A 288,358-nucleotide genomic window follows, 5' to 3' on the forward strand; every position below is an offset into this window, starting at 1 on the left:
TTCTATACCATAAAGGTTGGGAATCACTGAGACACAGAATGTATTGATTTACCTCCTTGAGAGAGAACATGTCAGCACACATTTAGAAATTGTTGCAATTTAAGTGACATACAGTAATTCCCTATAGTTTGATGGCTACACATTGCCTTGAAGAAATATTTAGCACCCAACATATTTTTTCAAAGTATTCATACCACCTGTGATTGAAAGCTCAATGTGTTAATTGACTCTATCTGCATAAGCAATTAGTAGATAGTCTCTTGTCAAGTATTTTGAAAATAAAAATATAAATACCACTCTCCATATGAGGTCCTACTTTACCAAAAAAAAGAAAAAAGAAATAAAAATAAAGATGCACAAGCCTTAAAAATAAGCAAAAAATATGATTATAAATAGAGCAACACATTTTGAAAAGAGTACAAAGCCATTGAAAATTCATTAAATATCCCTTGGAGCTCAGTGCAGTCCACTGTACAGAAGTAGAAGTATGAAGCTACAGCCACACTGTCTAGATCAGGACCCTCTACACCAGTGTTTCCCAAACTCAGTCCTCAAGTACCCCTAACAGTGCAGGTTTTCCATATCTCCTTGCTGGAGCACAGGTGTATTCACTACTGACTGACAAATTGTAACAGATCCACAGGTGGTATAATTATAATGTGTTAGTCAGTAATGAATACACCTGTGCTCCAGCAAGGAGATATAGAAAAGATGCACTGTTAGGGGTAGTTGAGAACTGAATTTGTGAAACATTGCTCTACAGTTATAAGGAACTTTTCAAAGAAGCAACTGCAAGGCCAACAGTGATAACAAAAGAGTTACAGAAGTCACTGGCTGAAATGGAAGAATAATGTATAGTATTAGTCTTCAAAGCATTCTACAAAAGGACCTTTATGGAAACTATGACTGAAGAAAAAAATAACCTTGCCTGAAAAAAATTATAAACACCATCTAGAAGATACTGTACAAATGTGGCAGAAAGTCTTGCAGTCTGACAGACTAAAGTGAAATTATTTAGCCTGAATGCTAAAGTTATTGCAACTCCCCTCTCGATCCAACTGTGGGGAAACGAGGTATTAATATCCACTCAACCTGTCTGCACCTCGTTTCTTACAAACTGCGGACTATAAAAACATATAATTTTGCTAGCCCTCTGGTTCCCCATATTTGTCAGTCATATTTAAGCTTGTGTATATTATATTTTTAAAAGTAGCTAAAATGGCTGCCAGCATGTAATGTTATCTTGCAGACTAGTCCATTGTCTCAGCTTAGGCAAAAGGATTATTGTCCACCAGTCCTGTATGAGTACGTCACACCAGGAGGTCTCATGTATTAAGATGGGTAAAAGGTCCACAGACAGAGCTCTATGTTTAATTACAGCGGACTGCATTGTGTATTTAAATGTAAATGTGTCTGGATTGGGATCTCTCCTGTTTAAACAAACTTGGCTGTATAGCCACAGAACAATACCTGTCCCTAAATAAATCAGGAAAGACTCATCTGCTATCCCTTTGTCTGTATGTTTACCTGTGAAAAGGTAAACACAGAAAAGGACCAATCAGGAAGGTCCTGAAATTGCTGATGAGGTCATAGTTGGGCTTAAAAGAGAGCTACAGAAGACAGCAAATTGCCATTCACTACCAAGTGATAGCTGAAGTCAGGCTGGCGCTGTGATATAGATTTCTGCCCCTGACAGAAAAGGGACAATCGGTCCCTGGAGTACTGCCATTGCCCTGAAATACCTCTCAAGGTCTTGGGGAGCTGTGTGTCCGCTGAAATTGGAGTGACAGTGACTCAAAGCAGCTATCTTTGCTGGTAGCCATAAAGGAGAGAGGGGGATAAGCTTGGATTGATAGACAGCAGTCCCTGAGAGTAACAAGGATACTGGTGAGGTGTTTTCATTATACTCTGTATGTTGTCTGTGCCAGACTGTAGTGTTATTTGTTGCAAGTTATTATTTAAATATGTTTATTGCTGTTTTGTGCTACCATTTTGTTAAATAAACTTATTTGTTTTATTTCGGATATTTGCCTGGGTGATTTTGAACCTTGGGTAGGTACCGCTTAGGCCAGCTGTGCGGCGCAGAAGGTAACGTTAAACCCGGTATGCTCACACCAACTTGTATCAGTTGATTCACTAAAGGTAGGGTACGCAATTCCAATTAAGGTAATGCCGGCACTTAACTTGACGACATGAAAATGTTGGCAGGCTAAATGCCGACACTTACATTACAAATGTCGACACTTACATTTTGCAGACAGGGTTACAATGTCATCCGTGTGAATGCCAACATTAAAAGAACAATTCTTCTGGGCCTCGGGTATAGCTCTCTTAATGTCATCATTGCTCTTTTAATGTTGGCATTGTGATTGGCGACATTGTCAATGTTGACAGTCACACTGACTACATTGTAACCCTGTCTGCATAATGTAAGTGTCGGCATTACCTCAATCAGAATTTTGACTGCCACTGTTTCCTAGATGTCTAATACAGTTTCTATTGCTTAGTGTACTTGCTTTTAAAAGATGTGGGCAAGTTCGACTCAACACAGTTAAAAAGAACATCATCAATCATCATCATGTTGATATTCAAATTGAATTAATGTTTATATTTACTACTAGGCTACCCAGTAGGAGGAGACTTTGGAGTGAATAGGTCAGCTTAATATACACTTCAATATGTGAAAGGAACATTCCCTGTTTTATTACAGTGCAGCGAGAAGTGTCTTTAATAAAAACTAAAGCTTGAAGTAGCTATAATAACTTTAATAGTGCTCTGGTGAGTGCACAAGATTAAAGTCTTTTCATTCACGTGTATAAATTCCCATTCTAAAAAGAAAAAATTTAAATCTGAGATTTTGAAATGTGAATAAAAGGTTAGGGGCTGAATACTTTTTCAAATTATAGTATATGTATGAACAGACTCTTTGTTTAATGTTCTGATTTATTCCTCCTTATTCAGTATTAATTTCAATTAACAGATACATTTCCGAAAAATATTCTACAACATTCCTGGCTCACTCAGGTCCTATCAGAAAGCTTAATACAAATCTAATATTGAATTTGTAAAATCTGAATCTGGAAAGGTATACTAAGAAAAGTTTCAGTTCCATGCAATATGATAAACCCATGATACAATAAGAATGTACCTGCCCGAATTTTTTACCTGCTGTTCATTTGACTCACAAGATCTACTGCAAATGCCTTAATATTTTGAACTAGGGATCCATAGGGTGGGCCTCTGAGGGCAACACTTTCTGATGTGTCTAGGACAATGAACACATCAACTGGGCAGTCTGCAAGGAAAATAAGTGCAGTTGTCAGCTGACTTGGAAAGTTCCAAAGCAAGGCAATTATGATAATGTATATTTCAGAAAATCTGATGGCAAAAGTATAATTTATATCTCAGACACATTTTTAAGAGGTTGTGGCTGGTTAGACCATAAAACATTGTGGCATATTCACATTTGTCTTTAAAGCAAACATAACTATCTGCTATAAATTAAGTGACTCTCTTTTTATATACTGGCCACAATGTAGGTATATTTTAATTAGTAATATTTGCAGATAATATTGCAGTGAGTGACATTTACTTGGCGATCCCAAGCTATTTACAGATAAACTGATCAGATATTTGTCACGCAATCGCATGCTGTCCATACACTTATAATATCATGGCTGAGCAGAAGGGGCGTAGGTTGTGTGACCAACACTGAACCTTAGCCTTGATGTCCCAATCATAATTTATTACCATTTATATCCTGAAAGGAACAGTAAACATGAAACTCATTGACACAATATTGTAAAATATATATTTGTGGCTGTAACTACATGAAAATATACCGGCAATAACATTATAGTATTTTATGACACAGTAAACAGATTTAGATAAAATTTGGGAGCCAGAGCGAAAAGTAAGAGTGCTGTTGTGTAGCATACATTGATTGCAATGCTTATTAACACTGCAGATCATGCTTCAGGGGGTTGTCTATTTTTGAACAACATTTCAATAGAACATTCCCTCTCTCTACAGAAAATAGGGTACTCCTCTGCTATCTGAAGCCGAGAGTCTCCTATAGCTCGCAGACTAAGTCTGTCTACGTAATATTGCTGGATGACCTACAGTACACTTATTTTCCCTGTAGCATTGTGGTCTGGCTTCAGGTAAGGGGGCATAGATGGGGAGTTTCTTCCGAGCAGGGTATTTGCAGCAGAATGGCGACATATGTTATTGAGAAGGGACTAATATATTATATCAGCCTGTGACCCATTCTCACACTACACCACTCTTTGTCTTATTCACACATAGTACGCCGCCATTTCTCTCTTTAGATATATTATATACCAGCCTATGTTCCTTTCATAAAATGTATACAGGTCTGTGCCTACCCAACCTTCTTGAGCTACCATACACCAAGAGCCAGAGGTCACTGGGGTTTACATTGAATGTCTAAATACTGCTTTGGGCTTAGTAAAAGCCTATTGCTATGAAACGCCCACTGTACATACTGGGAAACAGTTCTCATGGTTTCTTGTTGATACCATGTTCTGGGCTTCAGAATGTATATTTAAGTAGTCATAACAATCCTGTGAGTGGGATTTATCCAGCACTGAAATAATGCAAGTATGATGATATATTGATTGACTACTATAATGAAACAATGTGAACTTCAGAGACAATGCTGACTCTCCAGCATGACCCAGTCCACTAAGTTCAAAATGCTGTACTCTAGAACTTCCACTTTAATTCAGTAACTTGGGCTGAAATAATTAATTGATGTTACAAACTTGGCACACCCTAACTGTACATTGACTACAGGCATACACCCCTTCCCCAACCCACCCCCTCCCTGAAATCGTAAGCTGTAGTAAGTGTCCTTTACGCTCGATGATTAATTGGAAGTTATCACCAGTTACGCTCCTTAAGGAATCAGACCCAGAGAAAGTGAGGTGGAGGTGCATGGAGATTGGACTGGAAAGTTGCTGGGGCAAGAGGGTCTCTGCAACAAGGTAGCTGGCAGTTGGGGGTAATTGAGGTAATATGTGGTTTGCAATGAAGAGGTATTGCTCTGCAATATGGTGTTGCAGTGTGTAGTATGTAGTTTTCATCTGAGAAAGGTATATATATCTCTGCAATATGTGGTTTGCAATGAGAGGAATTTCTCTGCAATATGTGTCTGGCAATAACACCCCTGTGCAATAAATGTCTGGTGATAATTATTTACAAGATAAGATAATGGGGATCATTTGCTGTGTAGGAGAGTGGCAGTCATTAGCTATGTAAGAGAATGGCACTGATTTGCTGTGTATGAGAATGCAGAACATTTAACTGTGAAGAGAATGGCGGTCATTTGATGTGTAGGACAATGGCAGCTTTATGCTGTGTAGGAGAATGGCAGCTCTATTGTGTAGGAGAATGGCAGCTCTTTTGTGTAGGAGAATGGCAGCTCTATCATGTAGGAGAATGGCAGCTCTATCGTGTAGGAGAATGGCAGCTCTATCATGTAGGAGAATGGCAGCTCTATCGTGTAGGAGAATGGCAGCTCTATCATGTAGGAGAATGGCAGCTCTATCGTGTAGGAGAATGGCAGCTCTATCATGTAGGAGAATGGCAGCTCTATCGTGTAGGAGAATGGCAGCTCTATCATGTAGGAGAATGGCAGCTCTATCGTGTAGGAGAATGGCAGCTCTATTGTGTAGGAGAATGGCAGCTCTATCATGTAGGAGAATGGCAGCTCTATTGTGTAGGAGAATGGCAGCTCTATCGTGTAGGAGAATGGCAGCTCTATTGTGTAGGAGAATGGCAGGCATTTGGTCTGTAGGTGAATGGTGGCTCTATGCTATGTAGGAAATTGGTGGTCACTTGCTGTGTAGAAGAATGCCGTTGTTAGGTATGATGTTCTGTTTTATGTTGTCCTGTATACATTATGTATGTATGTAAAAAACAAAACAGGAACGTTCATTTCTACTGAACTCTTCAATCTAGGATTCAGTATGTCCATAATTAATTCAGCCCCTATAACTGCATTTAAAAAATAAGAAGTTCTACAGCCAAGCATTTTGTAATAGATGGATGATACATTTTAAATGTATCTTAAAAATATATAGTCCTACTGTTTTTGTTCCACTGTTGCTGCTCTGCATTGATAAACATATATGTTATGGTGCATAACAATCCCCAGATCTCTGACACTTACAGAAAATGGGGTAATTCTTGGCATGGGGAATCAGATGGAGCTGACTAACCAGCATTGTTTTGCAAAAATGTCTAAAAATTAAGATTAATACATAATTATTTGTAAAATGACCCACTACCCTTATATCAGGAACTCAACCCTGTTATACAGTACAACATTATGTGGTCCCAAACAAACGTTTTCCAGCCCCTTACCAAGATGCCGATTTGTTGATTGTGAATATGTTTGACTCCAGATCATAACAGACAGGAAGAGCAGATTGATATATGGAGTCATTGTTGTCACCTGATTTGCATGTTAAGCTTAAAACCTGTTGAAAGTAGATAACAAATATGGTTTGTACACAAGAACTGAGTTCACAAAAATAATAATACTTATTAATATCAATAATGATAATAATTTACCTTTTCAATCTCAGAATTGTCAAATTTTCCCTATCCATGCTTGTTTTTTCAAAACAGCGTACAAAATTAGCTCATTGGTGCCACATATATTTAATTAAAGCTAAACACAAACTGAATTAAAAGCCAGTGTCATACTGTGAATTGGTCTAGGTCACTATGTCAATGTCTGTCTCACTGTTTATAAAGCATTTGGGGTTTGTCATGCAATTTCAAACTGTTCTGCTCAAAATGTGATTGTAAACACAAGTATAATAAAACTTTAAAATAGTTCTATTACATAGGTATAACATATTGGGTCATGATCTTATGCAACACAGAGTAGTATTAAAGATTTTCTGTGGCCATATTTTATCTATGTATGATCTAGCTAGAAAGCTTTCTAGCCCAGTGAACTGAGACAAAGTAATTTGAAATCTTCATCTGGGGTTTGATTCCTGTATTAGATCTATGATATTTTTATATTTATTTAATTCATTCCGTTTTATATTATTTTTAGTTATTTTAGTTAGGTAATACTTTACATGTGTAGTTATTCATCAGATAGGGGGTTATGAGACATGCATTATCAATGTTTTGTTCACTTAGAAGAAATATTTTTGGTTGTTATTTTCTTTTTTATATTTTTATGTTTGTGCTACATCACTTAACATGTATAGTTATGAGTAAAATGCTTTTTAGCTTATAATAGTAATTCTCTCTGTACTATTATAAGATCTCTGAATAAGTACCATTGATTGTTTATTTTTCTCATGGTGATTAATTATATACACAACTGCCTCCCTTAACAGACTGACAGGGGATAGATAGGTAGACTGTGTTTGTTAGTACTATATAAGACCGGACTGTACATCACTTAAAACCTTTTTGATAAAGTCACTGAAAGTTTTTACAGCATTGATTTACCTCTGAGATCACTAAACCTGTCACTGCTTGGATAGAAGGAGCCACAGATCATTCATTATAACAGTTGGCTGCTAAATCATTAATCTGGGGACACCCTGTTTTTTTCCCCTCTACCCCTCCTGAAGAGTATATATCAGCACTGGAGAAGTGATTTCAAGTAATATTGGGCTGCTTCTTTCTAAATGAGGGGATAAGGATTCCCCAAACAGCAGCTTGATTTGCTGCTGGGTAAGCTACCTGTTAAAAAAAATAACAGACGCTATACCTATACATTGGAAACTAGCTGCGGTATAAGCACAGTATATTTGCAGTTTCATTTTTACAGGGTATTAAGGAGGGTTTAGAGTGTCTCCCTACATTCCATGTTTTTTCAGAATCTATGGGTTCATTTAACTATTCATAGCTCCTTATCTGGACATAAGACAAGGTGACCTGGTCACTGGCTGAAATGTTCTCAATATCAAGAGGTATATTATATTGCCATCTCATATGAACTGAGACTCTGAAATTGATTATTATCATGATTGGATAGTCAACTTGTATGCTTTAGTGTATGCTAAGTTTTCCAGAGCAATATTAAGATTTATTCAGAATGACTGAATTTTTATCATTATGTAGCTATGTTTTTATATATCATAACAATTTTCATGTTTATCATTCCTATTTAGTGATTGAAATATTTTTAAATAAATTTGTGGTTGCCTTCTGCAAATGTGATGAATGTTATTTCTGCCATATTCAATATAAGTTATATCTATGTAATAGAACTATTTTATAGTTTTATATTATATTAATATGGAGAAAACAAAATCACTTAGGTGCAAAAATTGGACAGATTCTAACAGATTAATAAATTACTATATACAAAATAAATATAAGAAATAATTATAAAATAAACCATATACAAATATACAGATAAAAAAAAATTAACAAGCCAAGGCTGATATAAAATAGGAGACTGTCCATAAAAAGAATACAACACTATACTAATAAATTACAGCACTCTTGAAAGCTCATCTGAATAAATAAATAGTATGAATATCATGAAAATAAACTAAATCCACAAAAAATATATCATATTTAACCTGTTCAGTTTACAAAAACACAAAATATCATAAAATTTAGACCTTAGGAATACCATTAGATTCAGCCCTCATTATCTAAAAAAAAGGGAGCATAAACCTTTTGTAATAAATATCATGCACAGTCACTTTCATAAAGATTGGAATTGCAACATATTTAAATATGAAGGGACATACCGCTATATAAAATAGGTCTCTCCAATCCACAGGTAAAAATATCAATTGAATAATTGTTTTCTTCACGCTTTTGCAACCTTTTATATAGACAGTGGAAGAATTTATGATGATAAACCTATATTAGAAGCAATAAAATCACAAATAAAATATCACATGTAATGTTCCTCCTAATTGTGGCAAGTATAAAGTTAATTTCACATTCCAAATATATCACCTCAAATTTCCTCCAGCTCAATCATGCTCATATTGTAATTGTCCAGAAACTTGCAAATATCAATCCTCATAGACTCATACCCTTTAACATGTAACGTCAAGTCATTGTATTCTATCTTTCCACATGGACCATTGTCTGTGGGTAATTGATCATTTTATTCGGAATGGAAGTAAATTAGATGAAAAATGATTGGATTTTTTAATCAAATCTATCAAATTTATTTTGGAGCATAATTATTTTATTTTTGATTCACAATTATATTAACAAACACTGGGTACTACCATGGGAACCAGGTTCACCCCAAGTTATGCAAATCTTTATATGGGTCAGTTTGATGACAGGTACATATGGAATTCTGAGTCTGGGGCAGGCTTGGTTCTCTATGGAAGATATATAGATGATTTTTTTTTTTTATTTGGGATGGTGATTCAATTTCACAATGTAAGTCTCACCTAAATAGGAATAATTTCTGTATCAAGTTCACAGCACAGCTCATCATGATTCCATTAAAATCACTTATTTGGATATTGCACTGTCAGCAAGTGATGATAAAATATGTACATAAATCTACACAATTGAGGTTGATACCTTTAATTATTTATATTATTAGAGCAATCATGCTAGAAAATGTAAAAACAACATCCCTATGGGACAATTTCTGCTAAATCAGAGAAATTGTACGCGATTCAGTGACTTTAATAGACAGCTAAAGAATAGGCCCTTATGGGAATAAGGGCAAGAATATTATATTCAGGTGAGCAAAAAAAAACTAAAAAAAACATTGGCCCAAAGTTTCTTTAGAGACAAAAAGGCTTTGTTTATTTACAATTCCTGGAGCACCGCAGGAACATTCTCAAACAAGTACAAACATGTAGTTTATCTTTTCATATCAATAACTGTAAAGACAGGATCTTTGAAGAATTTGAAAAATAGAGCTATAGAACAAATTCATGTGATCAACAGTAGAGGGGATTGTTTCAATCTCCTGTGTAAATGGGAAGCATATTGGATTTTTAGATTACAAGCCCTTATACCACATGGTCTTAGCAAAACTATAGAGTTGACTAACATTTAATTTACTAAATATGTAGATTTATAAGATTAATATAATAAACATATATGTGTCTGGTTTATAGGATTTGTAGGGATTTGTACTCATCCTAGTGTCACATTATTTATAAATAGATATGAGGGTTATATAACCATATGAAAGAATATATTATTATTTTTCATTCAATTATTTTTCATTTGATAGTTTTGTTATTTCAATATAATTTTCATTAGGATTACTAATGGATTATTATTCAGAGGTAATTTAGGAACAAGCCCCTCTTTAGTATATTTTACTCTCCAATCAATTAATGTCTGCTACACACCTTTGGTTTGTTGGTTTTATGGTTTATAAATTATGTTAATTCTATTTAATTACATTTATGATTGTTAATCTATTATATTATTGACTAATACGAAATAATGATGTGTTCACAAGTATTTTTTATTACAAAGTATTATACTGATACAATATAAAATATTGTTTGTTTTTTCCCATGTATTTCATTATATTATTGTTCAGACAATCAGACTCTAGTTGTGTAACATTGTACTGATGGAGTGTAATAAAAGGAAAGAAATGTATTTTTTCTGTGATTTAAACACCTGTCATCTTCAGATTGTTTCTTTGATAAAGTTTTCAACACATAAAGTTAATATCTCAGAGAAATTTTAGTTTAGTTCTGAGATTCCTGTAAGAGGATTGGCTCCTGGTTTCATGTGATATGAACATCAAGTCTATTAGGGATTGGTAACTAGCTTTGCTGCTATTATGCACTAGAGACAGTGATAATTGGTTAGTTTTAACCATGTGACTCTGACCTTGAAGGATAGGCCAGTTCTAATCACATGGTTGTGTTTACAAATAGACGGAACATCACAGTACATTATCAGAGTTTGTGAGAATTACATGAGAATTGTATGGCAATGGTTGTTTATTTTTTAAAATAAATAATACATATCATAGTATACGAGATTAAATACAACTGTATATGTGTCCCCATATAATTAGGATATAAAATTAATACAATGATAACCTGATATGTGGATCGTCTGAAGTTAAGAAAATAAGAGTTGCAATACAGATTATAAGATAACAGGGGGACTTTCTATAGAAAGTGAAATAGTTGCTGAAAGCGGAACAGAGGAATGTTCGCCATGTGCTGCTGAAGGGAGAAGAAGTCAGACTTTAATCCTACATGACAAGATGTGTGTTTGGTTTTCTCTATGAAGTAAAAAGGGCAGAATCTGTCCAGAATGAGGAACCACTTTGCCTATCATCTACACCATTAAGGTACCGGTACCGGTACTGTTATTGTAAGGAATCAATTGGATGTTATAAATTTTGTTCCCTTATTCTGGGTGGGTATGAATAAGAAATAAATGAGACTTTTGTGGAGAGCTCATCTGTTATGGCGACTGATTAAGAGCGGCATTCTGTGTGGCAAGCTTGAAGGAGCATAAGATACACGATTTAACACAGAGATATTACTTTGGTTCCGACCGTAAAGTATGTTTATAACACTGTTCTAATATACTTTAATGGTCATAAATTGATCCACTATCTATATAAAAGGTTTATGCTCCCTTTCATTAGGATTTTGTTGGGTTTTACAAGTATAATAAAAGTAAGTGTAAGTAACACATTATGACAATTATGAGTTTGGCATCAAAATTGCTATTGAAAATAAATGTTTTTGCTTTACATGTTGTAAAAATGAAATAAACAAAAAGCATTTTATGTTTTTGGACATTTAAAAAGGTTAAAATAATTTGTCTATTTTAAAAATCTAACAGCTGTAGGACTGCAGCCTTGCCTGTACAAAATCTTGCAAAAGAACCCACTGAGAAAGCCATATATTGACAGTGAACAGAATTTTGGACACACATGTGGATTTTCAGTTTATTTATATATATATTTATACACAAGTTAACCCGTGCATGATACTCATGCATTCTAGTCAAATCAATCTACTTAAGGTGTTAAAAAGGTTCTTGTCATGCATTTGGGCCTAGCCCAGGCCTCCACAGGGGAAGAGCGTTACTTCCCGATGCAAGCGCCCTTTTTTAACGTGGTTTTGTCCACATGTCACCACCTCATCATTTTTCTCCATCACCTCATCCTTCATCTTCATCGCCACATCCTTTATCAAGCTACTTAAGGTGTTAAAAACTCCCCACTGTCACCCCTGGCAACCACCAACCACTCCCAACTGTCACTTCTCCTTCAAGAAATATATAGGTCAGTGTATAACTCTGCCCAGCAGGTGGCGCTGCAGCTTGGCTTTTTTTTTCCATACACGCCACTAGGCATTTATATAGTAGATATTAATTTATAAATTATTTAATCTGATTTTTCTACAATCATGTATTTTTTTTTCTTCTATCCCATTATTATTCATTGGTATCATTACACAGTTTGGTAATATATTTACATTGATTTCAAATGATACATCTATTCACTATTCTGCTTATTAACAGCTTTGAACACCGATTTTCAATCCATTTATATTTATCCCCATTCATTATCACCTATATCTTCAACCTCACTTCACATTTTTTTCCTTTCACAGCTTTATCTTATTTCCCACCTCTTCTTGCCATGCAAACCTTACTTCCATATATAATGTGATATTCCTTAATTTATTCTAAGATCAGTATTATATTTCATATATATCGCAACGCCTTGTCATTGTCCTTAGGGCTGTGCAAGAGAGGCAAACGCCTAAGGTGCAACACTAAGGAGGGCGCAAATTATCAATACTTTAGGTTCATTTGGTTAAAATTGAGGGCTAGGGGGCAGCAGAAGGCACTAAAATTTTAAGTTACGGCTCTGATAGTCGCTATCACTTATGTTCACTTATGCTCTGATAGCCGCTATCACTTATGTTCTTCCTCTCTGCCATATCCACAATTCTACAATCCATCATGTTTTACATCTTTACCATGCACTCGATTTCTCCATCGCTCTTTTATCTTCCCCAGCACCTATAATTGCATATACCTTTCTTCCATTACTCACACATATTTCTTTACATACTAGCTTTTAGATTCTTGTCTCCAGTGCAACACCACCCCATAAATGGATCTACTTGACAAAAATGGACCACCTACAGCACTCCATGGCTATGAATTGATACGTATAACTTTTTCATTTCTTACTTCGAGGAGGCCATAGTATCTCAATACATATCAGAGCATATTAGTATACCTACGTTTGCATGTACACAAGGGAACATCTCTTGCAAAAGACAAATCAATATATTTATTTTTATCCACATAGTATAAATTGCCTTTTGCTCACAAAGGGCCTGAGTCATTAAGGGACGCATGTCTATTTTTTGTGTGTATCGTACGCAATTCCCTTCTGCGCATGCCCAGACCGAGGACACTCGGCCGTCAACGAAAGCAAGTCCGCTGCATATGCCAACGCAAATGACAGCTATGAAGGCCTACGATTTTGGGGCATGAATAGGGTGGGGAATGGGTGTGTGCCCGTACTTGATGCACAATGTGGGCGTGCCAAACTGAAGCGAATGCAGCCACATCAAAATGAAGCTCTGCATTTGGGAAAGTTTCTTGTTTTTCTGTCGTATCTCTTGCACCAGCTAAGGGTCTAGTCTAAATCCTGGGTCAGTAGAGTAAAAAAAAACATACTGTTAGGTTAATTGGCTGCTATCAAAATTGACCCTAGTCTCTCCCTCTCTGTCTGTGTGTGAGTGTGTACCTATATTAGGGAATTTAGACTGTAAGCTCCAATGGGGCAGGGACTGATGTGAATGAGTTCTCTGTACAGCGCTGCGGAAATAGTGGCGCTATATAAATAAATGATGATGATATGTAGGCTATAACATGTGTCCGCAGTCAGAAGCAACTGTAAAAATGTATTTTATGTACAGTAGACATTAAGGACAGCCTTATAAATGTTGTTTTTTATACAGTTTCCATTTCTAATCATAAATGACTATATTATTGGCAGGTAACATTAATTGATTAATATTTTTTTTTTCTTTGCTTTCTTTTGCATCCTTCTTTTATTTTGCATCCTTCAACCTCCCTGCAACAGAACCCTTTGTCCAGATTGCCCCATTGCTACTCAACTCTCTTCTAATTAGCATTAACATTTTCATTAACAGTATTCATTAACTGTAACATCCTCAAGCTATTGTCAGAGAAGAAAGGTCACACATCTCAGTCATCTATTTCTATTTCTATTTCTCTATCCTTCTGCTTCTTTTAGTTGGTGAAATATCCAAATCCAGGTCCCCTCCAACATCCCCTTATTCAGAACACTACAGAAATCCAACAGACCTCAAACACATCACCTGTCTCCCTTCTCTTTCAAATACCTTTAAATGAACCCTACAGAATGCATACTCTGAATAAATGATTGCCTAACTCTCGGAGAGGATTGAAGAGGATTTTATTTATACATACGCTTGATGTTTATGTTTTTATGTGAGTACATTTTTATATTAAATATTGGATTTTGTAAAGATAATGCACCAATAGTTGTTTTTTCTCTTCCATTTGCATGAAGCATTCACCAATTGGGACAAAAGAAGCCATGATATATATTTCTTGAGGTTTTATTGATAAGCAGTGTGAAAGATTGAGATCTAGTAAGGGTAATCATCATTCATGTCACGTGTTAAAGCTGTATTTATTTTATTTAAAAAGTTACTGCACTATTTTTATTTTTTAATTTTCTCTGGCACACACCGATTGAGTGGATTTGTTGGAAGCCCAGACTGAGGACACTTGGCCGTCAACGAAAGCAAGTCCACTGCATATGTCAACGCAAATGATAGCTACAACGGCCTACGATTTTGGGGCATGAATGGGGCGAGGAATGGGTGTATCTGATCCTTATACTGGGGAATACCATTATTTAACGCCGCAAACACATTTAAGAGCTCCACACCAAGAGACATTGGGACTACACAAAGTATTGAGATTTACACTTCATTCTATCCTGGAACTATAGGATTTCGTATAAGGAAAGTGAGATCTTTTGAAGAAATGCTTTTATATTGTGCTTTCGCCATCACATACTTTATATTTTTTGTTATTGTTTGTATATTGCTTTGTGGTGTGGTGACACTGTTTGTACATGTGAAACAGCATTCATTAGTGCGCTTTGGAATGTTTTTCTAATTTATTTCACTCTGTTCATTAATGACCTCTACCTCTCAAACAACGTCAAACTTCTGGCAACAACAGAAACATTACCCACCGAATCAGACACTGCCTCACCTGCAGCCCTTTCACATGGTGACCTCCATTTCACCCACCTCTCCAGGCTTAGAAGGAGACAAGGAGGTTAGGTTTGACTATACCTTTCCCCACATCGCACATTTACAGTTTTACCAAATGTCATATCACTCATGTCAACGTCTTTTGAAGTACATGCTTTTTTTGAGTTTTTCAACTCATTCTCAATGCGTGTTGCTGTGATCTATCATCCCCCTGGACCACACCATCTATTTCTCTGCCTGGCTCCCTCATTTCTTATTCAATGACCACCCCACCATCATCATGGGTGATGTTAATATCTGCATTGATAATCTAAATTCTGCTTGTGCCTCCAAACTACTCTCTCCAACTTCTTCCCTCAGCCTCACCTAGTGAACTGACTCCTCTGCTCATCGGGTGGGCCAATGCCATAATCATGTACTCTCTAGACTATACTCAGTTTATGAGATTCTTAACACTTCTTTCCCCCTTTTGGATCATCGCCTTATCACCTACAAGCTCTCCCCCATTACTTTAATCTCACTGCTGTCAAGTCTACCAAGCCTCCTCATACCCACGAAAATCTTAAATCTATTTTCATCTGCTTTCCAGCTCTCTGCAACACCTTCTCTCCCCAATTTCTACATTCTCATCTCCTGATATGGAAGTACCACATCTTCACCAAACCCTAACAACCCTTGATCAAGTGGCTCCAGCTACTGTTCACACTCTGCATCAACTTTGATGTCAGATGTGGCACACTATAGTAACATAATATCTTCAAAAACTCTCCCAAAATAGAATATCATTACCACAAATCTTGTTCTTCTAGTTATCTCCTCACATCTACTGTTATCTACCAATCATATCGAAGTTCTGTGGACACTGCCAAACAAACTTACTTCCAATATCATATCTCAGTCAGGCTTCTATCCCCAAACATCCCCAAAAATCTTTTTAATAAATATCTTCTCAACCCACCCACCCACCCACCCCAAACCATAAACTGCTATCAGTGCCCTAGTTCTTGCTTCCTACTTTAAGGACAACTTTGATAAGATCCGACCTGGTATTCTCTAGCTCAAAAAAACAACCTGCTTAGTTCCCTCCCATCACCTTTTCTTCATTTGATTACACAAATGAAGATGAAGTATCTACGTTCTTCTAATATTCCTACTCTACTACCTGTTATATTGATCCTCTCCCCTAACGAATCAGTCGATCCCTGTCTCCTTTGCTTATCCCAACCTTAACTAAAATCTGTAATCCCTCAACACCACCATCCTTTCACACATCTAAAATCTCATATCAAACTACTCTCCTTCCCTCTGACCCTGCGTCTGGTCTCTGGTAACCACCTCTCACTCCCATCTACAAGACTTCCCCCATGCTGCTTCCTACTTATAGAATTCCCTACTATGCCCAATCAGACTTTCACACAACCTTAAAATCTTTAGATGGTATCTGAAAACCCATCTCATTTTTAGAGCTTACCTTAACCCCAATACTAAACACTAATGCAACCCCACAGCTGTCCCAATCTCCACTTTCAGCCACACTTGGTCCTCTTGTTTCAACTGTGCCCTCTTCCATTTAGCATGTAGGCTCTGAAAATGAGCAGGGTCCTCCACACACTTTGTTTGCATTTTGCATTTATTTTTTCTGCCTTGTATGTCCCTGCTTTATGTATGTCCTGCTTTCCTTACTTTATGGCATTGCGGATCACTGTGGTACCTTACAAATCTATGATCATAATAATTAAAATAATCTGTAAATTCTCTTTACTGGCATATTTTCATTATTATCCAAGCATGCAGTGATTATGACTATTCTGTGTTAGGAACAGCAGGTAACTGCTGTTCTCTTTTTGACTGCTGCAGTGTTGTTTTCAGCCTGAGTGTGATCACCTGAACTTCTGTCACCTGCAGTTCTATCTGACACCTGCCCTTATTGGCTACTACTGGTTTAAATACCAGTCAGCTTCACTCTGCCTTTGCCGGTTATAGCATTCACATGCCTGCTTCTCCGTGCTCCTGGTTCTGTGATTAGTCTGCCAGTTTCCTGATTGATTCCCGTTCTGACCTCTGCCTGTATACCGACCTTGCTTGTTTGCTCATGACACTGATCTCTATCTGAATACTGACCTTGCTTGTTTGCTCGTGGCCCTGACTTCTACTTAGATCCGGACTCTGCCTTTTCATCTGAGAGTCCTTCCTCATCCGCAGGATTGTGGTGCCAGCTATCTGCTCCATGAGACTCACCTGTGTCTGCAGTGTTTCACAGGACAGATTTACTGCTCCGTCTTGCTCTGGCATGTTCCCTGACACTGTGCTGCTCTCTAGCTCTATCTCACACAGGCCACAGCTGGTACTACCCCATCCTCTACTCCACACTTCCAATCTGTAATACTGGTGGAGGTTGGTACTGCATCCTGTTACTACTCCGTGTTCCTGCTTTATCTGGTCCAGAAGTATCTCTGCTCAGCATCCCACTGTCAAGTCCTCTGTGGTGCCTACCTACCGAAGTTGAGTTATCACTACGAGAATATGTCCTGGGGAAAACTGAGTACCGGCAAACATATCTGGTTCTATGGGAAAGGAGGTTGCTATAGGTGAAGCTCTCGTCAACAACAGGTTCTGATAACTCAACTCGTAGGGTGATTCGTGACATTTTAAAAATACAAGATCACTAATTTGAGAGAATTTATCTCAGTTTCTTGATATTATTGGCTACAATCGCCTCACAAGCTTAATTTCCTCACACAAATTATTGGACCCCTATCAGTCAGGTTTTCATTTCCAATACTCCACAGAGATGGTATGGTCTAAAGTGGTCAATGATTCAATTACTGCTAAATTTAAAATCTTTTCATTCTCCCGGACCTCTCTCTTCTCAAACCCGACATTCCCTAGAACTCCGGAACATTGTACTGTAATGGTTCTCATCCCATGTATATAATTGCCTCCTCTGTGCTTCTCTATCAGTTGGAGTACCACAAAGCTCAGTCCTGGGTCCACTGTTCTTCTCTAGCTATACCACTTCTCTTGAGAAAACAATAAACTCCTTTGGGTTTTAGTATAAAATCTATGCGGATGATAACCACATTCATCTATCCTCTCCGGATCTCTCACCTTCTGTGTTGTCCTGCATTACTGAATGTCTTTCTGCCATTTCATCTTGGATGTCCTCTCGCCACATCAAACTCAATGTTTCAAAAGCAGAGCCAATTATATTCCCAGCAGCCAACAGAAGAAACCTACCTGACAGCTCTATTTCTTTAGATATAGAGTGGGGGGTAATCTGCACTCAGAACTGTCTAACCTAGAGGGAGGACTAAGGGGAGAGTGGCTTGCATGTAGAGATATCCAAACTTTGAGATTTAAAGTGTACAAAAGATTTTGTTCAAGAGCAACAATCACAGAAATGATTGAAAAACGTGAATGTAAGTAATAATAAATAATAGTTTTTAGGGGACTAATGTATACAGAGTAATACAAACTTATACAGGGTTATACAAATAGAGTTGAAACAAATGTTGCAAAGTATGCAATATAATACTTTGACACACTTGGATATTACATACTTTGTAACATTTATTTCAACTCAATATATTTGTATAACCCTGTATAACTGTATTATTCTGTATATATTAGTCCCCCTAACCACTATTGTTTATTATTGCCTATACTAAAACATACATCATTCATCAATAAATGCTGTGCTTGAGCAATATCGTTTGTACATCTCTATTTCATTAACAACATGACAATATCCCTTCCCTCCAATCTCACTGCCTACGTATTATCCTTGACTCAGAACTATCCTTTGTTCCCCACATCCAATCTATATCTAAGTCATGCTGCATATATTTAAGAAACATTTTAAGAATACACACACTACAAAAACTTTAATTTGTCCTCTTATTATCTCCTGCATTTATTATTGCAATGCCCTCCTTACTAGTCTTCCGTAAAAAAGACTCTCACCCCTACAATATATTCAGCAGCTAGACTAATTTTATTCCACATTCTTTCACTGATGCTTCACTTTATCAGTCCCTACATTGGTTGCTTGTTTTTTTTTATCAAATCTAATACAAGGCCATCAACAAAACTGCACCAACATACATCTCTTTAGTTTTCTCAAAATATTGCCCAACTCAACCCCTCGAGATGCATGATATGTGTCTCTTATTCATACTCATTACCTGCTCCCATTCTGAGCTACTGGACTTATTTTGGGCTGCACATACTGCAGAATGCTCTCGCTCGCACAAGATTTTCTTTTAGCTTCTAAACATTCAAGCATTCTCTGCAAATCCACCTCTTCAGGGTAGCATATCGAATTCCTCAATAACCTTGTTAACCTGCCTACACAGTTCACACAAGACTTACATATACTCTTTCTATACTCAAACAACCATCTGACCCCCTGGACAACATTATTGTGTGATTGGATCATAAAGCCCACTAAGCACTTTTTACCCCTGCAATCTGGCTAGACCAATATGCAACATTTAACCTCTATTGTCCTATAGATTATAAGATCACGAGCAGAGCCCTCTCACCTTTGTCTGTAATTCCCAGTCTTGTTTTATTACTGTGTTTATCCCCAATTGTAATGCACTACAGAATATGCTGGTGCTATATAAATATTATTATTATTATTATTATTATTAATAAAAATAATAATAATAATAATAATAATAATAATAAATGGTCAATGAGAAAGTGTTAAGCTTGCTGTAACTCACCTAGATTTTTTTTTGGCTACCGCAATATTTCACCTATTCTTTGAGACTCTGGAAAGTGCCATCAATAATTTGACAACTCCCTGCTGCATTGTTTACTTCTATTAACTGGGAGAAATACATGAAAGTAAAGTAAAGAAAAATGGGACTTCAGCACGGTCATAATTGATAATTCTACATTCACAGTTATGCATTTTTCCCATAGCTTTATACTGCAATTTTCTGTATTTCACTTTCATATATGGGAACTGCAGATTCGGTTTAGTCATTTACAACATGACATGTAAAACACACATAATGCTTAGCTACATTTCAGTGTGCTCACATGTATGCTGCATACCTGCATTAAATATTTCACTTATATTGGTTTTGTAGATGTACTGAACTTTTAGCTTCTCAACAATATAATATACATACAATGCATGGCTACATGAATTCTGTTTGGTTTTAAGTCTACACAGTCAAAGCAACAGCCAAACAGTGATCATTTTGTCTGGCACAAAATTACTTTAATTTAAATAAAAACACTCCCCCACGAACCCTCATTTACCCTCTTTATTACTCACCTACATCCAGGGTTCTTCATCTTTTATTAATCCATACGTTCCTTGCTTGACAAAATAAAAAAACAAAATACATCCAGGGGACTTCATTTGTCATATATGCAAATGATCCTTGCTTGGCATAACAAAAAAAAACAATTACACAACACTAAACTAGTTCCCAGCACAAAATCAGTTCTTAGCCACGCTGTTTATATTTATGAGTTGGGTAAGATCTGTCAACGCTAAACCTGTGAACAGTCAGACTGTCAACACCAAATTGACGACAGCCAACAAGTTCAGTGTGTCTACTTGGTTAAATTGGCAACTGTCATAATGTCGACATCCAAGCGGCAATGTCACCACCAGACAGCGGACCCCCTGCAATGCATCTGCTGGCACAATACGGTAAATAATACAGTAAAAAAATGGAAAAGTAACATATCAATACATAAAAAGTGTCCCCCCCAAACAGCTTAACACTAGAGCTGTCAGCTTATGCTGTTACTAGCAAAATCAGTGTTTGAGGAGGGCAAAAAGTGTGAGATCCCTGTGATTTTACTAGTACCGGCACTAGACTTTACCAGCCTGGGTTGGTAGCACTATAGCAGTGCAACCCTCAGTGTGGGGTTCCCCTGTCATAATGACAACCAACCCCTGGCTAGTCGATCAGGGCTGGACTCCCTAGGAAGATGGTATCCGCAAAAATAAAAAAAAGTGCCCCTAGGGTTACCCTGCCCTTTTCTGACACCTCCTGCTTAAAACCCAAAAAGTCAGAAGGATCGTGAGGCCCCGCTTTCATGGTCTGTTTTCATACTGAAAATCAAGATCAAGTGAGCTTTTGCCCTTCTGCTCAATGGGAGGTTTCTGTCCTCCCTGAGCTCGCCTTAGGACACCTGCGTTACGGTTTGACAGGTGTGCCGTCCCAGTCAAACTCCCCACCTGACACTGCCTGTGCTGAGAGCACAGGGCAGGGTATCCCTAGGGGTACGGCTCTTCCCAAAACCCTGGGTGGTGGGTGTGAGGTAAGAGTAATTTAATGGATTTCCCATGTCCTTTAATTTTGTGTACCCGATCTGGTTTGTCATTATGGCAGGGGGTCGCCACGCTGTGGGTTTCCCTGCTAAAGTGCCACCAGCTTCAGCTGGCATAGCCTAGTGAAGGTAATAGTAAAATCAGGATGAGCTCACAGTTTTTGTCCATACGATTTTTCTAGTGCTGCCCAGGCTGGCAGCATTAGTGAAGGGTAAGCTGTTTGGGTGGGAGGGGGAGGGTGCATGCATTTTTTTAAAAAATATTTTGTTCCATTTTCTGCCAGTTTAAATTTATTGCCTTATGTTGACATTTTGACTAACGACTTTACAACCTGTCAACATTCACATAGAAACTATGCATTGAAACTTAGCTGATGCCAAGATCAGAGATCTTCTTTTCTAGTGGTAAATGGTTTATGGGTTGACTTTTCACCTGTTTATCATCAGTGGATGTGTAAGATTCTTTTGAGGATCCTGTAAACATTAGATCAGGAATACATTCACTCCCAATATGCTCAGATCTCTGAGAAGACAATAAAACAAATGATGTAGCTGGGAATGAAGGACTGGGTCTTTGGGGTCTTTCCACATGAGCTTGCTTGCACAAAACAACATTTAAACTGGTTTGTGCCTTTTATGTGTTAAACTTAGATTTGGTATAATATAGTACAGTATAAGATAATAATATAAAACATCTCATGATAATGGACAGCTGTGAATAGTGCAGTTGCCTGTTTTGTACAAATACAGCATTATTTTGTAATACAAATTTAATTCAGTGGCAGAACATTGTTACAGCAATGCCAGATCAACATTTATTTTCTTGTTCAAAAATGTTTTGTAACAAAAAGCTATTATTTTCTAATGAACAAAATTGATTTTAATGCACACAAACCTCAGATACGCATCACACGAATTGAATATTTAATAATTTTGTTTGGCAACAATCAATTACACATCGTTTATGCTAATTGTGTAGACAAACTGGCTGATTGACAAATGGGCATCCCATAAAATATAAGCTCTTTGCCATGTATTTGTTGCTGATGTTATGATTTCTAATTCAAGTAAATGTAATTTTTCAAATCAAACCATCAGTCACCCCTCTAAAAGTCATGCTTCATTTTAGATCATATACAGAGTCTTGGATCCTCTTGGTTTTAATTTGGCTATTTCCTTAACTATAAAGGAGACAGTAAATCTCTTATTTCCTTTACTGGATCCTTCCTAAATCTGGTTTAGATTGAAAGTTGCTGCTGATCAAATGAATTTGCATCTTGGCAATAGTGTCAGCTAAGTACATAACATTTGTTACACAGTCAAATGACTCTGTTTCTTGCAAACTATTGTTCTACTCTTGTATCCAGTTTTATCTAATTAATTAGTGGTGTCACATAGAAGCATTACTCCAACTATTCTCCAGAACTACCTGGTTTTCATTGTGTTTCAAATTTAGTATTAGAAATCACACTTTCCCACTTATCAAATCATCCTATATCCACCCTCAATAGCTCTCCTAGAATTTACACATATACCAGATTAAACAGCATGACCTGCGAACTCAGAGGCTTGGTGTATACTCAACTCATCTTGTTTATCTGACTATTCATCACTTTAGAATTATATGAATTAGATGAATAGCACAGAAATATGTCTTCTTATACCAATATGTGTATCTGCATGTCTACATACGTTTTTACTTTATGCATACTTACTCCTATACATATACATTTGCTGACTTGTGCTGCTGCTGATATAATAATGTAAATATTAAGAATAATGCTGATCCAGAACTTTTAATGTCTATGATTTTTTTTGCTTCTATCACTTGTCCTGTAACTTATTTATTCTTATTTGACTTACCATCCCTTCTCCTCCCAAGTTCTCATATTTTTCCCACAAGGTATTGTAGACAAAACTTTTGAGAAATCAATTAAGATTTTGTTCAGAATCCACTCTACTACATTCCTTCCTTGTCTCTGCATGGCCTCACTGTGGCAGCGTGGAGAGACCTGAAGACTAATGAGTGGTGGAGATGCACAGTGGTGGAGCAGTCTGTTAAGGTAATAGATGAAAGGACCAAGAAGGTGTGGTAACAGGCAGCAATACTCATTTCAGTGAGTAACAGTAAAAGCACTGAGAGACACTAACACATACACACACATCTGTCTAATCGCTATTTAATAGCGTACCCTAGACTACAAAGCCATTTCTGAGGGATAAAACAAGTATTTTAGTATTACTATCACATTACTCATATAACACTGGAGTGTTGACTAAATAAAACCAATTGGTGGTATAAACTGTGTAACCGACTAGTTTGTATATGATATATGCACAGACAGGGCCTCATTTAGAGTCAGACACCAAAAAAACCCACTATTACATATGTGCGGCATGCACCATATCCGCCTGCATCTTGGACGCAATTAACACTTGCGACAGCTTGTGACTCACTACGAGAGAATGGCCGGAACGCGGAATTGTGAAGGCGTGACCATGTAAATAAATCCTAGTCGCAGTGAGGCGCAGACGCAACACATGTTAAAAAAGGGCTAAACTGTGTGGCAGGAATTAGGTGGTGCAAGTAGTTAGCTAGCTGCATGAAATGTTCGCAGCTTGGTAGGGTATTATGAGAAGGATGCAACTGAGGTTGCTTGCTACTCGTAATACCCTACCAAGCTGCAGCACACTCCCACTCCTACACTTCTTAGACGGACTTTGCGTCCGACTCTAAATGAGGCCCACAGTCTGTAAGTTAGATGTTAAAATCGGTATTTTATTTTATAAGAACATATGGAATTTTATTATCCTTTGGGAAATCCTACTATATTGGTTACCACAATTGGTCAATCCAGGTGGTTGAAATAAACAAGTCTTAATTAAACTTCCAAATAATTGTGGAACTACAAATCCCAGGCAAGAGATCAAGATCTGCAAAGTAAATCAGTTAGGACTCAGGTTTTTAGCAAAAAAAAATAGTACTTTCAGTTTTTACATTGCCTTTGATCCAGTCTGTAGCGTATAATGTCCTGGAAGATGGTAGAAATTTCAAGTGGGTAAAGATGTCCAATCCTGAGTATGTATAACCAGCACTGGTAACACTCAAAATAGTGATTCCATTAAGATTAATACTGCAGTGTTGGCATCCTAACCTCCGTGGTGCATAGGCAACTTCTTCAGAGGGCAAGATATCAGTATAAAACTCCAACCAATATCACAGAGTTTAAATAATCAAATATTAATCAAAATAACACCCTTCCCTGGGAGTGGGTGTTAACAAAAGTGGGATTGATCCCATACCTCTTCTTTTCCCTCTCGTTTACAGTATATTAATTTGACCAAAGGTTTGTATCTATATTTAGAAGGCCACTTCTATCTACCTCTTCCAATGTCTTCTGGAGTAATTTGTGCGGATAGTCCCATTCTAAAAGGTTTTTAACCATTAAAACAAATGACTTGCTTTTCATTTAATTTCGTACATTACTTTATTTCCCATATCAGATAAGATTAATTTTAAATGCTTGTTAGACTTAACCAGGGTTTCCCAAACCCAGTCCTCAGGGCTCCTGAACAGTGCAGGTTTTCCGGATCACATGTGACATAATTAGGACCACCTGTGGATCTGTTACAATGTGTCAGTCAGTAATGAATACACCTGTGCTCCAGCAAGGAGATATGGAAAACCTGCACTGTTAGGGAGCCCTGAGGACTGGGTTTGGGAAACCCTGGACTAAACCCACAAAAATCCTGGAAAGCTTTTCAACTAAGGCATGATAGGAGAAATTAATGCACAAAATAGACAAACTTAGTTTCAGCAGATCAGTCTATACATCACTGGGCATCTGTGTCTGTGTTGCACATGAATAGCCAAATTTCATTTTGCAGTTTCACTACTATGTAAAAAATGGCTCTTTTATTTCTTTAGATTTCTTTCTCATGGCTTTTTAAAGTAGTTATTGGCAATACAAAATCACCAAATGACTATTTAAATAATAATGTAACCAGAGTAGTACAATAAAAATTATTCAACTACTAAATTGGCAAATGCCTTAGATGATATAATTCAGAAATGAGAACTCAATCATAGCATAAAATATATAAGTGTTCACTGTGGTCCAAGTCTTTCACCTTTTTATTGCAATAATTGTCAATTGGCACATTTGTTTCAAAAATATTCTGCACAATTAGCTTAGGAAACATATGTTCTTTGTTCCCTTGTATGACTACAATCTTATGAAACACACGTGATCAATAATTGATTTGGGAAAAAGTAAGAATGATTGATTTTTTGAAATATTAGCTGAATATTAAATAAAAATTCCACCTAAAATGTGACATTTAGTATTGGGTGAAATTCACTAAGTTAAGGTGAAAAAGAGTTTTACTTACTTAGGATAATGTGTTCATCCAATCTCTTGAGTTCCTGTAAAGTATTCAATGGTCTAGCATTGCTATGTTATAGACAAGTCCATCTTGCCTGATTTGAACAGGCAGCATTGTTGTCAATGTTCCTCACCTGTGTACTTTCCATTTGGATACTGAGAAGTGCATTTGGGAGAGGCACTGACACCTGCTGCTTGTTTCAGTCAGGCAAAACAAAGTAGTATACAGCAGAGTAACTCTGGAACCTTTAATGGACTCTAAGAATTGAATGAAAGACACATCAGAGGTAACTAGAACAAAAGATTTAGGGGCCTATTTATTAAGCCTTAAACCATGAAGAAAGCTTTGCATTATGGAGTTTGACTCTGATAACTGACTGATGGTATTGCATGATGGATAAGGCAGGTACTTATCAGTCATGCAATAACATCAGGCAGGCGTCTGATTGGCTCCAACTTTATTCTGCAGCAGGACAAGGATCCCAAACATACAGCCAATGTCATTAAGAACTATTTTCAACATAAAGAAGAATAAGGAGTCCTGGAAATGATGATATGGTCCCCACAGAGCCCTGATCTCAACATCATTGAGTCTTTCTGGGATTACATGAAGAGAAAGAAGGATTTGAGTAAGCCTACATCCACAGAAGATTTGTGGTTAGTTCTCCAAGATGTTTGGAACAACCTCCCTGCCGAGTTCCTTCAAAAACGGTGTGCAAATGTACCTAGGAGAATTTATGCTGTTTTGAAGGTAAAGGGTGTTCACACCAAATATTGATTTGATTTAGATTTCTCTTCTCTTTATTCCCTTTGCATTTTATTAATTGACAAAAATAAACTATTAACACTTCTATTTTTGAAAGCATTCTTACTTTGCAGAATTTTTCCACACCTGCCTAAAACTTTTGCACAGTATTGCATGTAAAAGTTTTAGGATCTTTTTAGAAGAAAAGATATTTAAGACAATGTTGCGTTCATGTGGGGAGACATTTTCTTACACTTTGCGTGAGTATTCCAATTGGACACAATCAACCACATTTTGCCACCATTTTCAGAAAATGGCTAGTAGCATGCAACAATAGAATTTCCCCCAATAGAATACCTCCAAATCGGGGAACCTGAAAAGACAGGTATTAGTGAAAAGTGGGTGTGGCCTTGAAAATTGTTGGCATGTTTGGGCAGCCCGAGGAGGGGAGATTTATTTTGCCCGAATATTTTAACTGTTAAAAAGTTATGCAATAGCTTGTACTACAACAGCAAATGTAAAAATGTTACGTTTCTTGAGAACTGGAAAGGTATGGAAACATTATGTGTGTGTGTTTGTGTATATATATATATATATATATATATATATATATATATATATGTATATATATACACGTGTGTGTGTTTATTACAATGGCATATCTCACCTGTAAATGTGCTTACCTATATAAGGTGTTATTGTTCTGCAAATTACATGCCATTGAAAGTGTTGTCGACAGCTGCATCTGATGTACAAGTTGTTTTGTATATGTATCTGGGTGGTAATTGTGCAGCTACTTGCTACATCAAGAACAACCCCTATTCCTAAATTATGACTCCTATAATTTTTAAATATAAAATTGGGACACTGAAGTCATTAAAGCCACCCCATATTTCCCTTCTGGGCCCCAAGTAAACGTAAACAGTTATAGGAACCTGTCCCCATTTATCATGTTAATTTGGTGCATCAGGATTCTGATTTATTGGAAAATAAGTTCTGTGAGTTGATTTTGAATAGAGAATAAAAGGAGGATGTCCTCCTAAAGCCAGGACACGTGGGAGCCTTCCCATAAATGCACAATATTTTGTCTCAAACTTGCAATCTCTTTTTTGAATTTGAGCAAAATATGAGGCACATGACTGCACTTAGTTTACTTTTACCAAGGGAAGCCCTGATCTATCTAGCTCCTACCATTAAAAGGAACAAACAATTACCCCTTGTATTTGCTGCAATGTTGTTTCGCTACTCAGTGTGCATTACTGTTAAAGAGTTGCACAAATAAGTAAATAATGTGACAAGTCACGTAAAATCAAATTTTCTGTATCTATTTAGAATAATGCATCACATTCATATAGCTCAATTGCTCTTAGTTCAGCTCATCCAACATAACCTTTTCCACCTGGTGCATAATTCTCGCTTCTGTTCCACGTGCTGAATTTATTAATTGATGTGGAAAGACATATGTGGCTTCACTTAACTAATTCAGCACAATTATTACAAAAGAATAGCAAGAACCGGGACAGAGCCTTATATTACGAGGGAAATAGCTAAAGCTCGTGATATGAAAAAGGGAATATAGATTGAATGACTGCGTAGTAGTACTCTCAAAACATGTGATCCTTCCCATCCACACTTTTCTATTTCCAGTAAATAAATGTAATCACTCCCTGCAGTGTACATTTTTCCACAGCTACATAGAAAGAATGTTTATGATGAGAGAAAAACCAAAACATTCTATGGCTGATTTCAGAGAAACTAAATTAATAAAATGACACACATGTGCTGCAAAGGCTTTATCAATGACAATGAAATTGATACAAAATAAAAATAAATAGTATATCTAAACCTAAATCCTAAACCAATCTAATCTTAATGTCATATATCAAGTAACCAACAAAGTAGTGTTTAGCTAGTGGTTAGCACGTCTGCCTCACAGCACTGGGGTCATGAGTTTGATTCCCGACCATGGCCTTATCTGTGTGGAGTTTGTATGTTCTCCCTGTGTTTGCGTGGGTTTCCTCCGGGTGCTCTGGTTTCCTCCCACACTCCAAAAACATACTGGTAGGTTAATTGGCTGCAATCAAAAAAATTTACCCTAATCTCTCCCTCTCAGTCTGTCTGTCTGTGTGTGAGTGTCTATAGTAGGGAATTTAGACTGTAAGCTCCAATGGGGCAGAGACTGATGTGAATGAGTTCTCTGTACAGCGCTGCGGAATTAGTGGCGCTATATAAATAAATGATGATGATGATGATGATGATATGATGGGTCAGTATTTTCAATGGCTGAAATGCATATATGTCTTAACTAAGGAATCTGTTGTGATAAGATACAAAAAGATTATATAATTGCCAAGCCTCTTAGCAAATTTATTATCCAAAGACTCTAAAATTCGGCAAAATTATTACATGGAAATATTAAATTCTTAGAAAAAAGCCCACAAAATAAATGTGTACAAGCTTACGTGTGATAATAATACTGTACTGTAAGGTTCAAACTAGCATAGCTTATTCACTCTTGAGGGAGAAACTAGCATAGCTTATTCACTCTTGAGGGAGAAACTAGCATAGCTTATTCACTCTTGAGGGAGAGTGGTATGAGGATCAGTACTAATATTTTTAAATAGAATACCATATGATCTCCCCTTACCATTCCATGTTTCCAATTAGCATGAAATGTATTACAAATCTGAATTTTAGAATTATAATTATTCTACCAAATTTTTCTGTTGCTAAAACAGAGACGTCTTGGGAAATATGAGAAACAGAGATTCCATATTGCATTTGTTAATTTTAAAATAGCAAAAACAATTAATAATTTGTTACAACTTTTTAGTCATAGTTATACAATGTGTCTAAAATCATCTGACACTTTCATCTCAAAGTGCCATTCTTTCCTTTTTAAAAACAAACTAATTTGCACTATGACAAAAATAAAATAGCTGCAGTCATATTGATTCTGATATTCAGAATTGCATCTACCAAACAGAACAAGTTCCCATCATACTGTGCAGCTTTAAATCAATGGACACTGTTGGAAATGAGAACTCTAAATCTAGGAATGTCAAGTAAAGAGGGCATCGATGGAAATGGTACAGTTTATACTGCTTACCTTCTGTGTCTGTGCCTAGGTGATCCGTACACAAGCTGCAGTAACACGCTGTAACACACAAAGGTAGAGTGAAAGGTATTTTTCACCTTAGGGTATAGAAAATATTAGTAACTCCTCCCCTTAAGCTACATATGTAGTGCAACAGTGTAGATTTAGAATGGAATTCAGTAGGAACTGGTAATTGGTGCAATTATTTATAAAGTTGTAGCTGATTATTGCAATGGTGCTTGAAAACTAATATATATAAATATCAGAGTAAATATTTAAAACCTCTGATTTTTAGGTATTAATATTTAAAGATATGTGGGATTGCACTATTTGATTAAGAATCACCAATTGCCTGTTTAACTTATACTGTTGGACTTGAAGCCCACTTAAGGTCACAACCACATATGCAATTATCGTGCAGATCAGGACCTATATTGAAAAAAAATCACTTGTTTGCCGAAACGCGTTGGAGGGTGATAGCTTAGTGTGACAGACAACCAAGTTTAACAACCTGATGGAAAACGCTGTCCAGGAATTTCCTGCGATACTGTAAAGGTCTGCATTCTAAGGGGGGTATTCAATTGAAGGTGGGATCGCTGAAAATCCCGCGTTCAAAAAATATTACCGTTAATATGGTAATCCTGCGCGTAAATACCATTAATACGGTAATTTACTCGCCGGATTTCAGCTCGCAGTTTAGAGATCCGCGAGCAGAAATCCAGCGAGATATTACCGTATTAACGGTAATATCTTTTGAGCGTGGGATTTTCGGCGATCCCGCCGTCAATTGAATACCCCCCTAAGTGACCATTTTCTTTATCGGTTCGGTAGGAGTACCTGTACCCCTTATTTTGCTATCTATGTATAATTATTTTTTTTATTGTGTAAGTTATAGTTTTTTTGTGTGGTGTAATAAAATTCTGTTTATTAATTTGAAACATATTGCACTAGACTTTTTGTTCTATTTCTTTTTAAATTTTATACATCAATACTATGACGATTTAATAAGGGGCTCTTAACTAGCAATAAAGATTCCACCTCTAAGTGATATATTTGGAGTTTCCTAAAGCATAATATTTCAAAAGATGAATTTGAAGAATTTATCTAGTAAGTGTAATATCCACAGGGGATTCTCGTTTAGAAGTTGATCCATAGGAATTACTGATGTTATGCAAGTGCTCAAGTAAGTTTCTTGTAAATTTACTCACAAGAAGATGTGTGTAGCTACAATAAATATAAATATATCAACCACAAGATATCTTATGAATTTTGGATTGCATACTATATATATATATTTACTAAACTGCAAGTTTTAAAAAGTGCATATGTTTCCTGTGGCAACCAATCAGATTCTAGCTTTCATATATTTAGTACATTCTACAAAATGACAGCTAGAATCTGATTAGTTGCTGTATGTAATATCTCCACTTTTTCAAACCTGCAGTTTAGTAACTGTACCTTTATGTGTTTTGATTTATATAACGTAAAGTTTATTTATACAATATTACACTATGTTTTCTTTTTATTATGATCATACACATTGCTGAGAACATCTAAGGATTATTGTGAACATTTATGACCAGGAAAAAGACTAAGAAAGATGCACTTTCACTCTCAGTTAGTATGTAGAAGATTGGAACTAATAAAACTTAACTTTTATTATCTGATGGTATCAGCGAAATATAAAATGAAATCGAAGGAATGTGTGTCTAAAATCAAGGTGTAATTAAAATTCACTGGGTGCGTCTACAATGCCCTATAATAAATAGGATGAGACTATAGACTATATTGTATGCTTAGTTTCTCAGGCATGTTCCATTTATGCTTGTAAAAGCTTCAATAACCGCGTCCGGCAAATAATTGGCTATTCAAGGATGTAGGAGTATTGCTAGCCTTGGATGAAAGTTATTATAATCCTTCTATCATAATGATTAAAATAAATAAATGTCTTGCTAGCTGCCTGTCTAATGCTCCAACTAACTTGGGGTCTATTAGGAGCAATATAGCATAGTCTTGGTTCCTAATTCGATTTCTATAAGATGCACCCAGCGAAACGCCGACGAGCGTTTCGCTGTGTTTGCTTAGTCGTGGATTATTGTAAGCAACAAATTGTGTATAAGTATGGTATGGGAATTTAGACTGAAGCTCCAATTGGACAGGGACCGCTGTGAATGAGTACTCTATACAGCACTGCGGAATTAGTAATCCATTTACACCCCTTGCCTTGTAACAAGCTTTGTCCGGAAGAAAATTTCCTCCACTTTTTGCTTTGCGCCTATCTCTAAATGGGGCCCACAGTATATTGTCATAATAGAGCAGTATAAATTCCATGAAACAAACCTATTTAAAGTATATTTTCACAGTCAGCATTAGATGTAGAATTAGATGTAGATGACATTTAGGGCCTAATGCAGAGTTCATCATCAGCATTTATTTATATAGCGCCACTGATTCCGCAGCGCTGTACAGAGAACTCACATCAATCCCTGTCACATTAGAGCTTACAGTCTAAATTACCTAACATACACACATACACAGATAGAGAATAAGGTCAATTTGACAGCAGCCAATTAACCTACTAGTATGCTTTTTTTGGAGTGTGGGAGGAAACCGGAGCACCCAGAGGCAAAAACGGGGAGAACATATTATTGACCAATATACTATTCAAAACGTTCAGAAATGCTGCTCCTCAGTTTCCTTTACTTGTTGCATTAATACCTGTTACTTACTCTGTAGAGATCTGCAGAACTTAAGACAGTGCCAGATATAGTGCCTCAAGACAAGTGCACACTTACAGATTTTACTGAGCATCTCTTAATAAACAGGAAAAGACCCACACTTCATTGTGACTCTTTTGAGTTCTGTAAAAATGGGGGAGGGGTAAATTAAAAAGCAAACGAAAAAACGCTCAGCAGAAATTATAAAGACATACTTCTCCAAAATCTTGAAAAAAATGATTTCCCCTACTTTGGTGATTGGTGATTACTTGCTGCCTGAATATTCTGCCACTATTACTCATGCCCATTATCTGTTACTATAGAAACTTTGCATAAACTAGTATATCATCTCATTCCTATATGACATCGTATTTGTAAAAAAAATTGTTAAGTTGCAGAAGATATTGAAAAATGTAAAAATGTGTCTATCATTAGAAGGAGTGATGTAAGATTTTCCATCATTATTAAAAATGTTATGGAGGGGCTTATTTCCATGTGAATAATGTTCCCTGTATGCTCTATACATTGAAAAGTTAAAATCTTAATCTATGAGGAACTTAAAGGGTGCATTGAAACGCTGTGGTCCAGGACACATTGCTTTGTACAGTTGTACAGCTTTGTACAACTGGTGACTCCACACCCTGTGGACAGCACAGCGGATTAGTGGTTAGCCCTTCTACCTCTCAGCACTGGGGTCATGAGTTCAATTCCCGACCATGGCCTTCTCTGTGTGGAGTTTGTATGTACTCCACATGTTTGCGTGGGTTTCCTCTGGTTACTCCAGTTTCCTCCCACACTCCAAAGTAAATTGGCTGCTATCAAATTGACCGTAGCCTTTTTGTAGGTGTGTATGTTAGGGAATTTAGACTGTAAGCTCCAATGGGGCAGGGACTGATGTGAGTGAGTTCGCTGTACAATGTTGCGGAAAAAGTTATGATGATGATGATAATACATCACCTAGGCCCCTGCCTGTGGTCTACAGCAGGCCTGGCCAACCTGTGGCTCTCCAGGTGTTGTGAAACTGCAGATCCCAGATCCCAGCATACCGTGCCAGCTATCAGCAGCCTATCTGCTGACAAAGCATGCTGGGACTTGTAGTTTCACAACACCTGGAGAGCCACAGGTTGGCCAGGCCTGCTCTACAGCACAATGTACAAAGCAACTAGCGAGTTTAATATTTAAACTGCTAATTCTATGAAGAAGCTGATGAGTTTATATTTTCTTGGCTTACTAATAGACACAGTAGTAGTACATGAGTAGGTCTGCGCATCTCTGTGTTAAAATATAATTTCTTTTGTAATAGGGGTTTCTATCTCACTACGGAAATGCAAACCAACAAAAATAGGTGCACTTATAGGATATAAAAGGTTGCAAAGTGCAATATAGTGGATATTCTTTAAATGGATAAAGGTAAGACTTGGTTATGGGTAATGTACATAAAGAATATAAACATTTAAGGTAAAACAATAAATACCAATAACAATAAAAACAAATTGAATAACAGATGCCATAAACACACTGTATGTAAATTCCCTAACATACACACACACACACACAGACAGACACAGAGAGAGAGAAACACACACACACACAGGCTAGGGTCAAATTTGATAGCAGCCAATTAACCTACTAGTATGTTTTTGGAGTGTGGGAGGAAACCGGAGCACCCGGAGGAAACCCACGCAAACACGGGGAGAACATACAAACTCCACACAGATAAGGCCATGGTCGGGAATTGAACTCATAACACCAGCACTGTGAGGCAGAAGTGCTGCCCAGAGTTGGGTGCAATTTATGCCGAAATGTAATCATAAAATGATGGCCATTGAAATGATGCAATTTAAATAGTGTGCAGGGTCTTTGATTAGTTAATACAGGCATGTGTATTGTTACAGGGCTTAGCCCTGATTGGTTGCTCTGTGTATTTAAGGCAGTGAGGACTGAGCCTCACTGCCGGTTATAGTGTTTCTGACCCAGTCTTGCTAACCTGCTCCTGTTTGCCATACCCTGTCCTGTGGATACTCTGTTGGATTTCATGTGAATGACCCCTGCCTGGAATTTGGACTCTGCCTGTTTGCTTGTGACCCTGACCCTTTTGGCCTGTACCTTGGACTCCGCTACCTTGCCTGTGATCCCGACATTTGGCGTATTTATTTACTACCCTGCTTGCCTGTGACCCTTGACCTTGGCTATCGTTTGACTATCTGCTGCTTTCTACCCAGTCACTGGGCCTTCCGCTATTGTCTATTTTACCAACCCACACTACATCTGGAGCTAAATCCTGGGGGCATCTGAGTACCAGTGAGCGCAACTAGCTCTAAGGGAAAGGCGGCTGCTATAGGTGAAAACCTCCGTCATCTAGTTCTGTAGGTTGGTAATCAGACCAGCAGCCTAACACTATTATTACCATTTTTCTTACTTTTTGCTTTACGTTCTGCTAAAAGCTATTTTTACTAATTAAATGTATTATACTACAGAGAAACCAAAATGTGTCATCCTCAAAGAATTAATAAGAAAGTTGCTCAAAGAGCTCTAATTGTTTAACTGATCACTTATTAATTGGTCCTTGGGATGTGCCAGTCTATATAGTCCTTATAATACTATGTGACACACACACACAGGGATCAGGGGATTCAGCTCTACACAGTAACGACAACAGGGAACATGCTATACCAAAATGAGTACAAGATAGCATTCCAAACTAAATAACTAGGTCACTGATTTAAAGAATAAATCACTCAGACCTTATGTAGTGAGGAGAACCTGGCAATAATGTCCTTACATCACAAGAGGCCCAGATCGAACCCTGACAAACAGATGTGGGCAAGGTAGCAGTTATCCTTCCATTGGTAACAAGCCCAGATAATAGCCCTTACTCAGGGTGGCATGGCTGCAATTACCCCACACTGTAAGAAAGCAATGTAAACTAGAATCTTTAGCACAATCTCAGAGGTAATAAGTTTGATACCATAGAGGAAACTCCAAACGTAAAATAAATGTTTTCAATGTGTAACATGCTGTACAAAAGTCCTGTTGTCTTATTCACAAACTTAAATTCTTATCTTACAGTTACTGCTTTTGTAATATTGGTTCACAACTTTTCGAAAATTAAAGCTTAACTATAAAGTGAAATTAAGATTAGGACTTATATTTTGCCTCTTGAATTTTTTTTAATTTACTTATCTATTGCAAGTGGTGAGATTGTACTTTAAAAATCACATTACTATTACCCGTTATTCATATAGCACTGATATTATACATAGCACTGTATAGAGGTTTTCTTAATTCACATTATCACAGGCACACAAACATTTCCTCACTAGTACCAAATTATTAGGAAATCAGTTCCTCTGCTAAACTGTTTCTGGATTGTGAGAGCAACACCAGGAAAAGTGACAGAAACACGTGAAGAAATGCTAACCACTGTGAATCCATGATGCCCTGCACTGTGTAAAAAGATAGAAATAAACCCACTGGTCAACAGTCATTTTATTGACAATCATAGTAGAGTGATTTTGGGCTAACTTTGCAGTGCTGATTCTGAATATGACATCAGTATTGCTAGATTGACTCTAATTTTTGAGATAATTGGTACCCCATTGAAAAACACAAACATGCAAAAAATGTAATGATCAAGCAGAATTTACTTACAGATAACATTGAGATAGCTTGAAATCATTCGGAAGTAAGCACATAAAATACATAATGACATTTTATTCAGGTATAATAACTGATAAACATAGTAAGCTGATTGGGATAATTACAATTCATAGCTAGTAAAACGCTGTTTGTGTGATTTTCTTTCATGTGAGTTATCAGGACAATCACGTTGGAGGCTCCAGCAATAGTCTGCCATCATGTGTCTGTCCCATGTGCCTTGATACCTTTCTTTCATCACTTTTCTATCTTGATGAAACCTCACCCCCTATTCCCCATATAAAATCACCAAGATTATCTTGAAATCTGTGTAACTGGCTATAGAGAATGTGTACATTTGTTTTCATATTACAACCCAAATTTTTTTGTGAGCAGGTTTTGCACTAGTTCTTCAAAATTGTCTGCTTTGTGGTTACTCAAGAAGTTCTTGACAACTGAGACATAACTGCCACAAGGAAGGAGCTTCAACACCATTCAAACATTTTGTGAAATTAGAATCCTTGATAAGTTTATGAATTTGAGAGCCATCAAAGATTCCAGGTTTTAGTTTTTCCATACTTACCCCAGGAAATAATCTACAAATGTATTTGAAGCAATCAACATCTTTGTCCAAGTTCTTAACAAATCGTCTCATTAGTCCCAACTTGATATGGAGTGGTGGGAGAATGATTTTTTTCTCTTTTAATCCATGGCACGTTAATAATGTTGGCTGCACCTACAGTCATGTTTTCACTTGAAGGCCATGTCACTCAGTGGCGGATCCAGGGGGGGGGGGGGCGATCGCCCCCCCTAGCAGGGGCTTGCTGCCGGCGGCTGCACACTGTGCAGGTCCGTTCAGCAGTGACAGTGTGCTGCCCGGCTGCTCTGATTGTGTTTAAAACACAATCAGAGCAGCGGGGCAGCACACTGTCACTGCCGAGCGGACCTGCACATACTGTGCAGCCCCCGGCAGCCATAGAAATTAGAAAGGGGGCGGGGCCTAAATCCCCCCCCCCCCCTAAAATCGCCCGGGGTATATCAAGAGTCTGGATCCGTCCCTGATGTCACTTCTTTCCAATGATCTTGCTTCTCCCTACTATCCTACAAGCAGATGAAACAAGGATACTTCGTATATCCACTTTGCTGTCCAAGCAAAAAGTTGGGTTGGGTGATCAATCACTTATATATGTAGGATGAATATTCTAGAATGATAGCGGAGTGAACAGCTAGTATATTAGCATGTCTCAACTTCTAGAATGTTCTGGTAGATTGCCATATGCACGCGTTATGGCTAAGTTCCTTATTAATTGATGGTATTCATTATCTCAACCAATAAAAAAAAATACTTTTATTTTTGAATTCGGCAACCACAAAATACCCTAAATGCATTTAAATATCCTTATAAACTTTTGTTAGGCTGTACAATAGGTGTGGTCAGTAGAATAGATACACCATAATATCAGCATAGAGGATCAATATGGTCCTAGTTAACCAAGTGGCTCAGAGTACACAAATCAAAAGTACTGCTCAGGGTGCAATGAGAACAAAAAAATTAGAATTAAAGTGAAGCGTTCCTTAATTAATTAAAATTCTGAGCTTAGTTATTGGTTTGAGCTTCTTCAGCATCATCAAGATTCATAGATTGTCACATCAATATTGCATGAGCCACTCTTTCTGTTAGGGGCACGAGTTTTATGACAACCTTTATAGTTTGTTTAATGTTTACAAAATGCAAACTTTGAACTATGAATGCCACAGCCTTCAAACCAAGAATCGAACTGGCTCGAAATCACAATTGTACTGCTAGCATTTTCAACACACTTGAACCAACCAAACTCAAATGAATTTCAAACTGGTTGGAAATCAGCAATCAGCTGGCTATCTACTAACAAAGCATGCCAGGGCACATAGTTTCACAATAATTGGAGAGCCACAGGTTAGCCAAACCTCTCGTGGGAATACATTAATAATGAAGGCCTTCCCATGCAGTACAGTGTTTCACTCCGCCCTCTTGTCATTTCTTGGGCTCCCAACTTGCTCAAGAGAACCGCATCCCCCAACCCACATCTAAACAATGAGGAGGTTATTTCATTCATTCTCCACTAAGGAATGACACGGTTATTCCTATGTACCTGACACAATACAAAACCGTTCAAGTTTTAAAAAAGGTATTTAAGTAAAAGCCGGAACTGCTGTAATGCCGGAACACCCACAATTTATATTGCTTATGTTAATCTATATATATATATATATATATATATATATATGTACATCATAGTTTTATAACTTAGCCATCCATTCTGGCTACCAGAATCTAAGTATCATGGACAGTTATTCCAAGTGCTGGAATGAGGTTCTGAGTACATTACTCATCCATTCCAGCAGCCAGAATGGGGTTCAGAGTAACCTGACCATCCAATCTGGCTGCCAGAATGGGGCTCTGAGGACCTAAACCAGCCATTCCGGCTGCCAAAATTGATGTTTGAGTACCTTAGCCATCCATTCCGTGTTTCAGAACGGATGTCTGAGTACCATAGCCATCCACTCCGTGTGCCGAAACAGATGTCTGAATACCTTAGCCATCCATTCTGGCTGGCGGAATGAATGTCTGAATACTTTAGCCATCCATTCCGGCTGCTGGTATGGATGTCTGAATACTTTAGCCATCCATTCCGGCTGCCGGAATGACTGCCTGAGTACCTTGGTCACACACACCTGAGCACTTTAGCTTTCCATTCCGGGTGCTGGAATGGATGGCTAAGGTACTCAAACATCCATTCCAGCACCCAGAATGAATGATTAATTTACTCAGACATCCGTTATGGCAGCTGGAGTGGATGCTTACTGTAGTCAGCCATCCATTCCGGCACCCAGAATGGATGGCTAAGGTCCTGAGACATCCGTTCCGACACATGGAATGGATGGCTAAGGTACTCAGACATTCATTCCGGCAGATAGAATGGATGCTTAATGTACTCAGACATCCATTCTGATACCCGGAATGGATGGCTAAGGTACTCAGACATCTGTTCCGGCACACGGAATGGATAGCTAAGGTGCTCAGACATGGATGGCTAACATACTCAGACATCTGTTCCAGCACCCGGAATGGATGGCTAAGGTACTCAGACATCCATTCCGGCAGCTGTAATATATGGCTAAGGTACTCTGAGCCCCATTCCAGCGGCTGGAATGGATGCTTAAAGTACTCAGACCTCCATTCTAAAAGCCAGAATGGATAGTTAAGGTACTGGCAGACACATTCCACAACACAAAATATATGGTTCAGTAACTCAGGCCCCCATTCCGGCAATGAGAATGAATGGCTAATGTACTCAGAGCACAATTCCGGCACCCAGAATAGATGACTAAGATGATGTTCCTGCATTAGAGATATAATCCTGACTTTTAATCCTTATTTACTTTCCCTACTGTAAAAATGTTTATATCATGTGAACTGTTCTGCCTTGATGTGAACATATTTAATAACTTAACTTTAGTTTTAAATGTGCATTATTTCTTAAGTTTACTTTGGATTACCAGTTATCACTGTGTGGGTCTAAATTTCCACCTAAATACAAATGTATACGTTTATCTCTTCCCAGTAAGCCCCCTTCAGCTGGGACACGCCTACCATTTACTTTCCTCTTCCATTCTCTCCTGACACTGTGGTGCAGCATTTCCCAGAGCGGGAGCTCATTAAAGTACAGTATTACCTCCAGCCCCGGTCACCGGATCATCATAATCACATCTCCATATCACACAAGGTCAGTCATTTCAATCGATTACTGCAGTAATTCATCGTTGTTCCCCTTTACCATTGTCCACTAGCAGAGAAATTAGTACACTTTATAATTGTTTTGTTCTATAGTTATGTCTGCAAGCAACAAAAGAGTTAATGCTTCACACTTCTAACTTACTGCAATTTCTTTTGGCACACTGCCTGCGTCGTAAATAGTTTATACATTTCACTGACTTACTTGATCACATCCATCACATAGGGTTAAGTGTAACAGCTGCACAGTGCTGATGTGATGTCCCCAGGCACTGATTCTTCTTCAGGTGTTCTTGTGTTTTTTTTCCTCTGAACTAGTTTTGTGTGTATACATGTGCAAATCTCTGTTCATTTTGACAGGTCCACAATCCATGACCCAACGAGTATTTCCTTGAGGATATTCTATCTTTTATGATGGGAAGGATAAGGTAAGGAGGTTAGGCAATTGTTTGGGATAACTGACAATAAATATTATGGCACATGTCAACAATGATGGAACATTGCAGCACTGTAAATATGATACACATTTATTAAGTGTTCTAAAGTATGATACATTTTTGTGTCTGAAGAGCATTGCTCAAATGTTTTGAAGAGAGGAATAAACTAGACTGAAGGATGCTGAGCTATTTATAGGGATGTGGTGACAGTCTGATTTGCTTAAATTATGTTTATTAGTTGTTTTGTCTGACAAATGTTCATCATTTTTTGCCTGACTATAAAGGAAAGCCAAGAATTTTGGCACCAATTGTTTTCGCAAGTGATGATTTCATTGATTCTTCCTTTTTATGAATGTTTTTCAATTGTTAAAAATGTTGGCTGGTCAGTGTTAATAGATTTTTTGGGGTAACTAAAAATGGAGAATGTGCATCTATCACCTGCTAACTGTAGGGCCATCCATTCTGTGAGTTCACCTAATATTAATGAGACTATGGGGTATATTTACTAAACTGTGAGTTTGAAAAACTGGAGATGTTGCCTATAGCAACCAATCAGATTTTAGCTGTCATTTTGTAGAATGCACTAAATAAATCAAAGCTAGAATCTGATTGGTTGCTATAGGCAACATCTCCACTTTTTCAAACCCGCAGTTTAGTAAATATACCCCTATGTCTTATCAAATCAATATAAGGCATTTTGGGCATCATACCTCATTGATGTCACTAGTCCCTAGTAGACTTATAGACTGAATATTGATTTAACCCTCAAAATGGCTACCTATATATAATGCTCCATGTTAAAGCACAGTGGATAGATTAAGCTGTAGGTTCTGGTAAGAGGAGATTTCAGGGGATGGTGGTGAACTTGAATTTACTTAGCAGTGGTTGAACTGATACATTGGTATATTGTATTGATCTGACATAGGAGTTCTACAACACAGTCTGGTGACTGGATGCCACCATTACTGACTATTAAAGTGGGTAGTATTTTGCAGTATTTACTCAATAGATGGAAAATTGATTGACAGTGCATTACATCAGTTGTCTTTTTTTATTAACTAAATGTGTAAATGTTCAAAGGAGGCGAAAAGAAATTATGCTACAACAGAAATCAGTAGTGAATAGGCAGTTTATCTTCTAAACTTGCAGATTTGAATGTGGGGCAGAGTTTGTCAGACATATGGCATCATCCAGTGAGAAACTTCTGAATTTAATTTTTTTCTGAATAACTGAGCTTTGATACTCAAAGAAAAATGATTTTACCCTTTTCTACAAGATCTCAATTATTTTTTTCAGGTGTCCTTTCACTATAAAGGTATTGTAGTAGTACTTTATCAAAAAAAGTTATTTGAGCAAAACATATGAAAAATGTAAAATAGTGTTTGTTAAATGTCCTTTGGTGAAGGCTAGAAACTCTTGTTACACAGCAAGGGCTATATTTACTAATCTGCAGTTTTGAAAAAGTGGAGATGTTGCCTATAGCAACCAATCCAATTCTAGTTATCATTTATTTAGTACATTCTTCAAAATGACAGCTAGAATCTGATTGGTTGCTATAGGCAACATCTCCACTTTTTCAATCCCGCAGTTTAGTAAATATACCCCCATAATATTGCTCGATCTTAAAGCAATCCACAGTACAATATAATACATTGAGGTAATTTGCACTATTATACAACTGTCATTTAATATAACCAACAAATGAATCCATTCTATTTTTATTTCATTATGTGTGATAAAAGTCTATTGTGAGCAAGCAGTGCTCAAGTCGCACATGAAATGACCCCTGCTTCAGCTTCACCTAAAAATGCTATTGCCATTAATAGTGTACCTTTTCTAAAAATCACAATGATGGTGAGTCAACTCAATGCACAAAAGTGAAAGATAATTATGACACCTGGACAGGGTTAAAATAAATTCCCAAATATATTGACACCTCTACCATGTTTCAATCTGATTCACCTTGTATTAGTAAAATGGCGGAGGATTGCTTTAATGCTAATTTACAAATTTGCTTTTGAATTCAGGAAAAAAATGCAATTTGGATCCCCTTGTACAAACTAGATATAGTGTACTTAAGGTGCCCACCCTTCAGTGTGTACTCGGAAAGAGTGTTTAGCACAGCCAGAAAAATTGTGAGCCTACTTCCCAACAATGTTGAAAAATTGGTTTTCAGCAAAATGAACTATAAATTTTATGAGGAATACCATTGCTGACAATTACAAACAGAATTTCTAAAGCTGAATTTCAGCTGAATTACTGCCGCTGCTATCCTTCTCCATTGTGTAACACATTCTGTCTAACATTGAGAATAATAAATACGTCCACTGTCTTTCTCCCACCATTTCACTTATTGGTGAGGCCCACCTTAAATTACCTTTTATTGTTGCCGCTGCTAATAAATACATTTTCTCAAACCATTTCAGTTGTGGGGTGAGCCTATCTTGGGGTATTTTCTGTTCAAAAACAACCATCCTATCAGGCAGTGCTGTGCTTGCATGTTTAAAAGGTGTCCTTTACTTTATTAAACTGCCATCCTTTCTGTCACTGCTGTACTATGTTTCATAGAGGTTGCGTAGATTGTCTGCTTGCGAGCTGGGTCTACTTACTTCTCTGTCTGTATTTATTACCCAGTATCATTTTATTACTGTTTTTGTTCCCAGTAGTGAACGCTACGGAATTTGCTGGTGCAATATAAAAAATGTTGAGGATGATGATAATTGTATTTTTTAATAAACTGCCAAGTATTTGTGCTGCTGCTCTGTCACTATTTTTAATCAGTCAGCTCGTTGCAGCCTTTGGCCAATAATGGTGAAAATATTGACGGTTGTGAGGTGGTCATTAGAAAATAGATTGTATATGACTGTAAATGAATGTTAATGATATAACTACTAATGTAGGAATACAAAGCTAAACATTACATGATTTTATCTGATTTTGATAACTTTTAATTAAATCCAGATCCAAAACACATATGAGGGTTTTTTTGGTCAGAACCAAAATGCTAAGATGGTTTAAAATCCAAAACCAAAACACTGGTTTCTGCATTCATCTTTACTCTTTAGCCCAGTAAAGATTATTTTTAGCCAAGTGGAGATTTTTGAAATTCACAAATATTTGCAACCACATAATTTCCTGTTTACACATTTTTTTTGTGAACCATCACTCTCTCCAAATGACAATCTTTGCTCCATCTGTGCACTCCTGAAATGTCCTTATTGAAACTTTACCCACCTAAGTCTACTGGCCTCATTTAGAAAAGATGCACGTTGAAAAAAGAAACATATTTATGTGCATATGTTCAGTTTGACACATCTCAAAGTGTGAGCAGCTGGAAAAGAGTAGCATGTGCGTTACCTTGTTTGCACACAATTTAATAATATAATGAAGTGCCATCAGGGGCGGGCTGGGCCGGGGGGCAGGGTGGCATCGCCCCCCTGGGCCGCTCAGTATAATCGCTGTTTGGGCCGCCCCCCTTCCCCCGTGGACACAAGCGGTGCCGCCCGCATAAACAGAATGCACAGGCGGCTGCATCACATGACACGCGGTGCGGCCGCGTCAGCGCACACAGGCGGCCGCATCACATGACACGCGATGCGGCCGCGTCATCAATGAATCATCACATCGCGTGTCATATGATGCGGCCGCCTGTGCGCCCCCCTGGGCTGAAACTTGCCAGCCCGCCCCTGAGTGCCATATATACAAGAGAGAATATTATCTGAACAGTTTTATTAATAAATGCAAATGTCACATTTTCCAAGTAAAATATAATTAAAAACAAACACAAATATAAAATTTTAATGAAATGAAATAAAGTAAAATTTACTTAAATCTTGCTTTTCCCTTTAAAAATGAAATAACTGTCTTCTATCCTAGTACAAATAGAATGGTCAATTAAGTAACGGAAATAGATGGCCACTACTTAATATAATATTGATGTGATGCTAATTAAATAAGTACTATCAGCTGGAAGGGTCGATATGCAATCAGCCAATCAGAAATGGGTAGTTAGTGCTGCTGATTGTCAGCATCATGGCGTGTCATTGCACTAGTCCATCGGCTCCCGCCGGTGGACTGGAGATTCAAGTGACCAATAAGCAAAACACATCTCTTCCACATAGTTTCCTAGAGAAAAATAAAGATTTATTAATATGATAAACATTAGATAAACAATTCCTCTAAAGCTTCAACATATACAATTGAAAGTGCTTTTCTGTGTAGCTCAGAATAAACACAGCTGCTTTCCTTATACTACAGGGATGAGCTATAAAGAATTGATGATTACCATTCCTTATTTTGTAAAAAAACATTGTGCAAATGGAAATAAAAACATGGGTGGATTTTGATTAAGACATGTATATTTAGTATATATAGATCATCGTAATGTAATGTGTGAAAATATTGCGGGATGTTGAAAAGTATAATTGGATACAGAGTTTGAAAACAAAATGATAGGGGCAAACAGTAGTGCCTTGGCACTGGCTGCCTTTCACTAGGTACATTGATATTCACTAAAATTGATGCCAATTTGCTACATGACAGAACATTAAAGGGGAAGGATGTCTAAAGACAACCCCTTCATAGTAAGAAGGTGTTTAGCTGTTTGCCACTTTAAGAACTCTTCCATGATGATATTGGAACAACTATGTGAATGTAAAACACTTATACTTACTCAACTAGCGACAGATAAGATTTTCTCTGCAATTATATTAAATTTAATCTTCTGTGTAGTAGAGGTGCGACTAGTGTATGTGCTTAGGGCACCAAAGATTGTGTGCATACAGGCCTTAATGATGGAAACCCAGCTCTGCATAGAATAACTTAAATGTTATCTATACATAGCTCAGTTCTTCAGATTTTGATTTTCATTCAAAAGTATGTGAAAATCTTTAGCCTGAACACATCAGCGAAGTGCATTTAAGACATATTCCTACATGACAGCCTGACAGTTGTTTACTGCAGACTTTACATTGTATTGCCATTCATTCATGCCACAAAAAGGAGATTGGATATACAGAGCTATTTTAGAATTGGGTAAACATGGATTGAATATTGGGGTTAAGAAAAGGTACTAATATACATCACGTTTGTAGGTTGTTAAAAATGTACCTGACACACTATTACATAATTCAAAATTTTCTATTATCCCTTTGTTTGTCCCTCTGTATTATAGGGGCAGCACAGTGGCTAAGTGGTTAGCACTTCTGCCTCACAGCACTGGGGTCATGAGTTCAATTCCAACCATGGCCTTATCTGTGAGGCGTTTGTACGTTCTCCCTGTGTTTGCGTGGGTTTCCTCCAGGTGCTCCGGTTTCCTCCCATACTCCAACAACATACTGGTAGGGTAATTGGCTGCTAACAATAAAAAAAAAGTGACCCTAGGCTCTCTCTGTGTCACTCTGTCTGTGTGTGTGTGTGTGTTAGGGAATTTAGACTATAAGCTCCAATGGGGCAGGGACTGATGTGAGTGAATTCTCTGTACAGCGCTGCGGAATTAGTGGCGCTATATAAATAAATGGTGATGATGGATTTTTAGCAAGAGGAAGGCAGCATGTGGTTAAATGGCCTTAACCATGTCTACTCATTTGCCACCATATTTGGCCTGAAACTGCTTCCCTTTATATACTGGACCAATAGCTGTCCGGTACACTGATTGGCTGTTACGAACTAGCAAACCTGACCCATATTGCACAGTATAAATTTTAATTGGAAGACTACTGGCACTCAGATAAATTGGATGGATGTAAAACTTGCCACACATTGATTGATGCAGCTGTTCCTTGCTCACACGCATGTGGAAACTTTAGCAAGAGTCTGTCATTTAGGGTTGGGGTCGGTAGACAGATCACTTCTGGACAGTATTAATGTTGAAGGAAAATGAGTACATCCACAGGATGAAAGTTTTCACCTTCTGACCACATCTAGTAAGGATTAGAGATGGGCGGGTCCGGTTCTCCGAGAACCAAACCCACCCGAACTTTGGGTATCCGAGTACCGAGCTGAGCAGCTCGGTACTCTCCCGCCCGTTCCGAATCCAAATCGAGGCCGAACGTCATCGTGACGTCGTCGGATCTCGGGGCTCGGTTCTCGCGATACTTCAACTTTATAAATACACGCCTTCACAGCAATCCATCGCCATTTGACAGAGGGAGAGAGCAGGGTGTAGTCATAGGCTGATTAAAGCAGGGACAGAGAATACAATATTGTTCTTGCAATTGCTCTAACCAAAATCGCTAGTGCAGAGAGGAGGATAGAGGTTTATTATTTTTTCTTAATATTTGGCACTCCCCAGCTCTTGGGGTGTCCCCCATAATTGTGCATAAATATTTCTGGCTGTCAAAAGTCATATCTGTCAGCAGTATCTACCAACTAATTTTTAGCACTCCTCAGTGCTTTTGGGGTGTCCTCCCTAATTGTGCATTAATATTTCTGGCTGTCAAAAGTCATATCTGTCAGCAGTATCTACTAAATAATTTTTAGCACTCCTCAGTGCTTTTAGGGTGTCCTCCCTAATTGTGCATTAATATTTCTGGCTGTCAAAAGTCATATCTGTCAGCAGTAACTACTAAATAATTTTTAGCACTCCTCAGTGCTTTTGGGGTGTCCTCCCTAATTGTGCATTAATATTTCTGGCTGTCAAAAGTCATATCTGTCAGCAGTATCTACCAAATAATTTTTAGCACTCCTCAGTGCTTTTGGGGTGTCCTCCCTAATTGTGCATTAATATTTCTGGCTGTCAAAAGTCATATCTGTCAGCAGTATCTACTAAATAATTTTTAGCACTCCTCAGTGCTTTTGGGGTGTCCTCCCTAATTGTGCATTAATATTTCTGGCTGTCAAAAGTCATATCTGTCAGCAGTATCTACTAAATAATTTTTAGCACTCCTCAGTGCTTTTGGGGAGTCCTCCCTAATTGTGCATTAATATTTCTGGCTGTCAAAAGTCATATCTGTCAGCAGTATCTACTAAATAAATTTTAGCACTCCTCAGTGCTTTTGGGGTGTCCTCCCTAATTGTGCATTAATATTTCTGGCTGTCAAAAGTCATATCTGTCAGCAGTATCTACTAAATAATTTTTAGCACTCCCCAGTGGTTTGCGCTCAGAATGGATTCAAAGCAGTCCACATATGATCTGAATGAGCAACCAGGTTCTGTCACCAGTCCTGATGTTAGTGTTCCCAGTACGTCATCTGGCCAAGGCGATGTCAAACAACAGAGTGTTTTCAAATTAGTGCAAAAAACAAAAAACAAAAAAAATTTACTGTATTGAAGCGAAAAAGAAGTGTAACTGAGCAAAAGTTAAGTGACGATAAAAAAAAAATTGCAAGCATGCCATTCTACACACGCAGTGGCAAAGAGAGAATGAGGCCTTCACCTTTGGCTATTAGTGGCAGATCCCAAAAATTTACCCAGCCTACAATTGGTGCACAACTACTGTTACGCGTCAAAGCCGAGCTGCAAGATAACAGTGAGGCATTACAGGAGAATATTTGCTCTGATTCACAAATGACTACAATCCCTGTGGAGAGTCCATCCAACAGTGGGATGTCTAATCGTGAGCATTCTGCTGATGTGTGCCTTAATAGCCCGAGTGTAGCCGGTGATACCCAAAATGAGGATGCCACTTTGGAATTAGAAGAGGATGAGGGGGAGATTTGTGTAGGCGACGAGGGCGCTAATGAGGATGTTGATGAGGATGAGGTTGTTTGTGTAAGTCCTGCACCAGTGGCAGCAGTTCTGGCACGTGACAAGAAAAAGGCCATTGTCATGCCTGGGCATAAAACAAAAAAATCCACTTCTTATGTGTGGAATTATTTCTACCCAAATCCAGACAACAATTGTATAGCCATTTGTAGTGTATGTCAAGCCACAGTCAGACGAGGGAGGGACCTTAACCATCTTGGAACCTCGTCTATGTTGCGCCATTTAACGAGAGTTCATGGCAAAGTGTTGGGAAAAGCTGAAAGTTCTTCCCAAAAGAATACAAGCACTCCCTCATCAGCTAAGACCCTCCGCTCACCGACATACCGACGGCTACAAAATACACCCACCACACCATCCTCATCAATATCCTCAGTAGCGCTCAGAGTTAGCCCGGCATCCCACTTAAGGCTGGATGACTCCAGCACTATTATTGATTCCTCTGAAGAAAGCGTTAGTCCTGCTGCTGCTGTTGCTGCTGCTGGGGTGAATCGTCATCCCAGAGGCAGGTTAATAAAATGAGCAGTCCTACATTTCAGCAATTAACTGTGAAACAATCATTTGCGAGGGGAAGCAAATATGACAGCAGTCACCCAGTCGCCAAGCGAATCACAGACGCCATGGCTGCAATGTTAGTGTTAGATCTGCGTCCAATCTCCACAATAAACGCAGCTGGTTTTTCACAGTTAATTGAGGATTTGTGTCCGCGTTACAGAATTCCATCGCGACACCATTTCTCCCGTAAAGCTATTCCACAACTATACCAAAAAGTGTGTAAAAATGTAGAGATTGCGCTGAAAAATGCCATTCTGCCCACTGTTCACTTAACCACAGATATGTGGACAAGTGGAAGTGGCCAAACCAAAGACTATATGACTGTGACAGCCCACTGGGTTGGTCATTCACCTTCACCAGCAGGAACAGCAGCAGCATGTACACCACTACGTAACATTTGTCACAGGCAGGCCACTCTTTGTATCACCGGCTTCACTAACAGGCATACGGCTGACAATTTGTTACGCAAACTGAGAGATGTGATTGATGCATGGCTTATACCACTCGGACTCTCCCCAGGGTATGTCATTTCAGATAACGCCAACAATATAGTGCGAGCATTATAGCTGGGTGATTTCCAACATATTCTCTGTTTTGCTCACACCATCAACTTGGTGGTGCAGAGCTTCCTACGAAATAACCGTGAGGTGTAGGAGATGCTTTCGGTGGCCCATAAATTTTCAGGCCATTTCAGGCATTCAGCCACAGCATGTAGGAGATTACAGCAGCTCCAAGAGCAGTTTAACTTCCCCTGCCACCAACTTAAGCAAGAGGTGGTAACTCGGTGGAATTCCACCCTGTACATGCTTCAGAGGATGGAGGAACAGCGCAAAGCCATCCAAGCATATTGCACAAGCCATGACATTGGGAAAGGAGGGGGGATGTATTTCACTCTTGCACAGTGGGGAATCCTTTCAGTGCTGTGCAAGGTGCTGAAACCATTTGAATTTGTGACGTGTGAGGTGAGTGCAGACTCTGCTAGTTTGAGCCAAGTCATTCCTTTAATTAGACTATTGGAAAAGCAGCTTGAGAAAATGAAGGAGGAGCTGAAAGCAAGCAATTCAGCAAAGTATGTTGGCCTTGTCGATCAAGTACTTAATTCGCTTCACAATGATCCTCAAGTTATTAAGATCTTGAACTCGGATCAGTACGTTTTGGCCACTGTGCTTGATCCAAGGTTTAAAACCTACATTGAGTTTTTACTTGTAAATGAGCGAGATGTGAACTTTTGCAAGGAGCTATTGCTCAGCAAGTTGGCCGCTGAACTGGGCCTCGGCTTGACGACGTGTCCTCCTTCACTTTCTCAAGCTGCTGCTCGTAAAAAATTAAATTTCCAAAAAAGAAGCAGGGAAGACGCAGGGGGCAGACCAGAGCAATTTAACATCTGGGCTGGTTTGAAGGATTTTTCAAAAAAATGTGTCACTTTGCCCATAACTCCATCCAATACGAGTATAAACATGCAAAGGATGGTGGAGGATTACTTTCAAGAGGTAGTTGATATGGAAATGTCAGACAGTCCCTTTCCTTACTGGGAAGAAAAGCAGGCCATTTGGAAACCCATGTACAAACTTGCTTTGCAATACCTAAGCTGCCCACCCTCCAGTGTGTACTCTGAACGAGTGTTCAGCACAGCAGGGAACTTAGTCAGTGATCGCCGTAGAAGGTTACTTCCCAAAAATGTGGAGAAAATGATGTTCATAAAAATGAACTACATCTTCCACGAGGAAGGCCTTCACCATCCAAGACATCCAAGCACTGACTGTTCTCTAATGGCGGATTCAAGCGGCGATGAATTGATAGTCTGTGATGATGACGTACACACTAATGAGGGTGAGGATTAAGCTGAAGATGATGCAGATAACATCTTTTTAAAACTTTCTATGTAAGTGTAGGGTGCAATCTACCCCCAAAGAGGAAAGGGACTTGTGGCATTTCCATATCACATACCATCTTGAAAGGCTGCTGTTAGGGCAATTTATCCTTAAGGGTAGGGTGTCATAGACAGAGTGACCCTAAACTGGCTTTGTCCATTTTTCATAATATTGCACAGTCTATAATGGCTGAATTTTTGGGTATTTTATACAAGTGGAGGGGGGCCTAGAGAGACAGAAACCAAACTGGCTTTCTCCATGTCAATTAATATTGTACAGTCTATAATGGCTGAATTTTTTGGTATTTTATACAAGTGGGGCCTTGAGAGACAGAAACCAAACTGGCTTTTTCCATTTCTTTACATATTTAACTATAAGTGTAGGGTGTAATATACATTCAAAGACGATGGCTGCATTGCCAATATGCATAGATGGAGAGGAAGACAATCTGTTTTGTGTGTAGAATAAATGAAGGCCTACCAACGAAGAATTAAACTGTTTTTTTGGATGATTTATTACCTCAACAATTAGATTACTTGTCTCTAAAACAGTTGGAGCACTAAATTGGGTTAATTTAGGCCCAAAAACATGGATTTTCCAAAAAAAAAGCAAAACAAAACCAAACAAAACCCAAACCAAAACCAAAACACGCAATGGCGGCTTTGCAAAACCAAAACCAAAACCAAAACACGACGGTAATCCAGATCCAAAACCGAATCCAAAACCAAAACACGGGGGTCAGTGACCATCTCTAGTAAGGATACTCTCTATCCTAATCTAAATGTTATTAGGTATTGTGTTTGTTTGCTACACATGTGTCAAAAGCGGGCTATTTGGATGATGTTGTCTACATATAACAACATGTTTATCGAGACAAATCACTGTTTATATGTGTTGATGTGTGTGGCAATGTTTTATAAATCTCTAGGTTGGTCATCAAATTATGTAAGTAAAAATTGAGAGTGGATGCAAAAGAGATACTGTGGGTTTCTGTGTAGTAAAAGTTCATAGCTCAAATCGATACCTTAAGTTGATGTAAGAAAAAAATCAACACTATTAAGACAGAAAAAACATGAGCTTTGAGAACCTACAACTGTGCTCCTAGTTCCTCACACATTGCATATTACTTAGTTTGAGGTCATGGCAGTCTAATTTGGTTGATTCTTTGCCAGCAAATAAATAAAAATGCATATTGTAATATGCAGTTCATTCATACTTACAGAGCTGTGGAACCCATTTGCTTACAGCTGTGTGCTGTTTATAATAGTTAATAGTCTGTTATTATTCAAGATATGCAAAACTGACAGTGATGATTTGTTGAAGTTTACATTTACTCTCACAAGATTTATTTGTACCTGAAAGCAGTTTAGCAGTAATATCCACACAAGCTGGAAATACATTTAAATTATGTGTACTCATTTGTGTACTATGATGTTTTTTTAGGTTTGCAAAGGATAAAGACTTTAGACATTAAACAATAAAAACTTCAGCAACAACTGCACAAGTTGCCCATACAAGAATAATTTTTGCACTAAGTGGCACTGATACCAGTAGGTTAAAGGGCCCAAAAATAACCAGCCAATTGAGAGCAACCAATTAGAAAATGCAGTCAGCTAAAGGCTGCAACATCTATGTGCCTGCCAATGATATTAGTTGAGCCGCATGTGATCATGACCAGTTTAGCTGCCTGCCCATTCAGTTGAGGCTGAACAGTCCAAACAACTGGATTTGCCAATGTTCAGTAGCTTTACAGACACTTATGGCACAAATATCTGCTGATGGTTATGCTATGTTCATTTTGCATTATGAGAGTAGAAGATATATTTTACCACTCTATTTTTTTTTTTTACTTCAATAGTATTTTTTTTTTTTTCCAGATAACAGGGATACAGAAAAAAAAATGTAAGGGAAAGGGAAGGCCAGAAAAAAGAAAGGGGAAGGGGGGTACATAGTAGGGTAAACACATTACACCGTATTAAAATTTACAGTACTTAGTACAATAGAGGCTATCGGGTCTGTAGGTCAGCTATTTAGCAAGAAAGCAAACAGAAGCACAAGTAGGGAGGTCAAACTTCCAATAGATTATCCCATTCTGACAACTACGTGGATTCTGACAAGGGTTCGTTTAAGGTGAACTGTGAAAGGGGAAGCAATGAATCAGTACGAACTCTGGTTGCCCCCTCACCATCTGTAGTATATACATGCCAGGAAAACCACTTTATTAAAGGTGTTGCAGGGGTTGAAGAATATGGCATCCCCCACGTCTCCATCTCGAAGCTAAACTGTACTTTAGCAATCACTTTATTTAGCAGAGGCAGGTTCGAGGATTTCCAGTTCTGAGCCAACGCTGCTCTAGCAGCTATCAGAATATGACAGAACACATATTTAGCGTGAAGAGGGAATTGTGATGGAAAGTGCTGTAGTAAAGCCACCACTCTATTTTTTAAAGGCATTACTTGGATAAGATCTTGGAGAATTATTGTAGATTAAATTGTCTTCTTTGGGACAATATACATGTTTGTAGTCAGTTAATCATCTAGTTTGTCTTGAAGTTAATAGTAATCACTACATACTTTTACTAACGAGCTTGTCCAGCATTTTCACAGTAAGCATTTTGTGTTCATGTAGCACCTTACAGTCAGTGAGCTACTTTTAAGTATGTCTTCACTAGTGCCTGGGGGTACTCTAAACAGGCACCATGGGGTAAATGTATCAAGCTGAGAGTTTTCCAGCGAGTTTGAAAAAACAATCATATTCTAGCTATCATTTATTTAGTACATTCTGCAAAATGACAGCTAGAATCTGATTGATTGCTATAGACAACATCTCCACTTTTCAAACCTGCCAGAAAACTCTCAGCTTGATACATTTACCCCCATGTCACCCCTGGAAGTGGTGCCACCCGTCAGGTAAAGCTCCCCCAGCCACATTTCTTTTTACCTTATCAGGCAGGTGGTTACTGCAATCTCTGCTCTGCATTATATCACTTTCGGTGTTTGAGGCACCCCTAACCATTTTTTGCCATAGGTAGTAGCCTAGGATTGCCTAATGGTAGATCAGGTCCTGGTTATCACAGAGACCAAGTAGCTACTCATAATAGCTATTACAGAAAAAAGGATTGATGGCAGGACAATCAGCATATTATTTAAACATCATTTTACTCAATTGTTTTAATTTCCATGTTATTTATGTATTTTTCATTGTAGGTGTGTTTTGCCAAAGTGCTTATGTGCTCCACCCACTTTACTCATTTTTAATGTATTTAAACATAGATTAAACTATTTATTGATTAAGATAACCACACACAAGCTCATCCATATTTGTTGAAATCAGTCCAGGCATGAATTAGGTCCATTACTCTGACCTGAAGTTGACCTTACACAGAAGTCTATAGTTTTCACCTTCGTTCTAACTGCATTTACTATCATGCCAGGTAAAAATATGATTAATTTAGATTGTTTTTGTTATCGTGGCATATTGGATCAGTTGTGTGCAGACAGCAGTACTGACATGGAAGGGAAAATACATCTAGATAGGCAGAGGACCTCATACAGTAACTTAATGTGTTCTAAATTGGTGTTTGGAGCTTGTAAACAAACCTTGGTTAGGTATCCATTCTGTCTTGAATCTTCTGTAAATGTGTGTAAAGGGATGACCTCACAAGGCTTCTCAGAGGGTATGTACAGCGAAAACACATTTCAACTTGCATATCTGGTCAGTTGGTTTCTCAAGAATGCAGTGATCTGTAGAGGTCAGTGAAGCATATAAGCAAATTTCAAGTTTGTACACATCATTATGGTAATCAAATCAATTTGAGAAGGTCACAATGAAATAAGTTTGTGAAAATGCACCAAAATTGTCTTTTTAAGTTGGCGAAAATTGTTTTGCACCCCTGTTTTTCTGCTGGGTGGTGTACTTGTTTATTCTACCAATGACCTCTGCTTCTGGAATACTCTAAGGTTAGCCACTCGCCTCAGGGATATTTGAGTGAATCAGCAAACCATTAATAGTAGGTTAATTAATGGATTTGAATATTGAACTATTGACAGAATATTGCAAATAGTGCTGGAGGGTCCTGAACACTATGTTTCGTGTTGTTTGGGGAATGTCTGAGGGTATGTACTGCATATATTACTTGTCTCAATAGCACTTTGCATTTAAATGCTTACTTAGAACAACAAAGTCACTTTGACTTCATGAGGTTCACCATTGCTCTCAAGTACCCTTTAAGAGCTATATCTCAATAGCAAACATAGTTAGTAACATCATAAATTTCTTCCATTATTGTAAATCTTCTAGTAATTGAATACATTAATTGACAATGTACTAAACGGCTTTCTCCAATTAATGAATAGGATATTTTGTATTGTTTTCTATACACACAGCCTTTATACGTGCACTATGAGGTCTCTAGCAAATACTGATGTGTGGTCCAAATCTCTGCCCAGATACAAACAAGCAAAGTGCTTTAATGACTGCAGATTTACAGTTGATACAGTGAGTTGTTTCAGTATTTATAAGGCTCCTTACAGAGGGGAAATGATGTGTCCAGCCAGGAAACTTATGAGAAACAGCTGCTGTGCAGCTGCTAAGATATAGTGTGAGTGATTTTACTTGATTGCATGACCGTATAGCCATAAGAGGTCTTAACGGTAAGCAAACGAGATTCTCCACACCTATGGATACATTAATAAATGGTTATGTTGAGTTTAGTTTAGTAAACCAGTGTGCTCTCCTTATAATGATAAACACTTAAGGCCTGATTCATTAAGGATCTTAACTTAAGAAACTTCTTATTTAAGTCTCCTGGACAAAACCATGTTACAATACAAGGGGTGCAAATTAGTATTCTGTTTTGCACATAAGTTAAATACTGACTGTTTTTTCATGTAGCACACAAATATCAACTTTAAATTTCAGTGTACAAATAAGCTATCAAGTATTTGTGTGCTACATGAAAAAACAGTCAGTATTTAAATTATGTGCAAAACAGAATACTAATTTGCACCCCTTGCATTGTAACATGGTTTAAATAAGAAGTTTCTTAAGTTAAGATCCTTAATGAATCAGGCCCTTAACTCTCAATCCAGGTACCCATAGACTTTAAGGAAATGCCAGTGACACCATGTCAGACTCCATTGACATGCAGTGTGTAACCAGCAAGTAAAGGCACAGTCCTGTAGATGCAGTCGTAGTGCCAGGTGTAAATGGAAGTGGTTATCAGTACTTTACAATCCTATACCCATTTGCATGCTTTCACTGGCATTAAGAAAAGGCTATAAAAAGCATGCTTATAACTGCCGGTGGGTAACTGGTAAAGGTAAGTACGCACTTGGACTTAGCCTTGCCTGCAAACATCACAGAAATTCTCAGTTATGCCACAAAGCCAGTGACAAAAAGATTCCAATGCAATAAAAGTAAAATATTACTTATGTTTGGTTTCATGCACTTGGCTAACTTGTTCATTTTGATTTTAGAGATACCGTTTTATTGTAAATTAAATATTATTTTCAAATAAATACAATATGTACACTTTCTTGATGATCCAAAAAGCTTTTTTTTTTTCATCACTTCATTAATATCATCTGACTGTTCTTTTAAGCCATTGTTTTCCCACATCTTATGTATATGGCTCAAGATTTGTACAGAGCAATACAGTGGAGGGCAGGCACATGATGTAAACCATTACTTCATAATACTTCATAATAATGAGAACCATATCATCTTTAAACGCATAAAATAAATAAATATACAGTAAATGACACAATCATTGCAAATACACACTGACTACCTGCTTGTGATTGGATGTTTGCAAATCGATTTAATGATTTTATGGGTGTATTTAAGAAGCTTATACCTGCTGTATTGTTAAAGTATTTTTCTTTATTTTTATTTAAATCAAACCTAATAACGAATGTGTTTTTTGCCAATCAATACAATTTTTCATTTTTTTTTTAAAAAACTAATTAATTAAGTACATCATGTAAACCAGCTATAGGGTTCAATACGCAATCAGCCATTCAGCATTGGCTAGATAGTGCTGCTGATAGTCATCATCATTGCTTATTATGTTGAAATTTCCTCTATATTTCCTTAATGTACACCTCCTGCCTAGGTGAACTGATCAGTTCCTTCGGCTTCCAATACCATCTCAGTACAGACAGCACTCAACTCTACCTCTCGTCTCCTGATCTCTCCCCTTTCCTCCTCTCTCGGTTGTCCAGTTGCCACTCCCCATATCCTCCTGGATGTCACGGCTCTGAACAATTTTAGTTGATCCCTTGCCTCTACTATAGATTAGTATTAGTAGAGTATGGTGGAGATAGAACACGATGATATGCAGAGTGATGGTATTCACAGGTTTAAAAGTTCATGGCTCATAAGCATCACTGATAATAATAACACAGGAGATAATAGTAGTGCTGTAAAGTAGTATATTGACTGATGGTACAACAGGAATAAAGATATAAATATATATCGGCAGAGCTGAACACACGGCAGTTGGTCAGATTTCAGAAACAAATCACAGATGCTACTTCATAGTTGGTAACCCCTGGCAACAGCATGAGATGAGCAATACAACAGTTCAACGCAGAGGTGATGAATAAGAACACTTGGATCCAATAAGAAAACACACAGCAGATGAATGTGAATCACTGGTACAGATAAAGTCCAAGCAGAGTAGTATATAGAACTTGGCTGATCCGAGAATAAAGATGATTCAACTTAGCAGGTGGTTACTGGTATCACAGTGATTCTTATCTAGCAGAGCAGTAAGCGTTAAAAAACATCCAAGGACTTGGATGTACACAGACACATGCAGCAAGATGTTGCCTAGAAGTAGCAGCGAGGTGAGGAGTATCTGAACCGTGCGTGGAACTACAGGTAACAGGTGTTCCAGTCTCAGGTGCAAGGTGAGTTCACTGTAGTATGAGGCAGCTGAAAAGAAGCACGCAACTTGAGCTGAAGAAATAGCCACCGGCACAACAAGCAGTTCACAATAACAGTCCAGCAAACAGGTAAACAGCAGAGTGATGATAAGCCATGCCAGACGTGGAACTACGGGTGACAGGTAACTTGATAGTAGCTCTATCAGCGAGGTGTAGCAATATAGCCAGCCAGATAGAGATGAACTTGAGCCAATAGATTAGGCACAGATGTAGCAAACAACTCACGAAGTAGTTCAGCGTGCAGATGAACGGCAGAGAGGAACTTCAGCTTGCAGATGAACAGCAGAGAGGAACTTGAGCTTGCAGACCAGGAATCAAAGATGACAGGTAACTTCGGCAGCAAGTATAGTCCAGCGAGCAGGTAACGGACAAACGGAAGGTCACGGTATACAGCCAGATCCCACTGCAGCGTGAGTAGCACAAAGAACAGGCAATGAGTCGATAATCATGGGAGGTTAAAATAGTGCTCTAGAACCAATAAGATTCGGGAGGAGGTCCAAATCAAGGTAGCAAGGAACACCTGTATGAAAGTAATGTCTCTGAAGCAGAAGCAAGCACAATCATGGTTCTTAAAGGGAAAGTCACGGCACCTAGCTATGGGACCGGCGTGTGACACTGGATGACCTGATGCTTACTCAAACTTAACATGGCTAAAACTGAACTCATTGTCTTCCCTCCATCAAGAGTCTCCTCCCCTTCCAACCTCTCTATCACTGTTGACAAAACCACTATCTCCTCTGTTCCCCAACTCTGCTGCCTGGGTGCCATTCTTGACTCCTCCCTCTCCTTCGTCCCTCACATTCAATCTCTTGCCCAATCCTGTCACTTCCAGCTCCACAACATAGCCCACAAAAGACCCTTCATCTCCCAGGATGCCACCAAATCTCTTATCCACTCACTGATCATTTATCGTCTTGACTACTCCAACCTTCTCCTTACCAGTCTCCCCCACTCCCATCTCGGTCCTCTTTGAGCTATACTTAATGCTGCAGCTAGATTTATTTTCCTCTCTTTCCGTTCCACATCTGCCAGCCCTCTGTGCCAAACCTTACACTGGCTACCCTTCTCTTACAGAATTCTCTCATACTCCTCACCCACACGTACAAGGCCCACTCCAACTCCACTAATCCCTACATCTCTAACTTCATCTCCATTCATACCCCCTTCCGCCGGTCAGTCAATGACCGTTACCTTTCCTCCCCTCTGGTTACCACATCTCACTCAAAAATTTCTCCCATGCTGCCCCCCAACTCTGTAATGATCTCCCTGCTCTATCAGAATATAGCCTAGCCTGTATAGCTTCTTACGGTCTTTGAAAACACACCTCTTTAGAAAAGCCTACCAGTCCACTTAACCATTTTACCATGTAATATTCTCACCCTCTTTCATCTTCTTGTTCTCATTACCTATAACTCTTGATCAGCAGCGCACTGCACCACTCCTCCTTGGGCTCATTGACTCCACTCCTCCATTGTCAATGCATTTCTTTTGGTGGCTCTAAACCTGTTTGTTACGCCCATGCTAATGGGCACAGGTTTCAGTCTGTGCTGATTATACCCCCTTGCACCCCAGTAGCTTTGTTGAGAGTTGTAGTGTTATTTGTTTACTGTATTGTACTATTATTCCATATACTGTCTTGTTGTTTCCCTCTGTACGGCGCTGTGGACCTCATGTGGCTCCCTATAGATAAATGTTAATAATAATAATCAGTGCTTTTTTTTCTGCCCCCCTCGTTTTTCTGTAGCCCTGTCTTTCTGCCCCCCTCATTTTTCTGTAGCCCTCTCTTTCTGCTCCCTCGTTTTTCTGTAGCCCTCTCTTCTGCCCCCCTCGTTTTTCTGTATCCCTCTCTTTCTGCGCCCCCTCCCCCGCTTTCTGTAGTCTGTACTTGCCTTCTATGATTCTTTTCTCGCTTCTCTGCTTGATCGCGGCTCCTCTCACTGGAGGCGCTGTGACGTCACGACGTTGCCGGAGCTGGAAGCAGGACACACACTAAGATGCGGTGCTGCACTGTAGCAGCACCGCAGAGAAAGAAAAAATAACATTTTAAAAAGTAAATTAAACTTTGAAAACCCATGGAAAAAAGGTGCCGGAACGTCGTTCTGAGCGCTGTATGACAAAAAAAATCCCTGATAATAATAATAATAATAATAATAATAATAATAATAATAATACTGTATTTCTTCTGTGCTTACCCACCCATGTTCTTCCTCTCCAGGTGTAATGTGAAGCAAGCCACACAAACGTCTACATAAGGACATGTGCATAAGCATTTTTGTTGCGCATACGCAGCCTCTTATGCAAAAAACAGATGTGCATCTAAATCTAAATGAGTCCCCTTATACAGATGCAGGAAAAGCTAAGAGTAAATCAGGAATTTCTTATAGCTACTAATTTAATTTCTGACACTCAAATCCGTTACCTTTTCTTACATGTTTGCAGTGGTACTGCTCCCTGGAGAAAAAAAGGCTGACATTGTAACCTTTTGTGTGCCTCACACAGATAACACAAACTGTAAATGGTAGGAACATCTCCATTAGCAAGGAGTTTTCTTTACTGACCGAAGCTGTTTCAAACACAGCAAAAGAATCTTAGTGTAACAGATACAGCAGAAGCCAGAGCAGAAATTCATTGTAATCATATGCAAAATGATTGTTCCTACCGACAACATTCTCGTGGCTCCATATATGATTTTTTTCCCCCCCTTACATACACAGTGTATTTATGGCATCTGTTATTCTATTTGTTTTTATTGTGGTTTTATTATTTTACCTTAAATGTTTATATTCTTTATGCACATTACCCATAACCAAGTCTATATTTAGTCTTACATTTATCCTTTTAAAGAATATCCACTATATTACACTCTGCAAACTTTTATATCCTGTAAGCGCACCTATTTGTGTTGGTTTGCATTTCTGTAGTTAGACAGAAACCCAAATTACATATGCAACGTATGTAGAAATTATATATTATCACGGAGATGCGCAGACCTCCTCATCCATATTGTAAATCAAAATCTTGGGTAATATCTTCCTCCATGTTTGTGTTCTTCATATTCCATGTTCACATATTGAAACACTGACTACTGTGTGTATTAGTAAGCCAAGAACATATAAACTCTTCAGCTTCTTCATAGAATTAGCAGTTTAAATATTAAAATCGCTAGTTACTTTGTACATTGTGCTATAGACCAGGCCTGGCCAACCTGTGGCTCTTCAGGAGTTGTGAAACTACAAGTCCCAGCATGCTTTGCCAGCAGATAGGCTGCCGAAAGCTGGCAAGGTATGCTGGGATCTGTAGTTTCACAATACCTGGAGAGGCACAGGTTGGCCAGTCCTGCTGTAGACCACTGGCAGGGGCCTGGGTGAGGTATTATTATTATCATCATCATTGTCACTAATTCCGCAGCGTTGTACAGTGAACTCACTCACATCAGTACCTGCCCCATTGGAGCTTACAGTCTAAATTCCCTAACATACACACCTACAAAAAGGCTACGGTCAATTTGATAGCAGCCAATTTACTGTACTAGTAAGTTTTTAGAGTGTGGGAGGAAACTGGAGTAACCAGAGGAAACCCATGCAAACACGGGGAGAACATACAAACTCCACACAGAGAAGGCCATGGTTGGGAATTGAACTCATGACCCCAGTGCTGAGAGGTAGAAGTGCTAACCACTAAGCCACCGTGCTGCCCAAAGAGTGTGGTGTCACCAGTTGTACAAAGCTGTACAAATGTACAAAGCAATGTGTCCTGGAAATAGATGTTAAATACTAAACTTGTTGAGAAAACTCCACTGTGTGGGATTCACTGGACCACAGCGTTTCAATGCACCCTTTAAGTTCCTCTTAGATTAAGATTTTCACTTTTCAATGTATAGAGCATACAGGTAACATTATTCACATGGAAATGAGCACCTCCATAACATTTTTAATAGTGATAGAAAATCTTACATCACTCCTTCTAATGATAAATAGAAACATTTTTACATTTTTCAATATCTTCTGCAACTTAACAATTTTATTTACAAATACCATGTCATATAGGAATGAGATGATATACTAGTTTATGTGGAGTTTCTATAGTAACAGATAATGGGCATGAGTAATAGTGACAGAATATTCTGGCAGTAAGTAATCACCAATCACCAAAGTAGGGGGAATCAGTTTTCTGGAGATTTTGGAGAAGTATGTCTTTATAATTTCTGTTGAGCGTTTTTTCATTTGCTTTTTAATTTACTCCTCCCCCATTTTTACAGAACTCAAAAGAGTCACAATAAAGTGTGGGTCTTTTCCTGTTTATTATGAGATGCTCAGTAAAATCTGTAAGTGTGCACTTGTCTTGAGGCACTGTATCTGGCACTGTCTTAAGTTCTGCATATCTCTACAGAGTTAAGTAAGCAACATGTATTAGTACAACGAGTTAAGGAAACTGAAGAGGATCATTTATGAATGCTTTGAATAGTATATTGGTCAATAATATGTTCTCCCCGCTTTTGCCTCCAGGTGCTCCGGTTTCCACCCACACTCCAAAAAAAGCATACTAGTAGGTTAATTGGCTGCTGTCAAATTGACCTTATTCTCTATCTGTGTATGTGGGTAATTTAGACTGTAAGCTCTAATGTGACAGGGATTGATGTGCATTCTCTGTACAGCGCTGCGGAATCAGTGGCGCTATATAAATAAATGCTGCTGATGATGATGATATAAGGAGGAAAAATTTTGTGATTTGTAGCTAATCCTAGTTGTTGGTATCCTCTTTGTTTCTGAATGTTTCACAGATTTCAGTACATTTACTTTATTCTACATTGTCCCCAACATTTGTTTTTTCTCAGAAAATAATGAGTAATAAGCTTGCTTTAAATGTGTTTTCTCAACATCTACACACTCCATGATGCAGGGAAGGCTGTAAAATGTATGGGGCCTTGAAGTTCTGTACAGGGCCAACGCTGGTATCCCCGGTGCCCTCCTTCTGGAGTTTGCACATGTGCAGTGAAGCTGTTTTGGGGCTTTACTGTGCATGCACTGCTTCCCCATACCCCTGCACTTATTCCAATATCTGTTCCAGAGGGCTTGGAATATAAAGGAACACATCATCCCTGCTAAAAAATTCAGCACAGGCAGGTTGGCAGGCCACCCATGTAATCGTGGTGCCCTCCTGGCACACTTATCAGGCTTACCTTCTTTTTGTGTACTGCAATGTCAGCAACACACAAATTATGATGCCAGATCCATAATCAGTATGAAATTCTCACTGGTGAGAAAGGAGATTATGCACTCTGGGGAAGGTACATATCATTTAGACACCATTATTTAATTGCACTGTTTGGCTTCCATTTTATTTTGGCATTGTTTATTAGGACATTGGAGAATTGGACTCCCTACCCCCAATCCCTTATACCCTTTAGATTGTAAGCTCCCTTGAGCAGGGCCCTCTTTCCTCGTGCCCTCCTCCTCTTATTTTCCTTTGCCCTTAGCCCTCTGCCTCTGCTCTCCATTTCATCGCTTGACTCCTTCCCCATCTTTCCTCCTCTCCCGTGACTCCTCTTCTCATTCTCTGCCCCGATCCTGTAAGTGTTGCCCACTCTACTGGGCACAGGCGCATGCTTTTATTAACTCACCTTCCTCTCTCCTTCCCTTCCTATCTGTACATTGGAATTCACTTTTACCTCTTTGCCCTATGTACTTCTCTCTGCTAAATTGGTACTTGTTTATACATATTGCACTTTGTCTATATTTATTACACTTTTGCTTACTGGACTTTGTTTTGTACTAACTTGTATGCCATGTATTATATGCCATGTATTGTGACCCTGTACTGTTAAGCCAAGCTCTATGTACGGCACTGCGGACCCTTTGTGGTGCCTTACAAATAAAAGATAATAATAATAATACCGAATCCCACACCCCTAGACCCTAACCCCATTGCCTTCACTTCAATCTACAGACCAATTTTTTTTGCCCATTCCAGTGTCTTTGACACCAAATGATCTATTGCTTAAAATGCCGTGCCCCAAATGTGAGAATACAAATATGATAGTCCTAAAGAAATGTTCCCCTTTAGGGATTTGTATATGAACTGCACTGTAAAGTTTCACGTCCTCTATTTCACAAATAAAATAGAAAGCGCTGAGCACGCTTTACAGAGAAAAATAGGATGCAAGTTATAAATCATTAGTGTACAACATGTCAGTGGTTCAACACACAGTAGGTTAGATTGGTAACTATGGTACCAGATGTTGTATGTAACAATGATATGTGATTGGGAAACATAAGCTGAGAATACTTTCACATACTGAATTCCGTGTGGTTTAAGGAATCACAGAAAATATTTAGATCTAGAAAGCTGATTAAAACCTAAAAATCCTCCAACAATCTGAACAATTAACCTCTTCTGTCATCGGTATTTTCCATGATTCTGTTTTTTTCTATTTTTTTCTTTGCTCTATCTATGTTTAGCCCTAATTTTAGGAATGTATAGACCTCTGTATTCTTTATTCTAAAAGTATACTTATAACATGTTATATTCGAATATATTATGCTTTATTAGTGAAATAAAATTCAATTTAGTATTATATCCGATATTATTGAAAACTAAAATTCAATGTAAGAAATAATTTAATTAGTCTCTATGGATTTCCCCTTAACAGATGTTGAAAACATTAGATGGGCTATTGTATAGCAAGCATCTAACTTTTTAACTTTTCAGTTTGTGTGAAGTTAGTCTGTTGCACGCTATTTTGCATATCCCAGCTGTAGCATAATTTGTTTCAGTTTAAAAATATTTGCTATGTTTTCTTATGTTAATCATTTCTGTGATGGAATGTCCTACCTCTGTTTCCATTACCAGCTCATTGATAACAATTGGTAATGTCATCCTATGGGGCAGATTCGGTTAGCCGCAATGTTCCTCAGAACATCGTGGCTGCACACTTTCTCTGATACTACGGTAGAAATTTCTGTCTCCGCCGCAAAGTGTCTCTGGAATGTTCGCAAGACACTTCCCGGCTTTTTAAATCCCCCCCATATATGTTTGCTTTATGAACACCGGTTTTGGCACGTATGCAGGTATTTTACACTATACTTGCTTGGTACAGTTGTTTGCAGATTTGTTTTGGATGCATGGCTTGAACAAGGATTTGCGTATCCAAAAAGATCTGTTGTCACTCCATATGATTTGTGAGATTTGATTTTGATTTCCTGAGATTAATTTACTGTTTTTATGAATTAAACTAACTGCATTTTTAGTTTATATAAAGTTGTGATTGCCAAAATACTGCAGTTATTTGCACAGCCTGATTTGTAGAGGTTCCTTCTCTGCTTGTTTGCTTTATTTTGCATATACAAATACTGTTATTTTTCATGTTAATCCTGTTACAACTTTGTCACAAACACGCTTCTAGTATTCGAGATTTGTGTGTTTACTGTAAGAGGCTACACCGGATTTCAGCACTGAATCTTGCATTCACTCAGTGGCGGACTGGTGTCAGCGCAAGTGGGTCCTGTGGGCCCATGATGAATTGGGCCCCCTTAAACATTAGACAATACATTAAAAATGTTAATGACCTTATAGTAGCTTGAAAATATGATAGAAGTTCCAATATTATTACTGTATGCAACTAAAATTTATGTTGTATTACTATTTTAATAAAATAATTTTTTTAAAGATACTTTATATTTAAGAATATAATAAATAACTGTGAGCAAATAATTCTGATTCAGGTTATGTGAGGCGGACGTAAATGTTGTATAGTCTCGGATCTTCACTATTGTGACTGCGCAATGAGGCATAGCTGGGAATCCCAGCCTGGGATAGTGACGCGCAGCCGGAGTCAACTTTGTACCGCGCTATTGCATACATTGCAAAGACAGCAAATATTTTTCATTGCGTGGGCCATAGTTTGAATGTGCTTCATCAGTTATTCACCTCGCCCTTGCTGTGTTTTATAAAAGGTATGTATTTAATAATTATTTTTTATATACTGTGGTTCTATGTCCTTTAATTTAAATATAATGTATTTTCTCTCATTGTATAAAATTAGTACAAAAATACTAGGTTGCAAGTATATTTAAATAGCAGGGTTAAATTATAATATATATGCATCATCATCATCATTTATATAGCACCACTGATTCCGCAGTGCTGTACAGAGAACTCACTCACATCAGTCCCTGCCCCATTGGAGCTTACTGTCTAAATTCGCTAACATACACACACAAACAGAGAGAGAGAGAGACTAGGGTCAATTCTGATAGCAGCCCATTAACCTACCAGTATGATTTTGGAGTGTGGGAGGAAACTGGAGTACCTGGAGGAAACCCACGCAAACATGAGGAGAACATACAAACTCCACACAGATAAGGGCATGGTTGGGAAGTGAACTCATGACCCCAGTGCTGTGAGGCAGAAGTGCTAACCACTTAGCCACCGTGCTGTCCCTGTAATGCAATTCCAATAAATAATGATACCTTTTATTTACTCTACAGTTAAAATTACTGTGTCAAAATTGTTGTTAATAATAGATGCATCTATAAAACATATTCCCATTGATGTGAGGTCCATTATGTATTTCTCGCTACTGTAGAAATTTGCTACCATATGCTACAATAGTTTACAAACACAATGCAGAATACAGAAACACAATAATAACAACGTATTATCAAATGCAAACGTACAAATAGCCAACTTATGGCAAATGCTGGATTCAACATTTAATTGTAGCTATTAATTTTTCACCCAACGAGAAGAATTTTTAATTAAGCTTTATTTTCATGAATATTACCCCATTCAGCATGGAAAAGAAAAAACATAAATCTGTTTAGCATTATTATTCGGTATGTCCTTAAAGGTGTTATCTATGAGCGACTACTTTCAGTTGTGCCAAGTAATGATGGTACAGGACAGGGACTTTTTGATCTATTGACTGAAACATTACAGGATCTTAAAATTGATCCCAAAAATGTTTATCTGATAATTCAGATGGAGCTGCAAGCTACCATGGCCAGTATAACTGTTTCTAAGTAAAATTAATGATGTGGCTGATCAACATGTTGTATATGGTGCTATGCCCATGTCTTCAATTTGGTGATAACTGAACCAACAAAATGTTGCCTGCCTGCCGCTTTACTCTCGAGAGTAACGCGGTCAATTGAATCTGCCTGGAAGTCTTCTAAAGTTTGAAACAATATTGACAGCATTTAGTTACTTGTATATATTTGAAACTACAGCCCCATTATCAAGTTATTCACAGACAAGTGGTTTAGATATCTTTACTGCATGGAGTTTAGTAGATTCAGCTACAACAAAGTTGAAGGAACAGTCAAGAACCTTTTGATAACATTCACAGAAAGCGATTGGAGATAAATGTAATGAAAACATTTCACAGTTGACTATAGATGAAAATAAAACTAATGGAAATTGACTCTTTGGAAATATCATTGCCAGTTAAGAGGCAGAGAAAGAAGAAAAGAACGACAGATGAGCGTATAGATGATGAAGAAAATTCCTTAGATTCTCTAGCTGATTTTCGAGTAATTGTGTTTAACCTAATAATGGACCACATAGTCCAGACACTAGATTCACGCTTTGTACAACATAAAAAGTTGTGTAAATTTATTCTACTTGGACCCAGCAAAGTTTAAAACTATTGCAGAGAAGGGCCTTGAAGATGAAGCATTGAAAGGTATTATTAAGCTGTCTCCACAATTCAGCAAAGATCAAGTAATATTGGAATTGCTTTGTTTGCTTCGAACTTTGATGTTTTAAAGCTATTGCTTAATGATCGATTCTAGTTGCAACAAGTGTAAAATTTGTAGCAGTTGCCCATCATGTGTACTAAAATTTCTGGCATCCAACAGACTTCTTGAAAAGGCATATGATAACCTTTATGAACTTTATAAAGTCATCTGCACACTATCAGTTACTTCAAAGCTAAAGATCAGAAAGACAAGTCTAAGAAATTCACTGTCTGCAGATAACTTACATACATGTTGCTATCCATTGAAAAGGAATTGTAAGATGGATTGGATGCAGAAGTAATTATTGAGATTCACACAATCATCTAGTGAATTCAAACGATCGCTCTTAATATAGTGGATTACATGAAATATGCTTTTGAACTACCTGTTAATGTGTAAAATATTCAGTACAAGCAAAATATTTAAAAATATCCACCATTTATTTTAAAAAAAAATTAAAATTAAATTATAACAATCTGTATTTACATTTAGTATCTATTGTATACTGCCAGTAATATGTACAATTTATGTAATTTTTAATTACTTAAAAAAAACATACATTTATTTCGCAAAAAATTAAATTGTTCCTTTTTTCCACTTACATATTTTGTTTTGAACCTTTTATTTATTTCTTATAAAAATTAAATGACAGCCTTATAGTTGTGGGTGTCTCCTAGCAACCAATATTTTTAGAGCTTGTCTGCCACTGCATTCACCTATCATTTCTCTGAATCACCCCCAGTACAGTTCTCTTACATCCATACATGCCTTTAATCTGCTACCACCTATTGAATCAGGACAAGAATCCTCTTTATTAGTTAAAAGGGTTAGTAATTCACACACCATCAATCAAAGGGTTAACACATCAAAACTCTACTACACAAATGTACACACTGGCACAATCTAGGCTCCTTGTTAGTCAGAACGGTTCACAATTTAATATAACAGGTAAAGGGCACCTAGATATAATTAAAAATATAATTTGCTTGCTGGGGGCTTGCAGAATTAAGACAGATTGATCCCCTCAAAAACTTATTAATTGCAATGATGGTGGGTTTTTAAGGTCACACTCCTTCCCCTTCTGTGATATCAGCGTGGAAACTAACTTCTTGCACTTCTGTGCTAATTGACAGGACAAATACCAAAAAACTTTAATTAATGTAGTTATACTAAATAAAGCACAAGAGGAATATTGAGTAAGCACAGACTTATCTCATAAGATCCTCTGGACAGCCTTTTACTTAGGTGTGAAAATGTTTAGTTTCGACAGGACAGGATATGTGCATAACAAGGGGCCTGTTATAGCATGTGGACAACGGAAGATGTCATTTACGTTAGATGATCTCCTTTTGTACTGGCCATAGTGTGTTTCAGAAGTTACACACAGTAACTGCTTCAAATATTTTGATCTCTTTTTATTATAAAACTATGACAAATCATACTTTATTTCAACTCCATAACCCCAGTGGGGTTGGGTAGGATCTGTCGATGCTGAACCTGTTGACAGCCAGACTGTTGACACCAATATGTTGACAGTCAGAAATGTTAACAGGTTCAATGTGTCTATGTGGTTAAAATGGCGACATTGTGACTGGTCAACAGATAGTAAAGTTGACAGTCAAAATATCAACATTCAAACGTAATGTCAGCACCGGACCCACTGGCAAAATACTATAAATACACCAGCTGCAATTTTCCCATTATGTGGCGGGAGCTCTTCCTGTTAAGAGTGAGTTTGCAACGTGTTCTAAAAGGTTTTTTGTTTTGCCAACAAGAAGCAAGGATCCTCTGGATTATTTGTGGGGGTTTTATCAAAGCTGCAGGACCGCTTTTTGTTTTTATCGACATGGATTTTTTTTAGGTATAAAGCTGCCAGTTCCTAGGATATAATTTTATTTTATAGACATGGATTTTATTTGTAGGTAAAAAGCTGTCAGATCCTTGGATATAATTGTATGGACAAGCATGGATTACAGCTGTAGAACCTCAATGTTGGTAAGTAATACAGGGGTGGGTGTTTTTTGTTTATTTCAAATAAAGTTATTTTTCAAGCGAGGTGTGTTTTTTATTTGTCTTTTGTCTACAGATCCCAGCATATAAATTTTAGTTTGTGTTACTAAATGGCTCAATAGGCCCTGGGTGTCAGGGCATGCTGGCACTTGTGGCTCTCCATGTGCCAGCATGCACTGGCAGCCATGGGTATGCTGGTGTTTGTAGTAGTACAAGCACCAGCATGCCCAAACTGTTAATGGCAGATTGGGCATGCTGAGATCTGTAGTGCACCAGGGACAAAATGGTGTTTTTAACATTAACCATATTTTAATTTGTTTTTGCATGTATTGATGTTTTATTTATTGATGTTCTGGCGGGTGTGGCGGCTGTATTAATGTGCTTGCAGCGCTAGGGTTAATGTTTGAAGGTTTTTGTGGGAGGGGGGGCATGTTGTTATTTTTTCTTTTTTATTGAATTTACTGTATTGTGATGAGGGAACTGGCGCTGACATTTACATTTCAATGTCAACATTGTGACTCTCGACTTCACTACTTGTCGACAGTCACATTGTCGCCATTTTAAACACATAAACACACTGAACCTGCTGACTTTTCTGACTGTCGACATTTTGGTGTCGACAGTTAGGCTGTCGAGATGTTCATCGTGGACAGATTGACTAGATCCTACCACAGTTATGTCCTGGATTAGACATCTTAACTATAATTGTTAATAATTTGTTACTACAAAATTGTTAAAAATTGTTAGTCCATTTTATCTAGGCTATTATCTTTGGATATGATGCATTTGATTGAGCTTGTGTTGTAAGTTTTTATCATAGCTGCATGCCAACTTTATGCTAAATAACTCTGAGGTGGTGGCAGAATCACGGTCTCTTTTGCGTTTTCAAGACATCTGTCAAGCCCTTCAAATCAAGGATCTCTTTCCAGTTTAATCTGTCTCAACCACTTGCAGCTCACTTACATTTCTTGCATTCATAAGGAAATCCTGTTTTAGGAAATTAGGCATGTAAATAGTTACATAATTAATACTAGGGGGTAAATGTATCAATATGCGGATTCTTCAACACCCGCATGTTCAGCCTCTTCCGCGATTAAATTTCAAGCGGCGCTGCATTGTAAAGGGAAGTTAACCCTTTACAATGCAGCGCCGCTTGAAATTTAATCGCGGAAGAGGCTGAACACGCGGGTGTTGAAGAACCTGCATATTGATACATTTACCCCTAGATTGTAGACTGTACGAATACAAGTAAAGGGTATTGCATAGGTTGAAAATATTGGCGTCTCAACTACCATTGCAGATATGACCACTTCACATAATTTCATGTAGTAAAAAAGCTAATTAAGAATACACACATTGGAATAATCTGTTTTGTGTATGCGTTAGATACATGGCCCAACAACAATCTTTGATCCAAATAGCAATCCCACACTCGGAGTAAAACATGCAAATGTATTTAAAAATAACCCATTTAAAAGAAGCCTCATCTATAAGCCATACACATACATGTATTTATATAATTACAGCACTTGTAATACATTGAAACACACTGGATACTGTTTCAACCAACCTATCTGGTAATTATAATCTAACAATATCTAGTAACAAATCACAAGAATATGTACCCAAGATGGACAATAGATAGTGATCATGAGCGTTATGGCCAAATCTGACAGCAATACAGCAACCCTGTCACCCAAAAGTCATTCTGGATGGTCAGACTGGCCAGTAAAACGCCAGCTTAAGGGATATGAAAGTTGTAACTTGGAAAATTCATATCCAGGTTTGGCAATTTCATTAAGAATTTAAAACGGGATTGGATACCTTCCTAAGGTGAGTTCAGTAGCTCATGCAATATTAGAATTGGCCGTGCAGTAGCTTATCTGATAACTGCCATTCTTTTCCGGCAACTAAATTTAGGTAGGCAGTATCACTGGTGTTTCATACAACTTACAGTAATGTACAATGGTGTGCACTGGGCTGTAAGGGAGGTTTGATGTCATTGCAAAGGCCATAAACCTTTTTGATTTGTGCCTTGGAATTTATTTTCAATGCTGTAGAACCTCACAACGAAAGGGGTACTTATATTTACAAACTGTTTGACAACAGATGATCTATTAATATCAATGAACAAATTGTGGACTTTGGTAATATATTGGAGTTTGCAATTACAAGGGATATCAATAGTTTGTGGCAAGTATATGAATCATTTGTGGAAATGTTTTGAAATATTTATTTTAATTTGACTAAATACTATGGATCAGCGCCAAAAACTCCAACTTTAATCTATTTCAAATTCAGAATCTGCTTCAACAAAAAGTGAAAAATGTGTTGAGGGCTGAATACTTATTCAGGGTATTAGATATGACACATGACCTATGCTTCACTTATAATCTGACAGAACGCATGGCCTAACCTATATAGTTTGCATATTCTTGAAAGTATTCTATCTTATTATCTATTGTATGGCTGACACTGTATGTCCTCTATCTAAGTCCAATAAATAACACAGCCCAACAACAACAAAAAAATGTTTTAGTTGCTAAGGATATTTGAACAAATTTAGGGTATTTTGTAGTTGCTGAATTCAAAAATGAAAGGATTTTTTTCGAATTGTCTATATTTCTTGAGATCATGAATACCTTCAATTAACAGGGAACTTAGCCATTACGCGTGCATTTGGGAATCTAACAGAACGTTCTTGAAGGTGGGACACGTGAATATTCTAGGTGTTCACTCAGCGATTATTCTAGCATATTCCTCCTCTGTATATAAGTGATCGGTCAACCAACAAGGAGTCAGTTGACAGTTGGCAGTTGAGTGGATCATGTTGTCTATTGTCATCTGCTTGTTTCTCGTCTGTTTAATATATTTGTATACATGCAATTAGTGTAAATAAGTCAACTGTATATGGAGTGGTTGTAGTGACAATTTGTATATATATGTTTATACATCATTAACGAGCCATTGGTTGACAAAGAAAAAATCTCCTACCTCTTCATATCAACCTGGGAATAATTAAACAATTTGTTAAGGCCTTGACGATTACTTCATATACATTTGTAGATTGTTCCCTGGATAAAGTATGGAAAAATTAAAAGCTGTAATCTTTGATGGCCCTCAAATTCGTAAATTTAAAAAGGATTCTAATTGCACAAAATGTATGAATAGTGTTAAAGCTTCTGCCTGGTGCAGTTATGTCTCAGTAGTCAAGAACTTCTTGGGTAACTGTAAAGCAGCCTATTATGACGAACTGTTGCAAAACATGGTCACAAACTTTAAAAATGTGGGTGCAAATATGAGCATTAAGGTATATTTTTTCCGTAGCTACTTACACAGTTTTCTAGATAATCTTGATGATTTTAGTGAGGAACAAGGGGAGAGGTTTAATCAAGATATAAAAGTTATGGAGGAAAGTTATCAAGGCAGATGGGACAGACACATGTTGGCAGACTATTGCTGGAGTCTCCAATGTGGTTGTTCTGATAACCCTTAAAAAAGAAAATCTTACAAACACAATTTTACTATGCATGAATTGTAATTTTTTGAATCAGCTTACTATGTTTATTTGTCGTTATACAGAATAAAATTATGTTATGTACTTCATGTGCTTTGTATGATTTGAAACAATTTCAATGTGATTTGCAAGTAGACTCTGTCTGACCATTACATTTTTTGCATTTATATGTTTTTCAATGGGGTACCAATTATCTCAAAAATTAGAGCCAATCTAGCAAAACCGATGGCATATTCGGAATCGGCATCCCAATATTAGCCCAAAATCACTCTATTATGATTGGCAATAAAATGAGTGTTGTCCATTGTAATCATTCTTACAGAGAAAATGATGGGACTTGGTTACGGAGAGATAAGGGGATAAACAGAACTGCTTTCAAAAAAAACATGGACATAATGGTTTTCACAGGCAGTATAGTTATTTTAGAGAAGAGCTGCTGGAATATGAATAAATGCTCTAAAATAGGGATGATTTCTTTATTCATATCCAGAAAAGTAATATTGGTGAAATTATGTAATTTGCCCATATTCTCTCATCACCATTTAAAAAGTGATATGAGATGGCTTATCTTTGTAAATACAAATTAGTAATGTGACCAATTAATTTTCCTACACTGTATACGTTCAATCTCTAAGTTGTGCATAAAAAGATTTACTGCCCTTGACATTTACTCCTTTTTCTATAGATAGAAATTGTACACTCCTCCGAAATAATTGGTGATTATTGGAAAAGGCAATATCTAGAGTGATCAGTTTATCAGTTTCATGGATATGGCAGGATGCCTAGACTGATTGATAAGTTGGAAAAAAGATCTAGTCAAATTTGCTTTCATATAACAGCATCCTATTATTTAGATCAAAACCCAATGGTCACCCAAAGGCGACCCATGACCTAGAAAGAGGTTGGACAAGGGGGCACAGCTCTGTGAGAGGTTACCGATTCCGTCTGTATGATTGATCTCTGGTTTAGGGAGCAGATATCTGTAGGAGGACAAAGGCAGGTTGCTGATGTTATGGAATCAATCCTATCCTGATATTTGATGAGAATCCAGGGTGCAGCTTTGTAATGCTTTCAGACAGGGTCTGTGTTAGGGATGAGCGCGCTCGGATTTCTGAAATCCGAGCCCACCCGAACGTTGCGGATCCGAGTCGGATCCGAGACAGATCCGGGTATTGGCGCCAAATTCAAAAGTGAAACTGAGGCTCTGACTCATAATCCCGTTGTCGGATCTCGCGATACTCGGATCCTATAAATTCCCCGCTAGTCGCCGCCATCTTCACTCGGGCATTGATCAGGGTAGAGGGAGGGTGTGTTAGGTGGTCCTCTGTGCTGTTTAGTTCTGTGCTGTTTAGTTCTGTGCTGTTTAGTTCTGTGCTGTTTAGTTCTGTGCTGTTTAGTGCTGTGCTGTGCTGTGCTGTGCTGTGCTGTGCTGTGCTGTGTTCTGCAGTATCAGTCCAGTGGTGCTGTGTGCTGTGCTCTGTCCTTCTGAGGTCAGTGGTGCTGCTGGGTCCTGTGCTGTGTCCTGTTCAGTCCAGTGGTGCTGTGTCCTGTGCTCTGTGCTTCTAAGGGCATAGTTATTTCCCCAATATTCCCCTGTGTTTAAAAAAATAAAAAAAAGTTTTTTTTATAAAATACCAAAAACTACTTTAATATTTTTTAATTACCACAAAATTTTCACAACCAATCCTGCAGTATAAGCCCATTGGTACTGCAATATTACCAAGTTCACACATTCAGCAGTAAAAGTCCAGTGGTACTGCAATATTACAAAGTTTACACATTCTGCAGTATCAGTCCAGTGGTGCTGTGTCCTGTGCTCTGTCCTGCTGAGTTCCGTAGTGCTGCTGGGTCCTGTGCCGTGTCCTGTTCAGTCCAGTGGTGCTGTGTCCTGTGCTCTGTGCTTCTAAGGGCATAGTTATTTCCCCATTATTCCCAAGTTTGTAAAAAATAAAAAAAAAGTAAAAAAAAATAAAAAATTTAAAAAAAAATAAAATATATAATAATTATAACCAAATTTGCAAAACCAATCCAGCATTATAAGTCCATTGGTACTGCAATATTACCAAGTTCACACATTCAGCAGTAAAAGTCCAGTGGTACTGCAATATTACAAAGTTTACACATTCTGCAGTATCAGTCCAGTGGTGCTGTGTCCTGTGCTCTGTCCTGCTGAGTTCCGTAGTGCTGCTGGGTCCTGTGCCGTGTCCTGTTCAGTCCAGTGGTGCTGTGTCCTGTGCTCTGTGCTTCTAAGGGCATAGTTATTTCCCCATTATTCCCAAGTTTGTAAAAAATAAAAAAAAAGTAAAAAAAAATAAAAAATTAAAAAAAAAAAAAAATATATAATAATTATAACCAAATTTGCAAAACCAATCCAGCATTATAAGTCCATTGGTACTGCAATATTACCAAGTTCACACATTCTGCAGTATCTTGTGCTACATATAATGGAGACCAAAAATTTGGAGGATAAAGTAGGGAAAGATCAAGACCCACTTCCTCCTAATGCTGAAGCTGCTGCCACTAGTCATGACATAGACGATGAAATGCCATCAACGTCGTCTTCCAAGCCCGATGCCCAATCTCGTAGTACCGGGCATGTAAAATCCAAAAAGCCCAAGTTAAGAAAAAGTAGCAAAAAGAGAAACTTAAAATCATCTGAGGAGAAACGTAAAGTTGCCAATATGCCATTTACGACACGGAGTGGCAAGGAACGGCTTAGGCCCTGGCCCGTGTTCATGACTAGTGGTTCAGCTTCACCCACGGATCTTAGCCCTCCTCCTCCTCCCCCCCCCTACAAAAAATTGAAGAGAGTTATGCTGTCAGCAACAAAACAGCAAACAACTCTGCCTTCTAAAGAGAAATTATCACAAATCCCCAAGGCGAGTCCAAGGGTGTTGGTGGTTGTCAAGCCTGACCTTCCCATCACTGTACGGGAAGAGGTGGCTCGGGAGGAGGCTATTGATGATGTAGCTGGCGCTGTGGAGGAACTTGATGATGAGGATGGTGATGTGGTTATTGTAAATGAGGCACCAGGGGGGGAAACAGCTGATGTCCATGGGATGAAAAAGCCCATCGTCATGCCTGGTCAGAAGACCAAAAAATGCACCTCTTCGGTCTGGAGTTATTTTTATCCAAATCCAGACAACCAATGTATGGCAATATGTAGCTTATGTAAAGCTCAAATAAGCAGGGGTAAGGATCTTGCCCACCTAGGAACATCCTCCCTTATACGTCACCTGAATAACCTTCATAGTTCAGTGGTTAGTTCAGGAACTGGGGCTAGGACCCTCATTGGTACAGGGACACCTAAATCCCGTGGTCCAGTTGGATACACACCAGCAACACCCTCCTCGTCAACTTCCTCCACAATCTCCATCAGATTCAGTCCTGCAGCCCAAGTCACCAGCCAGACTGAGTCCTCCTCAATACGGGATTCATCCGAGGAATCCTGCAGCGGTACGCCTACTACTGCCACTGCTGCTGTTGCTGCTGTTAGTCGGTCATCTTCCCAGAGGGGAAGTCGTAAGACCGCTAAGTCTTTCACCAAACAATTGACCGTCCAACAGTCGTTTGCCATGACCACCAAATACGATAGTAGTCACCCTATTGCAAAGCGTATAACTGCGGCTGTAACTGCAATGTTGGTGTTAGACGTGCGCCCGGTGTCCGCCATCAGTGGAGTGGGATTTAGAGGGTTGATGGAGGTATTGTGTCCCCGGTACCAAATCCCCTCGAGATTCCACTTCACTAGGCAGGCGATACCAAAAATGTACAGAGAAGTACGATCAAGTGTCCTCAGTGCTCTTAAAAATGCGGTTGTACCCACTGTCCACTTAACCACGGACATGTGGACAAGTGGTTCTGGGCAAACGAAGGACTATATGACTGTGACAGCCCACTGGGTAGATGCATCCCCTTCCGCAGCAACAGCAACAGCTGCATCAGTAGCAGCATCTACAAAATGGCTGCTCATGCAAAGGCAGGCAACATTGTGCATTACAGGCTTTAATAAGAGGCACAACGCTGCCAACATATTAGAGAAAATGAGGGAAATTATCTCCCAGTGGCTTACCCCACTTAGACTCTCATGGGGATTTGTGGTGTCAGACAATGCCAGTAACATTGTGCGGGCATTAAATATGGGCAATTTCCAGCACGTCCCATGTTTTGCCCACACCATTAATTTGGTGGTGCAGCATTACCTCAAGAGTGACAGGGGTGTGCAGGAGATGCTTGCGGTGGCCCGCAAAATTGCTGGACACTTTCGGCATTCAGCCAGTGCCTACCGCAGACTAGAGGCACATCAAAAAAGCTTGAACCTGCCCTGCCATCACCTCAAACAAGAGGTTGTGACGCGCTGGAACTCCACCCTCTATATGCTGCAGAGGATGGAGGAGCAGCAAAAGGCCATTCAGGCCTACACAGCCACCTACGACATAGGCAAAGGAGTGGGGATGCGCCTGAGTCAAGCGCAGTGGAGACTGATTTCCGTGTTGTGCAAGGTTCTGCAGCCATTTGAACTTGCCACACGAGAAGTCAGTTCCGACACTGCCAGCTTGAGTCAGGTCATTCCCCTGATCAGGCTGTTGCAGAAGCAGCTGGAGAAAGTGAGGGAGGAGCTGGTAAGCCATTGCGATTACAGCAAGCATGTAGCTCTTGTGGATGTAGCCCTTCGTACGCTTTGCCAGGATCCGAGGGTGGTCACTCTTTTAAAGTCAGAGGAATACATTCTGGCCACCGTGCTCGATCCTCGGTTTAAAGCGTATGTTGTGTCTCTGTTTCCGGCGGACACAAATCTACAGCGGTGCAAAGACCTGCTGGTCAGGAGATTGTCCTCTGAAGAGGACCGTGACATGCCAACAGCTCCACCCTCATTTTCTTCCACATCTATGGCTGCGAGGAAAAAGCTCAGTTTTCCCAAAAGAGGCACTGGCGGGGATGCTGATAACATCTGGTCCGGACTGAAGGACCTGCCAACCATTGCAGACATGTCTACTCTCGCTGCATTGGATGCTGTCACAATAGAAAAAATTGTGGATGATTACTTTGCTGACACCATCCAAGTAGACATGTCAGACAGTCCATATTGTTACTGGCAGGAAAAAAAGGCAGTTTGGAAGCCCCTGTACAAACTGGCTCTATTTTACCTGAGTTGTCCCCCCTCCAGTGTGTACTCGGAAAGAGTTTTTAGTGCAGCGGGGAACCTGGTCAGTGAGCGGCGAAGGAGGTTGCTTCCTCACAACGTTGAAAAAATGATGTTTATAAAAATAAATAATCAATTCCTCAATGAAGTACAGCACTGCCCTCCAGATACTACAGAGGGACCTGTGGTTGTGGAGTCCAGCGGGGACGAATTGATAATGTGTGATGAGGAGGAAGTACACACTGTAGGGGGAGAGGAATCAGAGGTTGAGGATGAGGACGACATCTTGCCTCAGTAGAGCCTGTTTAGTCTGTACAGGGAGAGATGAATAGCTTTTTTGGTGTGGGGGCCCAAACAAACCAATCATTTCAGTCAAAGTTGTTTGGTAGGCCCTGTCGCTGAAATGATTGGTTTGTTAAAGTGTGCATGTCCTATTTCAACAGCAGACCTCTCAACTGCAGCTCATCCCTCCTCTGCGGGGATAATGTCTCCTGTGCTCTGACACGTCACTCTGTGTACTCTCAGCCTCAGGATCTGACACTACAGCTACCATGCCTCTTGTAGCAGCCCTCACTCCAGGGCCTCTTCCATGTGCAGTGTCCCCCTCTCTCTTGGGTTCACTATAGTGGCATGGAGTTCTCCCCCTCATCCAGGGCACACATTCCTTGCCCTGGCTCAGTCACCACGCTCAGACTTCCAGGCAATGCTGGGGGAGCCTGGGAGCTTCCACCCCAGGTCCCCAGCTACAACTCTCCTCTCCTGTGTCTTCTCTCTCTTTCTGACACTTTAAAGATCGTGCCTTTAAATGAAAAAGTCAGTCTTCATTGCACGACTATGTGCAAGTGCAACAGGGACATTTTTTTGGGTTTACAAAGTCAAACAATAACACTACGACCCTGTCTGTCTGGGGTCTGTCAATGACGAATTGTCTGGAGCATGTTTTGAGGAGGTATTGTGGCCCCGGTATCAAATTGGGTACCGGGGCCACCCCACTATGCAGTCCAGATACTTGTTTGGTGGAATTCCGACACGTGGAGGGTTTTTTAATTATATTGTGGCCTCGGTACCAAATTGTGTACCGGGGCCACCACACTACGCAGTCAAGATACTTGTTTGGTGGAATTCAGACCAGTTGAGGGTTTTATTATTATATTGTGTGGACCACTCTATCTATACCACACTACAACTCTATACCACTCTATTTCCTACTTTAATTCTATTTAATTCTATTTCCTACTTTAATTCTATTACTAATTAATTAACATAAAGAGGAACAAAAATAACCAATTTTACCAAAAGTATAATATGACTTAGACTTACAAACACTACACTTGAAAGATCGTGCCTTTAAATGAAAAAGTAAGTCTTCATTGCATGACTATGTGCAACAGGGACAGTTTTTTTACAAAGTCAACTAATAACACTTGGACCCTGTCTGTCTTTAACATACTTAATGGGATCTCAATGACGAATTGTCTGTAGCATGTTTGGAGGAGGTATTGTGGCCCCGGTATCAAGTTGGGTACCGGGGCCACCCCACTACGCAGTCCAGATACTTGTTTGGTGGAATTCTGACACGTGGAGGGTTTTTTAATTATATTGTGGCCTCGGTACCAAATTGTGTACCGGGGCCACCACACTACGCAGTCAAGATAGATAGATGCGTATCATAGATAAAGTACATTCAGTGGTGTGGGGCAAATTGAAAAATATTCAAAATGCACTGACATTATCAAAAACAAGAGGTTGTCACACGCTAAAACTCCAACATGTATATGATGGAGAGGATGGAGGAGCAGCCGTATGTGTAGTGTAATGCAGACCTGTTGAAGGTTTTTTATATATTTTATTGTGGTGCCCAGTGCCCACTCCTCTACGCAGTCCAGGTACATTTATTGGTGCGATTCATAAAAGTTCAGGGTTTTTAAGATATTGTGGTGACCCACTCCTCTACGCAGTCCAGGTACATTTATTGGTGCGATTCATAAAAGTTCAGGGTTTTTAATATATTGTGGTGACCCACTCCTCTACGCAGTCCAGGTACATTTATTGGTGCGATTCTTAAAAGTTCAGGGTTTTTAAGATATTGTGGTGACCCACTCCTCTACGCAGTCCAGGTACATTTATTGGTGCGATTCATAAAAGTTCAGGGTTTTTAATATATTGTGGTGACCCACTCCTCTACGCAGTCCAGGTACATTTATTGGTGCGAATCAAACAAGTTGATGGTTTTCTTATTATATATATTGTGGTGACCCACTCCTCTACGCAGTCCAGGTACATTTATTGGTGCGATTCATAAAAGTTCAGGGTTTTTAAGATATTGTGGTGACCCACTCCTCTACGCAGTCCAGGTACATTTATTGGTGCGAATCAAACAAGTTGATGGTTTTCTTATTATATATATTGTGGTGACCCACTCCTCTACGCAGTCCAGGTACATTTATTGGTGCGATTCATAAAAGTTCAGGGTTTTTAATATATTGTGGTGACCCACTCCTCTACGCAGTCCAGGTACATTTATTGGTGCGAATCAAACAAGTTGATGGTTTTCTTATTATATATATTGTGGTGACCCACTCCTCTACGCAGTCCAGGTACATTTATTGGTGCGAATCATAAAAGTTCAGGGTTTTTAAGATATTGTGGTGACCCACTCCTCTACGCAGTCCAGAAAGATACCTTTTTGCAACGTTTTGGACTAATAACTATATTGTGAGGTGTTCAGAATACACTGTAAATTAGTGGAAATGCTTGTTATTGAATGTTATTGAGGTTAATAATAGCCTAGGAGTGAAAATAAGCCCAAAAACTTGATTTTTAAACTTTTTATGTTTTTTTCAAAAAAAATCCGAATCCAATACCTTAAATCCGAACCGAGACCTTTCGTCAAGTGTTTTGCGAGACAAATCCGAACCTCAAAAATAACGAAAATCCGGATCCAAAACACAAAACACGAGACCTCAAAAGTCGCCGGTGCACATCCCTAGTCTGTGTAAGATTGGCAGCCAGGAGCAGACTGCTGGCTTTAGTAATAAACATGCTGAGTACTGATCTTTATCATCTTTATTAGCTCCTCAGATTGTCAAGACACTGTCATGTATCACTGTAAATGTTCAATCACCGTAATTACTATTTAATGTCTTTCTATGTAATTAATAAATATTATCTTTCTTTAAAGAATGTAGCTATTAGTTAAAAAAAAATGTTTGTATTCTGTTAAAACGAGTTCTAAGATTTAAAAAATATGTAGTATTTTTAAATTAGAGGATACATGCATGACAGTTAAAGGAAAATGTATTTTTATGTGGCACAAATATGCCATATTTATTTATATTTTACTTGCTTTCCTTTTTACTTTCTAGATATTTTAAGAAAATGGGAGTCTGGAGAACATTTATATTCTTCCTTATTTTAGGTTATACAATCCATGACGCACACTCACAGAAAACCGGTAAGTATATTATATTAGGAAGGGTAAATGTTAGTGTTAGTGCTGAGTGACATGAACCACCAGGACAGAGAGTGTTTAGAATTTATCCTGAGGCTCATTGAGGCCCACATTAGAGCTTGTTTACATGTATCTGCTGTTATGCACGTTTCCCACTTAAATAAATGCATGAAATGTGCAATAAAAAGTATAACAAATAAAAGCTAATAGTGCTGTTCCCAACATTACATTGTAACATTTTAATGCTTTATTTCTCATGCTGCCAGTTCATTGGATTGCTTTGATAAAAGGGCAACTCATGAAAAGTGCATGGAAAATGTTTTTGAAATCCATCACTAGATCATGTATTTTTCAGGTGTTTTTATTCTTTTTCCTCGTGCTGACAAGTGTATATATTTATTTCTTACTTTTTATATTTTATATTTTGTCTTTAAGTACAGACTTGGGCAATCTATAGGTCTCTAGTTGTTGTGGAACCACAAGTCTCAAGTGTCAGACTTTGTGACTCTTTAGCTTTTGCGGAACTAGAAATCCAAACATGTCCTACCAGACTGGCAGGGAAGGCTATGCTATGGCTTATAGTCCCACAGGCTACCTGTCCTTCCAGCTCATTGCTGTTGTCTGAATCTGACAAATAGAACTTGGTGGTAGATTTATTAAAGCTTCTTAAAAGGAAAAGTGGACATGTTGCCCATAGCAATCAATCAGATTCTAGCTATGATTTTTCTAGTACATTCTAGAAAATGATAGCTAAAATTTGATTGGTTGCTATGGGCAACACAGTTAGAAGCTTTCATAAATCTACTTTATTACCTGAGGGGTCAATTATATGCCACAGCAGGGGCATTACTGGAACTTTTTCGATCCCAAACTAGGGATGTGCCCTGCCACTTTTGGTGTCTCGTGTTTTGTGTTTTGGATTCGGATTTGCTTGAGGTTTTGGGTTCGGATTTGTTTCGCAAAACAACTGACGATAGGTTTTGGTTCGGATTTAAGGTTTTGGATTCGGATTTATTTTGAAAAAAAACATAAAAAGTGTTAAAATCAAGTTTTTGGGTTTATTTTCACTCCTACGCTATTATTAACCTCAATAACATTCAATAACAATCATTTCCACTAATTCCCAGTTTATTCTGAACACCTCACAATATTGTTTTTAGTCCAACTGGACTTATACTGCTGAATCAGTGAACTTTGCAATATAGCAGTACCAATGGACTTATACTGCAGAATCAGTGAACTTTGTAATATTGCAGTACCAATGGACTTATACTGCAGGATTGTTTTTGGATATTTTTTTTTAATTTCTTTTTTTTATAATTTTTTTGTTTTTATTTTTTTTATAACTTTTTTTTAAATTTTTTATAACTTGGGAATAATGGGGAAATAACAATGCCCTTAGAAGGACAGAGCACAGGACACAGCACCACTGGACTGAGCAGAACACAGCACAGCACAGCACAGCACAAGATATAGCAGGACAGAGAACCACCTAACACAACCTCCCTCTACCCTGATCAATGCCCGAGTGAAGATGGCGACGGCTAGCGGGGAATTTATAGAATACGAGTATCGCGAGATCCGACAGCGGGATTATGACTCAGAGCCTCGGTTTCAGTTTTGCAATTGGCGGGAATACCCAGATCTGTCTCGGATCCGGCTCGGATCGGCAACGTTCGGGTGGGCTCGGATTTCAGATATCCGAGCCCGCTCATCTCTAAAATGAACACATATATGGTCATTGGCCACGAAAACTGAGGCCTGAAACACAACTGCTCAATTTTGTGATTTCGCAGGTTTATCCATGAGTGAGGGCACCTGCATTTATGAGGAATAGTATTGACTTGTGGGCAAATATGCAAAATGCTGCACTTCTGATTTTCTAATAGGGGAATTTGTGAAGATTGTGTTGTACCTTGCTGAGAGTGGGCTAAGCACATGAAGAAAGGGAAAAGTGACATCTGCAGGTTCCGACAATAAAATGATAGCTTTGATATTGATGTTGAATAACGACCTTCCCATCATCTGAACCTGTGTATGCCATTGTTTTCCTTTACATTTACTTTTAAGGGCTGCGACATATTGTCCTGGGTGGTTGTGAGCAATTGGGCACTGTTTGTTTATTCTGATGATTGTGCGTATATATGCACTCTCATTACCTCATTATCCCTTTACCAGATAATTAGATGAGATTCAAGGGTTGAATAAGGCAGATTTAGTGGAACATTCCCTGTTTAGCAAGGAGCTGCAGAGCTTTTGTCTCTTAGAAACGATTCAGAGGTAGTGGAAACCTATTGCTTTCCATGGGATGTCTTTCCAGACAAACGCTATAGGAGTGCCTATTTCTAGGCATATTTTGAACAATGTAATAAAACATTTAAACACAAACCTGATATCCCCTTACTCTCATGGTTTATTTATTTTATAAATTCCGCTAAGTCAAGCAGTATTTTAGTAAAAACATGTCAAAGTTGAAATTAATTAAAGTGGTGGTTTTAAAGAGGTGGTAGGCATAACGAGGCACATCTGTGCGCCTCCTCTATACTAGTCTTTACACTGCCAACTCTCCCTCTCGCACCACAAATGTGGTCACCTTGTTTTGTTAATTCAAACCTGCTTTTGTACTACTGAGCAGTTGTTTTGTGCAATTGTAGTTGTTAGGTTGGAATATGTTTTGCATGATAAGAAATCTCACAGTCAGATCTAGAATATACTGCGAATGGGATGAAACTTCAGACAGATTATCTCTGTTAATGATAGTATTAGAGCTGCTCTTTCTCTATTTTGTGTCTTGTGTTCAGTTTCCCTAGTCATCAGATTTCAGTCCCTTAGGTACTTTCCAAAACATCTAATCTAAATTATTATCATTTACATTCCTCACTGTCACTCGTGTAAGAGAAGGATACTGTTAAATCATTAACTGGACATGGCTTCACAAAAGCAATTCCTCATGAAATCTAATCTAACCGACAAGTAACTAATCCAAAATAGGACTTTGATTTTTGGGAAACCTGTTTTGTCAGCTATAAAAATTATGATCTACATCCTACCCTGGAGTGGACCCCTCCCAAAAGCTACGTGCGCATCTTTCGGAAAGTCATTGCTGTACATCCAGCATATGAGGAACGTAACCGCAAGGACCATTAGGAAACTTTTGATCTGTGCCATCTTTCCCTGCACATAATCTGGCTCAGCTGGAGCCGTGGATGGGGGGACCACCACCCCATGCACCTAGGTGCCATCTCTTGGCCCCAAGGGAGGACCAAGCTAGGATACATTGCAGCCCCCATTTCAGCACCCATCATCAGACCCCAGTAAATCTGACATTTGTTCTTGTTTTGTCAAGTAAGGGTTTAGAGCAGTATAAGCAATCCACAACCTAAAAGTTGATAATCAAAATGTGTCATTGGACTTGCAAATTGTTCATAAGCATTGATTTTGTTTTCAGCTTGTATTTTTGTAAACCAATCAAAAACATATGTTGCACTGCAAAATATATAGCAATGACTGTGCATAGTATGTACTAACCTAAGCATGCCCCACAACGCCATCCACAGTTCTAAGAGTAGAGCAGGACAAGGGGGAGATACATCTCAGTATGAGAGCAGACTAAGGGCTAGATTTACTAAGCTGCGGGTTTGAAAAAGTGGGGATGTTGCCTATAGCAACCAATCAAATTCTAGCTTTCATTTATTTAGTACCTTCTACAAAATGACAGCTAGAATCTGATTGGTTGCTATAGGCAACATCCCCACTTTTTCCAAACCCGCTGCTTAGTAAATCTAGCCCTAAGACAGAAATGTTTCTACTTATGTACAGTAAGCAAAAATAGTGTTTGCACTTAAGAGTTCTTACGTATTTAGGAAGAAAATTGCAATTTATTTTTTTCACTTTAAAAGGGGTAGTACTAAAAGGGTAGAAGACATTTACCCTTTTCTAAAGAGTTTTCTGACTTGCCCAATATCAAGGTAATTTCCTTCTATATGTGGTCTTTATTGTCATCCTTTAAATAGCTGCAGATTTATGAGGAATTTTAAAGCTTATCTAGCCAAAAAAAAAGAAAACACACACGTATTGTATACAACAAATAGATTTATTGCCATTTATAATAAGCCTCTCTTGTATATATTAAATCTATTAAACATATATTGCATTTTTAGCAAACATCTGACTGTAACAATTCATTTAAGCAGTTGCTATTTTTCAGGATTTTAAAATCATATTTTTGGAAGGATTTTAACTTAAAATAAGGATATCTAAGTTTACTTGCCAAATTGTGTTTTAAGCATAAGATTGTTACTTTAAAATAATTTACAGAATGCAAACTTCATTGCTACTCATGTAACTTCAAGGAATGTACTTTGCCTATTTACGTATTTTGTAGACTTTTATATTTGCATTTGAAAAAGTTCAAAAACAAAATCTCAATCTAAAAAATCTCTTATTTTAACACTTGTGTGTTATATTTTAGTGTGCACGGAGGCAAGTATTGCAGATATTGTGTTCATGGTGGATGGATCCTGGAGCATTGGAACAGAGAATTTTGAAGTCATGCGAAATTTCCTGTACACCTTGATAAATGGCTTTGATGTTAGTCAAGATAACATTCGCATAGGCCTAATCCAGTACAGTGATGACCCACGGACAGAATTTTATCTAAATACTTATAGCAGGAAGGAGGATGTATTACGGTATATAGAGACCTTAAAGTACAAAGGTGGGAGTACAAAAACTGGGCAAAGTCTTCAGTTCATGCTGGAAAATCACTTTACAGAAAGAGCAGGAGGCAGAGCACAAGATGGAGTCCCTCAAATAGCTGTTGTTATAACTGATGGTCAATCTCAAGACAACATCGGGGAACCAGCCAAAAAAGTGAAAAATGCAGGAATCACATTATATGCCATTGGCATCAAGGATGCCCTTTTGACTGAGCTCAATGAGATAGCCAGCGATCCAGATGAGAAACATGTTTACAATGTGGCTGACTTTGCTGCTTTACAGGATATTTCCCAAAATATGCTTCAGGTTCTCTGTACCACAGTGGAAGAAGCCATCAGACAGATCGGTCAGAGTGTTTCAGGTACATTGCTATACAATCTTTTCTTCTTCACTCATCCTAATCTATAGCCTGAAGGTTGAAATTCCAGACTCAGCTTGCATCATGCTTTCATTTCTCTCCTTTATGCTGCTTGATTATAAACATCTGGAAGGAAATTACAGAAAATTGCAACATCTGGCTAAAGTCTACCATTGGTTCTATTTATGGTAGATTCATTGAATGTGACAGAGTTAATAGGAACTCAGAACAACAGAATTCATTAAAATAAAATTTAAGAATAATATTAGGTTTCCCAAGATTAGCATACATCCTAGCATTGATATGAGTTTTCAGATTTCAGAAAAAGATTATGTTACAATTTTTACATGCTTCCTTATACCAATTATCTCTAGATGCAGAGCCATCTTAACAACATCATGGGCCCCCGGGCAAAGCAGTGCACCGGGGCCCATATATATATATATATATATATATAGAGAGAGAGAGAGAGAGAGAGAGAGAGAGAGAGAGAGAGAGAGAGAGAAAGAGAGAGATATAGAGATAGATAGATGTACTTGCTCAGTGACCCTTGAAGGTTTTTTTTGCAGGTATTTTCTTTTTTTCTTTTGCAGGATTATTTATTCTAATTAAGAGCCCTGCCTATGGGGCCCCCTTGCTCATGGGGCCCACAAGCACCTGCCCATCGTGCCCAATGGAAAAGATGGCCCTGTCTAGATGTATTGAGGGCCTCATGTAGAGTTGATAATGATGGCTAGTGTTTTAATGTTGAATTAAGAAAGTAATTAAATAAATAATCATTTAAAAAAAAAAGACCTGACCAGCGCCTATAGCATGGGCTGGTAGCAGGAGAACGAACAGTGTGATGTCCACCCTGTAAAAGCCACTATCAGCACTAGGCTATGACAGGCTGGGCTGATCATACTATTAAAGGTAACCCCGCAATGTGGGATTTCCATGACACAATGCCACACAACAGTAGGCAGTTCAGCACAGAGCACTTCTTGATAACACGGCTGTGCACTGAGTGTTGGGGTAATAAATAGTTATACACGGTGTATATGACAGGGTATGCTGATACTTATAGCACTAAGATGTGTCTGCTTCTGCAAACAGATTCAAGCAGATGTATTTTTTGCACACATACTCTGTACAGAAATGCAAATTTTATGGAAAAAGAAAATATCAGGCCCTAAATCTGTCATGCCCTTATAAATGCAATGAAATCCAAAAATATCTAATAGAGAATGTATTACCTCTTTATTGGAACGATAATCTCCAACTTTTGGATTATTAAATTTACCAATGGACATGCTAAAGTGTTGTATAGATAGGTATGAAGCAACAAAATATTACTATAGAGAAAGGTACAAATACAACTTTATTTCAATCAATTAGCATAAAACACTAGGCACAAAACAAATATATTAGGACTCCTAATATAATACCAAGGTGGACTGCTCATATCTCATACAAATGCAGACTTGGCACAATAATTCAGCCTCATCAAAAGTACCCCATTAAGATCATTAACCTCCCTTACCCTCATAATCGACTCCCAATCATCATGCCTAAAGTACTTAACATTAACTTCCCACCAATTATATTAATTCCATCCATCATTCCCACTTACATATTGGTGATCTGTCGTTCCTGTAGCAGTCAGAGGGGAATTGATCACATGTCCACAGAGCGCGCTCTGTAGTCCAGACTGGGAGGAGGCTTCCCAGCTGCCTGTAAGTGTGAGTGGCCAGGTGGGAAGAGGTAGAGATGTGCGCTCCGTGCTCCCCTTCTATTTTCACCCCATATTTTCTGTGCACTGTGTCCCTGGTGCAGAGCAATTAACTCTGAATTTGCAACTAATGCAGCCCACGCAAATGTCTAGCACCAGTTCTCATTGGTGCCCCCAAAAGCCCAGCGCATCGGGCCTGAATGGGTGTCAGTGTTATCTCTAGCAGCTGCTTTCACCGCCACCTGATACAGATGATTAGAGTAAATAGCAGTAAATCTGGAAAACATCTTTAAGAAAATAGGCTACAAAGAGAAGAATGTTTGGGAGAAATAAAGGAAACAAAATGCATTGATTATTTGGGTTTTCATGTTTTTTGTGTTTGGCTTAATCCTGCTATGTGTTACATTGTGGAATTCTTTAGTTGATGACATGAGCAAAGTTAAAATAATAGGTTTCACTTGTCCCTGACGAAGAATGGGTAAATTATAACAGAATGTTTACAGAGCATGAGCAGAAATAAAATTACCCATGCTGAAGAAAGCGAATAGGCTTCTGTTCTTAAGATTATTTTCACAAAAGAAGCTTTTATTCTAAATAATGTTATCTAACTAGCATATGATAATCTGTTATCACTGCAATAATTAATATATGCTTCCTCTCTTCTTTTAGTTTGCAGAAATGCCAATCAGGCAGACATTGTGTTTCTTGTAGAGAGTTCCACCCGGATTGGTGAAGTGGCTTTTCAAAAAGTTAAAGATTTTGTCTATGGCTTAGTGTCCAGCCTTGATGTAGACATCAACAGAGTCCGCATTGGCCTTGCTCAGTACAGTGATGAGACAAATACAATCTTTTTGCTGAATGACTATTCTCTGAAGAGCGAAATTCTGGAGAAGATACAAAGCTTATTGTATACACGCGGTAATGCCTACACAGGGAGGGCTCTAAAAGTGATTGACAGCAACTTCTTTACTGAGTCAGCTGGCAGCAGAGCTGCAGAGAGCATTGCTCAGATACTTGTTGTGGTTACTAATGGCAGGTCTGCTGATGAAGTAACAAAGCCAGCTAGAGGCCTGAAATCCAGAGGCATCTCAATTTATGTCACTGGGCCTAATATTAAAGACATTGCTGAGTTGCAAGAGATGGCAAACAAGCCAAGTAAAAAGTTCATTCACCATCTAGATACTTTGGATGCCCCGAATGATGTGACCAAAAGTCTCCTGAATAATATCTGCTCCAGCATTGTCACGAACATTCAAGGTATGCAATTTCTTTATCTATGATGGCAGTTTGCAGCGTAAATATGTAGTCCCATATTCATTCACACAAGGGGCCTGATTCATTAAGGATCTTAAATTAAGAAGTTTCTTATATAAGTCTCCTGAACAAAACCATGTTACAATGCAAGGGGTGCAAATTAGTTTTCTGTTTTGCACATAAGTTAAATACTGACTGTTTTTTCATGTAGTACACAAATATCATCTTTACATTTCAGTGTACAAATAAGCTATCAAGTAAATGTGTGCTACATGAAAAAACAGTCAGTATTTAACTTATGTGCAAAACAGAAAACTATCTTGCACCCCTTGCATTGTAACATGGTTTTGTCCAGGAGACTTAAATAAGAAACTTCTTAAGTTAAGATCCTTAATGAATCAGGCCCAAGATATATATAACAATGTATTATTATTGCGAAAAAAGATACTCTTACACTATTAATTTAAAAAGTTACCTTCAACAAAGTTTGTGAATGATAGGTATTCAATTTAGTTCTAAATATTTAGACAGAATTTTTATAAATAAATACTAAAATAAATTTGGTAGATGTACATTACATGAAATTAAGATTGATGTGTATTTAAAAATGCAGCAATCATCAATATGTCCTATTATGGAAGCTGTGATTACAGTTCTAAATGTGAACCAGCAGTGTCTTCATTTTCACTGCGGTGCCCCCACACGGAGTGCTATCCGCTTACATGAAGATAAGAAGCTGCTAGTTGATACTCCTCCGAGTTGGTAATATGCTGGGAGTGCAGTGCTGGAATCTGATGTCACAGGCCAGTGCTGCACTCTCAAGAGCAAAAGATGCCCCACAAGGTAAGAAGCAGGTACAGGGGATGGGGCTGCACCTATGGGGGGTGCCTAATCGAGGCGAGGTTCGTGGGCACCCAGGGTTCACATACCACCCTACACTTAAGGTAGCTCTAATATTCCTTAATGTGATGAGTTATGAAAGACTTAAATTAGCACCACATGAGCAGTAGTTTAGCTGAAAAAAGGAAACGTTCAACATTGCGCCTGAAGTACAAATATGTGCATTTGGATGCTGTTTGTAAATGACCCAATTGTATGGAAATATTTACTTCCACGAGAAACTATGAACAAATATGAAATAGATGTTTTTTGATTTTGTTGTGAATGTTAAGTAAGGCTTTAGAGTTAAATAATAACAATATTCTTCTGAATGTGGTATTTTCTGCTGCTTAGATTATCTATTACCTGAAAAAAAGCATTTTGTGATGACAGTTGATTTCCTGAGGTAGCCTATAAAATATTAGCTTACTGGTAAGGAGAACTGCAATACAAAATTGTGATAATTATTTGGGCAACATGTCCAGAAAGAGTGGTCAATGTAGAAAATGGGCTGGAATCATTAAGGAACGTAAATGCCGATGTGTGCCATATTTTGCGTAAAATCGTTCTGTCCATGCCCAGAAATGAACCATATGCCAGAGAACGCAGCAATGTCCAATTCATCTTCAAGCAGAATTACCCTTAGTGCAGCCTACGATTTCAGGGTGGCGGAACAGGGAGGGGACTTGGCTTATGCAAGTAGTAAATGTACAGTAAGGGCGTCCTAAGCTCAAAGACAGGCAGCAGTGTCCGATTCAAGCTTTGGGTATCACTAAGGTACGTGATTGTCTGTCTTTTATGGCGGGAAAAATAAATTTAAAAAAGCAAAACCCTTTATTTTTTATTTTTTTTAGTGTTTTATCATTAATGAATATGGGCCTGATTCATTAAGGAACTTAAATTAAGAAGTTTCTTATTTAAGTCTCCTGGACAAAACCATATTACAATGCAAGGGGTGAAAATTAGTTTTCTGTTTTGCACATAAGTTAAATACTGACTGTTTTTTCATGTAGCACACAAATATCAACTTTAAATTTCAGTGTACAAACAAGCTATCAAGTATTTGTGTGCTACATGAAAAACCAGTCAGTATTTAACTTATGTGCAAAACAGAAAACTAATTTTCACTCCTTGCATTGTAACATGGTTTTGTTCAGGATACTTAAATAAGAAACTTCTTAATTTAAGTTCCTTAATGAATCAGGCCCTATATTATTAACAAGTGATATTAATTGAATAGTCTTTTTTTTATGTGCATTCTTTTGTGACTTTATATTATACATTTGTATTGGACGTACCCTGCAGTGTCTTGTCTGTTAGAGCAGAGCGGAATAAGACCCGTATTCATCATCAGAGGTATCTTTACATCCGCTCTTTGTTATGGATGTGCATATAACCAATATACGTGCATTTTTAAAGAAACGTACATTACATTTACTTTGCGTTTTTTGATGAATTAGACCCAATATGTGTGATTTTACCAGGTACTCCAATCTACAATGAAACAGATCTAAGATGGGAAATCATTATTATTTCTGTGGTAGTATTTAAAATGCTACTGGACATAATAAAATATTGGGCAGTTTAGCTTTAGAAGGTTACTTACAATAGTTTTCTACATTGATGTGGCAGTAATGTTTTTTATTTTCTAAATCAAGTAATTATATTTTTTTCAAAAATTACAAACATAGCAAAATACAAAAGCAGAGTAGTCTCCTTACAAATACAAACTGCAAACATTTGTTTTATTATTGTTTCTTTCTGTGTTTTTACCATGATATTACCCAGGCAGAGTTGTATATTTATGTTCCCCTTGAGTTCTGCATTGGACTGTCCACTGGAGACAGTCACAGCCAATGTAGGATGTATTTATTCTCAACGTAATACTCAATGGCAACAAAATAAACACTGTCTGGATGATTTAAAGCCCTTGATGAAATGTTTGGGAAAAAGTCATAATGATAAAGCATCATAATTAGTAAACGTAGGAAGCCAATAAAAAATTTTAATATGAGTAAATCCTTTTAAAAAAGTAAAGTTGCATGTACTGTAAAAACATTAGATTCATGTTTTGTGAATGTAACAGCAATATTTTGGTACATTAAAACCTAGAGTATTTATTCCTAATTGTTCTTTCTTCCAGCTTTTTCAAGGCGCTATGCAGATGTTGTATTCCTCGTCGATTCTTCTTCCAGCATTGGAAGTTTAGATTTCCAACAAATTAAGCTCTTTATTTCAAGCATTATCGGGCAACTTGACATAGGTATTAACAAATATCAAGTTGGACTTGCACTGTACAGTGAGTCACCACACACAGAGTTTTTACTGAATAGATATGAGACCAAACAGCAAGCACTGGACCATGTGGAAAAGATCGCTTTTAGAGGTGGTCGTCTGAATACAGGAAGTGCGCTGGATTACTTGCGCAGAACCTTCTTTGTGGAAGAGGCTGGGAGCCGGATCAACCAGGGAATACCCCAATTTGCAGTGGTCATAACGTCAGCAAAGTCTGAAGATGTTGTCATTTCCTATGCCGAGGAGCTGAGAAGTGTTGGCGTCACAACCATTTCAGTCGGGATAAGAAATTCAGTGAGGGAGGAATTAGTAAAGATCGCAACAGATCCCTTTGTATTCCAGCTAAACGATTTGAAGGACAGAAGGAATGTACAAGAGGATGTCGTCAATGTTATTGTCACAGAGGAAATGCTACAGTTTGCTGAAGAGACAATTGTTCCAGCAGGTAATTTATAGCAAAATATCTTTTAAATAAAAGCTATTGACACACATTAGTTTTATAAACAACACTGTTAGTATAATTTGTAACCAAAAGCTAGTTTAGTTCATATTTAGTTCATATTTGCCAACTCTCCCGGAATGTCCGGGAGACTCCTGAAATTCGGGTCAGTCTCACGGACTCCCGGTAGAGGTGGCAAATCTCCTGCATCCCGCAACTGGCACTCCAAAATGATGCGATTCGCGGGGAATCTCGCCATTTGGCACTTTAAAATCTTCAAGCACTGTTTATGCAAGTAGGCAAAATTAGACTACACGTGTTATTTATGTGTGAAAGTGATCCCTAATACTACCATTTTCTGGGTTTGGATACTTCTGGTTACACAGGTTTGGACACCCTTCTTCAGTGGAAGTGGATATTACCAACTAATTTATTTTATATTTTAAAAGTATCAATGGTACACTAATATTATAAAAACTTTATATGCCTTTTCCATTGTTGATATCTATTTAAGTGTGCAGTAAAACTTGACTGGGGCTGAAAGTGATAATACTCTTTCAGTTAATTCGTAATGTATATTTTATGTAGTAGTAGCAGTATCGAATATTTAAAGCATTATAGCATCCTGATAGTATTTATTAAAGGGACGCATTCCAATGAGCTGCCCTAGGGCCCCAAAGTGTTTCTCAGAAATGTAGATCATTCACCCAATTAAAATTACAGCTGAAAGTTTGCTATGACTTCAGAATGTTTTTTTCCTGTATCACTCAGAAAACTTTGCAGAATTGCAAAAAAAATACTGTTTTTAATCATGAGAAATGGTACGTTTTATTGTATTAAAGTCATCAAAAACTGAAATTACGTATTTACATTGCATGACAGCAGTACAGAAAGGTGACTAGGTTATTATGGTACATAAAATAACAACTTCTATGCATATTTTGTACAGAAATGAGGGTTGCAACAATGTTCATTTGTTTTACTTTAAAAAAACCAGATATGTTATTACAGCAGTTTCATCACAGTGTTTATATATCTCTAATCATGCACAAGTGATCTGATCTAGTTGGTTTGTCCAATATTTTTTCACATAGAGAAATACTCAAAATATATTTAACCCAATGAAGGACTGAGGGGACTGAGAAATCTCACAATATCTTTCTGCTTTTGCTTGTAGTTTGCTCCAGTGCTTCAGTTGCTGATATTGTTTTTCTGGTCGATGAGTCCAGCAGCATTGGTAATACCAACTTTCAGCTGACGAGAGTGTTTCTGCACAAGGTCATCAATGCTTTGGAAATTGGTTTAAATAATGTACGGGTGGGCTTAGTTCTGTACAGTGATATGCCCAGGTTGGAATTTAAACTGAACACCTTTAAAGAAAAGTATGAAATTTTGGACTATATAACTAAGCTTCCATACAGAGGAGGAAAGCCAAACACCGGAGCAGCCATTGACTTTTTGCAAAAAGAACTTTTCTCAAAACAAAATGGTGGCAGGGGGGACTTAGGAGTAAAGCAGATTGCAATGGTAATGACTAACGGACAATCAGTGGATGATTTCGCCAAGCCTGCTGCAAAACTCCGACGATCAGGGGTAGAGGTTTTTGCAGTTGGCTTTCAAAATGCCAACATCCCAGAGCTGGAAACCATAGCATCACATCCGCGACGCAAACATGTAACCAATGTGGAGTCTTTTCTACAACTTCCAAATATTGAGCTTAGGTTAAAGAAGCATCTTTGCAATGAAATTGTTGCAACTTCATTTGCAGCTCCATCAATTGTACAGACAGTGAGGCAAGGTAAGTGATTTGTTGTGATAATGGGGATGCAAAGCAATTAAACAGTTAGTATTAAAATAATCAATAAAGATATATTATATACTGTTTACTGTAGCTATGGGAGGGTGTAACCCTTCCTGTGTACAAACAAATAGGCAACCCCCTCATTTTTTACACATTCTAACATACACACTTGTATTAGTGATATGTACAGTGTATTGTGATATACACTGTATACATGCATAGATGATGTAACTTGTCTGATTAAGGCTTCAAATATTCTCTTAATATAACTCCAAAAAGCCTTCATGTACACATTCCTTGCACAATACAGACATGTCTGCTAGCACATACTATGATTAAGTGCAGATATGAAATGACTATTTAAATTTTAGGTCAATTAGCTTATGTTTGTGTATATAACATTGCATATAGGAAAACCAAAACAAATCTTCTTTTAATCCAAAGGTAAATACCCTTAAGTAAAACCAAGCTCTTTCTTGTTTACTAATCAGGGGGAAATCCAGACCAGGGGGTAAATGTATCATACCCCGGTTTCTTCAACTCGTGGGAGTTTGGCGTCTGCGCAGCTTAAATTTAAAGCGGCGCTGCCTTGTAAAGGGAAGTTTCCCTTTATCTTCCTGTCGATGCATCTACAACAATGCATAAGGCTCAGCTTTAATAAAATGCCAATTGTAGATAACTATGGTCATCTCAGATCATCTTAATGTTTAATAATTCTCATGATATCAAAGTGCATAAAATAAAAAAGAGAGCACACATCTAATACCTTCTTAACAAAATCCAGTATTTACCAAAATTCGCTTAGAAACTAATGGAATAAAATAGCATCTAGATATGCCTGGTGGAAGACATACAGCTTATGCAGTTATTCCTATCAGATGATGCAGGTAAGGCAACATAACAACATGTGAAGAAGGAGTCTCTCCATGTGGCCCTTTCACAGCCTGGTTGATATTCTCTGCTGAAATTGATGCAATCCCTGATCCTTCAAAGAATTTTGACTTCCTTAGTCTTTTTCAAGTTGGATAGGGAAGTCTCTCTAGTGCTGGTTTTCCTGGTAAAGTTAACCAGTCTCCAGTTACCTGCTGCTACTTTTCAGAATATTGCAATACAGATTTCACAATAAAATTAAATGTCCACACAAACATTCCTTAAAGAAACAGACTCAAAATCCCTTCCAGAAATTCCACCTTAGAAGCAGAACTCATTCACTCGTTTGTACTCCATTCAGTGGTTGAAGTGGGGGTGTACGGTGGTATACCATACCGCCATATCTCCCACTTTCTTCATTGTAAAACTATAAAATTACATTCACTTACATTCCCATTACATTTTTCACACTTCTAAATGTCCACATCGACACTTCTGTTTTTTATTTTGTTTAAACTTTCTTTATTGGTTTTCCCAGCAAAACAGAGCATACAGTCATAACAATCAGAAGTATAGGGTGCTCATTATTCAGAGTGCAAAATACAATTGCTGTTAAGGCATCAAAAGTGCAAAATGTTATCAACCTTATCTTGTAAACCTCTTAGATCAACTGAGTTGAAAAGGAAAGGAGGGGGCTGGTAGTTGGTTTTAGAGAAGGAGGGCAAAATGAGAGGTAATAAAAATATTAAGCATAATATATCTGCAGTAGAAGGGCACAGAAAGAAAATGTAAAATAATAGCCAGTTCACCTAGATGAGTATTCTATATAACATATGAGTCGATCAAGTAATATTCCATTGGGCCATATCGCCACTTGTAAATTTCCAGTTCGACCCCTGATTCCATCCACTGGAAGTCTAGTGGGAGCTTGTGTTCCAAATGCCAGAAGTTGTGTTTCAGCATGTTGTCATGACAACACACCGTGCATAACTGAGTTGATGATATATTTAGCTGGTGCAGAAACTGTTTAAATTATCTACAATACATAAAAACATATTATAAACATAAAGTGTCATATCATTATTATGAATAGCAACATCGGTGCATAAATCATATGTGGATCTGATATAATTGCATTAAAAAATTATTCACAATTATTTATAATAATACTGTTATAGACCTAAAATCCACTAATGATATCATCCATGGTAAATGGTGTTCCAGTTTACTGTCCTAATTAAAAAGAAAGAAAACCCCTATATTAAAAGGAGAGAAAAAGGGACCTCTGATGCTTTAAACTATAAAAGCATAGATAATGGCTGATTATATGGTCACTGTCTGTGGGTCCAGAGATGAGCAATAATGCCATAATTTGCTGTAGGTAAATCTATAAATATGTTTCCATTTGCACATTAATGTTTGTTTGTTTTTTAGGTTGTGTTGATACTGGAGAAGCTGATATTTTCTTTCTGGTTGATGGCTCTGGCAGTATTTCTCCAGAAAACTTTGGTGACATGAAAAACTTCATGTCTGAATTTGTAAGCATGTTCCAGCTTGGTGTAAACAAAGTACGGTTTGGTGTAGTGCAATATTCTGATAGTCCAAGGGTTGAATTCACTATCAGTAGATACACCAATCAAAACAGTTTAAAGGGGGCGATACAACAAATTTATCAGTTGGGAGGAGGCACCCTAACAGGGGAAGCTTTGATGTCAATGAAAAGTCTTTTTGCTGATGCAAAAGGTGAACGATCCCCTAACGTTCCTCAGTTCTTGATTGTCATTACTGATGGAGAGTCTCAAGATCGGGTTACTGAAGCAGCTGCAGACATTAGAGGGGATGGCATCACCATATATGCCATTGGAATCAAGAATGCTGTAGAGGAACAGCTGGAGGACATTGCTGGAAGCAAAGACAAGATGTTTTTCGTAAATAATTTTGATTCTCTTAATTTGATCAAGTTAGACTTGGCCCGTGATTTGTGTACACCAGCAGGTAAGTTTTCACATATATGTGGGGAAGAGTTTATTTATTTTCTAAATGTATTTATGCATTTATCTATTCTTGTGCATTCTTTACATTTTCTTAAAGGATTTTAACTTCCCCTGACCAGTTGCATTATTTAAGGCCAGCAGCCTGGAGAGACTGAACCAGTGTTCCTGGCTGAAGAGGACATCCTGTTATTGGATGTGAGATGACCACATGATGCTTACGTCAATAACATTACTCCATCTTCAGCATCAAATGTCGACTGCTTCAGTCTATCCATGGTGTTAATGAATGCAATCGGCTAGGGGGAGTCCAACCCCTTTACGTTATTGGCTATTAGATACTGCTTACAGTATCACGGAAGGGAAAGGAACAAAAAGTGAACAATAAAAACATATTTAATAAAATGTAAGAGATGTCTTTTAAATATTTGTATATATACATAGACAAGCATAGCAGGGGACACAGAACCACTTATCTAGACCAGGAACACTGTTTAAAATATGATTAACTGTTGCTAGACAATTTCTAGCACAATACTACTTGCACTGAAGTCATTTGTCACGTACTGCAATTTGTACATGTTTCCTAAACAGGAGATATATATATAACGCGTCTTCTAAATACCATATCCAGCATTTGTAGATTAAAATGGGACACAACATTTTTTTTTTTTACACATATCCCCTAGTTGGTAATAAGATGATGTGCAATGTTTCAGCTGCCTTCTGGTGGGAAAGTAGGTTTATATTGTTTTTCCCCTAATCTATTTGCTCGAAAGACGCAAACAAAATTATATGAGACCCAGCACTAACCAAACAATAAAGTCCAAAAGAGTAAAAGAGTGTTAATCTTAGGAAGAATTCTTAAACTAGTATTACAGTAAAAAGTGTATGTTCAAAGTATTAAAATGTATCTGTCAACTAGGTGTTGTTAGAACATTATAGCAAAGTATCACCACTATTCTGTAGCTGCTCACCGGAATAATAAATCTAAGTGCATTAGTGTATGAACACCAAACAATTACCAGAGCATCATTTGGTACACAGGTAAAATGTATTAATTCACCAGATATCTACTTACATAATAATGCATAATAAAATGCTTAGTAGTCCTCCCAGTGCTGAAACAAATAAAATGCCTCATGTAGAGAAAGGAGGAAATCTGATTCATAAGTGCGCAGTAGTCAAAGTATGTTTTAGTCTCCTCCCTTTGGCTTCTCTACGCCTAGAGAGGAGGAATGAGGGCGGTAGTGGGCGAGCACAGTAACATAAGAGTGTGTTAATGTTATTACGTACTATTACTACGAGGTGTATCTGTTGCAGCTGCTTTCTCCCTGGTGCAAGATCTGTGCTGATGATGATGATGACCATCCGCACAGACTTGGGTGTTGTTAAAAAAAGAGCAAGTTAATGAATAAAAAAAACAGTGTTTACCCCCCACTAAACAGCTTAATCAGCCCTAGTGCTGCCATCCTAGGCTGTTACAAGCAAAATCAGGAGGAGGGGCAAAAATCATGGGGTACCTCGAATTTACTAGTGCCAGCATTAGTCTTTGCCAGCCATGGCTGTTGGCACTATAGCAGGGAAATGGGTGGGGGTCCCTATGCCATAATGCTAAACCAACCCTAGGCTGGTCAGCGCAGGGCTGGAAAACCTAAGGAGATTATTCTGCGAATGAGCAGGCTGGGATTTCAGTACTGGGATGTCACTGTGCAACATAGTTGAAAACCCAAATGGGGCACTAACAGATGTGGCCCGAAGCAAATCAACCAACACATGGGCTGCTTCAGTGCTAGTTCCACCACTACATAACCCTCTGTTATACATATAGACCAGGTTGCTGTCAGACTGGCAACTAATACTACTGCATTATTTTGCTTATTACATATACTAGTGAGCTCTAGATTTCTGTGCAGGCGTATTAAGTTTGTTTGAAAGACTGTTCAGATCCCTTCCTTATTTTCTCTATTAAAGCTGGCCTCCAGCATTTTTAGTTTTTACTTTGTACAAACACACTGTTTTACACTATTAATTATTAGGCCTCCTACACACGCAGGCATGCACTTAAGGGGGCTTTTACATTTCCCTGAACCCCCCCATCGCAATCAAATCATGTGGTATGCTGATACATAGTAACACTCAGAATGGTTTATAGTCACGTACCTAATAATTATATAAAGGTAATCTTTAGAAGCATAGCCATTGTACTGATATAATATACATTGTTACATAAGATTTTACGATCATCTCTTCCTCTTGTCACAAGAACAATAAGGCTGTCACATTACAAAGTCAAAATACAAGTCAATTATGTTACTCATTTTCAGCTAAGAGCCTCATTGCTATTGGTGAGTTTCTTGTCACAGAGGTAAGATTATTTCAGAAAAGGTGAAATAGTTTTCATTTTGCATTATCAATATTTTTGTTTTAATTTAACATTAACAACAATGCATGTTATGCACAATTATCACTTTTAATAGTTTTCACTTTTAATATGTATTTCTCCACATATAATTAGGATTATTTTTCTGCCATGATACAAGTATGCCACATGTGTATGTTTATCTTTGAATATGTGCCCTATTTTCTCTTGCTTCTAGCCTGCAAAAACATAAGCGCGGATATCATATTTCTGATTGACAGTTCTGAAACTATCAAAAGTGGCGAATATGAAAAGATGAAGACATTTATGAACTCGATTGTGAAGCTGACTGAAACGGGTCCCGAGAGAGTCCAATTTGGTTTGATCCAGTTCAGTACTAGAACAAAAGAAGAATTTCCCCTTAATAGATTTGCAAAGAAAGATGAAATACAAACCGCCATTTTGGGCATCAATCAAATGAATGAGGGGACCCTTACCGGGGCCGCTTTAAAATATACATTGCCGTATTTCAGCGCTTCAAAAGGAGGTAGACCGAACACAAAGCAATATCTTATTATAATCACAGATGGAGAGTCTAAGGATGCAGTAGCACAACCAGCTGCTGCGATTAGGAACATGGGTGTTATTATTTATGCTATAGGAGTACTCGAGGCCAACAATACACAGCTTGTGGAGATCACCGGACAGCAAGACCGAGTGTTCTTTGAAGACAATTTTGAGGCCCTGTCTTTCTTGGACAATCAAATTATATTTGAGATCTGTAATCCTGGAAAATGTGAGTTTTATTTGTTTGTATTTGTTTTTTGTTACAAAAAAAGTCAACTTCAAAAGAATGTTCCTGTGTGTCCCCTATATGTACTCTATACTTAGTTAGTCCTGTTTTTGGAAGTGAAGTTACCATTAGATTATATCATGTCATCAGTAATTTCACTGCATAGCTCTTATTGTGTCAGAAAATTGTCTTATTTCCTAAATAACCAATTATTTTATTTCTGATCATTAATAGCACAGGAACTTGGCAATGGTGTGGCATTGGTTTTGCAAACAAAGGTGAAAATGATGAACAGTTTAGAAGGAAAAATGTTAATCCTTTCATATGATTTTATGTTAGACTTGAATATTTGTTTAAGTCTCAGTGAGTTAGATCTGTGAGTAAAAGATTATGTTATGACCTAAAGAATTTTAGGTAGCATTGATCTTGTCCAATGAAATATCTGGGAATAACCATTACCCACCAATAGGAGGATTATATTAAACAGGGCTGGATTATGGTCACCTCGGGGGCCACCCAATTTTTTTTCCCTCTGTTGACTGCCTTTTTCAACTGGTGAAGCAGTATGACATGCAGTGATACATCAAGGGAAACCACAGACCTTTAAGTTCCTGCAGTGACATTGTTTTCTTGAAAGAAAGAGACTCACTTTGAACAAAAGCAGGATAAAAACATCACCACAATATCATTTTTAAAATTTTATTGGCATTGCTCTGGGGTCCCCATAAACCTTTATTGGGCCCTGATATTAAGCAAAATATTAAACCAAACATTGACAAATGGCAAACTCCATTGACAACCCTGGGAAAATAATTGCAATACAATTTAGTGCTATATGTGTTACAACAGTTTCCTAGTAATATCTATTTAATTATATATTTTCTTTGGTCTGGCAGAATAACTTGGTTAGCTCTTTAAGTGTCCCAGAAGTGCAGAAAAGAGTGCTGGCTTGTGCATATAAATTCCTGGTTTAGTCGAGATACCTCCAATGCAGCATATATTCTAGATCGTGCCTTTTACGTGGATCCTGAAAAATGAGATATGCAATTCTAGGATCACAGAATATGTTTGAACTTTATTCCACATTTATTATCCAATCATTTAAAACATGGAATGTTTGCATTCCCTCCTTACCCCACTTAGTGGTAGCATCCATTTATTCGAATGTAATAAAATTGAACGGGGAAGTTGGCTATGAAGCTTGTGGGATGTGGAGTTTATATAAGATTTGTGGATAAGACGCTCATATCATTCCAGCAATTGCAAATAATATATAACAATCCTAGTTACTGGTTTTATAAGGACCAATAGTTTTGCCTTGTGACATGCATGCAATGTGGCCCTGAATGTCCTACTAGCTATCCTTTGACAGTAGAGATTATGCTTTCCAGAAACCCAGGCATTAAATATATCTCTTAATCGTGTAGCACTCCTCATACCTCAATAAACCACCCCTACTGATAAAACATTTTTACAATGTGTGGACTAAATATTTCGGAGGAAGCATAGGAAGCAGTATGGAATGTCCTTACAAGCAGGGCCAGATGAACAATGGATTTGTTTGAACTACAGCTTCAGGCTGCCTCTCACAAATAGGCCCATCCATGAACATTGCACTTTTTTTTAACTTGGTCCCAGCTGGCCCTGGGAGAACTCTTCCATCCTGGATATCTCCTGGTACCAATGATTATGTCGGTGCCAAACAGTGTACTGTGTCTTCACTATGAATCATTACTGCTGGTGGACTGCTGCACTAGTGTTCACTAGTTTCAGGTATGTACCCAGGGCCGGATTAAGGGAATGGACGCCCCTGGGCTAAGGGGGCCTCCATTCCCCAGTGAGGACCCCACCCCCTGAATCGAGCCACCCCCCGGTGAGCTGAGCCATCGCCAAGGCACTTACCTCCTTCTCCTGGCATTGCAGTACTTCCCCGGCACGCTGTACGCTCCTTACTGAGGAGATCTCGTGAGAGTGAGACTCACGAGATCTCCTCAGTAAGGAGACTACAGCGCGCCGGTGAAGGACCACAGTGAAAGTGCTCAGCAGCATTGATCGCGCCGGGGGCGCCCCCATCCCCGACCGATCAATACTGCTGCTGAGCACTTTCAAGGGCCCCCTGGATGCCCGAGGCCCCTGGGCTGTAGCCCAGTTAGCCCTAGGGTTAATCCGGCCCTGTATGTACCTGATCCTTAGATTATTTCCCTTTTTTAAACTCTTAGTTTTTTAGCTTTTAGAGTTCTCTGTTCAAATAATCTAGGTCCCTATCTGTGTCTCGTTGGAACTGCTGTAAGTCTTAATGGAGTTTCTTCTATGTTGTCCTATGAAATGCATGTCTCATTTGATTGATGTGACAACCTATTGTATTTCAGCTTCAAAAACAATTGCTTAAGGTGTGCAATTATGTAAAACCTTGTATGGTTAATATATCCCCTTTTGTAATGGATTCAAGAAATTCACTCTGTTCTGCTGGAACATACGGAAACTGCGGCGTCTCTGGCTGTAGGTGTGTTTTGTCCTGCTTTGTGAAGTGTTGGGTAACTTCTGAGAAGTCACCTCTTCTTGATTGGTAGCTTCCCAATGAACGTTACATGAGATACTAGAAGGTGACAAGCCGTCCCATAAAATGCTAAAAATAAGCTTAACAACTGTCAGGAGCAACTCTCCTATGCAGCCATTTACTAGGAGCACTCCATATGACCGCCCCTCAGTTGCCCTCAGTTTATATTAGCTTAATATTCATTGCATGGAGTATATGACCAGTATTATTAAAAATTCTGCTAGATCCTTTGATAAAATATGGGGTCCATGGTCATTATTCTTTAACAGCCGGGACCACAGTATGATGCAGGGGCCACAGTGTGATGCAGTGCAATGATAAAGGAGGGCACAGTGTGATGAGAGGGACAGTAATGAGGGGCTGCAGTGTGATGCAGGGGCCCCAGTGATGAAGGGGGAGCAGTGTGATGTACATGTTATTTGAAACCTTTGTTCTAGGTAGGAACTTCTTTAGGGGGGAGTGGGGCTCTCTGTATGCAAGGTTCAAGACAGTAGTATTGTAATTTCATTTGGAAGTATGATTTACTTACAAATACAGATAATAGTAATAAAAAAGCAGGCTCTTCTACAAGATTCAGTTACAACACAAAACAAATATTTGCAAAAACATAAAATAGTTGAAATTACATATCTTCCACTAAAATGCTGCTTTTAGGTCACTGTCCCGCTGTGCTGAAAGTCAGGACTGTTGGGACATATGTCACGGTCTGGCAAGCGGGCGCTGCACACTTCTGCCAATGGTGTATGCAGCAACACAGGCTTTTTTCTGTAGGAAGGTGGCTTAGCTCTTTTCATCTGCTAGGCACACCCCCAACGATGCAAGCCATGCCCCCAATGGTATGGTCACACCTCCTTTGACGGGGTGCCGTCACTTTGCGGTGGCACATAGCTTGCCCTTCTACACAACTATAGGAGTATATGCTATGGCAATAAAATATAGTGTTATGGAGTGTTTCAGGGACAGGGCCCCAAACCAGTATCTTGCATAGGGTCCCATGAGGTCTAAATCCGGCTCTGCCTGTACTGATCCATGCACATTTTCTCCAAGCTTTTTTTTACGTTGATGCCTCTGGTATAGCCGTAGTAGCAATATTATATCAAAGGCATTGTGACAAACACTGATTTCTTCTTGGCCATGCTCAACTTGAAAATTTGTACACTCTTGCACAGCGACTATTATCTAGGTGTACTTAGACTGTCATTCCCACCACAAAACAACAGTTACAACTAAGAGTACAGTCATGGCCAAAAGTTTTGAGAATGACACATATATTATTTTTCACAAAGTCTGCTGCCTCAGTTTTCATTATGGCAATTTGCATATACTCCAGAATGTCATGAAGAGTGATCAGATGAATTTAGAGATGTTTACTGACCCCCTTGTTTTGGTTTTGGATTTTAATTAAGTTAGTGTTTTGTGTTTGGTTTTGGCAAAACCGCCCTTGCGTGTTTTGGATTTTGGTTTTGGATCTGTATTTTTTAGAAAAATAGCTAAAATATGCTAAAATCTCATAATTTTGCATTTGTTTTGTTCCTACATCATTAACCTCAGTAACACTAATTTCAAAACATTTCTAGTCAATTTTGACCACCTCACAGGTCACAATATTATTTTCATCCAAAGACTGCAGCGAGCTGGCTGGATGCTCATGTTGTGTCATGGGTCACTGTTTTCTGTATATGTCACGTAAGGCGCTGTGGACCCTTTGTTGAGCCTTATAAATTAAAGATAATAATAATAATAATAATGCTAAGCGACAGAGCAATGACACAAACACATGGCAGTCCATACCACATCTAGGACAGCAGTGGCAGAAAAGAAAAGTGGTGCAAGATGGAATTGTCCTTGGGCCCTCCCACGCAGCCTTATGTAAGATATTGAAAAGAACATGTATAGTTTAACAAAGCAAGCACTCCAGAGACAAGGAGTGCCACTTTTGTGGCTGAAGTGCTTAGTTTGTTTGGGCCCCCTCAAAACAAGCTGCCAATAGCTTAGCTGCCTTAAGCCCAACAGTGCTGTCAATGAACTCTACATTATTAAACCATGTCTGCTTGTGATGCATTTTTAATCTCCTTCTACTCTCTGGATACCTCCTTCTCATCCCTGAAGACCTGCTAAACTTATGTAGACACAGGAATGGATATTACAACTGGAGTGGCATTACATCTGCTTCAGACAGACTGTGACATGAAACATGTAGACAGCATGGAATACGTCATCTTGGAATACGCCGCATTGAACAGAGATTAAAACCAATATATAGATACAGTTGAGGAGACCGTACTTAAATTAAAATGGATTTAAAAGAGCTTGTACATGAGAGATACACTGAGCTTCAGAAGAATAATACAGAGGATGCCCTGAGGCAGGATGATAAACATGTCCAGTTTAAAGAACAGCTAAGAGACCTGAGAAAACACATGGGTGTGTCGCTGGCCACTGCATACGAAGATTTGGAAGATGAAGATGTGGAGATTGCCGTCACCCAGAGCACTCCTATAACACAGTTGGAGAAGGTGAACCCAGTGAAAAACAAAATATGTAGTCACACGTACGAGAGAGAAGCAATTGAAAGGATGATTGAAAACAAATTTCAGCACTTATAGCACATGTAGGCAACATTGGTGCAAGATGGAATTGTCCTTGGGACCCTCCCACAGACCCTTATAATGGATCTTAAAAATGACGTGCAACTTCATCAAACCAAGCTCTTCAGCGAGAAGGAGTGCCACTTTTGTGGCTGAAGTGCTTGGTTTGTTTGGGCCCCCCACAAAACAAGCTAACAATGGGCTTAAGGCAGCTAAGGTAACAGTGTTGTCAATGAACTCTACAGTGGCAAGATGTTGTTGTCATCATCTTCAGCCTCATCCTCACCCTCATTAGTGTGTACATCATCCTAACACAATATCAATTCATCCCTGCAGGAAACCACCATTACATAAGTCTCTGTAACATAAATGTCAAAAACAAATATGTGAAAAAAAAAGCTTTTAGCTTTTTAAGAAAAAAACACATCTTTAATAAAGGTGAAACTTTACTGTAGAAAAACATAAAATTGTCAACATGCCATTTTACTCAAATATTAATAAGCATTCCAGAATCAGCTAGCTTCCTTCTCTCAGTGGGATTCCAGCAACACTGTCATCATCCTCACCCTCATCAGTGTGTTCATCATCTTCACACAATACTAATTAATCCCGCTGGAATCCACCATTACAGAAGTTTCTGTACTTTGATCTAAATACCAGTAAAGGCCTTTCTCCTGGAATATGTATTTCATTTTGATGAACATAATCTTTTCCACATTTTTAGGAAGCAGCCTCCTACGTCAATCGCCGACAAGGTTCTCAGCTGTGCTGAAAACTCTTTCCGAGTACACACTGAAGGGTGGACAGCTTAGGTATTGAAAAGTGAGTTTGCACATGGGTCTCTAAATTGCCTTTTTTTCCCTCCCAGTATGTAAAAGGACTGTCTGATGTGTCTATTTCTATGCTATCATTAAAATAATCCTCCACTAATCTTTAGATGTTGACAGTAGGATTAGTTGGCATTACGGCAGAGGTGCCACGATTTTTGGGCAATTCTTTTAAACCAGACCAGATCTCAAAATGTTCTGCTGAATCATCTGCATCATCCTTGGGTCTCTTAGAAAAGCTTAGCTTTTCCTAGCAGCAGTAACCCTAGAAACTGAAGGTGGGGGAGCCGTCATGTCAGGTACCAACTTGCTCACCAAGAGCTCATTACATCTCTTGTGATCTGGGACAGCTGGAAATAAAGACAAGACATAGCCCTTAAACCTAGGATCAAGCATAGTTGCCAAAATATACTGATCCGATTTCTAGAAGTTGATAACTCTTTGAACCTGGAGAAGCGATTAAAGTACTTCATCTACAAGTCCGACATACTTCGCGTAATTTCTTTGTTTCATCTGCTCCTTCAATTTTTCAAGGTGCTTTCCAAAGTCTAATTAAGGGAATCACTTTGCTCAAACTAGCAGTGTCTGAACTCACTTCACAGGTTACTACTTCGAATTGTTTTAGCAACTTGCACAACACGGAAAGTATTCTCCACTGCGCTGGACTAAAATACACCCCCCCTCCTTTCCCAATTTCATGGCTTGTGGCTTAAGCGTGGATGGCTTTTTGCTGTTCCTCCATCCTCACAAGCTTATAAAGTGTGGAATTCTACCTTTTTTCCACCTCTTGCTTCATTTGGTGGCAGGGCAAAATAAACTGTTCTTGGAGCTGCTGCAATTTGCTACATGCTGTTGCAGAATGCAGAAAATGTCCCGAATTCTTTCGGGCCACAGTCAGCATCCCTGTCATTTTTCCAAAAAAAAGCTCCAAAGCTCTGCACCACCAAGTAGATTGTGTGAACAAAACAGGGAATGTGAAGGATTTCACCCAGCTTAATGCTCCTGGTCAGCAAGCTGGAGACTGCCAAGAACGCTACTACCCCTTCTGTGTCTGTCTGTGAAATGTCTCCGGTTCTCAGTGGAGGGCGGTACTTCTAGAATCCAAAACACGCAAGATCCGATGACGCAACAATGACGTTTTGCTCATTTTCAGTTCGAGGGCGTGCAAAAGTATTGAGCCGGCTCCGCTCGGTACTCAGATCTGCGAACATATGTATATATATATATGTATATATATATATATATATATATATATATATATATATATATATATAAATGTGTATATATATATACATACATATATATATATATATATATATATATATATATATATATATATACACATTTGTTCTGCTTAAATGGCATATTATTAATGCATAGCATATATTTTTACCTTGTCATTATGAAGTCATAGAGAGCAGTGTTATACAATGCAATAGGACGTTTCTGACATTATTGCTCAGCTCTAAAGATCCTGTAAAACTATCCAGGTAACCAATGATTCTCCAGCTGTTGTGGAACTACAAATTCCAAATGCCCCGCCAACCAAAGGTGGTCAGGGTATGTTGAGATTTGTAGCTCCAAAAAAACTGGAAAGGTATTTGTTGGGCAAGTAGGATACAAAGAACATGGTAGAAACCACAGCATGATTCATAATCTTGTCTGGATGATCTGTATTCAACCACTATGAAATGGTCTTTTTTGTGTTTATTAATTTATTGTTCTTTAGTTTTAAGTATTATATGCTTCTTAAGTTGAATAGTGGTCCATCAAATATATGGGATTGGGCACACCCTATGGTAAGCAATAAGGATATTAGAAGTCACCATGGAGTTACATGACATATGGCACAAAGCTGCAGATTTAGTGATTTTGTTCATAGAAATTTCCGGTAACATCTAATATCTTTAATAGGTTACAGAAGGGCTACATTATTATTATACATGAGTTTTCACCGTAGGGCAGTGAGGTTTGCATGTATGAAGTTTGCATGTTCTCTCCTACCACTGTCTTAAAACATGGTAGGTTCAGTGACTTCTAATGAAATGTTTCACTGTGAGGCTGTGCAGTTTCTATGTAAGAAGTGTGTGTGTATACAAGTGCTTTTATACAGATACAGAAATGTAAGGTGGGATAATATTTGTAATAGTATACAGCAAAGAGTCTATTATGCTTTATAAAACAAAACGTTACCTAAAGAACACTAAGGTAGTGACATCAACACTCACCTATTAGAAACAATGACAACTCAGCATTTAAACTCATTATTCATAGGTGTTACACATATTTTACAATCACTTCTGTATTATATACTTGTTACAGAACCACTTAACATGGCAATGTTTCTAAGTGCTATTGAATGGAGTAGATTAAATACAGTATCACAAGACTGACATCTACAGTTTGATTGTAGGAAATACATGTTTAGATGTGTCATAATTTACATTTTTTGTATTTAATCTGGTAGGCATAACACATAATGACATACCAATTGTGGTTTGATTGGTTTGCTTATTCATTTAGAAACAGTTACATTAGATACATAAAAACAATTATAACACATCACAGTATTTCACTTATAATAGTGTATTAATCATAAATATTTAGACTTGCAATATTTAGATATACAGTAGATGGCGTCAGAGTACCAGAGATCAGTCGTTTATGTTGTATAATGCGTTGTATTCCATTTAAAAATACAAGTACTTAGGCATTCACTTGACTCCCAGGGCCTGTCTGTGTATAGTTATGAAAAAGTAAATTTAGTTTTAAATCAGCATAACTTTAAATTTATCTCATAACAAGTAAATTATGAACAAGACCCAAATTCAATAAATAGTAGATTCAGTGAGCGATGTCAGTACCAAATAGAAACAGGAAATAACTATCATCTTGAAAGAAGATGAGTTAATTTAATCAGGCTTTATTTACCAGAAATGACTTGTTATCTGAATATATATTAAAGAATCATACTTTATAAATAACTTTGTCAAATCATAATATTATGATGGTACATTCCAGCTTAGAGCATACCATCCTTTTAATTATTATCACATATTGTTTATTCCTATTCAAATCTCTTCAAAAACAGGATTACTCTCTTTGATGATGTTAAATGATGATGTTGAAAAACAAAAATAAAATTGAATTTCTTTGTTTTTACTTTTTTTCTACCCCATTTTTCTTTCCTTGATTTTGTTTTATATTGCTGGAGTTTGGTTCCTGACAACCTTAAGCAAACTAAAAATGATAGAGAAAGAGGTTCTGGTGGTGGTTCAGTAGCTTATATTGTACATGATTACTACTTTAAGTCCTATTTATTTAAAACTTATGTAGGCTAAGGCAACACTGATACTCAATAGATCTCTATTTTCCCACTGTTTCCCATCACTCCATTTTCCTTCCTTTCCCTTCTCACTCATGCTCTCCCATAAGTTATTATCATATTCTAACTGCTAGATAACTTTCTAGAATGCATACATGGGGGCTGATTCATAAAGTACTTAAATTAAGAAGTTTCTTATTTAAGTCTCCTGGACAAAACCATGTTACAATGCAAGGGGTGAAAATGAGTTTTCTGTTTTGCACATAAGTTAAATACTGACTGTTTTTTCATGTAGCACACAAAAACTTGATAGTTTATTTGTACACTGAAATTTAAAGTTGATATTTGTGTGCTACATGAAAAAACAGTCAGTATTTAACTTATGTGCAAAACAGAATACTAATTTGCACCCCTTGCATTGTAACATGGTTTTGTCCAGGAGCCTTAAATAAGAAACTTCTTAATTTAAGTACCTTAATGAATCAGGCCCATGGAGTTTATAGAATAAATATATGTTATTTTTAAAATGATCATAAGGGATATATAATAAGGGAACACATTTATGTTATAAAAATATGCCCTAAGTTTTTTCTTTTATTCTTATAATAGTTACCTATAAAACTACTGAAATTAACCCCATTCTTTTCATGTTACAGATTGCAACTTAGATATTACAGTATCTGTTGACTATTCAAGAAGAATTAGACCATCCACTACATCTATTCTACAGCAAAAACTGAATCTTTTCCTCCCTCAAGTGTTACAACATATGTCCACACTGAGCAACATTAGCTGTGCCTCTGGATCTCAAATAAACATTCAGTTCAGATACGCCGCTCCGCGACCAGATGGCTCATTTTATTTTGATTCTGAGTTTGAAAAATATAATGAAGAAGTCCTCAAGAAGTATATAAAAGTACAATCAACTGTGGACACATACTTAAATCCTAAATTCCTTGAATCACTTTGGACAAAATTTACAAATTTGCCTGCACAGAGAGCAAAAGTGAGTACAGTGTTAAGTGTTATGCAGCCGACTCAATGCTGTTTTAACTTTTGGGCCTGACTCATTAAGGAGAACAAGACAAAAAAATGGAGTAAATTTGATCCAGGAAAAACCATGTTACAATGCAAGGGGTTAAAAAATTAGTATTACTATTATTTTGTATGTAAGAAGAATGCTGGCTGCTCTTTCATGTAGCACACAAATATTTGATAGCTTTATTTTTACACTGAAATTTGAAGTTGACCTCGGACACATACCCTACCTCAATTATAAATATGTCCCCACATATTAAATTTACCTCCCCTCCAATGCAACACGGTTTTGCCAAGGTGCTCTCCTTAATGACTCAAGCCCTTCATATCTAATCAAATTAACATATGCATACAGAATTCCCTTGCAGTCATTTAGTGGTGTCAGGACCTTGTTTTATAAATGAAAGAAGAGTGTCACCCAGAACTTTTGTTCTATAAATTTCTCCTCTCCAATAAGCAAAACTACATGGATCTGCTAACTCCTGGAGACACTCAGGGCCTCAAGTAGAGTGAGACTTAAGCCTGCTGGTACGAGGAACAAGCGTTTTTTCAAACTGTACATGCGCAGTAGCAAAGACTGAGATGTATCTCTCCCTTGCCCCTCTCCACACTTAGAGAGGAGGAATGAGGTAGGTAGTGGGAGAGCATAGTAAAGTACGGCAATGTAAATGGTCTTACATACTCTGTTGAGGGGGAAGTAGCTGCATATACGCGTCTAAGAGGCATATCTATTGCAGCTGATTTTCACATGGTGCAAGATACTTGATGATAATGATGACCACCGGATAGAACTTATTGTAGTAAAATAATAAAAATATATATAATAATAACAAAAAAAGAGTGTAACAAACAGCTTAAGCAGCCCAAGTGCTGCCAGCCTTGGGTGGTGCTAGCAAAATTTGAGTACAAAATTGTGGGGTGCCCTCGAATTTACTAGTCCGAGCAGTAGGCTTTGCCAACCTGGGCCGGTGGCACTACAGTAGGGAAAACTGCAGTGAGGAGTCTCCCTGGCTTAATGCCAAACCAACCCTCAGCTGGTCAGCATAGGGCTGGGATCCCTAGGGAGATCAGGCCTGCAAAAACAATGGAGGCCCTCATCCTCTAGGTAAGTACTGAAAGCACTAGGGCTCCTCCCACACCTCTGTGCGATGCGTGTGGAGTAATTGTTGAACTCAGCAGACAGGAATATATTCAGAACAGTTTCCTGTCAAAACCTAAGCTGCTTAACGATGTTCGGAAAATGAGCAATGCCGAAGAGGAATGGACACATAAAGATAGCTGACCTAGAGCTAGGACATGTATATTTGTATGACTTTCCAGGTTCAGCAAGACTCCACAAAACTTTCTGCTATTGCAACCTGGAAATATGTTTACAGCATACTGAATGTTGTGCTAATTAGTAATTGCCACTACTATGCCACTACTTTAATGGGATGTCTTTTGCTCAGTCTATTTCCCTATTATAAAGGATGCACATTTATATGCTCCAATAGACATATATTTTTAAAAACAAAAAACGTTAAATAACAATGGTTGAAATTTTATGAGTAAATGAGGTAGTATAAGTAGCACATTGGAAGAATACATGAAAGTTAAAATAAAACAGGAGGAGGGTCAATGTAATATTAAAACAGGGATACTATGCACTCTCCAAACACATAATTAATGCTGCACCAAGTACTGTTTTATATTAAAAACAGTGAATGTTAGTTCCACATATTGCAATATATATTAAGCTGACCAACTCACGCCAAAATCTTCCCATTCTGGTCAGTCCTAACATGATCAAGTGCTATGCTATTTTATCTGGGCTTAAGGCTTACCTGTGCACAGCTTTTAAAGGCAAGTCTTTCCCAAGCACTGGCAGCCATGGGAGACCTGGGTCTCACCTGACACAAGTTGGAATTAATTAATGTAAAGAATGGGATGCAAGAGTCATGGGACTTACATTGTATAAACAAAAGCAGACATAGATCCTCTGCACTCACCATGTACAGACTGGGGTGCAAGAGGGGGTTGTCCACATTGTATAGACAAGAAAACAGGGATACTCTGCACTCTCCAAACACATAATTAATGCTGTACCAAGTACTGTTCTATATTAAAAACAGGGAATGTTAGTTCCACATATTGCAATATATGTTAAGCTGACCAACTCACGCCAAAGTCTTCCCATTCTGGTCAGTCCTAACATATAACAATATAATATTAGCAGTGCTTTGAGTTGCTGCAAACAATGTCTAGAATTCACAGAAATACAGAGGTACAATGAAGTTACTCTTTGAAGCATGAATCTATTTATGTACAGTCCATTGAAATAGGTGCAACAAACAATGTGCTGTGCTATTGCATTTTTTAGAACTAATTTTTGTTCATTTGGCGTATATAAAAGGTAGTTTTCTATGCTGATAAATATTGTATATTATTGAACCAAGATGTAAATCGAGGTCTTCAGTTTAGCCATTGCTCTGTTAATGGAATACAACTGAGTGTTTTACTCTTTCTAATGAATATTAATGTGTTTCTCTAGGTCATTATCGTTTTTACTGATGGAATGGATGATACCCTACAGGCACTCAAGATGACGTCTGAATCCCTTCGTTTACAAGGTATCTTAAAGTATAATTTGCATTATAAACTTCTGTTTAGTGCTATCTAGATCAGGGTTTAACTATTTTACAATCTTGACACAAGATTTTTGAATGCTGATGGCGAATAGTTACAGGTGTATGTACAAAGAGTTGTTGTGCCATAGCAACATTTTTGCGGTTAACATTTCTTCTTAAAAGCATGACCAGATTCTAGTATTATCACACAGAATGGCTTCACAAATCACAATACATAGTGTAGGAATGTGGACAGTTTTCTAAAACTTTCACTATGAAATTGTGAACCACTTCGGTACTACTCAGTTATGTGTCTAATGACTCAATATACATTTTATATTACATTTTATGTGGAGTTTAAATATTAGGTAAGCTACATTGTTTTGTAAAAGTCTCTTTCCTTTATCTATGTTGTTTGTTTCATCCATGAGAGACACTGATCTAGAGTGCGGTGGTAGGAGCTTGGGCATTTTAAATTTTACTCCAAAAACTCAAGATGCTCGCCCTCTATACCCCAGAAGTCTGGTGGGAACTTAGGCCCACCAGAGTTAGGCTTTTCTTTCTGTGGCTGTCATAGGTGTTGCCATGGTATCATTGCATCGCAGTTATAAGGAACCCCTGGATATATTCTACCAAGAAAGCTAGGGCAACAATACCATCTGGTATGCACTTTATATTGCCTCTCCAAAACCGTTATTCTAACCAAACACGCCTGAGTTGCCTGAAAAATATTTGGCCAGTTATTTTCTACAACCACACCACCTAGATCTCTTTCCCAATACCTTGTAAATTTTGGAAGTAAGCTAAAAAGGTTCTCTATGAGCAGTCTATAAATTATGGACAGTAGGTGAGATGGACAGATATAGATGAAAACATTATGAATTCCCTACATATTTCCTTGAGTATATCTAATGAATTCAGAAAATGTTTTATCTGGAGGTAGTGCCAAATTTCTGAGCTGGGCAGCTTCCATTTAACTTGAATGTCACCAAAAGAAGACACACCCGAAGGGCTCCCCAGCTGGCCGGCATGTAAGATGTCTGCCCGAGTCCACTGTCTAAAGTCATTGTCAGGTAAAACTGTAGGGAAATCGAGGTTCACGGCACTAGGATTAGAGAACCCTTTAGACCTGCCTAGCTTAGCACTGCCTGTTAGAGAGGTGCGAAGTCTAACGACTCGGAAGGTATTCACCATTGACCCACACAAGGAGATATGGGCTTGGCTGCTTTCGAGTTGCAGGTCACGGTCCTCCTAACAGGTATTAGGTGTGATCTAGTGGGGAACTACTACTGAGATGAAAGCCAGATGTACAGGTTAGAATACTGGAGGACTAATGGCATAAGAGGAACTGTGGCAGGCTGTATACTTAGGTCCATGTATCCGGATGAACACCGGTACTGGATCATAAATAGCATGACGGCATGCGGCGGTGGTTCAGTTATTTGTTAAAAGCACTTTAACAAGAACTAAAGAGTACAAGGAACTACGTCAGACTGTATACTTAGGTCTAGGGATGCTGGTACTGGATCAAGGATAGTACAGCGGTATGCGGCAGAAATTCAGGAATTGTTAGGAGTAATCGAGCCAGGAGAAATACATCCACAGGAGAGGGAAGACTCAAAGAACTGACAGTGAATGAATGAAACAGGTATCCTTAATTAATGCTACCAATAGAGGGTGCCAACCAATATAAGAAATATAGGAGCTGTAAAAAGGACCGATCTGTGTATGTGCAGAACGGAAGCAAGATGGTGCTGGACAGAGGAGCCCGCATCATTCTCCCAACAGGTCCCGACCGAGCGATCGGCGAGCCCGCTATGTGATAGCACCCCCTCTTTGAAAGGTGGACACCGGATACCTAGGGCTGGGTTTGTCAGGAAATTTTTAATGAAATTGTTTAAAGAGAAGAGGAGCATTGACATCAGTCGCCTTTACCCAGGAACATTCCTCTGGGTCAAACCTTTCCTTAAGATCCATGGGGATGTTCAATTGTCAGAGAGCAAATATTAAATTTTTAATGCCCAGTCACAGGCTAATGAATCAGGGCCAGTATGTCTAACAGCCAAATACTTTAACTGTTCCCTGATAGACCTCTGCTGAAAGGGGGAGGTTTGGGATATCCTGACCCTACCCCCTGTGTAGACAGCCAGGAATATAAGGAAAGCAGAATGTCAATAGATTCATTTTATCTTGGAGGATCCTGGAATATGTAACACCAGCGTAAAGGGCTCTGGGCCAGGCACCATGGTGCCGCCAGAGGAAACCCTCCCAGGATAGGGTTTGTGTGAGCCAGTATCCCAGGCTGGGCGAAATAGATATTGTAGCTAAACAGTAGCGGTTATATTGCAGGAGGGTAAGACTCTGAAGGATACTGAGATTGCTACCTTGGAGTACTGACAGCAAAAGTCTGCTGGAGGGTACACACTGCAATTTACCCTGTACCTTGTGAATTTCTTATGGTGTTGTCCTTTCGTTATGAAAGCTTTATTTTGGATATTTTCAGGTCTGCCCAAGTGGGCAGCACGGTGGCTAAGGGGTTAGCACTTCTGCCTCACAGCACTGGGGTCATGAGTTCAATTCCCGACCATGACCTTATCTGTGTGGAGTTTGTATGTTCTCCCCGTGTTTGCGTGGGTTTCCTCTGGGTGCTCTGGTTTCCTCCCACACTCCAAAAACATACTAGTAGGTTAATTGGCTGCTATCAAAAATTGACCCTAGTCTATCTCTCTCTGTCTGTGTGTGTATGTGTGTGTATGTTAGGGAATTTAGACTGTAAGCTCCAATGGGGCAGGGACTAATGTGAATGAGTTCTCTGTACAGCACTGCGGAATCAGTGGCGCTATATAAATAAATGGTGATGATGATGATGAGTTGAATCCTACGGAGAGTAACCACTGTCACAGCTTAGGGTGGTTTCCTCACATATTTTTTAATACTATTTTATATTACATTAAAATGTCTGCTTATATGTTATATCTGTTGAGCGTCTTTTTCTTTAATTATTATTTAACTAGTAAAATTAAAGATTTAAAGTGTAGCTCATTTGAAAGTCAGAGGGCTGTCCATGTGGCCCTGAAGTTAATTAAGTTGCCTATCACTGGTTTAATTTGTCTGCTATAACATTTATCATAAGATAAAGATAATTGGTGCAACCGACAACAACTGCTTACAATTTACAAAAAACCAATATCAGGGTGTGTTTCACTAAGACCTGAACAATATTTATTATAGTTCTTCATCTCCCTCTTGCCAGTGTTACAAAATTTTGAAGTGGGTGATAATCTGGAGAAGGCTGGCAACTTTTAGCCTTTGAGGCAAAGCCCAACATTTTAAAGGAAAAAATGCAGGTGGCCCAGTGACCCAGCCCAAGGTAGCCCTCTACGGGAGGTGCCCCCCCTGCCCCTCAGCTCAGCCTGCCCCTGGTGATACTAGTTCAGCCTGTAGCCAGATCATTAGAATATTCCCACATTGCACAAAGAATTGCAGGAGAGTAGTGTGTTAATCATATGGGAGACAATCGCCATATTCCCCTGCAGCAAAGAGTAATGACAAAACTGATGCAGGAATATTGTGGTATCAGTTATACCTCTATAACAAGGGTCAGGGAACTTTTTTACCTTTTACCCCAAAATATATTTAGATACGCCCCGACGTTACCCCCTTGATTTGAAATGAAGGAAATCATATATTATTAATTATTGGAATTCAAAATTTTATTTTATTGAATCTATTCAAAATTTCTTTGAAAACTTCAACTTCAAAGGTTTTGGAGAAATGATGTTGCTTCATTTTTGATACGAGAGCATCAATACTGGGGGCATTTTGATGTCACAGCAATTTGGATACAGTCTTCAGCGACCAATCGATTTCTCTGCTTTGTTTTTATGTTCGTTAGAGTGGAAAATCCTTGTTCGCAAAGGTAGGTTGTTGCAAAAGGCAGGAACCTTTTAGACTGCCTCCTCATGTGCAATTTTGAATGCCTTTGCAGCTGTTGACATCACAAAAAAATGACAGATCTGCTTTGTTTTGAAGTGCAATACGTGCTTCATTATTGCATTGGAGCTCAAGAAGTGCCTCTGCCAACCCTTGAGGCTCTTCTGGTACAACAGCAATTTCACATTTAAAGGGATCTACAATCCAACTGACAGCATGTGAATCGGCAACATTACCCCCAGGAATTTCATATTTACCTCAATTGGGGTAAATTACCTCTGTTCCCTGACCACTGCTCTATACGAAACATTGTTCATATATTCAACTTGTTTTGTTACAGGAAGTAGAAACGGCTGCAGTTGCTTGCTTGTAACTGTCTTAAAGCGTGCAAAATTTGGGTAAGATGGAATAGGCGTGTGCCAATCATCAATTGACAAAATGAAATCAGTCCCAACCATCTTCAGCACAGAGCAAAATATTTCTGCATTTTTAGCAATTTCTCTCTCTCTCTTTCTCTCTCTCTCTTTCTCTCTCTCTAACACACACACACGTACACACACACATTTTCTCTGTCTCAGATATCACCATGTGAACCTTGTCTTTGCTTTTATTATGATTTAAAAAGTATTATTAACCCTTCTGCTGTCTTGTCTGGTTGAAAAATAAGCATATATTAGTTATTATAAGTTGTTTGTAACCTATCTACTTGGGAGCTGGGGATTTCAGCTGGCATATATCAATTTACTTTGAAGACTTAGTAGTTTGAGCTCCTACATCCATCTTCCTTCCCTCTTCACTGCCGTATAATTGGAGAAGGCAGTCAAGCAGTGAAGGTTTTTGTTTTACTTTAAGAGAGCTGCAACACAGCTAACACCTCTACTCTTTTAAAATCTTGGTTTCAACCATAACAGAACACTAGAAATCATAGCAAACTTTGAACATCATCTTATTAAATAGAGGATGTCTTTTTAAAAAAAAATGTAATTTGCATTAATAAGAAATTCTACATATGAGCCCAAGATTTCTTCAGTTAAAATTACGTGAACTATAATCGATACTGGCAAAAAACTGCATTACAGTGGATTTCTCCTTCCATGGAATTTCCAGAGAAAACCTGTTTAACAGTAAAGTCTTGATTGAAAGGTTGCCAGAGCATCTGTTATGAAATAAGTGCAACTTGTGCTTGTCTTTTAAATGATAATTTCACTTTCAAACAAGTGGTTTCTATTAAATATAGTAGACCAAAACATGCACATCAGCCAAGCCAACATGATACCTGTAAGTGTAAGTTATCATCATTATCAGCTATTTATATAGTGCCATTAATTCGGCAGTGCTGCACAGAGAACTCACTCACATCTGTGAACTCACTCACATAAGTTTGAAAGATCCATGCTTGGCCTCTTGGGATTCAGAGAAGTGTCTGCAAATGTCTAAGGGGTAACAATAATGTCACGAATCACATACACACATATTAACTTTATTACACATTTATTAACCACTGAACCACTGTCACCGGGCATCATATTGGCACAGTGGTTACCCCATTAGCCTCACTTGTATGTTCTTCAGATGTTTGCGTAGGTTTCCTCTGGGTAATCCAGTTTCCTCCCACACTCCAAAAACATACAAGTAGGTTAATTGGATGCTGACAAAATTAACACTAGTCTTTGTCTGTCTGTGTTAGGGGATATAGACTTTGGGTTCCAATGGGGCAGGGAGTGATGTGAATGAGAAATATTCTTTGTACAGCGCTGCAGAATTGGTGGCGCTATATGAATAAATGACGATGATTACAGATATTATTAACAAATGTAATTATGCTTTAATGTTTTATTGGCTACCCAGCATGTTAAGTCAGAAGCAGGTCATCTAGAAATATTTTAGTTCCAAATGTCCCTGATTATATTTGTTATTTAGTATTGTGTTTGCAAAATATGACATGAAGAGGAGAATAGTAGTTACTTGATTACAATTAAAAAAAAAAAAAATATTTTGTGATCCAGGCTTGGATGGCTTGCTACTCATTGGCCTGGAAGGTGTGCAGAATTTAAAAGAATTACAAGAAATTGAATTTGGCAGAGGATTCTCTTTCCAACAACCATTGAGCATTAGCATTTATGACTTACCAAGTGTAATGCTAAGAGAAATCGTGAGTTGGATATTTAAAGAATTTATTATTTATTTTCATTGTTTTCATGTTATTTATACATATATATATGTATACAAACATATGCTTTTCCTTTTCAACAGGACACAGTTGTTGAAAGAAAATGTTGTAATGTGATTTGCAAATGTATTGGGCCAGATGGTTCCCGTGGTGCTCAGGGTTTTCCAGGAGTTAAGGTAAAAAATATATTGATGGGATCTATCCTGCTGAATATCCCCTTTAGAAATGTTACAATTTTCTGTCCATGTTTTCAGCTTTCTTTTTATAAAACAAACTTTTTACAAGCATTAATCAGAAAGTTAGTGCTACGCAAGTGAACAGACAAATATCTTCTGGCTGATACTGGTAGTTCTCTGTACAGCGCTGCGGAATCAGTGGCGCTATATAAGTAAATGGTGATGATGATGATGAAGTGTGGTGACTATGACATGCCACATACAGCTACAGTTTTACATTTTACAGTGTACAAGGAATGTAGCAAAATATGTAAAAACTAAACCAGGTTAGCAAAGACTAAAGCTGGAAAAGGGATGTCTACATAAACTACATGGCCACCCGAAAATCAAATCCTTATGTGCTTGATGAACATCTCATTCCAAAACCATGAACATTAAAATGTAATTAGCCTGCCTTTGCTATTTTAACGGCTTCCACTTTTCTGGGAAGACTTTCCACTAGATTTTGGAACATGGCTGTCAGGATCTGCCCTGATGTTTGGCAATAAGGGCTGGCTCGCAGTCGGCGGTCCAATTCACCCCAAAGATGCTTGATGGTATTGATGTCAGGGCTCTATGTAGGTCAGTTAAGTTTTTCCACGCCAGACTTTGCAAACCATTTTTTGATGGACCTTGCTTTGTGCAAAAGAAAGGCCATTGTCAACCTGAAACAGGTAAGGGCTATCCCCAAACAAAGTTAGAAGCACGCAATTCTCTAGAATGTCTTTGTATCACATAGAAACCCAATACATGAAGCTCTTGATGAACAGTTGCTGGGCTTCAAGAGTCGGTTTGGAACTCAGTAGTGAATGTTGTAATGGAGGACAGACAAAATAGTAGATGTGGTTCCAAACTTTAAAAAGTATAAAAATCACAACCAGGAATTTATAGGTTTATGGACCTGATTTCAATTGGGGAAAACTATTTAAAGGGATTCTATTGTGAAAGATATTGTGGAAAAGTATTTGGTAACAAGGTCTAATGTAGAGTTCAGTGTACATTTGTTTTATTTGCACAAAATATGCATTTTCCTACTGTGCAACCGCACTAAAATATACATATGCATACGTCCGCATGCAGATAGATTTTGTTACAACTTACACTTATGATTCCTTGTGATTGGAGAGGCCGAGTAGGATAGGAAAGGGGTGGGCGAGTCCATGCTTCTATGCTTATTGCAGTAAAAGCGTGTTCACGTAATTTTAACTGAAGTATTCTTAGGCACATATGTATATACACCTTTCTGGTGGCGTGTCTGTTGTGGATGCTGGAGAGTTGGTGCAACAAGACGCCGTGATGATGATGATCTACAGCATTAGGTAGCCTCTTCTGATTGGATGATTGTTTCTTGAACCCAATGAGTAATTCAATACTTCATGCAACCTTTGCCCTTATTAATAACACTGTCCCGACACTGTTGTTTCTCAAATATATGACTCAGTAGTATATTGTGCACAAATAAGACAATATGAATTATGCATTTACTACTAAGACTGTCAAGTCACATCTCTACGTTATATCTATGTTATCCCTACGCTATCATGGTGTGTAAGTATAGACACTTGTTACTCCTAATGTAAATTGGGCGTATATGCTAGTGTTGTTAAGCTAGACGCATCTTGAGGTGTATCCGACTGAGCATATGCCTGTAATTGTGTGCCTCTTTTCAGACACAAATGCATCCAACTTTTATGAATGACTGCTCACACCCACAAATATATATATATAATTCTTATAAATATATAAAGTTTCAACAGAATCTTGGCAGTGCAATTTTTTGTGATTTTGCAAAAGCGCTCAATACTGTTCCACATAATAGTCTGGCACATAAAATGGATGTACTATGTCTATGGTAAAAAGTTTGTTCATGGGTAGATAATTAAAGTATAGGAGGCAAATGGTAGGTATAAACACAATATATTCAGACTGGAGTTATTAGTGGTTTAGCATATGGGTCAGTTTTATTTTTATTATTTTTTTTTTTTATAAATGACCTTGTAGATGACTTTGCAGTGTTGTTATCACAGAACAGGAAGGACACTTGCTACAGCAAGGTTTAGACATAATGGAAGCAGGGTCATGAAATGGCATATGGAATGAATGTAAAGTAATGACCCTGGGCTGTAGTAATACTTATGATTCTTACACATTAAATGGATGCAAATATAGCACTGTCATCATCCTAAACATATATTTTTAAGGAGCTGCAAAACTCTGTATTAAAATCTTACATGAAAGCAAATCATGCATAAAAACATTACAACTACATATGGGGAGTAAATAATGAAGATGTGAGGAATATGTTAGAGAGGGCTTATGAGAGCTTACAATCTAGAGGGAAAAGACAATGTTAAGATATTAGGAGGTAGTGAGACTTGGAGTGGAGATTGGCAGCCTAGCTGGTTGTACTAAGAAGTGGTAGTGCCAGGTGGGAGTAAGATGACACTTTAAAAATTGAGGGAGAGTCTGGTTAGGTGGGGTAGGGTGTTCCATGAGTGCTAAGTAGCACAAGAGAAGTTTTGGAGGTGGAGTGACAGATGGTAATCAGAGAGAGTGTTAGAGTGTTGAGACAGGAATATCAGTCTTGTAGCTGAATTTACGATGGGGTAAAATGGGAATTGATGAGTGAAGAGATAGCAAGACAAGAGGAGGTTGCAGCACTGTCTACATAGGAGTGGTAGTAAATGCCTAAAGGAGCATATTAGTTCACCCAGATAAGCTGTAAAAGGAGAGAAAAGCAGAAGACAGATAAAGGGTGTGGAGGATATGCCAAAAGTAGACATACTGAAGGTGCAGCTAGAAAGGTAGGAGGTGAACCAGGAATAGTATTACTAATTTATATGTCGTAAATTAGAAGGCATCTTAAATACAGGGTACAGTTGTGGACTACCTATTGTAAGAAGGACATAGGAGAATTTAAGAGGATTCAGAGATGGGCAACTTCATTAATAAAGGAAATAGTAGGGTTAAATTATAAAAAGAGATTAGAAACAGGTTGATTGCTTCCTCTAGATCAACCCATTAAAATGTTATTAAATGCTATACTTGATGGACTTGTGACATTTATCAAAACGTTTTTTTAAATGTATCACTTAGTTGTATATTATATTTTTACATTACCATTTAATTTTATTTGTATGGATATTTAATAGAAAGTGATGCAATAACTTGCACATAAAAGACAAAAGTCACTTGTGATCGGGTTGTTTTGCAGGAGTTTATCACATTGCTGAGTCATGACAAAGTGAATACAGTACAATCTCATCTCAGGCAGGAAAATAGAAGAGATAGTGAAAGAAGCTGAAGTAGTTGGGAGATTTATGCTAAAACATAATAGAAGCCAGCTGTTGTTATATATGTAAAAAATGGGTTGTGTGCTATGTTTTATCAGTTTGCTGGTTCCCCTTCCTCCTCAATGCCCTCTCTAGTCTATGTGATGTAATTCACTGACTGTCGTAGACTTGTCCTTATAAAGCAATCACCAACCGCCTCTTTCTGCATTCAGCAAATGGCAGTGCGCTGGCAGGAGATACTATAGAGGAGGATGTTGAATCTGCAAAAAAGTAGATATAGTACAGACACATACACATGTCCAATTTACATTCTTGCATAGTTATCTTCTATTACAATTTAATATCATTCCTCTAGCTATTTTTTAACTTCCCAGTTACACCACTACCTCTATTCTGCAACCTTGTCTCATGGCAGAAATATTCCTGCCTGCAATTGCAAACAAAGTAATGTTTTTTTTTTTAATACAAACAATAGTTGCTATGGAATACTTTTTATCAATAAATTTAATTTCCCTTAAATTTATTTTCCTCTAGACATGCAAGTTGTCTTTTTGAGCTTTAGATTTTCTGGCTGAAAATTACTGTTAGGATTTACTCGATTTGGAGAGTTTTATTCCCAAATCCAACATTTGGTTTAATAGTATATTTTTCATTTTTTATTACATATCCGAAATCTGATCTGACTTTCTAACACATTGCAGCTGAGATTTGGGATCCAACCTGTATAGAAAAGGGTTGATTAATGAAACTATACTAAATGTATCTTGTAACATTTTACTTGCCTTATAATTATGCTATTATTTTTTTATGTCAAGTAAATTCTTTAACTTTGCAAACATTGGATAGGAGTGCTCCACCAGTCCATAGCTTTCCTTTCTTTCTTTTCTCATATTGTTAAAAGGTTGTAGACCGCACTGGGAGAACCCTTACAGAGATATTGTGAATTAAAGATAGGTATAACCCATTAAATACACCTCTGAATTTTGGTGCACCCTCACATATTGTAACATTTCAAACTAGAACAAGAAGCAGAAGAGAGTATGTATAGAGGGGCACTCTAGGGGTTATATTGGTAATATGAGCAATCAAAACGAAAAAAAATTTCTTTATTTATTAAAAGGAGCATAACTTTTATTGATATACATTAAAAATACTAAGTATCCCATTTAATATCCGGGATTCATGATAATACACAAAATTAGCGAAAATATTAAAAGATGTAAGTGACTGATAGTAACCAAAAATGAAAATACTGTTAAGAAGCAGTATTAACTGCTAAACTGTGTGGCTGTCTAACATATCTAGTATGGGTAAAATACCCTTAATATTTTAGTCAACATAACTGTTATCTAGACCTATCAGTGGCATAATAGAAAATGCCTAGGGGGAAAATTGAGTGTTAATACAATTATAACCTTATTAAGAATATGTGTCAATATTAGCACACTGTAATGTAAATGTATACTCTAAATGGAGTTGAATAAGCTATTCATATAGCACAAATGAGTATAGTGTGATGTGTTACATGGAGGCTATATTAGAGGGATTATAAAATCTTAAATAACACCTTTATAATAGTGGGTGATTAATATACCATGAACGTGGTTTGAAGAGTCAGCGAAACCCACTATAGAATGCTATACTTTGTAGAATTGAAACTAATTGTTATATTGGCAACTGGATTCCCTGTAGAGGACCCTATTATACAGCCTCTGTGGATAGTAATGCTATATGTATGGAGAGATTGCCTGTCTAGCACGGGATTCCCTATAAAAGCCCTATAATATAGCCTCTATAGGTGGTTCTGCTTGATGTAATAAGAACTGATAGGTCTAGATAACAGTTATGTTGACTAAAATATTAAGGGTATTTTACCCATACTAGATATGTTAGACAGCCACACAGTTTAGCAGTTAATACTGCTTCTTAACAGTATTTTCATTTTTGGTTACTATCAGTCACTTACATCTTTTAATATTTTCGCTAATTTTGTGTATTATCATGAATCCCGGATATTAAATGGGATACTTAGTATTTTTAATGTATATCAATAAAAGTTATGCTCCTTTTAATAAATAAAGAAATTTTTTTTCGTTTTGATTGCTCATATTACCAATATAACCCCTAGAGTGCCCCTCTATACATACTCTCTTCTGCTTCTTGTTCTAGTTTTCTCATATTGTGAATGGAAAGAGCACCTCCTCACCGACATATCGATTTGGATATTGGAATGAGCTATATCCCAACCCTGTGCGGATAATTTCTCTTTCCTTTCAAAACTTTGGAACTTATTTCTGTTTGTTGGCAGTTAATGGTTTGACTGTTTGTTTGTTTTTTTCTTTGCTTTTTCTTCTGAAGTAAAACAATAAAAAACAGTTGATTAACAAACAAAAAAACAAAAAGAAGGTGACAGTACCCTTTGGAAGTACTTCCAGTACTCCCCTCCAAAAAAGATGAAGTAACCTTCTTGTTATTTCTCAATTATTACTCAAACATGTTATCTTGACTAGAAAGACAGTAGTATGATTTATAATGCTTTATGTCATACACTGTATGGTGCCATAAAAAAAAACAAGTCATAATTAAATTGCTATATTTGTAATACACCTCCCTACCCCCTTTATTTCTCTCTGCTGTTTCCCATTTTGAGTTCAATAAAAATAAAATAAAATGTGTATACATAATACACAATGTGCTACAGATATGAGATATAGAAAACATTCTTTGTTATGAGAAACATTGTATTACATCACAAACCTACAGCTAGTTGTGACAGAACTTGGCAAAATAGATGTGCCCACTAGCTTCCATCATATGAAGAAAAGCAATCAAAACATATGAGAGCCTGGCATACCTAGATGTACCCAAGATCAAACTCTGTTAATTAATTTGTGAATGCTCTTCTGATGACTTTTGGGTATTCTTCTGTAGTCTGCACAGCTTATGGGGCTTTTAATTTACCTGGTATGTTTTGAATTTGTTAATAGCTATGCATTCTGTATCTATGCATAGCTTATCTGTTGGAGCTACAGGTCCACATTTCTCAAATCCATCAAAATCTAAATCCACTGCTTTAAGACTTTCTCTACCCATCTCTCATCTGCTCTGCTGTCCAACTCTTGGGCACCCTCTAAGTCCTCCAAGCATCCTTTTCGCAACAGCTGGCCAACTCCACCGATGTTAGGGCCTACTACTACCAGGTCTACTTCTACCTCAGCGCCCAACCTGCTCCTAAGTATCAGGCACTGTGAATAGGCATGGTCAGGCTGTCACCCCACCACCAATAATTATGTTGCTCAAGCTTGACCCCCCAGCAACTCTTGCGCAGCTTTGGCAGTGCCCCTCCTCCCCGGACCTCAGCATGACTGTTTTTATGTGGTACCAGCCCAGCTTTGCGATGAACTCCCATGACCTGATGGCTCTGCTTTCCACAGCTCACCCCAACCGATATCCTGCCCCATTGTCCTGGTTGATCTGCATACATTGAGACTCCCCTGTGCCCATGACGGCCCAAAATTACTACCCACTGTCTACCTTCTCCTGAAACTGGGGATGCTCAATTTGACCATCTGTTCCCAACAGTTTACCTCCACCCAGCGCCTTTGGCCCAGCAGTAAGACTCCCACCTAAGACCTAAATGCCTCCTGACTCGTCACAACTGCTTGTGCAGCAGTCCTGCAACTAAAAGGGGACATTAATATTTACTAGAAGTCTCTGGTGAACAAGCCCTCCACCTGTGAATCAGGAAAACTCTAGCACCCCATCTGTGGCCCACCACTTGCGATACTATACACAAGTTCAGATTAGTGTCCCCTACTTCAACTCCAGTGTCATGGACACCAGGATCTGCCGGCTCCCTGTTCTGATAACTTATCAAATAATCAAACAGTCAAACAATATATTACCTCTATTTTGTTAGGATATCACTTCTGGCTACCTTTACCTGTCACAAACCACACTCTTCACACTCGTGACTTGGAAGTTTACTGTGAAGGGATGCACAGGATTCCAGGACTTAATCTTGAACTCACCTCTCCCTAAGGTTACATATCTAACTGGTCCCTTCCCCAACACAGGCACCTATTACCACATCTCTCAACTGCCATCATTTACGTATATGACCCATAGAAAGCCTATGACTTAATCACACAATTGCACTCTGGGCTTTGATAGCTAAAACAGTTAACACTTCCTACACTGGTATTTAAAAGGTTAATACAGCTAAGCAATCGACTGCGTCTAAACAAGTAGTGAATTCATTTAGAGCAATAAGGATAGCACTTATTATATTGGATTTTAATAAATGAAAAAAGGTACAACTCTTTCAGATTATAAGAACAATTAATGAACAATGACATAACATACAGCAAAACATATTAAATAAAATGGAGAAATCTTCAGAGTATAAACTTGCACACGAGTTGTATAATCTGCGCCACAGGAAATTGACTTGGAAGATGGACAGCTTATCAATGTTGATTGATTTCCCAAAAGTCTGACAAAATCTTGTAAGTTTTTTTCACCCCTCCCCCCCCCCCTCCTACAGGGTGATTTCCAGTAGAGGCCTGTGACACAGAACTAATTTTACCATTATTAAATCCAATACAAATTTACCTATCTACAGGTACCAAACAGAGATAGGTCAAGTGGATTAGTTGAGCTGATATTCATTTCCTCCCATTCTCTGTGCCAAACAGCTTTATTCAACATAATGGTTGCCCTTGATCATCCTATTTATGAATATGTGGTTGATCACTAATTGTAGTGATTGTAAGTGGTATTTTGGAAATACAATTATATTTGTCTATACAGAATATAGTCATCATGTGGTCACAGAGCCCATGTCTTGTTGTGTAAGACCCCTTTCTAGGACAGTTCCCTGATGTCTCTTTAGGTACCAAAAACCATGGAAATACCAGGACATAGCTTACCCCATGAGGTATTTGAAGCTGTTCAGTTCCCTCTAAATGTGACAATGTTATATTGTAGCTCTTGAGTTGCTAGTACACTGCGGGGCCACAGAATAAACACAGGCCATTATTCTTGGAATCACATTTTACACAGTGAGTTGGATTGTTAAATCTGTGAGAGCAAGGCTTTACTTTGAAGTCATTTTCATACCATCCTAGGTTACAGGGTAACACAAATTATTCATCGATTAATTTGATATGCAGTAGTTACCATGCACTCCCTGCTTTATTCACCAGAGTTATGTTATACCTTGACACAAATGAGGATGACCTTAGGACTGTAACTAACATTGTGGCACCCCATGTTGCTGCCATGGGGCCCGATGATGTAGGGGGCCAGGCAGTGTATGTGTTCTTTTGAAATGGAGTCCCCGACCCTTTTCACTCTGGTGGAACTGAAAGCCCAAACTAGGCTCCTCTGTGCATTTGCTGGCCCCATAAGAGAGTGCGGGGGCCTCCAAAGAGTTGGGTGGGATATGCATTGTTGGACCCCCCCCCCATTCCTCCCAGAACAGCATTTCTGTCTGGTCTAACAAGAGCTAGTTATGCCACTGGGTGACTTTTTTCTTTAGTCAAATGGCAGCACATGCAGCCCTGATCTAGCATACAAGATATTATTTACCTTTGGCAAAATACATATTAAAATGTTTGAATGCTGTTAGCAAGAAGAGTAAATATATTCTTGACTTAAAGAACTGAGTTAATAATATCTGAGGAAAATAGTATTTTTAGTTAATCAAATACTGTACTGAGATTCCTATGTGGCTAACTGACTAATTGTTACACTGGAATACAATCAAAATTGACCACATTTAAATTATGTTCTTTGTCTTTAGGGAAGGATTGGTGCAAAAGGAGCTCAAGGACATCCTGGTGAAGAAGGTGGTATTGTAAGTAGACCATGCACCATTTTTTTATTGTTCAAAGTCGTTTAGTAAAAGAACGCATGGTCCTAGACAATGAAAACTAAATTAAAGTAATTTGATTTTGCTCTGTTTTGGAATGTTATGAAATGTGAAACTGGTGTGTATTTATATTCCTTCTGCAAAATCTCTATGTAAGTTTAAGGAACAGAGAGCAAAGCAAGCTATGTTAGCTTTGACATTTCAATGTGAAATCATATTTTGCATTCGGACATATTGCCAATATTGCAGAGCTAGGAAAGACAGTTGAACAGTACCAAGAACAACAAATAAAATATGTAAACCTGTTATAATTGATCATAACACTGAAACTCAAAGTAGACCAGTCAACCCCACATAAAACAACACTTCACACAAGAACCCATTCATTAAAAATGGAAAGGAACCATTGCAAATACCTACATTTTCTCCCACACGGTATTATAGATTACTTCATAGGTAAGAGCAGAAAGGTATTAAAGTGCCTGGTAAGCCTCTTTACTCTATTGGCACTGTGTAAAATATGAATATTTTGGTGCAGACAAAGTGGGATTTTCTCCCTGCCAAATGCAGTTGAATTTGCACGCATCACCCACACACAGTGTCAGTGAGGAAGTGCCTTAGTGATGTCACTGGTACCTAGTGAACTGATAGGCTGCATACTCATGGATATTTGTTCAGGCTGCAAAATCGCTGCCTCCAGCGTATGTAGGTGACAGGTTTCTGTCATTGGCACAGTGAAACCACGGACAATAGGCTTTGAAGAATATGAAAATAACAATGTAAAGCAACAATACAACAATGCAGATAATTCAGTAAAATTAGCAATTCAGGAACAAATGACAGCAGAAGAAAATTACACAGTTTGTAGCTTTTACAACGTTGCTGAAAGTCCTCTTGGTAATAGGCTCATTGAATTAAAATGCATATATTGATGATTGTAAGAGTCCATTTTCCTCTTTCCAATTGAGTCAATGGAGAATTTTACTGTTGTGCTGAGTATGAGTTATGCAGACATTTAGCAATATCTGACAAGTGTCTGGATAGACATAATATTCTATAGGGCAATTACATATTTGTGTGTAAAGATTAAATTACTAAATGTACTGAAGAAATCCTAATGTGAGCCCCAAAAGCCAAAACAGCTTGTATGTAAATGCCTGGTAAGCCTTGTATGTAAATGCCTGGCTTGGCTCCGCAAGTCACCTTAGAATCACCCTTTCCCTGAAAGAAAAATGGGAATTAAAAAACATGTCAGTTCATTTATGTAGTCATTTTTATTCTGATATATTAACAATATTATTTGTGTGTAACTATCTAAATCCAGAACATGTATTAATAATTTCCTAGTACAGAGATTACAGTTTGGACCATATTCTTTTAGATAGCAATGATCCATTAGTCCATGTAGTATTATTTTATACAGTACTAAAGTTCAGTTTGTTTTTACATTTCTGTGGAGAACAGTAAAGTAAGCAATAATAAATCAACATATAACATACAGTTTAAATAATAGTAATAAATAATATTAAACAGTAAAAATGTGAACTTTCTAACTTGCTAATTTTTTAAGGGCGAGAGAGGGCCACATGGACTGAATGGGACACAGGGAGAAGATGGATGCCCAGGGCCTAGAGGACTAAAGGCAAGTGATATATTATATTTGCTGCTGCTGGATGATCATGCTTGTAGCACCATCATTAAATATTTGCAATAGTTGGATAGAAAATATTACAATGAAATATTAACACAGAATGCATTACACTTATTTGGTATGCAGGGACATCCAAATTGGCAACATTAAGTACCTGGCAAATCCCTGAGTAGGTGTGATCAGCTATATCTATTGTGTGTTGCTGAACATTGTATTGTTATTCCTATAGGGCATCTCTACTCAAAGTCATTTTCTTTACCTATATAGTCATCAAATACTGGCTTAATATTCATTAATCTATGTGATAATTCTTTTTTATAAACTGTAGCCTTTGATAGCAATAAAAAGGATGACTCAATGACCGAATGTATAAGTGACATCTTAAAGTGAACAGTCAATTAAAGGTGTAGTCTATACTGATATTGAAGGTATAGTTGTCATCATACATTGCTGCAATGGGAGAGGAAGAAATAAAATTGGCTAATACTAGTATTAATTAATCTGTCATGTTTGCTGGATTTCATTGAAAATATAATAACATATATTGCCAGTTCACATAAAGACATCTATAGTATTCTTAATACACTGTTGCTTTCTTTCATTTCAGGGTGGAAGAGGCTTTCGAGGCGATAGGGTAAGTTTTAAATAGATTTGTTATAATTTGGTGTTGAGTTATATTAATATATATATATATATATATATATATATATATATATATATATATATTAGCTGGTACATTTTTACCTACAGAGTTCAAAAGTCACACGTTAATACAATAATTGCTTAATTCTTACCTACTGCAAACTGTTACCTACTGTGCTGCTGAATAAGGAGAGGTAGTACAATTTGCATGGTGCTTTGCTGAGAATGTAGATGTGGTTTTGTGTCTCTGAGTATTGGGCATATTGATGGTGGGGATAATTTTGTTGCAATTTTGTTTGTAAAATGTTGGGAGATATGAAGTCTGTCCCGTTTGTTAGAATCTAGTTTCTCTAAGGAATTGTAGCTTGAATTGGCCTTGCGCCATTATATTATAGGCATGCATCTTTAGGAGCCAATCTCCTGGGATACAACAGTAATATGGGATGTCCACCATTTAAAAAATTCCATGTAAGTGAAAAATACAGGTTTCACATTGTAAAGCTTCTCACAGTCAGTGTGTTAGAGGAAAAATATCCCTGCAATGGACATCCATAACTGTTCAAAGGATAACTAGATCCAAAAATGAACTTCAGTCTTGCATAGTTGCCGAATATTATTCTATGCAGCTGATTGGAACTTAATATGAGAAAGGCATCCTCCATCTAACAACCATTAAGGTTGCTGTTCACATGGAATCCTTCTCCACTTCGGCCTTCAAAGTTCTCGTTTGAATATTTGCTACTACCACCAAGATCTTGAACACAGGGATTTTTATACTTTTTAATGGAGTTATCCTTTAATTGCTCCTACCACCTAAGAGAAATGAGAGAGGCAATTAAACACTGAAGGGGTGATTAACAAAAGCAGAATTCATACAACAGCACTTGAGTCTTTTGTGCTGTGCCACCATCTCACAAATGATCCTAAGAAAAAACTGAATTAACCTTAACAAATGATATTTTTTTAACTGCTGCTGTTTTTTTTTTTTATTTATACAGAGAATATTATACAGTGTTTCAGGCTAAAATAAAGTAATATTAGAAAAATTTTAGCACACAAACTAAGAGATGTGAAATGACCATTGTAAGTTATTTTTTGCTGAAACATTGGAATTAGGGATTATGGATGTTTGTGTCAGTGGCTTAGCAGTATGTGTTGGAGTGATCTTGACTACAAGTGGACGCAAGAGGAACAAGTAGCCCTAACTGCAACCCCATATATGTACATTCAGTTTCTTCCAAGTATACATGCTGGTATCCCAGCTGTTACACCCTGCACACCTGTGATGAGGTCCACTTACCTCTATTCTGACCTTTGGCAGGGAGATGGCAGATCCCAGTGAATAGGTGACCTTGAATTCTTCCCAGAGCCTTCAAGTGACTGTATGGAGATCCCAGGAAACATGTCTCTGTAACTTTGAATCATACATTCACATGACGATTTTGAGTACAAGTGGAGGCTCTCTCTACCCAGGAAAAGATAACTGGGGAATCAGGGGTTTTCTGTCCATAGAGTAAATGGAACCATTGGTTTCCATACACATTTACAGGCTTTTACTAGGGTTAAAATGATAATAAATGCATGTCTTTTAACACATTTGCTATTTTCTCTCTGTTATTATTATACATTGTAATAGTTATGTAAATGATTTGAGGGCAGTCATCTTGATGCTGGTTTATATTTTTGTAGGGAGAAGATGGTGACAATGGAATCGATGGTGTACCAGGCGAGCAGGTAAATGTAACTGTTTAACTAACTTTTATAAAATGTATAACAAAATACTTTCATTTTTAATATTTTTAACTTCAGATCATCTGTTAAATTCAGCTAAAATAAAATGCCATTTAAAAATGCAATTAAGTAATTGAGTAAATATTTGAAATGGAATTCTAACATTAAGAAGCATATAATGAAGTCAGTGAAAATTCTGTGTTAAAGGTCCACTTAAGCTGTGACTAAGTGATGCTTTGTCTATCCTGTTTTAAAACCATCCTATAAGTGTTGGAGAAGAGTTTACTCATCACTTACTGATCAGTACTTTGGCCCCAGTTCTACCTGTTATTTATACACACAAGAACTTTGACGATTTAAATTGCCCATTGAAAAATATCAGATTATGTATTTTTTAACAGAGGTAGTCATGTGAAAATTGGTTACTGAAGAGTGGATTAAATTTGTTTTGCTTTTTATTTTGTTCAGGGAGAACGTGGAGCACCTGGAGCAACAGGGGAAACTGGGAGCATTGGCCCACAGGTAAAACAATTAAATAACTTGTATCTACAAAGGAATTCTCTTCCGGACCAGTTTTCATTGCAACTCTTTTTCCGGGGCAACTGGTTGGTACCTGTACATTGACACATGCAAATGATTTTCAGTAAAAGAGAGTAGGATTAAATCTTTTTAATACTAGAAAAGAACAGTGGGTGGTGGTGTGTTTTAGACTGGGGATAGTGAAGCTGGCCAGTGCCCTAGGTGTTAATAAGGTCTTGTTGCAGCCCAAGTCTGGAGAAGCTGCTTCTCTCCAGCACAGGTGAGTTTTACCTTTCTGCTTTTCCTTTACAGAGACTACCATAAATGTATGTATATGAGTGGTAATCTCTAAGCGATATTAGACATACCCACAATTTAAATAGCACTAATAAAGACTTTTGAGAAAACTGCACCATGGTGTTGGATGAATGGGGTGTGAAAATGGGCACATATATAAAAACTGATTGAAGATGTGTTTTATTGGATGCTAACCATATGGGGCCTCATTTAGAGCTAGGAGCTAAGCAATAAAGGAGCAAATGTACACCTTGTCAAAACTGTGTTGCACTGCAGGGGGCCACATTTAAAATGTGCGGATGGATTTTGGGAGGAGAAATGTCCTAGCTGAGCTCTAAATTGCAGTTTAAAATGACAGATGTCCAGTATTAGTGTTCTACATGCAGAGCCACCAGTATTTCCCCTGCCGGCAAAACATATATAATAAATACATTTGCATCCATGTATTGCAACATGGTTTATCCAGAAGCAAATATGCACCGTTTTTTTTACTTTACTTATATCTCTAAATGAGGCTTATAAATTAGAATTGTTTTCCAATTGCAATTTATTTAATCTGTGTAGTGCAATAAGTTATGGATATGTCTTACCGTTGTCTAAATAATACACACATTTTTATGGCTCTTATATGGCCTCGTAACATCATAGATAAGCAGGTTGTCCGAGTTGTTGTAAGAGGAGAAAATGTTGCACAACATTTTCATAACATGTTATAAATTAGATAAACCATCTCCTTAGATGTGTCTAACTGTGTATTAATTGTGAACATACTGATCTGCACGATCGGGTTCATTATAATTGAAAACATATGGACAAACTCAGGGGACAAGAACTCCAGTGCACACAGGTTAAACATTGCAGCACGATTTGTCTGTAACACGTCCAAACAAAGGGATAGCAAGGAAGCATAACACAGGAACAGGAAGGACAAAACACAAGGCCACACACAGGGCATATTTTAATCATATGGAATGAAGCTAAAAATGTGCCTCTATCACTGACAAAATGTATGATGTTCACATACTTTTGTGTTAAAGGGATGTGTCAATACAACTTATCAGGTATAGTTATACAAGAAGTGAAACAATCTGAGCGATTGCAGGTGTACTTTGCTTATGCTCCTCCCTAAAAATAAAACTCTACTCATAATAAAATAATAGGCTAAAATTTGACATTAAGTTTTATAGCCGCCTTACTGTTGCGCATAAAATGCAACTCATAGACCATTGTTTGCTATAGGATCCCCCATTGAGACATGCCCTGGAATTTGTTAAATGATGTTGCTATTTTCTCCATGAGTTTTTTTTTTAGCATCTCACTTCTGTGCTTCAGTAGATATATTTTCTATATCCAGAGTAGTCAACTATGAAAATGATACCCTACTTGTTTCTAGCTAGGGTTTCTGTTCTCATTGACCCACAGACATCACTATGGATGATCTCTAAGAGAAGACTTGGGGGTAAATGTATCAAGGTCCGATTTTTTCAGTGTGTAAAAATCGCAGCAAATCGTGGGTGATAACTCGCAATTTTAGTCAAAATTTTCTCAAATGTATCAAGGTGCGATTTTTACCCTGATCTTCAAAATCGCTGGTCATCTCTGGCGCTTTGCTGCGATGTAAAACACTCCCGTGTAACTCTCCTGTGTTGTAGCAGTGTGTTAGGTAAACACATCACTGTTACACTGTTCTGTAATGCTGCCGGAGGTCCGGCAGCTGTAAAAAGTGTTAAAAATAGATCAAAGTGTAAAAAAAAAAACCTGGCCCCCCTCCTCTATTTAGTCTTAACCCTAGTGCTGCCAGCCTACTGCTGGTTCTGTGAAAATCGGGGAAAAATTTGGCGTGGGGTCCCCCGTATTTTCACGGAACCAGCACTAGGCAAACCAATCGGGGTTGGTGGCACTATAGCAGGGGAACACGCGGCAGGGTTCCCCCTGCCATAATGACAAACCAACCCCAGGCTGTTCAGCGCTGGGCTGGATTCCCTAGGGAGTGGGGTCCGTCAAAAAAAATGAGCGGGCCCCCCCCTAGGGACACCCAGCCCAGTGCTGATAGCATTAGGACTCTTCCTACACCCCTTGGCGGTGGGTGTAGGGTAATAACGGCGAATAATGTATAAAAAACAAACAGATGCCATTTTGTTTCGTGGAACTACAAGTCCCAGCCAGCTAGGGTGCCATAAATAGTGTGGGCATGCTGCTACTTGTATAACTACAAGCACCAGCATACCCATGGCAGCCAGGGCATGTTGGCACTTGGAGAACCACAAGTGCCAACATGTCCTGACACCCACGGCTGGCTGGAACCTGTAGTTCCAGAAACCAAAATGTTTACAAAACCACAACTCCCTCATTAAAACCATTAACATTTATTACAAATAATAAACCCACAATAAATACAGTAAACACCCTCATTTACACCATATATTTTTATTCAAAATAATAAATCCCCAATATATTCACCACTGAAGTTTTCTTCTGTTGTCAGCAGCTTTTAATCCAAAAATGACTGTTACCAAAGTCCAACATAAATTTACCCCTTGCTCTGATGTAATGTTAAGTAGCAACACTTTTGTAGTTTCATGTTAATGCCACAGATGCCTTTGATAAGTGTATTGCATATTTCTGTTCCTTAGTTCATTTATTGCATCTGGATGACTCTGTCCCAGCCGCCTATGCTATACGTGAATTTACTTCTGATCAGTGTTTGAGCTCATACATCCTGTCTGCTGTTCATTCCCCTAGGATTTTTGAACCAACAAAAAAAACTGTGTAGTGCTTAGTTTGCCTTTTATTTGTACAGAGGCCTGAATTCGTTAAGTGTTTTACAGATGTGCAGAAACAAGATTTAATTTTGTGGAACATAATTATAAGTATCACACAACCTTTGTTTCCCAGCAAATGAATTCAGTTATCTGCCACCTCTTGGTTGCTAGAGGTCTGGTCTTGTCTGTTATACTTATAAGTAGATCCAGTTTTCAGTTCCACTGCTGGAATGCACATACTGTAAATATATATGTAAAATATACCATACTGTATCATACTGTTCCGAATGAATAATTGTATTTTTTCCCATATCATGTGGATCTGGGCAGGGGGACCCAGTCACAGCAATCTTTCATGTTCCGTTGTGTTTCTCTCAGCTTTTCTAACATTTCTAGAATTTTGTTTACATGGTATTGCAATGCCAAATGCTTTTGTAGTCTCATGTTGTATTATTTGCATAGCAGGTACAGTTTATTTTTTAAATATGATTATTTTCATACAGTGTCTGTAGTGCTTTTCAAATACTTTGCTTTTTCCCCTAATATGACACAGTTGATCATCCTACACTAGTAATCTTATTAGTGCTTTAGTTTGCCTGTTACATTTATCCAAATATTCTCGTGCTGCTGTGCTCAGTACTTCCTAACAAGTCATATTTGTATAACAGCATTTCCACTTTGAACTTCTATTGCTGGTAATGACTGTTGTTCAGCTTTGCTATGCCCAAATATAACTCCAGACTATAAACCATTTTATTAGGTCATCTGCATATTTATGTTTATCCAAAAACTATGAGAATACTGATCTGGGTTCAAGGTGTTCGTAAATGAGAGCATATAGAACATACTTGAGGAACTGCTATGGAAAAGGTTAAGCCCTATAAATGAATGAATAGTAATAATAATAATTCAGCTTTATTCAGAGTATACAAGATAAACCATACTTGCCAACTCTCCCGGACTGTCCGGGAGACTCCCGCATTTCGGGCAAGTCTCACGGACTCCCGGGAGAGTCTGTCAATCTCCCACAATTTGGTTCAAAACACCACGATTCACCGGGAATTGCGGCGATTGGCCCCGTCCCTGCTGTAAAATGACGCGTTTTGCGTCATTACGTCACAGGGGCGGAGCCAAAATGACTCGGTTTTTGGAGCCCCGCCCCCTGCACTCCCACCTTCCCTTGGCAGCTCCCGGATCATACTTGCCATAAGTTGGCAAGTATGAGATAAACATTACAGCAATACTTGCCTGTGACACATCACAGAACACAAGGAACATAACACAGGACCAAGATAGACTAAATCCAGGTTCATACGCATTTTTCTTTACTGTAGTAATCTGTTATATATAACTATTAATATTTTGGGTGCTGTAGACAAATATCTGTACATTGCACTTTTAATAGGTTAATAGCATTATTTTGTTTGTTTCTTACTCTATTAGGGCAACAAAGGACCTCGTGGTGAATCAGGTGAAAAAGGTGAACCTGGTCTTAGAGGAGACCCTGTAAGTATTGTAATGATTTCCTCACTTGGGCAAGCAAACCTTTGTACGTTTTTCTACAGTATCTAAAATCCTGTGTTATAGTTTGGTAAATAATGTATCTGAGACAATTAAACAGAAAATCATCTGGCACAAAATTGTGAATATTAAATACTGTATACGTGGGCTAGAAAATTGTACCATATGTCCATTTTATAAGGATCTGTAATATTGCAATTTTATTATCAATATAACTAGGGTAATTAGTTCCACCCCTGAGAGTATTTATTCCTGTATCCAGCAATGATGCACACACAAAGGGAGGAGAAACTTGCCAGATTAGATGGGTTCTTTTCAAAAATAAACAAGGTCTTAGAACTCCAAATTAATGAAAATACCTTCTGCATCAATTTAGTTAGATATGAACATCTACTCATATTAGAGGTGAAACTTGGGTGGGAAACTACCACCCTGTCTAAACACATAGAGAACGAGATAGTTTATAGGGGTTTAAGAATTTTAAAAAGACCCACGTTTAATTTAGAAAATGATAAATGTATTAGTGCATGGAATGAGGTTTTATAATCATTCTCATATTCAATTATGAAATTAGTGATCACAGATAGAGAACCGTCACTAAACAATATTGAAGAAGAACTAAACTTGATACAATATAAATTAAAACCCCTTCACCATTTGGAAGATTTTAAGAATTTGGAAACAATAACATATAATAAAATAAAATATATTGAGGAGGACATGATCAAAACTAAGGAGAACAAATTTTCTAAGTGACATTGGAGACTATGAAAACAATAAACATCTACTGAATGCCCCCAACTCCAAGCAACAGAGCATCAAATAGGAGAGGCAAAAAGGTTATTCTAAATCAAATCACTATGAAACTTGGAGGGAGATAGCACAAACTAAAAAAAGAAAGACCAAGTAGAAATAATTACTCTAATAGGAGAGTAAAACCTAGATTTCCACTAATTAAAAACACATCTAAAAAAGAAACATACAGAAGTATCTACAAACCCCTAAAGCCAAAAAATATAGGAAGACCATTGAAACAGAAATTTCAAAAGATACATAATTATACAAAGAAAGTACAAGAATATTACAAAAATAAAAGAGACAAATTTAACAGTGACCTAATCCTTAGTGAATCTGGATTTTTCAACAAATTAGAGCAAATTGATAACCAGGAGAGGTTAAGTGCTCATACAGCTCAAGAAACCGAGAACAATCTTGATATTTTTTTTAGAATTAGCACAGGAGACCATACTACCATACGACTATTGTCAGACAAACTCTGCTTCCCTCTAACAAGACATACCATGCATGAGCAGAGATCCAAATTTAATACGAACTCCGAAAAAACAGAAAAAGACCAAAAAACGGTCAGAGGAAGAAGAGGAGGAAAGATCTCTAGGGGCAAGAACCAAGATCAAGATAAAGAAATAAGGCCTTAGTACTCATATTTTAACTACACCACAAAAAACACTACTAGGAAAAGGATTAAAATTCGCCCCTGATAGACAACTAAATAAATTTAAAACTTATGTTGACCTGCACAAATTTATCCGCAAGATGACCCTTAAGAATATTGTCTTTAAATCCAGGTTGAAAAAAATTATGTGTACAATCTTCAGACCAAATGAATGAGTTTATACATACAAATTTAAAAGAAAAATTTAAATTCTACCCAAACCATCTGAAGAGTCCAATTATTGTGGCATTTCAAAAACTAGTCGAGGATGATTTAAAAAAAATCCCCAGGAAGAATAAAAACAAAAACATAAACTTGACAGCAAATTAAGCCATTAAAGAACTCAGAGATAATGAAGACCTATTCATACAACCGGCGTATAAGGGAATCACCATCCTTGACAAGTGTACATACCTAGCAGAATTAAATAGACAACTCAGTGGTAGCTTCACTTATGAACATCTTCCCTGCGATCCTACTAATCAGTATCAGAAATAACTACTCACTCTTTTACAACCAGCATTTTAAAGGGGCATTTTGAGTAAGGCTGAGTAAATTTCCAAAAATACCAGTTATCTTCCAACAGCCTAAAATTCCCAAGAATACCAATCCACCAGGACATCCAATTGTGTCAGCTATTCACTCCCTTACTACCAATTTGTTAAGTTATATAGATTTTTTTTTACAGCCATTGGTAAACAAACCAAAAAATTACCTGAGGGACACAGGTCATGTCCTGGAAAAAATTATTATACGTTAGTTACGCGTGACGTATCTTTCTTTTACACTATTATCGACCATAAGGCAGGCTATGGGCATATATGGAAGAAGATTCTTACCAAGCAGTCAGACTTACCTATGGAACAATTTGATTTCATACTAGATTGTGTCATGTACACACTAGAGCACAACGATTTTTAGTCAGAGGGCTATTTCTATAAACAGGTTTGCAGAACTGCAATGGGAGCAAAATTTGTGCCCAGTTACGTGAACCTGTTTATGGCCTTATGGGAGTACATGACAATTTGGAGCAATAACCCTTATGCCCAACACATATTAAGTTGGTATTGCTACACGGGCGATCTACTCTTCATATGGACAAGTTCAGAAAATGTACTTGATTAATTTCTCAAATACATCAATCAAAATAACCTTAATTTTACATTCACGGCTAATGCCAGTATTGAATCAGTACAATTCCTTGATCTTGAAATATACATCTAAAATAACAGAATTGAAACAACAATATATTTGAAAGATTTTGATTGCAATTCATACATTCCATCCTCCAGTAGTCACCAGAGAAATTGGCTTCAAAACAAAGCAAAAGGCCAATTTACCAGATTACAGTGAAATAGTTAAAAACTGGAACAGTATGACAAAAAGACCAACACTCTTAAAAGGAGATTTTTAGAGAGAGACTATGATCAAGCAAGAATAGAAAATGTGTATGAATCTGTAAGAGTCACAAACAGGGAAAGTATTTTAACTAAAAAAATGAGAGAAATACAGAACAATCCTATCCAGATTCCATTTATTACTAAATTTAGCCAACATTCAAAAGAATGGAAAGAATCGTAAAGAAACACTGGAAGTTATTATTAGGAGATGATAACTTGAGAGAAATTTTACCTGATACTCCCAAGTTTATTTATAAAAGGGCGAACAACCTTAAAAACTAACTTTTTAATAGAACAATTCCCCCTTAAAGTTTCAGCATCAAATAACACTTGGCTTAATGAGAATGAGAGCAAATCCTATTTTTGTAATAGATGCCAAGCATGCAAGACAGGAAATATTAGAAACACAAAAACAATAAAAACGTTTCCGGGAGAGGGGGCGAGACTGGAGGGCGGGAGGGGGCGGGACGAGGCCAATCGCGTCATTTTGGCCCCGCCCCCGCGACGCAAATTACGTTTTCTCGTGACCAAAATGGCGCGATTGGCCTCGTCCCGCCCCCTCCCGCCCTCCAGTCTCGCCCCCTCTCCCGGAAACAAGTTTCCGGGAGTTGGCAACTATGATCTAACTTGTGATACTGGTACAGTTATCTATGTATTAGAATGCCCATGAGGGTTACAATATATTGACAGAACAATTAGGGAACCTCATATGAAAATATTGGAACATCATAGAAGTATTAAAATAGGCCTGAAAATACAAAGTGTGTCTGAACACTTTGGGCCTCATTTAGAGTCAGACGCAATTTACACTGAAATCGTAGGTGTAAATTGTACCCTGTAATTTACACAGTATTAGTTGCATGCATCTTTGCATCTTTAGATCCATGCAACTTAGAATACTGTGCAAATTGAACAAACACACGCCTTTATCTGCCTTATGACTGGCATGCAAGTGTATCATGCACAGCACCCTGTAAAGCAGATAATTTAATTTTCATTTTTTTTTTAAATAAAAAAAAAAATTGTCCCCGCCCCGAACAGCACAATGGTTGGTTAAGCTATTTGAGAGGGGGTCCATACCTTTTATTTTTAATCTTTTTTACTTTGTTTCTTAATACATCAAGGTATCTTGCACCAGCTGAAAGCACCTGCAAAAGATACATCTCCTAGAGACCTATTTGCGGTTGCTTTCAACTCAAAATAGCATATAAAGAGCGTGAATACGTCCTTACATTGCTAGGCTCGCCCACAACCTCCCCCGTTCCACCTCTCTAAACACAGAGAGGTGCAACAGGGAGACCCCTCTCAGTTGGAGTGCAAACTGAGACGGATCTTTGGCCAAAAATGCTTTTTGCGCTGAACAAAATGACTTGCATCCGAGTCTAAATGAGACCCTGTGTGTCTCATCATGATTCCTCACAATTAAACTTCATGGGCAACAGTAAGGTTCCGAAACCCTGGAGGGGGAGAGATTTTACTAGCATTATCTCTCGGGAACAATCTAAATTGCTTTTTAATTCGAAAACTTTGACACCTAAAGGAATAAACATTGATTTTAAACTCAGAAATTTCCTATGATGTAAGAAATAGAAAAAGCTATAGAAAAAAAAGGAAACTATGGTTTCTACACTACCAGTTTGACGCTTATTTCACTATCCTTTCAATATTGCATTACTCACTTCTCATTCTCATGTTCTCAATTCTCATCTATGTTTCTAGAATGTATTTATATATTGGTCATATTATAACTGGCAACATTTTCATACAATGTAATTCATGGTTATAAGCTATAATTGTCTGATTGGATATTTAAGCTGTCAATCAATAGACTGAACAAATGATATGCAGACCTTATAACAACCAATCCTGTTTCAATCTGTGGAATTCATGGTTATAAGATAGCATTTTCTGATTGGATATTTAAGCTGTCAGTCAATGGACTGAATACATTATATGCTGACCTTATAACAACCAATCCTGTTTCAATCTGTGGCACCTATAAAAATCTCCGAACAAATCCAATCCTGGCCCTACCTATCCCTGAGGAAGCCCCTGGGGAAACATGTTGTATAATAGGAGCTGATTGCAAACAAAGAAATCCAGCTATTTGCCTTAAAGCACTGTTTCCCTGTAAAGGGAAGTTTCCCTTTTATAAGGCAGCGCCGCTTTAAATTTAAGCGCTGAAGACGCCGAACTCGCGGGAGTTCAAGAATCCCGAGGTTAATACATTTACCCCTTGGTGTCTGTTTATGGAGGCCTAAGGATCTAAGGCTTACAAAAGAAACCCTAATAATGGGTATGTCTGGACTACTCTGTCTCGTACCTATTGCACTTAGTGGCATTGCTTTTTAACCCAGTATTGAAAATATTGGAACTTTAGCGTGCTTTTTGGATCTATAGTACCTCTTTTGGAGATTCTAGGGACTTTTCATTTCTATTGTCAAATATAGGGAGCAAAATCCTAGAATCTGAGACAGACTTATACAAATTTTGAAAAGACATTTGTTTTATGGTTTGATCAGTTCCTCAATAACTGCTTATTACCAGATTTGGTACCAGTTAACATCATCCTTTAATCAAGGGGGTATCCAGGCTTATTATTAAATGTAAATTTTGTTATGAACTGTATTTTCTCACTCATGAGCTGCAGTTTAGATAAGTTATGTTGCTTTATTTCATTAACACCTTTGTTTTTATGTAATGCAAATGCATTGATAATAAAATTGCAATATTACAGATCTGCATAACATGGACATATGGTACAATTTTCAAGACCACTCAGTATTTAATATTCACAATTTTACGCCAGATGTTTTTCTGTTTAATTGTCTAATATATCTGGAGGGATAGAACTCCCCTTCTTATCTGTCATCAAGGCAGCAGCTTTGTGTTAAATAAAACACTCAATGGGAGTGCAGATTCCTAACCATTTATTCTATAAATAATGTATCTGATATAGCTTAGCTCTATATTTAGCATTTATACAGCACGTTACCTTTGCTGAGAGCTGCAATTCCCTAGGGACATTCTCCGTCTTTAATTACTTTGGGGCAGTAACTATGCCTGATTGATGTCACTGGAACTGGGCAGTCATATCCCATTAATTACCAACTTGTTGTGCTTAGTCATTTCAATCATTTGTGATTTATCTGCAGTGTTCTGGTTATTGTCTATGAGTTGTGGGATATTTATTTTTACTGTAATGGTGGAAGATTAAATATTACAGCATACTTTTTAATAAAGATACATTGCATTTTTGAGTATATAATTGTTTTTTTTAATGTGTACAGTGTTTAAATGCAGTCTGCATATTAGTATTGTACTTTGGAATTCTTGTAAAGTGATTCTTTGCAGGAACATGACCAGTAGGATGATTCCAAAAAATCTTTGTTTGAAAATGACAACCACCATCCCACCAAAATGTGCCATTATGTGAAAAAACATGACAGTAGTTTTTATTTTGAAATCATATTATATTTAGAACTTGCACAACTCAACCAAAGTTTATAATATGACGATTACATTGCGATAATGCAGAACGGTAATTTGTTTTATAATGTATTAAATATTAATGTTTTTTCATCAAATATTTTAAACAACCACCGAGTTTACATTAGTCACTTTGATAATGATCTCTTGATGGCAACAGTTTATGTTGGCGTGCAGAACTTACTGCAGTGCTCCTCCACGACCTGCAAAAGGAACTTCTTCTGTTCCTCCTTTCGTGTTATCGAAGCAATGAATTCTTGGATTAGCGTCACACCTCTCTCAGCAAGATCATTTACTACCGTCACTTAGTCTGCAATCTTCTGACTGTTTTTGTATGAGTCAAGGTTCTGCCATTCCGCCGGGTCATACTCTAAGAATTGCTCAGACAGACCAAGAATTTTCAACAAACTCAGCCTTGATCTTGAGGCGGAGTTATGTAAACCCTGTGTTGCTGGCTGAAGAACTGGTGGAATACGTTTTAGAGGATTGTCAGTCCCATCTGAGTGTTTGATTGCAGCAGTCATAAGTTGTTTTTTTCTGTTGACACTTCATCATCAAAGAAACTGAAACCGACCAGTATTTCTGAAAGATACCATTGATGATTTTTGAATACCGTTGCAACTTCTTTGTTTGGATATTTGTGATAGTTTATTACACTATCAAAGGGTGGACACAGACAGTGCATGTAACAAGGCAAGGTCATTCCTTGGAGCTGCAGTTGGTGATGAGCTCTGGAACCAGTATCTCACATAAATGGCAGTAAGGAACAGACAAACTTCCTGCAGATGATGCCAAACTTTCTCACAGTACGATATCCTGCGAGTCTTCCGTGACTCGCTAAACCCTGGCTGCTGTGAATTGTACTGGTTTCGGAACAGCCACATATTGATGGAGTAAATGGCCCGGGCCATCCAGCGAGCCTGATGGATAGCTACAGGAAATATGAAATGTACTCCACATGGAGGAATGCCTCCCAAGAAAATTATGGTGAGTTCCAATAGCTCATAGTAATCACCTCTCGGTTGGAATATCTTCAAATGAGCAACTGCAAGCTTAATGATGTCATCTTTCCAAGTAACAACCACAGCTGATGTCTTTTCATCTTTAATTGCTGTGCTGATTGAAGCTTGATCGATTCTAGGCCAAAAGTCTCAGAAGTGGATGAAAAGCTCCATGTTTGGAGATTTAGAAACATCATGGATACTGAAGACCTTTTCCAGCATTATTTCAGAGATGTGATGTCTACAAGCCAAATATAGTAGTGCTCTGCCAATCTCAGACTCCAGCAGCACACAGGCTCCACCTTTCACTCAAGTGTTATATGCTGTGGTATCAAAACATAGTCCTTGGATGTTGTCCCGCAATCCCCACTCATCTATTGTTTCCACCATTGCCTTAGCTATAATTTTTGTTTGGTTCCATCCTGAAGTTTCGGAACTGAGAGCAGTTTTATTACATTCTGTCCTGAAACCAGAATAGGGAGCCTGTCAACCAGTTTTCAGGGAAACATGGTAATAACAATGAATATCTCCCAAATCACTCATTGACATGACTGCAGTGCTTTAGGTTATTAATGTTCACTTCTATTTGTTCCTGCAATTATACAGCATTAATAGAAATATTTATAATGCATATTCTTAACATAAATTGTGTATTGGCAGTCACTACGTCTGATATTGTGGAAAATTGCATAACATCAAACTTTGACCATCTTGTGCAAGTTGAATAAAAAAATATTTATGATTCAATGTCAGTATACCAAGTGGAACCAGATGATGGGTTTAGAAGTATGAAAAAATAAATAAAAATTGGCTATTAGAGATAAAATCACCCTAATGTCCAGGGGCAAAAATAGGCATCACCGAACCTCATAGAAAGTTTGGGGAGGGGTCCAGCAATGCCACTGTATCCTCCAATAGTGGTAGTTCGAGGGTTGATGTGGGGGGTCCCAAGGGCTCGCGGAGTCTTCTGCATGGGCCTTTGATGGAGGGGGCACTAGTATTTCTGGAGCCCCCTAACTTCTGGGCACATAGTGGCCACACCACTGGCACACATGATAGTTCTGCCACAGAATATAACCATTGTAATAGAAAACAGTAGTACTAGTATATTTTGTAGCTGTAAGGAGTATACTTACCTTTATTAGACTTAACTGTTTAGGGAGAGGGTTCCCTTAGCATGCTGGGTGCAGTAGTGTGCCAGTTGCAGTGTAGGTCTACAGCATTGAACATTCTGTCAATCAATCAACGCTGTGAAATTCACAATTGGGTGTTTCAAATAGCGACAGGTCAAGTAAGCGTTTAAACAGTGCTGTTAAGGTACTCTCAGCCAATAAGAATGTCTTACCAGGCAGATTGTTTGGCAATTATAAAAAAACAAAAGTGCTTGGAGCAGAGGCAAATTGGGGAAGAAAGGGGAATAAAACAGAGTGCTGCTGTTACACTGGAGTTGTAGTGAGTGTAACAACGGCAGACACATTGGGAGAGCAGCAGAATAAATGAGGAGAAATAGTGAATAAAAATGATAAGAACAAGATAGAAAAAGGTAGATAAAAAGAGAGAAAACTAGAAAGATCTGAAAAGGGGAAGAAGCAAAGAGCCTGTTGGGAAGAAAAAATAAAATAGAAGCTGTATGCATTTTTTGTTATATTTGTGTCTGAAAACTATGAAAGGGATAGAGTATATTCCTAAAACTTACAAAGAAGTGTGTATTAGCTGTTAATTTAATTTATCTGTTTACAATGAAAATGAATTACGCTATATTGTCAACTGAGTTTTATGCTTGGATTATTAGGAAAAGATGAACAAAATAAAAAAATCTGATCCGATTACTACAACTAAGAAAAATACAAGTAAAAAATTCTCGAAACTCTTGTAAATAAATTTTGTTTTACATGTATACAAGTCAAAATATAAAGAGACCATTAGAAACATAGAAACATACAATTTGACACCGCTTGGCCCATCTTGTTTGCCCATTTTTATATTAACCTATGGTAACCTCAAACCCTATTTGGTCCTCTAATCTTTGTAAGGATATCTTTATGACTATCTCAAGCATGTCTAAATTGCTCTACTGTATTATCCTCTACCACTGCTGATGGGAGGCTATTCCACTTGTCCAATACCTTTTCTGCAAAGTAGTTTTTCCTCATATTTCCTCTGAACCTACTTCCCTCCAGTTTTGGTGCATGTCCTCATGTTCTAATAATTCTCTTCCATTGTGTTATGGTTCTGTTCAAAAACTAATTCCTTATAATTATAGCCATGGAGCCAGAAATGTGATGAAAAATAAAGAGAGACCAGTTCAGGCTTGATTAATCAACAGACTTCCAGGTATAACAAAAATAGCAGATAAATGAAAATGAGAATACAGCAGGTAACGTAGCTGAAGCCAGATGACAGCAATAGCCAGGAGTTCTCAGGAATTATAAGTTAGTAGTGTGTTCAGACATAAGACAGACATCAGGTAGGCTTCCAGGAGATAAGGTACAGGTGAGTAGCAGGAGCTGGCAAAAACAAGGATTTCCACAGAAACAACAAATAACAAAACAGGTAGTCCAGGGACAAACAAACATTAGCAGGCTCAGGAACATTAAGGACCAGCAAGGAAGGCTGGAAGAAGCAGGTATATATGTGAGGCCCTCAGGTGTATGCAATTACCTAGCTGTGCTAGTCAACCCCTGATAGTGGGAAAAGACAAAACAGTGGCAGATCATAATACATTGAAGAATATTTCCCTCCTGTACCTTGTTAAAACCTTGTTAAAACCCATGATATATATTTGCTCCAAACTATTCATATTAAGATCTTTTAGTCTTTCTGTAAGTTTTGTGCTGTAGGCCATGCATCATTTTAGTTGCTCTTCTTGTACAGTCTCTATTGTATTTATATACTTCTGTAGAGATGGCCTCCAGAGCACAGTATTCTAGATGAGGCCATACCAATGACCCATACAGTGGCATTATTACTTCTTTCTTTCTGCTACATTGGAAAGAGAAATAAGACTGTGTTGTTCAGTAATAAACCCGAGTGACTGGTTATTATGTTTCCCTTTGTTTTTAGTTCCAGTAATAAACATAGCATACTTTAATGGGATAATGAAAAAACACTTATTATCCAATTCAACTTGTGTTGAAACACATAAATCTAAACAGTGAAAACAATATTATAAATGTGTTTATATCCTTCATTAATTGCAATTATATGCAGCAAATTTTAAAATTGTAGAACTACCTTGTAGATGGTGATATGTATTTCAAAATGATCTGTCAAGTTAAAATTATGTATAATGTTAGTTACATTAAGAAGTTGGAAAACTGCATTACCCACAACACTTTGCAATGTATGTATTTCTAGCCCATTCACCCATCCAGGGTCCCAGTTTAGGAAAATTATAGGCAGGAGAAAGTTACTGTGCGGTCCGCATTGTTACACCCCTCCTAGACTACGCATGGAGCACCACCTTTTCCTGAAGCTGCGTAGCCTTGGAAGGGAAGGTTAGGAGAGAATCAAATGGTCACACCCACAAGTGGGCCACAGATTCCTTTCAGCAGCTCTGTATTTACCAGAACAGTGACCCTTTACAAACCCCATTGCCTGGACGCTATTTTCCATTACAGATTTGACTCGCCACTGGCCATTGTGCCCCAGGGCTGATTCCCTGTTGGCTAGCTACATTACAGAGACAATTGCCTTGTGCTTAGTGTATATTATAGAACTAACTTCCTGGTTTTCAGTGTAAATATAAAGTTTATTCCTGCACTTCATTCAACAACCATTTTGGTCCAGGAGTTGCTATTAGCCATTGTGATTATTGGCTGTAAGTAGTTCATTTCCGTGGCGAGGTCTTGGAGTGACTGGTAGCCACTCCAAGACTCAGTAAAAGTGCTTGTGCAGTCTCTTGAGTGCTTCCAATGGGTCCTAAATTAAAAATTGAAGTGGCATGAGAAGTGTTGGCTGGCCATGGCATGTCATTCTTTGGAAATATGCCTCCTCAGTCTCTAACTTGGGATGAGTAGAAACTATATATTGTAGCTATTATTTGACTTTAAAATAAAAATACCAGGGTTAAATTAGAAGTTCAGTTATTGTCATAAGCATGCAATTATTAATATTTATTTATGGATATGCAATGGTTTATATTTCCCTACAATTGTCGTGAGTTATAATGCTGTTTGTACATTTTAAAATTCTGTACAATGGCATATAATATATAATTAATTTGTTTTTTTTAGGGTGACCTTGGAATTAATAATGATATTCTAGGTCCTAAAGGTCTGAAGGGAAATCCAGGACGACAGGTAATACAGTCTATGTCTGGATGGATGGAATGTTAGTGATCATATTAGTGTGAATATTAAGTTTGCATTTTTCTGTAAACTTTTTGGTAACGTATGCTAGACATTATCATATTCTCCATTTATGTAACACAGTGCAATACAATGAAGTTATGACATGTAAGTGTACTGTGTATTTTTTATAATATATTAGGAATTTAAATAAATGAATGCATTAATTTTTCATGTTTGCTTAATTATATGACGGAGATGTAGAAGCACTGACAGTTGACAACTGTCTCTGGTTTGCAGACTCAGTCCTGGACATCCCTGGAAATGTTGTCTCTGCATTATTAATACAACCAACTCAACATTATTTGTGGGCATGCCATAAAAGATCATAGTCATGGCAATAAATGCTTTGAAAATGACAGAATTGGTTGTAATGTAAATTCTTTACATTTTTTTTCTACTTTACGAACATTATATATTTTTTTCTCTACCACATTTTTTAATATGGCTATCACTTACAATTTAACTTTATTGGATGCAATTTTATTATGAACCTCACTGTGTATGTTGTTTTGCAATTCTTCTAAGATAAGCATTTAAATACAACAGCGTTATGCTCTGATCATATTCAAGGGTCATATTCAGTGATGATGGGGGTGTGTGTTTATATGTGTATATATGTATTAAAATTATGTTTTATAAATCGGAATTTATAAATGTGTTTTTTTTACAGGGTGAACCAGGAAACGATGGAGACGAAGGGGAGCCTGGAGATAATGGCCTAGAAGTAAAATTAGATCTGCTTTATAAAATGTCCTTTATTCGCAAAATATTATCACATCAAAGTCACTTATCCAACTTATAAGTTGTGCCTTCTTCACATAGTAGTGTGAAAGCTGAATTTTTTGAAGAAAATCCATTTTGGGGTTGAACTAGATAGCAGGTGGAAGGTGGAAAACTGTTTTACATGAAAAAATGTAAATCAGTTATAACATAAGGGCCAAACATTTTTTTTGGATGTTTGTACCTCAGATTTGTAAGCCATGCTCTGATTCTGCGATGCCTATTCACAAAGCAGACAGCATGCACTGCTCACACTTTACCTCCTACTCTGCAACATCAATGGAAAGTCCTTATACAAATCATCAGCTCTCTAATCCCAAAGCTTGCAACACATGAGTATAAAGCCCAGCAATGAAATAGTATGCTTGTAATTGGTGGAGGGTCCCCCAATGTTGTAAGGGAGCAGGTGGTACTGTATGATAAGAGCATTACTGACAGATCTCACATGGAACTGCCTCATTAGCTGGTGTCACTATGCTAAAAAGTTTGCTAACACTCCAAAAGTGGAAATAAACCCATATAATTGTGTAAAAGTCTTAAGAACATAGTCCAAAATAGGCTAAGCAATGTTGGAAAGTCACATTAATATTTTATAATACCCCTGTAAGGAAACTGTTTTTGCCACTAATTGCTTACAGGAACTCAGTTCCTGTCCATACATCCCATGCTGTATTTCTCTTCTTTTCAGTAATATTATAAAAGATATCCTTCATTGTCATAATATAATGTATATACTGTATGTCACAAGATATTTTAGCCTCAAACCTTTGAATCATTGTTATATGAAGACACCAAAAACATTAGTGATTTTATCATCCTCTGTGACTAAAAGTCTACTTGCATTTATGTTTCATAACATAATATATACAAGTAAAGATGTCATTAAAACACCAAATTAACAAGTGTTTGGGCTTGGGAAAAAATGTACAACAGCTCAGCAGCACTATGTGTTTCAGATACTGGAACAAAACAGCATTGCATTAAGCCACTTAAAATTGAATGCATTATGATCATGAATGTTTAATTATATTCATTTTACATTATTTTATGCAAAGGGTCCACAAGGCCGTAGAGGATCTCCTGGCTTAAAGGTGAGTGGTTCTTAGTTATATACAAGTTAAAAGAGCTCCCATTCTCTTGTATTAGTATAGATGAACTCAATAGAATATCATGTAGTATCTGGAAGTACATTTTAGTGAAAGCATTTAATGTTTATTTTAGATCTATTTTATTACTGTGGTTAATTTCTGTTTGACTTTAAGCTCGTTTGTCATAAAAAAAAATAAGCACTCAATGTTTTATTTTGCTTGGCAAAGACTTGTTCTGAGATCACAGTTGAAATTTACTTCATTTTCAGCGTATAAGTTGGGTTAAAGCAACATACTACCCACATAATTTATAGCCAAGTAGAGTCATACCGACTGGCACAAATGAGTCACATAACTGGAGTTGTAAAGGCGAGGCGCTAGAAAGCAAGAGGGAGTTGTTTTCAACCAGATGCAAGATAGCAAGAGGAGGAAAACTTCAACTCTTCAAGAAAATAATTTAGTGTTTATTCCAAACACAACATAATTCCCAATAATAATAGCAGTATAATATCCTCTACCAAATAAATAAACATGAAAGTACTTTTGTATACAGTATATCGCTGAGGTATTTTTTAAGTATGTCCACTCAAGATTTTTTCTTTATAAATTTATAAAGCGTCATTTGCAGAGCTGTGTAGATAGTGGTAACTGCACATGTGCAAATTAATGTGCCTTCTCAGAGAAGAGGGATGTTCCTAGCTAAAAGCAAGTTATGCACACTAATGCTTGGATTGTGCAAAAAAACGATTTAATGTTGTGAGATGTGATATTTAAAATGAGCTTCAGAGGCTGGAGGCTACTGATATTGGAGTGCACTATCTTGTTGGCAGGTGGCTATAGCTTCAGAAGTCAATAATCGGACCTTCACTGTATCCTCTTGACTTATTCAATTGTTTGTAAAAGGTGTTTAAGCAAGCATTATTTCAGGTGAAAATAAATAAATCAAATTAATAATTACAATAAATAATGTATTTTCATATATGCTTTACTGGCATATTTTCTTTAAACCTGTTTATTTTGAATACTCTTATATTCCTTATGCCAGTATAACGATCACAAGTTTAGAGCTGAAAATGATTTGGGGGCCTTTTCAGCTTTTTTTGATGGGTTTGACTAGTCTTATATGTTGCCTGAAATAGATTAAATGATGTCTGGACCCAGTATTTGATATATCAATGAACATTTTTTGTAGTTTATAAATTATTTTCTTAAGTAATTAATGATGAGCAATTTGCTAGTGTGGAAGATGTTTTCTTGCTTTGCTGCAATTTGTAGAGTGTTTACTCAAAGTTTTTTTTAGAAATAGAAATTATATTTTTGAAGGTAGAGGTAAGAGAGATAGTGCCCTGTTAAACGTTACACACGATAAGCTGAATGATAAAATCCAGTGAAATTTAGCAGTTAAAAATAATTAAATCTTAAAATGTCACAATGTTTTGTGGAACAAATCTACCTACTTCCTTTTGTTAACATCATATTTAAGGGATAGGCCAGGTTGATCTAAGTAAACATAGTTCAGGTTAGATAGGCTGGTTTTATAGAGTATTTTTCTTCCATTTGTAATTAGTATTACTACTAACTAGTATTAGTATTAATTAAAGGCAATACAGATTTCATTTTTACTATCGTACATCCTGTTAATTGTAGGGTGAACGGGGAGTTGTTGGCGAGCCAGGCAACCCAGGAGAAGGAGGAATTCAAGGCATACAGGTTGTACATCACAGATGTTATTCTTTCCACAGGGCATTCATTTTTAGTCTGTCTTACAAGTTTTAGTAATTCTGTGCAGAAGTTCCAGTATTAACTTGACAGTCACATTATGTAATGCAATAACTTTGACTTGATGTATGTTATACTGCAATTTGGGAAATGAATTGCAATAGGTGACATCATGCACATATGGCTGCCTTATGGATATCTTACCTTCATCGTTGATGCTCATCACTTGAGCCTATCTAAATTTTTAATGGGTGTATGTGATGATTGACTGACTAAAGAATAGAATAAAAATATAATGAATGACTTTTTCCCAGTAAAAATCCATAGTCTGTATACAACCGATGTTGTAAGAAAATATATTTTGGTTAGTAACTGAAGAATCCAAGTTTAACATATATGACAGAAATGGGAAAACAGCTATTTTAAATATTTTTTAAATATATATATATATATATATATATATATATATAATTAACATAATGTATGTTCGTAGGGACCTAGAGGACTGTCTGGAGTACCTGGGCTGCAAGGTCAGCAAGGATTACCAGGACCTCAGGTTTGTATCTCCTTATTCTATTTTATTCATATTTAAAACTACAGTATTCATATGAAAAAAAAAATCCAATTCAAAAGCACTTAGTCATTCATTTGTAAAGTAGCCTGATGAAGGTGCCTCTGTGCTCTGAAAGCTAGCAAATATAATAATAATTTTTTGGGTTGGCCAATAAAGGTATCACTCCTATAATACTTTTGGTTCTTTTTGACACAAAAGTATTTAACATCACATTAATTAATTATGAAGGCAGAAATACTTAAATACTTAATGAGTAAATGGCAAATAAAAATTTTGAGATGTAGAGAAATGTAAAGCTATGTACCCATGCTGTTTTTAAGCTAACTTTGAGCTGTGTTCATCTTCTTCCTGGGTGCAACTAAAAGTCAAACAGCATAGTTGTCCTGTGAAGAAGTACACACATAGGGCCTGATTCATGGTCACATGCAGCTTGCACACAATTTGCGTTTCAAAATGTAGATACACAATAAACTGCAGTATATGCTCAATCGTCTGTTCGCTAAAAGGTCACATCAGGACACATGAAACATTTTAATTATAAAATAAATGAACAACTCACAAGAGCGTTAATAAAAATATTTTATTTTATTTTTACATTAAATACATAACTCAAGATGCATTTAATACGTACTATATATACACTGTGTTTATATAGTCAATCTTCTTTGCATGTTTATGATCTGTGCTAGGTAGTGGCAAGCATACATGTAATTTTTACTACAAAGAATTTGCCATGTCACTCATCAGTCTACACTTACACCTGTCCTGTAACTGGTGCAATTGATATGTCCAAAACCAAGTGCATTTGAAGGGCTAAGAATCGTCCACATCTGCATTGGCACGCCCTAGGCTCACCCTTACTGTGTACATGGCCTATATTCATCGGCTACTTCCCTCCCCTGTTCCGCCTCTCAAGTCATAGGCAGTCCCAAGTGTCATTTGCATTCAGACATGGATTACTGAGCATGCACAGAGCTATTTCATGACAAGATACAGTACAGTTGAACATGGATCAGGCCCATACCATTGCAACTGACATTGACCACAAGATAATTGATGTTTTCACATTTTTTTGCAGTCAACAACAGTAACAGCGGTCCAGGGGGTATATATTTTGCTAAACTGTTGGTTCGAAAAAATGGAGATGTTTCCTATAGCAACCAATCAGATTCTAGGTATCATTTTGTAGAATGTACTAAATAAATGATAACTAGAATCTGATAAGTTGCTATAGACAACATCTCCATTTTTTCAAACCTGCAGTTTAGTAAATATAACCACAGGTGTACTTTTTCATTGAGGACTCCTCTCGTCCCTTTATAATATCCTAATTTCGAATAATTCTCCTTCAGAGAAACCCGACAAGCTTAAATGGGGAGCTGATTTTAGAGATTCTTGAAAAGTGAGAGCGGGAGACTATTACAACTAACTTGGTCAAATCCTAATTTTTTATCAAAAGGAACATGTTGCAACAAAATGCCAACTTGCAGCCCCCAGGACCACCATACACTGTATCTGTTATTAGCAAAGTTATTTGTGATCTATATTCTTAATAATAAGACAGCAGAGCTTAGTAAAATCTGGGGACCATGGTACACCCGTTTTGGTGTAAATTCAATGTTCTTTTCATTTGAAATGTGAAAATTAACACTGATGCAAAGTGTACTATGCCAAGTTGCCTAGTGTATGTTGCATAAAATGCCGAAATGTAGCTGCACACATAAACACCTATTCAGATTTGCATGATTCTACCACTTATGCTTCTGCCTGGAGAGGAGGCATAGGGTAGAGAAGGGAATTCTAATGTAGGCTAAATACAGTAAGGACATGTCTGTGCAATTGGGAACAGATGCAGACTGGGACACAGATCTCAATAAAATGTTTTTTTGTTTTTTTTTTTAAAATAAAAATAAACTTACTTATTACAGATTTGCAAACATACACATAGGCCAACCTTCCTTAATGAGGTATTTCTATAATAAATTGATATCTAACAGTGAAAATAATCATGATGGCTTAATGTCCTAAAAAGTGAATACCGTTACATTATTTTGCATATATGTTAAACAATAGAGACCATGAGGTTACCCCAAATATTCCAAAAATAAAGTTGCCAACTTAATACAGAGGCATCAGCCATGACAATTACTAACACTTTCTGGACAACTCCATGGCATTAGTGAAAATCATATTAGAAAGATAAAATAAGCTGTGGCTGGATCACTTCTAAATAACTTCTTCTATAAATATATTTAAATTATTTGCGCGGTGCGCCAATGTATATCATTGCATATATACTAATCTTTCTATATTGGTATGTGTTTGGTATGGAAATGTATTGACTTCGGAGACCGATTTCATGTTTGGGTCATGAAACTGTCTGGAGACAGGTAATCTCATGTTAATTAAGTCTTTTCACGTTAAGTGGCCAACTGTCTAACCTGAAAGAACAGGAGGGTGTCATTTGACTTGCTGGTAGACTCTCTAGGTTTGTAAGTCTCAGGATGCAAGTGATCACAGATGAATGTGAATTTTGCAAGTTAAATTGTGTTAAAAGCAAAAATTATAGAATTGTTATATCTTAATGGTAAACATTCCACAGAAAACGGCAGATGTAGTGGCACCGTTAGTAGCAATGTTAAAAGGTGTTAAACTCCTCCAGGCTATTTTATGTGCAGGCTGCATGAAGCACCTGGGTAGGTTACCTCCTGCCAGGGTATCTGTAAATCTTTATAAAAAGTGGACTATTTGACCATGTAAATTATTATTCCATCTGACATTCTGATCACTAGTACCATACACTAGTGTGAACTTGAGTTAATAAACATCATTTGCTTCAAGAGCCTGCTTGATGACTACTTCCCTGTTGTAATTCTTGTGGCCTGCAGATTAGACCCAAATCTAATTCTGAGTTTTGGACCCAGCATCTAGCACCACTGCTCTTCCCGCTGCCCAACTGCTCTGGTCAGTGTGATAGGCCAGATGAGAACCATCCACAGCAACCCTGATCCACAGGAAGAAATCAGGGGTACCAGTCCAGGTGCCCAGTGAAGGGGTACACTAGCAGCAACAGTTACCAAGAAGGATGCAGTTCTTGATGCCGCTAAGGAGTCCACTGGTGGCAGCATCGTAAGCCCCCTCCTAATGCGGTTAGAGAGTGCATTTGGGAAAAGGAAAGGGGACGGTGGAAATGCAAGCCCAACCGGTCCCCAGCAACATAACAGACAAGGTGGCATAGGTGGTCCATCCTGTCACATTAGTAAAAATAGTGAGGAGGCATTGATAAATTCATACATTAAAGTTGTCTTGCAAACTACTTACTTTCCATGTATTTACAAGCTCTTCTACACACAGCCGCTACCATTCCACTATATGATACCTTCAAACATTTATAAATATAGAATTAGGACAGAGTGCTTTGAAGCAGACTGCACATGAGAAGATGAAATTGGGGGCATGTAACGGTGTTCTGCACTTCGGAAGCACTGGGTCACCCCAGCACCCTTCCTTTACTTTAATAACACCCCTTTAATGGCACGTGCAGCATTGAAGGGGCATCAGTCATTTTTTCTCGTGCCCGGGCATTTTTCTCCCCCCTCTCTCCCTCCATTCCTCCAATGATAGAACATACATGTTCTTGTGTATTAGGATAATACTGTCTGGCTATTTGTTCAATATTTTAATATATTCATGTGATGTAACCTTAATAAATACTACATTTGTTCGCTACTATATTAGGCCATTCCTATTATATTGCATGAAACTGCATTTATAAATAACATACATTCAGTGTGAAGAGACTAAGAAACACAGGTCTTCCCAGCGCTTGACATTTTTTGTTTATATTGTTTCCACTTAACGATCTGATGAATCGTGGTTTAAGCTGCAGGGTTTTCCATGTGATATTTATACTATAGAGAATATATTCTGGTCTGCTAGCGCCGAGGGCGATTCCTTAGAGAATCTTGTTTTTTGCATCAGTCATGGAGACATCTCTGTTCCCAAATCGCGACAAAGGCCATGAAAATTTGTATGGAGGGACAGACACCTCAAATCGGGACTGTCCTGCCTAAATCAGGACAGTTGGGAGGTATGCTATATAGCCACTACCATATCAAATGATTCATTATTGACACATTTCTGAATTGAATGAAATCAGGACATATTAAAATTTAAACCCTATACAGTAATCCTGCCTAATCACCAGACACCCTTTGTAATTGCAGATTGCTTGAGCGTGCTAGAGGCAGTTTAATTACAAGATTTAAATTAATAAATTAAGATGATGCTTTATATCATATAGTGTACAATGAGATCATGTCTACAGAAAATCAGGCATACAAGCATGGAGAAAGGCATAATTTGCGTTTAAAGGAAAAACAGAGAAATGATAAGATAAGAAGGGTTATGCTGGGAGACAACGCTATATAGTATATACTAGATCAACAGGTGAGATCTAGCATCTGTCATAGTGCACATTGATCGCAACTAAACCTTAAATCTTTAAGCACATAGCTGGAGTCCTGCACTGCAGAACAACTTCATTCTAATGTAAAGATTAGAAGAGGCATAGAAAGTGTAAAATAACATTCACAAACATATATACAAAACTTTTAGAAGCTTTTCAGTATTAAAGATATTTTACATCTCTGGGAATACAATATTAAATATGCACCCCGTAGCAGACACTGTCGAGTCAGTGATGAAGAGACAGAAATGTTCCAGTTCAGAAAGGCTGGATACAAGCAGTAGAGACAGGTGCACAGAAATCAGGTGCGCAACATGCAAATACCTTGGATGTTACTTGGAGTGTGGATGTTCAGTCCTAGTTAGCGGCACTAAGTGACATATATATAAAAGGGTGGCGAGCACTATTACAGACTAAACTAGTTCATCATACTTATAATTATAGCTCATTAGGACAGCAATGTTATCATTTTAATTTGTATTAATATTCTTATTTGCATTAAATTATTTTAAATGTCAAATATCTGGACTCTTGTAAAGACTTGGGAGCTTTTGTATTTATACTTTTGTATATTAGAAGGCGCCTCTTCATATTGGATCATAAGATACACTAACAACAATGATAGCTGATCATCCAAAAAACCATAGAAAACATAGTTAACATATATATATATATATATATATATATATATATATATATATATATATATATATGAGAAAAAAAGTGATATATATATATCACTTTTTTTTCAAATCCCCCTATACTTACCTTTCAATCGCCCTGTTCAAAAAATCCTCTCTAGTTATTATACTATAATCACTTTTTGTATTGTTTCGATGCAATATCAATAAAGTGCATTTAAGCCAGGCATTGTATATCAGGGTGCCCTGACCAGGCCTGCGGTACCTGACATATACACCACTGTGACCCCAAATTGTGACCCGTTTTGCTAATTACACCACTATGTTAGTTAAGGGATAACAACTTATAATGGGCCAAAGAGAATAATATATAATGCCCCATTAGTATTACAAGTAGAAGTATGTAGCAGGGAGATAAGGTTCATGATGCTCCAGGACCAGGTGACTTTTATTCACTGGTCAGCGTCCCTTGAAATAAAAAAAAAATCCCCCTTAACTTACCTTTTAATCGGCTTGTTCTCCTGTCCTCTTCTCTTCTTTTCTCCAATTCTGTGCTGCTGAATGTTCTTCTCGCGCAGGTGACTCCTCTGTGCTGCGCTCCGCAATGGATGTTGGGCGTGATGATATCACGCCCGACATTCACTGCGAGCACCGCACGGAGGAGGAGACAAGGGAGGGAGCCGGAGTACCAGCTGACGTGACCGCAAGGTAAGTATTTTCTTTTCTTTTTTTTTGCAGGATTTTTTTTTTTCCATTAACAGTGCTGCCCCCTTGCCACAACCAAAACTCCTTCTGGGCCACATTTACAGGCGTGCTGGGCCGCATGCGGCCCGCGGGCCGCTGGTTGTACAACCATGCTCTAAGTCAATGAATTGTTTTGGTAAAAATTAGAAGACAAAATTCGGACATGCATTACTCTAGTTTTGGACGGTGTCTATTTTGCGTCTGAATCTGTTTTTCTTTACGTTTATATTGTAGGGAACACCTGGCGGTATTGGTGCTCCTGGTGTTCTTGGCAATCCAGGATCTAGAGGGGCAAAGGTAGGTGATGTCTTAAAATATAAAATGTTTTGCTATTTTTTTATTGCATTGTAAATATGAATTGCATATGAAGTATGTACAGTGTAGATCATGAAATCATTTAAGCATTTATCTCACCTGAGTCATTGATTAGCACAAATAAAAGAGATTGTTATCACACATTTTTTCACTTAAATAAATCATTTGGAGTTGTGACATCTGCATTGTAGTGCATCACAATGTGGATTACAGCCCACTTCACATGTTAGATAACTAACACCTGTCTCAAGTGTTCAAAATAATGCATTTGGGCCATATGCCACTGCAAAGCTGAACTAGTGATGTGCAAATTCAATGCATTTTCTTTCCAAGTAACATTGGGAAAGGACAGCTTGTGGGAAGTAATTACAAAACTCCATGCTTAGGGTGCAAATAATTCTAGTTGCACATCTGGGAAGATAAATAAAAGGTATGGGCTAATGGCAGCAACAAAAAGAATGACTCTGCCTCTCTGCTCCGGCATTGAGGTTAGAGTCACATTTAGCCACACATGGCATCTTGGGCCTGTTAGTGTGGTCGGAAGATGACCACACACACAGGCCAATAACGGTTATCTGCTATCATCTTCAGATGACAGTTGCCAATATGTTTAACAATAAACTGAATAGTTTATTGAGCTTATTGAACATGCTTGTTGTTTTGAAACCACTCAAACTGCAATATTAGGCTAAATGTCCTATATTGCAGCAGACACCACATGTGTGGCTAGCATAAGTGGACAGCTTTAAATGTCATTAAAGGACATATAATATTGACAACTAGGCGTATTAGCAGACAAGAATATGTTTGCTCTGTTGTACCTAAGTTCTAAATCTAATTTTAAGCTTTTCAACTTGAATTATTTAGTGACACATTCTTGAGCAATCTTCACAATCTTTCTTTTTTTAACTTGTTAATTACTTTTTTTAACTGAATTTAGGGAGAACCAGGAGATTCTGGAGAGAAAGGTGACACGGGAATTCCAGGACATAGAGGTCCTCCAGTATGTATTAATTTTCAAATTATATTCCTTCTTTTATTTCTTATATTCCTTTTTTTGAAACGTTGGTTCAGTGTAATTTTTTTGTTTGTACATGTATATTTACAAACTAAATAACTTATTACTTTGTCTATGCTTAAACAAGATCTACAGGGTGATTCAAAAGTTGCAGTACACCCTTTTATTTCAAAAACTCTACAGGAATTGGGCCGATTGGCCGATTTCAAGATGGCGCCCATGTTTGGTACATACCGTAAAAGATAGACCACGTCACCCATACCTTACTGGAGTATTCAGGTTTCCCAATTTCCTGTAGAGTTTTTGAAATAAAAGGGTGTACTGCGACTTTTGAATCACCCTGTACATTGAAGTTTATGCATTATCTACACATAATGAAAACAATTCTTTGGGCTGAGCCACATTCATGAGCATCATTTTGGTAGGAATCTATGACATCACTGAGGCAGTTTTTTGATTTGTGCCTCAGTGAAGTCAGTAGTTCCTAACAACGTAATAGGCAGCATTCTTATGAATCTTGACTCACGTAATTTTCCATCTTGAAAATGTGTTTGTGTTCATGAAAAAAAAACGCACTTAAACTGGAAACAAGCAGCTATGTAAGAATTTGTTTATATACTGTAAAATGTGCTTTATTTTGTTAGGGTATAGATGGCGCTGATGGCTATGGTTCTCCAGGTATGAAGGGGCAGAAGGTGAGTCAGTTACATCCACCATATTTTTTCCACATATGCCTAACCACTAAGCATGTATTTTAAATATGAAGCAATATTTTTAATATGTGTTTCTGCTTAGCTTTCTGTGGTTATTTTATTACATAATTGTACAATTATTAGCTTTGGAGCCTGTGTAACATAATATTAATATTTAATCTCTATATCTCTGTTTGAACCTCATCCATTCTTGTCCAGTAAAAATACTCCTTCAGACTATTCAACACATCCAAGAAAAAACTGCACTATGCCGAGAGCTTACATTGCACAATTAGGTCACGTTATCTGCTTTTTGACAGGTTGACTGCATCAGAAATTAAGGACCTTATCGCTGCAATAGCTGAATTTTTTGTTGCCACTTACTGTAGTGAGAAAAATACATTTTTGCCAAAGTGTATAGATATTTTATTACCCTGACAGCTAAATCCTACTCAGCTGCGATGGCGATAGCTATCCAGAACAATAAGATTGGCGACTGGCCCACGCTTGAAACTGTAAGATCTGTTTGAGCTTCCAGTTCCACTGCTATTAAAAAAGAAGAAAAAAAAGCAAAAAAAAAGCTTTTATATGCATAAAAGTATAGTGGTAGATATGACATATACATCATCTCCCCCTCCACAGAATATGTTTTCATTCATTTAATCATTGATTTGATAGTTCAGTGGTCTCTTCTGTTAATGCTGTCCTGAGATGGAGTTAGCAGATCAGGCATTGTGGTGGTCCAAGTACCACTTCGACACTTGATAAATAGGCTCACCCATGCAAAAGCATGAGGGGACCTTCACCAGCAAGAACAGAGAATATTCAAAAGCGTTATTGCTGGCTGTAATGGTGTTATTGTCAGTAGTAATTGTGCTGGTTGTAATGGTGTTATTGTCAGAAGTAACTCTCTTCATATATAGAGAAATATAAAGCCCTATAGTCTGTACAAACACCTGCTTTTGCCGGCATTAGGTTTTTTGAGCTTTGATAAATTGACCTCAAAGTAAACTAGATTATAAATCAATCCTTGTTCCAGCACAGTTTCCTAAGTCTTCACATCATAAAACTACGTTTGTTGATTTAAATCAACTAATAATCATTTTCCCGCTTAACATTTGAATTACTATACCTCTCCATAAAACTACACAGACAGGAACCAGATTTATTTTTAAATTACTGGAAAGGCTGCTTAAACTGTCTATTATTTTCCATGTCATTACATTAATGTAAGGCAATGTTACCAACAATTGAGATGGAGGAAATGAACAAAAATGTTGTATTCAACTTAACCAGGGAGATTGGGTTGGCCACCAGAATGATGGCACCTCCAACTCACATTCATGCACAATGGTTTAGGGAATATTTCTAAAAACTGGTGCACATGCAAAATGAGATGTAACCCATAGCAACCAAGCATATTGTACAGTTTATAGAATGAAAGTGGAAAGTTGCTATAGATTACAGCACAGTTTGTATTTACACCCCTTTTCATAAATTTCCATCATTATGCTTAAAATATAATTCCCCTTATTTTACATCTGTAAATATCTTAGTATACTTCATTCTATGTGGACAGTTATGAAAATTAACAGAAAAGATAAAAGGGGGTGTTGTCTATAGTAACCAATCAGATGTTTGCTCATATTTTCTAAAGTGAGCTAGAAAAATGTATCTGATTGGCTTGTACCGACAACATCAACTTATTACAATATTCATAAATGTCCCTAGATGTCATTTAATGCAAGGCTATTACACAACACACCAAGCAGACACATTGGACAAAATTATTTTGTGCACATGTATAACTTTTGACTTGAAATTTGTGTTGATTAATTAAACCAGCTTTACATTTTTTGGTGTTTCATTGAATATTTGCATCCTTCCTGACACTTTTCTGAAACTGCTATTTTCTCATAAACTTGAGGGAACTGTTGTTGATACCTGTTGCTCTGTCTTTGTGGGAAGGAAAGAACTATAGCATAATATAAAGTAAAATTGTTTTCATATTAATTACTAATCCAAACCATACCTCTGCAGGGCCACATAGGATTCCCTGGCTATCCTGGTCCTCAGGTAGGAAAAACATTGTTTCTCTACTTCAACAATGATTAGCAGGTGGGTGTAGAAAAAGAAAAATCTGTGGTTGTTATCAAAATATATTCCGATGTTCAGACATTTTGGAGTTAGCTAGATTAGCCCAACCAAACAAACAGTGAGAAAATGTTAAAAAGAAATACATATAGCATTTAAATATAATTTAGCTGAAATATGAATCAATGTTCCATTTAGTGAGTAATTGGCCAGGACACCAGTCGCTCATTTACTCTTTTCATTTGTGAATTCCGTTCACCCTTTATAAAAGAAGATAATATCATCACAGGACATAGTTTAAACAAGCTGTTGTAGTGTGGAGATACAAAGCAACATGAATGGTATTGTTGCAGGGACAAAGTTAGTATATTTATTTCAATTTTTATAATTGATGTTAATTGACTCCCAAATTAGATAGCTAATTATCACACCACTTTTTCCATTGTAATGAAAGGGGAAGCTGTGGAATATTTGCAAGTGTGCAGTATGGTACAGCACAGAATAGGCACTAAGGTATACTCGAACTATATAGGTGTTAGTCAGAAACAGAATTTTAATAACTTATACCGCTGATAACTAGTTATGTAGATCTGATTACATTGATTTCAGAAATTGTAGATTTATTTTGAAGGGTCATTTTCCGAGAGTAACGATGGGTAAAACAGACTCTTATGGCATGACAGGAAGACAAAGACGGGTGTATTTAGAAATTTGTTACTTAGCAAAATGGAAAAGGCCCACAAAGTTTCAAGGGAGAGACAACAGACCATGTAGCAGTTGCTTCATCTGCTATCCTGGCAGTTACATCGATGAATTCAATATAGGAGAGTTCCATGCTTCAACCCTAATCCTAGTTCTACATCATACTTTATCAATCTGCTGTAAATGCACTCAGCTGGGTTTAACCCCTAATGCCACCAAAAGAAGCACATGCTCTTATCTCCCCAGTATCTCCTACAGTGATTATTTGCCGTGCTCTGGATTCTTTGATTACAGGATAAAGCACATTGAGATATTTACCAATCATTGGTGTATTCCATTACATTCACTGCATTAGCAATGTTATAGAGAAAGTGGAAGAGAGATGCTCATGCTGCCATTCACTGCTATGCTTATACATGACTTGCAGTAGAAAGCAATGGTGCATGTTCCTCCCACACTCCAAAAACATATTAGTAGGTTAATTGGCTGCTATCAAATTGACCCTGGTCTCTCTTTCTCTCTCTCTCTGTATTAGAGAATTTAGACTGTAAGCTCTAATGGGTGCAGGGACTGATGTGAATGAGTTCTCTGTACAGTGCTGCGGAATTACTGGTGCTATATAAATAAATGGTGATGAATATGATGTGTCATCCTCTAATGCTTCAGGACAAGGCAGCATGGTGGATTACTGGTTAGCACTTCTGCCTTACAGCACTGGGGTCTTGAGTTCAATTCCCAACCATGGCCTCATCTGTGTGGAGAAATAATGTGGAATGTGGTAAATGAAACTGTTTTGACCTACCTGCTACATTCATCTACTAGATTATTGTTTTATTCATGTTTTTCTTTTATGTTTAGTTCTTATCGGGGATGGCACTACCATTAGGTGAACCTAGGCAATTGCTTAGGGCACTAATGGTTAGGGGGTGCCTAAATCACTGAAGGAGGGACATAATGTCATTCATCCGGTGTTTTTATTGCCCCATGGCACCCCGACATTTAATGAAGACTGCTGACATAAAGGAGATGCAGTCTACAACTTCATACATATGAGAATGCTGACTGCTGCTCCTTCATGTTAGTGTTATGATGGGAATATCATGTAAGGAGAGGATGCCCCCAGGAACACACCTTCACTTTACTGTACCTATGCCTGTACACCACTTCCATCCCCTGTTCCTGTTCTCCAGAAGTATGGAGATGCAAGTCGGGTAATACAAAAAATATAATCTGGTGCACATTACAAAAATGCATATTATCCACAAAAGCGCTAGCATCCAACTCTAAATGGCTTTCTAAAATTTTACATGTGTTTTCATTAGAGATGAGCGGGCTCGGTTCCCCGAGATCCGAATCCTACCGAATCTAGGGTATCCGAGTACCCAGCCGAGCACGCTCGGTACTCTCCCGTCCATTCGATTTCGAAATCGAGGCAAAACGTCATTGTGACGTATTCGTTTTTCTGAGCTCGGATCTCGCGAGATTTGAAAAGCATAAATACCAGCCTCCACAGCAATCCATCACCATTTGACAGAGGGAGAAAGCAGGGTTAGGTCACACTGGCTATATCAGCGCAGGGACAGTGATTGATTGTATTCAACAGCATTGAAAGCTTATTACAAGATTGTTACAGCAGTAAGAGGAGAAGAGAGAAGGGTTTTTGTTCAGTTTCTGGCACTCCAAGTGCTGTTTGGGTGTCCCTCATTCTTTTGCAGAAATGTATCTGGCTGTGCTAAAAGTACTATTTTGCATCACTGTAAAAACAATATATTTAGCACTTCCATTTGCTTTTGGGGTGCCCCCCATTCTTTTGCAAAAATTGATCTGGCTGTGCAAAAAGTCGTATTTTGTAGCAGTGTCAAAAAGAATTTGTAGCACTACAAGTGCTTTGGGCTCAGAATGGCTTCAAAGCAGTCCACATATGAGCAAAATGAGCAACCAGGTTCTGTCACCAGTCCTGATGGTAGTGTTCCCAGTACGTCATCTGGGAAAGGCGATGTCAAACTACACCGTCTTTTGAAATCAGCCAAGAAAACACACACCAAATTTTTTTTTACCATGTTGAAGCGAAAACGAAGTGTAACTGAGGAAAAGTTAACTGCCGATAAAAAAAAAAATTGCCAACATGCCATTCTACACACGCAGTGGCAAAGAGAGAATGAGGCCTTCGCCTTTCTCTATTAGTGGCAGATCCAAAAATGTTACCGAGCCTACAAGTGGTGCACAACTACTGTTACGCGTCAAAGCCGAGCTGCAAGATAACAGTAAGGCATTAGAGGATATTGTTTGCTCTGAATCAGAAATGACACAAATCCCTGTGGAGAGTCCATCCAACAGTGGGATGTCTAATCGTGAGCATTCTGTTAGTGTACCCATAAAGAAGGGCCCTTTCAGCAGTTCTGCTGATGTGTGCCTGAACAGCCCGAGTGTAGCCGGTGATACACCAATTGAGGATGCCACTTTGGAATTAGAGGAGGATGAGGGGGAGATTTGTGTAGGCGACGAGGGCACTAATGAGGATGTTGATGAGGATGAGATTGTTTGTGTAAGTCCTGCACCAGTGGCAGCATTTCTGGTACGTGACAAGAAAAAGGCCATTGTCATGCCTGGCCATAAAACAAAAAAATCCACTTCTTATGTGTGGAATTATTTGTACCCAAATCCAGACAACAATTGTCTAGTCATTTGTAGTGTATGTCAAGCCACAGTCAGTCGAGGGAGGGACCTTAACCATCTTGGAACCTCATCTATGTTACTCCATTTAACTAGAGTTCATGGCAAAGTGTTGGGAAAAGCTGAAAGTTCTTCCCAAAAAAATTCCAGCACTCCATCATCAGCTAAGACCCTCTGCTCACCGACATCCCGACGGCTACAAAATACACCCTGGCGCTTGGAGTTAGCCCTGCATCCCACTTATTAAGGCTGGATGACTCCTGCACTCTAATTGATTCCTCTGAAGAAAGCGTTAGTCCCACTGCTGCTGCTGTTGCTGCTGCTGGGGGTGAATCGTCAGCCCAGAGGTAGGTCTAGAAAATGAGCAGTCCCACATTTCAGCAATTAACTGTGAAACAATCATTTGCTAGGAGAAGCAAATATGACAGCAGTCACCCAGTCGCCAAGCGAATCACAGACGCCATGGCTGCCATGTTAGTGTTAGATCTGCATCCAATCTCCACAATAAACACAGCTGGTTTTTCACAGTTAATTGAGGTTTTGTGTCTGCGTTACAGAATTCCATCGCAGCACCATTTTTTTCTGTAAAGCTATTCCACAACTATACCAAAAAGTGTGTAAAAATGTAGAGATTGAGCTGAAAAATGCCATTCTGCCCACTGTTCACTTAACCACAGATATGTGGACAAGTGGAAGTGGCCAAACCAAAGACTATATGACTGTGACAGCCCACTGGGTTGGTCATTCACCTTCACCAGCAGGAACAGCAGCAGCATGTACACCACTACGTAACATTTGTCACAGGCAGGCCACTCTTTGTATTACCGGCTTCACTAACAGGCATACAGCTGACAATTTGTTACGCAAACTAAGAGATGTGATTGATACATGGCTTATACCACTTGGACTCTCCCCAGGATATGTCATTTCTGATAACGCCCACAATATCGTGCGAGCATTACAGCTGGGTGATTTCCAGTACATTCCCTGTTTTGCTCACACCATCAACTTGGTGGTGCAGAGCTTCCTATGAAATAACCATGAGGTGCAGGAGATGCTTTCGGTGGCCTGTAAAATTTCAGGCCATTTCAGGCATTCAGGCATTCAGGCACAGCATGTAGGAGATTGCAGCAGCTCCAAGAGCAGTTTAACTTGCTCTGCCACCAACTTAAGCAAGAGGTGGTAACTAGGTGGAATTCCGCCCTGTACATGCTTCAGAGGATGGAGGAACAGCGCAAAGCCATCCAAGCATATTGCACAAGTCATGACATTGGGAAAGGAGGGGGGATGTATTTCACTCTTGCACAGTGGGGAATCCTTTCAGTGCTGTGCAAGGTGCTGAAACCATTTGAAGTTGTGATGTGTGAAGTCAGTGCAGACTCTGCTAGTTTGAGCCAAGTCATTCCTTTAATTAGACTATTGGAAAAGCAGCTTGAGAAACTGAAGGAGGAGATGAATGCAAGCAATTCAGCAAAGTATGTTGGCCTTGTCGATCAGGTACTTAATTCGCTTCACAATGATACTCGAGTTATTAAGATCTTGAACTCGGATCAGTACGTTTTGGCCACTGTGCTTGATCCAAGGTTTAAGACCTACATTGAGTATTTACTTGTAAATGAGCGAGATGTGAACTTTTGCAAGGAGCTATTGCTCAGCAAGTTGTCCGCTGAACTGGGCCTCGGCTTGACGACGTGTCCTCTTTCACAGTCTCAAGCTGCTGCTGATCGTATTATATAAATTAAATTTCCCAAAAAGAAGCAGGGAAGACGCAGGGGGCAGACCAGAACAATTTAACATCTGGGCTGGTTTGAAGGATTTTTCTAAAAAATGTGTCACCTTGCCCATAACTCCATCCAATACGAGTATAAACATGCAGAGGATGGTGGAGGTTTATTTTCAAGAGGTAATTGATATGGAAATGTCAGACAGTCCCTTTCCTTACTGGGAGGAAAAGCAGGCCATTTGGAAACCCATGTACAAACTTGCTTTGCAATACCTAAGCTGCCCACCCTCCAGTGTATACTCTGAACTAGTTTTCAGTACAGCCGGGAACTTAGTCAGTGATCGCCGTAGAAGGTTATTTCCCAAAAATGTGGAGAAAATGATGTTTATAAAAATGAACTACATCTTCCACGAGGAAGGCCTTCACCATCATAGACATCCAAGCACTGACTGTTCTCTAATGGCGGATTCAAGCGGCGATGAATTGATAGTCTGTGATGATGATGTACACACTGATGAGGGTGAGGATGAAGATCCAGATGATGACGATAACATCTTTTTAAAACTTTCTATTTAAGTCTAGGGTTCAATCTACCCCCAAAGAGGAAAGGGGCATTTCCATATCACGTACCATCTTGAAAGGTTGCTGTTTTGGCAATTTCTCATTATGGATAGGGTGTCATACACAGACTGACCCCAAACTGCCTTTGTCCATTTCAAATAATATTGTACAGTCTATAACGGCTGATTTTTATTGTATTTTCTACAACTGGAGGGGGGCCTATAGAGACAGAAACCAAACTGCCTTTGTCCATTTCTTTACATATTTAACTATAAGTGTAGGGTGTAATATACACCCATAGACGATGGCTGCATTGCCAATATGCATAGATGGAGAGGAAGACAATCTGGTTTGTGTGTAGAATTAATGAAGGCCTACCTACCAGGAAATAAACTGTTTTTTTGATAATTTATTAGCTTTACAATTACATTACTTATCCAAGAAACAGGTGAAGCACTGAATTTGGTTATTTTAGGCCCAAAAACATTGATTTTCAAACAAAGTAGCAAAACAAAACCAAACAAAACCAAAACCAAAACACACAATGGCGGTTTTGCAAAACCAAAACCAAAACACGAAGGTAATCCAGATCCAAAAACAAAAACAAAACCAAAACACAGGGGTCAGTGACCATCTCTCGTTTTCATGCACTTTGAGGCCCTTCTAACGTGTACAGCCTCAAAAAACCTGCAAAATAAAGTGAAACAGCAAAAAAGGGGAGAGAGAGAGACTGAAAAAAAGAGGAGAGATAGTTGAGCGAGAGCTGATGAAGACAGGGAGAGAGGCATAATAGAGAATATGGCACCAGGAGCCATAATTAGACCTGTAGGGCTTAATTTAGAGTAAGGAGAAATGGATGCAAATTTGCAGCTGGACAAACCATGTTGTAATGCCACAGATGCAATTTTTTATTTTAATAACTTATATGACTAGTGTCTCGGCACCATTATGTAGTCAAACATGCATTGAAAATCTTTACATATGAAATTTAAAAAATAGAGTAACAATGGTTTTCAGAACAGTCCCATACATGTCATTATCTAGACTTTATATCCCTTTTTTGTGTGCACTCACTTGATTAATGAAGAACATTGCACTTTTTCTCATAAGGAGGATGATGATCTTAATGGTTTTATTTTGTTAGCGTCATCTTGAGCAACTTGTACTGCCTCACTATTTTCCCATTCCACAATTTATCACTGTGTATAATGGTAATCCCTTAAATGTATTAGGCAATGTAAATATGTGCCTTATCGATTGCAAATATCCAATCTGGTAACTACATGGTCTCTCAGTATGGCTTTATGATTACCAGAGGAAGAGTTGTTCCAAATTCTGATTAATATATATATAACTAGCCACTGTATTGACATCTGCAACTGTCATAGTAATGATAGACAAAGACCCCTTTAAGAGTCTATGGGGTAGATTTACTAAACTGCGGGTTTAAACAGGTGGAGATGTTGCCTATAGCAGCCAATCAGATTCTAGTTATCATTTATTTAGTACATTCTACAAAATGACTGCTAGAACTGATTGGTTGCTATAGGCAACATCTCCACTTGTTTAAACTTAGTAAATCGGCCCCATGGACTCTTGAAGGGGTCTTTGTCTATCATTACTATGACAGTTGCAGACGTCAATATAGTGGCTAGTTATATATATTAATCATGTATATCTTTGCCCACAAATTCCAAAATATAGAAATACAACAGACTTTTGCATCTGTGCTGAAGATTAAGCTCTAATCAATATATTTATCATGTAAACCCAGGTCTATGGTTATAAAACCTTGAGCTGGCAGAACTCTGTATACAATTAATAACCATTTGATCTGCAAATACAGGGAGAAGATGGAGAACCTGGTAAACCTGGAGATGTTGGTCCTAAAGGCGTAAGAGGCAGACGGGTGAGAATTTATTTATTATACTTAAAATATGTTTGACTGTGCTACATTATTTTGAAACAAATGCAGGTCCACTTTGAGTTCCATGAAGTTGAATACTGCTGCTGAGAGTCATTTAGGATTATGCACATTTAAAGCACCAAATTGCCTGTTTCTTAAGCTGGGTACACACTACGCGGTTTTCGTCCAATAATCAACTGAATCAGCCGACATACGACCGCTCGTTCAAAAGTCGGGTCAGTGTGTGCAGTGACACGATGGTCGAAAGTCTGCCCAATTGGATGATTGTCGCCTCATTTGGTTGGTCGTACCGTTTAATATTTTCGTTCCAATCTCGTTTCCATTGTGTAGTGTGTATAAACTTCCGACCGATCCACGACAATCCTCCGATACTTCCTCGACCTGGGGGGCGTGTGTATGTAAATTTTTTGATGTCTGTACCAGTACCACGTGGTGCGGAATCCGCACATCACTGACTTGTGTTTTGTATCGCTGTGTATTGCACCTGTCTGGCTGCAGACCGTTACACGTGTATAAAGCATGTGTGTTATTACCCTTTGCATCTATGTTGGCAATCATTTCTCATTTAACCTTTATAAAGTTTAAAAACTATTAAAGTTATAAAGTCATATTAACCTTTATTAAATAATATTTATAAAATACTGTGAATAAACCACACAGTGTTAATGCAACAGTTTTATTGCAGGTAAAAAAAATAACAATATAAAATTTGTATAGTACAATATGAAACGTTAAAAAAAAAATTGTTATACACTGAAAGGGTGCTACTGGTTTGTGGTACAACAGTTGCAAACAGCATATACATGTCATCAAAAGTATTATCAAGGTTTTTGATTTTTTTCTTGATGTTGGCAATATTTCCTTTAATTTCTTTAAAATAATCGTTGAGCTTGGCAACATTTTTTTCTTCTTCCGAACTTTCATCGGATATGACGATGGTATCTATGAAACAAGAAAATAAAAATGTTTTACCATTGCGCTTCTATATCTGTAATAAAGTTAATAAAAGTCTTAATCTAACACCTGAAATGTGCTCACCTTGCACACTACTCAAGATCAGTTTGTGTTGTGGTCCCTCTGGCACATTTATTTTTTCTTGTTATTACATCAGTGGTAACTACAGTGGCCTTCTCACCGTTAATTCTTCCTTCTGACAAAACAATAATCATGCGTTTGCATTGGTTCATGTGACAGTAGAATGAAATACATAAAGTCCTTCAAACAGGTACACTACACGACTACACATTCTACTCACTTTTTTTAATGTTTCTACGGATTTGCTCCAGTCTCCTAGCCTCTTTATTTTCAAGGTCCGACCACCTCTTCTGGACTTGGAATTTATTTATTTTCTTTCCAAGTTTTTCCTTCAGTAATCGCAGTAGTTTTTGCATTATCAATTCTTTTCTATTATTAACTTTTCTGTACTTTTGCTTTTGACAGTCGTAGTCGTACTGGTCCATTACTTTTACCATCATCTCCATCTCTCTTGGGCTCAATGACTTTGCTCGATTAACTGCAGTACATTCTTCTTGAGCATCTCCATCCCCCACCGTAACTTGCCACAGCAAGCAGGAAAAGTGCAGTTGCTTGTTCTTGTACTACTGTAGCCATTGTAGGTTTACAAATAGGAATGAATGAAGAGACAGTGTAGCCTTCTGTTTTTATGCTGTTTTGGGAGTTAACTATAGTGAAAGCTCTGCCCCTTTATGCTAATGTCTTTGGTATCTCGTTACATTTCCCGCAAATGTTGCTGCAGTGTGTACAAAATTAAAATCATTGCTCACGACAACATGGCTGTGAAAAGTCGCTAAAGGGACGTCCGCTCTTCCCTTTATCATCCTAAACAAGGCTAGTGTGTATGCAGTCCATAGACCGAGCAATCGGACCATCGATCGCATGTAAAATCGCTCGGCATAAAAGGTTGGTCGAAATTTCGGTAGTGTGTACCCAGCTTTATGTATACTTTGCAAAATTTTGACCAGTTATGCAAATTAGATTTTTGTGAAATGATAGCAAAAAATTAGGCTGCCCAGTGAGTGTTTTAGTGTGGTAAGATAAGCTATTATTATTGGATTTAACTGTGTTAACTTGGAGGTGTGTGCAAAGGATCTCAGATGGATCAGATTATTTTTTCCATTTGGTCTGGAGTTTTCAATAATCTGTTTTCATTGGTACACTTCCATCTTCTCAAAAGAACAATGTTCCATTTGATACATATGCCACACATGGTTGCAGACTGAGACGATAGTAGGAGGTAGAGGATTCTTCCACTAGACTGCTATTTGGCAGGTGGCAGCACTCATGATATGCATGAACAGCTTGCAGGCGTTCTTTGAGAAGTCTGGGATAGTCAGATGGGTTAATAACATTGGTGGTTAGGGTAATAAATTCCTTGCAAAATGGTTCAAGTTTAGGAAAGCTGACATGCAGCACAGACCCTGGTTGGCCACAATTCCTCCAGCAGGCGTTTGATAGACTCAGTAAAATGTCATGAAGACTATTTGGAACATAATGCCACTAGTAGTATATTTTGATGTGGACATTAATGGAGGACTTTGCAACCCCTTCATATATGTCGGTCCACTCCTTTGGTTATAAGGATTTCAGCATGCACTGGCCAAATGGAGGATTCATTTAAATAATAGCCCAATTACCTTATGCTTCTCACAATCCATTGATCTCAGGCATGTGACAGTTACAGGTAGCCAGCTCTTGTTATGCGCATGGAGATGTTGGGAATTAAACTTTTCTATTATAAAAAGGAAATGAATATTAGAAGCATTTTTACCCAAAATGTTTCATGCTCACATCTATAAATAGAATAGTTTTACCCTTTAAGGGCCTGATTCATTAAGGATCTTAAATGAAGAGGTATCTTATTTCAGTCTCCTGGACAAAACCATGTTACATTGCAAGGGGTGCAAAGTAGATTTCTGTTTTGCACATAAGTTAAATACTGACTGTTTTTTCATGTAGCACACAAATACTTGATAGCTTATTTGTACACTGAAATTTAAAGTTGATATTTGTGTGCTACATGAAAAAACAGTCAGTATTTAACTTATGTGCAAAACAGAAAACTACTTTGCACCCCTTACAATGTAACATGGTTTTGTCCAGGAAACTGAAATAAGATACCTCTTCATTTAAGATCCTTAATGAATCAGGCCCTAAATGAGTAAATAGAATAGTTAACCACAGGAACATTTTATATTTCAAAATGTTACTAACTCTGGAAACAAAGCTAAACTCCCAAACGTGCAACCACTACTCACTGTCCGCCTAATTAGCTATGTCAACTAAATACAATATTCCCTGCATGTGTATGGGAAAATGTGGGTGATGTCAGAGGGGGAGCGAAGTTTTTGTGCCACTTGGACATGTGACACAAATGCTTATGCAAAATCTACAGTAAGGTTTGGATATATTGTTCACAACAGCAGAATGTTCATTATTTTTTTTATTTTTTTTTCAAAAACATTTAGGCTAATCCCGGCCTGACCGGAGAAAAAGGTGGTCCTGGAGACATTGGACCTCCTGGATCTAGGGTAAGTAGCATGATTATGAGACCAACAGTATTTTATAAAATATTTTACATGTTTCTGCAAATAATGCTCCTCTTGTTTTCTCTTTGTCTTTAGGGCCCTAAAGGACCGCAGGGAGCAGTATCTTTTACGGTGGGCAACACATTTTTATTCATCTTTTTTCCATACATCTGTGACATCTTTAAATATACTGTTACTGGGTCAATAGGCAACATTAAATGGGTATTTAACTTACTTCTCAATGCCTTAAAGTCTATCAAAATAACCCCAAATAATTGATTTATTTGAGGGTAAAGAATACTATTTTTGACTTGTCTTGAATCTCAAAACAGCTCTATATTTTTAGAAAAATATTCATAGGTTTCTCAGCACATACTGTCATTTTTCTGTGTAAGTCTGTTCTACAACCCTAGAAGGCTCATTATCATCATCATCAGCAGCAGCAGCAGAAGCTATTTATAAGGTTGGCTACGGTGGACCGTTAATTGCTTACAGACATTGGTTATAGGATTAAATTTGACACTGAATTCAATTGGATGAAAAATAACTATTGTCTTTTTCTCTTCTACAAACTGATCCTGCTGTGACTGGTGCCATTTTGTTTAAGTTTCTGTTGGACATGCACTGAATAATTAATAGTAACTGCCTAACCAGACCGGGAACTTTTATGGATTTACTGGGCATAATTGCAGGAGTAGTGCTTGGGCGTCTCTCCCATATATGAAAAGAGGAGAGTAATAATAATAATGGTGGGGGTATATATGTAATAAGGGGAGAATGGAGGCTCCATGCATTATTTTATGTTTTCACTTCAAAGAGGCTTTCCAATATTTTAACAGATACTGTGATCTTACTATTTATTGGGGAAAAGCAACAGTGTGCATGATCTAGCACTAGCACTCAGAGTAAGTAATGTATTCAATTAGAAGAATACCAATGCATCAATTTCCAGTTCTCAAGTGTATAGTGTTCGATCATTAGCATATAAGTAACTAAAACAGTGCATTGGATGTCCCAGTGCTTACTTAAGCTCAATATTTCCAAGACTGAACTAATTGTCTTCCCCCTGCCCAGGCTTCCTCACCTCTCCCCTCTCTATCTCTGTTAATAATACTATCCTCCTTTCTCTCTCACAAGTTTGATGCTTTGTGGTCATCCTCGACTCCTCCCTCTCCTTCAAATCTCACATTCTGGCCCTCTCTAAATCCTTCTACTTCCACCTATATATCGAAGATACGGCCCTTTTTCATCACGGAAGCCACCAAAACTCTTATTCACACACTTGTAATCTCTTGCCTGATTACTGCAACCTCCTTCTCTCTGGGCTGCCTGACTCTTGCCTTGCTCCTCTTAAGTCGATTCTCAATGCTGCCTTATTTTTCTCTCCCACCACTCTATCTCTTCTGTCCCTCTCTGACAGTCGCTACACTGGCTCCCCGTGGCCTACAGGATTAAATTAAGACTACTCATCCTCACCTTCAAAGCTCCTAATCAATCCTCTTCTCCCTACATCTCCAACCTCATCTCTGCCACCAGAGCTATAACTAGAGGGTTTAGTGCCCTGGGAAAGATAGACCACTGTCTGCCTCCAAAGTTGTGCACTGCTGCAAGAGAAGTAGCCATCCTATTTATTTATTTTTTTGGGGGGGGGGCACATGCCTAGCCTTTTACAAATACGAGGCGGTTCTCCAACCCTGTATAACTGGCATCTTAAGCTCATTTGCTGCTTGGCTGGGTCCTGGATTGTTGGGTTCCTGTTTGGAAAAGAGATAGTTATTATTCACCTCTTGGAAAGTTGAGAAGTGGGGTGAACAATCTAGCCCTCCCTACCCCTCAACCAGCCGGGCATTAAATCAATAGCTTTTTGTTATTTAATAAACAGGCTTCCTTCCACCCAACCAGCCCCAGAATTTAATGGATAGCATTCCCATTTAATAAATATGTCTATTTCCTGCCATACAGACCTGACATTAAATTAAAAGCACCCATGTTTAGTAATTAGGCCTCCTTCCCCCTAACCAGCACAACATTAAATTAATAGTGTTTACGTTTAATAAATAAGCCTCCTTCCTCTCAACCAGCCCCAACATTAAATTAATAGCAGCCCTATTTATTATGTAGATCTATTTCCCCCACCACCCCTAACATTAAATTAATAGCTTTCCTATTTCCATTAATAAGCCATCATATTCTCCAGCCAACGGCAGCACCAACAGTAAATTAATAATAGTCCCATTTAATAAACAGACATTATCTAACTCCTACCGCACCCTCACTTCAGTCATAACCGACATTAAATTAATAACAGTACTTCTCGGCATTTAATAAAAATACCTATTTCCCTCCAAGTCCCAAAATCAAATTAATAGCTTACAAATTCCCCACACATTTAATAAAGACTATTATTGCTAATAAATACATTATCTTTTGAATATATTACTAATTTATTTTTTATAGTTCTACTTAATTACTTATGTTTTGTGGCATTTATGTGGCATACAGTATATTTTTGGCAAACAAAGAAAAATCCCCATTCTCTCCAACCTGCAGCCTGCTGAATCCCTCCCTTGTTCTCTCCAGCCTCCTCTAGCCTCCTATTTTATCCAGCCACCTCTCTCCTCTGTTTTCTCCATCCCCCTCCCCACTTTCTTTCCAGCCCCCTCTACCCTTGTTTCTACAGCCTACTCTAACTCCTGTTTTATCCATACCCCCTGTCTCTCCAGGTCCCTCTCCCCTGTTTTCTACAGCCCCCTTTAACCACTGTTTTATCCATCCTCCCCTCCTCTCCAGCCCCTTTTCTGCCATGTTTTTTCCATCCTCACCCTCCTTATCTCCAGCCTTCTCTCTGCCGTGTTCTTCAGCCCCTTCTCCCGATTTTCTCTAGCCCTCTCTCCAGCGTGATTTATATAGCCTCCTCTCCCCACTTCCTTTTAGTCCCTTTTCCTCCAGTCCCCTCTCCAGCATGATTTATACAGCCCCTTTCCCCCTTCTTTTAGCCCCATCTTTTAGCACCCTTTCCACCCCCGTTGTGTCCAGTTTTCCCCCGTTATTTCATATATAACTACCTTATCTTCTTTCTTCTTCACTCTTCTCCGCTGCTTCTTTTTTCTTCTTTAGTGAACTAGTTGCTTTTGGCTCCTCTCCTCTGACAGGGTCGGAGTCATGACATCATGATGTCACAACACTGCAGGGGAGCCAGAAGCATCTTCTCTAGACAGGTGTTGAAATGTGGTTATACACAGGGGCAGCACCGCATTTCAACATTTGTTTTCTGAAGCTCAGGCCTACGTAACGCTCATCACTACCATCATTCTCACTCACTGCCCCGTAAATAATTTGATCTGCATTTTATCTGTATACTTGTTTATTCAGTATGTCTGGTTTTTGCATTGTGCTCTATTTATGTATCATGTAATGTATCACTGCTTTTTATATATGTCATGTTCAGTGCTGCAAACCTTTTGTGGTGCCTTATAAATTAAAGATAATAATAATAAATGGAAAAATTACATTAATATAGCAATCGGAACGTCGGCAAGTAACCCTTAATGTAAAAATAACTACCCTCGGCAATGTACTTTTGTTCTACTTTTTAAACAAACATTTTAAATTATAGTGTAATAACTTAGAAAATCAGGGGACTACAAATACATCACAGAAGTCAGAAACAAAAGGGAACCAATCTTAAAGTTTTAAATCTGTCAGATAAAGTGTTAAGTAACATACAATTGTAAATACTGTCTACTCAGTTTTTCTTTTATTTAAATCATCAATCAGCAAATAGCAAATAAATTATGAGCTGTATCACGTGATCCCTCCACACATGCGCTGTAAAGCTCTGCTCTTCAGAGCAGAGCTGAACAGTTGTTAAAACTATTAAAAGCGGTTATGTACGCCACATTATCATAAGTATTTTCAAAAGTTGTTGGATTGCGGTATATAGCAGTCCCCATAGACATCTATGGGGATTGCTTTGTATTTCGAACAAAAATGCAAAGCAGCAGATATCTATGATATCTGTTGCGATGCAGTGTTGATTGATTAGGAAAATACTTAAATATGCGTCCATTCCCCGAAAACAGCTGTTTTCGTGGAATTGACATGTAAATTAACTATAATAAATAGGCCGATTAGAAGCCAGTAACCTAACCTATGTTGTCCCTAGTTTAGACTGTTGGAGCTTTAAAAAAAGGATTAACATCAAAGACAGAAAAAATACTGCAGGCCCTATCTATGTATTCACCCTGGTTTCTTCATATAGCCATTGCCATCCTTTTAGGTGTCAATTATGTGTTTTGAAAATCTAGTTTCAGCTGCCATTCTGTACCATGCTTGTGCCCATGGTGCACATACGCTATATTGGGAATCAAACAGTGTTGAGAGATTAAAAAAATAATAGTTTAATGTAACAGTCCTGATATTTTTTTTAAGAAAAGCTAAACTAGATAAATCAAATCACAAATAATTATTTAGCATTATATATAATGTAATTGTACAATACTACTTACACACATGGATTTCAGCTTACATTGTAATCGTATATTTAATGTTTTTACAGACTTGCGAACTTGTGAATTTTACGCGAGAAAATTGCCGTAAGTAATTTCAGCTTCCATATTATAGTATTTGTCTTTCACAAACCATAAACAGGGGCTGGACATATTATTTTAACGTACTGATATTATTTTTCTTTACAGCGTGCTTCTCAGGTAAAACATTTTTTTACATAACTACATATTTATCAATATTATCAGCATGATTAAGATATAAAGGTTTTTATCTTTTAATTTAAGGTCCTTCTAAATGTCCAGTATATCCAAGTGAAATAGTATTTGCTCTTGATACATCTCAAGCCGTTTCGACAGCTGCATTTCAAAGAATGAAGGACATTATCACCTCCCTTGTAAAACAAATGGAAATTAGTGACAGTAATTGCCCAAAAGGAGCACGTGTGGCAGTGGTTTCCTACAGCAATAATGTTAAGCACCTCATTCGTTTCCCTGACTACAAGAAGGAAAATCTGCTTTTGGAAGCCATTCGTAATATCCCACTTGAAAGGACAACCTCTGGGAGAAACATTGGGGAAGCCATGCGATATGTGGCTAGGAATATCTTCAAGCGTGTCCGACACGGAGTCCTTATGAGGAACATTGCGATTTTTTTTGCCAATGGACCATCCCAAGATGACACTTCAATAAACACAGCTGTATTGGAACTAAGGGCGCTTAAAATTATACCTGCAGTTATTGCTTTCAGTGATGTCCCCAACGTTGAGAAAGCTTTTGCGGTGAGTTAAAATTTGCATTTTTATATGTTATATATTTATTAAGTTGAAACAGATACAGTTTGATCATTTTCTTATTGTTTTGATAATGTTCCTATGTCTTTAATGTACATGTACAGTTCTGAAGAGGATGTATGAGTTTTGTTTTAACATCTTTAATATTTTATTTTAGGAAAATTCATATGTCTTTTCAAGATGCCTTTTTGATATATGTCTACTTTCATGTATTTATTTTTCCGTCTGCTCTATGTCTCCTTAGATTTTTACAGTTCACAAACTTTTACCTTTGTTTAACTTGTGCAACTCCAAGTCCTATTGGGTACATGAGGCCAGTCCCAAGGGCAAATTCAGTTGCTATAGAAAGCAGGCTGTGACTGGGAACTCAGTTCTTCAGTTATGGTTTGGGTAACAGGTCTCCCCCCTTCCACATCATGGTATAATTCCTTTCCCAGTCTTGTCTGGTATTCTTTGTTGTGTTTGTGTCTGGTTTATGTTTTACTTTTTGGTCCTTGTATTGACCCTTGATTGACTGACTACCTGTATTGGTCTGACCTTTAACTCTCTGACTGCCCACTCCAAACTCCTGATCCTGACCTTTCTCGCTATATTCTCATGTTGTGACTACTTTCTTGGTTTACTGTCACAGTCTTGCTATGACCTAAGTCGTAAGCCCTCTTTTCATAATGATGTCTTCCTGCTACTTTTATCGGAGAATTGTCTTTGTTCGTCAGTTATTAACAGCCCATTATTTAACATGGAAGTTAAGGGGAGAGGGTCCTATATGCAACCCTCCAGGATACCACTGCATCCCAACTACTTGATGCAATTACGAGTACCTGAAAAAGTGTTAAATGGGTAAATGTAAATTTGTTTGTAGTTGTTGAAAGTAGACTGTCCTATTCTCAAATAGATCTTTGATCAGAGTGATACCACATTTAGACCAAATCTCAACTCTAGTCTAGTTCTAGCTTAAGTCTAACTAGTTCTGGGAGAGTCTAATTGAACCAAAAAGGTTTGAAAGAGGAGATCTATGTGTTATATATATATATTTTTAAATTGAGAGCTAACTTCCCACAGAACTGTCATCTACTCACTCCTGCAGTCCTGAGCATATCTTACTGGTGCTACTGTTTTTTCTTTTTTCTTAATTGGTACTGGTTTTCCTACTTTTACACATGGACAATTTTCTTGTGCTGCTTTACATTGCCGATCCAGTATTGGTCATCATTGGTATTGCACGTATAACAGATCAGATACTTGTAACTTGGGATTTAAGTGTATTTTTTTCAGGTTTATTATGGTAAGGATTCCTTTCCTTGTGATCTTTTATGCAACACCCGCCAGCAACTACATAGGGCAGTGCAGATAAGTCCCTCTTTTATTATACCAAGACGTTGTCCCCATACTTAGTTATTTTCTCCTCCAGTTCTATCACCTTGTCACTCTGCTTAATGCTCCCATTGCACTAGGTCTGGGGGTAAGGGACATCCCTACTGCTTTTGGTTTCTCCTCCTTGGTGGGCTTCCCTTTACGAGAAAGCCCATGAGAAGATCACTCCCGAGAAGAACAGCAGCTGTGTGCTACAAGCCTGCACTGTGTCTGGAGCTGTTTTACAAGGAACAGAGTTGGCTCTCCTGCTCCTGTGGTGAAGCTCCTCTCTTCTATGACCCCTTTCAATGGCTCTTGCTGCTGTTTGCTAAGATTAATTATATTCTGTAAACTCCCTATATTGTGTGTGTTGGAGATTGTTGCAGGTTCTGCCCTCTGTTCTCTATTGATTATATTCTTTATCTGAGGGATTTTTTGTAAAAGGATCACCAGAAATTAGATATTCTTGGTCAGATTTAGTCACTGTTTTATCAAACTTTGCCTTTTATACTGTGTCTGAAAAGGGACCAGTTCCTTGCTAAACATCCTAGCAAGGTGAGTGTAAATCCTTCATTACTTCATTCTGCAGCTGCGTCTGGATCACCTTTTTTTCCTTGATAAAGCATACAAGTGAGATGCGGGTCGGCGTTTGCTTTGTTTATCCCACGATCTGCCATTAATTTTATCATGGAAATTAGATCTGTTGAGGCAGTATTACTAGTTTACTTGTTAGGCAGTTGTAGAGATAGTTTACTTGTTAGGCAGTCAGCAATACATGTTTGTTTTTGCTTTTGAAGGGCTGACATTAAAGCTTTTTACGAGAAATTTACAACTCTGACATTAGCCTGTCTAACAGTACTAGCCTGCTTTATATGACCACAAACTATTTACAATTAGGCAGTCATAGGAAGTTTACTATTGGGCAGTGGGTAGTGTACTAATATGGTATGAATAAATTCTATTATACCCAACTACCCATCTTTACCTAATAGGTTAACAGAGTGCTATAGTGACACCATTAAGTGACTATAAACTGGATATACAGGTAGTGGTCATATATACTATCGCTATTGATATTATCATTATAGGTGGAAATTTTAACAGAGAGGTTATAATAGTTTAACCTGATTACAATATAAAAGTATCTTCTACTGTGCTGAATAAATATAAAACAACACAGTTTGAATAAAACTCCAGATTATTAATCTTGGCAGAGATAAAATGTATATAACACAAATAAAAGTGTTTATTAAGAAGGAATTTGGGAGACAACAAAGCTACTGCATCTGGTCTGCATTTTAATCATAATACACAGTTAATCACTATATATGCACTCTTTTGTTTTAATTATATTTCGCAATCTTGTATGAAATTATTCAAATATTTTAATGCATACAAATAAAAATAAATGTTTTTATAATTGACTCAAACATTCTGGAGTGCCTCAATATATGCTTCTTTTTTCTCCCTTTTTGGTACTCTCCCACTTGAGACGGTCATTCAGGTAGTGACAAGTTCCATGGCTATGGCCCAGGTTGAATCAGCCAAGATTCTGGAAATGTCTGTTTTGGGATTGGCACAAGTTTCTTATACTTTGGAGAAGCTCATTGAGGTTTCCAAGGTTCACAGACAGTGAAAACATCAGCAGTTTTTCTGGGTCTCTTAGGTTAAAATTCAGATTTAGAAATCTTTTTGCAGGAAAAGGAGGAGCTTTAGGGTGATTGAGACCCACAACATCGATGGTGAATTCTTTGGAGGTCAGGGCATTGACAAACTGGTTATGAGAGTCTGTCAGGCTTTGAACATCTTAGATTTGGATAATTCTCAGGCTGTTGAGGCAACTTTATTTAAAAGAAAGATGAAAATAGTTGTGTCTTTTCCCTACTCACTTATCTGAGCTCCTTGAAAAGGCATGGGCTAAGCCAGATAAAAAATATATTCCATACAATTTCCTTGTTGTGTATCCCTTGCCCGTGCAGGATATGGCTAAGTGGGAACAGCCACCGAAGGTGGAAATGCTTTTCTACCACACTTTCCATTCCTGGGACAGCTTTGTTCAAGGATGGAAAGTACAGGTAATGTGAAAATATTTTACACTCCATCTATTGGGACTATGGCTAATTAGATAAGCTTTTAGAACCGAGCTAATAGAGGTCTTCACCTTTAGCAGTCACCTTTCCCATAGAACCGGTATTGCTTGGAGGTACTCGGATGCCCCAGGACTTACACTCTAAGGTAGTAGAAGCTCTTCAGTATAACCGTAGCGCAGGGTGTAGAAATCCGAAATACTAGAGGCAGGAACAAGGGACAGGCCAAATGTCGTTGGTCAGTAGCAAGCAGAGAGGTCGAGGAACAGGCCAAGGGTCAGGGCAGGTTGTAGACACAGAAAACCAAGAAACTGGCAGAGGTCAAGTGGCATAGGCATTTGTGCAGGGTCCAAAAGATAAGTCAAAAGGTCACAACAGGTTAACATGTCAAGGACAGCAAAGGTATCCACAGTACAGAGAAGGTCAGCAGTCTGTGCAGCACACTAACACTTTAACTGGCAGGGAAGCTAAGCTCTCCCTGTGTTAAATACATGAACTGGCCAATCAGAGAATGGCCACGCAGAAAAGAACACACAGCCTCTTGGGGCTGATTCATTAACTAACAGGTGCTCGCAACCGGTTGTCAGATTATCCGGGACACTGCCTCTATAAGCAGCAGATGAGTTGCCACAGTGGCGACTCGTAACACCATCTATGTGGCTGCATGTGCAGCACTCAGGCCTTTGCTAGCTTGACATAGTTTACCAAGTGCATGAAAAAGGAGAGAGCAGAGGGGAAGGGAGGCCAGAGCGTAAGCCCTTTGAGAAACAAACTGCCAGATGGGCTCCCTTTCCACCCAGCTCAGGCTGTGAGGGAAGTCCTTCTTTTCTTGTTCCAGGACATGTTGGAAACCTCCTCTTCACACCTGTGGGTTGTCGGCATTAGATGGGCTACACCCTAGATCTTCAGAAGCCTGCACCAAACAGATATTTTTCCACTCTCCTTCTCAAAGAAAAGGCAAAGCTGCTGGCTCTCAGATAGGCTATCAACTCTCTTTTTTCTTCAGGAGTGATTAACCCAGCCTGTAACAGGAGTAGACTCAGAGTTTTATGCAAACCAAACAAAAAGAAAACAAACAAAAAGAAAAAGAGGAGCTTTTTTTCTATATTCTATTATTGACCACCAATGTCACGAACGTACTAGGATGAGTGGGATGCTTCTGGTTATCAGCTGGGATTGGAGGTAGTTTTCCCAGAGGCATGGAGTCTAACAGAGCGGAAGGTGTTTGCCAGGGATTCCTGCAAGGGAATTTGGCCTTTGCAGCTTCCACCCTGCAGGTCGCGGCCCTCTAGGGAAATTCCCAGTGAGAGGTGTGAGAGATCCAAGCACCAGGTAGTTAAGGTAGGCACCTGATGGTCACTAAGGAGTGGATATGGTAATCGATGATCTGCGGCAGAACCCTGGGGAGTTAGAGAGCGATGATCTGCAACAGTTACCACTAAGGGGTGGATATAGTGCGATGATCTGTGGCAGTACACTTGAAGAGGTAGAGAGCTGTGATTTGCAACAGTTACCACTAAGGAGTGGATATAGTTGGCGATGATCTGTGGCAGTAAATTTGGAGAGATAGAGACCGATGATCTGCGGCAGTTTACCACTAAGGAGTGGATCAGGTGAGCGATGATCTGTGGCAGTACACTGGAGAAATAGAGAGCGATGATCTGCAACAGTTACCACTAAGGAGTGGATATAGTGAGCAATGATCTGTGGCAGAACACTTGGAGAGATAAAGAGCGATGATCTGCAACAGTTACCACTAAGGAGTGGATATAGTGAGCGATTATCTGCGGTAGTACACTTGGATAGATAGAGAGCAATCATCTGCAACAGTTACCACTAAGGAGTAGATATAGTGAGCCACGATCTGCGGCAGTACACTTGGAGAGACAGAGAGCGATGATCTGTGGCAGCTACCACTAAGGAGTGGATATAGTGAGCCACGATCTGCTGCAGTACACTTGGAGAGACAGAGAGCGATGATCTGCGGCAGCTACCACTAAGGAGTGGATTAGATGAGCTATGATTTGAGGCGATCCAGAGGGAGACGCAGGAGCTGCTTCCAGGCCAGGAGTCTAACGAGAAGAACCGGCACAGAGGGGTGAGAGGAGGAACCTTATAAAGGGCTGTCAATAACAGACAGCCAATGGGAGAGCAGGAAGGTAAGAAAGGTGAGACAGACTCTGCGCATGGCAGAACCACTGCCGACATGACAACTGGAGGAGAGCGGGGAATCAGGAGACGGGTAAGCAGCCACGGGAGACCGATGTGTGACAACCAACCATCTTATAATTAAAATCACATATTTTATTATTCTTATTCTAATATAAAATCAACAAAATGAATCATAAAAAAATTATATAGCCACATAAAAACCATATAAAGACATAAAAATATATTATAATGCCACCTTATTAAAGAAATTATATTTTCCTGTTTAGGAGTCAAAATCCATATATTCAACCCTGGGGGTGCACTCCCCAGTTAAATATCTCTTACATTACACAACAATTGTGTCTTTTAAGACAAAATACCGCAGCCTTCTGTGACACTTGTTGCAAATCTCTTCCTAGCAATTTTGGCCCATCTTGAACCTTAAGTCCTTGAACACAAAGATTTGATTGGACAGGTTCAGTATGGAGACTCTTAGATGCTTAATCAATAGCATAGAGGGCAATAAATTATTAGTGTGCATAGATATCAAGGATGCATATCTTCATATTTATACTTTATATACTTTTAGTTCAGCACTCTTCCATTCAGTCTGCCCACTGTGTCAGTGTCAGAGGAAGGTGATTCTGGGTCTAACCTTCAACACCAGGGAGTAGAGGGTCTTCTTTCTTGAAAACTAGATCCGGACTCTCCAGGTGTTGGAGAAGAGAGTTCTGGCACTCAGAAGTCCATCAGTTTTTCTCTACATGATGTTGATGGGGAAGATGGTCTCCACCTTCAGCGTGGTTCAGTATGACAGCTCTCAGATGTTTCAGCTTGATTTCTTGAGCAAGTGGTCAAGGTCCAGCCTTTGGTTGGATTTTCAGCTTATCTCACTGCCCCCAATGACATGACTGTCTTTCAGGTGGTCATTCAGAGCAGACAACTTGATTGAGTGCCACTTATTTTCTTTCTCGACTGGACCACTGTAATCACGGATGTCAGCTATGGGAGGCGGTGGATGGCTTTGTACGTTTGTTTGCATAGTCCAGGGACAAAGCAAAGTTCCTTATCAATGATCTAGAGTTCAGTAGAGTAATGAGCACTCTGACAGGGCCCAGTCAGTACTGGAAGGCAAGCCCGTCAATTTCCAGTCAGACAACACCAAAGGTGTGATATATGTAAATCCTCAGGGAGCAACCTTAGATCTCTCTAGTATAAGGGACTATTTCCAAATCAGCTGAAAGCTTTCTATCAGAAAACTTGGCAGTATACATTCCAGGGTGGAGAATTGGGAGGTGGATTTTCTGAGCAGAAGTTAGAGATCATGGTCTCCTGGCACAACAATGTGGTGCCAAAATTCTGCTTAGGAAACCATCCCTAGTGGATGCCATTATAGTCCTTTGGAACTTCAGTTTGCTCTTTCTCTTCTCTCCAACTCTAATGCCCCCTCACATTCTTAGGAAAGCCAAGCAGAAGAGAGTTTCGGTGATCCTTGTGGCTCCAGATTGGCCTTGAAGGGCCTGGTATGCCATGTTTTAAGGATGGCAGCAGGTTTCAGAAAGTCTTCCAACTCACTATACTAGATCAGTTAGTGCTGTTTGGGTTCTGTGTCACAGGGCTATTGCCAAACATCTATGAGGATTATTTAAAAAAGCACAAAGTAGATCTGATTCAAAAGAAAAATATGTATCACCATAGAGCTAAAAAAATATATATTTTATTTTATCTCCACAATAAATCTATACATACATAAAACTTTAAAAAAACTATTAAAACAAGGTCACTATATATTTTAGTCTGGGCCACTTTATATAACTAATTATCAATGAGAATAAACAAAAAACAAACAAACCTATAGTGCACATATAGGGAAGAATGTAATATCTCATCATCATCATCATCATCATTGGTAATATCTCATTGGTATTAATTTATATCATGATCCGAATTTCTAATAATATAAATTCACAGAGTTTTTTCACAATTTAAATTGCAGCTATATCTTAGTGGAATCCACAGATCTCTTTATGGGATAAACATCACAATTTTTTAGGAATACTAATGCCTTTATATGTATACTCCTTCCAATGGCTCAGCCGTCTTTCTCACAGCAGGAAATGCAAATCATCACTAATGCATCCGACTCATGTATTCTTGCTAGTGGCCTATCACCGCCTACTCAAACAACATTCTGAGTCTCTCACTTGCAATATAAACAGTCTATTCACCGCTGCAAAGATCTTACCCACTCTGGGCTTTTGAAAGAAATTTCTTAATACTGATGATGAAGTCTTGTCTGGAGTTAAAAGGCTTTCGTTCCCACAGTCAATTTAATGAAAGCATACGTTTGTGGATCTGTGATTATGCTCCAAAGAAGTCCCACTGACGCGTTTCTCCACTGTTTATGAGTAGTGTCCTCAGAGATATTTGATATCTTCTTTTTAGACTTACTCATTAATAGCAATCAGTCCATTACTGCAGAACATGTGTTAATTATCATAATAAACATTACAAACTCTATAGCAATAATATCCAAATGATTTCTATGTTTCAACAGTAACGTTTTAAAAATAATATCTTTATTGTCATAAAAGTAAACCTTTTCTAATCTATATTTCATACATGATTTGTATCCAAATCGATATACATTATTTTCAAATCATCTAAAAACATCTCTGGTAAACTATACTTCTATTTTTCCCACACATTAATTCTTTATACATAGCAATTTTAAAATTATTATATTCTTCTCAATTCTCAACAAAAGTACTATCTTCTTTAAAATATACAAAATATAAAGTATATATTAAAAGAAACCAATACTAATCAGCATTGGGCTATGTAGGATTTCAACTCACAACACTCTGGGGTGTTAAACTGTTACACAACACCATGAGCCATAAGGCTCTCTAGTTAGCTAATTGTGAATTATTATACCTTAAGATCTATATTATAACAATAACAATTTCAAAATAATATCTTTATTGATATACCGATGTCTTTTTCTAATCTATATTCCATACATAATTTACATCTAGATCAACATACATTGTTTTCAGAAGAGCCAAATCATCTTAAAATATCTCTAATATGCTATACTTCTTTTTTACCCTTATATATAATAATATTGGAATTAATATATCCGTCTACATTCTCAGCAGAGTTACTACTCATCCTTTAAGTTATATACTTACTAAGTAAGCTGTGTGTGCTTATATTTACATTTGTGTAACAGTCTGGAGGTGTGAAGAGTTAACCCTGTGTGTGATGGTGTGGGTCTTGTTTGTGGTTAACTAGAAGCCTGTGTGCCAGTGTGGGACAGTATCTTGGGGTCCTATTGCCCGGAACCAATAGGTGGTGGCAGAAACATTGAAGTGTCTGGGGGTGTGAGAGCGCTATGTTGGGGGCGATTCCGTAGGTCTAGAACCTGTGTGATGGGTGAGAGAGACTGCAGGCTGAAATCGTGTGTGACGCCATACAGCAAACACCCCAAAGTCACGGCAGCTGGGAGCGTGTTCGTGACAACCATCAATATTGAAAAATTTCTTTCAAAAGCCCAGAGTGGGTAAAATCTTTGCAGAGGTGAATAGACTGTTTATACTGCAAGTGAGAGACTCGGAATGTTGTTTAAGCAGGCGGTTATAGGCCACTAGCAAGAATACATGAGTCGGATGCATTAGTGATGATTTGCATTTCCTGCTGTGAGAAAGATGGTTGTACCATTGGAAGAAGTATAAATATAAAGGCATTAGTATTCCTATAAAAGTGTGGTTTTTATCCCATAAGCAGTGGTTCACAAAGTGTGTGCCGTGGCTCCTAGGGGTGCCGCGGCGCTGTCACAGGGGTGCCGTGGCCAAGAAGAAAAGAAGAGAAAAAAACTTACCAATCTGGCGGCACCTGGGACCCAGCATCCTCCTCCCTCCTTGCTTCCCACTAAATGTCGGGCGTGATGTCATCACGACCTACATATTCAGTGAAAAGCGGCAGGAGAGAGGAGGATGCTGGGTCCCGGGCACCGCCAGATTGGTAAGAAGACAGAAGAAATAGAAGAAAGAAGGCTAAGTATAGTAAGTAAAGAAAGGGCAGGGGAAGTGGTGATAGGAAACAGCAATGGAGGGGCAAAAGAATGAAGGAAGGGGCCAAGTGAGGATGAAGAGGAGCAAAGTGAGTATGAAGAGGGGCAGAGTGAGAATAAAGAGGGGCAGAGTAAAAATGAAGAGGAGCAGAGTGAGAATGAAGAGGGCCAGAACGTGGATGAAGGGGGCACAGTGGATGAAGGAGGGCACAGAGTGTGAGGATGAAGGAGGGCACAGAGTGTGAGGATGAAGGAGGGCACAAAGTGTGTGAATGAAGGATTGCACAGAGTGTGTGAATGAAGGAGGGCACAGAGTGTGTGGATGAAGGGGCACAGTGTGATCGTGAAGGGGCACAGTGTGATGATTTTTGTACAAGTTGTGGTTTTATTTTGTTTGATCTTATTCTTTTCAGTATTAGCTGCAAATTATTCTTTGACAGAAATATGATTGAAGAAAATATATAAATTTATGTGTATTATTTTTGCAAACAACTTACTAAGTATTTTTGTCCTGAACTAAATACTTATTACGTTATTTTGACCCAACTACTTATAAAACAGGACTGCTCAGTAATTATTTTGGAGGGGCGCCTTGAAAAAATGATGGAGACTCTAAGGGTGCCATGAACTGAAAAAGTTTGGGAACCACTGCCATAAAGAGTTCTGTGGATTCCACTAAGATATAACTGCAATTTTAATTGTGGAAAAACTGTCAATTTATATTTTTAGAAATCCGTATCATGATATAAATTAATACCAATGAGACATTACAATTTTTCCTATATGTGCACTATAGTTTTTTTTCTCTTTGGTAATCAGATATACAAATTGGTCCGGACTAAAGAATTTAGTGACCTTGTTTTAATAGTTTTTAAATGTTTTATGTATCTATAGATTTATTGTGGAGATAAAATAAATATATTTTTATTTAGCTCTGTGGTGATGCATATTTTTCTTTTGGATCATATCTACTTTGCGCTTTTTTGATTAGTTTTGTTTGTTTTCTCAAAATTTGACATTGGCACACAACAGCTTCTACAAATTAAGCGGCAACTTTGATCTATTTTTAAATATAGAATCACTATCTGGATTGTTATATGTTTATGTTATAGAAGATACAGTTCTGAAATCAGCGCCAGGTTCCCTTTACCTAAATTAGGTTTAAAGCTTTTTAAATGTGATGATTATTTAACTGGTCCTCTGAGCACATGTTTAACGAGTTTTACAGAGATGCTAGCCTTGGATGATGAGTCTTTCGTTCAGTGTTTCCTCCCTTAGGGGCAGCTTTGGAATGTGCCCAAGGTAGCAGTGTCCATAGATAGGATGTAGGAGAAAACAGGATTTTTGTATTTACTGTTAAATCAATTTCTCCAAATCTATCTAGGGGACACCATGTTTCCACTCTATACACTCTGTTACATTTGTTTGTTTGTTTTTGGACTGTATGTTTGGTTAATTATCTTGTGTTTACTCTAACCTTTGGTGTTTTGCAATTTGTCGGATTGAGAGTGGGGAGGAGCTTTAATCTTCAGAAGTTAATTCTATAACACTATGTAGTGCCAAGCTCATATGCCCTCAATACAACCCCAAAGTAGCAGTTTCCCACAGATGGATTAGGAGAAATAGATTTAGCAGTAAGTGCAAAAATCCTGTTTCCTGGCCATTTAAGTGTGCAATGCAATCTTCCTACTGTTAAACTATTTTGCATCTTCTGCAATGCAAGTATAACTGACAGTGTACAACCAGGTAGGTCATCACATTTATGTTCTGATTCACAATGCAGTGTACCAATTAGTCATACAGGAATTAATTTACAAGCAAAATGGATAAGTTACTCTTTTGGAGAGGCTGCTTCAATTGCTCTGGACACTGCTGAACAAATCAACCTATCCTAATGAGGCTAAAGCAGGCTGAGATGGGTCTGCCTGTAACAGCATATTTTGTGTCAGCAGCAACTTATGTCATGCTCTAAATGCCCAACCGGTGGGACAGTCCCTTCACTTTTTTGAGAGATGCTTTTGAATATTTTTCCCAGGAATCATTGCCTGAAAGTTTACTCATCTCTTTTCATTGTTCTAATGAGCCTGCTTATAATACTATTACTAATTATAAATAGTTTCAAATGCTAAATGCTTCTAAATACTGTTGTTAATTAGGTGGATGAAAGCAGGGTATTCCAGCTATTTGTTTGGAAGAGACCGGAAGATCAGAATCTAAAAGCCATTTCACACTGCACTCTGTGCTATGGTAAGAGTTTCTTAATTGTAAAATACATTGATCTTATTTCATTTATCAATTAGATTATGATTAACAATAATACATGATTTTAATTATATACTCACATTACAATATAATAAATCACTTTTATAAGAACCTGACTGTGGATCATTTCTAATTATGACTGTTGATACACAAAAGAGATGAGTCAAGCAAATAATTGACATTTATTAAAGAACACTATTAAATTATTATTATTATTATTATGCAGCATGATCAACTTCTGAACAAACAATTTTTTCTTAAATTACACATATATTATTTATAGTTTAACTTTACAATGCATACTATGAAATTTACAAATCTGTATAAAATGTTATTATTTCCAGCTTTTTTGATATACACAGCACACATACTACTTTATAGTATTATTATTACTATTATTATTATTAATTTTTATTTGTAAGGCGCCACAAAGTGTCTGCAGCTCCGTACAGGAACAAACAGTAGGACAGTACAAGTTAAATATTATGGTACAATAAACAAGTAGCACTATAACTCAGGTAGCTCAAAGCACAGCTAATAAGAAAGGGTGGGGGAAAGTCAGCACAGCAGTAAACCCGTGCCCAAAAGTGTGGGCACAGCTAACAGGTGCATAGAAAAGCAGGGGTGGAGTCACTGGGCTCAAGAAGGATGTGGACAGAGTAGCTGTGGAGCAGAGTAAAAAGTGGTGGAAACAGGAGGAGAAAGGACTCTGCTCAGAGGAACTAACAGTCTAAGGAAGCGGCAGACAGACAGAGGACACAAGGAAAGTGAGATGGGGACGGGGAAAAGTTGCATTAGTGTTTCTAGTCCATAATCTTAGTCCATATGCTTATTTTTTTTACAGGTAATTATTGTTTTTGATTGGCTAATATATAGTTTTTAAAGTTTTAAAATAGTTCTAATAGAATATTTGACAACGCACATGAAACACTAAATAAAAATAGGACTGGTCCTAATAAACGTAAAGATCCGTGGATAGTAGAGTTAACTATATTTATTCACAAAATTATGTGAATTTAACATATAAACAAGAGTTCTTGTATACAATCCTTGTTAAAACAACACTACAGGCAATATGGGCAATTGCTGAACTATATGTTACCAGTTACTCACAGAAAACATATCAATCTACAATAAATCCATATAAATATTGCCGTAAACCACTTTAAACTGCATATTTGTTGCTTAATATATGAGAATAATTTAAAAGAAAACTAGAAAAATTTTAAATCTGTTTTCATATAAAATGTACAGCCTGTGGACATATGAGTGTGAAACAGGTCTGCCAACACTTAGTTGAATAATGATGTGTTCTTAATTGGTTGAAAAACGAATGGCCAGTCTTTAGCAAGTAACCTGCAAATGTATTCTCCGAAAGACAAGACACATTCTTAAGAATTAAAATTTTGGCAGTAATGTTTGTAAAGTCACTTCATAGCTGGATAAACATGAGACTCAGCTTGTGTTAGTTAGTTTAGTTTATGACAATATTACTAAGGATTTATTTTAGATTGATATGTTTTCTTTGAGTAACTAGTATATATAGTCTCGTAATTGGCCATATTGCTTATATTGTTGTTTTAATAAGGATTTTATACAAGAGCTCTTGTTTATATGTTAAACTCATGTAATTTTGTAAATAAATATAGTTAACTCTACTATCCACAGATCTTTGAGTTTATTAGGATCGGTCCTATTTTTATTTAGCGGCTCTTGTGTGCTGTCGCAAATATTATTTGTAGATTTTCCAATTTCTGTAGGGGAGTGCAGACCCCCAGCGATTGGCAGCCTTGATTCACTAAACATACCCTGCGCTGAAAGGTTTTGTTTTTACCTATTGAGAATTTCTCTTAAATAGTTCTAGTTTGACACCAGTCATACCAAGAAAGCGATTGATGTTTGAAACAGGTCTAGAACTGTGAAAGAATCTGGAAACACTTTGTATTAACAAAAGGCTATAATTAAATTAAAACAGATAGACCTGTTAGTTTTCTGTCTAAGGTAAATTTCTGTATATTTCTCAGAATACATTTCACTATGTTGTTTTGATTCTTGTAAATTTTGAAAAACATAAACACAAAAAAAAAACATAAACACACAAAATTTTTTATATAAAACATGTGATTTTTGAAATAAAAAACATATTTTGGTGTAATAAAGTATGACATGTTCCATGCCAACTGTGTTTCAGACAAGTGTCAACCTGATGAAGAGTGTGAGCTGGATCCTGTTCCTCCCACTGATATAGCCATGGACATTGTCTTCATTCTGGACAGTTCTCGTAGTGTGAGAAGTGATGACTTTGTGCGAGCAAAAGCCTTCGTGAGCACAATGCTTGATCATATTCATATATCAGAGCAGCCACAAGCATTAGACACAGGAGCTAGAGTAGCTTTGCTCCAACAGGCCACTCCTGGCTTCATGCCAAATAGAAATGTAAGCCCTGTTAAAACAGAGTTTGACCTTGTGAGTTACAATGACAGAAATTTAATGAAAAGACACATCCAAGAAGCTGTATCACAGCTGGAAGGACCATCTGCACTGGGCTATTCTGTTCAGTGGGCCATAGAAAATATTTTCAAGAAATCTCCTAATGCAAGGAAGCACAAAGTCATTTTCACAATCCTCGGCAGTAGAACAAGTTCTTGGGACAGAGAGAAATTGAAGGAAGTGTCCCGAATAGCCAAGTGTGAAAAATTCACACTATTTGTTTTGGCTTTCGGAAAAGACATACGACACAATGAGCTGTTGGAACTTTCTAGCCTTCCCCAAAGTCAACACGCACTACATGTGCTCACTGTGTCAAAGCCTGAGATGGTATATGCTGAGAGATTCATCCATGCCTTCATGAGTCTTCTGAACGGTAAATAGTAAATACTTTATACCATGTTTCGAAGTACAAAGCTCATTTTGTGTTTGACATACATCTGTTTTTTTGCATTAGATACGCATTATACTCATATATAGATTTCTGCATATCGTTGACTTGCACCTCCTTGAGTCAATGAGAGGAGGAATGGGAGCTGGTAAAGCGTAGGCGGAGTACACTAAGGACACAATATAATTAGACTTTGCTGAATCCACAGATATGCCTTTTAGGACTCTTGCATGTGTTGTGGGCTGGTACAATGATATGCAGTGATGATTATTAGAAGCACTAGCTTGCAACTTTTGATTGGCTAAATGCGTATTGATCTCTCCAGCTGATACTACTTAAATCATCATATTTTATGAAGTCATATATTGCGCATACCTAGTTGACATTTCCATATGAACTACTGCAGGAAGAATAGGATTTCATTTGTATTTAATTACATCTTATATTGAACTATCACATTTGTTAATAACATTGTTAAAATACTATTCTCCATTGTGTGTATATGACACTTCACTTTGTTATTATATTGTGTACAAGTGATTTTAGTATTTACTACTAACACTGTAAAGCCACATCAGTGGTAGTCATATATACTGACATCCTGCCAACATGGAAATGCAGACAGGGTAAATGGCGGTATTTCAATTTGGCCGACGCTGATAAAACACTGACACTGTGATTGACGGCGGTCAAAATGCCTATATGAAATCTGTCAGTGCCAGTGGGTCCAGCAGCTATACAGCTATACACTCGCCAGTCATATTAACCCTAGTGCTGCAATCCTAGTGTCAGTATTTCCCAACCCAGCCACATGTCTACCCTATCTTTACACTATTGAGTAACATAAATGCTACAGTTTTTGAGCTGGATCGATGTTGAGGTGCAGCTGACTCAACAAATGCCCATAAATACCGTTGTTCATATGAGTCTTTTCCCTACGTAAGTTCTAAGCGCATAAGCATCTACAGTACCTCTAAATGAGCCCTGTAATATACAGCACTCAGCATGTGTGATATGATTGTGACAAAGGGTTATTCACAATAAAAATCCCCTGGTTTGTCTAAACATGATTAATATCCCCATATAACTACAACTGCCAAGATTTGAATTCAAAGCTAACACTTTCCGGAAGTTCCTAGGTGCTCCCAGTTGTATATCCCATTAGACGGAAAACTTAGGTTAAATCAAACAATTAGAAATGTGGGACAAATCCTCACTAGCACATTGATCTGTGGGATATCATCAATATTTGATCACATACAGTTCAGGATTCAGCCCTCCTCCCCTGTGAGATGACTACAAGAAGCCCGTGTATATACTAATGATATAGTAGGGAATTCTTAAAAAATTAAATATCTTTTGCCCATACATCATTGAATGTAAAATAATATTTCTATCAACCATCACAAATTTACACATAGAGGGTAATAAGATAGGAAGCTCTCAGCACGGCACATGGTAATGATTCATTTCTTTACCATAGCGCTCACCCGAGCTCTGCTCTGTCCACCTCAAGGCCCGGCCCCTGATAGACAGTTGCGCTAAGTGGATATCCACAGGCAAGTGTGGAGGGAAGAATTCAAATATTTTTCTCCATCGTTGCATTCATACATCAACAGACACCTTAGTTTTTACCTCTTACTGATACAATTTTGCTGTTAATTGATTTATTAATCATACAGCTTATGGTGCTCAATAGCGGATTGCTTATGTTAGGGAAGCATATGTTATGAATTTCCTTAAGATTCTCAATATTATAGTTCAAAGTTAATTTAGTGTTGCCGCAATTCTTGGTTTCAAATTAGATTGTAGTGTTAAACTATAACAACGTATTTCCAGATGATGTTAACGACTATCCAGCACAAGCCTTTCAAGCAGAGTGTGAAAAACGTGGGGACTCTCTCTTGTCTTTGTCAGAAAGGTGAGTAGTACACCAACAATAATAAACTCGGCATGCCTAATTTATAATGCTGTATACGTTCACTTGTATAAATAACAAACAGTGTTGTAAAATAAAAAAAGCTTACACAGCCTCACAACCAATCAGATGATGCCCACTACAGGGCTGAATGCCCCCTTTCAAAACTTTTCCAGCAAATTCCTGTCACACCTAATAATTGTCATTTGCAGCAATACATGAATCTCTAGGTGGTTGTATACATGATTAGAAATTCTTACATAAATAAAAATGAATAAAATCTTATCTAGCAGACTTAAATTGCTGGCGTATAGTGGAGAGCAGTGATGTTCTGTGTGTGCTATTCAGCATGGAGTTGGGACTGTTGCACCTAAAAATAGTGTCATAAGTCTCTGAAGAACTTCCTCCCAAAGCAGCCAGCGGTCAGATTATTCATGAGGGATCAATGGGGGACCTGTTTATACTTTATGCCTGGAATGTGGCAGCAGGTAAATGCATCACCAGGAATGTGGAGGCAGGTAAATGTAGCACCAGGAATATAGCAGCAGGCAAATGCAGCACTAGGAATATAGCAGCAGGTAAATGTAGCACCAGGAATGTGGAGGTAGGTAAATGCAGCACCAGGAATATAGCAGCAGGTAAATGCAGCACCAGTAATATGGCAGCAGGTAAATGCAGCACCAGGAATATAGCAACAGGTAAATGCAGCACTAGAAATATATAAGCAGGTAAATGCAGCACCAGGAATATTGCAGCAGGTAAATGCAGCACCAGGAATACAGCAGCAGGTAAATACAGCACTAGGAATATAGCAGCAGGTAAATGCAGCATCAGGAATATAGCAGCAGATAAATGCACACCAGGAATGTGGCAGCAGGTAAATGCAGCACCAGGAATATAGCAGCAGGTAAATGCAGCACCAGGAATATGGCAGCAGGTAAAGGCAGCACCAGGAATATAGCAGCAGGTAAATGCAGCACCAGGGATGTGGCAGCAGGTAAATGCAGCACCAGGAATGTGGAAGCAGGTAAATGCAGCACCAGGGATGTGGCAGCAGGTAAATGCAGCACCAGGGATGTGGCAGCAGGTAAATGCAGCACCAGGAATGTGGCAGCAGGTAAATGCAGCACCAGGAATGTGGCAGCAGGTAAATGCAGCACCAGGAATGTGGCAGCAGGTAAATGCAGCACCAGGAATGTGGCAGCAGGTAAATGCAGCACTGGATAATACATTGGGGAGCAAGGAGTCACTGAACCTAACAGAGGTAAATGCTCTTGCACCCTAATGGTGCATAGAGAGAGTCTCAGCCTGCACTGTATGGGCAGGAAGCCAGGTCAGGTCAGTCATGTGATCGATTCTTTGAGAGAATGGCATGCACCACGTTGCAGCAAAGGGCATTCCTTACCCGAGTCTGGCGTGTGACACACTATACCTCTGAAGCGCTGTGCCCTGTGGTGCATCCTTTATACCCGGGCCTTCCTTTGCTTTGTGACCTGACTAGAGGCACCTCTTACAATACACTAGTTACGGCTGTGGGGCTAGTTAAGCTTTGAATGCAACCTTAAGAGTGTTTTTATATAATCTACGTAGTAATATTACCAAAATAATTTCTATTTTAAATATGTTACTGGCAATAATAATGAACAGATAATTGGATATTTCCTTAGTGTTAGTTATACAGAACTTGAAGTTGAACCAACAGACAAAACATTAGAGTACGTGGAAAGAGAGGTGGAAGAATATATTTATGAGGAAGAAACAGAGGGTAATAGTGAACTGGTAACCTCAGAGGATGCTGTTGATGAGAAAGCTGAACCAGAGATCATAAGGCCCGGTATGTATTATAACAATTCAGGTAGATTGTATTGATGTGAGTTGGACATTGTGAGTTTTCCAAGTACTTGCATGATGCAAACTGAATACCGCCCTAATAAAAAATTAAATGTATCAGGAAGCTGTTGATGCATGTACTCACCAGATATAACAAAACGTGTGTACTCACTCTTTATTAAAACATTTCTATTCTTGAATCTGCATTACTCCCTGTCGCTAATGCCCAGCCTAATTTCCGGTCTATTAGGATGCTGACTCTTTCTAGAATCACACACCACTAATTAACTTAATTTCTTATGATAAAAAGAAAAATATTATCAATGCCACCAAGCTGCCAACCAGTTTGTCATGAACGTCCAACCTGTCCCAGATACAGCAATCTGAGCAGCTGGCCATGACTGGCGCCACCTTCGTCACTTACCAATGAATACACCTTTTCTGCCACCACGAAGGATTTATTATGGTGTCCTTACGTTCACCAGAATCACTTATTAATGTTTCACACTTAAATCATATACCCATGTAGCATGAGCCTCCCTGGGCTTCGTAAGTTGACAAATAATCACGGAGAGCAACTAGATTAAATTTATTCAATCTTAAAAATGGTTCCAAGGCTTAGTTACAAAAATTAATAATAACACATACAATATGTTTGTACAAATAAGTTTCAGAAAAATAAAATAGGAAATAAAATCACTACTTACTAGTTAAGACCTGGGGCCTGATTCATTAAGGAACTTAGGCAAGAAATTTCTTACTTAAGTCTCCTGGACAAAACCATGTTGAAATGCAAGGGGTGAAAATGAGTTTTCTATTTTGCACATAAGTTAAATACTGTCTGTTTTTTCATGTAGCACACAAATATCAACTTTTAAATCTCAGTGTACAAATAAGCTGAAAAAAATTGTTTAAGTATTTAACTTATGTGCAAAATAGAAAACTAATTTTCACCCCTTGCATTTTTACATGGTTGTCCAGGAGAATTAAGTAAGAAATTTCTTGCCTAAGTTCCTTAATGAATCAGGACCCTGGTGTGTGAGGGAACGCAATTGAGAAAAATGCGCAATTTCAGTCTTGATAGACCCCATCATGAAAATGCACACGTTATTATCTAAGGCAGAAGATTTTAAACCTTTTTTTAACATAGCTCTCACCCTCCACATTTGGAGTTCAGTTGTCAATAAGGACAGACTGATCTCCCAAATGTCACAGGGCTTTCAAAGTGAGTTAGGGATGTCCTGAGATCGGGAATGTTCACAGGTCCTTGAATTCTCACCTTGTTTTGCTTAAGTGGCTAGATAGTTTTCATCTTTGGGGCTTCAAACTCCTCCAAGATCTATCCTTGGTCTGGCTAGTTTTAAAAGACTTGCATAGGTTCAAATCCCATCTAGCAAAGCACACGTTGAGATTACATTACAAGGTTACATACAATATACATTGTCATACATGAATTGAACAGAAAATAACAATCAGTCATTAGATATACTACATAATAATCACACCCCCTTTGAAAATATTTGCAGCATTCGTTTTCCCTGACAGGCTCAGCTGAAAACCAAGACCTTCCTTATATTTATGGTCATAGATCTGTCCAGCATAAAGCTGGCTTGACTAGGGTGAATGATTGAAGTAGCAACAGATTTAAGCATAGAATTGTTTGAATTATTTTAATGTCCTTAAGTAAAGAGATGTACCTGTATGAACATTAGAAAGTGCAATCTTTGCCAGCCTTTGGAAGATCTATTACAAGAATGTCCAACATATAAGCAGATATATACTCAGAAGTTGAATACCCAGCATCTCTGGATACTGGTGTGTGTGTGTGGGGTGTGTGTGGTGTGTATATATATATATATATATATATATATATATATATATATATATATGCATATACATATACACACACACAAAGATATCTGCACTAGTCATGTCTTTTTGCCATTACTTACTACTGGTATATATACCTCAATTATTATTTTTTAATTGTATTTGAATTAACTCATAGTGTACAGCCTGATGGTACTGTTGCCGGTTATGGTGCTATCTTTCATTTCCATTGGCCTTTAGTATAAGTCTGAGGACCTATTAGGTGGATACTTTCTTTTTCCCTTTTTTTAAATCCTTTTACATTTCGCAACAAGAAAAAAAACATTACCATGCTACCATAATAGAATTTTATTAGTTGAAATATTAATACAATTAGTTTTATTACATTATTACTGATTGGTAGATTAGATTAAAGTTTCTTTACTAGTATAAACAGTTTTAGTGCCTCCAATATCAGAACTCCTTTTTCTCTTATTTTATATATAGCATCTCTGGATACTTATTATAATTTCACTAGGAACCCATCCAGACCCAGGGTTTTCTTGCTGAAAAGGAAGGCAGTAGCAGTGTCAATTCCATCTCAGTTACTCAAAGCATGTAACATATCTCTTCGTTCTAGAGACAAAAAGCGTATGTAAAATGTTGGGACATTTTCATAGCAGAGGCACATGAAAAAATATCTTCTTTTGACGTTTGGGATAGAAGAATGGTATTATTTAGCTAAGCCAAGTTCCATGCCTTTAGATTGGAATCATAGGACTCTTCTCTGTCATGAACGATAGCTGCTATGGCAGCCACTACGCATTCAGTCAACAATAATATTAATATCTCTGGATACTCCTACCAAATGCAACAAAGGCAATGCACACTATCTATCATGGGGAAGGATAATCCAAAGTTGATCTCAAATTATTGAGCACACTCCTCCTCCAACTCAGACTCTGAGAAAATCAGCCAAAAGGTATTAAACTTCCAAAAAAACCTTTGGGGCTTCTGAGGTCATTGTAGGCATAATATAAGAGGTTAGTGGAAAACCATATTTCAGAGTTATCCCTAAAGAGGCTAAGCCAGTGAGACAGTTATGGACCCCTCTCCCTCTTAAACGTTGACTTCAAATTATTTGTCCATCTATTAGATAATAGACTTACTCTGGTTATTCCTTCACTAGTTCACCTAGATCAGGTGGGTGTTATCCCCAGCCGATAGGCTGTACTTTACAGCAGAAAAGCCATTAGTTGAATTCACCCTGCTAATAAACAAGCAACCTGCACTCTGGTGGTGGCCTGTGATGCAGGAAAAGATTTTGACCAAGTTTCATGGCCATCCATGAGTCAAGCTCTTTCTATGGCTGATATCAAAGGCCCCTTTATCCATGGCATAGCCTCTCTATACTTTAACTCCACCTCCTTGGTCTTCATTTTGTATTAGAAATGGTACGAGACAGGGTTGCCCATTGTCAGCCCTCATTTTTGCCTTGATGATGGAGCCACTTGTTGCTAGAATTTGCATTAATTCCAGTATCTCTGGCATCCCAGTCTGCCCTCGCAAGTGCAAACTCACTCTTTCCGCAGACAATGTCCTTGTCACAGGTACAAACTCACAAGTTTCTCTCCCTATATTGTTGAATGAAGTCAGAGAATATGGCCACCGATTGAACTTCAAGATTAACATCAATAAGTAAAACCTTCCAATAAAAATATATTTAAAAAAACAAGAAAAGGAAAATATAGTCAGTACAGGAGAGAGAGGACCTAGAAGATAAATGTAAAGAACTGGACTGTCAGGAGTGAGGATAAAAAAAAGTCCTAATTCAGTCATGCTGTCAGAGAAAGAGGCAAGAGGATAGTTACACGTAGCACAAGTGTTGATAACATAAAAGATCATGATAAGAGAACTTTTCAAGATGTTTACCACAATATTTATTATAGTCCACTTACCCAAATAGAAGGTATATTAAGATGCTGAGCATGGGTGGTGGGGATCCTTTTTAGGGGGTTTACCTTGGACGTCTGCGCTTGGCATGTGTGCTCTGTTGGTTGTTGCTGCCGTTATGGTTGCTCCGGGCATTTCGATTCCCAGGGATGTGGTTTTTGGTATCGTGGTGTCTGCCTTGGTGTAACCTTGGATTCCTAGAGTGGAGAAAAGAGGTTGCGCCACGGCAGATACCACGATATTAAGATGCTGAGCTGTAAACGCTCAACATCAGGGGTAAATGTATCAAGTACCAATTTTTTCAAGTCCCCGGAAATCGTAAATTTTGCAAAGTAAATTTAAAGCGGTGATAGCTTGTAAAGGCAAACTTGCCTTTAAAAGCCATTGCAGCTTTAAATTTCCTCTGTAAAGTCATCGATTTCCGGCGACTTGCAGAAATTGGAACTTGATATATTTACCCCAGTAGTACAAATGAAGGAGGATATAGAATACCATTAGTTTATGTTTAACCTCCATTGTACAGCTCAAAAAATATATAATATGACAAGATCAAGTTTCAGAAATAACCAATGTGAAGTTCCAGTTGCATATAATAAATATTTAGATTCTAGAGTATTGAGAGAAGGAAGAATAGTTTGCCCATCCTACGCACTCTCTAATTTACTACTGGTTATTGCCCTTTCACTTAATCCATACAGTGAACTCTTTACTGCCTAACATTCCAGTTTAAGATTTTTAATGGGTAATTATTCATTGCTCTTACATCAATGTCATGCAACATTCCTTTAACAAATAAGTAATTTAACACCCTACTTCTCTGCTATAAAAAATTACAAAATAATTCTTTACTAAAAAATGAAAGTAACTTATTGAAACATAGAAATAAGTGGAAAAAATATAAAAATATATAATCAGTTTGTTTGCATGTAAAGACCTGTATATGTGGCTCACGGACCAGAACATTATTTAAATAAGTTACAATATAAAGCAACTATAAATTGTTAAGGTACTCTCATGGAAATATCACAATAACTGAATATTAAGTCTTGCTTGGTTCGAAAATGACTGTATTCTTGTGCAAAATGGATCCATTAATGAATATACAGTGTTATGTAGAAAAACACAAGTAAGTCCAGCAGCGATGTTGCCCTTTCTCTGTAAAGAATTAATCTTTCATAAGTTATAATTACAGAAGTTAGAAATAAATATATGGTCATACATTTGTGTGTAGAGGCCCAATATCGTAAATATCTTGCAAAATGAACTTGCCTCTGGAATTATTTGTAAAACATCTAGACCATAACTTATGACTTATAACAGTCATATGTCCTTTAAAATCTATTTTGTTTAAAATAAAAAAATGTCCTACTGCTTAAAGGGTTCTACAGTACCCTAAAATGCAATTAATCTCAACACTGCCAGCTTCCTAACAATGTAACAAACGTGAACTTATTCTGTATAAGAAAGGGTAAATATAACACTGTCCTCTCGACATTTGTTGATAACTGACACTACTGGCACAGCTATATCATATACTAGGATAGGTCGCAGCTATGCATACAGTCAGCTTTGCATGGAATAACAAGTCTCCAGTGCAGTGTCCTACACCCATATTGGTGGTCACAAAAGTGATTATTTGTCAATCTATTCTCAGACAATGGTAAATGAATTGCACACCATGTAACTGGTGCCAGACAAGACCAAACAAACTGTCATGGTATTTTATGTCCTTCTTCATTTGTACTCCTGGGGGTAAATGTATCAAGCTGAGAGTTTTCAGGCGGGTTTGAAAAGTGGAGATGTTGCCTATAGCAACCAATCAGATTCTAGCTGTCATTTTGCAGAATGTACTAAATAAATGATAGCTAGAATCTGATTGGTTTTTCAAGCCCGCTGGAAAGCTCTCAGCTTGATACATTTACCCCCTGATGTTGAGCGTTTACAGCTCAACATCTTAATATACCTTCTCTATGCTTCTAGAAACAACATTTATGCTTCTAGAAACAACATTTTTTTTTATTATTTATTAACAAATTTCTGGCCCCACCTAATTTGGGGCTGTACGGGTTTACAGGTCCATGTAGTCGTATAAGAACTGCTATGTAATTTCATTATTTTGTAACACATTCCTTACCTCCAACTCATTACGCAATATATGGAAATACCTGTCCCAGCAGTCCCATCGGATATAATAGGGTTTCTTTCAGTAATATAGAACTGCAGTGTACTAGCAATAGACAGTATCACTGGTTACAGCATTTTAGAAAACAGGACAAAATCAATATATGATAAAAATGCATTTGCATGTTAATAAGATGAGCAAATAAGTTTATTTGCCACTACAGCAATAATCCACTTTATCGTAGCTTAATAAGAAGACAACATAATGTTAAATGAAACTATTTCTTTATAGTTTTAGTGGTGGAGCTGTTGAAAACAATGCTCAGTGATGCTTGTCATTCTTTCCATGGCATTTATTCTTGAATATTATTTATCACTGGATACAACCCAGTACACCAAGTGCTTTCTTAGAATCAATATATGATCAAAAACTGTTGCAGTATTTTTTTATTATTTTAAATCTGTTAATTACAAAATTACACGTTTTCAGTAGTTCTGTCCATGTTGCATTGCCTAAGTTTTATATTTTCCCAGCATTCCATGACTATTAAACTAAGCATGCTGTACCCTTGACTTAAACTCAAATGAATAATGATTGTTATGACGCATATCCACATACTATAAACTGTGAAAAAAATGGACATTTAAGGCTAGATTTACTAAGCTGCGGGTTTGAAAAAGTGGGGATGTTGCCTATAGCAACCAATCAGATTCTAGCTATCATTTTGTAGAAGGTACTAAATAAATGAAAGCAAGAATCTGATTGGTTGCTATAGGCAACATTCCCACTTTTTCAAACCCGCAGCTTAGTAAATCTAGCCCTTATTCTTAATCTATAATACACTTAATGCAATTGTTTAAGATAATGAAAAATCATAAAAAATATTCTAAAAAACAACCTTTAGGGGCATATTCAATTGTCCGCAGTTTCCGCCACGGAAAAACCTTTACCGGTCTACTAGATAAACAAAGAGATTTCTGTTTAAATCTGCTTCTTTAGTTGCAGGGAAGTGCTTATTGGATGTGAATCATGGCACAACATGCGGAGACTTCCAGCGCATGTGGTACTATATTAAAGATGTTGATGCATGCTCCCAGTTCTGGTATGGAGGTTGTGATGGGAATGGAAACAAATTTATTACTGAGAATGAGTGTCTACAAACTTGCTCTCCCAATCGTAAGTTTTTTTTGTTTTTTTTAGCCCCTAAAAGAATAGAATTTTAAAATAAATGATCTGGAACACATTATAGAGCACGTTGAGTGTTTTTGTCCTGTTGAGTGGTGGTTGTGCGGTGAAGTTGACATTACTATAGGGAAAGAAATGAAATACATTTCTCCAGTGTCCTTGACAAATCCTTTTTCCAGTGAAAAATGCTTACTGATTTCTGTGGAAAATACATAAAATAAATAATCAAGCGCTGTTAAATCTTGGAATGAAAGTATATTGACCTAACTCCACATTAATATCCAAGAAAAGAAAACAATGTAAGTTAGGATAAAATTAGGCTTTAAAGGGGAAAATAAGTACTGGATGTTCTTTTTTCCAGCTGTGTATCTGGATTTCTTCAGTTGCATCCTTTTCTCTGAAGCTTATGTCATTTGTAGAATTTGTAATATTTGTGCCATTGTGCCTGTTTGTGATTTGTGTGGTATAGTCACATCAGTACTAATTGTTTTGAGTGGAGTCTTACAATCCTGTAGTTTCAGAATACCTGTACTATTCTTTCTGTTATCTACTGTATATCAGAGGTTTTAAACCTTTTTATGTCCATAGTAGATTACATCTAGGAGTCCATATTCTTAGACTCCCTTTTGAAGTAACAATGCGTTTCCCTTTCATTGTTTTACTGTTGGTTGTAGGCTCTTGTATAAATTTGTAGTCTAAAATAGTTTTGAAACAGCTGGCAAGTCATGTGAAATGGTCATTGGGGTAACAAGGCGCCAAGTAAAACTGTCTAATCTCCAATATCATTTAGGGTGATATCAGATGGCTTGCTCATATAGGGCCTGAGTCATGAAGAGCAAAGCATAAAAAAGGAGTAACTTTGCACCTGGCAAAACCATGTTGCATTGGACGGGGAGGTAAATTTAAAATGTGGGGACAGATTTATAGTTGGGATAGGGCATGTCCTAGATCAGTTTTAAATTTCAGTGTAATAATAAAGCTATTAGGTATTTGTGTGCTAGATGAAGAAACAGCCTGTATTTAACTTATGCACAAAATAAATTAATTTTCAGACCTTGCATTGTAACATGGTTTGTCATTTACTCATTTTTTTGCCTTACTTTCCTTAATGACTCAGGTCCTATAGGGTTTGATTTAAAGTAGGCTGCAGTTTTGGGACCCAAACGTGGTTAAAATTTTGGCTGTAAAACTATGGCCTAATGTGTTGCTGGTAATGCAGGAGACAAAGAGAGTGGGGTCATCTGCCAAAAGCAGCAGCCAGCACCAGGCTATACTAGGCAGCATGGGTGTCCCCTTTCATGCCTGAACGCATGAGTTTCCCTAGGGAAATTGAAATTGCTCTCGCCAAACAATGTGCGGGTCCCCTGGATTATGGAAAACTAGCCATCTGGTGAATAACACTGTGACTTCTCCTGGCACCTCTGTGCTGTGGGTACCAGGGTAATGGGTTATATTTAAAATAGTAAGTAGGTTTGTGGGACTAACCCTGGCAACTCTTAACTGGTTAGGTATGCTAGCACTTGTATAAACACAATGTACACCATGGTAAAGATTGAGCTATTATGTTTGGGTGCTCCCTTGTGACACCATACCTAGAAATCCTTACAATGGGCCAGAGTTGAACTTACACTAATTCGAGTAGTGTATATAACACAAATTTGCACTGTGTATGCCCACAAAGAGAACAGACCCATATATGCCAGTTTAGATTTGTATTTATCTGGCACTTGCACTTCGTTAGGGCTGGAGAAGCAGAACAGGGAGGTAAGGAGCATGGTAGTGCAGGCCAAGTACAGTTAGGGAATGTTCATGCAAATGCAGCTCATGCCGACCTGAAAAAACACCCATATATGTCTGTTAGGATGAGTATCATTTACACCCTGATGATAATGACTGCTGATAAGTCCCCATTAAACTTAAACCTACATTGTTAAATTATCTTTGTCTTGTTTTATTATATCATTACTTATAGAATGTAGAGTTCTCTAAAAAAAAAAATCTTTATTTGAAGATTGTTGATATAGAAGTTGCAGCCCACAACAAACATAGAAAATGTTCTCTTGCTTCCCTAGACAGTTCCCCCATACATTAGGGATTTAGAAAATACTAAGGGCTAGATTTACTAAGCTGAGGGTTTGAAAAAGTGGGGATGTTGCCTATAGCAACTAATCATATTCTAGCTATCATTTTGTAGAAGGTACTAAATAAATGAAAGCTCGAATATAATTGGTTGCTATAGGCAACATCCCCACTTTTTCAAACCCACAGCTTAGTAAATATACCCCCTAAGAGTCAAAAAGTGAAGGTTTGCAATGTTTCTTTTTAGTGCATCTACTTGTCCGCCCTATAACATTTCAAGATGCATGCCAACTTAACAATCCGTGTAACTGTAATAAAAAAAAAAGTGTTCCTAGTTTGACTGGTTTACAGATACATCTGAAAAAGTGCATGTTGAAAACAGTTAAATGACACCAGAAAATGTACATGTTGGAAACAGTTAAACTAAATTGCTCTTCTACAGAAGTGCAACTGAAAGGTGCATAATGTGCCCGTTAAAAAGTATAGGATAAAGTCCCTTTTCCGGGCCCTCTGAGGTGTTGGAAAAATTAACTCCTTTTGCTGGGATAAAAATATAATGGCCCTGAGGCATTAAGGAGAGTAAGGCAAAAAAAAAAGGAGTAAATGTTCTCCGGGACAAACCATGATACAATGCAAGCGGTGCAAGTTAGTTTATTATTTTGCACATAAGATCAATACTGGCTGTTTTTTCATGTAACACACAAATACTTGACAGCTTTATTTTTACACTGAAATTTGAAGTTGATCTAGGACATGCCCTATCCCAACTGTAAATCTGCAATCACTTTTTAAATTTACCTCCCCCTCCAATCCAACATGGTTTTGCCCAGATGTAAAGTCACTCCTTTTTTTGCTTTGCACCCCTTAATAACTCATGCCCTATGGGCCTAAGTCATTAAGGAGAAAAGGGAGTAAATTTGATCCTGGACATAACCATGTTACCATAAAAGTGGGTGCAAATTTCGTTATTATGTTGCATGTAAGGAAATCCTTACTGCTTTTTCATCTAGCACACAAATACTTGATGGCTTTATTTTACACTGAAATTTAAAGTTCATCTAGGACATGCCCTATTGCAAATATTAACTATAAATCTGTCCCCACATTTTAAATTTGCCTCCCACTCCAATGCAACAAGGTATTGCCAAGGTGCAAAGTTACTCCTTTGTTTTGCTTTGTTCTCCTTAATGAGTCAGTCATGGTCTACAAATTCATGCTCTTCACCCTAAAACTGGGTGAATTTGTTTGTTTACGGTCATAAATTGCCCTTCTTGTGTGGATTCATTGCTATGCTAAAAAGACGCATCTTACATCTATTCAGCAATAGTCCCAACACTGAAACCAAATTACCTGCATTCTGCACAGTAGTTCATTCATTTGGACAATGGCACCTGTCAAATTCCAGATTTTTGCCTGGCAGGAACATTGCCTCCTATGGGCTTACAGTTTTACAAGAGGCATGCCAATGATTGACTAAGCTTTTATAAATAAACATGAAAGAAGAAGAGAAAATATGAGAAACCAGCCTTGACAGACGTTAGTTTCGGAATGGCAGAGAGCTTTGATTGGTATTTTTAAGGCATTCCTTTTCACAGATTTCTCTGCTTAACATGATTTGCACTGAAGCTAATTCCTCTTAGCTCACACATGCATTGTTTAATTCTGCTTCCATTTGTTTGCCTGTTTCCTTCTCTTTTGAAGCTAGTTTACAGGTACTAATCCTCGCTACACCTTAAATGTTAAGTGTGGCTGCAATTTTAATGTATGATACAAATGATTTTAATCTGTGCTAAAAATGTGTTATTTGTGCATGTTACTAAAGAAAGGATCTCCTTGCTTGGAATTTGCTGCTGATCTCTAGTTTTTCTTGCACAACCAGGTCAAGGTTCAAATGGGGGATCACAAGTCCTCAGTAAAGGTATGTTGAGAAGTATGTACTAACATGTAAATTCTAATGAGGTATATTTACTAAATTGCGGGTTTGAAAAAGTAGAGATGTTGCCTATAGCAACCAATCAGATTCCAGTTGTCATTTTGTAGAATTGGTTGCTATAGGCAACATCTCCATTTTTTTCAAACCCGTAGCTTGATAAATTTACCCCTAAGTGTGTTTTGGTGTTTGTTTTACTTTGTTTTACTTTTCACAGACATAGATGCTAATTACAGAAATGCAAATGACTAAATGAAACGAAGATTGTGAAACTGGCTGTTAAAATTAACCCTACATTTATGTTACATTACATTACAATAAATGAAGGCTTTCGGTTAAAGAGGAATACATTGTTTTCATTTATGTCCCACATTTTATACTAAAATGATTAGTAAATGATTGTTATTAATCTATTGTATTACAGTAGTAATAAAGCACATTAATTTAGATATATTAACACATCTGCGTGCCTGTTGGAGAATCAAGCCAACCTGTGTCAACACAGTTTACAAAGATTAATTAATAATTTTTCCTCTTTATCCTTTACTCCTTCACTACTGCAGATCTTGGCAGGCACATAGCAGAGATTTACAACAATAGACTCTTTTTAAAAATATGTTTAATACATTTTAGAAACATTTAATCCTTATCGTTGCAACAAAGGCAATAGTTTTGAATGATGTTTTTCCACAAGACAATGTAAAAATGAATAATGACTGCAGGTAAACTTATATGGAGATATTTTGAAGATATTTGAAAAAAGTCTCTCCGCACATTGATTATGGAGACACTTTCCCAAGCCTAGTTACCAGCATGGGACCTGAGGTCTGCATAAAAGCAATTTTTCTTTGACGCTGCTTTCTTCCCCAAACCCATACTACTGAAACATATACCCAACCAACATATGTAAGGGGCAAAAGCATGTTTTGTTTTTGCAGCGCACAACTGATTTGCCTACAGATGGCAAATGATCTATCACACAGCATGGTGATTTCATCGAGTCCTGTCATATATTCATACCCTTATACATTAGTGGGGCATGACTCAAACCTGGAAATTCTGCTGGTACTTTAGTTTGCATTGTCCATGTGTGACCATGCAGTGCGTAGGAACTCTTCCTTCCCCCTGGATCCCCTCATCATTAAGCAAGATTTTCTTTGTCCTTAATAATGTCATGTTGATATGCAGAAACATGCACAACCTCATATAGAGAGACTTATAGGGCCCGAGTCATTGAGGAGAGCAAAGCAAAATAAAAAGGAGTATATGTTCTCCAGGGTAAACCATGTTACAATGCAAGGGGTGCAAAGGGTTAATTATTTTGCACATAAGATAAATACTGGCTGTTTTTTCATGTAGCACACAAATACTTGATAGCTTTATTAGTATACTGACATTTAAAATTGATCTAGGACATGCCTTACCCCAAGTATAAATCTGCCTCCCCATTTTAAATTTACCTCCCCCTTCAAAGCAACATGGTTTTGCCCAGATGCAAAGTAATTCCTTTTTTTATGCTTTGATCTCCTTAATGACTCAGGCCCGTTGTCTGCAAATACCATTTACAAAGGCACCTACAGGGGCGCACGGAGGATTGTCGGGGGGGGGTTTCTCCCCGCGGACCGAAAAAAACCAAAAACACCACGAGAGAGAGCATGCGCAGCAGCTCGGTTTCGCCAGCGCTGTCCTATACAGCAGCCGCGGCGCTGTCTAAGAAGCGTCTGCGGCGGTGCTGTATACAATACATATAGGTTGTCATATTATCATGCAGGTGCTTCTCTAATTGCACAGTTAGACAGTGACTGACAGGTATGCAGAAATGATCTGTGTTCATTGTTGGATTCATATACAGATGCGGGGCCAGATTTGTCACACAAGATCATATGCCAGCAGCTTGAACTTAGAGGGCCTGATTCATTAAGGAAAGTAGAGCAAAACAATTGAGTAACTTTACACCTTGGCAAACCCATGTTGCATTTGAGGGGGAGGGAAATTTAAAATGTGGGGACAGATGTATAATTGGGGTAGGGCATGTCCTAGATCAACTTTAAATGTCAATGTAAAAATAAAGCTACATGAAAAAACAGCCAGTATTTAACTTATGTGCAAAATAATAAACTAATTTGCACCCCTTGCATTATAACATGGTTTTGCCAAGGTTCAAAGTTACTATTTTTTTTTTGCTTTACTTTCCTTATTGAATCAGGTCCAGATTATTAATATTATTATTATTATTATTATTATTATTATTATTATTATTATTATTATTGTTGTTGTTATTAACATTTGTTTATATAGATCCCATTACCATGCTTTCCAAAGGTAAGGGAGAGGCTTCAGTTGTAAAGGATTGGGCAGGCAACAATTTACATTTTAAAAGCTACAGAGTATCGAAGAAGATCTAAGAACATAGAGTGGAATAAATGAAGGTTCCTTTGAATGATGTTCTGCTTTTCCAAAGTTACATCAGTACCAGATGACAAAGTGACAAACAGACACAATCCAACGAAATCCATTTATTTTGTCCCAGCAAGTTGGTTAATATGGTTCTTTTTAATGTTTCTGTATCAGCCAAATTGTAATTATTATTTTTTATATATAATTACAGTGTACATTTGGGAATATTTAACGTTTATATTCTGGTGCACAAAGATGGAGCATATTTAGCAGATTTTTGTTAAGGAGCCACATACATGTTAGATCAATTACAATTTGATTAAATATCCAATTCTTAACATTAGTGTGCTGAAAAATTTATAGTAACAACATTATTTCTGGAACCAAGGGTTATGTAGGCTCAACCAGGAGTTTGGACACTTTAAGGATCTGACACAGCACCTAATTTTTATCATTTAATCATTCATTTATTTATTTATCATTTAACTACAGTATCATTAGCTATTGCATTGGCTGTCAGACAGACTGCTTGTAGTGACCATGAATCCTGTTCTGCTGCAGCCACCATTGGGCAGAAAACATAAGCACAGTACCGCACACCAAAGGCGTTGTTAAGGTAAGTAATTCTTCTCTCCCTGTGAGAAGAGAGGAGTTTCAAGTCCCAGTCTGTACCAGCAACTGGGGTTTGCAAAGGAGTAGTGCAGAACCTCTGGGGCTGGGAAGTCAGGTGAGGGTATAAATGACATAGCAGTCCTTAGTAGGCACTACTGAATATGTAGGGGGCGGTTCTCTAGAACAGTTGCCATATTACTTACTAATCCACAATCAGTATCAACCTTATCCTTGGCAGGCTTTTTCCTCAAAGAGGAAGCCCACTTAAAATGACAGACACTGAGACCCACAGCTGCTTCTCCTCTTCTCTCTTGCTGCAGGATATATATACAATTTGTCGCTTTCTGTGTGTTGTTACCCTGTTTTGTGGGGTCTTGGTTTGTATTTGTAGTTTAACTCACTTCCTCTGATTGTGTACTACAGCTGTTTACCTTCCTCATCTTTTTATTTTATGTCAGATAAAAGGAGTAGTTCCAGAGCTAAGCCTGGATGGGCAACACCTGTTAAATTTTAGATTTTCTCAAATTGTAAGGCAAAATTGTCCTTGTGTCCTAGAAAGTCAGTCCGCTTCCAAGGTAGATGCCCCATAGGGCGCTTGTCAAGGACAACAAATATTCTTATTTCCAATTAAACATCTCTTAAAGAAGCCATTTAAAGTCCATACACATTGCTGCTGGAGCCTCTCTTAGCCTTGGATTGGGTTAACAAGGCAGCTAAAAGTTATCAGAACAACTCTCAGGACTGCAGTCTGCTAAACCAAGGTCTGAATTGTTCACATTATTTGACCACATCCAGAGGTATATATGCAATGAGGCTTTTGATGTGGGACTTATTGGGGCTAGGATTTCAGCCTCAGTAGTCTCTGGCTTAAGGTACTGGGAAGCAGACGAAGAGTCAAAGAGGACTCTTGAGTCCTTACTCTTTTGGGCAAAAGATTACCTGGTTGGCTAAATAACCAGCCTTCAAACCATCAGACAAGCAATCAGTATTATGACTTCTCTTCTAGGTTAAATAGTTTAGACAAAACAAAGAGACTTGCTCTGAGGGAGGCCATTCAGTCTTTAATCACCTTGGGTTGGTCATTCCAGTTCTAGAAGAACACTGGGTTCAGATTCTACTCAAAACTCTTCTTGGTCCAAAAATCAAATAGATCTTTTCGGACCATGTGGAACAAGAAATACCTGAACACCAAACTTTGGGTGGACAGTGTCAACATGGTTGATGACTAGTTCATGGTCTCAATTGACATTAGGGATGCATACTTGCATGTTGTTATCTTGAATGGGCATCAATAATGACAGTGAATTGTGAATCTGAGAAGGCATTATCAGTTTCAGGCTATACCATTTGGTCTGGCAACAGTCCTGTTTTCACAAAGATTATGGCAGTTATGACATCACTTCATTCAGACCAGGCAGATGACTATCATTTCTTAACTGAATGACCTGTTAATCAAGATGGAATCTTTGACTTTGCTCCAGACTCATGTCCAAGTGACAGTCCAGACTTTGGAGTCCCAATTACTAAAAGTACAACCTAATACCTGCAGAGCAATTTTTTCTGGGACTGTTGTTCGACACAAGGCTGCAAAAGGTAATTTGTCCGGAAGAGAAGATTTTTCTCTTTCCATGGACTCTTTAGGTCTCTATTAGCTCATCTGTCCTATTCGCATTTGGGTCTTAGAAAAGATGGTCTCAACCTTTGAGATGGTGCAGTTTGCATGGTTCCACTTAATACCAAAATGAAACAAGTTATTCCATCACTTGAACAGTGAGTTTTTCAGACTATCTTCAAGGCTGTGTCAGTTACTCTTCTGGTGGATCAAGGTCAACAACCACAACAAGGGCTGTTACTTTGCCTTTCATGACTGGACAATCATGACAATAGTTCCCAGTTTTCAAGGCTGGGCTACCGTAGCTTTTTAATATAAATTTCAAGGCATTTGGAATGGGTAAGAGTCAAAGCTCGCCGTAAATGTACTAGAACAGCCTCTTTTACTAGGAAAACCAGCAAAGATTCAGTCAGACAACACCATAGTGATGGACTACATGAAGCATCAGGGAGGCAACAAGAGCTACCTTGCAATGAAGGATACCACCAGGATAATACATTGTGAGGAACAGTCTCAAAGGTGTTCATACCAGGAGTGGAGAACTAGGATGCCCGTTATTCCTCAGCTGGCATGCCCTAAAGCCTGAGAATGGTTTCTTCATCCAGAAGTGTTTCAACAGATCATGGACAAGTGGGGTCAATCAGATGTCAAAATGATAGCCTCTCAATTGTACCACAAGATAGAGTGTCGATGCTCAAGGATTTTTGATAGATGCAATATCAGTTCCTTGGGATTTTCGTTTAACGTTGTGGTTGAGATAATGTTGAAGGCTGTAAAGCTGGTTCTTTTAGAAGACGCTCGCACTTTTGACCTCACTCCACTACCTTCCTGAATGTAGGGGCTTCCCAGCTCTATAGGATCTCCGTGGAAACTGCTGCTACTGAACCACACGCCCGTTACTTTCTGAGAGGACCATGACCTGTGGTTAGGGAGCCGCTAAGCACACACTTCCCTGTGGGAGTCCCTGATGAAAGCCTCCCTCTCCGTTAGACTCCGCACCTCTCTGAGGGTAGCATCAAACTGGGTAAACCCCTCGGGAATCTCCCAGAATCCTGGTGGTGTGACACCTTCTCTCTGCAATCATTGGGAGACACTTTGTGACCACTCTTTACTCTCTGGTTTTCTCCTTTACAGTCAAGTTGACAGCGGTAGGAGGACATTGCAGTCCTCTCTTTCTTGGTTTTGTCTCTTGTCTCTTTCCTGTGGGGCTTGCTTAGTAATTAACTGATTCTCAGGGGAGGAGCCGCAGGAGTTCAGACTTTGTGTCTGATTCTTAAAGTGATCAGACTTCTGGCTGAGCCATTATACGACAATAATCAACTTACTTTGACCTTGTGTATTATACTATTAATTTGTTAGCACCTTTTATATAATATTAAAAATTCCATAATAAGTCATATCTGCATCTGGTGTAAAAACAGAACTTTTAAATAACTTGAATATTATGTGACTTGTTATTGCATTTAAACATTTTTAAATACAAATACTGGAATCACTATCTCATGGTGATTTCCAGCCAAATTACTCACATTACAAGTTACAATTAGTCCATTAATTATGCTAGTAAAAATACATGTAAAGAATTGATCGCTCAACCAATATCTAGAGATCTCATGGAAGTTACCAATCAATCAACTGTGATACAATATATTTTATTGTCATATTAAAATACTATAAAAAACAAACAAAACTTAAATAATCTATAAGAACACATATAAAAACTCGAAATTCATGACTATAATTTTAAATATACCAACAGAGTTTCACACTTGCGGAACAAACAAAGGCCCCGCATGCATCCATGGGTGGGGGGTGCAGTCTAAACTGGTGCCATACCGAGCGGCCCTGCTCCAGATTTATTATTTATTTAAAACCTTTTTAATAACCTTTTTAATTAACCTGCAATTTATTCTCAGGTTTGAAGGGTAAAGGTTTCCTATTAAATGTTCTTACTTCATCCTTAGCATAATTGGCCCCATGTGTACTCAATTTCTTATTCTTAATATTAGTCAATGATCTTTTGTACTCTTCTAGTCTTTTATTCACTAATTGATCTCTTTCTTTAAAACCTGGAAGTTGCTCATAACTTTTGAGTGTTTCTTGTACTAGTAGTCGACTAAGACCAAAAGAACAATTATCTAGTGTCTGATTCCAATTTTGCCCCAAATGTTTTGTCATACTCAAAGGAACAGGTCTTAAAAATTCTGAGACCTGGGCGATCAGGTTATCTCCCAGATATTTTTGTAGGATGATCTGATCCCAACAATGTCTCATTTCCGCTTGGTACAATGATTCAAATTTATTAAATAAATTAGACATATCTCTATTTCTGCATGATCAACATCATCAGTACAATCTTTTTTGCTAGATAAAAAAGCTTAGAGTAAAAATAAGCCCGCACTTGGTATATCCCATATATATGGTACCAGCTGCATGGCAATAAGCCCATGCTCTGTATATCTCATATTATATAAGGTACCAGCTGCATGGCAATATAAATGCCCATATATGTATACAAAGCAAAAAGACAGTTATTGTCAGTGCTTGCCTTCTAGAGGCCCTATCCAAAATCAATTTAAATTAGGCCATTTTGCACAAGATTGATAGTAATGCAGCCCAAAAAAGTTATTCAATAAAGCAAATATGTAAGGACAAGGATTCCCTGATCTAAATCTAATCTCGTAGATCCATAACAGATTTTACGTTGTCATTACTTTTTCAACAAATAATAAACCAACATGAGGAAGCTATGTGTAAAAAGTAAGAACACCCTTACTGCTTCCATATCACTAAAGAAGGTAAAATGAGTCAGGTGCTGCTAGTTAAGTACACTTCATTATTTGATCATAGTGAAGTACTATGACCTCTGTATGCAAGCAGAGCCAATCTGAAGCGTTCAGGTTTGTGTTAACACCATGTTAAATCTAGCATATCCACTTATTTTTCATCTTTAGGGTTACAATAGTATTTCTAATCCACAATTCTATTTTGGTAACCAAATGCACGCACAAATATTGTACAATTTCTTTTAGTGTATCAATCCCTATGAACTCCTAACATCTAGAACTCTACAGACATGGTCCCAAACATTCAGAGGGTTACCTTTACTTTATATCCATTTTTTATAAGTCAACTAAATCTCAGCACTTTCTGAAACCATATGTGTCTAAAGCTGGAGCAGTAGTCTTTTGGACAAATCTCTGTGATCCACTGGTTACACTTGTACGTGAGTGGGCAAGACTACTCCGATATACATTATTTTGACAAGAACTAAGTTTTACAGTCTTGTTAAAATAAGATTTATTCGTCTATGAATGCTGCTAGCAAATGATGGTTACATACAAGTAACGCAACAGCAAAAATACTTTTTATACACTAGACATTTAAAAGTATAGTTGGCTTTGGTGACCGGAAGTTACATTTATAAAAAAAATTACATTAGGACGATCACTGAGGATAGAGGGGCTATTATAGATAAACCATTCACACCAAATATTGGAAAATTTGTGGGTCGTGTTATTTAAATATGCAGAATTTTTTTTCCATGGATGCCAAATACCACAGTTTATTGAGAGGTTGTTGTCTGGAGGGGGAACTGTAAATTCCCATTGATTTGCAACCAAGCATCTGGCTGTATTAAGGATTTGCAAGTGTTTATCAGAGTATTTGTCTATCCCTTCCAGTGGGGAGCCGAGGAGGAAAGACCATGGACACTTAGAGATCAGAAGTTTGGTAATGTCGTTAATGAGGTTGGCTCCACTCATTGTCTGCAACTTTTAACAATTTCAATTATGAAGCACAAGATAAAAAATGCTGTAAATCTATATATTTGTCACTACCACCCACATTTAGGCCGCTGTTTGAAATCTTGATTATGATACACAACAATTTATTGGAACAAGCACAGAATGACAATAGGCTTGTACAATGACAGAACTATAAATAGAAATCTGCATGTATTTCTATATACAACTGTACTTTCAAATAACCATCTTAACAGTTTATCTATATGGAATAGCATTACATGTGGAATGTTCTTGTTTCTAGATATCTGCACATTGAAGCAAGAGGAAGGAGACTGTCAGGATTACATACTGAAGTGGTGGTACAACTCAGATCAAAATGAGTGTGATCAGTTCTGGTATGGTGGCTGTGGTGGAAATAAAAATCAATTTGAAACTCAAGAGCAGTGTGAGGCTGCCTGCTTGTTGCCATCTTAAAGTGGTTAGATCACTGTGCATATCGGTGATCAGTACTGCCATGACTTGACCTATCATGTTCGGAATCTGTGGAGAACCTACATAAATAATTGCCAAGACATTCTCACAGGAAAAGAGAACATTTCTGCTACAACTGCCATTTCAGTCACATTTCAAACCTAAATATTTTTGGATGAAATATTTTTTTATGAAATCTGTTTTAAAGATGTGCAGTTGGAGAAAACTTGAGTAATTTTAATCTGCACTTTTCTGTTATTGCAATACCTCAAAGCATTAGTTTTTAGTCTGAAAGCATATAATGTCTGGAGAAGAAGGATCATTCAGTTCACACTAGACATTTTGTAGTACTGAAATGCTTAAAGGAAAACTAAAATGATAATATAAAATGTGCCTAATTGAAATTGCATTTTGTAACATTCACAAATAAATGTATAATAGTACTAGAGGGAAGTTTAAGGTGAAGGATCAGTGTTGCAAATATTTGCCTTTGTTTTACTAAAGACAGTTTAGTGACATGATTTCAACATAATTGTCTGGTATTTTTTCTATGGGGGAATCAGGCGAACCTTTATCCTCTGCAGTCAATGATGTTATTGATTAAATAATTGTAAATAGCGGAATGAATAAGCTACTCTGAAATTTTTTAGTTTCAATGCAAATTTATAAACTCCCCAAAAATAATTGCTTTCAAAATTTTAAAGCACGTAAGACAAAACATGAAAATGAAGCATGTATTTGTGCATGTCAACAAAAGGTAGAATTTCTTTGGTATACTATGAATGGTGCTCAAGACTTTATCTTCAATAAATGTTTATTGTACAAAAAATATAATAGAAATCTGAGTATTTTTTGTGGATGTAAATAATGACTTTTAAAGTTATTTTGTTTTTCTTTGCTAGTTTATCTAACAATATTAACATTTTTCAGGTCTAAACAAAACAACAGCACTCCCAAATCACATATTAATAGGTTAAAAAGCCAATGTCTAAGACATTATAGAGGGCAGCTCTTCTTTTTAAAGCCAAAACAAATACCAGTAATAATGCAACAGTTTAAATTACAAGTATTTACATAAAAAACAATGTAATACATGTATGCATAACCATTGTATAGTAGCACAATACATAATATGGTAAAAATGCCTATTTACAAAGCACAAAAGTCAGTACTGAACATCATTTTTAAATTTTCAATTTGATACAAAAGGCATTCCTAAATAAATGTTACATAATTCAGTAAGAAATAATTATCTTTGAACATGATATAAATAGCATGCACTAAAAACTATTAAAGTATTCCCAAATTGCATTTTGTAGAAACTTTGTAATCTAGAAAATATAATAAAAAGTAAATTACAATAAACACTTAATATTAAACACGCACAAGTACTATTAATAGCTTCAAAGAAAGCATTGCAGTTTGAAGTCAAGGCCATGTTAATCCTACATATTAAGTTTATAAATCCAATATGATCTGAAGCAACTTTGCTCTCAAAGTTATACCCCCATCACATGAGCATTTATCCTTCAATATCTACCCATGTAGAAACAGTATGTATTTTCCTTTAAAATGTGATTATTGCAACCATAATAGTTTCTTGTATTTTTTTTAAAAAAATCTTCTGTTTATTTTACATTTCCAGGGAATGTTTTAATGTAAGAATAAATGTTGAATTTAATCTTGACAGTCCTGCTAACTTGCACAACATAAGCAAATCCAAGGGCATTTCAAAAGATAAATCATGTTTAAGCTATTACACGTAAAGACACTTTTGATTAGAATTCTATGACCTTGTGAGCATGTTCGCTTTTAATAATTGCATTACAGGTTTGAGAACTCAGGCAGACATAAGCTCCATTCATTTTTGCCTTACTAAAATGCGGTTTAGGTAATTATTATGATTATTATTATTATTCTCTTTTATTTGTTAGGTGCCACAAATGGTCCAGAGCTCCCTACATAGGGGGAGAACAGAGTACAAATTCGAAAGTATTACACAATGCACATACAACTACAAGTAATACATAATTGCACAATTCAAAATGATACAATGACCAATCAACAACATATTAACAGACTATAAGTAAGCTTTTAGGCTCAATAAAAAGGGATGAGGAGACAGGCCTAGTGGTGTAATAATGGGAAGACAAGAGGGTCCTGCTTGTGAGAGCTTACATCCTAGTGTAATAATTAAATAGTACTTCAAAAGCATAGTGCTGCAGTAAAACATCAGTTAAGCAAAACACTGTCTAAAATAAATTATACTTGTACAACAGTAATCAAAGAGCAAAAAAATCTATTCAAGTCAAAAAATCTATGGCTAGTTAAACTAATATTGAATATTGTATCGTAATGATACAATATACTCACCTTATATTAAACAATATTATGGGTGTTTGCCAGTGGCAGCGCAAAACACTATTGTTGAAAACAATTATTGTGGATTTCAATTAATTTTATTGTAAAAGTGTCAAGTTGATCAAATCAATATTGTGTGGAAGAGTAATCAGCAAAAAGTGGGTAGGAGAATAATATCTAGAGAAAGCGATCTGCGGAACACACACACATCACAGGTAAGTGCAAAACACTATCTAAAATAAATCTTTGATACACAAAAAAGTAATCATAGAGCGTAAAAAAACTTCTGCCGCTTTGCTCAACGCCTATATTTAGTTGATTAATGGATAAAAATTGATAAACAAAACTTGACGCAGCTAGACCTAAATGCAAATTCCCTAGGAAATTACAATTGCACAACAAGTTAGGGCATCGCAATGCAAGAAGTGATTATAAAAATATATATAAATACTAATTTGATTATGGCAGAACAATTAGATAGGATCCGATTACAAAGTAAAATGATTTTAATATTAAAACCAAAATAAAAAATTCTGCAAAATCAACAAAATAAACATACAGGGCCTGAGTCATTAAGGACAGTAAGGCAAAACACAGAAGTAATGTTCTCCAGGACAAACCATGTTACAATGCAAGGTTTGCAAATTAGTTCATTATTAAGTTAAGTTATAAGTTAAATCCTGCCTGTTTTTTTCATCTAGCACACAAATACTTCATAGCTTTATTTTTACACTGAAATTTAAAGTTGATCTTGGACATGTCCTATCCCAACTATCAATCTGTCCCTACATTCTAAATTTAACTTCCCCTCCAATGCAACATGGTTTTGCCCAGGTGCAAAGTTACTCCTTTTTATGCTTTGCTCTCCTTAATGACTCAGGACCACAATGTATGCAACTATAAATATATTTTAAAAAAAGTATAAAATTTGTGCAGTTCGACATGCTATCAGATACTGCAAGGAATTTTTATCACCAGTATTAGACTGGGTACTCTACAGAAAATTTCTACTGATTGAAGTCACTTAAAGAAGTCTTCTATATGGCACTGATTCTGAGACAGCCTGACCATCATAAGCATTTCTATTTGGAGGTGGATGCCTCCTCTGTGGGAGTAGTTGCCGTCCTCTCCAAAAAAAGTTCCTCTGGTACCCTCATGCTCTGTGGTCTCCGCTCAACAAAATTTTCTTCCAATGAGTCAACTATGGTATTGGAGACAAGGAACTCCTGGCGATTAAGGTTGTCCTAGAAGAATGGCGCTATTTGCTACAGAAAGCTCGCTTTCTGGTTACTGTATTTACTGACCATAAAAACCTAACCTATCTATAGTCCGCTCAATGTTTAAATCCTTGGCAAGCTCGCTGGTCATTGTTCTTCAGTAGATTTCAGTTAATCCTATCCTTTTGGCCAGGTTCCAAGAATTTCAAGGCAGATGCCATCTCCTGATCTTTTGATCCCTCCGATTCTAACTCCTGTCCAGCATCCAAGCCCATCTTCAGCCCCGTCAAGATTTTAGCTTTAAATCAGCCCTGGATCAGGTCTCCTCCCATTGGGCTCTCCTTTGTTGGTACTCATCTACACACTAAATTGTTGAGGTGGGAGCACAATTCTAAATTTGTGTGGCATGCTAGTGTTAAGAACTTGGTTGCGTTTCTAACTTGTCTCTACTGGTGACCCTCTTTGGTCTCTGATGTGTGGAAATACATTCAAGATTGCAAGGTCTGTCCCAACATAAAACTCCCAGACAATCTCTTGACAGTCTTCTCCTCCCTCTTCCTATTCCAGAGTCTCCTCTATGGTCCAGCATTATTATGGATTTTATCACAGATCTTCCTAACAGTCATGGTCACATTTGCATTTGGGTAGTAGTTGGCCAATTTTCTAAATTTGCTCACTTTGTTCCTCTCAAGGGAGTGCCGTCTGCCTCAAAGTTGGCGCCTTTATTTATTCAACAAATCTTTCGCATCCATGGCTGTCCCTGTGAGATCATCTCCGACTGTGGGGTACAATTTGTTTCTAGTTTCTTAAGGTACTTTTTTAAATATTTAGGGATCAATCTGAAATTCTCCTCTGGATATCATCCACAGACGAGCAGCCAAACTGAGCAGGTCAACCAGGATTTGGAGTCCTATCTCCGGTGTTTCTGTTCCGGACTACAATCTTCCTGGAGCGAGTTTCTTTCTTGTGCAGAATTCTCACACAATAACTATCAGCATGAATCCATTGGCACTTCGCCATTCTTTACCATTTTTGGGAGACACCCTGTATTTCCCACATTTTTGGACTTACCTGACTCCCTGGTCCCTGCAACTCAGAATTTGGTCTCAAGTGCAAACTAAGTTGCAACAGACTTCTGTACTCTGTGTAGGTGATAAGGTCTGGCTTTCTATTCGGAATCAAACTCAAAGTGCTGTCCATGAAATTCACACCTTCCCCATTACTTATTTTATGAATGCCATTACTTTTACCCCCCTCTCTCCTGGTGCATAACTCTTTCCATATTTCTCTTCTAAAGCCACTCATTCTTAATGAATTTTTCAATACATCTTTCCTCCTCCCTAGTAAGGCGATCTTAGGTGAAAAGTTTGAGGTGGAATGGATCCTGAAGACACATACCCTCTGAGGCAAGTCACAATTGTCGGTTTACTGGTAGGGTTACGGCTCTGAGGAAAGATCTGTGTCAACAGAGAAGATCTCCTGGCCTCTTGGCTCGATTCCTGAAAGAACAAGCTATGAGTTCTTTGAGAAAGGGGGGGTACTGTCAGCCGTCATCCCCGCACTTCCCTTAGGTGCCGGACGCCTATACCCCATTGCCACCCGCATCCCATTGCATTGCCTAGCAATGGGATGCTCTTCCATATCTCGGGCTACACACTGTGTGCACATGCGCAGTGAAGCAGTATCTCTTTGCTAGCTGTACCTGACTGCTGACAGCTACCAATTAGAGGCCACTTCCTTCTAGTTAAGGCTCTTCCTAACTATGTTCTGTTTCCAGAGTATTGGTTCACCAGCTCTAGTGTTCCTGTTACCAGTTACCTGTTCCTGTTGTTTGCTGTTTGGTTCTGGCTTGTTCCTTGACTACTCTTTTGCTCATCATTTGGTACTGCATTGTCCGTTCTGATCCTGACATTTGGTTTGCATTTGACCACTCTCCTAGATCCTCCCTGTGTTTTGTGCTGTCGTTTGGCTTCTGACTTGGATTCATGTTCACCACTCCATTGCTCTGGTGACTAACTTGGAGAACCGTGACCTGCTCACCTCATGCAGCCAAGTCCATACCTCCTTGTGAGGGTCCCAGGGGTGCTTTAGACTCCATGCCTTCCTGTTTAGTTGTGTCAATACCAGTCAGTGGTGGTTCAGCATCATTAATGTGACAGAATAGTCTGGCCATGAGTGGACAGGATGAACCATCTGCCCTAGAACTTCTGCTACACCTGGCACAACAAGTGGATCAGCAGGAGGGAAATCAATCCCAGCTCTTGCAATGTATCCAGGGTGTTATCTCCTGTCTGGACTTGCCTCTGACCATTCTCCTAGTTCCTCCCTGTGTACCTCGCTATGGTTAGTTTTCTGATCCAAATTGTTCGACCATTCCTGTTCACCACTCTGTGTCATGTCTCATGGGAAATTCATATCAGTCAGTGTTAATGCAGACCTTCCCAAAGCGCCGAGTCTAACGAACCCACCGGCCTTTGCTAGGAACTGCCGCAAGGCGGGAGGAATTTTTCTGCCGATGGTTTGCAGGTCGCGACCCTTAGGTTAGCACAATGATGTAATATGTTATAGACAGTAGATGAGAGATCCAGTGGGATTATGGAGAGTAGACCCTGTAGTGGTAGTGTAGCACAACAGAGCAGGGCAGGATATGTTAGCTGAAGTAGCACAGCAGAATCCAAGCCGCATACAGTGGAACACCAGGTCGGATACACTGAATATACACCACACTCAGGAGAGTCACCGGGTCTGACACACTGGTGCTCAGACAGCTGGTCAGAAAGGATGGCCGGTTCAGATACACAGGAGCACAGGCAGCAGAGTAGTCAGTATGGATTGGCGGGTCTGATACACAGAAGCACAGACAGCAGCGTAGTCAATATGGATAGCCGGGTTGGATACACAGGTACACAGGCATCAGCATCCGACCAGCTGCTTTGTCACACTTAAGAGGCTCTGATTGCATATGACTGTTTACCCGAGAGTGTGGGGCCAAGCATCCCCATACACTTGATCATACAATATTTATTCTTTTTAACATGGAGAAGATATTGTAAGCCATTATCCAATTTATTAAAATAATCAGCAGGTACATCAGATTCCTTAATTTTCAAGTCTCTGGTGTCAATGTCAGAAATTTCTTTCCTAATGTCAGTAAGATCACTACCAACCTGTCCAAAAGCTACTAGCATCAAATCAAAAGAAAATGTATTCAAGATATTGCGCCATTTAACATAAAAGTCCTTATTGTGTCGGCCTAAAATTGATAAGGTGCAAATTCTAAATCCCCTTGGGATGAGCTTTTCCTTAAAGTATTGAGGCAGCATTAAACCATGAAGATGTAAATTTATTTCCCTTTTCTTCAATCGCACCAATTCATTATATAATTAGTCTGGGGCCTCTGTATCAATTTTTTTTAATAAGTTGGATAAAGACTTTGCTACCATACAAATGATAGTTCACACTGACTGTACAATGGAGTTGGTGTGTTTGTGTTACACATATGGATGGATGACTCATTGCTGGTGCTCCTAATCTCGGCTGTACCTGTGTTTGACAACACTGGGGTGCCTTGATGTCTGTGCTTGTACTCACACTATGAGGAACTTCCCTCTTCAAGCAGCAGCTGGCAGAAGAGATTCTGGACTTTAAACATCATTACTGCCGCTCTGCAATTGATAGTTCACACTGACTGCATAACAGATTTGGTGTGTTTGGGTTAAACATATAGATCAATGACTTATTGATGGCGCTCTTAATCATGGTTGCACCTATGTTTGACAGCTCTGATGTGCCTTGTGTCTGTGCTTGTGTACACACTATGAGGTATATCTTCCTTCAAGTGGCAGCTAACAGAAGATATTCTAGACTTAATATGTATTATCATGTTTAAATTGTTTATATCGCAATTACTATTATGTTAATTTTGTGTTTGATATGTCTGAAATTTGTTTGTTTATATATTTATTTCAATACAATGCTGTTAGACCTGGAGCCAGCCCAGATTACTAGTAATACCTTTCTTGTGCAACTGCAGCTATTATTTTCTAAAGAGAAATACATGATGTGTCTGAGACCACAAGACTATATAAACTATAGGTTTCAAGTGAATAATATACATATTTTATTATATTATTTTATCTTCTGTTATTATGCTCAGTTTGGTAATAGATAACAACATTTAATGTAAATTATACAGGCTTATTGATTTTATAGATGTTGCAAGCCTTACTGAACCATAGACCATTTTAGTGTTCTAAAATAGGGAAAACGTGAAAATACAGCTTGATTAAAAAAATAGAGATAATAGGGAAAGCCAGCTTTGTTAGTTGAGGTGTTAGTTTTGTTAGTAGAGGTAAATGCAAATGAGAACAGTGGGACATGGAGTTTATGCCAGGTCTTAGGTACTGTATTAGAGTGATGACACACACTACATACCTCGCAACTGACCTGGTTTAGGTGGGACTGTTCCAATGATTGAGGACATTTGTCCTGACTACTGGGACTGTTGATATCTGTGCAGATGTGTTTCTTGGGGAAGGTGTTCGGGGCTGCCTAGCACTTCAGAAGCACTGGGCACATCAGCAGGAATGTAGCATGTCCCCAATGTGACTCTGCCATGCTCCCAGAAGAGGTGCTACTGCAGACATTGTGCTGAATGACAAAACTCAAATGTTGTGATGCATGCACATAAGACCCACTAATAAATTTAGTTCCATTTCAAGTGTGTTAAAAGTTTTCATTCATTTTTATTCCCATTAATCTACTTTCTGGAAACTGACCAAAAAAATATTTTTATTTTTCCTGTTAAATTGATATTTTTGGGCCCATTTCACCTGTATGTTCTGTGTCTGGGAATCAAATAAATTTGATTAAATATATGTCATTTGAGAATGAACATATGTAGTTGCCTTGAATTTGATTGTATTTCAACTCACATCCATTTCCAAAACAGGTCAAGTCCACATGTGTGCCTAGAATTTGTCATTGATAACGACTGCACAATGGGAACATAAAGATTCATTCTTATATAGAGAGAGAAAAAAGCAATAATCTCTCTGACTATCTTGCAGAAGTCAGTGGGAGATTTGGGTAACTTCAAACTACATTGATACTCTACAGCATACATTATTAACCAGTTGAAATGCTGCTCATTCCCAATGGCTATTTAGTGTGGTTCAATATAGGGAGAACTGTGGCCCCACGTAATGACCTTTCCAATGTATCAACCTATGGATTCCTCTAAGATTCTAAGACTTTGCTCCTCTCTTACTAAATGTTACAGTGTTAGCATAATGTTTGGGCTGTCAGTGTAGAATACAGTACTTAAACATAACAAAATAAATATCTTCCATCACAAAAATCTCCCACTTAAAATAATAAAGGTGCATATTTTATTTTGAAAACTGGATAGATGTTTTGGTTGCAGAATAAAAGATTTTATACGTGCAACCTGCCCTTCAATATAAATGCCAATTGAGAAGTTTATTCATTTCTACAAACATTTTATTAATCACTGGAACATTGCCAGTAATCTGGTACTATTTATACTGACCTCAGGTTTACTACAGGTGTCAAGATTTCCAAGATTTATAAATGCTACATTTATAAATGTTTGTTGATCCTGCCATAGCTCCCCTAATTTTGGAAAAGAGACCTCCAAATGGTCTACCCTGAACCAAGATGGGTATGAGTATTGAGTATACATTGCTATATAGGTGGTAGTTGTACCCTGTAAGGCACCATAAAATGTATACTGGAGTTTCTGCTGTGGCACCCAAGGAAACACCCTCCACATTTTTGGAACTGTCTAAGGATTGCAACACTCTGGGTCAAGATGTCTTGATGAATTTCAAAGTTTAACCCATGCTTCAAGTCCCTTATTCCTGCCATACTGCTGGATTTTTGGTCTATGGCTTTAGGATAAATGCCTTTTGCCATTACTGCCTCCATATCTCATAAAATAAATCTCTAGACCACCTTGCTGACATCATTTATGAACAAAATAAATAATTGCACAATGGATATGCTGTATATTATTATAACAGCTAGGCCAACTAGAGCTTCCGAAGCTTGCAAGCTATGGAGTGAGAAAAATTCATAATCTTGTGGTACTTGTGTACTTGGTAATGTTTCCTTTCAATAATTATGATTTTCAAATCTCTGTTACTATGTCTAACAACAATAATTATTGCCATCCATAATTTTTATTGAAAAGTTTTTACAAACTAAATGGGGTACAGAAAATAAGAAGGGAGTTAGACACGGTTTCTCAGTGAGTAGCACAGCATATATGTAGATATATATTACATGAAGTGAAAAAAAACCAATGTAATGCAGAGAAAAAAAAAGAGACATGTCAATGCACAATGTAGTAACTTTAATCTTCAAAGAAGCAACATAGGGTGGTCAACTAGTCATCCTGGGGGGTGTCAAGCAAGGCTAAGAGCGAGTTAGTGGGAGAGGAGGAAGAGGCTCTTCTAGTTGCACCTGACCCCTCCGTGATGTACACATGTCACTTTAACCACTTCATGATGGGGGCCGAAGCAGAGGTGGAGCAGGGCCAGGGCCATCTTTTCCATTGGGCACGATGGGCAGGTGCCTGGGGGCCCCACGAGCAAGGGGGCCCCCTAGACAGGGCTCTTAATTAGAATAAATAATCCTGCAAAAGAAAAAACCTGCAAAAAAACAGGGTCACTGAGCAAGTACATCTATCTATCTCTATATATCTATATCTGTATCTCTATACACACATATATATATATATATATATACATGTAGGGGCCCCGGTGCACTGCTTTGCCCGGGGGACCATAATGTTGTTAAGATGGCCCTGAGTAGGGCATATATATCATCTCCATCTAGAAGCTGTGTTGGATTTTAGAGATGAGGTAGATAGGAGGGGGAGCAGCCTTCCAATTTTGGGCTATCATAGCCCTAGTCGTTATCAGAATATGGCACAATAATTATTATTGTATTGGTACTGTATTCTTTATTTACTCCCACATTCTTATACTGAATACCTTTCAAACATTAGATCTATGTACCAGTGGACCTGGTCCCCTTGGTTTCACTTTAACCACTCCCCTGTTCCTGGAATTACTTGATCAGTAACATATGTTCCTACTCCCCCTCCCTCCCTGCACAGCACCAACCTCCACCCTGCACCCCCTCTTTTTTCTACACCCCACCCCCACCCCCACCTATGGCTCTACCACATAAAACAAAAAAAAACCCTGTATCTGCTCAATGACTCTCTCAACCAACCACGTCTCTTCCTGTACACACATATCACCATTCCAAATGGCTATGTATAACTAGATATACAATTTAAAAATTAAAATATAAAATGACAATGAGAAATTTAGAAAGGACACTTCCACAAATCTGAGCTTTAAAGAATATGTAAAAATAAAAGCTATGGAATTACTATGTAAGACATTAAATACGCTGAAAAACCACAAGTCATTTAAATAAAAATGACTGTAATCAATTTGTTATCACTGGAAGTATAATTAAAAGCAAATGTTAATTTGTATATAGTTTTAAAGCAATTTCCTGAGAAATGGTAATTGAAATTAATGGAGTGCCACAATTCTTAGCATGCTAAGTGTTACCCTGCAAAGCATATTTAAATGTTTTGTCAATTAAATGTTGGAAAAGTCCATGAGAACAAATATATTTTATTCCTTTGTAACATCTGCTATACAGAATTATTAAATGAGTATGAAGAGCAAGAAAGATGTATTTAACTGTAACCTTCTCCACCCAGATACACAAGATTATCTGCCCTGGGGCTGATGGTAATGATTTTGTAATGGTATTAGGAGAATTCATGCTTCACAGTAATTCTTTGCAGAGAAAGCTATAACTATGCTATACTTTTCTAGGTGGATCAATATTACTACTGCTTGCGTGTTCTGAACATTGGAAAAACTTACATCCCAATTGTCAAACTAACCTATATGGCATGCCTTCCGCCAAAACTTCCCAAACACTCATTAACAATGGCATCAAAGATAAAGGTCACTTAATATTGTCTGAAAAAGGAGGACAGATTGCAAATATAATGTTTTCTGACCATTTGAAATCTACAAGAATGAAAATGTCAAACCAAACAAGCCTCCTTGCCTGCATCAGATGAAGACAAGTATCCCTCTCTCTCTAATATTAACATTACACACATCCTGTTTCCCTATACAATTTACTGCAATATTTTACCAGCACTGTTTATAGTCTATTACACTGGAATATATGTTTCATATTACTTCTTTTGATGTTCACATTTTCATACTTATATTTAGTTATTGTTGCTAGTCAATAATGATCACCACTTTATTTCTCCCTCACCTATTCACCATCAATCATTTTCAGCATCTCCCTACCATTGCATATTTCCATCATTCCTGTTATATGTACCATTCAACAATATCATTAATATCATGTTAAACTAGGCATAACTAAGTATATTTGCCACATAGTCTTAGATCCAACCTTAACTCACTACAACCCCAAAAACACTCTTACACATTTCTTTAGTTTTTTTAATTTTTATCCTAACTAACCATAAATGGGTTGGGTACGAGTTAACGATTACAAGTATGCTGACATGGACCAGCCCTACAAAATAAAGGTGAAAACCTGAAATAACGAATGAAAAAAAACCAGACTTACCTTGAAGACGACGCTGGAGATCTCCGATTGGATCAGCATGATGATAGCAAGTGTTTCTAATTGAAGAACTGTTCGGCAGTGCAGGCTGACGTCATCGCGACGTCTGTCACTAGAAATTTAAAGTGGCAATGTCGTGACCCCTAAGGTTAAGTGTTTAAACACTTAACCTGACATTGCCGCTTTAAATTTCTAGTGACAGACGTCGCGATGACGTCAGCCTGCCAGCTCTCTGAGCTGGTTCTTAAGCAGCAGCAGCATGTTGGGTAATGTGAGCTCTACTCATTGATTTTCCTGTGTCTAGCTAGTTGCTAAGCAGCAGTAGCTCTATTCCATAAAAGAGAAAGATTTATTCCTATTGGTTGTTCAACCTTTATATACCTCCCTATAAATACCATCTATGCTGATTATAGCAATGTATGTGTGTGTTGTTCCTGCAAATCCTGCTGAATATTTTACTGACTCCCATTTTACTGTCCTGCTTTTGACTGATGCCTGTCTTTTGACCTTACCCTGTTTCCTAGATTGTCCTTAGTTTGCTGCCAGCCCTGACCTCAGCCTGTTCCATGACTTTGTTTCAGATCCTTGTTAGCCCTGAACATTGCCAGTACTATGACTCTATCTCAGTCATTATTTGCCTTCGGTCTATTGTCTGTTAGGATATTGATATAGGATATTGAGACTGCCTCTTTAACTCTGGTGAGCATGAATCACTGACTGTTCATGTTTTCATTACCTCTTCAGCTGTGGCAAGCATGAGTCATTGTACACCTGCCTCATTAATTTAAGGTGAGTTTCTCTTCTGATCTGATTGGACCTTTGGAGTTTAAAACCCCCTCCTGTCTATTTATTGCTTGAAGGTGATAGAAGTCACTCTGGATTCCTGGACAGCCTGCTCTCCGAGATTATTCAGTTACCAGATTTTGCTTCAACTCTGGCTCTGTACCTTGGAAAACAGGACTACTACTCCAAGCTTTTGGCATTCAGCTTACTTTGAGTTCTTCTGTGAGTACTGCAGCCTGAACATGGAACAATTGTCTGCTGGATAGAAAATAAGTCTTTCTTTATCACTGATACTAAGAATACTGCAGCTTGAACATAGAACTGCTTATATGAAACAAATGTCTGCTGGCTAGGAGAGAAATCTATCTACATCACTCTGCCTGCTGATAATGCACTGAGGGGCTCTGGGCTCATCTCTGTAACGCTTATAGCTTTGCTGCCCTCATGTGGTCAGGAATATTATTTCCATTTTCAAGATTGCATCTGTGAGTTCTATTGTCTACTTTTTGAGCCCATTAATAAGTTGCAAGCTGTTTTTCCTCTGTATCCGATCATTGGTTACTCTGGATATTGTCTACAAACTCAAAATAAATTAACAGTTGTTTGAACTTCTCTCCAGCGTCTATATTGGCTTGAATTACCTATCATTGTCCCTGTCTTTGGACATTACCTCTGCAGTTGGCACCAAGATCCTCAGTGTCCCTGCATTTACCTCCGTCTTTATCATGCTTCTTGCTGGTCTGCTTTATGCATTCTTTCCACACCCAGAAATACCCTAAGCTAAAAAGCCCCTTCTACAACAGGTGTAGTCCTGGTGGAAACCGACTATTGGTGAACACATAGTATTCTATTAGAAAGGGGGCTGCTAAAGGTGTCAAAGTTCTGGGTGTCATCTAATTTACTAGAATTTTGCAATCTCTATAGGGCCCAATCTAGAATGCTGGAGAAGACTCCTATTCCATAGGAAGATTTCTTCACAAATAACTCCCCCTCACTCCTCTTACCCATAACACATATTTCCATCTTGGCCTCCAGCCCAAAGATTTGGAGGCCTGGACCTAGGCAACCATCTGGTGTGTGTGTGTGTGAAGGAGCTCCATAAACAAACTTAAGCCAGTTCTGACTATGCCCAGCGCATGCACTGGATTGGCGCATACACAGGGCAAGGTATGAAAAGGCTGGAAGTCAGCTCATCCCTAACACAGTTTTTACTAATGAATCATCATGCTTGGCGGTGTGCAGAGTTGCTGAGGGAGGTGAGGACCACTCTATCACATGGTTACAAGGTATGGTGGGAAAATGGAGCCCTAGTCTATTTAGGCTCAGGTCACATTCCATTCAGTCTCTCTGCCACTACACATAGGAATACTCACCTGCTTCCAGGCTGCATGTTTTCAAGGAACCTCTGCATTAAATATTTCAATTTCACTGTATTATTTAAACTTTACATTTCCCTGCATTACCTTGGAAATTATTTACCTCATATTAACTGGTTCCCTGTGATATTTTTAACTTAAATCTATCTATCTCTGCAATACAATACTCTGCTGTTAAGTAGCCATATTTTTTTTTTCACTACAAAGGTGGCTGCCCTGGAATCATCTATCTCTCCGTTTCTCTTGTCATCCCTCTATGCTCACATTCCTAACCCTAAATATAGTTTCTCTCTCATGCATGCTCACGTTACTCACATGCACTCATGCTTACTCTATATCTCTCCCTCACACATGCTCCTGTGTTCCCATCACGCACTCATGCATGCTTGCAAAAACTCTCTTTCTCCTCCTCAAACACATAGGCAAAAATGTATTTAATACAATCACACATGTCACATTTCTCTCCTGCACTCATACATGCTTGCTTGCTAATTCTCTCTTTCTTTCTCTCTCAACATATACCTATAGACAGCATATACAAACAGGAGACTGATACCACAATCATTATTTTATCTTTAAACAAACACACCCATACATGCGCACATACACATAGGTAAACAAACTAAAGATTGCCTGTAGTAAAATGTATACATACATAAAGGATTGATAAAATATGGACAGCAACTTAATAACATAATGGTGTAACATATTAATGGCATTTAAACTGTACTCACTTATGACAGTTGTTTAGTAACATCTTATAATATCTTGACTGGTAAACTATACTGTATTGATAATTTAATTTACTGTACAGAGTTTTCTCTGTAAAGTAAAAATTTTTGTCCCCTAAGTTTATCTGTGTTGATATTTGATTACAGAAGTGTTGGGATTTAGCAATTAACATGAATTTATGTGCTATAGTATGTAGAGGGCAATCGATTTGATAGTTGTGTGGTGTAGAACCCGGTCAAACAAAGGTATTGCGTGAGTTGCTCTCACGGATTCTTAGTAGGGTCACTTTATTGTCTCAGCTGGGACTCCCTGTCTAGGGTTGTAGTGGCACAAGGCAATTATTATAAAAGTTGAGTGAAAAGATTCCTCCTTAGGAATTTGACATGTCATGGGTTTCATAGGTGAATTTGACATAACTGAATTAGCGGATAAGACACAAATTAGATTACGTCCCTGTAAAAGGGAGCTAAAGGGGAATGAGAAACTAATAGTATGGCAAATGTGTTGAGAACCATTTAATAACATTATTTATGATTATTACCATCAACCAACTCTTGCTATTATTTTCAAGAAAGACAGCATACAAGATGTAGCTATATTTAAAATGTTTTGTATTCTTAATTAACATTCTAATTTTAAAACTCATATATATTGCAAAACAGTAAAGAGATAATATTATACAAACTCAACAGAGTTTATTTAATCTACTAACAGGGACAGTATAGCATAGATGTTCATACAATACATTACATTCATTGTCTGTTTTAGAAATATACAAGTTATTGTGTGTGTGTGTTTCTCAGCTATTGTGTGGTGTAAAGGTGTGCCTGAATTAGTTTTATCTAGTGTTAAAGGTGTGTGAATAAGCTTGTACAGTTTGGAAGGAGGGTGTAGTATAAATCAGTGATACAAATATTAAAGTGAGCCCTCCTTAATACGGTCAGAATTGATGTGAAGTCTTTGTTTTGTTTAGGCAAATAGCTGAAAACTGGTATTATGGGATATTGTGTTTTTAGGAATTCATATTCTTTGGTGTTCAGTATTCCCATTTATTTGCCTATAGCTAGTAGGTCTGTAAGTTCTTTTTGTAAGGTGGATTTTGGATCCTTTGGCAACCCCATGTAGGTGCTGGTGTCAAAATTAAAAATTGTTCTTCTAATCTGTAATCTTGTTGGTTAAGGCTAACTAAACTTTTGACCTAATATGCAAGTTTGATGATTATGGTGTTGTTTGTTTTAAGGGTTTTTACTGCTTCCTTTTCCTTTCTAGTGAGGTACACACTACTGTATAGATTCATCTATTGGTTGATGCATGCATGACACTATTACCTATACACTGTGTATTATATCTATTGAACTAATAGAGTGGGCTATACTATGCTGTTTCCTATGCACGCAATGTATGTATGATCATATGGTCACACATTTGTTAATAGCAAGATAATGGGTACACATTCATGATTACCCGCACTACCCATATCAAATCTGACCATATTTAAGAGCGCTGAGTGTAATATTTGTATCACATTATTGTTGAAGCAAGTGGTTAACTCTCATACATAAAGCTGCTCATACAAGGCCAGCATGTTTACTGTTTGATTTCATCAACCATTATTATACCTATATGTGGTATAAATCAGTGCCTATTGCAAAAGGTGTGAGATGTGCTTAGCTATTGTATGTGTTTGTGTGTGGGGAGGGGGGCTTTGGGGGGGAGTGGGAGAGACAGTGTGCTCCATATTAAGCATTCAGCAAAACACACATTTCTGTCTTTCACATATATTTTACAACAATATAAACCTGAAATCTGTACAAAATTCATATTCACACAATATCCACAATTTGACCTACCTGAAGATGGCTACTGTTACCATTACATCTACAATACCATGTGTCTCGCACAGGGGCTATTTTGTCCAATCATGGTGATCGCAATAGCCTACAATGGCAGCCATATTGAAGACATGGAGAGATTAGGTAAACCTCCATTTTCTCTACAGACTGAATCTCAGTCTCCTCTAAGCACAGTGTATATCATCTTGCTGCCATAGCAGCTATCATCCCATAAACTCAATTTCTCCATCACTAAGCAGCATTTTTTCAAAAGTTTCACATTACAAACTATCTTCAGCTATTGCACAATCCATACATAATCCATTCTAAATATCATAGAAACTCCAGGATTTATAGTTTCACTTCAGTCATTGCACAATCCACAATCCATTCTAAATACCATTGGAACTCCAGGACTTACAGTTTCACTTCAGTCATTGCACAATCCACAATCCATTCTAAATAATATAAGAACTCCAGGACTTACAGTTTCACTTCAGTCATTGCACAATCCACAATCCATTCTAAATAATATAGGAACTTCAGGACTTAGTTTCACTTTAGTCATTGCACAATCCACAATCCATTCGAAATACCATAGGAACTCCAGGACTTACAGTTTCACATTCTAACCATCTTTTAAACCAAAGACAAACAATACAAACTCTAGATATTCCATTTAAACACCATAATCCTATGTCACTGTGTCCCATAATTCAAATATATAATATAGTCCCACAATTGTACAGCATTGCAGGAGTTAACAACAACATGGCACATTGTTGGCCATCTTAACACTATATCTAGCTATACTGTTCAATTATAATGCTATTTAAAACATATACAATTTCTATTTTTGAACCCCAATCTACACACAGTCACATATTAATCATGCAATCTTCATTATCAAAATCTACAATTCTCATTCGGAACATCTCATTGCCTAACAAACTCTATTCACAACATTGCAAAGCTATTACAAGACAAACAGTTACAGTTTCCATTCAGTCTATTTAAATAGTCCATTTTAAACCACTAATATAAATGACCTTCCTGGCCACCTCACACACACACACACATACAAACCTCCATTCCATTCAACTTAGTTTCCATCAGCTGGGAGCTGTGTATCCTCTTAGAGTGGGAGCAGACATCAAGAGGCCTCTTGAGTCTTGTGTTACATAAGATAATACATTTCTTCTGGGTGGAGTCAACCTTCCACAGGAAGTGGCTCATAGCAGTTGATATGCAAATGCAACCAACTCCTCAGGTATTCATACAGTTATTGCAAGCCTCATGCTAAATGAGGTGGGGGAGGGAACTTACTTTTGTTCACTAATAACATGGCTGAAAGTGAAGCTAATATTTTAAAATGGAATATCTAATATTTTAAAATGGAATATCTTTATCAGCACCAATAATTAATGAGATTAGTTATTTGTAAACTTTATGGCACTTGCCTTTCTATTATTAGGATTAAAACACATTTCCTACTACAAATGGCTAGTCATCCAAGCAGCTTTAATTGCAATCTTCAAAGGCCTAGAAGATACATAATTAATTTCAGTGAATCTTCTTCTGGATTATTGTGTTTGTTTAATAACTGCAGACTATCCTCAATGGAACATGGGGGCAATCCGCCTATAATTAATGTTCTATCACTTTTTTTCTAGGTGGACTAGGAAGTGAGTTAAACAGTTGTGGGTAGATTGTGTAGTAACTTGAGAATTTTGGGAAAATGTAATATTTTTGTTAAATGGATAATGGTGCTCATCTTTTGTAGAATTCAATATTTGATTATTTTGTTCTCTTTCCAGGGTAACAACACATTGACATGGTACAGAATCCATTACAGGCTAATGAACATGATTTCCAGAAGAGACTCGTTTTTGAAAGTTGTCTAGGGGGTACATGCATCAGCGACGATTTGGAATGCTGAGTAGTTGGCGCACACTAGTTACCTGGGTAAGGCCATTATTAGCTTTTTGGAAGGGTGAACTCAGGTCAACAAGACAAATTCATCAACTTAATTTTCACACAACAGACAGTGAAAGCATACATACAGGTTGCTAACATGGTCGGGATGTTCATCAAACTTAAGGTAGATATGGATGTTTGTAATATTAGAAAGCTTGCAAATGGAGGTATCTATAACGCAGTGATACCCACGCCCACAAGCTATTCATTTGCAGAAAATGTATGGTCCCAGCTCCTGTTTCAGGTTTATAGGCATGACAAATGGGTCATTAATAAGATAAATTTGCTTAATAAAAAGGAAATAAGGTTTCAAATGTTAAAACTACTACAGGTTTATGAGGAAACTAATTGGAGACTGTAACATGCAGAAATGATAGCTAGAGTTATATTAACTAAGAAGGTTAATGTAGTAAACCACAAAGACAATTGTAAATACTGTGTAGAAAAAGTCAAAGAGATCCTTATATGTGGAAATTAATACTGCATTTGATTGGATGACTGTTACTGAAGACCATATGGCACAATTAAATCAGGATTTAGAAAGTAGAACATGAAAATACAGAGTTTGATTTCCGATCTTTCAAATTCCATTTTTTTTTCATTCCAAATTATTTTTGAATGTGATATATTCACATATTTACCTATTGGATGGTCTGGTGACATCTGGTGCAGAACCAAACTCTTCCTTTTTCTCTCTTGAATTAAACCGAGCACTTTCTCGGTCTCAGGCTCCTGCACAGCTTGATCATATACAATGTAGGATAACTTTTTGAGATCCTATTAAATATTTTGGATTAATTCCCGGATACTAATCTGGTTTTCTTCCCGAGTCTATTTTAAGGAATTGGAATTAACAATTTCATAAACTAATCATCGGGGTCTCTGTTCCTTATTCTGTTAAATTATGTCTAATTTTAATCTGCAAATTTATTGAAACGCCAAGAGAGATGGCAGGAACAGATGAATGTTGCTTTTTCTCAAGGGAATTTACAAAATACATCTAGTAATGGTGAAAATTGGAATGCGGACACTTTTGCGGAAACAATGCAAAGTTTGGTGGGATATGTCCACCACCACGAATTATATTTCCAATTACATCACACCTCATGGTTTACGTCCACGTATATATCCCTCATATGAATTAGCTACAGAAAAGCTAAAACAGGAGTGGGATAATGTATTACTTAAATGTGACAAAGATTTGACTGAAATAGTGCTCAAACATGACACCACCCTGTATGACACATATACCAAAGAAATTAAGGTTTAGAGGCAGAAATTAAAACAATTTGAAAATGACTCAGCCTTTCTCAAGATATATGAGAATTATAAGAGGGATCTAGAAAATTTTGAAGGTGAAATTGCAGACAAGAAACGCACTAAATATCAGAGAGATATGAAGGATTACAATGATGGCACCACCCTATGATGGAAAAAGAAGCGAGTATGGCAAGACAAAGCCAGAGTGAATGGCACTGACATAGAATCCTCTGATCTTGATTCCACGGACACCGAAAAAGACTTGAGATTTCATACTTCACATCAATTTCAATCTAGACGCAATCAGGACTCTTTTTTAGGGGATCGCCCGAATTCTACAGCAATAAGAAAAAATACAGTTTCAAGCGCACCAGAAGAGGAGTCAAGAGCCTTAAAAAACAGGGATCAGTGGGGTTGGAGACCAACCAGTAATTATTACAAACGTCAAGGACGAAGAAAATAGAACAATCAGATTCCCTACAAATTATTAATCTGACTGACAAAATACTCTCTGACATCCATCTCAAATTACTCTCACGAGGCCTATCATTTTCTCCCACAAAATTATTTGATCAGTTTAGTTGGGAGAAAGATCTTCATCTGTTCACAAGAAAGCTTCGGCATGCCATTTATTTCACCAGAGAAATGGGAAATATTTCCTCCAATCAGCCCATATCTTTGGATAATGCTGAAGATGAAGTGGCTCTGCAGGATTAACAAGAACTCCTCACTGAACAGAATGATTGCAATGGTGACATAGCCCTATCTAGAGTTATCTGCAAACCCAAATCCAAATTCTCTCCCGCGAAAGCATCTGTCCTCAAATTCAAGTATTTGAGGAATTAGTCTCAAAAGATCTTAACGACCTTAGATTTAAGAGAAAAAATCATAGGATCAAAGAAGATAATATTACGAGAGATAAGAGAATTGTCCTGAGAGACATCCAACAAAGGCATGACGTGATCATTAAGTCCTCAGATAAAGGGGGCAATGTGGTTCTCTGGCCTCTCCACATGTACAAACAGGAAATGAATAAACAACTCAAGGATCATTCATGTTATAGACAGCTATTTTCCAACCCTATGGGAGATTACAAATCTCAATATTTTTCGATCATCAAGACCGCTTTAGATATGGGAACTATTTCTAAGACTGAATTTAATTTTCTGAATGTCACCAATCCCAGGACTCCTACGATCTACCTATTGCCAAAGATACATAAAAAATAGGAAGATACTTCCTGGACGACCTATTGTCTCCGGCAATGGTAGCTTAACAGAACAGGCGAGCAGATTTGTCGATACACACTTAAGGAAACATGTCCTTACTTTACCCTCCTACACTAGGGATACCACCGATATCATACAAAAACTAGATGGTATTTGTTTGGAGGATGATGTATGGCTCGTCACATGTGACGTAGAGTCCCTATATACCAGTATTGGACATACAGCCAGCATTCAAGCAGTCAAACATATTTTAAGATCTGGAGACTCATCTTTTAATGAGTTTCTTGTGCAATTACTTGAATTTGTTCTGAAAATAAATTTCTTTGTATTCTTGTATAAGTTCTACTTACAAGTTCGTGGAACTGCAATGGGGGCAACGTGTGCACCGACATTTGCGAACCTTTATTTAGGTTACTGAGAGAGTGAGGTTGTATTTAGCGATGACCTTCAATCTTATACGGACTAGATATTAATCTGATCTCGATATATCAACGATATTTTCATCTTGTGGAAGGGAAATCAGCTAGCATTCAGTCAGTTTATCTCCAATCTCAACACCAATGAGAACAATTTAAGATTAACGTACACCATGAACCAACAAAGCATTGACTTTTTGGATATTACCATCAAAAAAGGTTATGGTGGTACCCTGGAGACCGACCTGTTTCGTAAAGAAACAGCAACCAACAGTATATTACAATCTGATAGCTCTCATTTCCCACCAGTGATGAAAAATATCCCTAAGGGGGAATTTTTACGTACTAGGAGGAACTGTTCTAATTCCGCAAATTACAAAATACGTGTGGATGAGCTCAGCAATAGATAACTAGAAAGAGGATATAGCAAACGTCTTATTAAAAGAGCTCACTATCAAGTTTCACTTAGGGACCGTAATGAGTTGATCCTCCCCAAAAACTCAAAGGAGAAGGATGGTGTTATTCGGTTTATCAGAGATTTTTGTGAGGGGTGGCAAGATTGCCAGGCTATCCTCCAAAAACATTGGGAAGTTTTACTATCCAATGACATACTTAACAAAACTTTGGGGATAAGCTCAGTATCAGCTGGCGAAGAACCAATAATTTTAAAGATTATCTAGTTAGAAGCCATCTTACAGAAACCAAGAAAGATGACAAGATCAAAGGCTTTCATCCTTGTGGAAGATGCAAGGCCTGTGAACACATGGAGAAACTAAAGAATACAACAGATAGATATGGTGATGATCACCTTGTTTGTGACTACATCAGTTGTGACACTTGAGGAGTGATATACATGACTACCTGTCCATGTGGTAAAAGATATATTGGAAAGACGGGCAGACCACTGAAACAACGTATATTGGAGCACATAGGCTGTATTAGGAACGCCCTACGAGACAAAGAAAGATTTAGGATTCTCTCGCCAATTGCTAAACATTTTCTCCAAGCTCACAAAGGAGATCCCAAAGGCCTAAGAGCATCAGGTCTTGAAAGAATCAGAATGGGGATCAGAGGTGGTGACATAGATCAGATCTTATTGCAAAAGGAATCTCAATGGATATTCCTAATGAACACCCTACAGCCCAATGGCCTCAATGAAAGCAATAGTTACAGCTGCTTTCTATAAATCAATCCTTCGGTGTGATATCTGTGAAACATCTGCTGATTTAAATACAAGATTTATTCATATATATAAAAAACATTTTTTATATTATCTAATTTAAACAACATATATATTTTTTTCTTTGTGATTATATGTTTTCTCCATGCAAGTTTTAATTGTGCAGTGTTTCTGATAATATTCAAGATCATCCATTCTTGTTGTATATCAATTACCTACATCATCCTTCATAGTCATGTTTAATACTGTGAAGTTTCAGATACGCTATAATACCAGACAAGTTACATATTATGAATAATACCTGTGATATTCTTATATATGTGAAACATACAATTTGTTTTTATTTAAACATGTCGCTATTTGCCATTTATCAATTGATGGATATAATCCAATAATATAATTGGTTCTTTATTAATTATTCTCTAATTGGTGTTTCAAGTACATATATGTCATTATCAACATATTGATTAATATCCTGACCTTATTAGCAACAATACATGTCCCTTTCCTCGTGGGATTATGAACATTTAATTTTCCTATTTTTATATTCATTTTTCTTTTTTTACAATTATATTTTCATCAGCCATTCTATCCTATGGAAACCTATGCGGCAATATCATTGGTCTGCCAGACTGTCACTCGCTTCTGTTGAAGCGATTTACCATTGGCTACAGTGAATATATAAACTCCCCTTGAGACTTCCCCCGGTGCTTTCCCTTTGATGAAGCCAAAGTGAAACGTACGATTTTTGAATGTGATATATATATCATTCATATATTTACCTATTGGATGGTCTGGTGACATCTGGTGCGGAGCCAAACTGTTCCTTTTTTCTTTCAAGTTCCATAAAAGAATTATCCAAAGCATAAGGGTGGACTCTACATGGACTATACCCACTGAATACATTTGTTTATACAATAGGGAAGGTGATAATACAGCTGGGTAACAAGTGGATTAATCTGGTTTGGAATTCAATGTAGCACCACTTGTTAATAGGGATGATCAGTAGGATAGAAGATCCCCTTTAAGTTATCCTACAAAACCAGTGGTACACACCTCCTGAAGCCATGGAATCTCTAGTGGAAGCTGTAACTGAACTAGAGTCAAAGGGGTGGTCATAAAGGAATATTCAAAGTGCAACAATAACTTAATAGCTGTTAAAAAGAAGGAAACAAACAAACATGTGGAGATTTACAATTGATCTCAAGGTTTTGAACAAATATACTGCCATGTCAGTGCATGAATTTGCAGAAACCTCAGATATAATGATAAGGATAGATGGCGCAAGCCAAGTATTCTCAACCATTAATGTGGCTAATGGAATGTTCTCCATGACCTTTACAGAAATTTTACGGTACAAGTTTGCACTCACTGTACTGTTGATCTGCAATCCATGTTCTCAGTTCTCTCTCAAGGGTTCTATAGTAGACCTACATATTTTCAGCAGTCATTGGCAGAAGTTCTGAGTGTCTTCTCCTTCCCAGAGTTCCTATTTCAGTATGTTGTCAACTTACTACTTCATACAATGACCTTTGAGGAGCACTTAACCCAGTTGCAGGAATTTCTAGGCCTTCTGCCAAGTGCAATACTAAAACTGTTCTCACAAGGTAAACCTGGCTATGTCAGAGGTCACATTCCTAGGGGTTAGGATTGCCCACGGTATATGGGTATAATGGCTGCCCGTGTATTAGCAATGGTAAAAAATTCTCAGACCTAACACCCTGAAGGACCCTGAAGGACTTATATAAGTTTGCAGGGTTTTGAAAATTTCATAAGAGAATTCATAGAAGAATTTGCTACCAAAGCAAAGCCCCACTATGAAATGCTTAGAGGAGAAAAGCCTCCATTGAAAGGTTGGGCAAAACCACCTGATGATGCTTTCACAACACAAAAAAGAAAATGTTCCTTCTCCCCTGTACTAGCCATCCCCCACCCAGATAGCATTTGGCCATCCAAGCACATGATGGTTCAGAGTCAATATCAGCAGTCCTCTTGCAAGGGTAGGATAATTAATAAGACCTTTGGGAATCTTTTCAGAACTTTTTTCACCAGTTGAAATGAGTTGATGAATATACTAAGCAGCTGGCAGCAATTCAATATGCTGTCAAAGTGACTGAGTATATGGTAGGGTTCAGGCCTTTCACTGCACAAGCACACTACTCAACATTAACTTGACTGCCCGGGATACAATTCCTGGAATTTCTCAGCAGAGGTTTGGGAGATGGATAATCGACCTCATTGGGTGGAATATAAAAAACTCCCACAGGTTTGTCCTATTTCCATTACTAAACACAACTGTAATCGAGCATTGCAGTGAAATGGCACATTCACAATCATTGGCTTAAGTTCTGTTTTGGAGCATGTGCAGAGCAAATTCACAGAATGCAAATGGATGTATGTCCGAACATGATTCAGGCCCAAAGTGTCATCTCTCCATGATGGTCACTATCCTTTCAACCTTAGTCATAAGACACTTTGACCACGCCTTGAACCATATGAATGAATTGGTGGTTCATGCAGTGGCATGGTTACCCGAACCTGACCTGTACTGCTTCTTCTCTAGCTCCAGTTTCTTGTAGAGACAGGCAGGACTACACTTAGGTGAACCTGGGCATTCTAATGTCTGAAGTTCCACATTTTCAATTTGATATCTTAATATATGACAGGTTGCAACTATTTCTAATTGACGCAGATGGATGTTGTAGAAGAAAATATGCTGTATTGAGTAAAGGGATCATGGTAGGACTCTCAGACATTAGTGCTGGGACACTGTAGGATTCTATTTATAGATGCTAGTCCAAAGCCATTATCTAACATACTGGTGCTGGTATAAACTCCTAAATGCCTCATACACTGTGTATGCTACCAAGTGCACTCAAAGAGGCACAAAACTCTGAGGAGCATATTGCATTTTTAATCCCACTCTAGGTATCAATGGAGCAGATGATTCCTAATCCCATAGAAGTGACCAGACATCCAGTAGAAGTGACCAGACATCCACGCAGACACTCCAGTGAGACTTCAAATGATCCTGTTAAATTTTTGGCATAGAATGTAAGAAATGGCTGCTCAACTTTAGTAGGAGGACAACATCCTTAAGAAACTACTGAGAACCTAGTTACCATCAATATGGTACATGACACCACCATAATAACGAATATTGTGCACGTCTTCGTAGGAGATTCCAAAGTGTCTTGGTGGGAATGGTTTGGATGCAGCCCAAAAGTAACATTGTTCTTCAACCTTCTCAAACATTTCATAATAGTCCTCATTCTTTTGGAATTGCACTATATTCTAATAGTGCGATACCAAAAGTTGTCTAGCTTAGTGTGTGTTCCATGTTAGCAAATGGTTTGAGTTTTTGTGAAATAGCTATTTTAATTGAATAGTTATTTTAGTCTTTTCTAAGGACCTCTTCCTGTTCTGAGTAATTAATTGCATAAACCTGTAAGAACTGTTTTCGAGTATATCATTCCACCTGTCATGGAAGCTTGCATTCTCTGGTTTAAATTTGTCCTTTTTGAAGACTATCCTGCCATGGCCTGTTCTTACAGCTTTCACTACCTGTTACTAGGTCTTTTAAGCTCAGTTGCTACTTGCCTGAATCCTAAAATATTGGGGCCTTGCTTGGAAAAAGGGAGAGGTACATGAAATATGGAAATCTAAGCAATGACTGAAACAATCCTCCATTCCCTAAAATCAAGCCCGACATTAAGTGAATAGTACCCACGTTTAATAATTAGATTTCCCTACCTGAAACAAGACCTAATGTTAAATTGCTATAATTAATATTCATTAAATTGCCCAATCCCCTACAACAAAACAGCCCCAACATTAAACTTAGTATTCCCATTTAATAAATATTCATCCTTCTCCACAAATTCAGACCCACATTTAATTATTAGTCCCCAAACCACCCCAGCATTATTTAAATAGTTCCATCACACCACCTTAACAAGCAGACCATGACAGATCCCACTATTAAATTAAATAGCCCCCACCATCACCCCACCAATAAATCATATCTCCCAGAACACACATTTAAGAGTGCAGAATGCAAGAACAGTGCATAGTCTGGTCCCACCATCTAAGGTAAGGGGCGGGACCCTCTGGCAGTGGGGCCCACCACGGATTTCCCCATTTTACCAGTAGGCCAATCCGACCCTGCTCTTGTTTCACTGTACTTCACTGCCTGTTGGTATGCTCCAGGATTATTTACACTAGCTACAAAATTCTGTGCCAGCTGTTTAACCTGTTTACAGGCAAATCCTAGGCACACTGGGTCTAATTCATTAGCGGACGTATTTTGTGCACAACTTGTTTAACATAATGCGCGCATCAGCACAAGAAAGGCACACAGGGATTCATCAAGCGGCGGATCTCCAGATGCGTACCAAGATGAATTTGGCCGCAACTTGCTTGCGCAACGTAAGGAGCAACATAACAGGCACTTGCATCCAACAATGGAAATCATGTACTGAGGTCAGCACGGATTACAGACTTTAGAGAAAGCAATGAAATGTTCGTAATTAAAAAAGATCAGTTCCGTGGACTTGCCTAGTGTTAAGATGCGACTAGTTTATGTTGCAGCAAATATTATATTGAGTATACTATGCATAACCTTTGTTAGGTACATACCACATTATTTGGATTTACATTTTATATATATATCTATAATATAAATGGCTAGTGGCATGTGTTAGTCTGTCTGTGTGTGTGTGGAAAAAAAAAACACCAAGCTGCAGCGCCACCTGCTGGGCAGAGTTATACACTGACCTATATATTTCTTGAAGGAGAAGTAACAGTTGGGAGTGGTTGGTGGTTGCCGGGGGTGACAGTGGGGAGTTTTTAACACCTTAAGTAGCTTGATTTGACTAGAATGCATGAGTATCATGCACGGGTTAACTGACCTACTAAATTCTTAGTGTGTGTGGGAAAAAAAAACTCAAAAAGGGCTGAAATTTGGTATACTGACATTATTGACGAGTTGAGGGGTCAAACTCATTTTCGTGAGGTAATTTTACCTCATGAACACACATGTGTACAGTGGCGGATCCAGGGGGGTGCGATCTGGGCAATCGCCCCTCCCTAGTAGGGGTTTGTTGCCGACGGCTGCACAGTATGTGCAGGTCTGTTTGGCAGTGACAGTGTGCTGCCCGGCTGCTCTGATTGTGTTTTAAACACACTGTCCCTGCCTGTCACTGCCGAGCGGACCTGCACATACTGTGCAGCCCCCGGCAGCCTCAGAAGTCGAAAAGGGGGTGGGGCCTAAATCGCCCCGCCCTACCATCCTTCCGGGGAACAAACATTTTCTAGATCTGCCCCTGCATGTGTAGCGGCGTGTGTTAGTGTGTGTGTGTGTGTGTGTGGAAAAAACTATTTTCTCAGAAAGGGCTCATCCGAATGACCTGAAATTTGGTATACTGATATTATTTGACAAAAAATTGCATGAGTATCATGCACGGGTTAACTTATATATATATATATATATATATATATATATATATATATATATATTAGGGATGTGCACCGGCGACTTTTGGTGTCTCGTGTTTTGTGTTTTGGATTCAGATTTTCTTGAGGTTTTGGGTTCGGATTTGTTACGCAAAACACCTGCCGAAAGGTTTTGGTTCGGATTTAAGGTTTTGGATTCGGATTTTTTTTGAAAAAAGCATAAAAAGTTCAAAAATCAAGTTTTTGGGCTTATTTTCACTCCTATGCTATTATTAACCTCAATAACATTCAATAACAATCATTTCCACTAATTTACAGTGTATTCTGAACACTTCACAATATTGTTATTAGTCCAAAACGTTGCAACGAGGTATCTTTCTGGACTGCGTAGAGGAGTGGTCACCACAATATAATTTAAAAACCCTGAACTGATCTGAATCGTACCAACAAATGTAACTGGACTGCGTAGAGGAGTGGTCACCAGAATATAATTTAAAAACCCTGAACTGGTCTGAATCGCACCAAAAAATGTACCTGGACTGCGTAGAGGAGTGGTCACCACAATATAATTTAAAAACCCTGAACTGGTCTGAATCGCACCAACAAATGTACCTGGACTGCGTAGAGGAGTGGTCACCACAATATAATTTAAAAACCCTGAACTGGTCTGAATCGCACCAAAAAATGTACCTGGACTGCGTAGAGGAGTGGTCACCACAATATAATTTAAAAACCCTGAACTGGTCTAAATCGCACCAAAAAATGTACCTGGACTGCGTAGAGGAGTGGTCACCACAATATAATAAGAAAACCATCAACTGGTCTGAATCGCACCAAAAAATGTACCAGGACTGCGTAGAGGAGTGGTCCCTACAATATAATTAAAAAACCCTGAACTGGTCTGAATCGCACCAAAAAATGTACCTGGACTGCGTAGAGTAATGGTCCCTACAATATCATTAAAAAACCCTGAACTGGTCTGAATCGCACTAAAAAATGTACCTGGACTGCGTAGAGGAGTGGTCCCTACAATATAATTAAAAAACCCTGAACTGGTCTGAATCGCACCAAAAAATGTACCTGGACTGCGTAGAGGAGTGGTCCCTACAATATAATTAAAAAACCCTGAACTGGTCTGAATCGCACCAAAAAATGTACCTGGACTGCGTAGAGGAGTGGTCACCACAATATAATTTAAAAACCCTGAACTGGTCTGAATCGCGCCAAAAAATGTACCTGGACTGCGTAGAGGAGTGGTCACCACAATATAATTTAAAAACCCTGAACTGGTCTGAATCGCACCAAAAACTTTATCTGGACTGCGTAGAGGAGTGGTCCCTACAATATAATTAAAAAACCCTCCACGGGTCTGAATTCCAAAAAAAAAGTTTCTTGACTGCGTAGTGGGGTGGCCCTGGTACACAAATTTTTACCGGGGCCACAATATAATTAAAAAACCCTCCACGGGTCTGAATTCCACCAAAAAGTTTATGGACTGTATAGTGTAGTGTTCCCCACAATATTGTTTAAAATTTTTGCAGCAACAGTCAACGTTGTTTAATATCTGATACACCTCTATCTGGACTGCATAGTGGAGTGGCCCCGGTACTAAATTTGGTACCGGGGCCACAATACCTCCTCCAACTTCCAAGTGTAGTGTTTATAACATATAACACTACAGTAATTCTAGCACGTCAATACCTCTTGTTTTAAATAATGACAGGGCATTTTACTTTTGGTTTAATTTTTTGAATTTGTTGACATTTTGTTTTACTTTTTGAACATGGCAAACGACTGTTGAATGGTCACATAATGCCAAAAAAAGAGTTGCAAGATGGAATTGTCCTTGGGCCCTCCCACCCACCCTTATGTTGTTGAAATAGGACATGCACACTATAACAAACCAATCATTTCAGCGACAGGGCCTACCAAACAACTGTGGCTGAAATGATTGGTTTGTTTGGGCCCCCACACCAAAAAAGCTATTCATCTCTCCCTGTACAAAATAAACAGGCTCTACTGAGGCAAGATATCGTCCTCATCCTCAACTTCTGATTCCTCTCCCCCTACAGTGTGTACTTCCTCATCCTCACACATTATCAATTCGTCCCCGCTGGACTCCACAACCACAGGTCCCTCTGTACTATCTGGAGGGCAGTGCTGTACTTCATTGAGGAATTGATTATTCATTTTTATAAACATCATTTTTTCAACGTTGTGAGGAAGTAACCTCCTTCGCCGCTCACTGACCAGGTTCCCCGCTGCACTAAAAACTCTTTCCGAGTACACACTGGAGGGGGGACAACTCAGGTAAAATAGAGCCAGTTTGTACAGGGGCTTCCAAACTGCCTTTTTTCCTGCCAGTAACAATATGGACTGTCTGACATGTCTATTTGGATGGTGTCAGCAAAATAATCCTCCACCTTTTTTCAATTGTGACAGCATCCAATGCAGCGACAGTAGACATGTCTGCAATGGTTGGCAGGTCCTTCAGTCCGGACCAGATGTTATCAGCATCCCCGCCATCGGCTCTTTTAGGAAAACTGAGCTTTTTCCTCGCAGCCATAGATGTGGAAGAAAATGAGGGTGGAGCTGTTGTCCTCTTCAGAGGACAATCTCCTGACCAGCAGGTCTTTGCACCGCTGTAGACTTGTGTCCGCCGGAAACAGAGACACAACATACGCTTTAAACCGAGGATCGAGCACGGTGGCCAGAATGTATTCCTCTGACTTTAAAAGAGTGACTACCCTCGGATCCTGGCAAAGCGTACGTAGGGCTACATCCACAAGAGCTACATGCTTGGTGTAATCGCAATGGATTACCAGCTCCTCCCTCACTTTCTTCAGCTGCTTCTGCAACAGCCTGATCAGGGGAATGACCTGACTCAAGCTGGCAGTGTCGGAACTGACTTCTCGTGTGGCAAGTTCAAACGGCTGGAGAACCTTGCACAACACGGAAATCAGTCTCCACTGCGCTTGACTCAGGCGCATCCCCACTCCTTTGCCTATGTCGTAGGTGGCTGTGTAGGCCTGAATGGCCTTTTGCTGCTTCCCTCCTCTGCAGCATATAGAGGGTGGAGTTCCAGCGCGTCACAACCTCTTGTTTGAGGTGATGGCAGGGCAGGTTCATGCTTTTTTGATGTGCCTCTAGTCTGCGGTAGGCACTGGCTGAATGCCGAAAGTGTCCAGCAATTTTGCGCGCCACCGCAAGCATCTCCTGCACACCCCTGTCACTCTTGAGGTAATGCTGCACCACCAAATTAATGGTGTGGGCAAAACATGGGACGTGCTGGAAATTGCCCATATTTAATGCATGCACAATGTTACTGGCATTGTCGGACACCAAAAATCCCCATGAGAGTCTAAGTGGGGTAAGCCACTGGGAGATAATTTCCCTCAGTTTTTCTAATGTGTTGTCAGCGTTGTGCCTCTTATTAAAGCCTGTAATACACAATGTTGCCTGCCTTTGCACGAGCAGCCGATTTGTAGATGCTGCTACTGATGCAGCTGTTGCTGTTGCTGCGAAGGAGATGCATCTACCCAGTGGGCTGTCACAGTCATATAGTCATTCGTTTGCCCAGAACCACTTGTCCACATGTCCGTGGTTAAGTGGACAGTGGGTACAACCGCATTTTTTAGAGCACTGAGGACACTTGATCGTACTTCTCTGTACATTTTTGGTATCGCCTGCCTAGTGAAGTGGAATCTCGACGGGATTTGGTACCGGGGACACAATACCTCCATCAACCCTCTAAATCCCACTCCACTGATGGCGGACACCGGGCGCACGTCTAACACCAACATTGCAGTTACAGCCGCAGTTATACGCTTTGCAATAGGGTGACTACTATCGTATTTTGTGGTCATGGCAAACGACTGTTGGACGGTCAATTGTTTTGTGAAAGACTTAGCGGTCTTACGACTTCCCCTCTGGGAAGATGACCGACTAACAGCAGCAACAGCAGCAGTGGCAGTAGTAGGCGTATTTGTCTGAGAGGCATGTTGGTGTCAGTAGCTGAGAGGGGGTACTGGCACTGAATTGCTGTTTGGAGGCTTTTGGGGTACCTCTTTGGTAAGTTAGCTCTCAATTTAAAAACACATATGTATGGCCCAAATATATGGGACTCTCATTGTTTAGAGTAGGACCATCCTATTAGCAAAAGCGCCTTGGCGTGGCGGATGGCTTAAACATACATTTGCAAATGTGTGCAACAAAGACTTTTGCATTTTTATCTACAGTAGAAATGGCAGATCTGTTGCTGGCTATAGCAGTGTGCTGGGGGAAAAAATGTTGTGTGTATGTTCCTTGCAGGATAACCCCACCCTTTCAAGCACCTGTTATGGCCTATAAATTGATTTGAGCAGCTTCCACTTTTGTATTTGTCTGAGAGGCATGTTGGTGTCAGTAGCTGAGAAGGGGTACTGGCACTGAATTCCTGTTTGGAGGCTTCTGGGGTACCTCTTTGGTAAGTTGGCTCTCAATTTAAAAACACATATGTATGGCCCAAATATATGGGACTCTCATTGTTTAGAGTAGGACCATCCTATTAGCAAAAGCGCCTTGGCGTGGCGGATGGCTTAAACATACATTTGCAAATGTGTGCAACAAAGACTTTTGCATTTTTATCTACAGTAGAAATGGCAGATCTGTTGCTGGCTATAGCAGTGTGCTGGGGGAAAAAATGTTGTTGGCGTACCGCTGCAGGATTCCTCGGATGAATCCCGTATTGAAGAGGACTCAGTCTGGCTGCTGACTTGGGCTGCAGGACTGAATCTGATGGAGATCGTGGAGGAAGTTGACGAGGAGGGTGTTGCTGGTGTGTATCCAACTGGACCACGGGATTTAGGTGTCCCTGTACCGATGACGGTCCTAGCCCCAGTTCCTGAACTAACCACTGAACTATGAAGGTTATTCAGGTGACCTATAAGGGAGGATGTCCCTAGGTGGGCAAGATCCTTACCCCTGCTTATTTGAGCTTTACATAAGCTACATATGGCCATACATTGGTTGTCCGGATTTGGATAAAAATAACTCCACACCGAAGAGGTGCATTTTTTGGTCTTCTGACCAGGCATGACGATGGGCTTTTTCATCCCATGGACATCAGCTGTTTCCCCCCCTGGTGCCTCATTTTCAATAACCACATCAACATCCTCATCATCAAGTTCCTCCACAGCGCCAGCTACATCATCAATAGCCTCCTCCCGAGCCACCTCTTCCCGTACAGTGATGGGAAGGTCAGGCTTGACAACCACCAACACCCTTGGACTCGCCTTGGGGATTTGTGATAATTACTCTTTAGAAGGCAGAGTTGTTTGCTGTTTTGTTGCTGACAGCATAACTCTCTTCAATTTTTTTTAGGGGGGGGAGGAGGAGGAGGGCTAAGATCCTTGGGTGAAACTGAACCACTAGGCATGAACACGGGCCAGGACCTAAGCCATTCCTTGCCACTCCGTGTCGTAAATGGCATATTGGCAACTTTACGTTTCTCTGCAGATGATTTTAAGTTTCTCTTTTTGCTACTTTTACTTAACTTGGGATTTTTGGATTTTACATGCCCTGTACTAGGAGATTGGGCATCGGGCTTGGAAGACGACGTTGATGGCATTTCATCGTCTATGTCATGACTAGTGACAGCAGCTTCAGCATTAGAAGGAAGTGGGTCTTGATCTTTCCCTACTTTATCCTCCAAATTTTTGGTCTCCATTATATGTAGCACAAGATACTGCAGAATGTGTGAACTTGGTAATATTGCAGTACCAATGGGCTTATACTGCAGGATTGGTTTTGCAAATTTTGTTATAATTACTTTTTTTTTTAATTTTTATTTTTTTTTATAACTTTTTTTAATTTTTTAAACACTTGGGAATAATGGGGAAATAAAGAACTATGCCCTTAGAAGCACAGAGCACAGGACACAGCACCACTGGACTGAACAGGACACAGCACAGGACCCAGCAGCACCACTGAACTCAAAATTGACAGAGCACAGCACACAGCACCAATGGACTGATACTGCAGAATGTGTGAACTTTGTAATATTGCAGTACCACTGGACTTTTACTGCTGAATGTGTGAACTTGGTAATATTGCAGTACCAATGGGCTTATACTGCAGGATTGGTTTTGCAAATTTTGTTGTAATTAATTTTTTTTAAATTATTTTTTTTATAACTTTTTTTTCATTTTTTAAACACTTGGGAATAATAGGGAAATAAAGTACTATGCCCTTAGAAGCACAGAGCACAGGACACAGCACCACTGGACTGAACAGGACACAGCACAGGACCCAGCAGCACCACTGATCTCAAAATTGACAGAGCACAGCACACAGCACCACTGGACTGATACTGCACAACACAGCACAGCACAGCACGAGAGCTACCAGAACAGAGGACCACCTAACACACCCTCCCTCTACCCTGATCAATGCCCGAGTGAAGATGGCGGCGACTAGCGGGGAATTTATAGGATCCGAGTATCGCAAGATCCGACAGCGGGATTATGACTCCGAGCCTCGGTTTCAGGTTTTCATTTGGCGCCAATACCCGGATCTGTCTCGGATCCGACTCGGATCGGAAACGTTCGGGTGGGCTCGGATTCAGGAAATCCGAGTGCGCTCATCTCTAATATATATATATATATATATATATATATATATATATATATATATATATATATTTAATTTAATTAATAAAGAATAATATAATTAATTAATAGTAATACTTATTATTAACTGCACAGTAAACTCAAGGTTGTTCAATAAGGAGGTCACTTTAACTCAATTCATCAGAACACAGCGCAATTAAAATCTACTTCATTGAACTTTTTATTATAATGATTTTGTTATAATTTATATGTTTAATAAAGAGCTTACATTGCAAGGGAGCTGATTTTGCATCATCTTCCTGGGTTTTGGTTTTATTTGGATCATACTATCATGTAGGTGAGCAATAATTTTTGTGTCAATGATGCTTAAACTTTTGTCTGTGTTGTATTTAAATATGTCTTGGGGACATTACAGGTCCCAGCATGGCTTGGCAGTCATGGAGTATGCTTGTTCTTTTAGTAATACTGCTACTTAATAAGTTGATGGCAGCCTGGCCATCCTTGGACCTGTAGTGCACCTGGGACAAATTACTTTTAATGTATTATTAGTATTGATGAAGGTTTATTTCAGATTTATATATCCTGGAGAATAACCTCTGATTTAGTGACTTGCCTCCAGAAATAAAGCAGACAAGAGTTAAGTGTTTTAACTGAGTCAAAGGCAATCTTATAATTGTTGGCGTAAAACCAATATTTGAATCAATTATCTATTAGTAATTCCATTCTTAAATTCTCAGGAAAAACATTGCTTTAGGGCTGTGTAAATTCAGCATCTGGCAAAGATGTACAACAGCAATACATGTCCATTATCCTCCTGAGATCTGCATTATATCAGATAAAGACATATTTTAACATCTATCTGATTTTGCTTACTTTACTGATTTTATGCTTTGTAACCTACACCTGCAGATGTCACATTCAGGCCTAGTTAAAGGCACATTTTCTGGCTTATATTATGAAATTTCATAACAAAAGAAAAAAGAAAGGAAGATAGAGCCAGTTACATATAAATATTAAAGATGGGGGAAAAGGGAAACCTCTGCCTGAACCAGGCACTTCTCACCAGCCCTAAAACCAGTCATGACCAGACCCATAATGAGGGAGGTGCGGGCGGTGCAACTGCCCAGGGCGCAAAGCCAAGGGGGCACAACGGCCGCCCGCCAATTGCCTCAAGACTAAAGCATTTTCCAGAAGATAGAAGACCAAACGTGCACACAACACCTGCACTGGTCCCAGAAGACAACCGCAATCATAGAGGATATTGGCGCCGGTTCCCTGCAAGTGATGTGACCTAATCACGTTACGCTGCTTTCACTGCAGAAGAGTCGACAGATGCCAGCATGGAGAAGCGAAGAGACGCTCTATGGTAAGTAAGCTCCTGGGGGGAATGGGGAAGTAGGGAGTGTGGAAGGTGCTGGGAAAAGTTAGAAATGTATTGCTCCAGGGCGGCGTGTGGAAACTACACCTATAGAAATAAAAGAGAAGTTAGAATGAATGAGACTGACTACATAGCCACGGAGCGCAGTACTTTCTTATACTAACCATATAATTTTATTAGGCGTTTTTTTGTTTTAGATTTAGAGTTTTTTAGTACTATATCAGGGGTCTAAATTTTTATTGCCATTTAACTTTAATAATGGATCATTTTTTTGATAATTTTGTTGAAGTGGAGCCATTTCTTTGCTTGCGAATTCTGCGTATATTATATGATTTTTATCTCAATATTTATTTTTTTATTACATCTAGTTCTTCCTAATATATTGCCTTATTTCGGACATTATTAAAATATATAATACACAGTCAGGTGATACTTTTTCTTGTTTTTTTCTGTGTTTACTTGTATGTGCTAATACAGATAGTGTAAGTTATTATTAAAACTTATATATTTTTACATTTTCAGGTGGAGCGCCTTGTTACGCTGTACTGTTTTGCTTATTGCAGGGGAGTGGGGGGCTGGAGAAAAACCTTGCTATATGTCAGTACTATAACTATGTCAGTACTATAACTGACATTGTTTTAAGAACTAGAATAGGTTTGTTTAATAATTTGCCAGTGTTTCCAATTTCTGCATGTAATAGACTTGTCCGTATCCCGCCATAATGGATATATTCCCGAATACAAAAGATCAGGGCCGTCTTTCCCACTGTGCACGATGGGCAGTTGCCAGGGGGCCCAGCGGACAAGGGGGCCCGAGGTAGCAGGACTCCGATTAAAAAAAAAGAAAAATTAGTTTTTTTTACCTTTTTTCGGTCACCTGGTCCTCTCTTCCGTGATGCGCTGGCAGTGAATGTCGGGTGTGATGATGTCATCACGCCCGACATTCACTGCGAGCACAGCATGGAGGAGCACAGTAACGATGTACAGAAGAGGATTCGACGCAAAGCGATTGAAAGGTAAGTTAAGAGGGGGATTTAAAAAAAAAAAAAAAGTTAATATATATATATATATATATATATATACATATATATCTAATATATATAAGCCTTGCGGCGTGTGTTAGTCTGTGTGTGGAAAAAAAAAAACAAGCTGCAGCGCCACCTGCTGGGCGGAGTTATACACTGACCTACTAAATTCTTACCATTATCTAATATATAAAAAGCAAAAGCCGTGTGTTAGTGTGTGTGTGTGGAAAAAAATATTTTCTCAGAAAGGACTCGTAAAATTAATTAAAAGTATAACCAATTAAGGGTTCTAAGAACAAAACTCTACTTAGTATAATATATTTATTAATTATAGTAACATAGTAATATCCTGTTCAGTTGTTGAAAAAAGGGGACATGAAGGGAAGCATGCCTTCCCGGGGAGTATGTGTTGCAAACAGTAATAAATATCTTTGCATTTGAAAAAATGAGCAAGTAAAACTATATATTATAAAAGATTATACACTAGGAACAACACATGACTTAATGATGGGCAAACATGGATGGTGCAGCCCAAAAGACCCATTAGTGTGTTTATGTGTGTACCCCTTTCTGGTGCTGCATGTACACTTATTTGGGGTGTTAGAATGTAGTGTGGGACCCACCTGTATCTCTCCTCTTTATCTCTGGCTATAAGATTGGTGTGGCACCTGCAATCTGAAGGCCCTGAATACACAGTGCTTAGCACAAGTAGTACAGAGTAAAGTCTATAAATAAATGCTGGTCTCCAGACCATTTCATCAGAAAAAAAAAAATAACATCTTTATTTGCACGTCTCTCCTCCAGCACATAAAGCATAAGGTTTTCCATGAATTGGACGTACAAATCTCCAAACTCTTCCTACTGCATCTAACATCACAGTTGCAGTAATCGCTTAACTCCAACTCCTACAGCTCATTCTTGATCATAGCGCAGTTACACAATGGACTGAATCTCAGAGGAACTTGCACAACATCCCCTCAAACAGTGACTCTCTTTTCCCTAGTAACACATCCCAATATCCAGGGACTCTCCACCAGAAGTGCACACCATACTTTTCACCAGGAACTCGACCATGCTGGAACTGTCACACTCTCCCCACTGTAAACTCTCAGACAGCTGGTAATTTAAAACTTGTCCCTCTGTGGGCACTTCTCAGGGGGCTTTTTAAATGGGGTCTTCCACTTCTTACTCACTTTTTAGGGGGACTTTTTTCTTGTCCGTGCAGGGGTCCTCTTTAACAACTCTTCTGCAACTCCCCCCATTACTATATGGAGGTATTTTACAAGGAGGCCTTGCTTGTTTAGATAGAGATCTTCTCCCCTTTGAGTACTCTCTTTACAGATATGGGGCTCTTTATGGGCTCTCTATATCCATCCATATGTCTGATCATGTCCACTCATGCTCCATCTCTAGTGAGGCCTCTCTAGCCCTCACCTGCTGTCACTGAGGGTGTGTGTTTTATGATATTAAAACACTGGTAGGCACTACATTGTCTAGCTCTTCCACAGTGTCATTCTCACTGTCTGAAGGAAGTAGTACCCCTTCATCTAACCACTGCTTCTTCATTACCATCTTTACCATCTTTACCTCCTCAATAACAACAGTATGCAGATGTCTTCTGTGAAAAGGAGGCAACTAATCTCCCCCCTCATCGCATTTGGGATTTTGGAATGCTTCCTGACAAACCTATTCTTCATGATCATGTATCTCCCTTTTCTCTTCCTGAGACCAAAGCCATGTCTAAATATATTCAAGAAAATCTGCAAAAAAGGTTTTATCCGGAAGTCCTTCTCTCCAGCAGGAGCTGGATTCTTTTTGTTTCTAATTACCATTAGAAATAGGTTTCCTTTCCCTCTCATCTCCGAACTTTTCAATTGCATAAAATTTTCAATTGCATTAAAGGTGCTACTATATTCTCCAAACTAGATTTATGAGGGGCCTTCAATCTTGTTCGTATAAAATGAATGGAAAACAGCCTTTAACACGCACAATGGGCACTTTGAATACTTAGTAATGCACTTTGGACTTTGTAATGCCCCAGCTGTATTCCAAACTCTCATGAATGATGTTTTCCAAGACCTTCTATATCAATTCGTCATTATCTATCTGGATGATATTCTGATATTTTCTCTAGACCTCCCTTCACATAGAAAACATGTAGGTCAAATCCTGGTGTGTCTAAGAGGGCACAACCTTTTCTGTAAATTAGAAAAGTGTCTTTTTGAGCAACCTCAGGGTTCCTTCTTAGGGTACATCCTCTCGTGCACAGCCCTTCAGATGGACTCAGCTATCCAACGCTTCCTTGGCTTTGCCCACTATTACAAACAATTCGTCAAGGGGTATTCTAGCATCATTGCCGCCATCACAGCTCTTACCAGGAAGTCAGCTAATCTCAAGTAATGGTCCCCTGAGGCCATTTCAGCCTTTGAACACCTAAAGCCAGCTTTCTCTTCAGCTCCTATTCTCCAGCAACCTGATTGCCAATGTCCATTCTTCTTGGAAGTAGATGCATCTTCTGTGGGTACCGTTGCATTTTTGTCTCAACGTGGTATTTCTGGGAAACTACATCCATGTGGGTTCTTCTCTCGCAAATTCCTCCCAGCAGAAAAAAAATATGGAATAGGAGATCAAGAATTATTGGCTATCAAATTAGCTCTGTCCGAATGGCGACATCTGTTGGAAGGGGTTTTATTTCCTATTACGATATATACGATCATTAGAACCTCATTTATCTTCGTTCGTTGTTTGAATCCTTGTCAAGCCAGATGGTCCTTATTCTTTGCAAGATTTGATATTAATCTTACCTTTCGCCCGGGATCAAAAAATAAGAAAGCAGACGCGCTTTCCAGATCCTTTCATTCCGAAAACCAGGGCTCTCCTAAGAACATTCACCCTATCTTTAACCCTAGTTCTGTCCTGGCCTTTACTTCGGTGCATAAATCTACTTGCCCTCCTGGCAGAACCTTCATTCTACCAGGTCTACGTCTCAAGTTATTACGCTGGGCCCATATACCTCGTTTCTCGGGTCATGCTGGAGTAAAGAAGACTGGAGAACTCCTGACCCGTTATTACTGGTGGCCATTGCTCTTGAAAGATGTAAAATAATTTGTTTCTGCCTGTTTTATATGTGCACAACATAGGGTCCCTCGACATAAACCTTTTGGTCCTCTCATTCCTCTACCAGTTCCTGAAGTCCCTGGTATCAATTATCTTTGGACTTTATTATCGATCTACCACCCTCCAAAGCTCATACAGTGATCTGGGTGGTGACAGATTGTTTTTTTTCGAGAGCAGCTCATTTCATTCCCCTCACTTCTTCCTCAGTGTTGGCAGAACTTTTCATCAAAGAAATATTTTGTGTCCACTTCACATCATGTCAGACCGGGGCTTACAGTTTATATCAAAATTTTGGAGGTCCATTTGCTCTAAGTTAGGCATTAAATTTGACTTTTCCTCTACATACATCCTCAGTCTAATGGTCTGACCGTAAGGACAAATCAAGAGCTTGAAATATTCCTAAGACTGTAGAACTAAGTTTCTGCTCACCAATCGGATTGGCTTGAACTTCTTCCATGGGCTGAGTTCGCTCATAACAATCATTTCCATGAAGCTGTTGGTAACTCACCATTTTTAGTCATATAACGGTGTCATCCTAGACCACCTACCATTTACCAACCTCCTACCTCCTCAGTTTCTGCAATGGACTGTTTGCTACTCAAGTTTTCTATTATTTGGACACAAACTAAGAGTAATTTGGAGAATTCTGCTGCTCAGGCTAAAAGATTTTTTGATAAATAAAAGGCGCCTGCTCCTACACTTCTTCCCGGGGATAAGGTCTGGTTATCCACAAAGAATATCCGTTTAAAAGTTCCTAGTATGAAACTAGCACCCAGATTTATTGGTCCTTACCAATTTCCGAGATGATCAATCAAGCAGCCTTCAGATTAGAACTTCCATCCTCTCTACGAATTCCCAATGTGTATCATGTCTCTGCTAAAATGGTGGTACAAAATCAATTGTCATGCCTCTTCTCCTCCGGCTACTTCTCAAGATCAAACTGTATATGAGATTAAACAACTTTTGGACTCTTGTAGATCCAGAGGTTGACTACAATTTCTACTCGATTGGAGAGTCTATGGGCCTGAAAAACGTTCCTGAATTAAAGCTTCAGACATTCATGCTCCTCGCTTACTCAAACAGTTTCGCAAGAGATTCCCTAAAAATTATCCTAAGGCTGTCCGGAGTCCACCCTTGGGAAGGGGGTACTGTAACAATCCTGCCTAGGTTTGCTACTTTTCCTGTCTGCTCTGTTTACCTGTGGATCATATGACTTGCCCTTAGGGCGGATCATTCAAAACCTGCTCTATTTAAACTCAGCACTGACTCCTGCTCACTGTCAGAGCAACTTGTTTGCTACCTGATTCCATGGACCCTTGTGTATCCTGACCTCATGTTCTCCTTGTGGATGAATTCCATTTCATCAACCAAGTGCTGGAGCACTATCTCTGAGAATTCCTTTTTGCAAGTATCTTCATGTGCATCATTACAAGACTCTGTCTATTATCAAGTGTGACGTTACCCTTCATTGTTATACACAGACTTTCATTACCTTCAATCCTTCTTTGCCGTACCTAACTGACTGTTCGCTTACACTGCTAATTCCTATACCCTGCGGTGTATAGACTTTCCTCCCATCACATCATTGCTGTGTTTATTGTGGCTATATCATCTATGCTTTGAATAAGACTGCTGTTGTGTGTATTTCCTGGCCTCGACTCCGCTGTGGCTAATTGACACCTGCATTGTGTATCCACTGCTACTACAGTCATCGCTATGCTCCGTCATAGCTTCTCCTCATCTCTGCATGGTGACTTATCGTGGAATTCTACAATATCTCTATACTATATTCTAGCTATTGCAGCACTCTGCGCTCAGTCAGCATTGCTGTATGTGGTGTTACGCTCTGGACTCCTTTCTGCCTCAGACTCAGTACTAATATCTCTGTGTATTTTGATGCTTGCATTCCTATATGTATTATTGTTCTACTCTCTCGGGGAGTGAATTGCTATCTACCTATTGATAATTGATATTACTCGGGATTGGGCAGACTACTCGGTAAAGTATTCTACTTATACTTTACTGAGAAGTTGTTTTGTATTTCCCCTGTATTTTATTTGTCAGTTTATCTGTTTTTTGGTTTGTCTTTCCCCTGTGTGTTTGTCTGTCAGGATGGTGAGAGGAAGGAGAGGTGAGGAGGCTAGGGAGAGGGGGGGGAAGAGGAGCGAGAGGAATTAGGAGGTAAGAAGGTACAGGAGGAAAAGGCAGGCCCTTCTGTGGGCAAAACAAAGTTGGGGCGCGTTGTGGGCTTTAGCTTTCAGGAAAATTGTGCACTCATACACAATTTAGTGCCCGTGTATGAGCGCATTTTGAGGAGCCTTGCTGCAAAGACCACATTTGCGCGTAAGAAGCAGCTGGGGTCACAATTATGTGACGCTGTGAAAGCGAGAATAAGAGAACAATAGAAAACTGCCGCAAATTAATCTCTGACATCAAAAGGACAGTGAAGGAGAAGATGGCAGAGGAGAGGCAAGCAGCTGCAGGGACTGGTGGTGGGGCTGCTCTGGTGATGAAGTACATGTCATACAGGGAGGAGATCAAGCATCTCATGCCAATTGAGCTCCTCAAGGGAATTAATATGCGGAACACCAACAGACCTGTGTCTCAACCTAAGGAAGGTGAGTAATGTATAATGGGGCAAAAAGTTTATCAAACAGTAATCCTGCAGTATGTAAATGTTTGATTTTTCTGCACACTGCAATTAGAAACCTAAACATTTTTAAATGTTTTTTTTTTTTAGTGAATGTTTTTACACATGAAAAATATATTAATATCAAACACTTCAAGTTCATGTACACACATCCTCTGCCCAAAAGCCGACACCACCAGCGGCAACAGTCGCAACCCAGGAGGAGGATGACTTCTTAGAAGGTAAATCCACCTATGATGTACCCGGGGGGGAGGGAATGCTATTAATCATTTGCCTGTAATGAATAGTACCTGTAACTGGTTTTGTCCAGATAATGGTAATTAATGGGTTTTTTTTTATTTTTCAAAGAAACGTCACAAACCCAAGAATCCAGTGGCACAATTGGGGACACAGAGGATATGGTGGCACCAGAAATCCATGGTGATGTTTACATAACCCTGGAAACTGTGCCGGGCATCACTCAAGTGCCGCAGTGTGCTGTGTCTGCACCACCAGCCTCTTCTGAAAATCCCCCACCAAGCCAAGGACAACAGCCATCTGTCCCAAATTTAGCAAAGTCCATATGCTAGTTCAGTGAGGTACCGGCTAATTTGGTTACCTTCCACTAGGACTCTCTGAGGGGGATCCAAAGGCAACTTACAAGAGGATTTCATTATTTGAGGAACATACACGACCACCAAATGAGGTTCTGTACCACAATGGAGAGAACTGACAATTCACTGGTGCAAATGAACAGTGGCATCAACCTTACTGTGGCAGACAGGGCTACTGGTGCCCCCATCATCCGGTGGTAGCTGCCAGAGCACTATCCCTACCACCTCAGTTCCCACAACTCCAGTGCGTAGCAGTGGGAGGATGAGGGGTGGCAGATGAGCATCCACAAGCCAGCCCAAGTCTCCTGAGCCTGCTGCCAAAAATAAATAAACAATTTATTGTTTTTCCTGACACATTTATGGCAAAGTGCCTTTTTTCATTTATGTACAACAGGCAGATGACATGCAGATTGTGTTCTTTATTTTGTTTTACATTTAGTGGAAAAAACAAAATTTGTATATGCATACTGGTTTGAACAAATTTGATTGTCCTTAAGGTGTTTACATGAGTAATCTGGGTAAACTGATTATATTGTTTTTATCTTCCAATGATGCATAAATGTTTATTTAAAAAAACATACACATTCCCTTAAAATGTGGTTATTGGTTTATCACAATTAGTCCTGTGCTTATGATGATAACAATGTTGTTTCTACAACAATAGGTTAAAAAAAAAAGGTTTCTGGTAAGTACAAAACAATTACACTTATTTAAAAACCATTCTTACCTGAAAAATAAATGTGGATTATCCTTTCTATGACCTGTCTCCCCCTTCTGTATTATGAACATCAGCTGCTGGAATGAGCTCACCTGCTTCACTACTGTATATTGCTGGTATTAGGGGTATACTTTGGTTTAGGGCCAAATTATGCAGCACACAGCACCACAACACCATATCAACCTCCTTACCTGGGGTATTGTCACAGTTACTGATACCGTAGGAGCCACTGGCTGGTATTTACGCAACTGAACAGGGAGGCGCTGAGTCCAATGCACCCCCGTCTTCAACAAGGATCCCCGCAAGAAGGTATGGACTTCGCTGCATAAAATGCGCAGGTTGTGGTTCTCCAAGTCTGTTACCAGCGCGGTGGAGTGTAGACAGGAATAGTTGAATGATCCGGCTCAAGATAAACAGTAGTGCAGTACACAGGGAAAACCAGAAGAAGTGTCAGAAACAAGCAGAAGATCAATACCAAATGGACTGTGCAGTACCAAACCGGAATCCAGGAGAATGAGCCAAAGAACAAGCCAAAAGTCAGCATACACAAATGGAATACAAAAACTGGAAGTGCTGGAGCTGGTGTGAACCAATACTCTCGCACCCTAATGGTGCCAGAGTATTTCTTATATAGGGAGCTGATTCGGCGGTCAGAACACAGCTGACCGCTGACAGGAAGCCCAGGGAGCGTGTCTCGTTGCTAGGCAATGGGACATGGAGAGTGGAGATGAGCTGGCGACAGTCCCCTGCACTTAGGAGGAGTGCAGGGACGCGCCTGACAGGCATAGAGTAGCACACCGCCAAATGTATCAACAGGGGCGGATTGGGAATAAGCCTTACCCGGAAGTTTCCTGGTAGGCCGTTGGCCTATTGAGGCTGCCTCGTATATCACTTTTTTTTATATACGGGAGGGGTGGCCACGGAGGGGAGGCACAAAGCGGGGCAAGCGATCAAAAGCATTGGTGGTCAGTGGACAGCAACAGGTAGTCAATCACTAGGCTGCCTGTTGCTGTATGGATTCCCACAGTACTGTGCGCAGACAGGAAGTCTCACCTTACTTCCTGTCTGCCTGATCTGAGAAGCGATGCCTGCCAGTGTAGCTAAAGGTAAGGGAGCTGCCTATACTAAACTATAAGAGAGAGGGGCTGTCTATACTAAACTATAGGGAGAAGGGGCTGCCTATACTAAACTATTGGGAGATGTGTACTGCCTATACTAAACTATAGGGAGAGGGGGAACTAAATTATAGGGAGGGAGATGGGGGCTGCTATAGAAAACTATAGGAAGGGGGGCTGTCATACAAAACTATAGGAAGGGAAGGAGGGAGGCTGTCATATTAAACTATAGGGAGTGACAGGGTGATGACATACAAAACTAGAAGGAGGGAAAGGGTGGCTGTCATAGAAAATTATAGGGAGGGAGGAGTGGGGGCTGTCATGCAAAACTATAGAAAGCGAGGGGTGTGGGCTGTCGTACAAAACTATAGGGAGGGAGAAGGATGTCATACAAAACTATAGGGAGAAAGGGGAAAAATTCAGACCTGAATTTTGATTGAACATTCAATAATGAAGTAATTAGGTGCACCTATATTTTTTTATATTTTGGGTTTCATATATAAGCCATAAGTGTGATCTTTGTATTATAAATTATTATGGACCTACAGCTTTATGAGCTTTTTATTGTTATATATTTTAATAAACCATTGTATTTGATATTATCCGCAATGCATAATCCATTGGTTTGGTGGCATGGGTAACAATTGCTATTTACCTCTCTTTTTTATACAATTTTCTGGGGACGCAGACCCAGTGCTTTGAGAACTTACGACCACCACCTTAAAAACCGCCATAAGGAATTGTTTCTGTTTTTTATTAATATAATCGTGTAGTGTAGGTGGGGGCTAATTATTTAATGGGTACTATTTTATTTGTGGGGTGATGATGGGGTGACAGGACCTTTAAATTAATCCTGGGGTGGTTTAGGGCTATTAATTGAATGTAGGGCTGAGTTTGGGGAGGAGGGCTATATATTAAATGTGAATATTAATTATTTAATGCTGGGGATGGCTGTGGGAAATGGTTATATTAAACGTAAATGCTATTCATTTATTGCTGGGGCTGTTTGGAGGGAGGGAAATAGGTTTATTTTCTTAATGGGAATACTATAACTTTTCTGTCAGGGCTGGTTGGAGAGAAATAGATCTATTTATCAAATATGAGTACTATTATTTTAGGATTGGAGGGAGGCCTAATTATTCAATGTTGGTGCTATTGATTTATTACAGTGGCTGGTTGGAGTTTTCTAAATTTTATGTACTCATTTTGTTCCAAATAAGGCCTCCAACCTTCCAGGATCCAGACAAGCAGCAACTGATCTAAAGAAACCAGCAGCCACAGGTGGTAAAAGTGACAAGAACAGGTAGGAGAGAGCAGGACAGTCTACCCACTGTACTGAATCTTGTTGAGCTGTCCCGAATTTGGGTGACTATCTTGCTTAGTCAGGATTTAGTCTGACTACAAGGACAGTTAGGAGGTATGTTCTGCTTCACACTGTACTGCTTGTGAAGGCAGAGCTGCGTGCATCTACAGTAGCACACACAGGTTTGCCTGTGTATTCATCTAAAATTTGTCTAAAATGATTACCCCACCAGGACCTCCAGAACCTTAATCCAGCTATACTCACCGGCATAATGATTATATTTGAACTCTGTTTCGGCCAATCTAGTATCAGCACGATACCGCAGCAGCGATTCTTAAATGTAGTTAGCGAGTGAAAACTACATTTAAGAAGCACCTTAACCTCAATACTGATACTAAAAAGGGCGAAACTGAACTGCTGCGCATGCCCAATGGCACCAGCTCCTCCTACTTAATTGGGCCTTTTTCGGATCTGAAATCTGTAGAACAGGACAGATAATTGTAAGGGCCACTAAAATTTTGTGTATCTCACCTGTTAGTATTGTTCTTTCTGAGTATTTTTCCTCTGTTTTTAATTTCTTAAGCAGATTTAATTTGTATCCAGGCAAATATGCACATACTGGCTATTGTTGGAAACTTTTTCATTCAAAAATACATTTCTAAGTTACATTTAGTTGGTCTCAGCCAGGTTTAAATAGTCCAGACATAAAGTATCAAAATATTAATTCAAATTTGATACCAGATACTTTAAATCTGGAACAAATGTAATTGAGACCTGTATTATTGCTTCTATTGCCATCAAACCCTTTAATTAAAATATCCAGAACAGGTGTCAAAGAACCCAGTATAGTCAGCATAAAATATATTTCACCAATCCTTTTGCTTATCAAGCCAGGGCAGCTTTCATGCTGCAGGTCTATGTATATTTATTTTAATGCCTTGTTTGATGACATTTCTTGCAGTTTTATGTATACAAAGTCCCAGACATACTGTACATGTTGATTACCAAAAAATACAGTTGATACTATGCAAATTAGAGATAGTCAGACTCGGTTCCCGAGAACCGAACACACCCGAACTTAGCAGATCCGATTGAAAACGAGGCAAAACGCTATCATTATGTCATCAGATCTTGCGAGCAAGTTTCCCTTTACAAGGCAGCGCCGCTTTAAATTTTAGCTGTCATCTTGCCGAACTCCCGCGAGTTGAAGAAACCGGAGAATGATACATTTAACCCCTGGTGGGCAAACAAAATGCCTAGTTATAGAGCATGAGAGCAATTTCAAATGGTGAAATGGAGTGGGGAGAAGTAGTGCCGGTATATAATAAAGACACACACCGCCCCACTTCGAGCACTGGTTCTACAAATAATCTCAGAAAGATAAGTCAATTACATTTCAGGGCAGTATTCTGGGGACACCGTAATTTAAAAAAATAACTATGAAGACAAATAAATAATGAATATTTTATCACTTGCCCATTGAAATCTGGGATGACAGCTATTCCAGTATGCTACCAAAAGAAATTCCAATGTGCCACAAAAAAATGCAAATTTATTTTCAGTCAACTAGTTAGTGAAAAAGTTATTCCTGGCTTACAAGAAACAAGGACAGAAAGAACAATAGCATCAACATGGGTGTGATCACTGAGTTGCAGTGGTGAACTTACCTAGAAAACTAATCACAGTTTCATATTATATCAAACTAATCATATTATATATAATATAATACAATATTCTCTCCAGTAATGAAAAAACTCATATATGAAATAATCATTTCCCTACATCAGGCGAAAGCCCATTTAATAATTCTGGTAACTTTTCACAACCAATCCAATTTTGTTCCCCCATTCTGAATTGCTGCAGAGCTTCATAATGCCATGAAAGAGAAAAATATTTTCTACCAACAATTAAAAATCACAATTTTGCTTGGCTACAAAAAACTAATGTCTCAATCTGAAGCAGGAGATTAGATACTAGAGATGTGCGTGGACCCCCGTGTTTTGGTTTTGGATTTTAGTTCTAAAACGTGGTCAAGTTTTGTTTTCGTTTCTGGGTTTCCCAAAACATTGTGAAAGGTTTTGGTTTTGGATCTAGATATAATTAAAAATTGGGAAAAATAGGTTAAATGATGTGATTTTGAGCTGTTTCTGCTCCAATATTTCAAAGTATAGCATTAACATTAATTTCCAGTCATTTCCAGTCTATTTTTTAATGATCCCTTCACAGCTGTCCAAATTTTCCCCAATTTTGGCCAAAGTCTGCAGCGAGCTGGCTGACTAAAATTGGTGACAGGGTCTCTTGATGCCGGACGGCCGATGGTGTTTGGAGCCTGAGCTACCTGTGCCTCCAGGGGGACAGGACCTATAGTTAATCCTCACATTGTACAACCCTGGGGTAAAAGGGAATGCCTGAGACTTGCGGTAGAGGTGGTCCTGAAGACCCATGTATATTAATATGTAATGTATATATAATATTTACATTAGAGACAAGTGGTTCAGATGTGGAGAAATCTGAAACATGCGAGATTTGTGGATCTGATTATAAACAAAACACAACTCGATTTTTCCCACCAAAATCAGATCTCAAAATGTCATTTCCATAAAAATGTGAGTTTTGGATCGATATCTTCTCTATGTATATAGCACTCACCCTGTTCTCATTTGCTATTTTAGAAGAGACAGCGTATAGGAACGAAGGTGGCTGTGCTCCTAAAATAGTGTGTAGAGAAGGACTAGAGCGTTAGATAGGGTGAAATAGGGCATTTTACATAGAAAATAGCAGTGGCTAAATTAATAAAGGTTAGTTCTGTAGCAATGAGTCAGCTAAAATAGTTTGCTGACTGATTGAGTGTCAGTCTGCAAGAGCATTTGAATAGAAAACTGACTACTGTGTATGTGTATAGTATAGTACAATATAGTACAATATAATTTAGTTCTATATAATATATAAGCATCATTTTGAACTAGTATTTCTATTTAGTGGAACATCATTCTGAACTAATATTTCTTTCCAGTTCTATTTAGTGGAGAAAAACAGGATGCTGTTGCTGTATGACTCTGAGCAGCACACCTCAAAAAACAATTTGATTTATTTCATTTAAAATTCAAAGTTGAAATGTAAGAAGCAATCTTGCGAGGGTCAGTTTTAGTGACACATTTATGAAGCAGGCAAAAAAATATTGACATGCAGCTGGTACCATATATAATATGGGGTTAACCGAGCACAGGCTTATTTCTTCTTTGGTTTTGTCTCAAAATATTGCCTTACAATGTCTTAGAAGCTGTCTATTAAGCCTATTTAAGGCTCATTTGGGTGCCCCTATATCTGGGAGGTGAGTGCATCTGATTTTAATTGTATTTTAATGGTGTTTGAAGCATACAGGTAAGTGTAGGACCTGCATACAATGAGGTACCCTTGACCCTGAGATGCTTGCTTAAATGTTTTGAACAAAATATAAATCAATACCTTATGTTTTCATTTTGCTAGATACACATAGATATTAAGGATAAGCGCTGACAGCAATTTTTGTTTTGTATACATATAGGGTGTTTATATTGCCATGCAGTTGGTACCATATGTGACACTCCTAGAGGGAGGTGTTCGAGTGACGTGCGGATCACACATGGTCTCTGGATGCCCTTATTTTAGTCACAACAGTTTAACAGAGATTCCCTGGGTCCCCAATACAAATAGGACACGAAAAAGTTAAGTGACGTCAGATTTATTATACGCCACTAAGAATCTATCTTGACAAAGAATGATTTAGCAACAGATACAATATGCATACAGTTTTCATTGGCCGGAGCCAATTGAGGTGTCAGTTATCGTACTTTATAGTGCATTTAACTTGGGTCATTGTTATGGGTGACATGATTTGATCTTATTTCAGATCAATCAAGGCAATAACAATATTCCTATTTGTCACTACTCCTTTAATGTAAACGAATTGCTTACAACTCTACTTCACAGTACTCTGAATACTTTTTGATAACTGTCATGTGATCGGAGGCCCAAAAGCGTTCTGCACTGTGGGTGTAAGACTCTAACCCTGAAATATGCTAAGTCATGTAAACTTTCTAAAATACAGTAACACACTTCTAGTCCCTAATACAATAAAGAATGTTCATTTCAAACAATACACCACAAGCAAATGGTTTCACAGTTAATAAATCCCTTTAAAAAAGCCCATCAGCAGCAGAGTTAATTAACATTATTTGTCAAATTCAATAAAACATCAGCTCTTGATGTAAGGAGGAGGATTAAGGAGGAATTTTCTGATGAAGGTGGTAATTTGTCCAAAAAAGGAAAATAGCTAACATTCCATACACCACCCGCAGTGGCAAGAGAAGGCTAAGACCATGCCCACTTTTAGCTAGAAGGGGTCCTGCTATTGCTGGCATTGGTATACATACTAGAATGTATACTCTACCCAAAGATAACTGCAAATAAAAGTCTGGGGAGGATATTAATTTTGACAGCATTGATACAGACTATCTATTAGATATGGTGATGTGACCACATAGTAAGGTCCAATTTAATTTGGGAGAGAATGCACGTAAAGTTAGCTTGGAAGAGCTGATGGTATAGCTTAGTGATGTAAACTCACAGGTATTTAATTGTCCAAACAGGGGACATAAAAATCCAGTTTTATCCAGATTAACTTTATAGTCTGAGAGCCATATAGCTCAGGCTCTTCCAAAAAGGGAAGGATAGAGGAAGTCTGGTTAGCGATGGTCAACATCATCAGCATATAGTGCTAATTTGTGCTCCTTGGGACCTCCCTGTATGCCAGATAAATCTTGCTTAGTCCGTATGCTGGTTGTCAAGGGTTCTATTATGAGAGCAAATGTGAGTCCTGAATGGGGCAACCCTGTTGTGTGCTATTAGAAATCCAAAAGGTGCCACGGTCAGACTATTCACCGAAATAGTGAAAGATGGGGAGCAGTACAGAGCCAAAATACCTCTCAAAAATTTACCAGAGAATCCCATCGATCTGAGCACCCCATCCACAAATGACAAATACATGACATATATTATACACAACATATTTATATACTTGGAAATATATAAGAATGATGAGTCCCCTTGTTTGAGTCACAAGGGCAGCATTATCACACATACTAATTTTTACGTTACTCTTTACTTACTCTACATCTACCTTACTCATACCATATAAACCATTTTAGTAAAAGTAGTAAGCCAAGGTGTTTGAAAGCTCTACTCTTGGCTCCAGGTAAATACTCTACCCAATGATAAGTACATAGTAAATACATGAAGGAGCAGGCCACCTTTTAATTAGTTTTATCAATGTCTATATTAACTGTATTAATTAACTGTATTAATTATACCACTGTCCATCCAATGAGCGCTGCCTGTTTCTGTAACATAAGTGTCTATGATGGATGCTCTGTTACATACCAAATTTATTATATACCTAGTATTTGAATTTTTTTATGATGGGTGCACTTCACCTTCATCGATCATCATCTAAATTTATTTATAAAGTGCCCTCAGATGATTGGGTGTCTATCTACTTCTCTAAATCTCTACTCATGTTGATGTCAATTTTGCCTAGTTAATTTCTAAAAGACATAATGCATGTTCCTTCTTTCCTGAGCACAACTCAGAAGATTAATGGAGGTTCTAATGATATCTAAAATGCTTTTTTGCAAGGCTGACAGATCATCTATTTTGTTCCCTAGTCTAGGGTGTGTGTCTTTTATTAAACTGCAGTGTTTTTGTGCAATATATTTGTGCCACTGCTCTGTCACTAATTTTAGCAAGACAGATCTCTGCAGACTTTGGTCAAAAATGGTGAAAATTTAGACCATTTTGAAGGGATCATTTGAAAATAAACTGGAAATGACTGGAAAAAAATGTTAATACAATAAATAGTAATATAGGAGCAAAAACAGCTCTAAATTACATTATTTTACCTATTTCTCATATGATTGATACCCTATTATGTTCCAAATTTAATGTGTGCATAATCTTTGATGTCTTTTAGTATGGGTGCAGGCAACCATTGTCTATTTACTTTTAGATATGTCTAACCAATAATCTGCTTCAGGCTGCAGTCCAGTATATTCTCCTCTAGATGCTGCATTGCCTTTGTCTGATCGTGCATTCTAGGAATTACGCCTTCATCATTTCTCCTGGACCATATCACCTTTGCCCGGCCTTTAAGAGACTGTTTTTCCAAGGAATCTGGGCCAGTTGATTCATTGTCACTGCTGCTGGTCTCCTTGAATACACCCGTGATCCTCCATGTTATTTGACTCCTGCTTGTTCCTACGTTTTGCACATAATCTTGTGACCCAGACCCCGGTTTCATTTGACCTTGCTCCTGCTTGCACCCTGGTATTTTTGTGGATCCTCTGGCTTCCGACCCCTGTCTTATCTTACACTACTTTTGACTGATTCTCCTCTCGATCATCCAGTGCCTCCAGACATCCAATATCTGTAGTACACTGTCTAATTTGGAGAACCAGAGTCTCCAACTTCTCAGCTTTATCTGGCAATCCATACATCTGATATCTGCTGTCCACTGTCTAACTTGGAAAACCAGAGCCTCCAGCTTCTCAGCTTTTTCTGGCATCCAGACATCCAATATCTGCAGTCCTCTGAATGAAACCAGTTTGTTTCATTCACATTTCTCTCTGTGGTGTTCATACTAATCCTGACACTCTGCCTGTTTCTGTAGCATCAGTGTCTATGATGGATGCCCTAATATGTTCCAAATGTAGTGTGTGCCTAGTGTTTCAACATTTTTATATGTTACACTTTTCACTGCCTACACTACAGTTTTTATTTTTGTTTAATTTATCTAATGGGCTTGCTTCAGTTGGTGGCATGGTAGATGACATCTTTTTTTGCAGACACTGCAATGTTCTACTTGTGGTTCCTCAACACCCTTTTTTCCCATTTAATATAGATGTCACTGAATGACCCTTGACAATTTGTATTGCATTGAGAAATACTAGAGATGAGCGTTTTGGATTCAGGGAAATCCGACAGATCTGAGTTTTGTGGATCCGAGTGAAACCGATGCATGACCTATGTGCCAATTTCAGATATAAAAACAAGTCAAAACATCATTTCCGGGCTATATATATATATATATATATATATATATATATATATATATATATATAGTATATCATTTTCTCAAGTGCCATTTTAGAGCTAAAAGCCTGTAGGGAGGAGGTTAGCTGCAGTGCTCTGTTCATAAAATAGTGAAAGCAATAGATTTCAGTTCAAGCACCTTACCCTCAATTACAAAGCTCTTATCAACACTTCTCCCCTTTACATCTCTCACTTGTCTATAGGTACATACCTACCCAGTCAGTCTGCTCTGCATTTGACCTCTGCCTCAATTCACCTCTCTTTGCCTCCTCCTGTGCTCACTCCAAGACTTCTACTGTGCTGCCCCCATTCTTTGGAGCTCCCTACCCCATCACTCAACTATTCCTCATCCTTCAGTTCTTCAAACGCTCACTGAAACCTCACTTTTTTCAAGCTATCCTACCACCTCCTGTCCATCTTATTCATTATCTCCACTCTTGCCTGCCATCTCTATTTTCTCCTAGTTTCTCCTACTGACTCTCTTATCCCTCTCTTTGTCCCATGTCTGTCTTCTGTCTAACTCTCTTGTTCGTCCTTATATGCCTTTTGCTGCACTCTTTAGGCCTAAGTCATTAAGGAGAGCAAAGCATTAAAAAGGGGTAAAATCTGGGCAAAACAATGGAGGAGGAGATAAATTAAAAATGTGGGGACAGATTTATAGTTGGGATAGGGCATGTCCTAGATCAACTTTTAATTTCAGTGAAAAAATAAAGCTATGAAGTATTTTTGCGCTAGATGAAAAAACAGCTACTATTTAACTTATGTGCGAAATGTTAAATTCAATTGCACCCCTTGCATTGGAATATTGTTTATCCCAGAGAACATTTACTCCTTTTTTTGCCTTACTTTCTTTAATGACTCAGGCCCTTTGTGAGTCCCCATAGCATTGCTCACACTCATCTGTGCTACTTACGTGTATTACCTCATTTTTTTGTTACTTGCTTCAGAAAGTTTAGGCGGACTAGTGGCTACTGGTTTTTATTAACGCTTATTTAATAATACTAGTATATAGACTAGAGTTAGATATCATTCTGAACTAACTAGTATACTTAATGGAGAAAAACAGTTTGCTATATGACTATTAGCAGCATAATCCAAAAAACAATGCATTTATTTTAAAAAAAAGTAAGTTTTTTTACTGAAAGTAATCTTGTGTGGGGCACTGACATTTTAATTATTATTGAAAAAAACTGTGTCTTTGCGTGTGAGTGTCAACGCAGCTTCACACCTCCCCCCCAAAAAACACTATATAATCTAAACTTTTTTCTGGTTTTAAATACTTTTCATTTTTGAAAGGGTCATTCAGTGATATCTATATTTAAAAACCGGTGTTTGCATATGAAGGTTTTTTCTGGGCATTTTTGACATTCATCTACCACATATAGAGCACCACAGTGGCTGCAAAAAAAATGTCATCTACCATGCCACCAAATGCAACAAGCCCATTAGATAAATTAAATAACAAGAAATATTTAGTATAAGGTGCAAAAGGTAAAAGTATTGAAACGTTATGCTGACCTTCACACACAAACAACCAATTTTCTTCCTACTTAATACAGATGTCACTGCCCCACACAAAACTACTTTTACTAGAAAACTTAAAATTTTAAAATAAATAAATCTAATTTTCTGGGGGGTTCTGCTGGTAATAGTTATGCTCATCTCTATTTTATACATCAAAAAATAGAAAATAACTTCTAGAGTAAAGTGCCCATAACAACTTAAAAGAAGTCAGCCACCATATTAATTCTTCTGCCATGTACTCAGAACTATACAGTCCCACAAATTTGGGTATATATAGAATACATGTAAAGAAAAGCACTAAAAGCTGTAGAGTTCACTTTGGAAAACAGTGAATTTGCTGAAAAGGCAACTGTCATTTATGTAAAGGAGACTAAAATAATTTCTTGGCTCTGGAACTACAGTTAAGAACACGTTTCCCTGTGGTGTTACAACATTTTCTTGAGAAATGGATAAGTATGTTTAATGGAAGTTCTTGATAAATAGTCTGGCAAACAGGTGCAAAAATGTTCTTGTCTGAGAAATCAAAAAAATATATAATATAATATAATAAATAGATTCACTAGCCCCCCTTGTAACATCTGCTCACCAGATTATTTGTCAAATTATTAAAAAGGGAAAGAAAGAGATCTCTAACTGTAACCTTATACACCCAGAGAAATACCTTTTTTAACTATGGTTATTACATTTGGTATGAGCGATGTAGGGTTGCTTAGGTCATATTGGGGCTGTTTTTTCAAACCTGAAATTGAGCTGCAGGTAAATGCAAGTATTTGTGATGCAGTGGGTTCCAAGAGGAATTCAATTAGATCAGTAATGTGAGCTTAATTAGCAACTAACAGATTTATTTAGGAAAAGTTGAGGTGTTGCCCATAGCAACCAATTAGATTCTAGCTATCATTTATCTAGTACAGTCTAGAAAGTAATAGCTAGAATATGATGGGTGCTATGGGCACCCACCCACCCAAATGGACAACACCTCCATTTTTCCTTTTTAGAAAGTTAGATAAATATACCCCTAAATATGTTTTTATTATTCAAAGTGTGCAGGCATAACACAACCCTAAAGAAGGTATGTAATGTACCACAATGTGAGGGTAAAAAAAAACATATTTCATGTTTTGCATAACACCAGATATAATACTGTTTATCATGAATGGCTTCCATAAGCTTCAGCGAGATTTGGACAGTGAGAACTTAAGTTCACAGGTTCTACTGAATACCCTTGTTGAAGGCTAGGTGATGGGGCCATAAAGAGGTTCATACAGTTCCTAGTACCCTGATCACTGCAAATAGTATTGAATACATAAAAACAACTTGAGAGATATTATTCTAAAATGAGTGTTATATTTTAGGATAATATTCTTGGCCATACTCATTTCGGAATGCAACTTTCACCTCAGCTGTTTGTTTAAAAAGTGCGCAGAACAGTTCAGCCAAAATTGAAATCCAAGCGTATCTCAAGATACACTTCGATTTGAACCTGGGACGAAGTACGCGCTGCAATACACGCACATGCGTAAGTACAATGAAAGCTCGCATTCCGACGCATAAAACTTGTATTTGCTCATAAAATTAAATAACAACAGTATAATAATTGTTATAATTATTGATTTTTAAATATAATTTCTTTTAATCTTAATTACATAAATAAAGATAATTTCAATTAGAAATGCTCGGGCTCTGTTTTCCAAGAAACGAGCCCACCCGAACTTCACAGATCCGAGTCGGCTCGGTACTTTCGTGCGCCCTCAGAAGTGAAAACGAGGCAAAAAGTCATTGATGCGTCGTCGGATCTCGCGAGTTTTAGATTCTATAAGTACAGCCCTCCACGGAGATCCGGAGCCATTTCACAGAGAGACACAGAAGGGGCAGCACGATTCCCTAGTGCAGTTGGGCAGCATCATATCTAAAACAGGAAGAGGAGGGGTAGCAGTTTTCTTAAAAGTCTCCAGTGACATTCTACTGAGTTATAGCTCACACTGAAACCGGAGAGGTCCCAGTGTTGTTGCCAGTCTACAGTCTATGTGCCGTTGCTCCATTGCTAATTATCATTGCTGAAATAGAAATAGTAGGGCTGTCAGTGTTCTTCAAAATCTGCAGTCACATTGTACTGTATTATCAAAATGGATTCGCAACAGTACACAGAAGACCAGAAGCACCAAGTAGCTGCTGGCACCAGTCATGATGATAGTAATCCCTCTACGTCATCTGCTAAAGCCTATGTTAAAGTGCATAGTGTTTTTAAGTCAGGGAAACAAAATTGTAAAAACATCTTTTACCTTGGTAAACAAAAAAAGACCAGTATTCCAGGCAAAGTTAACTGCAGAAAAAAATAAAATTGCCAACATGCCGTTCTACACACATAGGGGCAAGGAAAGAATCAAGCCTTTACCTTTCTCTATGAGTGCTAGTTCTGCATCTGTCACTGAGGCATCTTCTTGTAAGGTCAGTCATGACTAAGCAAGACCCGGTCATTCGGACTCAAAAAAGGGTGCCCAAATACTTTTACGTGTAAAAGCCGAGCTGGAAGAAAACAGTAAGACATTAAAATAAAATGTATGTGCATATTCAGAAATTACACAAATCCCTGAGGAGACTCTATCCTGACGACGGCGCTAATGAGGATGTTGATGAGGATGATGTTGTTTGTGTAAGTCCTGCACCAGTGGAAGCAGTTCTTGCACGTGATAGGAGGAAGGCCATTGTCTTGCCTGGGCATTAGACCAAAAAATCCACATGTGAAGATTCCGGGTTTTCTGGCCCAATGCTACCCACTTCACGCTGGCTGGCCACCCACGGGTGCCTTCCTATGCCAGGAAAGTCCACCCAGTACCTTCTAGGATTCGTATAGTCACTCAGGCAAATGCAGTTAGAAAAGTACAACAGTACATTTATTGTCATACAAACAACACTAGTATATTATGTATACACAGTAAATAAATACCAGGCAGGTTTACCACATCATCTGTCCCTTACCCCACTGGTTTAAGGAGTTACAGTCATCTGGCTGTCCAGACTTCACGACCCATGGATCTCTCTCAGCTGCATATATAGACTATATTAGAGAACAACAACTCAAAACCAGTCTTGCACTCTTCATCAATGAAATCCCAGAATGAACACCCCTCCCCCCCTGGAGTGACTCCTTATATTTCAGGTCTAATTTCCACAGTGTTTTCCCCTCCCTAGGCAAACCCCTGGGACTATTCTTCTTAACCATTGGTCAGTGCTGGACTAGGGGGGTTGGAGAAGGGAGTGAAGATGAGCTGTCCTTCCACAGAACCTCCCCTGTTAGATGGCCTGTCTGGACTAGCCTGGTGAGAACAATGGACACTAATTAGTTTTCCCACTCCAGCATCTTGCAACCTGATCCCTACCCATAATCCCCCTGGCTGCACTTTGAAGACAATGAATAACCTTACTGCAAGTCATCAATATACAATACACAATATGCATATTTACACCGAGCTACAATGTCCCCTTAGCCACATGTAATTAGACAATGCAGTTGTAGTCTGGTGAGCTGGGGAACAAAAGCAAGGGCTATAAAACGTGCTTGCTATAATCCACATTATGTGAGAAACAAAATGGTTAGTGTTATCACACTTGTTTCATCAGACCACGTCTTATGTGTGGAATTAGTGTTACCCAAATCCTGCCAACAGTTGTCTAGGCATTTGTAAAACCACAGTCAGTAGAGGTAGGGACCTTAATCATCGAGGAACCTCATCCATGTTACGTCATTTGAAGTGAGTTCATGGCAGGCTGTTGGGAAAATCTGAAACGTATGCTAAAAAAATAACAACAAGCAGTCCAGCATAAGCTACCTCCCTTCTCTAAGCTATATCCCAGAACTATGCAATCTACACTCACAACACCTTCCTTATCAATATCCTCAGTAGCGATCGGAGTTATATCTGCATCCAAGTTGCTAAGGGTGGATGACTCCACCACTATCTAGGTTTCCTCAGAAAAATTCTTGAGCGTTAGTCCCACTGCTGCTGCTGGGGGTGGATCTTCATCCCAGAAACAGACCAAGAAGAAGACTACTAGTAGTTTACAACAATTGACTGTTAAACAATCCTTTGCAAGAGGAAGCAAGTATGAAAGCTGTCACCCAGTTGCAAAGCGGATCACAGACGCCATGGCGCCCATGCAAGTTTTAGATCTGCGTCCAATATCCACTATTAATGCAGCTGGTTTTAGACAGTTAATTGAGGTCTTGTGTCCCTGTTACCAAATTCCGTCACAACACTATTTTACTAGAAAAGCTATTCCTCACCTCTAGCAGAAGGTTCGTAAAAATGTAATTATTAGGCTACAAAATACCATTCTACCGACTGTACTCTTAACCACAGATATGTTGACAAGAGGAACTGGGCAAAGTAAAGATTATATGACTGTAACAGCCCACTGGGTTGGTGATTCAACTTCACCAGCAGGCAAAGCAGCAGCATGTACCCAAGTACGTCACATTTTTCAGAGGCAGGCTACTCTGTGTATCACCGGCTTCACTAAGAGGCATACAGCTGACAATCTGTTACAAAAACTAAGGGATGTCATTGCAACACGGCTTACCCTGTTTGGACTCTCCTCAGGATATGTCATTTCTGATACCGCCATCAATATTGTGAAAGCATTACAGCTGGGTGAATTCCATCACATTCCCTGTTTTTCTTACACAATAAACTTGGTGGATCAGAGCTGTTTAAAAAATGACAGGGACGTGCAGGAGATGCTGTCTGTGGTCCATAAAATATCTGGACATTTCCGCCATTCGGCATGTTTAGTGAACATATCTAATTTCAATTGCTGCTGTACATACAATGCGTTTTAATAATATATCTTATTTGCTTACAGTTGTTCTATGCTAGCTAGTGTCACACATACATGTCATTTTTAAATCAAAGACTATGCCGTGTCATTCACTATTAGTTTACATTTACACTTGCCCTGTAGTGGGTGCCAAAGATACAGCTGAAAACAAGAGTACTTATGACGCACAGGACTTGAATCATCCGCATCTATGTTATGTCAGAACACCTTTACTGTACATGGATGTGTTAGTCCACCCCTTCCCTTCCCTCTCAAGCCATAGGTAGTCACAATTGTCATTTGCATTGAGAAATGAATTACATGCAATTTCAATAATTGGGTAATGTCCATTTCTTGGTATGCGCAGAGCTATTTCATGCAAGAAACTCTATCTAAATGGATGTACTTCCAAAAATCAATCAGGCACATTGTGAAGCAGTAACTATTTGAAAAAGTAAGTAATCAGGATTTTGACATTTGCTCCCTGTCAAATGGCCATTAAAATTTGGGGTGCACCTATTGTAAATATACTACCAAAAGAAATTCCAATGTACCACAAAAATAGATTAAACATTTATTAGGTTCAACTAAGAAGTAAAAAGGTTATTCCTGGTTTAAAACAAATAATCGAAAAAAAGAGCAATAACAACAAAATGATCACTGAGATGAAGTAATGAACCTACATAGAAAACGAATCACAGTGAAGTATAATAGAATTTTATATAATATGCTCTGCAATAGTGAACAAACTCAATTATAAAAGTCAAAATGTCCTAACTTCACCTCAGAGGCACATGCAGGGGGGGGTTTCTGGGTCCAGAAACCCTTCCCCTATGCTAACTAAGTACCCCACATAGCTGTATACAATACAGCACCGCCACGGACGCTTCTTTGACAGCACCGTGGCTGCTGTATAGTACAGAGCTGCAGAAACGAAGCATGCAGCAGCTCTCTCACGGTTTGTTTGTTATTGGGTGGGGGGGGTAAACCCCCCCTAACAATCCTGCGTGCGCCCCTGCACCTATACCAAATGAAAGCAAATATATTTATTCTGACAGCTCTTACTACTGCTTATATTGCTGCAGAGCTTTATAATACTATGAATGAGTTAAATAAAACTACCAGCAATTAACAATCACCATTTGGCTTGGCCACAAAACACGCACTTCTTGATCTGAAACAGGAGTATAGATACATGAACAATTGTAAAATAACTCATTCAGTAAAGTGCCCATAACAACTTAAGTCAGCCACCATTTCAATTCTGCTGTTATGTGTTCAGAACTAAATATACTTTCCCACAAATTTAGACATTTATAGAAGAAACAGGAAGTAAAGCACCAAAAGTTGGGGAATTCCTTTAGTAAAACGTTGAATACACTGAAAAGCCAGTTATCATTTAAGCAAAGAAGTGATTAAAAACCATATGTTCACTCTGGAATAAGTTAAAATAACATTGTTATTTTCTGGGGGGTTAGATCTTTTTCCTGAGAAAGGCGTAACTATGTTTGATTGAGGACCGTGTTGAATAGTCTGTAAAAAAAACATACAAAAATGTTCTTATATGAGAAATTGAAAAATATTTAATGATATAATAAATAGAATCACTAGTTTCCTGTGTAACATCTGCTTACCAGATGTTTTTTATCAAATGAATAAAAAGTGAAAGAAAAAGATCTATGGGCCTAATTCATTCAGTAACATAAATGCCAGTATGTGATGTATTTTGTGTAAAATCAGTCTGCGCATGCCCAGAACCAGACCATACACCAGTAAAGGCTAGAACATCCAAATTATCTTTGAGCGCAAAGGACCCTTACCACAGCCTATGATTTTAGAGGCGGAACTGGGAGAGAAAAGGGCGTATGCATGTAGTAAATGTACAGAAAGGGTGTGCCAAGCTCGGCACATGCAGCTGCGCCATTTCAAGATTTGGGCATCTGTAAGGTACATGTTTTTCTGTCATATCACTTGCACCAGCTACAGGGCAGGTATAAATGCTGAGTGATAGTGATGACAGTCATGTATGCATGCTGTCCTTGCAAACAAGAGCAACTGTAAAAATCATTCATTTCTTCAAACCTGCTCCTTGTTGAATACTTATGAGCTTATGTCTGGATTATGTGCAATTAAAAACAAAACAAAATGCAATTTACATTTGTTTTGCTTGCACTTAATGTATCAGGCCTAATAACTGTAACTTTCTGCAACCAGAGAAATACAACAACTTACCTATCCTGTGGCTGAGGAAAGCGATAGTTACTACATTTTGGGATAAGTGATGTCGGAGTGTTGAGGTAGTTTTCAGGCTGTTTTGTCATTATTTAATTTAAGGGTAACATTCAGACGATTTGAAGGTTAAAAGGCCACACATACGTCTTTTATCATATATCAGGTTTCCTATCACTGGTATTAAAGACCACGGGTTTGTATATTGTGCTTAAAGGAAGAAGCAAACTTAAAGCTGACTTGTCACATTCCAACACTGGAGGCAGCCATTTTGTGGGTTTAACCAATACTAAGGAGAATACTAGTAAATTGATAGGTTTCTTTTCCATGAAAATTAGTTTATCCAACAAAATGTCTCCAGTTATAATGTCATTCAAATACATAGATGAGAAAATGTGATTTTGCTGAGCTGACGCCATCTTGTTACCTGTCAGCCATTCTGTCCTTGAACAACTTAAAGACAGCTTAAATGCAGCTAGTTTGTAGAAGTTATTCATTAATATTTTGTTGTTTGCAAGAAGCTGTGCCCATTACCTTGGATGTGGCAGACAGGAGATAAACTATCAGCCCCCTTGGGAGAATTCCTGTGAGAATATAGCAAGGTCTGTGTAACGAAAACATGCACAATGAGTGGTTAAGATGTAGATAAGACAGTCAGGGGAGTAGTTCGCTGAAGTACGTGATTTTTGTGTAACCAGAGTGCTATAAGTATGTTAATTTGTAAAAAATAAAGTAGAGCTAATTGCACACACAGAACTTGCAGTGTATTTTATTCTCTCCAACTGATGAGCTCATAAACTGGTAAACTGACACTTACAGGTGAACTGACTGATTAGATCCAACAATACATTTCTTAGTTGACCTTAAATGTTTCTATGCATATTTGATTTATTTTACTTTGAGGGTATTCGCTTTCATTTATATGCCAATTATTTCTTTAAAATACTAATCAATTCCTATAAGCTAATATTTTATTTTATATGTCTCAAAAATGACATTATTGCAATATTTATGACAAAACAATATCCCAGTCCAAGGGCAAATGCAGGATTTCTAGAGGGGGCTACCATGTCACACATCTAGATTGGGAATGACCAACCCCAAAATTTGCACAGATTACATTTTTCTTAAAACAGTTTTCCTTATTATTGGAATCTGCTATTGTTATCTCTGTTGCTTTTCTCCCATAGCCTTGATGGCTTTTCATTCTTTACTATACTGCAAATATTAAATATGTTTTTATTATTCAAAATGTTCATGCATAACACAACCTTGATGAATGTATGTGATGCACCACCACCGTAAGCTACCAAAAGAAATTCCAATGTGCCACAAAAAAAATCCAAAATAATTTTTGTTGCAATAACAAGCGAAAAAAATATTCCTGGTTTTAAAGAAAAAAAGAAGAAATAGCACTAGCAGGAAAATGGGCCTGATCATTCAATTAAAGTGGAGAACCTACCATGAAAATGAATCACAGTGTAGTTGTCAGGATATTGAAACTACCTCTTTAACTCTGGTGAGCATGAATCACTAATTGTATATGTTGTTATTTCGTCTTCAGGTGTGGAGAGCAAAAGGCAATACATATCTGTCTCATTAAATTAAGGAGTGTTTCTCTCCTGACATGATTGGACCTTTAGAGTTTATAATTCCCTCCTGTTATATGCAATATTTGTCTGTGATAGAAGTAGAGCTGGGTACACGCTACAGAAAATTTAAACAAATGTGATTTCTGTAACGATTTTACCAACAACTGGAAGTCCAGATGAGCCTGTCGATTCATGCGTACATACCTACACGATTCACCATCACATCTGTGATTTTCATCTCTCATAATCATCTGCTCAAACTATTGTGACTCCGTAAACACTCTAGAGATATCTGCCCCTACAGCAAATGAAACTTAATTTAAATTATGGGCTGAACCTCAGTGCACACACACAAACACACACACAAAGTTTCAGGAAGAGGAAATAGCATCATCATCATTCATTGCTTTGTTTGTTTTAATGCTGCAAACAATTAACCGCAAGGAAAGAAGAAGAAAGAATTGCAGTTGTTGAACCAAGGAGTGGTTGCTGTGGAGAGAGTCCTTTTCACTTATGACACTGTTATAGCAGATACAGAACAAGAATCCTGATGGCTTCAGGAACTTTCTGTGCATGAATGATCCTACATTCCAGCAGATTCAACTTGTCACCCACCTCATACAAAAGGAGGACACCCATTTAAGCAGACATATATCAGTAGAGCAGAGACTGGTTGCTATCCTCCAATTTTTGGCACTGGAAAGACACTGGCTGATCTCAAGTACAGAACACCTATTTCACCACAAGCTCTGGGTTTGATCCAGGCCAGCATATAAGTTCTACTGGTACACTATATGAAGGTTTGTGAAATAAATACTTTGATTTTATTTGTGTTCATTTTTTATTAAAAGAAAAACTAAACTGGGACCTACTATGCCACCTTGTCCGTGTGTTGCTAGGGACCAGCTGGGCTTGCCTTGCTACCATCCCCTTTTATTTATCTCAAATGTGCACTTTAACCGTAGTAGGAGGGGCATTTGCTGCTGCCACCACTAGGCTCCTTCCCTGGCATTTAGAACCGCATCCTTCTGGGAAACTCTTGCAGCTAGTGTACCCCCTTCCTGGGCACCTGGCTGATATACCTGACCTCTTGCCTTCAGTTCACGGTTGCTGTGGATTGTTCCCCCTGGCTTATCACACTGACCAGAGCTGCAGGTAGCACGCAGAGCGTTGATACTAGATGCAGGGTTCCAACCTCAGAACAGCCTTTTAAAGGATTAGATTGGTCTGTAGGTCACAGAAATTAGAGCACAGGTAAGTAGTCGTTAAAGCAGGATCTTAAAGCAGTGAAGTTTTATTAGCTCATGTAGTCCTAATAATGGACAGTTACATGCTAGGCTGTGGTACTAGCAATCTTTCCAGAAGTTACAGATGTTATAATAATACATTACATGGTCAAACAGTCTTTCTTTTATACAGATTTACACACATACCCTGGCAGGAGGTAATCCAACATCCTGCCCCTTCAACCAATTCAGACTGCTTTATGCAGTCTGCACATAAATTAGCCTGGAGGGGTTAACACCTTTTAGCATAGCTGTTAGTGGCACCACAATGTCTGAAATATTACATCAGATCTCAGGATGTAAAATCCTCTACACTTGGAGTTAACACAATTATATACTTTTAACAACATTTATAGCAATCTGTGATTTTCTAAAACTTCCTGGTTGCATTGTCCAGAGGTTTCCTCTTTAACAAGGCAGGATAACAGGTAATGACTCCCTGCTGTGTATTTTAGTGTTGGTCACTCACAGTTGATAAATATCTAATTAGCCTGGGGGTTTCTCTAGCAAAGTTACAAAACCTCAAAACCAAATCATGACATACTGTCTCAGAAGTTACAAATCAATGAATGCATTTCCTATTCAGAAATACACAATATAATAAAATCAGTACATTTGCAATGATATACAGGGGTGCCCTACACCCTTAATTGAAATAAATATCTACAATAATGTATTGTTATGTGATGCAGTCACATAACAATATATATATATATATATATATATATATATTAATATATATATATATATATATATATATTTATATATACATATATATATATATATATACATATATATATATATATTTGCCCTTCAGGATAGAATTAAAAAGAGTGGAGAGGCGAGAGGCCAGAAGAGCCGCAAACCTCTTATAGTAAGCCGCCGAGAACCCATCAGGACCAGGTGCCTTACCCATTTTCTGCGCTTTAATAACCTGCTCCACCTCCTCCAAGGAGATGGGTTCACAAAGATGATCCACAGCCTGGGGAGTAAGCTTCGGAAGACGAGCGTCCCCCAGGAATTTATCTATACGCTCCGCCTGTTCCCGATGGACCATGGCACTGGGGGGTTGAGGAAGATTATACAGTTTTAGATAATAGTTCTGGAATTCCGAGCGAATTAATTTTGGGTCATAGACCAGGACTCCTGAGCAATCCCTGACAGCCATAAAATTGCGGCCCAAAATTTTAGTCCGCAGTCGAGTGGCCAAGAACTTATCCGCCTTATCACCCTTTTCATAAAAGCGTTGGTTCAGCCATTTCAGCTTGTTGGCCACTTGGTGAGAGAGAAGCAGGTTAAGCTCACCTCTCACAGAGACCATCTGTTCAAGTACAGCAGGATCAGGGTTGGATTTATGTCGTTCCTCCAATTTCTGGAGGGCCGTGGAGAGGCGCATAGTTTCAGCTAATCTCGCCTTTTTGGTACTTTCTGCCAAGGCCATTAGATGGCCGCCTTATAGGCATTCCAGAGAGTGGACAGTGAGATATCAGGGGACTCATTGGTTTCAAAATATCCAGATATTAGAGATTTAAGATGAGCTACTGTGTTCTGGTCATGGAGGAGGGATTTGTTGAGTCTCCAGGAAAAGGAAGAAGGACGGGAGACTAGGAAGGAGAGGTCTGCTGAGTTTGGGGCATGATCAGACCATGTAATTGAGTCAATACTAGAATTAGTGAGTTTGAGGGTCAAATTGTGGCTGAGCAGGACCATGTCGATTCGGGAATATATGTTATGGACTGGGGAATAAAAAGAATAATCTCGGGCCAGAGGGTCAGAGATTCTCCATGTATCATACAGATTATGCAACTTCATAAAATCCTGCAAAGCCCTGGAGTTCCTTTCATCTTTCCTGTCGGGAAGAGCAGACAAGGGGGCAGACCTATCCAGATGGGGGGTAAGAACCGCGTTGAAATCTCCACCCACTATCAATTCTCCCTTACGGACCTGAGAAAGTGTAGTTCCTAGACGTTTAAAGAATTTGTGCTGGTCTTGGTTCAGGGCGTATATATTCACTAACGTACAGGGGAGGTTGTTCAATTTACCCACTAGAATAAGGTATCTACCTTCCCTTTCTCTATGTGTATCTATGAGATCAAAAACAAGATTACGAGAGAAGAGGATTGCCACCCCGCATCTCTTCTTGGCAGAGTCACAAGCATGATAAGTGAGGGGGAATCTTTTCGACTTAAGTTCCGGGTGCAGGTTTTTAATAAAATGGGTTTCCTGTAGGAATACTAGATCGCCTTTTAGGGCCTGTAATGAAGCGTACAATTTTCCCCTTTTTGAGGAGAATTGAGACCTTTAACATTGAAAGATATCAGGCGGAGGTCATGAGAAAGTCAGGGGAGAGGAGTCAGAAGGAGAAAGTATGTTTAGGGAGTTGTAGTTCTGACTTGCTGGGGGAGTATATACCAAGGACGACCAGGACTGGGGAGACATTGTAGGAGTGTCGGGGAGGTAAGGGCAAGAGGACCGGTGTGGTGCAAAACACCCGTCCGGGGTGCTGGTGGGACAAATGGAGCGGTACTCTACGTATCCGGGGGCCAGCTGAGAGCAAGTAAGCTCTATGGGGGAGATGGCTAGGGGTTACCAATCGAGAGGGCGACAGGTAGATGGCTGACAGGAGGGGGAGGTGGGTGCCCACCTCCCAGTGGGCCCGTGTGTGTGTGGGGGATAGGGGGTGGCAGGTTAGGGCATATCTGTACCATAGGTCCACATTGTGAAAACATATAAAATAACTGTGTTACATTATTTAACTAGAGGCTACAATGATAGCAGACAGATTTTTACATATGCAAGTAGGTACCCGTGTAAACATGAAAAGAGATCCAAGAAAACAAAAAACAAAGAAAATAAACAAAAAAAACAAGAAACAAAAACAATCACAGAACAAATCTGAATAGAATCACATAAAATAAAATCACAAACAGACAGGCCTGCTGATGATTGATGGAGAGATGCGGCCTTCCGAGGGAGGTCCATGCCGGCATTACGCTGTGGATCTGAGGAGGCAACGGATATGGAGACCAACCGGCAGCCATAAAAAGCAGAGACCAAAAGGCAAACAGAAAAAGCTGGCCTAGAGCATGTAAACATTACACTGAAAACTAGGCAACATATGAACGCCTCAGAGGACAAGTCTCCGGATGAGCTCAATTCCTTGGACAGTCACCAGTAGGGGTAGTCAGTAAGCGAACAGGTACGTCACACTTATCTTTTATTGTCCATGAGCTTGTTTTCCAACTCTAGTATCTGCCAATCCTGACCTCGGTGTGTTCCGACTCCTGTGCCCTTTTCTCGCCCCTCCTGCCAGGCTGGTGCCCTTCTTGCTTGGTGAGTTGTTGGCTGGGTTGCTGGGTGGATTCTGCAAACTGCTGGGTGGAAGGCAGCGGTTCCAAGGGATCATTCATTACATCAAAATGTGCCTCCAGATGGCTGTGTAATAAAAATACAATTAGCTAGTATGATAAAAATAGATGCACGTATTAATTGAACATTACAACAATCTTTCTTTTTCAGTTCCCATCGACGGTTGAGGAATGGCAAGTTATCACAGAAGAGTTTGACAAATTATGGAATTTTCCAAACTGTGGTGGGGCCAAAGATGGCAAAAGTGTTAATATTGTGCCACCCTTAAAAAGTGGTTCCTATTTCTACAATTGCACGATACTCTTTAATATTAGATGCAAAATATGAATTTATATTTGTGGACATTGAAAAAATGACAAAGTGT

The 288,358-nt window shown here is 38.3% G+C and overlaps 1 protein-coding gene across 5 annotated transcripts; it reads left to right on the top strand.

Annotated features, from left to right (window-relative positions):
* Positions 1 to 39,797: 39,797 nt before the first annotated feature.
* LOC142158464 (collagen alpha-4(VI) chain-like) lies at positions 39,798 to 219,877 on the top strand. 5 transcript variants are annotated; one of them, XM_075212427.1, is made up of 41 exons: positions 39,798 to 39,934; positions 40,303 to 40,370; positions 81,229 to 81,317; positions 85,786 to 86,394; positions 88,772 to 89,359; positions 92,379 to 92,975; positions 94,147 to 94,767; positions 97,075 to 97,635; positions 100,232 to 100,789; positions 110,740 to 111,089; positions 113,652 to 113,730; positions 119,667 to 119,812; positions 119,914 to 120,006; positions 129,145 to 129,198; positions 130,784 to 130,855; positions 131,472 to 131,498; positions 133,196 to 133,240; positions 133,706 to 133,759; positions 138,259 to 138,321; positions 149,915 to 149,980; positions 150,702 to 150,755; positions 151,867 to 151,902; positions 153,547 to 153,609; positions 154,112 to 154,174; positions 160,280 to 160,342; positions 161,301 to 161,363; positions 162,023 to 162,073; positions 164,111 to 164,146; positions 171,670 to 171,732; positions 175,236 to 175,298; positions 175,392 to 175,427; positions 179,854 to 179,890; positions 179,993 to 180,004; positions 180,089 to 180,582; positions 192,417 to 192,507; positions 194,714 to 195,385; positions 197,240 to 197,321; positions 198,986 to 199,152; positions 206,032 to 206,208; positions 210,176 to 210,226; positions 218,895 to 219,877. In XM_075212427.1, the coding sequence occupies exons 2-41, from the start codon at positions 40,354 to 40,356 to the stop codon at positions 219,065 to 219,067; spliced, it is 7,236 nt and encodes a 2,411-aa protein (XP_075068528.1). In that variant the 5' UTR covers positions 39,798 to 39,934; positions 40,303 to 40,353; the 3' UTR covers positions 219,068 to 219,877. The 5 variants fall into 5 exon arrangements, with proteins under 5 accessions (XP_075068528.1, XP_075068529.1, XP_075068530.1 ...); XM_075212428.1 differs by having other exon boundaries at positions 210,176 to 210,214; XM_075212429.1 differs by lacking the exon at positions 206,032 to 206,208.
* Positions 219,878 to 288,358: the final 68,481 nt, after the last annotated feature.

The sequence above is a fragment of the Mixophyes fleayi genome, chromosome 5 (genome assembly GCF_038048845.1).
Source record: "Mixophyes fleayi isolate aMixFle1 chromosome 5, aMixFle1.hap1, whole genome shotgun sequence".
In the NCBI taxonomy this organism is placed as follows: domain Eukaryota; kingdom Metazoa; phylum Chordata; class Amphibia; order Anura; family Limnodynastidae; genus Mixophyes; species Mixophyes fleayi.

What these genes read in the sequence shown, in the direction of transcription:
- LOC142158464 (XM_075212427.1), top strand. An exon ending in TGCCTGCACAGAGAGCAAAA is followed by an intron (nt 111,090 to 113,651) that starts GTGAGTACAGTG and finishes GTGTTTCTCTAG; the next exon opens with GTCATTATCGTTTTTACTGA. An exon ending in AAGGCGTAAGAGGCAGACGG is followed by an intron (nt 171,733 to 175,235) that starts GTGAGAATTTAT and finishes AAAAACATTTAG; the next exon opens with GCTAATCCCGGCCTGACCGG.